Genomic DNA, 270,205 nt, shown 5'->3' on the forward strand with positions numbered 1-270,205 from the left:
TATATGTGATTAAGATTTCTCTAGTCCACAAAATATTTGCTACCTTGCTACAGTTGACAGGTGCATTAATGAGTATTTAAAAAAGCACCTAAAAGTGCAGAACATGCTAGACGGCAAGCTTACAGTCTAGAAAAAAGGGGGGGGGGAGATCTAGACCAATTAAGCAAACATCAGTTCAATACCTTTGCACATGGCAAAGCTCAAAAGTAGCCCCATGAATATACTTCATAATCTTGAAATCAATACACAAAATAACAGTGGAAATATTTTCCTGACCAACTTTCTATTCTTCCTTCATGTTTGCAGCACCAGAGTATTGAGAAGCAGCTCATTTAATAAACAGAAAAAGTAGATCAATTTTTTAAAACATAAACTCTTACAAAGTTCCTTGAAACGGCTTATATGTGAATGGAATAGCAAATACTGTATGGATTTGCGAGCGGTCTTAAAAAGGTAACATTCATCAATATATTACTGTATGTAATTAATAGCCTTTTTGAAAGTAAGCAATTTAAAATATGTTTTGGAAAGAAAAATGGTTGAAACTTAATCTTGATATAGTTTTTAGAGTGTTAGCAGAAGGAGTGTTAGCAGAAGGAGTGTTAGCAGAAGGAGTGTTAGCAATGACAGAATGATCTCGATACGAATCCAAGGCAGACCTTTTAACATCACAGTAATCCAAGTTTATGCACCAACTACCGGTGCTGAAGAAAGTGAAATTGACCAATTCTATGAAGACCTACAACAACTTCTAGAAATGACACCAAAGAAGGATGTTCTTCTCATTACAGGGGATTGGAATGCTAAAGTAGGGAATCAAGAGATAAAAGGAACAACTGGCAAGTTTGGCCTTGGAGTTCAAAATGAAGCAGGGCAAAGGCTAATAGAGTTCTGTCAAGAGAACAAGCTGGTCATCACAAACACTCTCTTCCAACAACACAAGAGACGACTCTACACATGGATATCACCAAATGGGCAGCATCAAAATCAGATTGATTATATTCTCTGCAGCCAAAGATGGAGAAGCTCTATACAGTCAGCAAAAACAAGACCTGGAGCTGACTGTAACTCAGATCATCAGCTTCTTATAGCAAAATTCCAGCTTAAACTGAAGAAAGTAGGAAAAACCACTGGGCCAGTAAGATACAATCTGAATCAAATCCCTTATGAATACACAGTGGAAGTGAGGAACAGGTTTAAGGATTTAGATTTGGTGGACAGAGTGCCTGAAGAACTATGGATGGAGGCTCGTAACATTATACAGGAGGCAGCAACGAAAACCATCCCAAGGAAAAGGAAATGCAAGAAAGCAAAATGGCTATCCAACGAGGCCTTACAAATAGCGGAGGAGAGGAGGCAAGCAAAATGCAAGGGAGATAGGGAAAGATACAGGAAACTGAATGCAGATTTCCAAAAAACAGCAAGGAGAGACAAGAGGGTCTTCTTAAATGAGCAATGCAAAGAAATAGAGGAAAACAATAGAATGGGGAAAACCAGAGATCTGTTCAAGAAAATTGGAGATATGAAAGGAACATTTCGTACAAAGATTACCATAATCAAGGACAAAAGTGGTAAGGACCTAACAGAAGCAGAAGACATCAAGAAGAGGTGGCAAGAATACACAGAGGAATTATACCAGAAAGATATGGAGGTCTCATACACCCCAGGTAGTGTGGTTGCTGACCTTGAGCCAGACATCTTGGAGAGTGAAGTCAAATGGGCCTTAGAAAGCATTGCTAATAACAAGGCCAGTGGAAGTGATGATATTCCAGCTGAACTATTTAAAATTTTAAAAGATGATGCTGTTAAGGTGCTACACCCAATATGCCAGCAAGTTTGGAAAACTCAGCAATGGCCAGAGGATTGGAGAAGATCAGTCTACATCCCAATTCCAAAGAAGGGCAGTGCCAAAGAATGCTCCAACTACCGCACAATTGCGCTCATTTCACACGCTAGCAAGGTTATGCTTAAAATTCTACAAGGCAGGCTTAGGCAGTATGTGGACCGAGAACTCCCAGAAGTGCAAGCTGGATTTCGAAAGGGCAGAGGAACCAGAGACCAAATAGCAAACATGCGCTGGATTATGGAGAAAGCTAGAGAGTTCCAGAAAAACGTCTACTTCTGCTTCATTGACTATGCCAAAGCCTTTGACTGTGTCGACCACAGCAAACTATGGCAAGTTCTTAAAGAAATGGGAGTGCCTGATCACCTCATCTGTCTCCTGAGAAATCTCTATGTGGGACAAGAAGCTACAGTTAGAACTGGATATGGAACAACTGAGTGGTTCAAAATTGGGAAAGGAGTACGACAAGGTTGTATATTGTCTCCCTGCTTATTTAACTTATATGCAGAATTCATCATGCGAAAGGCTGGACTAGATGAATCCCAAGCCGGAATTAAGATTGCCGGAAGAAATATCAACAACCTCAGATATGCAGATGACACAACCTTGATGGCAGAAAGCGAGGAGGAATTAAAGAACCTTTTAATGAGGGTGAAAGAGGAGAGCGCAAAATATGGTCTGAAGCTCAACATCAAAAAAACCAAGATCATGGCCACTGGTCCCATCACCTCCTGGCAAATAGAAGGGGAAGAAATGGAGGCAGTGAGAGATTTTACTTTCTTGGGCTCCTTGATCACTGCAGATGGTGACAGCAGTCACGAAATTAAAAGACGCCTGCTTCTTGGGAGAAAAGCAATGACAAACCTAGACAGCATCTTAAAAAGCAGAGACATCACTTTGCCGACAAAGGTCCGTATAGTTAAAGCTATGGTTTTCCCAGTAGTGATGTATGGAAGTGAGAGCTGGACCATAAAGAAGGCTGATCGTCGAAGAATTGATGCTTTTGAATTATGGTGCTGGAGGAGACTCTTGAGAGTCCCATGGACTGCTAGAAGATCAAACCTATCCATTCTTAAGGAAATCAGCCCTGAGTGCTCCCTGGAAGGACAGATCGTGAAGCTGAGGCTCCAATACTTTGGCCACCTCATGAGAAGAGAAGAATCCTTGGAAAAGACCCTGATGTTGGGAAAGATTGAGGGCACTAGGAGAAGGGGACGACAGAGGACAAGATGGTTGGACAGTGTTCTCGAAGCTACGAACATGAGTTTGACCAAACTGCGGGAGGCAGTGCAAGACAGGAGTGCCTGGCGTGCTATGGTCCATGGGGTCACGAAGAGTCGGACACGACTAAACGACTAAACAACAACAAGCAGAAGGAGACTTCAGGCACAATCTATAAAGCAATCCTGTTGCTCAAGCCCACTGAAGCTTAGGGATGAACAGTCTGTGTCACTTTTACACATATTCATTCCGAAGTCTGTTCAGCCCCATTTCTGCATTAATGTACACCTTTACAAATTATCATTTAGATGTCTAAAGAAAAATCAACACTGAATTGAACACATACTCATAAAAGAGCAAGCGTACACATATTCTGCCCAAATGTATGCATTTCATCCTAAAATACAGTTTTTAAAAAACACATTTTGGTAAGCTTCTTGAGCTATGAACTGCTTTGCAAAAATCTGAAAAGAATAAATCACATTCTAAATTCCAAAGGAAGGTTCAGATCAGTTTAGATTGAATCCACACAAATCCAATTCACCAAGCATCCAAAATCGAAATCAATGGGAGCTGCTGCACTTCAATGTCTCTTACATTGGATTCCCCCCCCCCCCGACCCTTCTCAGTCCATTTTGCTTCATTAGACTATTTCTTTTGCTTAGGCAGATAAATCACATAATTAGCGTTGTTCTTAGAAGAGGATATTTGGAAGCAAAGCAGATCAGATTTAAAATAAAAACCAAAACCTTAAAACAACCCATGTCCCTGGGAGGAAGTCGAAATCAGAAGTAAAGTATTTGCGGGGCAAAAGTCTGGAATATTTTGAGCACCAACTGTTTCTCATTTAGATTAATGTGCACACCAGATTAAAATCTCATCCCCGTGTTTTGGTACAAACATTATTCCTCAAATAGTTCACTCTTACATTAAATATTTTCATAGCATTTCCAAGTTAGTCATTTAACACACACCCCACACAGCCGAAAGAAGTTTGCCTGGCCTCAATCAATGGCTTCTCCCCAAATCATTCCTGAACAGTGCAAAGCAAGAGGCTGTATGTGGGCTGCTTTTGGGCCTGATTGTCAATTCACGTATGAGGGAGGCAACAGGGTAACTAACCCCATTCTTTACAACTAGCCTCCACTTAAAGTTGGGTCCTCTGCTAGAGGATCTAAAAGTATGCTGTACTGGTGGTCCCCTCCAGATATTGAATGGACTCCCAGTTCCCATGCGTCCCAGCCAGCTTGGCCAACGGTTAGGAATGATGGGAGCTGGCATCCCAACAATATTTGGAGGGCCACGGGCTCCCTATTGCCACTGAAGGCCCTACAGCTCAATTTTTATTTTTGATCCGCTTGCTCACATTGATCAGTGCTACAAAAACCATTGGGTCTTACAAAGATTTTGATTGTGTGTGTGTGTGTGTGTGTGTGTGTGTGTGTGTGTGTGTCACCACACTTACGTGCTCAGCACATCTGGGTGGTAGCCCCATCCCAACCAGCACCAATTTCCCCAGGCAGCTCAGTTGAGAAGAGGGCAAGACAGGCCAAGCATCCATTGTGCTTCTTGCTTCCTGCACTTCTTGCTGTGTCCCGCAGGGGTGTGTGGAAACTCCCATGCAAGCAAGCAGGTCGTTATCTATTAAGATCCACTTGCTTCCTTCCCTTGGAAGGGCTTTGGTGGCAAAGCTGAAGAAGCCCTGCATGCACTCTGGCTTCATTCCTGCGGCTAAACCACACATTGAATGGAGTCCCTGGCTTTTCTTTAGCGACAGGTGTGCGGGAGTCCCAACAATTATTGGGGTGGTAGCATGAGAAGCGGGGCTATTAGATTTCTCCTTTTCCTCCCCAGCAATGACTTTCCTGAAAAAGTCATTGCTGGGGAGGGCCTTTTCACCAGGCCGAGTTCAAGGTTTAACTACTTGTATATGAAGCCCTTAATGGCTTGGGGCCAGTTTACTCATGCGATCACTTCACCCTGTAGGTGCCCATTCGACCACTTCAGTCTATGGACTCTGCACTGTTACAGGCATCACAACTGTAAAAAAACTGCTATTTGAGTATCACACAACAACTTTGGAACTCCCTGCCTGTTGACATCAGGCGGGTGCATTTGCTGCACACTTTTTCACGCTTAAAACTTTTTCGTTTGGGCAAGTCTATCTACACATGTAGGTGTTGATTTGTTTTAATTTCTCTTTACGGTTCGTTTTAATCTCTCTTTACGGTTCGTTTTAATTATTACTAAATGCTTTTCACTGATCACCTTAATATTTCTTGTAAACCACTCAAAGGTTTTATTACAATCCAGCGGCACATACATTTTTGCTAACAAATCCATGAAATACCCCTGGCACGGCTGGGAGGGTTAGCAGGAAGGAGGAGGAAGAGGAGGTCCCATTGGTGCCAATGGGATTATTTTCTTAACCCTTATAGCCGCATGGAGCCCTTGAATTTTGTCATGATCATGGCCGGGGGCGGAAAGGATAAACCTTCCCTCCCCACCCCCCTCTCTCGCAATTCCAGTTGGGCCTCCAACCCCCCACGGCTGCAATTAAAGAAAAAACAAGAGATTTGGAAACCTGCTACATATTAGTCATGTGCAGCTCTGCCTCCACACAACCCCTGCACTTTAGCTGTATGCCTATTTTAAAGGAGCATTTTCACAGACTGCACAACCACCACCATTATAATTACTCATTTTTTGCAAATTTGTAGTGTAAGCAGGAATCTTAAATTTGCCAGCTACTCACCTCCCAGCCGAGGAATTATTTTTCTCACCGTGGGCTAACATATCTAATACCCTTTCAGAAAAAAATCTCATTTATTCTATTGCTTTATAGTATTTTTTTTAAAGCATACTGTACTATTGCAGCTCTGTAGGGGCATGGGGACTGCAGCACATGAAACTGAACTTCCATCCAGACCACCCCCTGCTCACCCTCAAAATCAGCTGTGGGGGGCTGGCGCAGATTTTGGAGATACCTGGTGGGAAGAGAGGAAACAGAAGCCCTGTTACGCCAGTGGAAGCATGCTGGCGCAGCAGTACGTCAAAACCATGATTATTCTTCGCTACGATTGCAACATCTCTGGCAAACTGGAATCTCACACATTCATCATCTGCTCACCTCCTGGGAGAGGAATTTTGTTTCACCTTGGGCTAATATAACCAATGCATTTTCACATTCATTTACACGCTAAACTAAAGCAGGAGGCCAGGCGTCTCAGGGTTATCGCAATGCTATGCAAGCTGACTTGGGAGCAAGTCCAACTGAGATCAGTAGTAAACACAGATAGGATCAGGCTGTGCGTGTCCTGCTCCCAGTCAAATTGTTCACATCAGAAATCAAAGGCCCTGGGCTACTGAGTCTCAGGAGAGACTCCCACATGTGTATTACTGGGATTCCTGAAAAATATATGGCACTAAGTGTAAAAACCATATCTATCGGAAAATGTCCTGTTGCACAGCAAAAGACTCCAGAGGAGATCACCACTAGTTGGTTTGCTTTTTTCAAATATATAGCTGATGGGCTGCAAGGGTGTCCATGAAAGGCTGCACAAGGTAATCTGTTGAGAAGTAGAAGATCAAGCCAAAGGTGATGGAGATGGGGAGGGCAGGTAACGCTTTCTTGAATACTGCCAGCAGCAAAAGAGTTAAACACAGGCCCTAAGGAGGAGGAGGAGAAAAACGTTACTCAGAAGAAGGCCGGGTTATTCCCCCCCTTAAGAGATTAAAAAACCAATAGATAAAATACTGTAAGTGTTTTGCAGCATCTTAAAAGACTAAGGTCAAAATCCCAACACACATATTTTATTACTATTTTATTATCTATTCAATTTATACACCGCTCTATACCCGGAGGTCTATGTACAAATTCAACAGGTCTTTCTTTGTTTTGCTGCTATTTTGTTAATGTTGTTAATATTGTTTTATAGGTATGAATACTGTCGCGTTTTGCGAATCCTATGATTTTTGGTGTAACTGTGATGTTTAGCTTTTCATTTAGTTGTTTTGTTAATAGAGTTACACAGATGGGAATTGTTTTAATTAGGATTTGTGATCGTTTCACTGATGATTTGTTATGTATTTTATACGATTTATGCTGTATTTGTGATGTTCCGTAATGCTATTTTTATCTTTTGTTTGTAAGTCGCTTTGGGATTTATTTGAATAAAAAGCGGCATAGAAATATAATCAATCAATCAATCAATCGACCATCGCCAACCTAGCACCCTCCAGGTGTTGTCTGACTCCAAACTCCCATCAACCCCAGCCAACATGGCCGAGTTCTTGTGGGGCGAGTTCTCACCTTTTAGGGGATGGACCCCGTGTGGGCAGGCATCTTCCGCAGCTGAAATCGATTCAGCTAGCCTGGCTTTATGGCATAACATCAAGACATAACCTATCGTTTTCACTTACTATCAGGATGGCTACGAAACAAGCCAGAGTTGTATTCCAGTCACCGCTAGCAGTGGCGGCTGCTTTGCCCACAAGTACACTGTAGAATATGAAGTCCCCAAGGCCCAATTTGACGCCTCCTGTTTAGAAGGGAGGGAAAGAACGGATTCCGTCAACTCTATGGAATTGCTATTCTGACAAGAAATGCAGTGCCGTTATCACCAACCATTCTCCACTGTTATCGGGGCCAAAATCATCATGGCATTTGCAGCTCTCTAGTGGGTGGGGAAAGAGAACGCTGATCTAGAGAAACTGGATCAAGTTTCTTATACTTTACATCAGGGGTCAGCAACCTTTTTCAGCCATGGGCCGGTCCACCGTCCCTCAGACCATGTGGTGGGCCAGATTATTTTTTGGGTGGTGGTGGTGAACGAATTCCTATGCCCCACAAATAACCCAGAGATACATTTTATATAAAAGCACAGATTCTACTCATGTAAAAACACCAGGCAGGCCCCACAAACAACCCAGAGATGCATTTTAAATATAAGGACACATTCTACTCATGTAAAAACACGCTGATTCCCGGACCATCCGCGGGCCAGATTGAGAAGGCGATTGGGCCGCATCCGGCCCACGGGCCTTAGGTTTCCTACACCTGCTTTAAATCCATTTCAGATCTGTGCCAGCATCATCAAGGGTAATTTTTTTAAAAAAGTAGGGTGCATTTTTCTGCATGTCTGTAGGACATTGCTCTTTAGCTTTTGCTAAAGCAAGAAACTGGATGCCACGAGGGAGAGTTCATAGCAAGCAATGGAAGATTGTTTTACAGAACTTCAATCCTACACGCATTTACACTGGAGTAAGTCTTGCTAAACTCGGTAGGGCTTCCTTCTGAGAAGACATACAAAGGAATGCAGTTAGTGGCCATGCAAGAGAGATACTTCTCAAGAGAAAAGGTATTTTCCTACAATTTTCCTTCTGCTTTAAAGGTGGGTTCTGGAGACTCACTCCAGACTGTGTGTAGTGTGTGTGTGTGTGTGTGTGAAGTGTGGATTTTAATTCTCCAAAGTTTTGAATCTGTATCTGATCCAGTTCATGGTCAGGCATACATAATGTCCACACAAATCATTAGGGGAAGCCTTGGGGCCATTGCCTCATGTGAATCCTAACTGAACATCACCATCTGTACTGACAAAGCAAATGATTTGTAACCATAGCATTTCCAGGACACAGGACTATTGTGGAAAAAGCACTGGAATGCATTGGAATGCAGATGTATTCCAAGACTCCTCCCAGGAATAATTTTAATTTAATTTCCTAGACATTTTTCACAAACTCTCAAATTCACTTCTAAAAGCACACAATACAAAAATCCTTCAAAGCGCGCGCGTGCACACACACACACACAAAAGCAAACCCCTCCACCCCCCAGATATAAGCTTCATCACCAAATGATCCTCTATCAGCTGATGCAGAAACTGACACTCAAAAATGCCAGGGAGATGTTAAGAACTCTGCCATAGCCCCAAACCTTTCCATTCCAATTCATGGCATGTAACTTGGCATAAATTAGTACAAAAGGGCCAAAGAGAGTAGAGCTGCTTTGGGTACAAGATCTCATGTTAAGCAGCTGGTATCTCTATTTGAAAGCTTTCACATAATATAGGCTAGTAAAGACCTCCAACCTGAAGCCTTTGGAAGCTGCTTCTAGCCAGAGGGTGGCATTTGGCTATAGGGACCGATGGACTCAATCTGAAAGGAGCTTCCTATATTTTAAAGATACTAGAGCAGGCTTCACCAACCTTGTGCCCTCCAGATGTTTCTAACTACAACTCCCATCAGCACCAGCCAGACACATGTGGAAGACACCAAGCTGGTGAAGAGAATGTCCAAGTTCGTATTTCGTATAAATACCAGCAAAGTGGCCATAAAAGGGTCTCAACTTACTTTCCTCCTCCTCTAAGGGAGGATCGATCGGATGGTCTGTTCTTGAATTCCTCATGTCAGTATCGGCTGGCTCAGGGTAAGAACCGTCATCATGGTTCCGTGCTCCTTCTGCTGAGAAGACCAAAAGCCACCCGCAAAAATTCAGTACATACAATTATTGGAGATATAGGCACACAAGCACATCTTATAAGCTGGGAGTCTTCTACAGACGGTTGTAAGAAAGAGTCCGTATATGTCAAAACATTTCCAGGCAAGGATTTCCATACAATATTTATATACCACTTTTCCCCATCTTAATTTGATGAAGCAGTTCACAGCACAAAGTGAAGCCAAGAATAATGAAAGTATCCTAAACACAGACATACCAGAATTATATCAATGAAAGCAAATCGATGAAGGCTGGAAGAAGAAGCAGCCTTAATACCGCATTGGCCCAAATATAAGGCCAATAAGGCTTTAAAATTCGGGAGGGGGGGTTGAGAATTTTTTTAAAAAATACCCAAATATAAGCCGCTCCATTCCTCACTGCTCCTGGCTACATACTGGGGGGGGGGGGCTGCTGCGCTGTGTTGCCAATGGCCCTTCCCCTTCCTCGCTCTCTCCCTTCCCAGCCTTGGGGGAGAGGACAGGGAACTACACGCGGGGTGGGCGCTGCTTCACCATGTTTCTGGCACTCTTTGCCCCACTCACCTGGCTGCATACTGTAAGGTCATGAATATAAGCTGTACTTTAAGTTTTCACGGTCAGAATTTGGGGGGAAAGTGCGGCTTATATTCAGGCCAATACGGTACATCAACTCCGCAAAGACTTGATGAAATAGCATTTGAAAAGAAAAAGGGGACTACAGGTTGTTTTTATGGGGGGGGGGAACCAAGCACAACAGTAGCAAACCCTACTCCTAGTGGAAAGCATCCTAGCATCCGGAACATTTGGAATAGAATCAGGGATTCATCCGCAGATCTCAGTACTTGCCAAATAGATCTGGGTCTGAGAAAAATCTTGGGAGATTCTCACTCACACACAAGTTGTAAAAGGTGGCCCTCCTTTCATGGCCAGTGTTAACTATTTCACTGAAGTTTAGGAAGTCTAATTTCGAAAGTAGCCCCACTGTGTATCGTCGGAGTCTCAGTCAGCAAAGTACACCCACTGTTTTTGCCAACTAACAAGATATTTCAGAATGAATTCATATGCTGTTTATAAGCAAACTAGTGTTGTTCAGCCCGTTTAGAAAACGGGCGCTAGAGGATATGTGAGAGCGTGCGCGCGCGGCTGCTGGTTGGGGGAAGAGTGAGAGCGGAGGGAATCGGTGTTTCCGCGCAGGCGCGCACGCTGCTCCGTAACCCATCTCACTGAATCCTTACTTGAAATCTCGGAGCAGGACACGGGAGCGTGCGCGCGCGGGTGCTGGTTGGGAGGTTGAAATCAAGAGAGGGTTGGGCGGGGAGAAGCGGGCAGGGTCCTGCCTGCTCCTAGGCGGGGCTTCCACACCTCGTCAGTGTGTGAGGCTTGAGACAAATACTGTAAGGTACTACCATAATGAGTGGCGATAACAATTACAAAGGCAAACGGGGGCTTTCTGGGACGGTGGCAACGGAGCGGGTATCTTTTCTGCACTTGAGGGGAGCCGCGCTCATGGGAGAAAGGTGTCTCTCTTCCCCCACCTCCAGTACGACAGCGAAGTTTGTTTTGTCTTGGGGGGATGAGCCTCCCTCCCTCCTTCACACCCTGAGACGCTGACTTTCCCAGGAGCAGTCACCCGCTTTCGCCCCATTGTGAACCCGGCGGGCGGCGGCACCATCCCGACTACATCCACGGCGACCCTCCCTGCCTTCAAGACGGCTTTGTCAGAGGCACAGCGATCTGCGTCCCGAGGAGCGCATGGTGTTGGGCGGCTGGGCTGGCTGAGTGGGTGGGTGGGGGCACCGTCCCTTGACGGAGGCAGTTCCACCGACGAAATGGTAGGCAGAGGGGTGGGGGGACTTGCTGCTAGTCGCCGGTGGCCGGGGAGGGTAGGAGGGGGGGAAAGCAGCCTTCTCCTCCTCACGCTTTAGCGCAACTGCAGTGAGGTGCTTGTCCGGCCGGGAGCAGCGGTTGGCAGAGGGGTGGGGGGGTGGGGAGAGCGCGCGCGTCCAATCCCTGTGTCCCTGGTTGTCTCTGCTGTCCAATCCCTGTGTCCCTGGGGGACATGCGCAGTGACCCAGGGACACACGGGTTGGACGCAGGGACAACTTGGACATTATTATATAGGATGAAGACTTAAAAATAAAACAAAACAGAGAATGCATAGGTCACCTTGATTCCGTGTCGCTTCAGAAGACCTCCTTCGTGCAATGTCTTGTTTTGCCATTCCCACAGTCCACATCATAGTAGCTATAGAGCAGAAAGGAAAATAATAAATGACTAAGCTCCATATTCCACAATGCATTGCAGGTAGTTAGACTTACCCATCAGTACAGTGGTAGTTTGGTTCTTGAACTTAATCAGTTCAGGAAGTCCGTTTGACTCCCGAAACCATTCGTAAACCAAGGCGTGGCTTCTGATTGGCTGCAGGAGCTTCCTGCATTCAAGCGGAAGTCGCGTCGGACGTTTGGCTTCCAAAAACATTTGCAAACAGGAACACTTACTTCCAGGTTTGCAGTGTTCGGGAGCCAATTTGTTTGACATCTAAGCCGTTCAGGGACCAAGGGACCACTGTACATAGATTGCGTGCACTGGGAACTATTTTGCCCAATCCATCAGTTTGTTATTCAAAAAATTCTCCAAACTAAAGAAACACAAAGTTTTGTTAAGCCAAAACAGATTTTTCATTTTGAAGCAGAACTTCTGCTGGCTGTGTTTGGACAACTATCCAGAGCTTCATAAGCTGAGCAATTCCATTTATGAAGCTTTTTAGCAAAACAAACCATGGTTTATGAAGCTACGGATGAGAAACAGGACCATTTTTGCAACAGCTGAAGCACAAAGACCACAGCATACATTAGGCCAATTTCCCCCCATTATGTGCAAACCAGGGAACCGAGAAAGTGTCACCTTTTTGGTGGCAGCTGCAAGCTTGCCACCCTCGTCAGGGCTTGCTTTTATGTGCAAGTGTCAAGGTCTGTTGGAACTACCTCAGGCTGCCCACAGCTGTGTCCTGTTCATCAAACAGCTGTACTTCACATTCTCAGTTCCAGGCTCTTTATAGCAAGTGTGGGGAACCTTTGGCCCATAGCTGCCAAGTCTCCCGTTTTCCCCAGGAAACCCCCGTTTTTCCAGCTGTCCCCAGCCAAAAAAACAGATTTTTTTGTTTTTTCCTGGTTTATTCTGGCACGGTGGCCATTTTGGAACTGGGCGGAGCATGCTCAGAAGCGACTTTTGATGCTGCTATGCCCACTTCCAAAATGGCTGCAGCACGACTTCTGGTGCAGCGACCATTTTGGAACTGGGCACAGCAGCATCAAAAGTCACTTCTGAGCATGCTCCGCCCAGTTCCAAAATGGCCGCCGCGCTACTTCTGGTATGCTACTTCCGGTCAGGTCCCTTATTTTTCAGAAAGGAACTTGGCAGGTATGCTTTGGCCCAGCAGATGTTGCTAAAATACAACACCCATCACCCTGGCCATTAGCTTGGTGGAGCTAATGGGCACTGTAGTTCAGGAATATCTGGAGGATCAAATGTTTCCTGTATTGGATGTTGTTGTTGTTGCTGTTGTTTGAATTTATATACCGCCCTATAGCCTACCTGGAGGTCTCAGGGTGGTTCACAGAAAAGATCAACATAAAAACCACAATACAGTATATATATAATCAAAATTAAAAAAACAACCCAATAACACCCCCCCAAGAGCCACATTTTAAAAGGGCAAAGGGTGTCAATCAAGTCAACCAAAGTCCTGGTTAAAAAGGAACGTTTTTGCCTGCAGCTGAAAGGTGTATAATGAAGGCGCCAGGCGAACTTCCCTGGGGAGAGCATTCCATAGATGGGGAGCCACTGCAGAGAAGGCCTGTTCTTGTGTTGCCACCCTCTGCACCTCCTGAGGAGGAGGCACACAAAGAAGGACCTCAGAAGATGATCTCAGGGTCCGGGTAGGTTCATATGGAAAGAGGCGGTCCTTGAGGTATTGCGGTCCTGAGTCAATGTTGCTACACTGCAGGATATATTCTGCAATGGACGCCCCTACACCCCCTCTGTTTTACTCACACGAATAAATAAGTGCCGGAAATATGGGCTCATTTCTCTCTTGCGCTGTTTCCACTAACATCCTGAGCGGCCCCTTTGGGCATAAGACAGCCACCAAGTCTGGAAAGGGAGAGAGAGAGAGAGAGAGAGAGAGAGAGAGAGAGAGAGAGAGAGAGAGAGAGAGAGAAATCAATTTGATCCCAAATCACTTCATAAGTATTTCATTTTCCTGCCATTTAGCAGGTCATTTTTTCCTACTTTTTTTTTTTTTTAAGTATGCATGGCAGACGTATTTCAGTCACTGCAGTGTAAGGAGTTGTTCTATTTATAGATATGCCCTCTTGGCAGCTTACAAGATAAAATAATCAAAAATCAAATCATGAGCAGCAAATTAAAAACACACAGCTATAAAAAAACTTTGAAAAATAGAAAGCAGGGGAACGCAACTCCATGGCATTGAATCAGAACAGAGAAATAAAAATTATCAGAGCTACTGCAGTGCTACCCCACCAAATAAATTGCAAGTCCTGGGAAAACAAAAGAGATCTTTACCTAGTGCCAGACAGACACTTAAGGTAGATATCAGGCGGGCCTGTCTAGGAAGACCTCTTGCAGACACAGGGCCAATGCTGAAGAGGTGCTTACATACATGGCCACTGTCCAAACCTCATTGGTTGGGAGAATTTGAAAAAGGGACCTTGGGCAACAACCTCAAGGCATGGGAAGGAACCAGAGGGTGAGGAGCTAGCATTTGGTTCAGATGAATCTGAAACTGGGTCTTTCAGAGATTCAACCCTTGTCCAGAGTGAAGTGGGTGTCCTCCAAAACAGCCTAAAGCAACTTGGATCCTTCTCAAACCTTTGGGACCGATTCAGAGACACACAGACTGTGTGTAGATAAAAAACAGGGAGGGGAGAGGGAGAGAAGGGGGAGTAGTTTTGTCACTGATAAACCTACACTTAAAAAGTAGGTGTAGGGTGGCCACATGAACTATGGTTGTTGGGTTCAGGCATAACTCTAACTATACTTGGATCAAACCATGGTTCAATAGACAACAAAAAAGTGATGGGTCTCTCCTCTTTACTTCCATTCACAGAACGTTACAGGGGAGGGATATAGAAGGAATGTTATCTGTTGACAGTTTGTGTCAAAAACATAAACAGAGCTTCCCAACTTCTTCCATTCATCATGATTCCCTAATCCCTGCACCGATCTTTATGATATTTTTCCAGCTTTCTTTCTAGGAAGCCTTCTACAATGCTTGCAGAGGAAGCTGATGTGTCAAGGAGGAGATCTCGGGCCCATTAAAAGGACAAAAACAACTTATCAATTATTTTATTGTCATCCAGGTGCAAATTCGCTGTGCATGCAAAAGCGAATGTCCCCTGTTGAATCCTGGAAAGCCCCTGCTAATCAGTGTGGACAGGACTATGCGACTCGATACAAGCCAGGTTCCCGAGGGTTCCTCTCTCAGCCATCCTCCTGAAAAACACTGTGATGGAAAAGGGGCCACTAGCTGACTACGAAATATTGCTGGTACAAACACCGATTTAGGCTAGCTCCTATGAGTTTCCTTTTCCTAGCTAAAGAATGTGATGAAGAATAGAAACGGAAAATGATCACCCTGAAATCTCTTCCATTACCCAGAAATCTCTTCCATTACAGACGTACCGTAAACCGATATGCCTCCCAGAATGACCCAGGCTGACCACTCAGGCAGATACTTAATGAAGACTAAAGCCATCAAGGCACTGATCATTATGAGATAGGCTTGCTGGAGGTGCAAGGGCCCCTTCCAGTGGATGCAAATCATCCCAACGGCTCCAAAATTCCAAATGAAGAAGAACAGAGTGGGATAATCCATGGCCACATTGTAGGTCTTTAGCACTTCACTGCAGAACAAAACGAAAAAGAAGTTTAGTCAAGGAAACAAGTAACAACAAGAATAATGATGTTGTTATTTGTACCCTGCCCACCTGAGACTGAGTTGCCCCAGCCACTCTGGGTGGCTCGCAAAGTACCGTAACCACTAGAAGACAACATGACAAACAATGCAATGAGGATTTTGCCCTGATGTAAAACAGATCTTTTTGTTATTATCAAACACTCGGAAGTCAGAAACGCATGCTAATTTACTGACACAGTCATTGGCTGGTCTCTACCTTCTGTCTAGCCCTGCTGAGTTGCTAAGGATCAACCACTTACTCACACTTACCCAAGGTAGATGTAGGTGAAGAGGAACAGCAGCATCAGAGATGAGAGAATGAGCCAGCCATGAATGAACTGTTAAAACAGAAGACAGTGGTACATGTGGTTGCTTTGCACAGATATATAAAAGAAGTGCCCCTCTCCTCAGCTAGTTTTTTAACCATACTGCTTGTTTTTCAGGCTATTGCTTGGTTTGCATATACTGTAACATGAAGCCATGGCTTGTTTTGGCAAAGTGTGGTTTGTCTGAATTTCTGAATCCAACCCAAAGCGTTTTGTTTATTAGCATCAAACTATGATGTGAAGCCATTGCTTTTTTGGGTGTCTATTGAACCATGGCTTGAACAAAGTACAGCCTGAACCCAACAACCATGGTTCATTTAGCCACCCTATCCCAAACACTTGCAACACCACAGAAACACCAAGCCAAGAGCAGCTGGAAAACAAAATAGGCTTTGGACAAACCATGGTTAAAGCACACCATGGCTTAGACCTGTGTGCCAAAGACTTTGAACATGCGGCTTCCCTCTTGAGGTGTTTTGTTCCTCCTCTTTCCAGGGCTTCCTTGACATCATCAAGAGCAATGAAACAGATGCACCTACCATCCATCAGGCTTTAAGGCACATTTGCTTTACGGAAACATTTCTGATGCAGCAATCAGGAAGTGCAAGAAACGGAAAGATGAAACTAGAAAGTCCTGGATTGTGTGGGAATAGTAACCTTTTGGCTCAGAGTGACTTTGAGCAAAGCTCAAAAATGTGAAAGGTCAGTGTATATTCATGAGGTTTTTCAATGTCTTGCTCAGGGATGGGGAACCTGTGGCTCCCCAAATTGTGTTCAACTGTAAGTCCCATCATGCCTGACCACTGGCTGGGGCTGATGGGAGTTGGAGTCCAACAACATCTGTGAGGACCACAGGGACAAAAGGTTTCCAATCTTTCTGCTCCAAAGTACTTGTCACGAGATCTCCATATTACAGGTCCCAGGAATCTTTGGACCACATTCTCTTCAGTTCAGAGGCACCCTGGTGTGCTCCTTGCTTGGGTGCCAGTGTCATCATTTTATACTTGGCTTGCACTTTTCTCCCACACACTCCACTGGTTTCTTCTCTCCACTGGAGTTAACGGTCCCAAGCCCTTCCCCGTCTTCTTCCTTGCCTTCTCAGCATGTGGCCTGAAAGTGACACGCGCTATTTGGCCTATCGGTTCAGGGGACACAGAACAAACAAACTGATTCATAGAAACTAGGTGGCAACCTCTCTTGGTGATCTGATCCCTTCTCTTTTGAAATTTGCCCATTTGGATGGCCGCAGGTTCCCCATGCCTGTACTAGCCTACATCAACCTCCTATTATATGAATTTACTGCGATTTAGGAAGCCTGCAGGGATCGCCCAGATACTGTTTAAACACAACTCTTTGCGAAGGGATGCATTTGCTATGTATTACCTAAAGAGGCGCTTGTGCTTTCTTCAAGTGCTTCTTCCTGTTCTTTCATTAAATCCTTACAACATTCAATTACCTTCTCTTTGATAAAGTGCCTGAGCTTTATTAAGTTCTTGGGAGGTCATCCAAAATAACTAATAAACCAGATGAACAACTGGTCACAGTCTCCTTTTAGAGAGAGAGAGAAAGCTGTTGCGCAAGCACTCTTTGGTGTCTTCTGAAGACTTGCCATCTCCCAACTTCTCACTCTTCATAATGAACTGCTGGATATTTTCCTTGATGCACTTGGGATTGTTTAAAGAGGAGGTCTGTACAATTTCTGACCTCCCCGCTGGACAGAGCCCACCAGATATGTACTGTAGCTTGCCAAGCTCTGTTTTCGTAATCCCAGGCAGACAGCAAGGACAGGCAGTTTAATCAAGTCCCTTGTGGACCACCATATATGGCAGGTGGGCTGCTCTTTGCTCGATGGGTTACAAAATGTGCAGGCCTGTTTTAAAAAGACCAATTTCATGCTTCAACACAATCAAGTTTCTTGACCTATTTTGGAATGAAGTGGTCTTTCATTTTGCCTTTTAAAAAAATTGATTCATGTGCCATGAAGAAACTCTTTTGAAGCTCCATGTCAGTCTAATCCCATGGAAATGGCTTGTTTACCCAAACCCATTTGAAATATTGTGGACAGGCACAAAATGATGTATCCTGCAACGTTCTTAATATCTGTAGGGTTGTCAGCAAAAACCACACTATTACCAGTTATTAGATGACCATACATTCCATGTTGCTGAATATAAAAATCGGACTCCCTTCTTGCCTATGACCAAATTATCAGTCCTTTCAGTTAAGGAATGAGAATCCCTAATTTTTTGGAAGGGGAGTTTTGAGACTGCATGATCACCATTGTACTATGCAAGGCGCAGTATCAGTCCAACCCTTCTCACTCAGAACTCTGGCCACACAGGGAAATAAACAGACAGGGTTAAAAGATATGTTTATGGAAGTAAGTCTGGTTCAGAAAAGATAATTAGCATATTAATTCTGAGCCTAAGCATGGAACTTGCCCAGCAATATCATGGCAGAATTTTGGAAATAGCACGTTTATGGAAGTAAGTCTGGTTCAGAAAAGATAATTAGCATATTAATTCTGAGCCTAAGCACGGAAGTTGCCCAGCAATACCATGGCAGAATTTTGGAAACAGCACAATGCATCTTTGGCTCTTAAAATAACATTATAAAAGCTAAGGGGGAAGTCTGAAAGGGCTCTCACCATAGAGAGAGCCTGAGGTGAGTGCCTAAATCAAATGATTCTGCAGGTTTTCAATGTTCTTCTGTTTGTAGTGAAGAAAAGCTGGTTGTGGAAGGTATCTATTGGCTAGTGCTTATTATACCAGATGTGGTGTTGGTGACATGCTATTGGACTACAACTCCCATCATCCTCAATCACTGTCCATGCTGGCTGGAGCTAATGCAAGTTGAAATCCTACATCTATTAGGCACCAAGGTTGTTGGCTACCCTGGCATATGGCATCACCAACACACTTCCCTCCCTGGAAAAGTTCTGGAATAGTTTGTAAGTTGTTCATGGGTGATACCTCTAGAAATATATCTAAACTGCTTTAAAAAAAATATCTGAGCCTTTGAAAAAATAAAAATGTGAGCAATACACTTGAATGGAGGAGCAAAAACACATGACTGGTTTCTGACTTACAGGTATACAAGGCAAATTGAGAAGATCCATTGTGAGGACCGCTAAAATGGTATGTCTGTTTTCATCGCTTGCAAATCTTAGGCCATCGCCTTACCTTGTAACAACGGTACTTGTATAATAGAACCAAGAAGATCGTCATTACTACTATGACACTGATCATGATTATGGTATTCAGCACAGAGTTCAAGAGACGCTGGCCCACGTTGGGCGTGTCTTCCGTAAATGGGGTATAAATCCTGCAAGAAAAGCATAGCATGTCTTTTTTTCTTTTTTCTTTTTTTAAAAAGTGGTTTTGCTCTGGCACAAATCAATCATCGACACAAATCCAGCCCTCCAAGTTGTGTTGCGGATCAGCAACATACTTAAGCCAATGCAAATCCCCAACTCTAATTGACGAAAAGGTGGCAGAAACAAGGTGCATCCCTTCAAAGCTGACCCTTCCAGTAAGTAGGGATTGAGATTCGTATTGGAATAGCAAAGGGTCACAGCAAAAGCTCGAGTGAAAAGAAAGGAGGCTTGTTTGGATGTAGCCTTAAAGGCAATCACATTACCCAGGGTCAGACAAGGACTACTTACAGCTGTCCATTCTTCTCGGTGTAAAACCGCACCGACTTTATGGTTGCAACAACCACAACCATGCACAACGTGACAGGCACAAAGAGCATGATCACATGCTTCGCTCCGTATTTCAAGGTCAGCTCTTCCTCCTCACTATCCACGGCAGCGAGCACTCTGGCTATTCTTTCCGTGTCGGCCGCGTTTCCATCCGCAGTTTTGTTGGAGCTCCCGCTGCTGCCAGGGCGCCCTTTCTACAAAGGAAGAGCATGCAACAGGGGTTAGCAGCTGGCAGGTCCTGCCCTCCCGAGAGGGTCCTATACCTGGATCACCAGTTGCCCGCCCAAGTTACCCTGCCTCCATCCATCCCACTCTGCTCATCTGCTCAATTGCCAACCTACCCAAGTTCATTTATCCCACAAAAATGTAAAAAAGAAAAAAAGCATGTCCTACATACAGCAGGCATAGGCAAACTCCAGCCCTCCAGATGGTTGGGACTACAATTCCCATCATCCTTGACCACTGGTCCTGTTAGCTAGGAATGATGGGAATTGTAGTCCCAAACATCTGGAGGGCCGGAGTTTTCCTATGCCTGTTCTACAGGGTACAACTTGGAAAACAGAAGGAGCAGGCAGTGATCCTTGCCCTCGGCAATCCCTCCATTCAACAACCCACCCAAATAATTGGAGGCTTTGGTGTGCACAGGGCTTGCCTATGTTCTGCCACAGGGATGAGGAACCTTCTTTCAGACAGAGGTCCATATTCCCTAGTGGGCTATCTTTTGAGGAGGGTGTGTGTGTGTCGCATGACAGGAGTGGGCAGAAGCATAGGCAAAACACAGGTGGGACTCTTACCTTTGGACTATAAGCTACATTCCAGCCATGCAACAGTCAGAGGTTCTCTCTCCTCCCCCCCCCCCCCACAAAATTTGATGCTCCAGGTAAGCAAGATACTTTTGCTCAGTTTAATTGGTACACATTCGGAATGTGATATTCCAGCTAGAAAAAAGCACGTCCAGAAAAAAGGAAGGTGTAGTGCTAGTGAAGGCTGTGGCCTGGGGAGAGTCCAGAAGGCTACATTTGGTCACCAGACCATCTCTGTTCTAGAGAATTTGAGCAACCCCCAGCTCCTCTTAACAGGAATACAGTGGTACCTCGGGTTACAAACGCTTCAGGTTACAAACTCCGCTAACCCAGAAATAGTACCTCAGGTTAAGAACTTTGCTTCAGGATGAAAACAGAAATCGTGCTCCGGCGGTGTGGTGGCAGCAGGAGGCCCCATTAGCTAAAGTGGTGCTTCAGGTTAAGAACAGTTTCAGGTTAAGAACGGACCTCCGGAACGAATTAAGTTCTTAACCAGAGGTACCACTGTACCGTCTCCACCTTAAGTCACTCATTCTAAGGCTTAAAAAAAACCCACACAGATAAGTGACTCAGGAAGGCATATGCAGGAAGAACCCGCATAGAGGACAAGATCAGTGTTTTACAAAGTGTTCCTTCTTCCCAGAAGTGGAATATACACCTACCCTGTGCGGGAGTGTCTCTCCTGATTCCGGTGCTTGTGTGTCATCTTGGTAAGAAGGCAGAAGGGGGCTCTCAGCCGACATCAAGGATGTTCTCTCGTTGCAGGGTTCCTCCTCACTGTCTGAGTTGTTCATGAAGGTGATCATGCTCCCTTCTTCACAGAGAACCTTGCAGTGCTATATTAGAGACCCACAAAAGGTTGAGCCGTGGGAGAATGGCAAGAAAAAGTCAATTTCATGACACCTAAGAACTTATTTTGAGCACAGCCCACATAAGGCTACTTACACATAACCAAAGCACAATACAATTTACAACGAAGAAAAACTAGGCAATTTATACGCATCGGCACAAAACTTCAGGGGAATCCCCACTTACACAGGGGTTCCACCTGTACAAGTGGGGGTTCCCCTGTTCCACACACACACCCCTGCAGAGTTTTTGGTGCATGTGTCAGAGGATGCCTGTGTAAGTTTCAGCAGAGTAAAACATAAAAACACCCTATGGGTGATATTCAATGTTAGTCCTACACAGAGTAGACCCATTGAAGTTCATGAATGTGATTAACTTAGACCCACCAAAATTAATGAACCTGTTCTAAGGACTTAAGGGAAAGGGTAAAGGGACCTCTGACCATTAGGTCTAGTCGTGACCGACTCTGGGGTTGCGGCGCTCATCTCGCGTTATTGGCCGAGGGAGCAGGCGTACAGCTTCCAGGTCATGTGGCCAGCATGACAAAGCTGCTTCTGGCGAACGAGAGCAGCACACGGAAACGGCGTTTACCTTACCGCCAGAGCGGTACCTATTTATCTACTTGCACTTTGACGTGCTTTCAAACTGCTAGGTTGGCAGGAGCTGGGACCGAGCAACGGGAGCTCACCCTGTCGCGGGGATTCGAAGCGCCGACCTTCTGATCGGCAAGCCCTAGGCTCTGTGGTTTAACCCATAGACCTAGGACTTAGTGGAATACAAAAACATTTTAAATTTAAGCTCATCAATCACAAGTCTAAAACAGGAGGTCAGCCTAAATAGAAAGGATTTAAAAACTCTTTTAGATATAGCTAGAACTAGCAATGCCAAATTATATTTTCCATTGTCAGAGGCACTGTGACAGGGAAGCACCCATGTATCTTGTGAATCTTATGCTAAACTAATCCACACTCTGGAACTGTATTTTGTGCCACTTAAAAGTTCATATATACATATAAATATAAGACACACAGAGAGAGGTGCTCATTTTTTGGCAGGAGTAGTGGAACACAATTTGAAAAAGCCTTGAGGCAAAAGAATATAGGAATTCTGAGTTCCACAGTTCCAAAGATAGACCGACTGGTTTGGAAAAGGATTAATGGCACTTCTGAAGAAAGGAAAGCCGGACAACATCCCGGAGGTTCAGGATGTGCTTCGAGTGTCTTGATGGGGAATATGTGGTAACTACTACCCACCTAGAAGAGGGACGCAGGTGGCGCTGTGGTCTAAACCACAGAGCCTAGGGCTTGCAGATCAGAAGGTCAGCAGTTCAAATCCCCATGATGGGGTGAGTTCTGCTCAGTCCAGCTCCTGCCAACCTAGCAGTTCAAAAGCACGCAGTGCAAGTAGATAAATAGGTACCGCTCCGGCAGGAAGGTAAACGCCGTTTCTGTGCGCTGCTCTGGTTTCGCCAGAAGTGGCTTAGTCATGCTGTCCACATGACCCGGAAGCTGTCTGCGGACAAACATCGGCTCCCTTGGCCAGTAAAGCAAGATGAGCGCCACAACCCCAGAGTCATCCGTGACTGGACTTAACTGTCAGGGGTCCCTTTACCTTTACTACCCACCTAATCTCCCTTCCCCAATCACCTGCCTCTCAGAGAAAAGCAAGATCCTTTTGCTGAAAAACCACTGGTGCTCATCTAGATATGCCTGTGGCAGTGGGGCGGATGGGGAGTTGCAATCAAAGAAACACACTTAAACCAAGGGTTGGGGAAAGGAAACCTTCATTCACTGAAAAGTAGTAAATTGCAAAGAAAGTTGGCCTTTTAGAATGTTTCACGGTCACGTTTTCCCTACACAAAAGAACTGGTAACATGCCCTCCAGGACTGAAGGGCATCAGCATGGACAGAGCCATACACCAGGGGTTGGCAACATGTGGCCCATGGGCCGGATGCAGCCCACGAAGACCGTTTTACCAGCCCACGAGCCACCCCCGAACCAAGCTACCTGCTCAGCGAGTCCCCCACGCAGTGCGCTAAACCAGTACAGCGTGGTGTGGGGACTCACCAAGCCCGGAAATCGCGTCTGCGCACGCGCAGATACCAGAAACCACATCGGCACACGTCCAGACGTCGAAAATCGCTTCTGCGCAGGTGCGGTTTTCAGCATCTGGGCATGCACAGAAGCGATTTCTGGCATCACGGACATGCACAGACGTGATTTCCGGCATCGCGCTGCACCATTCCGGCCCACGGACAATCTCCATGGGAGTGATCCGGCCAATGGCCAGTATACCTTGCTGACCCCGGTCATACACAGTCACACTCATCCCATCATGCCATTCCCCTTTTGTTTCCTGAAAGAAGCACACTACTGCACCAATGCGTTTAGATCCAGCTTCTGAGTGGCCTATGAGCCTAAGGTAGAGTGGAAGCTAGTGGGGAAACAACATACACGCTCCTCTCCCCCCCCCCCCCATTACAGGGTTCAGCATCCGCCCTGCCCAAACTGATTTGTGGCTATATCTTCATAACAGCCTTCTGAAAACACTTTGGAACATAATAATCACCTCACACAAAGGGAAGGAAAAAAATCACCTGTGCTGCAACTGGTTCTGAATCTCTGGATGCTATCCTTCGATACGGATTTTGTTCAGCCTAATTGTAACATTGAGCAGGGCCTCCCAAGGTTGAAATCCAGGCCTCAGAGGTTGAAATCTACTGAGAAGCAGGAAACCTAGATTCTATTCTAAGTTCTACCTGTTATCTTGCTTCATGTTGTAATCTCAAGACCAAGCAAAATGAAATATTTACACTTGTTCCCTGTTACCTGATAAGCCCAACTCACGCTCAGCTTCCTCTAAGGAAGAGATGGGGAGACACTGGGGTGATTTGCAGTTGATCGGCAAGAGTTTCCAACCTCAAGATTTCCTCTGCTGTAGGAGAGTATGAACTGGCTGCTCTTGACTATTGGCCAGTTTTATAATTTGATATATACAAATCCGATCTGTATTAACCCCGATGCAAATCTGTACTTTAATGTGCATGTCAATGTATGGCTTAGGGCAGTCTTTGCCAGTAAGTGCCCTCAAGATGTTTTGGACTACAACTCCCATCAGCCCTAGCTAGCACGTGTTGGGTTATATATGGGATATGTAGTCCAAAACAATGGGAAGGCACCCAGCTGGCAAAGTCTGGTTTCTGGGTTGTGAAGCTTGACATTAAATTCACAAATGGAGTCAGTTTTGCCTTCCCAGGTCCAGACACATTTGCTTTTGTTCCACTGTTGGCTCCAGTTGGACTGCGGAAAGTTGGACAAGGGAATCCCCTCTAGTTCAAAATATCTTATGACCAAGAAGGCTCTGGAAATGGTTGTGGGAGTCCAGCCTGGATAAGAGGAGAATGAGAGGGGATATGATAGCCATCGTCAAATATCTAGAGGGCTGCCACATGGAAGATGGAGCAAACTTATTTTCTCCTGCTCCGGAGGGTAGGACCCAAACTAATGGCTTCAAGTTACAAGAAAGGAGATTCTGACTAAACCTCAAGAATAACTTTCTGACTCCCTCAGAAGGTGCCAGACTCTCATTTCTTGGAGATTTCTAAGCAGAGGTTGGATGGCCATCTGCCATGGATGCTTCAGTTGAGATTCCTGCATTGCAGGGGGGTGGACTTGATGAGCCTTGGGTTCCCTTCCAACTTTACAATTCTGTAATTCTATCACTGTGTCTTCTTCAGCTTTGGAAAACAAAAATGAGAACATATGCTTAGAGAGCTCAAGTGTGTTGTGTCGCATTGCTGATGCTGCGCGTTTGTTTGGACGAGCAGCAATTGGCAAGGGGGGACCAACAAGCTCCCATGTGGCTTGTGATTATCAGGTGCACTGGAGTCAGGCTGACTGAAACAAACATGACAAGATTTGCTGCACTAGCACAGAAGTGGAGCAAGAAAAGGGCTCATCTACAGAGTGGTTATTTTAGAAGCGGACACAATCTGCTCCTGTTTTGCACTTACTGTACATGGTCCTTTAAATTTACAGGCAATGGGGCTTTCTTCCAGCACTTGAGCTTCTCTAACCACATGGCAAACAGGTCTAACTGTGAGACAAGCATGGAATGCACAGTTAGGCACTCCACTTCCAACTTTCTTTATAGGCCTTTTTGAGGGCCAGTCCTCACATTTCTTACCAGTACTTTTAACAGAAAAATATATATTGCAGTTCTCTCCACTGCTCCTTTAATGTTACCCTCTCTCATCTTTGACTATGCATCCTTAAAAAGGCACAAACGCGTATGACTAAATGAGTACCTCTGAGCATGAATGGAGTGCCTTTCCTCCCCACTGAGCTCCTGCAATCTGCTCCCACACAATTAAGGAAAAGGGCTTCCTCCTAGGGCAGGTGACAGGCGCCCAGGAAAGCCTCAACAGTAGCACCTTTCAATTTTAAGAACAAAATCCATTAACAGAATCCCAACGACACAATCTGTTCTGGGTAACCTTTGCACAACTTGCAATTAATGGAGTTCTCTTGCACACCATTGCTAAATTTTTATATCTACATACTATTAGCCCTACTTCGTGCTATGTCCACAGCTGGGATTGTGAGCTGCTAATTTACCCACAACTCCGGCTGGCATATCATTGCAAAAAAAAAGGCATCTTGTTTACAATGTGCCAGGTTAGAACAATGCAATCTTTAGAGAGTCAGGAGCAAGGTTACTTACTGTTCTAAAAGGTACTTTGCTTTCCCTGAAATGGTTAGGATTGACACCCAAGCAAACATTCTCAAGGTTAGGTGGAAAATGAGAGTATGACGGTCAAGCAAGGAAATCATCACAACCTACACAAGCTGAACCACCTCTCTCCCACCACATGTTCCCCTGTGGGAAAGAACATGCCTTACACCAAGTCAGACCATTGGTTGATCCAGCTCATCACTGTCAACACTAGGGCTGGGTGATATATTGCCGGAAACCAGTTTGAAGTCCATAATTTGATATTGGTTTGAGAAGTTTTGACCTGGCAATATATACAGTCGTAACTTGGATCCCGAACACCCTGGTACTTGGGACATTTTGGCCCCCGAACGCCGCAAACCCAGAAGTGAGTGTTCCGGTTTGCTAACGTTCTTTGGAACCCGAATGTCCGGCAGGGCTTCCGACTGGCTGCAGGAGCTTCTAACAGACTTCCAGAACGGATTCCGTTTGACTTCCAAGGTACGACTGTATCAAGAATCATGATGTGTGCGCACTATGCAAAAACCACAATGTGGGGAAAACTATGAAGCCAGCCAATACCTCTATATAGTTCCATCCTTATTTCAGACATCGTGAGATATTGGTATATTGTGATGATTAGCTGGTGATATATCACTATGTTGAAAACCAAATGTCACCCAACCTTAGTCAAGACTCACTAGCAGTGCCTCTCCAGGATTTTGGACATTTGATGTTGGTGACTGAATCAGAGTACCTGCAAAGCAGATGCTCTACCACTGACCTATTGCATAGCTGCCAAGTTATCCCTTTTTTTAAGGGATTTTCCCTTATGCTGAATAGGCTTCCTCGCAAGAAAAGGGAAAACTTGTCAGCTATGCTATTGCCTTTCAAATAAGGAAGGATCTTGAAATCTTGCTATATATTAACATTGCTTATTGTATTCTATGTGTGTGCATGCTCACTCTCGTAATAAACAACTTTGTTTTTTGAATAGCAGAGTAGCTTATACATGCACAGTTATACATGCCCCTCAAAAGTCAGTACTGCACTCCTCCGAAGTCTGCACCCTAGGCAGCCGCCTAGTTGGCCTAATGATAGCACCCACCCTGGTCATAGGTTAGCAGTAGCTAAGCTCACATTTTCAATGTTGTTGTTGCTATTAATTAATTAAACTCATATGCCACCCTGGAGACAACACTTTGTATAGCGTACCATAACTGTGATCAGATAAGTGTCAGCAATATACTTTTCACTTTCCTTGGATAGGAAAACAAAACATAAAACGATGATTTTGGGAGTGCTCACTTAAAAGGGCAATGCAAAAACACCCAAAATATTACTGATGGCAGAAATCAGGCATAGGCAAACTCGGCCCTCCAGATGTTTTGGGACTACAACTCCCATCATCCCTAGCTAACAGGACCAGGGGTCAGGGATGATGGGACTTGTAGTCCCAAAACATCTGGAGGGCCGAGTTTGCCTATGCCTGGCAGAAATAATAACACCCACACTGAAGAGCCTGCACTAAGAGCTTGCTGGGCATCTTTCACGAACTACAGTATACTCAAAGCAGGGAGGCATTTTAAATGTTTTACCACTCCCTGGTAAAGAGGAAGTCTGCAGGGCACAGTTCCCTCCAGCGTTCCCCACTCCTCCACGGAAGGCCCATAGCAGGGATCCACCCTTAGGGAGAGAGTCCTGGGAGATTCCCTTTCCCCCCTCTTACCTAAGGCGACCTCTTCTTCCCACCCACTCGCATCGCGGTCTTACTTTGCTGCCCGCAGCCCTTTGCACCGGATTCAGTCCAAGGCTGGAATCCTTAAAAGCAGAAAGACTCCCGGAAGTCGGGAGCTGCCGGACAGAGAGCACTCGCTGCACCGCGCCTCCGAGACCCTCACCTTGCTGGGTCGCGCCGCCCGGCCGGCCGGATTCTGCCGCGACCCGAAGCCACGAGTTCCAGGACTTCTTCACCTGGCCGCCCGGCTCCTTAACCCCTTCGACGGCTCTTCCGCTCCTGATTGGCTCCGGCGCGTTCTCTTTCTCGAAAGGCTGCTTTCGGAATGCCGCGTCTGCTCATTGACGCGGGCGGCTGCCGCTCAGGAAATGCCCACCCTCCCTCCCGCCTTCTGCCCAATGAGGAAGATGGGCAGGGCGGCAACCTACCAATGGGAAGCAAGCCTCGTCAGTATTTCCTCTGTTGGGGTGTGTGTGTGTTTTTAACAGCAACGCGTTGGGAGCCCGGTAGGGAAATGAGGCCGAATCTGTGGCTCGCGGCCATGGATGCATGAGAAGGGAGTGCAGTAGTTTTGTCACCTTCTGCAATTCCTGTCTATAAATCTGCACTGCTGGTTGATTGCATTTATGTTCTACTTTTCCTCCAAGGGGTTCAAGGTGGAAAACCTGGTTCTGCTCCCTTAGAAGACATCTGAAGGCAGCCTTGTTTAGGGAACCTTTTGATGTTTAATAGATTATTGTACAGTATTTTAATTTTCTGTTGGAAGCCGCCCAGAGTGGCTGGAGAAACCCAGCCAGATGGGCGAGGTATAATAATAATAATAATAATAATAATAATAATAATAATAATAATAATAATAATAATAATTTAATAATAATAATAATAATGTCCTCAACAGCAGCCCTGTGAGGCAGGCTGGGCAGAAAGGCAGCGACTGATTTGAACCCTGATCTCCTAGTGCCTGGTCCAACACTCTGACCATTGCACCACACTATTAATAACATATGCATGTGGCTGAGAGAGATGTATTTGTTGAGGTAGCTGTGTAGTGCATCCAATCACGAAGTTACTGAATGTATGGTCCAAAGATATGCAATAAGCTAATTGTGAGGATATCAGTTTTGTGAGTGATGCAGGGCAAATCTCAACCATGTTTACTCAAAAGCAAGCCACATGTTTACTGTATCTTCTACCGGTATTTTGTATTTTAAGGACAAGTTTGAACTGGTGGCATGTTATCGCTTCCAAGTAATAATGCTTAGGACAGCAAGTTGAGTTTGCATTTGAATCTAGAGGCCTTCAAGGCCAAAACACTGCTCCTTAAAAACTGGGCAGGCGCTTATTTCCCCAGATGAACAGCTCAACCCTAAACATGCACATTCAGAAGAAAATTACAGAGTTACAATGAGTTTCCCCTGCAAGTTTGTTGAAGATTTCACTCACAAACTAATCTTCCCACACCCTCTTACAGCTACACAGTGGCATGACTTCTGTTTTATCTATCTGTCTTAATTTTTTTAAAAAAATCAACTTATAGTGTAGTGCCAGCCGAGAACCTGGATGACCAGGGTTCAAATCTCCACCTAGCCATGAAGCTCACTTGGTGAATTTGGGCCAGTCACTGCCTCTCAGCCTGACGCACCGCACAGGGTTGTTGTGGGGGTTAAACGAGGAAAGGAAGAACCCGTGCTGGAACTCACCATGATGAGTTCCATGATCAGGTGGGCAATGGTGCCCACCTGAGAGGTGCTGGATCTGAGTTCTGCCAAGTTCTGGCAGAACACCCCCCCCCCCCCGGGAAGAACCATGTACGCCACCCTGAGCTTGGAGAAAAAATATGGAATATAAATGCAATAAATAAATGTAACCAGCCAAGGAACAATCTATTCTACCAGCTTACGTTTTATTAAGGACTTTTTTGAACAGTTTCCTGTGCCTACTCACACTGTGAGAAGGGATATACTCGTATATATTTCAGAATTTTGTTTCTAACTGCAGCTATTAAGAACCCTGCAGGCGGAATCTCGCTTCACATTCTACTTTTCTAAATAGATCACATGCCAAGCAGCTGACCCTGGAGGAAACTTAATTATTGTTTCTAGTCATTCTCTGATTCATAATTGTCAAGCTTCCTGAGGAAATAATTATAAGTGTAGTGTTGTGGTTAGACTGTTAGATTAAACCTGAGGGGACTCCACACGGCTAAGATATTTTGTTGCCTGAAGTAACACCACCCTGCTAGAGCCAACACTTAAAAGTCTTGCTAGAGCAGGCATCCCCAAACTTCGGCCCTCCAGATGTTTTGGACTACAATTCTCATCTTCAATTCCCATCTACAATTCCCATCTTCCCCAACCACTGGTCCTGTTAGCTAGGGATCATGGGACTTGTAGGCCAAAACATCTGGAGGGCCGCAGTTTGGGGATGCCTGTGCTAGAGTATTTGGACACCAGTTCCTGCTTCCATCTACATGCTGCCTCTCCCGCCCCCTGGTTCCATATGAACATATTTATTATAGGACTTTTTCTAAGTCTTCAACGCATTAAAAATATTATGTCAGTGTATAATATGATGAGTGGCTCTAGGATCTAGTAAAAAAAAACACCTACTTTGAAGTGAAATTGTATTCCTGGGAAGCCCATTGAATTCAACCCCCTATCCTCATACAGAATAGTCCACACAATAAAGCTGTATTTAAAAAATACATTTTTATTACATAGGATTTTGGCCTACTTGGAAATGTGTTATAATTGGGTTTTGTTGTTGTTGTTGTTTTACCTGCCTTTGTTTTATTACTCTCAATTTCATTGCCATTTTATTGTATTGTATTATGCTGGAGTGCCTGGCGTGCTATGGAGTGCCTGGCGTGCTATGGTCCATGGGGTCACGAAGAGTCGGACACGACTAAACGACTAAACAACAACAACATTATGCTGTCTTTGTAATGTTGCTGTTAGCCACCTTCAATACCATTCAGTGGAAAGGTGGCTCGCAAATGTAACAAATGAATAACTCCCTTTTGCTGACAAAACAAAATAAAAAATCCTTCCAGAAGGATTATTTTTATTTCTATTTTGTTTTGACTGCGTCAGACCAACCCGGCTACCTACCTGTCCCTTTTGCTGACTTTTATTGGGAAAAGGGGAGTGGGAGGCCAACCTTATTGATTTTCCTTGATCTCACAGTATTTGGTGTCATTGACTACAGTGTCCTTCTAGACTGCATTGCAAGCTTCCTTTCTTATCTGCAGGACCAATACCAGAGAGTTGCGCAGGGGGGCTCCTTGTTCATGTCCTTGTTGCTCAGCCCCATGGTATTTCTACTAGGGGGTTCTGCAAGGCAACATCATGTCTCTAATGTTCTTTAATACCTATATGAAATTGTTGGGAGCTGGGGATTTGGTGTCCAGTATCACCCATCGCGGGTGGCGCTGTGGGTTAAACCACTGAGCCTAGGGCTTGCCGATCAGAAGGTCGGCGGTTTGAATCCCCATGACGGGGTGAGCTCCTGTTGTTTGGTCCCAGCTCCTGCCAACCTAGCAGTTCGAAAGCACGTCAAAGTGCAAGTAGATAAATAGGTACCGCTACAGCGGGAAGGTAAACGGCATTTCCGTGTGCTGCTCTGGTTCACCAGAAGCGGCTTTGTCATGCTGGCCACATGACCTTGCAGCTGTACGCCGGCTCCCTCGGCCAATAACACAAGATGAGTGCCGCAACCCCAGAGTCGGTCACGACTAGACCTAATGGTCAGGAGTCCCTTTACCTTTACCACCCATATGAACGTGACGCCCAACTCCATCTTTCAGTTCTATTCTAAATCAGAAGCGCCATTCATAAGTAGGGTCAGGCCAATAAATGGAGACTGTATCCTGACGAAACAGAGGTTCTGTTGCAAAATGGTTCCTAGGTGTGCTTAGCATCTCACCATAAGGGGATAACAATTGCAGAAAGGATTCTGTGTGTGTTCTCAGCACTTGGTACTGAATCTTAGGAAGGTCTGAAGTAGAGCCAGTGTGTATGGAGACATTGGGAGCATGTTTTGCAAAAGCACCTTTCACCTCTGCTTCAATCCCTTGTAAGTTCACCCTGGCTGCCTCATGAGGTCTAGAGACTTGTAGAAATCCACAGAAGTGTATAAAATAACTTACATGCTCTTCATTTTTGCTCAGGTTCTGTAAACGTAGGCAAGCAAATGCTGAGTTCTGAAACAGAATAATTCTATTGCTTTAATGGGATTACTTCTGTACTGAAAATCAACCACAAATAAACTTACATGTTTTGGTGCATCATAGCTGGAGTGCTCCACATTTCGGCAGGTTTACATTGATTTATGTAAAAAGCATACAGCCCTTTATTAAAATTCTTTATGCCAGTCAGGAAAACACACACACACACACACACACACACACACACACACACACACACACACACAATATATTGTCGGCAAGTATGCTGGAGCACTGTATCTAAAAATAGATGTTTATAACAGAAAAAGCAAATCTCCTGCATTAAAAATAAATTATACAAAGCACCGTTTTGTATACAGTATATTGTTTTAGTTTTGACAGGGTCTAATGCTTGCCATGTTTATGTCTTCACATAATTCCGAGGATTTCAGAGAGGCTAGGGTGCTAAGAGGCAGGATACAAAGGAAACAGGGAGCCAAGGACATTAAAACATTATTGGTGTTCTTGTGTTTTATGGGTATTTATGGTCTGACTTTATGATAAACTTTATGAAAGTGTGGATTATAAATATTTAAATTAACAAAAAGCTGAGGGAAAGGGCACAGAAAGACCCTCAGTGGTGGATTGCTTGCAAGTAAGAAGGCAAGCTGAGAGCTGACTGAGGTTGGTGGGGCAGTGCCCTATTTTCCCCAATAGACTAGTCTCCACAGAGTCTCTGAAAGGCATACAAGACTGAAATATAGATTGAGCTTCTCCCCAAGGGAGGCCCTTTTACTTTCTCTACCATTTGAAGGTTTTGCACACCTTCTAGCAAGATTTGAAAACCCCAATGAGTTTGTTACAGGGGATTTCTCGGCAAGTGTGCCTTCTGCATCTATTTCTGATTTGAGTATTGCAGTCATTTCCCCTTCTAGGACCGAGAAGTATTGTGCTGAGGGAAAGCTTCATATCCTTGACCACCATGTTATTTACTTCCATTACATTTGCAACCTTCTGTCCCTTTTAGCGACTGTAAACTAAAAGTCAAAGCAATTCATGATATGGCAAGCATTTGGATTTGCTTAGCTAACCTTTCTAAGGTGTGTAGAAAAACTCATCTTGCTCTGTTTTAAAACTGGAACATGGATCAAGTCCTTTTGTTGACTTTCTGTGTGAAACTGGGCCAGGTTTACAGGGGCAGATTAAGACCTTTCTAGGACTCTTAATAAAATAGGCACCAGCTACCACTTGTTTAATGAACTCACGGTCTAGAAGCTTGTTCTAGAGCAGGAGTTGAGTTTCATAGCTAAACTTCAGTGGAAAGTCCACACAATGGCTTCCTTGTTGAGGCTTTATAATCTGTTGACATCCCTCTTCAGGCGTTCAAAGTGATGTGCGATAGGAGCAGCACAAGCCCAGCCCCCAGTGTCCTCATCCCCACAGGAGAGCTTCTCAAATTGAGCACCAAGAACTGAAGGGGGCTTCCAACCCTGTTCAGGTGGGTACAGATCAAAGCTTCAAGAGACCAGGGCTCCCAGTCACATGAAGGCAAAGTGTGCTCATCTGAATGCACTGAAAGAACCCTTTCAGACCTTCCTGCCTAATGTGGGAAAGTCAGGGCATTGCTCTTGGACAGGAATGTATTGCCTGAATGCCCAAACAGGGCCTTAATCAAGTGTGCTGTAATGTGGGAACTCTCGTACACGTGCACTGATCTTTGAATAATCCTGGCTCTCGAGCTTTGTTAATTTGCTGGTGATGTACAATCCTGGATCCCTGAACTTTATTCACTGGTGGCCTTCTTTCGTTTCTGTGTGTGTTACTGTAACTTTGCAAACCTCTAAATCTGGGATGGGGAACCTCTGAGGCTCCAGTTGTTGCTGGACTACAAATTCCACAATCCCTCACAATTAGCCACGCTGGATGAAGCTGGTGGGAGTTGCAGTCCAACAAATTCCAAAGGGCCACAGGTTCCCACACTGCTGTACTAAATGAATGAGATTTCCTCTCAAAACGAAGTCAATCCTAAATGGGAGAGAATTCAGAGACTTTCACACATACATGCACACACACACACACACACATTTATTTTAAATCTCTTATGCATCAGAAAAAGGAGTCCACAGTTCCCTGGAACTTTCCCTGTGAACCTCTAATCCTTCCTAAGGCTTTCTGGGATTGCCTTTCCATCCCTGAAGATGCAGTGAGCCTGTTTTGTTTGCAGAGGGAGAATGATGAATCCTCTCCTTTGAATGTAGGGAAATATCTTTGCTGTTGACAGTTGCAGCTGCCAGACATTGCCATTGTGCCACTAAGGGCTTCCCCAAGCAATGCGTAATGAGGGCAGAGGCCCTGAGACTTGGCATTTTGCAGTCCTGCTTCTGTGAGCAATTACAACAGCCCTGTATTATTATTCAGACTGTACCTACGGTACTAAGTATCTTTAATCAATCATGCAGATGCAGCAGTTGCTTTTACAAGGAAACTGTTCACTGTACACGGCTATACAACTTCAGATTGGGGTGGGGGATGCCTAACCGGTGGAAACTAATTTGAATTAAAGCTATCTATTTATTGGTGTGTATGTAAATCCTCTGTCTGACTTTTTGAGCAGCACAGCTAAAAAGAAGAACACACTGGGAGACGTGTTTGCAGCATTGCAGGCTGCTGTGTTTTGCTTTCCATTAGCTCTGGGTTTTACTAGGAGTTGCCTAACAGAAACAAATTATGATGGAAGCTGCCACATTTCATAGATAAGAGATCTGACCAATACTGTATTGCAAGTAAAACATCCAGTCAAAGGAGATGGATATGGGCTTCCATTACAGAGGAACTCATGAGAATGAAGAATCAGAAGAGCATGACATTGAATAGAGATTTGAACCCTGATCCCCCAGGTCCTAAATCTGACACTCTAACCCAGGCATCCCCAAACTGCGGCCATCCAGATGTTTTGGCCTACAACTCCTGTGATCCCTAGCTAACAGGACCAGTGGTTGGGGAATATGGGAATTGTAGTCCAAAACATCTGGAGGGCCGAAGTTTGGGGATGCCTGCTCTAACCACTACACCACACTGGCTTCCTAGAGTCCTTCTGATATGGGGCAGCTCTATAAATTAAGTAGGTAAATCAATACGGGGGATGAAAATGTCACTTAAAGATGGATCTGAAATATTTTTCTTGATGGTTGAATTTGTTTCATTATGAATTGTGTCATTTGATGTTTTAATGTGTTGTAAACAACTTTGAATTTTTTTTCCTTTAAAATATAAAGTGGTATAAAAATGCAATGAATAATGATGATGATGATGATAGAATCCCTCCCAGTTTGCATATTGTATACAATGAGAGGTGAACAGAATCATTTCTGTGTCTCTTATGGCGGGATAAAAGCTCACTATAATATTAGTGTTTATTTTCTATTGTTTCTTCTTCTTCTTCTTCTTCTTCTTCTTCTTCTTCTTCTTCTTCTTCTTCTTCTTCTTCTTCTTCTTCTTCCTCTTCCTCTTCTTCTTCCTCCTCCTCCTCCTCCTCCTCCTTTAATGATATTTGTGTAATCTCCCTGACATATGTAAAAGGCAACAAATTAATCAATTGATTAGTCGGCATTATACCCCACTTTTTAAAAAACCACGTCTGGGTCTCAAAAAAGCTTGCAAGATAATATATAAATTAAAACTACCTGAAAACATATCACCCGTATATGACTCTCCTCCCTCAACTGTTCAGGATGCTACCAGGAGGATGGAAGTGGATGGTCAGAGCTCCCACAATTCATACCATTTATAGTCAGCACAATACATTACTCATTGCTGGCTGCACAAGTTGGTTCTCAGAAAGAGAGAGAAGAGAGAGCAACTTGTACAATTACAGTCTGTCTGAACAGGAGGAATAGCATCTGCCCCTGCTTCTCTCTTTGGATATGAGGGAAGCAAAGGGTGAGTGGGTGGGGTAGAGGGGGGTGGGTCAGGATTATTGTTGTGCCCAGCAGAGTGGTAACCAAAGCAACTGCCTCAAGTACTCGGCAGCAATCCCAGTATTGTCAAGAAAAAGAAGACCTAACTCTGCCTCTTGAAAGGAAATTACGCAAATTCTTTTAATAATAATCATAATAACAATCTTGTATTATTTTCTTTCCTATTGGTAAGAATGCTTTGTTCCACTATAATAAGGGCAGTATAAGAACAGCAAGCAATAACATTGGCCTCATCTTATTCCCAGAAACTGTTGATGCAAACATGTACGTATATTTTCTAAGGTATGCGGGTGGCACTGTGGTCTAAACCACTGAGTCTCTTGGGCTTGTCGGTCGGAAAGTCGGCAATTTGAATCCCGTTGCGCCAGAAGCGGTTTAGTCCTGCTGGCCACATGACCCGGAAAGCTGTCTGTGGACAAACACCGTCTCCCTCGACCTGAAAGCAAGAGGAGCGCCACACCCCATAGTCGCCTTTGACTGGACTTAGCCGTCCAGGGGTCCTTTACATTTTACCTTTGCCTTACATATATTTTCTCAGCCATTTACCCAAGTTTCCACTTACAGACCCTCAAAGTTTCCCTATTTTCCAGGGACAAACCCAGATTTACAGAAGTCTGCCCAGTTTCCGATTTGATCCCAGAATGTCCCGCTTTTCCTTAGGATGTTTTACATTTTCATTGGGGAAATGTTGGAGGGTACGGAGTGATGCACCCCACCCTCTGAGCCAAAGAGCTAAGTAACTATACAACCTTTAGAAGATATCTGTATAGGGAAGTTTTTTAATGTTTAATACTTTATTGTGTTTTTATTTATGTTGGAAATCGCCCAGAGTGGTTTGCGGCAATTGGGACATGACATAAATAATAAAAGTGTTGTTGTTGTTGTTCTTGTTGTCATCATCATTATGGAATAAGACTCCCTATTTTCATCAGGGAAATGTTGGAGGGTATGCCTTTACCCTAAATAATAATAATAATAAATTAAAAGCCAAACAAATCCATAATTATAAATGCTTGACAATCAAATTGTCCTTTTGAAGGTGGGATTTTCTTGTTGATGAAGTAAAGGAAACCACCAGAGGGAGCTAAGTTTAAAAAAAAGGCTCAGTTTCTGCTTTAGGCCTAACTGAGCCTTGCCACTGCATCAAAACCCAAACTTGGAGAAAAAATGGAGGAGCAGAGCAGCATGATAGACCTACCCGTATCAGTGTGTGTGTTTTTCAAGGTTTTTTTTTTTAATGGAGGGGAAGAACCTGCTTTGCTTCGCCCCATGTGTTGTTATAATTGGTTCTGCTCAATTTATTTTTATTATGTTGTGTTTTGCCTACCGATTTCCTTTTCAAAACTTCCAGAGTAGATAATCATTTTATGGTAACCATGTGCTGGTCAGGAAGCAAATTCTATTCGTTACTGTCATTCTTTGTTAATCGTAAGGATCCCCACAAATAGGAAGTGGAGGGAGGGGGGGATCTCTTTCATAGCTACAGCTGCCATCTTTGATGGAATACACAGAACCTGAACTCATTCATGCACCCTTCTGAAAACTGCAAAGTCATATACTGTACTTTGGTTAGTCCTGGCCAAATTCTGTATGCTAACATGGGCTTCAAGAGTCAAGTGAAATCATCACAAACAAATGTACTTACTGTATATTACAGATACGGGTTTTGTTTTCTCTTTCCTGATTATATTGCTTGGTTGTGACCATTTTTCTTGCATTATACCTATTTAAAGCTGAAATAAAAATATTTACACACACACACACAAAATAAATAAATGGTCAAGTGAAACTTGACAGCTGCTGCAAGACAGGCACTGAACCGAGTTTGGACTGGCAGTTTTTGCATCTGTTTGTAACTGGCTTTGCCATGCAGTTTTTTCTGTGGAAATGTCAGATTCCTAAAACAGAAGGAAGTAAAGCTACGGGAGGAGAAATGAAGCCACGTTTTTCAGGAGCAGCCCTCTGTTCTTATTTATTTTATTTTATTTCATTTATGAATGACTTCCTCGAGCTATTTAACAGTAAATCCATTGATTAAAAAACATATATTAAAACCAATTTCAAACCTGATACAGGTTGCTTTCTTGTTAACAGCAGCATTTGGAAGACATTCAGTACATTCTGCCCACCTTCCATGGCATTTCTAACGGTGGCACCTCTCTAGCAAAAAACAAACCCCCTTTCCATTAAAGGTTTGGAAAGAGAAGGGTACACATTGTTCTCCCTCCCCAGTGAGTCTGTCCAGGATCATACTGCCCTTCTGAGATGCTTCGTTCCCTGTGCATGATTCCCTCCCTTGCTTGCTTGCTCTTGATCAGCAGATCCAGCTCAGCTTTGGATGCTAGTAGATGTGGGAGGATCTTGTTCATTAAGAATAATGAAAAGGAGAAAATGTCATGCAATTGGCAGGATCTGTACAATTCCCACCCCCTCAAATAAAACTCCCATAAAGTCAAACCCCTAAACCGACTCCAACTTTCCTTCTCCTTGTCCAGTTATTCATCTTCAGGCAGCATTTTGTAGCCATCCTTTAAAGGACTGGTTTTAACAGTGATTCCTGTTCTCTGGTTATGGGGTGTAAGTCTTGGAACCTATAGCTGTACTTTGTAGATCTGGTTGGCAGCACAATGAAGACATTTGGAGATGTTAGTAGTGCTGTGCTGCCTACAAAAAGGTGGAGAAATTGACTGGAAATGTGTCCTTTGGGAATGTCCTTTCTCTTAAAATTATTATTCTATTCTACTTTTCTAGAATGCTATTTTTCATATATATATATATATATATATATATATATATATATATATATATATAGTGTTGGAGCTCACCATGAATTTGTCCTTTGTCCTTTTATAATGGCCATGTTGCCCACCTGAGAGGTCTGGAAAGTTCTGGTTGAAAAAATGCCCTAGATGTAAGCCCCATTGATAGGTTCCCCACATCTCCTTCAAGTACAAACATAAAAGTTATAATTTCTTTCTAGGAAGCTCTTCCTTAGGATCTTATAGGATCTTATTGTCTTCCATTGCAAAGCATTCTTCATAAGAGCTTCTTGACTGTTACTCCGAAACCCTTAAAGTGATCCTGAGAGAGGCCTCAAAATTAAATGGGGTTCTAATCGAAATGTAAAAAAAAGGATGGTAATGACTTGTCTATGGACATTTTAACAAACCATAGAAGGACAAGTCATTTTTATACTTGGTGGTTTCTTTCCAATAGAATCAAGGGGAATTCCACTGGTGAATGGAATTTGTTTATTGCAGAACATACTACTGGGAAATGCAATGTGTACGTGTGTGTTTGGTATCCCATGAGAACTATATACAAAAGCAAATGTAGATGTGAGTTTAAAGGGGCAAGCCTCTTATTTTCTTGGCATTTTACTGCCCACACAGCCCAAATCGTGTGTGGTTTGTTGTTGTTTCTTTACTGAATGAGAAGTCTACAAAATTGACTGTCCTGGCATTCAAGGCAGCTGACTATTAAAAATGCTAAAACTAAACATCAAGGTTGGAAAAAGCAATGTTATGAAATGACACACCAGTCACAGGTGATTTGTGGTCTTCAGAAATTGATGGCATGAGCTCTCATGTTCTAGTTTGCTGGTTCATTACCATGGATGGTCAGATCAATTAGGTTCGAATCATTGGTTTGAATCATATGACAATTAATTGTAGCGCTGGAATAATGTCACTCTGCTTCCCCCTTTCCAAGTAATGCAAGTTCTATTGACTAAATGGGATTCAAAAGTGACGACTGAGTTATAAACAGAAGTATTTTGGGGGAAAAAAGAATAATTAGAATAGAAAATATTTTCTGAAGGATACGAGCAAACCTGCACGCAACGTGAAAAAGCTGTGCTTAGCAAAATGTTGTTGTTGAAATTAAAGTATTCCACCCGCCCTCGCTTGCTTTGAGCCAAATTCTCTAGCCATGACAGTCCCTGGATAACGTGGATTCTGAGTATGGGATATCAGTTGTGTGGTGACTTGGAGAGGTGTTCATCAAATGTACATAAACTTTTAGCAGTGGACAGTCATCCTTCATTCGTCTCAATCCAATTTCTTTGAAGTATTTTCTAAATCTCCCTGCTCCTAATCCTGGGTAGGAAATTAAATTGAGTGTTTGCCTGACATCAACATATTGAGATTTAGCTCCTGAAGTAATTAATTTGCTGCCCATATCACTTTGAGGATCAAGTCAGAACTGGCTCAGGAAACCACATGGTTTGGGAGTCACCTGTTTCTCCTCATATCACCTCTAAATCCTAACTACTACTAGACAGTCTATTAAGGCTGCAACCCTATGGAAACCTGAGACACTTACCTATACACACTTACTTCTCAGTAGATGTATATAGGACTGCACTGAAAAATGTTGGGCCAACTAGCCCTGAAGAGTAAAAACTCTGGCCCACCTGTGGGTGAAACCGTGATTCTCAAGATGAATTTTTCGCGAAATGAATTCGTCTTGCGAGTCACCATCAGATCACAAGACGCATTCGTCTTGCGAAAAATTAGTCTTGCAGGGCATTCATCTTGCGAGGTACCACTGTAACTTTAATCCAGGTCTAGGCTGCCCAGCATTTGGAATGATGGTGGAGGCTGCAGACAAATTCATGCAATTCATGCTGAGCAGCTTCTACTGATAAACCAAACAACATGTAGTCTGGTTAATATACACACTGACCTGGGAAAAATTGCAACAAAAGCACTATAAATGTCATTTTGATGAGAATTGGGTGTAGAATAACATATAAAAAAATTAGACAAAATTAGCTGACAGGAACACTGAGAAATCGTGATTTCAAAATGGCCAACCTGCTGTATTTATTTTATTGTATTTTGATTAGTTTTCTAAACTTGATTGTGTATATCCTATGTTTTTCAATTGTTACCAAACGTCAGGGAAAATAATACAAAGTTGTCATTGATCTAGTTATTAGGCTAAATAATTTCTGTATTTAAATGTTTGCTAAAAACTCTCATCTCTACCTGGAGATGCTGGGGATTGAACCTTTTCCGTAGGGCTGCCATGCACCTGGAATTTCCTGGACATAGTCAGGATTCATCCGTCAAGAATGGCCTCCGGTGGAATTTTCGAAAAGTGGCTAAAATGTCCAGGAAAACCTGGTCGTATGGCAGCCCATATCGGAGGTGTTGATTTTGGGGCAATAGGCAATATGGCAACTGTACTTTTGTGTACAAAGCAGATTCTCTGTTGCCAATATTTTTTTTTCTAGTTCAGAAGGTGAGGGACCTGTGGCCCTACAGACATTGTTGGTTTACAACCCCTAGCATTGGTATTGGTCATGCTGGCTGGGGTTGGTGTATAACAGGCATCCCCAAACTGCGGCCCTCCAGATGTTTTGGCCTACAACTCCCATGATCCCTCGCTAACAGGACCAGTGGTCGGGGAAATTGGGAATTGTAGACCAAAACATTTGGAGGGCCGAAGTTTGGGGGTGCCTGGTGTATAACTTCCATTTGGTTTCCCCTTCTTTAGTGCTTCATAGAGAGACACTGAGCTTTCTCTAAAGACGTAATCACTCAGAACCATCGCTTGACATTTAAGAGCTGGTGCCTTGCCATGAAAACTGCAATGCACACAGTAATAATTTCAGAAGAGAGGCCCGCTGGCTTTTGTAATATGTTGCATGGCAATAAGAAGCACCGGACTGTATACAGATCATAAATAAACTGTTGTCCAGCAACCTCATTTAAGGCTCTTTTCATAACTCTGTTGCTTTAGTTTTCAAGATTAATGATAACTCCAACCTATCAACTTATTAACATCTGCTGCACATTTTCAAAGCAACAAATTAGAAGCTTGAGATAAAGTTCTTTCATGTTCTAAGCATTCTATTAAATCTTTAGTGCACATGTCCTGAGGTTTGGGTTCTGAGGCGTATGACATTTCCACCTTCCCCTTTTCAGTTCTAAAATTATAAAGTGGTTCCTCCCAAAGCCCAGAATACCTCCCTATTTTTCTAAAGTTTAAGCCACTCATCATGGAATGGAAACTTTTACAGCATTTGCTGTAACTTCCTGCTCATCTCATCCCTATAAAGGTGCTGTGGATTATCTCAACAATGTCACAAAACGTACACCTATTATGGGTTACGAAAACAGAGACAAAGAAAAAATAGTGCCAAGAATACAGGGAGAAAAGGAAAATTACCTTCTATGTCACATTTCAGAAAACAAAAGAACTTTTACTGCTGTAATAAAAATGATTTAAAGCAAACACAAAGCTGTCCAATTATGGTTATGTAATTACAGTCTAGTGGAATAAGTGTGCCAGGTTAACAAGGGGAATCTTTCCAGCCATTCTTAATTGTGAATTTAAAGACCTGTTGCCTCTTCGTCTTCCTAAAATCAGTTGGGTACGTCCTGATGCGAAGCTTAAGTCGCCACTGATTTCACTTGTGCCTTTGAGAAACAGCCTGCACTCTCCCATTCAGAGAGTGCTTCCAGGTGGGAGTTTCCTGTGGAATCGGTGCATTTGGGGCTGGGTACACAAAACATTCTTGTCATCAAAATGTCAGCGTATACTTTTTAAACATTTTATCTGAATTTCTCCTTCCTGCGGAAAAATCTGATTAGTTAAAAGAACATATCTACACCATCATTGGTGTGGAAGCTTGTTAATGCATTTTCCTGGTATAGTGGTACCTTGGTTGTTGAACTTAATCCATTCAGGGAGTCTCTTCGACTTCCGGAACCGTTGGAAAATCAAGGCGCGGCTTCTGATGGCTGCAGGAGCTTCCTGCACTCAATTGGAAGCTGTGGAAGCCACGTCAGAAGTTTGGCTTCCAAAGAACGTCCGAAAACCACAACACTTATCTCCGGGTTTTAGATGTTCAGAAGCCAAAACGTACGAGTACCAAGGCGTTTGAGAACCAAGGTAAGATTATACACCATTTTCCATGTGGAATTCTCCCCACAGAGTCTGGCACCTTCATTATACAGCTTCTGGTGAATGCTGAAGATGCGCCTCTTTACCTTGGCTTTTGAGATGAGAGCCGCATATTTTTAGGACCCACTTTATTTCTGTGATTTAAACTGTTTTTAATATTGTGTTTTAATGTTATAACCCACCCTGGGTTGGCATCCATCTGTCTCGGGAGACAATGAAGGAGTGCGTCTTTGGGGGCGAGGTCAAGCTGTTGGACAGTTGCAGCACCTGCTGTGGCCGTAGAGACCAATGCAGGAGAGCTATGTTTTGTTGCAGCTGGGGCAGATGAAGGCGTCCAGTTGTGCTGCTGCAAATGCACCATGGCGTTTCTTCTCTCTGCTCTCCTTGCAGCAGTCATTCCTCCTCTGCTCACTGCTGTGGACACACAGCCTGACTGCGTGCTTCAGCCATTGCGTTCATCTGCAAGGGATTCCCACACAGCGGAGTTGATGTTGCCAGGCTTCATGTCATGTTTGCAGACATCTTTGTAACACAGATTTGATCTGCCAATTGGCCTGGTGCCAGTAGGCAACCCACTGTAGAGGACTTCCTTGGGGATCCTGCTGGCTTCCATTATGTGGGCATGACCAAGCCAGCGTAGATGTCACTGAGTCAGGAGTGTGAACATGCTGGACCTTAGAATAAAGGATGGGTAAATATTATGTTTAAGATTATGATTATTGCATGTGGAGATGTTTTGGTGGGTGATTTCTATTGCCACACCCCTACTTCTGTTTCCTCCCCACCTGAGCAGAAACATGCCCATTTGTTTCCAGCACCCCCCCACCCACTAAATTAAAGACTATTTCCACCAATTGTCACTTGCTGAAGGCACATCAAAACTTCAGTAACCAAGTATGAGGCAGCTATTCTCTCAAAATCTCTGCACACTAAATATGGGGGATAATCTCAGAGATTGTAATCACATCAAACTTTTTGAAAAAATAATACAGTACAGAGGTATTGAAGTATACTGCTTTCATAATTTTGGTATTTTGTTGCTGCTGCATTTGGGGTGGAGATTGTGGTCGTGTTGTTAATGGCTATAGGGACCTATTGAACATTAGTAAGTTGCTGGGATATTGCCACCCACTACCACCTAATAATAATAATAATAATAATAATAATAATAATAATAATAATAATATATTTATACCGTGCGCATCTTGCTGGGTTTCCTCAGCCACTCTGGGCGGTTTCCAACAGAAAAATAAAATACAATGATCTATTAAACATTAAAAGCCTCCCTAAACAAAGCCTCCCTAAATAAAAGAGCCAATTGATACAGCTAAATATGATGCTTTTGCAAGAGCGCATAGTTCATTTCTTAAAAAACCAAATAGAAACTGATATTATTCCCTCCCACATCAAATGTACAAACCTTCATTTTGCCAATTGTGCAGCATAGTAACTGAGATCTGGTCACATTTTGCTCTGGTGACATTTTTCTTAAAAGATGCATGCACACACAGGTACAGAAATATCTGTGCACGCTGCATGTTGGTGTGGACTGCAAATGATGGAATAGCAACAAATATTCTAGCCATATTCACAAATGCACAATCCGTCAAAGTCAAGCACTTTTTAAGTCCCACTGATTTCAATGCAACTTAACTGCACCTGTTTAAATCACAACTTAAAAAGCAGGTACTGCTGAGAGCAACTGGACATATTAATGAGTGTGTGATCACAGCCATTAGTAATGAGGAATAAAAAATACTGATTCATTACATGCAATCCACATGTTGAAATAGGCTTCCATAGCTACGTCTTCTGGAGCAGGTGTGCAAAAGCCTCCTGCATGAGGATGGAGGGCTACATCCAGGAACTGACCTGTGCTTGTCTTCCGTCCGTCATGGGGATTCCCACATGGCAGCCTCTGCACTTGTTTGCACGCCAGGCAGTCTGAACTGTGGGCGTGGCAACATGTGCACAGTTTTTCGCTTTGTTCGCTACTGCTCCCTTGTTTTATCGATTGGCACAGATAGGCTTTCTCACCATCTGATTAAACTGTTGCCAAACGATAGAAAGTTCAAGCTAAGGGACAGATTAGATGCCCTGGCAGTAAACCTGCATGTTCAAACGTGGTACAATTCCAGTCATGTAGAAAGAAGTGCTGGAGTGTCGGTTTGAGCAGCAGAGGGATGTGCAAGCAGCGACAGGTTCTTTTAGACACATGTAGAAAACCACAGATGAAACAGCAATGTGATAAAGTAAGGTATATTGTTATTCAGCCCTGGGTTTTGTCATAACATCTTTGGCTGCAATCCTACGTATACTGTTGTGGGAGAAAACAGTGGGGCTTCTTGAGTGATTATCCTTAGAACTGTGCCGTTAAAGCAGTGAATGTGTGCTTTTATATGTAATATTAGGACTACTTGAAGTTGAAAGATAGTCCCGGGACTATCCCTGCTGAAACTATATATGTCTGGGTTTGAGCAGTCAGTCCTTGGATTGCATGTGAGCCAGGTGTCCTCTGCCTTCAGTTCCATGATGAAAGAAAGGTGGGATTTAAATGCAGGAAAACAAATGGTTTTATTTACAATCATTGGTAGCTCACCCTCCCTAGATAGTTCAGGCAGGGTAGGTAACAGCTATAATACAAGAATGTGATGGGTAGCTCAAAGCGTGCCAAGGAACGTCTGCTTGGCAGTTGTCTGCGCTCCTGCTTGGTTGCTCTGACACACTGCAATAGGGGTGCACAACATCTTAACAAAGGAATGGCTGGTTTGGGTGGAGAATGAATCTGTGTTTGTCTGCATTTTAATGAGAAGCACCCTAATTTGCACTTCTGAACCAGAACACGAAGTGGAACACAACTATCTTTTGAAATTTACTCTTTTCTGAATTTTGCAAAGCAGTTCTTCAGCTAGACAATATGCATAGATAAGGCATTTATTAGTGTGAAATTTGCACTTAGCACACACACACATCTTAGTGAAAACAACACACACAAAATTCCTTGGAATTTGTTTGTTTTTTTAAATGCCAATTGCTGCAGGAATTGGAGAACTGAATGTAAGATTGGAAGAATGAGACTCTAAGAGAAACCGAAATGGTCACATTCTTCCATCCCTAATGGCAGTGACCATTTCTTTCACTGCGGCCTCATATCACTAGGGAAATGTCAGCCATGTCAAGGAGCAATACATTACTGTGGGTTTGAACTTGGAGTCTGTTGTTGGCAATGCAGAGATCAGAGGTGCTGCGTTAATTTAGGCAAGTACCCTTGCCAGCCATGCCAATACCCTTTAAAATAGACAAAGCAGTAATTAAAGTAGAAAAATGCTACATACTTGACCCCAGCCAAGCCTAAACAAGAAGCTCTCAGAGTTATTCTTCAAAACGCTTGAGCGCAGACTTTGTTCCATGGGTGTGGGACGACAGCTTTGGATGTTACAAAAAAGCAGTGACAGAGCAAGTGTGAGTGATTTGCACTTCCTGTTTTCATGTTTCCAGTATAATGTGCTGTCTTTAGGTTATGTACTGTCAAGGGCTCCGCAGATCAGAGGGCACACGAAAAAAGAGAGGAACCAAAAATGGGAACAAAGCAACAGGATGCAATTAAGAAACCTATATGTTTATTTTTATATTTTCAACACAGCCTTCCTCCAATGAGTTTAAAGCATACAAGGTTCCCCCCTGCCTCTGCTCTCTTCACAGCTAATTGCCCTAATGCTTATTCTCCTTGTACCCTCCTTTTCACCCAGTCTCCTACATTACTTCTTCCCTCTATGCAGTACCTACATCTGCGAAACGGAAGCAAAATAAACCTAATTTGCTATAATTTCAGCCATCCATCATGAAGTCACTGACTGCACTGACAACAAGATTAAGAGGAATTGGGAGGATGTTGATTACTTTGAGCTTTGTGTTTCTGTACAACATATTTATTTTTTCATGCTGTCATTTCTAAATTATGGTGGTTTTTTTTAAAAAAAGTGTTGTGATTGTGACTGCTGTGATTCTTGAGTGCTGTCTTTTACTGCTGCAAGCTGTTTCACTGCATTTTATGACCTACTGTAAATGTAAATTACGTTGGAAACTTTGAGTTGAGGGGCATTATTTAAGTGTTTCCGTTAAATTATACTATAAACCACCCTGTGATCCTCAGATAAAGGGTGGTGTAGAAATTCAATAAATAAAAATAAAATCACAATGTACTATGGGATCAGAGCCATTCTGAAATTACTGGTCCCCAAACAGTGGCTTGATATCAGTAGTGTATCGCATTTTAGAAGAAAAAGTCATGCTAGATAGACATATCAACAACAATGAGTCACGTGGCAGTGCATATTTTGCGGCATTAGCTTTCAGAGGCTGCAGCCCTCTTTATCAAATGCATGACCCTGAGACCGCAGGCTGCTTATAGTCTTCCAGATTGTGCTTCTAGATTGGGGACAACAAATGAGTTGATCCTGAATGGAAACAAAATTTCAGCAGAAATTTTACCAAACAACAGCAGAATCTTGTGCATATCCAGTGGGACTTGCTTCCAGGTAAGTGTGTTTAGGATTGCAGACTAAGAAGAGTAATCTCAAGATATTTTGGTATCCAGTGCAGAAAATAGAAATGGAGTCCCCATAATGAATTGTATACATCTAGTTGTCAATCCTGGGTGTAGCCAGGATTATTGGGGAGGGGGCAGGACTTTGTTGGGGAGCAGACTTTTGTTGGGGGGGGGGAGAACTGATGTGATTGGTCGGTTAGTTAAGTATTTCTATTGTTTTACTGGATTGGGGGGGGGGAGCTGCCTCCATGTCCCCCCCTTGGCTATGCCCATGTTGTCAATAGCATAATTTGATATGCTTCCTATTTGCATCCTTTTTTTAAAAGGATAACATTAAAATGAATAGACAGGAATAATGCAGAAGAGTCAAATGTCTGTAGGGCCACGAGATACAACCAAATAAGTTTGTATTAATAACTAAAGCATGTTGTTTGGCATCCTTCAGCGGTGCGCAAAAGCTGTTGCAAGACAACTTCCATATTCTTATTTATTTATGAAGAGACGGTCATTTTTGTACAAAAATTTAAAAATTACACTGACCTAAGACTTACAATCTAAAAGACACAATACAAAAGGGAAAAGGTATGAGGAGGGAAGAGGAAAACAAGCAAACACAGGTACCAGAACTTAAGAGGACACAGTTCTAGGAGAAGAGGAGCTAAATCAGGTATCCCCAAACTGTGGCCCTCCAGATATTTTGGCCTACAACTCCCATGATTCCTAGCTAAGAGGACCTGTGGTCAGGGATGATGGGAATTATAGTCCAAAAAATCTGGAGGGCCGAAGTTTGGGGATGCCTGAGCTAAATGGTAGCTGGTCTGACTCATATTTCTCCTGTAACAGCAAAGTACTGTAGAGGCATTAATTGAAGGCAGTTGTAGCACCAGAAAAAGTACAGTACATCCTATTGGCTGTGACCAGTACTATTATTTCTAGAAAAAGAGGTGCTGGAACTCACCATGAACGCCTCTCTCATTCTCTTAGAATGGCAATGGCGCCTACCTGAGAGGTGCCGAAACCCACCTGAGTGGTGCTGGAACTGACTTATAGCAAGTTCTGGCTGAAAAAAAGAAGCCTTGGTTGTAACAGAGCTGATTTTTAGGTGTGCTTATGATTGCAGCCTTATTTCAATCTCCCGTTATTAATTCAATGATCATGTGTAGGTGAAAACCTTCTTTTCTTCATGTCCCTGTGGGGGTCCAGCAATGGGCGTCTGGGGTGGTGTGGAGGTTTAAGAAGCAACTTGACTTGATGGGACATTTGCACCCCTACCCCTTTGGACATGTTAAACTAGGGAATTTGCTGCTGCAAGAAGTCGAGAGGGCCACTTACTTGAATGACTCTAAAAGAGGGTTAGACAAATTAATGGAGGATAAGGCTACTCGTGGCAACTATTCAATATGACTATGCTGTACCTACACTTTTGGAGGCAGTATGCTTTTGAATACCAGTGTCTCTGGGAATCGCAGGTGCGGAGAGTGCTGTTGTGCTCAGGTCCTGGTTTTGGGCTGACCATAGGCACCTGGCTGACCACGGTGAGAATAATAATAATAATAATAATAATAATATATTATCTATACCCACCATCTGGTTGGGTTTCCCCAGCCACTCTGGGCTGCTCCCAACAGAATATTAAAAACACAATAAAACACCAAACATTTAAAAATTCCCTAAACAGGGCAGCTTTCAGATGTCTTCGAAAAGTCAGAGAGTTGTTTATTTCCTTGACATCTGATGGGAGGGCATTCCACAGGGCGGGTGCCACTACCGAGAAGGCCCTCTGCCTGGTTCCCTGTAACCTCACTTCTCAGTGAGGGAACTGCCAGAAGGCCCTCAGCGCTGGACCTCAGTGTCTGGGCAGAGTGATGGGGGTGGAGACGCTCCTTCAGGTATACAGGACCGAGGCCGTTTAGGGCTTTAAAGGTCAGCACCAACACTCTGAATTGTGTTTGGAAACTTACTGGGAGTCAATGTAGGTCTTTCAGGACCGGTCTTGGCAGCCACTCCCAGTCAGGATGCTGGGACTAGATGGGCCCTTGGCCAGATGCAGCAGGACTCTTCTTATACTTGGTCTGGTCCTGTGTACTGTATAAAAATATACTTCAGGCCTCAAGACTTGGGTTAATCTTGCCAGAGCACATTCCCAAAGGACCGTTTCCCCTTTTCAGTGAGCAAAGTCAAGGCCGCACCTCCCTGCACGAAATTAAGACTGAAAAAGGAAACGGGCTCCAGGGAGGGTTGGGGGGAAAGCAACTGCTCTTCCGGCATGCATGCACTGCACTCTCCTACGTGGGCACACATTGCATTATTATTATTGCCTTGCGGGTGGCTTTGAACGGAGACCCCCGGCTGCAAAGCTGCAGCAGCCCCAGCTTGGGATCTCGTTCTGCCAAAAGGAGTTGAAAAGGTTTTTAAATAGCTGCAGCAAGTTATACATAGTAAGAGCGAGCGAGGGGTGGAAAAACGGATGCTGTATCTTTAACCCACAACGGCTGGAGCAGATTTTGTTCTGAGCTAGTTAACAATGGAAACTTTTTTTTTAAGTGTTTCCCTCCATCGGTCCTGCCAAGCACCAGAGAGAGAGAAAAAAATGAAAAGAAACTTGTTCCGCTGAGTTCAACCCCAGACAGGCTCACAACTTCCTTCCTGTGCTTTCCGACCCCCTCCCCTCCCTACTCTCTCTCTCTCTCTCCCTCTCTCTCCCGCACATTCAACAAACGTTGAAGAAGCAGCCAATGACAAGGGCGGTGTTGCAAAAGTCGAGCGCTGAGCACGGCGGCAGATCGGCCAACAAAACAAAAGTTCTCGATTCTGCCGACCAAACCATTCACTCGCTCTTTTGCAGCTCGGCTGCGGAGAGACAGAGGAGGGGCAGTGAACGGACGCCGGAAAAAGTTGCGATCTGACTGTTGGAAATAATTTCTGGGGTGTTTGGAAGTTTGCGCGCCTTGATGCTAGGAGATGTGAACTAAAGGTGCAACAGCCTCTCTGCGGAACAGGTAAGGCCAACCTCTCCTATTTCGCTCTGTGCATACCGACATTCCCCCCCCCCCCAGCTCGGCCGAGGGGGGATCGCTCCTTTCGCAGACCCTGTAGGAGCAGAAGAGATTTTTAGGCTGAGTGCGCGGGCGGGCGGGCAACGGCGCACACATTTATTTCACAATGGCTATTTCTCAAGAGGTTGCCGAACTGCGCTCAACTGGCAATGGGGCTCCGAGTCCTTGCAGGTTCCTTCGGCAGGAGGGGGGCGGGCTCCGACAAGCTGCCTTTTTCGGGCAAGATCAGCTGGAGTACAAAACCCAAAAAGTCCCACGCAGACTTCCAGAGAAGCGAAATGTATCCGTTACGATGAGAGGCGATTTAGCCAACGGAATTAGATCTGCGACGGGGGTGGAGGGCATTTAGATGCTGATCTGCAGTTACTTACCTTTGTTTGTTTGTTTGTATGGGTAGAAATCGCCAACATTTATTTGTCCTGTGTAGCGTGACGGTAAGGCATCCATCACGGGGGTTTAGACTGCGCATAAACACACATGGCCACGTTCAACATGTTTACCCAATATCTAATGCACATCGCCTCCTTTCCTCTCCCTCGACATTTGGACGCACTCAGAGTTTCCATAAAGGGAGCTGTAATTTTAATGAGCCGTTCAGGTAGCACAGAGAACCAGCAAGTACGCCACGGTTGACTCCCGCCCCCGCCCCCGCCCCCAGGTAGACGCAACACTGGAGAAAAGTGTGCCTTGTACTTAACGGAGTCACCAGAGGTATTTGCAGTACTGCTTGTACAAAAACAGTGTATGCAAGAATTCTGCAAACTAAGGTACATGTAAACACACAGATGCATAGGGAGTCCCAACAGCCAGGGGTGCATTCAGCTGTGGGTTTTGTTTTGCTATACAAGCTTAGTTTTACACGGAGGTGCTCAGAAATGTGGAATTGCAAGAAAAGTGCTTAAAAGCAGAATTTCAAATATGCATACATTATGTATAAAAACAGAGCCACAAGACATGTCATTTGTGGTGTTCTGAGAAGCCATAGGCAACAAGGGGAGGGGGAGAGGTAGCATATGTGCATAGGAATGTCAAGGAAAAAACAGGGAACATAAGCATAGCCTTGGTCCAGAGGGTTACGCAATCCTAAGAACAAACTCATGCTAATATGTGTAGCTATGCACAGTGGGTTTTGTATATAGCAATTGATTGTGCTCACAAAAGCAGTGCTGCTAATACTAAACATGGCGCTCAGCTTTAGGAGTCCATGTCTAGTTTAGCTGTGATATTTGGGGGGCTTGAACAAGGCACTTTTAACCTTTGAAATCTTGTAGCAACAACATGGGCTTTGCCTTCCTTGCGAGGGTGGAGTTAGAATGCAAGGAATCACAAGTGGGGGGGGGGGGAGTGCTCTGGCAGAAAGGTCCAGCTTGTGAGATTTCCTTTGGCATCTGGCTGGCCATGACGAGAACAGGATGCTGGACTAAGTGGGCATTTGACTGATCCTGCGTTCTTCTTATGTCATTATGACTTGCAGTTATGGAGTGTTAAAAAATAGTGTGAATACTTAAAATTCAGCAGCCAGGTTGCTCACTGGGACAAGATGGTTTAAGTTAGCGGTTTTCAACCAGGGTGCTGTGGAACCCAGGGGTGCCTTGAATGATGTTCAGGGACGCCTCGGGCAACACTGGCCTCTGTCCCTCTTTTCCTTCCCTCCCTCCCTGGATGCCTTCTTGCATCTCTGCCTCCCAAAGACTTGCACAGCTGTTGGTTGCAGCAGCCCTGGCTACAAGCTCCGCAGGCAAATTGGTGCCTCTTGGGCTCGTCAGGGAGTGCTGGTTGCCAGGAGCTTAGATAGCCTCAGAGTAAGTAAGCAAGCAGCCCAGCCAGCCAGTCCGCCAGCCCTTGCTGTTGGGAATGGACAAGCAAGTCCTATGCCCCTGTGTGGCAGTGTGAGGAGGCATCTCTCTTTGGGATGAGGGTGGGGCAGCTCAGAGGCCAGGGGTGGCAGCAGCGACTGCCCAGAGGACTCCCAAGGAAAGGGGGCTAAGTGAACGCTCCACAAGGGAGGGTGTTTGAAAAAGGGTGAGAGGCTGCCAGCTCTGCAGGCAAGGGGTGACATAATCTGGCTCCTGAGCCCCACAAGGATGCTGCAGAAAGAACGTACAGTAGTTGTTCATGGGAGCCGTGGACTCAAAAAAGTCGAAAATCTCTGGTTTAAGCATATAACACCAAAAGTGGTCCAGTTGCACTGGCTGACTATTAGTTTCCAGGCCCAATTCAAAGTGCTGGCTTTGACCTACAAATCCCTAAATGGCTCAGGACTGCAATATGGAGTGCTACCTCTTCACATATGAACTGATCCAGACCCTGCTATCATCATATGAGCTTCCTCTGTGTGCTTCCTCTGTGGCAGGTCTGGAGGGTGGCCACACAAGAATAGGCCTTTTCTGTGGTGGCTTACCACTTGTGGTATGCTCTCCTCAATAGGCCTGCCTGGTGCCTGCGTTACATATATTTAAGTGCCAGGCAAAAACATTCCTCTTCTCCTAGGCCTTTGGTTAATTGAACAATCTATGGCCTTTTAAACTGGGGAGGGAGGTATTGTTTTTGTTCATTATTACGGTATGTATTTCTGTGTTTTATATTTTAATCCGCCCTGTGATCCTTGAATGAAGGGCAGTGTAGAAATTCAATTAATAACAATCATAATATTGTCTTCAAATGAACAAATTTATTGTGGGTTTTGGGGAAGAGTCCACTTAATCAGTTACGTAAAGTGTTGCTCTTGGGACTAAACTAGACAAGGCAAAGGAGATCTATGAATAGGAACTCCTACATTTTTTAAAAATGCTATTAATAGCTGTGGGGTGGGGGAGAGGAATTCCGATCTGGACCTCAGTGATGAGGGAGAGGATGTTAGCCCTTTCGCCTATGCTATTTTCCTGATTAAAATTGCTTCTCCAGCTGTTATTAGCACCATTTGGCAAAGCATACAGGTATTACTGAGGAACTGGGAAAACAATGCAGATTAAATACTCTTCTATAACCATAATTCAGATTATATTTGCCCATGGCTGCTTTTTTAAACCATGGTCAATCTAGTTCATAATTTTCTCTAGGTTGTGCCTTCAGAGGGTGGAAATATACAGTGTCCATGAAGGCTAACACTTTCATGCATTTGATGCAGGGGACTTGAACCACTAAAGGTTGTGCCACAATAAATGTGTTGATCTTTAAGGTGATACAAGGCTCACTGTTGATAACATTAACTCTTGACTATTTACAGGTTGGGACACATATGTTCAGGGGCCAGAAGCCTATAGTGTAACACCACACAGGGATAAGATGTTCTTTTTACTGATAACCACTAGCATCATAATAATCTTCAAAGGTTTGCACTGAAAGATGAGAGAAATTCCTTGTAAATTGTTGTTGTTTAGTCGTTTAGTCGTGTCCAACTCTTCGTGACCCCATGGACCAGAGCACGCCAGGCACTCCTGTCTTGCACTGCCTCCCGCAGTTTGGTCAAACTCATGTTCGTAGCTTCGAGAACACTGTCCAACCATCTCATCCTCTGTCATCCCCTTCTCCAAGTGCCCTCAATCTCTCCCAACATCAGGGTCTTTTCCAGGGAGTGTTCTCTTCTCATGAGGTGGCCAAAGTATTAGAGCCTCAGCTTCACGATCTGTCCTTCCAGTGAGCACTCAGGGCTGATTTCCTTAAGAATGGATAGGTTTGATCTTCTTGCAGTCCATGGGACTCTCAAGAGTCTCCTCCAGCACCATAATTCAAAAGCATCAATTCTTCGGCGATCAGCCTTCTTTATGGTCCAGCTCTCACTTCCATACATCACTACTGGGAAAACCATAGCTTTAACTATACAGACCTTTGTCGGCAAGGTGATGTCTCTGCTTTTTAAGATGCTGTCTAGGTTTGTCATTGCTTTTCTCCCAAGAAGCAGGTGTCTTTTAATTTCGTGACTGCTGTCATCGTCTGCAGTGATCAAGGAGCCCAAGAAAGTAAAATCTCTCACTGCCTCCATTTCTTCCCCTTCTATTTGCCAGGAGGTGATGGGACCAGTGGCCATGATCTTGGTTTTTTTCATGTTGAGCTTCAGACCATATTTTGCACTCTCCTCTTTCACCCTCATTAAAAGGTTCTTTAATTCCTCCTCACTTTCTGCCATCAAGGTTGTGTCATCTGCATATCTGAGGTTGTTGATATTTCTTCTGGCAATCTTAATTCCGGCTTGGGATTCATCTAGTCCAGCCTTTCGCATGATGAATTCTGCATATAAGTTAAATAAGCAGGGAGACAATATACAACCTTGTCGTACCCCTTTCCCAATTTTGAACCAATCAGTTGTTCCATATCCAGTTCTAACTGTAGCTTCTTGTCCCACATAGAGATTTCTCAGGAGACAGATGAGGTGATCAGGCACTCCCATTTCTTTAAGAACTTGCCATAGTTTGCTGTGGTCAACACAGTCAAAGGCTTTTGCATAGTCAATGAAGCAGAAGTAGATGTTTTTCTGGAACTCTCTAGCTTTCTCCATAATCCAGTGCATGTTTGCTATTTGGTCTCTGGTTCCTCTGCCCCTTCGAAATCCAGCTTGCACTTCTGGGAGTTCTCGGTCCACATACTGCCTAAGCCTGCCTTGTAGAATTTTAAGCATAACCTTGCTAGCGTGTGAAATGAGCGCAATTGTGCGGTAGTTGGAGCATTCTTTGGCACTGCCCTTCTTCGGGATTGGGATGTAGACTGATCTTCTCCAATCCTCTGGCCATTGCTGAGTTTTCCAAACTTGCTGGCATATTGGGTGTAGCACCTTAACAGCATCATCTTTTAAAATTTTAAATAGTTCAGCTGGAATATCATCACTTCCACTGGCCTTGTTATTAGCAGTGCTTTCTAAGGCCCATTTGACTTCACTCTCCAAGATGTCTGGCTCAAGGTCAGCAACCACACTACCTGGGGTGTACGAGACCTCCATATCTTTCTGGTATAATTCCTCTGTGTATTCTTGCCACCTCTTCTTGATGTCTTCTGCTTCTGTTAGGTCCTTACCACTTTTGTCCTTTATTATGGTAATCTTTGTACGAAATGTTCCTTTCATATCTCCAATTTTCTTTCATATCTCCAATTTTCTTCCTTGTAAGTAGACAGATGCAAAAAAACCAAATGTTTTTTCATGCAGGCAGGTACATAAAATTGCCGAAGTTTTATTTATGGTTAAGCAGCGTACAATTTTTGTTAAATAAATAAATGGGCAGCTGAATTCACAGAGGTAGTCACAATGTGAAAGGCATTAAATGCACACAATAAAGGTCTGCATCACACAACTTCACATTGCTGAATCGGGACTAGAGCAAACCACACAGATGCATATCAGACTTAAAAGCTGTAAGTGTTTCTATGCCCAAAGTTTTAGTGGCATTACAACAGTACACCCATACATAATAATAAATGCATCTGTACCAACTCTGGTACAGGAGGAAGTAACTGCGTATTATGTTATCCAATCCTATGCATATTTAGTCATAAATAAATCCCACTAAATTCAGTTGGTGCTTATTCTCACAAAAGTTCCTAAGACCGCAGCCTTGGATAGCTTGTTAATACATGAAGTAACTCTGCCCAGGTTTCAGCAAGTTGCCCACAAATTCAAATCATATGACAAGGTATATAGCAACTGACAGGGTGCACAGGTACAGTGTAAGGTAGTATGGTATAAAATAAAGGAATGGTGTGAAGCAGGATAGTTCACATCCAAAGAGACATGTCAGTAGCTCTCCTTCCCTCAGTCTTGTCATGCCTTTTGTCTTTACAGCGCAATTTTCCACTTCAAGTAGGCTCTCACACGATTAGCCCCATGACCATGGGCAGATGCCCCCAATCAAGAAATTAATAAAAAAAGTTTAACTAACTGACCAATCATGTCACAGGTAGCTTGGTTCTGCCCCCCTATAAATCCTGCCCTCCTAACATAAATCCTGACTACGTACGCCCATTAGATTTGTGAGTCTCTTGGCATCCCCACCACAGTCTCTCAGGCCTACATCTAGGGCTGCCCATTACACATTCCCATTACACAACTCTTGCCTCCATTTGTTTTAAATAAATGGGTGGGGGAGAGCTCAACTTTTAGTCACACCACCTCACTTCCTCCACCCTTGTGGATACATCTTCACCTATAATTTCCTTCAAAGCAATGGCCAGAGCTATTAACATCCCTTCGCATCCTACCAGCAAGTCTAAGACTTTTATTTGCCCAAACTTTAATGTCAGAGTTAAGATCTGGGGGCTAATAAGGAGATTTGCCCATGGCTCCTTGCTGTGCCCCAACCCTTTTGATCTCTTCCAATAGCATCTCTCCCTGGACCAGCCTGCTCTGTGGAAGGGGGGGCTATTGGGTTGTTGTTTTTATATTTATTATGTGATTTTATATCTTGGTTTTATTCTGTGAACTGCCCTGAGACCCCTGGGTATAGAGCGGTATATAAATTCAATAAATACTAATAATATGCCTGGTCCAGAGGCACTCATGTGTCTGCAGATCTCACTTCTCTCAGTATTCCTGTGACTATGCTTATGGCGCTGTGGGTTAAACCACTGAGCCTAGGGCTTGCTGATCAGAAGGTCGGCGGTTCGAATCCCTGTGACGGGGTGAGCTCCCGTTGCTTGGTCCCAGCTCCTGCCAACCTAGCAGTTCGAAAGCACGTCAAAATGCAAGTAGATAAATAGGAACCGCTACAGCGGGAAGGTAAACGGCGTTTCCATGTGCTGCTCTGGTTTGCCATAAGCGGCTTTGTCATGCTGGCCACATGACCTGGAAGCTATACGCTGGCTCCCTCGGCCAATAATGCGAGATGAGCGTGCAACCCCAGAGTCGGTCATGACTGGACCTAATGGTCAGGGGTCCCTTTACCTATGCTTACTTTAGGGAAAGTTACTCATCCAGATATAAGTGCTTGCTTTTCTTTTCTTTTTCATTATTTATATATCCCCGAGGCCGTGCCTTGGCATTGAAACCAGAGCGGCTATGATTTTGGACTAGTATGGTCTCCGTAGGTTCAGTTTAATTTTGGGTTTAATGGATGAAATGCTGGGTTTGACCAAAGTACGGTATGTTCTTGTGTCCCCCCCTCCGCCTTACATTAAATACAGTGCACTAAACATTGCGGTAGAGGAAATAATGGGTCGGTTCACCCCCCCCCCCCATCCGGATTTGAAATAAGGTTCCGTTTGCTAGCAGCGCTGTCTGTGGAAAGACACATTAAATTTAGTCCTGGTTTGCCGTGCGGGCATTTAAACGCTCTCCATAGTTATAAGAGGAGAGCCTGAGCCGCAGCTACTCCCTCACGGCCGCCAACCCAGCCCATGAGCAGCGAGCTTCGCCGCCATTGGCCGAGCCGCGCATGTCGCGGCCAATCAGCGCGCGCGGCTAAAGACGCCTCGGTTTTCCCGCGCTCACTGTCCCTCTTCTCTCTCCCTCTCTCCTCAGTTGTTTATGGAGCGGCGGGCCGGGGCCAGCACACCGCCTCTGCGCTCCTTCGGCTGCTCCCTGGGCGATGCTGCAGCCGCCACTCCTGCCGCCGCCACCGCCGGCCCTGAGAGGACGTGGGCTGCTCGGCAGAGGCTGACCTGGGAGGAGGAGGAGGTGGCGGAGGAGGAGGAAGAAGAAGCGGCGCCTGTTCCCCGGCAGCCGGACCCTTTACTATGGCCGTGTCCTGCTATACGCTCAACAGCCTAGTGATCATGAAGAGCGGCGAGGAAGACGAGGAGAAGGGCGGCTGCGGAGGCGGCAGGAGCAAGACGCCGCCCGTGACGCGCAGGCAGGTGCTGCCTGGTCTGGTCCCGGGAACCGAGAGGCACAGCAGCTACTGCCCGCTGCCCGGGCGCTCCAGCGCTGCTGCCACCCCAGCTTTCCTGTTCCCTCCGGCGGAGCCGCTGCTGCTGCAGGCAGGGAGCGAGGAGGACGCTGCGCCCCGCGGGCCCCGCCGCCGGCTTAGCAGCCCCAGCTGGGCGAGCCCTCCTGGCCGCTCGCCTTCGCCCGGCTTGGAAGAGGCGCGCAGGACGGCACGGCTCCTGCAGCGGCAGAACGTGCAAGTGACTCAGAAAGTGGGGCTCTTCGAGGCGCACATCCAGGCGCAGAGCTCCGGGGGCGCCTTCCTCCTCAAGAGTCCGGGCGCGGGCAGGAGGAGGTCGCCTTCGCCGAGCCCGTCTCGGAGCGCGCAAGTGCTTGGACGCGCACCGGAGGCGGGCTCGAAGCAGCAGCGGCAGCAGGAGAAGGGGGCGACCGTCGAGGGGCCGGAGAACCCTCTGGCCCGACTAGAGAACACGGGGAGGACGCCGGAGCAGGAGGCGGAGAAGAGAAAGACGGGCTCTCCGGTTGCGCAAGGCGCGATGGAGACGGAGAACGGGCCTCTTCTCAGAGCACAGCGCCCAGAGGCGGAGGAGATGGGCGGCAGGAGAACTGGAGCGCAGGAGTCCAAAGAGTTGGAGAGCAAGTCGCCTCCGGCGCGCGGCTCCGAGGAGAGGGAGAAAGGGGACACCTCGCCAAAGGCGCACCCTCGGGGCGCGATGGACAGGACTTCCAGGACGCAGGAGTCGGGGAAGGAGGAGAGGAGGCAGGGGTCCGGTGGGGCGCAGGACTTGGAGAAGAGAAGCGGCTCCTCTGAATGCCAGGACTCCAGAGACGTGGTGGGCGCGAGGAGATGTCAAGGGGCGTCAGGGGTGACGGGCAACGCGAGGCAGCTCCTTGAAGACGATGCGCGGCGTTCCCGGGGGCCGCCCAAGGTGAGCGGGTCCTCCGAGGCTCCAGATTTCTTAGAAGGCGTGCTGGGGAGGAGCGGCTTTCGTGGAGGGCAGGGCTCCGACGCAACGGAGAAGCCCCTTGGAGAGCCGCTCCCGGCAGGAGACCCGCCTTGTGTTGCCAAGACTGACGGCGAGGAGGGTAGCAGCAGCAGCAGCTGCTTGCTGGTTGTGGAGTGCTCTGCGAAGAAGCTGCCGCTGGCACCCAAGCCTTCCCCAGACATCATGGCTGAAGCTAACGGAGCTGGGCTGCAAGAGCAGCAGCATCCTGGACGGCAGCAGCCTCTGCCTGGGACCTCGGGAGCCCTAGAGCAGCAGGAGCAGGGAAAGCCCCTGATGGAAGCTGAGAGTTGCTGTGGAGGAGGAGGAAGCAGCATCCCTGCTGTCATAGTGACTGACCTGGGTGCTCAGGAGGAGGAAGAGGCAGGAGGAAGCCCCCGAAAGAACATGCCTGTCAGGAAGTTGTCTTCCTCCTCAGCCTCTTCCACTGGCTTTTCCTCATCCTGGGAAGAGTCTGAGGAAGACATCTCCAGCGATCCCGAGAGATCCTTGGACCAGAGCCCAGCCTTCCTGCAAACCCTGGATAAACCAAGAGTGGTAAGTTCTGAGCAAAGCAAGTGTCAGACAATAAGAGAGATCACCAGCAAGTTTCTCAATAGCTTGCCTCTGCAGGTGATGGGCGTCTCCTCTGCCCTTTTCGGAAGGGAATCCTCTTAAAGAGGAATAAGTTGTTCACTCACTTTTTGATCTGTTTCTGTGCTGGTGCTTATGATCACTTTACTTTTGCCTTCCCTTAATGTTTCTTGTGTTTGGCTTATTCCATCAAGTTTCATTCTGCTAAGAGTGAAATGAGATAACCCGCATCTTCACGCTAAGGAGTCACACAAGTGACGTTTCCATTAGGTGTGTTCATCATTATGTTGTGCGGGAAATCTGGAAAAGGAAAACAGAGTTTGGTGGGGGAAAGGAACCAGAACAGGGTGGTAACAACTCATTTTGAGGGTAAATCCAGAGGTGCCAGAGGGCAAGGGGCACCAGGGCTTCCTGCGGTGTGACAAAGACCACCATACACTCAGAGTGGTTTGATTTAAACAAAGGTGATTTAAATTGTTTGAATTGTTAAGGAAAAAGAACAAATTTAAATGATTGATTTAAATGCAGTTTCTTATTTTGAAATTCCTGTAAATTTGCACAGGCATGCTTACTAGCTGGTTACTATAATAATTTAAATGTATTAGCTTTTAATTAAATAGAGCCTTTATGCATAGCTGAGACAAGAGACAAATTTCTATCTGGCACTCTCTTTACACATTCAAGAATACCAAACAACATTACTTCTCTTACTTGATCGCTAAGTAAGAGTATATTTATTTGGAAGGAAGCCCCACTGAAGAAAGTGGAACTTCTGAAAAAAGACTGCACATAATTTCACTTTGAAGTATTGAGACCATAAGGGCTATTATCTATTGAACAAAATAGTGTTTATTAATGTGATTGAGAGAAATGTCCATGGCATTTGGTTAGTAGGCTCATAAATATTCATAATATGAGAACTGAACATATTGCAGAACTCAGGAAGTTGAAGGGTTTAATTAGGAGTACGTGATCATCCATATGGGCTCTTTGGATGATCCTGGCAGTATACAAGATGGCATCTTTTGGATCCTAGTACCAGCGACGGCTTGCTAGACTCTGGGTCCAGGAGGAAATCAGCAATAATAAATTCAATACATGCTTCCCTTGTGTCATTTATAATGCTTAGCATTATAATTGAAATAGTTTCACCCAGTGTTATTTTTTACACAAACCTTTCATTAACTCTGTTTGATAGATGGCCGTAATTAGGTTTTAAGATATTTTAAGATGCTTTAACATGTTTGTTTATATAGGAGAGACAACTATAATTAATTTCTTCTGAAATAAAAAACCCTATTGTTTGAATTTTCAAAAATAGGATTTTCATTTAAAAAGACACACACACCTTCCATTTAAATCTCCCCTGCACACACAGGACACTTACCTCACTATGACCAAATTAGTTTCATATGACTCCCACAACAGTGACTCCAGTTGTTGACTGGAAATACAGATGGGGTGTTGGTGGGGATGCATTTTTTTTGCACCCGTCCCGATGGTTTTCAGATTCTTGTGGGCCTCTGAGTCCAAGTGTCCAGCTGCCCATAATTGAATTCCATATGGATTTCCAACCTAAGATGAGGGCAGAAAGTCATCTCACAGTGGGAAAAATAGTTCAGGCCATTTGTTTTGAGCTGAGAGAGCTTCAGCTGTTAACACTTGTCCCAGATGATTAGAGGGAAAATCATTATTTGTCATCTTCTTAAAAAGCCAAACTTGCTAGCTTGCCAGACTGTTCTATTTCATTGCTAAGACCCCTTCAGCTGTTATTAATCAGGAATGCTTCATGCTTTTATTCTCAAGTAAAAGACAAAGCAGGTGCCATCCTCCCTCTGTCTGACTTAGCTGTTTGCACAGAAGTCATAGTCACTCATAACCTGAAAATTGTTTGACTATAAGAGAAGTTTCATACAGACTTCAAGAAGTACTGTATCTAAAAGGGAGAAAATAATGTTTTTGACACATTTACCTAACTGAACTAATGTCTTCATCTTCAAATGTGTTCAAGGGCAACACCCACAAGGTTAGCAAATATATAGTAGTCTGTTATAATAATAATAATAATAATTTATTATTTATACCCCGCCCATCTGGCCGGGTTCCCCCAGCCACTCTGGGCGGCTTCCAAAAAAAAAAAAACAGAAATTCTAAAATACAGAAATCCATCAAACATTAAAAGCTTCCCTAAACAGGGCTGCCTTGAGATGCCTTCTAAAGGTCTGGTAATTGTTCTCTTTGACCTCTAGTGGGAGGGCATTCCACAGGGTGGGTGCCACTACCGAGAAGGCCCTCTGCCTGGTTCCCTGTAACTTGGCTTCTCGTAATGAGGGAACCGCCAGAAGGCCCTCGGAGCTGGACCTCAGTGTCCGGGTAGAACGATGGGGGTGGAGACGCTCCTTCAGGTATACCGGACCGAGGCCGTTTAGGGCTTTAAAGGTCAACACCAACACTTTGAATTGTGCTCGGAAACGTACTGGGAGCCAATGTAGGTCTTTTAGGACCGGTGTTATGTGATCTTGGCGGCCGCTCCCAGTCACCAGTCTAGCTGCCGCATTCTGGATTAGTTGTAGTTTCCGGGTCACCTTCAAAGGTAGCCCCACGTAGAGCGCATTGCAGTAGTCCAAGCGAGAGATAACTAGAGCATGCACCACTCTGGAGAGACAGTCAGTGGGCAGGTAGGGACTCAGCCTGCGTACCAGATGGAGCTGATAAACAGCTGCCTTGGACACGGAGTTGACCTGTGCCTCCATGGACAGCTGTGAGTCTAAAATGACTCCCAGGCTGCGCACCTGGTCTTTCAGGGGCACAGTTACCCCATTCAGGACCAGGGAGTCCTCCACACCCGCCCGCCTCCTGTCCCCCACAAACAGTACTTCTGTCTTGTCAGGATTCAATCTCAATCTGTTAGCCGCCATCCATCCTCCAACCGCCTCCAAGCACTCACACAGGACCTTCACCGCCTTCACTGGTTCTGATTTAAAAGAGAGGTAGAGCTGGGTATCATCAGCATACTGATGGACACCCAGCCCAAACCCCCTGATGATCTCTCCCAGTGGCTGCATATAGATGTTAAAAAGCATGGGGGAGAGGACAGAACCCTGAGGCACCCCACAAGTGAGCGCCCAGGGGTCTGAACACTCATCCCCCACCATCACTTTCTGAACACGGCCCAGGAGGAAGGAGCGGAACCACTGCATGACAGTGCCCCCAGCTCCCAAGCCCTCTAGACGGTCCAGAAGGATGTTATGGTCGATGGTGTCAAAAGCCGCTGAGAGATCCAGCAGAACAAGGAAACAGCTCTTACCTTTGTCCCTAGCCCGCCGGAGATCATCGACCAGTGCGACCAAGGCAGTTTCAGTCCCATGATGAGGCCTGAATCCTGACTGGAAGGGATCCAAACGGTCCGCTTCTTCCAGGCGTGCCTGGAGTTGTTCCGCAACCACTCGCTCAATCACCTTGCCCAAGAATGGAAGATTTGAGACTGGGCGATAGTTGGCCATATTGGCCGGATCTAAAGATGGTTTTTTAAGAAGCGGTTTAATAACCGCCTCTTTCAGCGGGTCTGGGAAGGCTCCCTCATGGAGAGAAGCATTTACCAACCCGCGAAGCCCATCGCCCAGCCCTTCCTGGCTAGCTTTTATAAGCCAGGATGGGCAAGGATCAAGGAGACAGGTGGTTGGTTTCATTCGTCTAAGCAGCCTGTCCACATCCTCGGAGGTAACAGATTGAAATTGATCCCACAAAACTTGACTAGACAGGACTCTAGCACTCCCCCGCCCCGGCCCTGCTCCCACGGTGGAGTCTACCTCTTCCCGAATCTGAGCGACTTTATCTGCAAAAAACTTTGCAAAATCATTGCAGGAGATCATGTGGCCCGTACTGGGCCCGGATGGAGCAGGTGGTTCCGCTAAATTGCGAACCACCTGGAAGAGTCTCCTGCTGCTGTTTTCTGCAGATGCGATGGAGACGGTGAAGAAGGTCCTCTTCGCCGTCGCCATTGCCACTTGGTAGGCTCGAAGTTGAGCTCTAGCCTGTGTCCGGTCTGATTCAAAATGAGTTTTCCGCCACCGGCGCTCTAGCCGTCTCAATGACTGTTTCATTGCCCTCAGCGCCGGGGAAAACCACGGGGCTGTCCGGGCTCCATGCAATCTGAGAGGGCGCTTCGGAGCCAGACAGTCAATAGCGCTGGTTAACTCCGCATTCCAGCGGGCCACCAGGGAATCAGCTGAAAGGCCATCGACATGGGATAAAACATCCCCTACCACTCTTTGGAAGCCAATTGGATCCATTAAGTAGCGGGGGCGGACCATCCGAATCGGTCCCACCTCCCTGCAGAGGGAAAGGGTTGCGGAGAAGTCCAGTTGCACCAGAAAGTGATCTGACCATGGCACTTCTTTTGTTTCGCTTTTACTTAATGTCAGATCACCAACATCCATAGAGGTAAACACCAAGTCCAAGGCATGTCCGCGGCTATGAGTTGGGCCAGACTTATTCAGGGACAGCCCCATGGTGGCCATGCTTTCCACGAAGTCCCGAGCGGCTCCTTGTAAGGTCGTGTCGGCATGGATGTTAAAATCCCCTAAGACAACCAAGCTAGGTGTCTCCAGGAGCACATCCGACACGACCTGAAGCAGCTCGGGCAGGGAATCCTTGGTGCAGCGGGGAGGTCGGTACACCAAAAGGAATCCTGTACTGCCTCTATTGCCCAACTTCCAGAACATGCACTCAGAGAACTGGGTCTTCCCAATAGGACGCCTGGTGCAAACTAATGACTTCCTAAAAATCACTGCAACCCCCCCTCCCCGCCCAGATGGCCTGGGTTGCTGTGCATAAGAGAAACCTGGTGGGCAAGCAGCGCCAAGAACGGGCCCATCGGCTTCCTCCAACCAGGTCTCTGTCACACATGCCAGGTCAAATCCTCCATCCACAATCAGGTCGTGAATGGCGGTGGTCTTATTCATCATCGACCTGGCATTGCACAGCAGCACCTTCAGGTCATGTGGGTATCCCTTGCTGATTCCAATATCCGTCCGGTCAGGACCAGACCTGGAGGCAGGGATAGTCCTCAGACAACGACTAAGTCTGCCTCCTCGGTAATGACATGGTCTGGTCTTAGCGTAACTCCTCCTCCTACCCGTGACCACTGAGATCGGTTGTTCCAGTGCACACACCCCTGTGGAATCTGCCCCAGCCATTTTGCTTGCTGGGACCCCCTCCCGGGCAGCCCTGACCCCTCCCCTTAAAAACAAAATAAAACCTCTGTAAAAAACAGCAAAGAACTCAACAAAAGAAGAACACAAAAAAGACAATAAAACAATAAAACCAAAAACAATAAAAATTACAAATACACTAAAATTTAACAGATTCCCACCCCCAACTAAAAATCCCTCCCACCTACCACCCCAAACACAATAAAACAATAAAACCAAAAACAATAAAAATTACAAATACACTAAAATTTAACAGATTCCCACACCCAACTAAAAATCCCTCCCACCTACCACCCCAAAGAAGATAAAAACATTAAATTATAAGGATTATAAGGATTCTGTTACAACATTTTAGCAAACCTATCATTTAACTATATTAAATCATACTTCTGTCCATCTTTATAGACATGCATAAGATGAGCAGGTTGTTCATAAATCATCATCATCATCATCATCATTATTATTTAAACTTAGTAATTGCTTGTCACCCAAACAGTCCCCAAGTGAATTACATTTTTAAAAAATACATAAATACATTATATCATAGAAAAGGTGGAATCATATAACACATTCATATTCCATACGGCATTTTGGAAAAAGGAAAAAACTAAAGCCACCCCACTTCCCATAACAGTGATAGAAAACATTGGCAACACCTTAGCAATAAACCAAAAAATACTAATGCATTCCTATGGGATTCGACTTACAATTTTTTTCGACTTACAAATGTGTGTTCAGAACGCATTAAATTCGTAAGTAGAGGTACCACTGTACGTAGAATCATAGAATCATAGAATCATAGAGTTGGAAGAGACCACAAGGGTCATCCAGTCCAACCCCCTGCCAAGCAGGAAACACCATCAAAGCATTCTTGACATATGCCTGTCAAGCCTCTGCTTAAAGACCTCCAAAGAAGGAGACTCCACCACACTTCTTGGTAGCAAATTCCACTGCCGAACAGCTCTTACTGTCAGGAAGTTCTTCCTAATGTTTAGGTGGAATCTTCTTTCTTGTAGTTTGAATCCATTGCTCCGTGTCCGCTTCTCTGGAGCAGCAGAAAACAATCTTTCTCCCTCCTCCATATGACATCCTTTCATATATTTGAACATGGCTATCATATCACCCCTTAACCTTCTCTTCTCCAGGCTAAACATACCCAGCTCCCTAAGCCGTTCCTCATAAGGCATCGTTTCCAGGCCTTCACACCCCAAGTCAATCATTGAGATCATTGGGGAGAGCAGTGTTAGTGGTTTCCTATGGGTCAGCAGCACAAATCATATAAATGAGCAACTGGGCCTTCAGTGTTGTGGAACTCCCTCTTACCAGAAGTTAGACAGGGACCGTCTCTGCTGAGTTTCAGATACCTGGCCAAGATTTTTTATTTCAAGAGGCCATTGCACCCTGAATGCTTCTTAGATTTTTATTTTTTTAAAGATTTTAGATTTTTAACTTCCGGTGGTTTAAGACAAGTTATGCTTTAAATTTTGTATGTTGTATATTTTATTGTTGTAAGCCACTTTGGGACCTAGATGGTGGAAAAGTGGGATATAGCTTCTTAAATAAAATAGATATAAACAAAATACCAGTGGAAAATAGACAGCTTAGTGTTGGTGTGATGCAAAGGAGAAAATGGCAATAGTTGTTAGGCTTATGACCTCCTAGGTTAAAGACCAACAACTGTATTGTGGTGCAAGATTTCATGGGCTGAAGCCCACTTTGTTAGAGCAGACTCCAGTATGTGACAGCTCATAACAAAATACATTTGTTAATTATTAAGGTGCCACAATACTTGTTTTTGTTGCAACTAATTTTACTGTAATTTACCTCTTAGCTTAGCTGCAGTTGTTGGGTAGTAAATTGCCTAATACCATATGTGCTTATTGTAAAATATGAATACATGCTGTGTGAGATTTCTCCAAATATTGAGGAGAGATTCCCCTGAACCCCCTTGATCTTGTCAACTGTTGGGATAATTTCAGAAATGCTGAATAACTTTTGTGTGTGGGAATTTGTGGTTATAGCAGCATTAAGGTTTTCATCTCGCTTCCTCCTTTTTTCCTGCTTTAATTATTGTCTCAGCCACATTGTACAAGATTGGCTGATTATCTAATATTTTTCTGATAAACAACGAAGACTAACTGCCAGTACTGTACTTGAACAACAGCAAGAGGAAGGCTATCAGTGTCAGAAGGTAGGATTTCTCACCCTTATATTCTGGGCAAGGCAAGGACATAAGGAAGATTAGTCTAGTAAAAAGGTAAAGGACCCCTGACAGTTAAGTCCAGTTGCAGACGGCACTGGGGTTGTGGTGCTCATCTTGCTTTACAGGCCAAGGGAGCTGGCGTTTGTCCACAGACAGTTTTTCCAGGTCACTTCTGGCGCAACGGAACACCGAAACCAGAGCAGCACATGGAAACGCCGTTTACCTTCCCGCTGGAGCGGTACCTATTTATCTACTTGCACTTTTTGGCGTGCTTTCAAACTGCTAGGTTGTCAGGAGCTGGAACAGAGCAACGGGAGCTCACCCCGTCGCAGGGATTCAAACTGCCAACTTTCTGATCGGCAAGCCCAAGAGGCTCAGTGGTTTAGACCACAGCGCCACCTGCATCCCTATTAGCGGTAGTCCCTTGACTATTTTGTCCTTAGAGAGTGGGACCCCCCCCTTATGATGCATGGGATGGGCAGAGAGATTGTTGGTAAGGAGACACTGGGCAGGGGCAAGTTAACACTAGGAAGTAAGCTGGTTTGCAGGGTTCCTTCGCTCAAGAATAAGGTTTCACTAGATTAATCCACCTCATCTAGCATCCTCTTCAGCTTCCTGATTAGTCAAAAGAACAGCAGGACTCATTCATGAAATAAAGAATTCATGGGCATCTTGACCTTGCTCCTGCCCATTGAAAATGTATAAGGGAGTGAGTACGGTATCTGAATACAGGTAACTTGCAACTTAAGCACGTTTAACATGTGTGATTTCAATTGTACATGGTTCACGGCTAGCCAGTTGAAATCATAGAAATTAAATGTATGGAAGGTGAAGAGCTTAAAAGTTCTCTTTGTGTAGGGTTTCCCCAGGGTGGAAAGAGCTTTTAATAAGCTCTCTGCCTTGCTTGCGCTGCTGCTGATAAGACCCATTCAACGTGCCAGCGCCGAAAGGTAGGACTGCTCATGTGGAGACAGTTTTGTGTCCTCCAGGGGGTGGTTTGAGTATACACATTTTTTGCGTATATGCACCACCCTGAGAGCATAACCCCCGCATATGAGGCAAGTTACCTCATATGTGCAAAAGCAATCCTGTGGGCCTCTCCCGTGACAGTCAGAATGCAAGTGTGGGCACATATTTATTGGTATATGCATGTACACACACACACACACTTTATGAGCTCTCTTAATATTAGATTTTGTTGAAGTGAGTACAACAGGAGAGCAATCATAAAATCTGACTGCAAGCCAAACTGACAATATATGACAAAATGGATCTTGAGCATACACCTCTATACAATTGACAGCAAACGATGTTTCAATAGTTCAAACCTGGCAGCCCAAATGCAGCCTATTAATTCCATGTAATCCTGCTACCTTGAATGACCAAACTGACCCCAACCTTACAATATGTTTTGCCCCCTCCAGGGATCTTGTGCATTCCCAATAGTTTTGAAGTTGCAAACATGTCTTATTTGGGTTTGTGTTATTTCCAAAGGGAAGATACATATATTCAATACAGCACTTCTGTCCTGGGAGGGCCTTTATGTAACTTGAAACCTTACCATCACTGTCTGCTTGTAGTCTAATTAAGTATCTGCTCCAGCTAACTTTGTGTATCTTGATCCTGAAAGGTTGAAGACATGGCAGCATGAACAACATTCGCAAAGCAGCAACTTACTTTTTTATCGGTTTCTGGCTTGTGGCTCGGAAGTTTGTTGCCAGCCTTTTAACAACTCTTTTGTCAAAATGTGTTTTTATTTTATTTTATTCTGTGAGATCTTTTAGTCTACTAAAACTTTGGAAATCACAGTGCTCTCCATTCTAACCCAGGAGGAAGATTTGTTTGTTATCTACTTTGGGCCAGGCTGCTACCTACACAGGAGAGGTGGTGATATGCATTAGGAAAATGCCTTTCTGGGATGTACACTTAAGTGCTCAGTCAACAGAAGGCTCGCTCTGACCTTTTTCTGAGGCCACACACTGCCTGATTAAGGAACCTTTCAGGAACATCCGGTTGTCTATTCTAACTCCTGGATGTTCTCTGTGGGGAAGACCTTGTGTTGACATTTCAACACAGTTTCACCTAAAGCTATTTTGTTTTCCACAGCACCAAGTGTCTTTGCTAGGCAAGTATATAAAAGGCGATGTATGGTTGATCTCCCTGCCCCCAACATTAACTTGATATCCTCAAGCCATGAAGATGCCATTTTTGCTTCTGTACTGTGAGAGACAATACATGATTAAATCAGTCTAGTTTTTTGTAGCCACCTCTGAAGTTGTTCAGCCTAACCCTACTTGTGTACAAACTGGTATTCAGCTCCTATGTTACTGTCTGCATAACAATCCTGTGTCTGTAGTTATTCTCATTTTGTTATAATGGAGAAGGAACACAGGAGGCTGTCTTTTGCTGAATCAGTCCATTGGCCCTTCAAGTATAGCATTGTCTACACTGGCTGGCAGTGGCTTTCCACAGGGTTTCAGACGGGATATTCCTGGCCCCTGCTTGGAGATGCCAGGGATTTAACTGGGGCTATTTGCATGAAAGGGAAACCCGTTGAGCTCAAATGTTTGTGTTGCACACCGCTTTGTTTCAATAGGGAAGCAGTTTAGAGATCCAAAAGTGGGTGGAAGGATACACAAAGGGCAATCCAGCATTGTGGAAAGTCACACTGTCATCTTGTTGTGGAAACTTGAAATATGCTCCAAAGCACATAAGCATAGGAAAGGGCATGTTGTAACAGTTATTCCAAAGGAAGAGGAGGCGAATCAGAGTGATGAGCTTGACATCTCTGACAGGCTTGGCTGCTTATACTGTCAGGCCAGAGTGTGGGGCTTTACTAAATCTGTGTTTTGCAAGTTGGAGAGGAATATATTCAGCTCCAAAAGGATGGAGGACAGAGTGATCCATGAATGTAATACATCAGTGGTGTTGCTTAGTGATTGTCTGGAGGAAGCCCTTGAGGCTGACGACATGGTGTACCTGTCATGCATGAGTCATCATAAATGTGTTCTAATATTATAATGTTGTATGCCCAGGCATGGAGAACCCTTTTAGAGCCAAAGGCCCCATTACTGCTCTGGAAAACTGTCAGGGTCTACATTCCAGAACCAAAAAGAATCAACAGAGAGAGACAGAATCACACATGTTAACCCTTTACTCCACCCAGCCTTTCCACCCTGCTCAGCTGTCTCTGGATCAGGCACTTCCAAATTCCTCGAACTATCAATTGTACCACATTAGTTGCCAACACTGGAAGTTAATTCCTATTATATGGTAGTAGTAGTAGTAGTAGTAATAATAATAATAATACATAGTACATAATAATAATAATTTATTATTTATACCCCGCCCATCTGGCTGGGTTTACCCAGCCATTCTGGGCGGCTTCCAACAGAAATATTAAAATACACTAATTTCTTAAAGATTAAAAGGGAAGTTTTTAATGTTTAATGCTGTACTGTTTTAATATTCAGTTGGAAGCCTCCCAGAGTGGCTGGGGAAACCCAGCCAGATGGGCGGGGTATAAATAAATAAATTATTATTATTATTATTATTATTATTATTATTATTACTATGGCTTCTCGCAGCGAGGGAACCGCTAGAAGGCCCTCAGCACTGGACCTCAGTGTCCAGGCAGAGTGATGGAGGTGGAGACGCTCCTTCAGGTATACTGAACCGAGGCCGTTTAGGGCTTTAAAGGTCAGCACCAACACTTTGAATTGTGCTTGGAAACGTACTGGGAGCCAATGTAGGTCTTTCAAAACCAGTGTTATGTGGTCTCGGCGGCTGCTCCCAGTCACCAGTCTAGCTGCCGCATTCTGGATTAATTGTAGTTTCCGAGTCACCTTCAAAGGTAGCCCCACATAGAGCGCATTGCAGTAGTCCAAGCAAGAGATAACTAGAGCATGCACTGCGCTGGTGAGACAGTCTGCAGGCAGGTAGGGTTTCAGCCTGCGTACCATATGGAGCTGATAAACAGCTGCCCTGGATACAGAATTAACCTGTGCCTCCATGGACAGCTGTGAGTCCAAAATGACTCCCAGGCTGCGCACCTGGTCCTTCAGGGGCACAGTTACCCCATTCAGGACCAGGGAGTCCCCCACACCTGGCTGCCCCCTGTCCCCCCCACACAGTCCTTCTGTCTTGTCAGGATTCAACCTTAATCTGTTAGCCGCCATCCAACCTCCAACCGCCTCCAGGCACTCACACAGGACCTTCACTGGTTCTGATTTGAAAGAGAGGTAGAGCTGGGTATCATCCGCTTTATGAATATCTGTTCCATCTTTTCCACGTATTGTAGGAAAGCTCACTTTCATTTCATTGCTGTAAGACCTGATTGCTATTGTTTCTTTAGCTTTTTGCATTTCTGCTGCTTTTCGTCTTGTAGCCTTGAATCCAACTCTCACCCCTTACTGATTAGATGTTTTATGTTTTATGTGGCACAGCAAGCGTTATATGGAGTAGGGCTCGGACAACAATGCAGATTTGTGGTGATGAAGGTAATAGTTTTTTTTAATTTAGTTAGAATGTATTTTTTTTTACCTTGCTTGTCAGCTGAAAAGCTTGCAGGTCAATAAAAAGAAAACAAGATCATCCCTGGCCTTGGAGTTATGATTTAAAAGGCATGACACAAAAAGAACAAGGGGTTTGGAGGGAGGAAAAAGCAAACTGAGTCACTAGTTCTGAAGTTCTAAGGAGGATGACTAATTTAGATGGAAACAGTTCAGGTAGTCTGATGGAACGACTATTGCTAGGTGATAGATGAGGGAGAAAACGAACCAAAGGCAGCTGGTGACTCAGCAGAGCCGATGAAATAGCTCTGCTTCTCACCCCTCCCTCTTCTGCAGCCTGATGGAATGGCTGTTAGGATGCAGGCATTGCACCCACAAGGTACTAAGTTGTATTTGGTGTATTGTAAGCATTCCTGTGCACTAGAAATTGGGGTTCGCCCTATAAAGTCGATGGCCTGTAGGTTAAGGACTGAGAAGTACTTTTTCTGCATAGCACATGGTTAGACAAATGATGGAACTCCCTGGCACAAGATATGTTGATGTAGTGTAGCTTAGATCATATTTAACATGGAGCAAGCAGTAGGCAAGGAGAATAGGCCTATCTATCTATCTATCTATCTATCTATCTATCTATCTATCTATCTATCTATCCATAGCTGTTGCCTATTACAGCTAAGGGCAAAGTCTCTCATGTTCAGAGGCCATGCATATCTGAGCACATGGTGTCCAGGACAAGCAGAAAATGACCATCCCCTTAATGCCCTGCTTACAACCCTGCAGAAGTATCTTCCTAGGCTATGTTGGAGTCAAAATGCTGGACTATATGAACCCTTGGTCTTACCCAGCAAGGCCGTTCTTGTGTTCCTATCCCACGCAAAATGGAATTTGTAGAATGTAGTGTCCCTCTGAGAATATCAGCTTTCATTTTTGAAGAAAAGAAAGAGAGAGCAATTTTTTCACTTCACACAGCTGTAGCATTTGATAAGGTATGGACACTGTCTGCTGAAGGCTTATTATGGCATGTCTAAAGCTACTAATGTAGCCGTAAACAGTGCACAAGGAATACTTATGAAAACAGTGAAAGAGGTAGTGTGCTTCAGGGAAAGTTTTTCATTGTATAGAACAATTATAGATATCATGGCTCTTCTGTGAAGCGAAAAATTTGCTATCTTTTTTCTTTCCTTCCAAAAATGATAACTTATTTATTTTTGAAGACCAGGGCTCCCCCCCCCCCAGGACTGGCTGGAACTCAGTTCCAGCACCTTCTCAGGTGGGCACAATTGCCATTCTTAAGAGAACGTGGGAGGCGTTCATGGTGAGTTCCTGCACCTCTTTTTTTCCAGAAAAATAGCACTGATTATGACGATAATTTATATCCTACCTTTCCCTTCCCCCTAACAATATAACATTCTAATGGTAGCTTTGTCAAATCAATTTGAAAAATGCAACGAAACAGCAATGACAAGATTATCAAAACAAAAACGGACAGTGCATCATATAAATTATGACACTGGAGTTGGTATAATACCATGAAGCTAATTAAAAGCCCATCTGAGTGGGGCCATCTTAAGATTCAGTTATTATATTTTTACAGATCAACTGTCCAGTAATGAGGAACATTTCAGTTGGGATTAAAATTCTCACACCTGGGACTTTTACACCCAAGACTTCTGCTTATAGTTGTTCTCTGGAGTCTATCCATGTCAACCAGGCATATCCTCAAGTCATTAATAAGCTGCATTCCAAGTAGCGTATGAGTACAAAGTACAAAATGCCCTTTATTTCCCCCCCTGTGGTGCTACTTGGTTTCATTGGTGTTGGCATGGCAATATTATCTCTTCACCCATATACAGGTCCTATCCTTCTTAGAGGTTAGGAACTCATTTGGTACATAGAAGTTTAAAGCAGACATTGGATTAAAAATCTATGATCCAAGATTTGGTATCTTGAACTACCTTCAGCTTTCATGCGAGAGCAATAAATACAAATTCTGTATTTGGGAAAGAGTTTTGAATGCTTAGGTTGCTTGCTTTTTGAGGAGCAGAATAGCACTGGCCTTTGCTAATTTTTGCAATTTGTTTGCCTGACACTTTCCAGCCAGAGGAAAGTGCCACCAAAGTCATTTGGAGTTGCTCTTGCCCTGAAATAGGTCAGTCCTTGATGGTTAAGCAATTACTTTATTGTGGCCCAAAATGTAAGATAATAGCTGCAGCACTATAATCCTCCATTGTCACTCATTGCTAGCAGATTCCTGCTATGAAAGCTTTACTTGGGGCTCCGTATCTGTGGCTTCCAGAGCATCCCAGCAGCTGGGGAATGTGGAACTATTTGCTAGGCATTCAAAACATTTCATGAAAGTGAAGGCCTTCTTGCTGGAAATGTCATGTGATATGCAAGCTGCTGTAAAAATTTACTGTTCCAGCATCTCCTTTGCTAAGTGCAGATAACTGTGAAAGGCTTTTAGCACTCATGTGCAACAATCAATAATGGCAACCTGAAAAGGGACCGCAATTCTGCACACACCACCTGCAGTGTCTCTGGGAGTGCTGGTCATTCCCCACTTCATTCCTGATCTTCCTGGGCTGAGTGGCAAAGTCTTAAGGGGGATTCAAAGTATATTCAGCTAAACACATTTAGAAGGCTCCTCATGATCAGGACCCCTGATAACTCAGTGAGGGATCCTGCATGGAGCACACAGGAATATTGGGGTGGGGGTTGGATGCTCACCCCCCAAACTTCTTCAAGTTGCCTTTTGGTTTCAGACATCTGCGTCTCCACATACAATGCAAGGGATCCTAAGATCACTGCCTGCTTTTAAGTGCAAGCCTCTATTAACATTGGCAAAACAGCATGACTGTTTGGGAAGCCAGTGTACAGTATAAGAGTGTGTAATGTTTGCTAGCTATTGAAAGCGAAAGCTTATTCATTCCTTTGACTGGCAGTGACTGTGAAATAACGTTGAAGTGAGCTTTGTTTATACATGACATGTTGTAGCCAAGTGCAGGCCAGACCCTTTGCTTCTGTTTTTCCAGTTCTACGCAGCCAAAAAACCAACACACACACCCGCCACACTTCTGATTAATTTGCCATATTTTTTTTTTTAAATCATTTCGTCTCTGGGTGCAATTCTATTTGGGTAGTGAGAAGTGAGAGAAACTCAGTTTGTGGGAGATAAGTCTTGTGAAAGAGCAATGCTAGAACTGAGACTATCCCAGGCACTCTTGGTTGACTGGGATTGTGTGTTCTTGGTCCAGTTCAGCAGGATCTTTCAGGATCAGGAAACAGAGTTAGTGATTGTGGCACAGATGGGGTAGTTTCATATTATTCACCATAAGTTGGTTTCAGACCAGGATTCTTGAAATTAATGAACTTCAATCTTAAAAAAAGCTCAACAACTTTGGTCGGCCCCCATGGCCCTTCATTTCATCAAATCTGACCTTCTTTGAAAAAAGTTTGGACACCACTGATCTAGGGTATCCTAAACAATTTGGAGCTTAGTATATGTTGCCTTCTGGGCTTAGGGAAGCTGAGCTTGGGATCAGGGACCTGGCTTCCAGATAAGGATTTGCAAGCCTTTTTCATGCAAGTTTGGGAGAATGGTGGGGCAGGCTGTCATAGCAGTCTAGATCAGGCATCCCCAAACTTCGTCCCTCCAGATGTTTTGGACTACAATTCCCATCTTCCCCAACCACTGGTCCTGTTAGCTAGGGATCATGGGAGTTGTAGGCCAAAACACCTGGAGGGCCGCAGTTTGGGGATGCCTGGTCTAGATCATATGGGGGGAGATACCAGAATAAAAATAGGAGAAAAAATGGATGTGCCCACCAGAATTGGGTTAGAGGGTATATCCAGAATATCTGCTTAAAGATTTTGGAGGGAAGCTTCAGAAAAGGGATAGGCAGGAGGCTGGGTAGAAGCAAGAGTGAAACATGTATCGTATCTGCATGTCTGTATGCTTGTCCGTTGTACTGATGCAGTTTTCCAGCCTGAGCATTCAAATCAATGCACACAGAAATATTTTAAAATAACATAAAATCCCATTATAACAGCAGACTGCTAGAACCACTCAACAGCAAATTAAAATAACGGTTGTCAAAAAAAAAAGTTTCATAAATTCCCAAAGCGTAAATCAACAGTTACCATTAAAGGTTTTAGAGAATAAAAGTGATCTGAGCTGCTGATGAAAGCTGTGTGAAAGGAATTCTAGTTGCAAAAGGTTCCAGAGGGAGGGAACCACAGCCAAAAAAGCTGTTCGTGAGTCAGGTGCTGCCCATTTAACTCTGAAATCATAAGAAAATGCTGAGGATAAGCAACCAACAGCATCTTTTTCTCTTGGCTGTTCAGTTTGAAGACAGCCAATGCTAGACAGGAGGTTGCCAACCTTTTTAAGCCTGTATAGTGCATTTGGATTGTTGTGTGAGCATCTCCTCTGGTCACTTATTTTTAACATATATTTATATAGTGCCATCAGTGTACATTGCTCTGTACACAATTCAGATAAGGAATTCTACCCTGAAGAGCGTACAATCTAAAACAAAGAAAATAGTTTAACTTCCCTGGATCAAACGCTCTATCCCTGAATCACACACACACACGCACACACACACACACACACAGAGAGAGAGAGAGAGAGAGAGAGTGGATGCAGTTTGCTTTTCCAAGAGATCTGCTTCCAGTAGAAAGAGAGAGTTATTCAGTATACCCCCCCCCTTTCCCAACAAAATAAGGACTACAACTGTCTCGTCCTCAAAAGCTCTGCTGTGTCAAGGCAAGACTTTTGTGGTCTGCAAAAAAGTGACAGCAGATTGATTGGGGCAGGCAGACTGCTGTCCAGCTCAGTAAAAGTAGCTGGAGGAACAGGGCCCACATTTTCCTCCCATCGAAAAGTCTTGAACCTGCTCACTTTAATGGCCTGGCAGAATTTTAGGACCTGATAGCTGACAGCCGAGGCAGCTAACAAAAAAAAGGGCAGAAAGGAGATCGAAAACCCAATACCTTGGGTTAAGCACGCTTCAGGTTGAGTACTTTCAATTTAAGTACTCCGTGGACCTGTGTGGAACAGATTAATCCACTTTCCATTACTCTCAATGGGAAAGTTCGCTTCAGGTTAAGTACGCTTCAGGTTAAGTACGGACTTCCAGAACCAATTAAGGACTTAACCTGAGGTACCACTGTAGTGAGCTACAAATGTACCTACAGTACAGTACAGAGGCATATGAGAGAAGATGTCATAAGGATGTCAGCCAATGGGGGCCATTTTTCGATTTCCACTGTTGCTAGGCTAACTTTAAAGTATTTGCAGCGTTCCTTAATCCGGCACTCTCCAGATGTTTTGGATTCCCAGCTCCCATCAGCTCCAGCCAGCAGGGCTCCAGTGACCAAGGATATTGAAAGGTGCAGTTCGAAACCTCTGGAGGGCACCAGATTGGGGACGTTTTGGCTACTGCCGATCTCTGCTTCCTGCCTCTCTACTCCAGATAAAAATAGCAATGTTTTGAAATAAGGTTGTGATAATATATCCCAGAAGGAGCCCAGTGCAACTTTGAGAATTGGGGCCTTTCTCTGATTTGTAACCTTTGTCTTTTTTAAAATGGTCATCAGTGTGTACCCTGGGGGAAATGGAGTTGGACTGACTGACTGAGAGAAGGCTTCCTAACTTTGCATTTTGAAAACACATCTAGGGTGGTGGCTCAGTATAAAGGGTGGAACTCATTTGGATCAGGATGTTGATCTTTGGCAGCCAGAGTTTCCATTCATAATGTGCATTGTTGTTATGCCCCTGGAAAAGAGTTATCTCTTTCAGATTTAGCGTTTTAATCGCCCCCCCCCAAAAAAACATTTTAAAGTAAGTAACACAAGATGCTAGGAATTCATTAAAGGAATCGCCATAAAGAAAACATTTCTTTAAATTAGAGACCAGCTGTTATTAGCTGGCAACCTAGAAACTTCAGAGCTACACAGTAGCTGAAATTACAATCTCAATCTTTCTTTACCCTTCCCTAGAACAAGTGAAGACATAAAACACCACTGAGCACTGGTGCCATAATTTCCATGCCTGCCAGTTTGCTATCTTGTTTTAGAACAGGTTTATGTTCTAAATGTTTAGTGAAAACATTAGCTCAGTACTAATGTTTAGTCATTGTGTGGCAGTGAAGTCACACTCTTGATTATCTTGGCACCTGGACGTGCTATAAAATGCCACAGTGGCCTAACTCAGTCTTGCATAATTCTCAAAGTTCATGTTTATGTTCTGGTGGCTGAATACATCTAGTTATTCTCACTAGTTTTAGATGGATGGAGCCCAAACAAAATTCCACACGCACGTGTTGGAATTCAGCAGTCACTGTGGGGAAATTAACTGTTTTCTGGAAATTGCTTTGTAAGCCTTTGCCCTCCCATAGGAGAGCCAACACGTTGAGGGTGAGATGTTAAAAGGAAGGCCCAAAAATTACCAAAACCACATCATGAAAAATATAGTTAACTATGACATCACAACAGGGCTGGCCCAAGACATTTTTGCTGCCTGAGGTAAATGTTAGGATGCCCCCCCTCCCATTCAATGTAGAATAGAGACTGGCAACTGAGTCTTACTTCAACACTAGTGAGGGGATGGTGGCTTCCACTGCATCTGAGGGCAGTAGGCTGACTTAGGGAGTGGTGGACAGACCACATGGCTGGAAATCTGTTGACCAGCCTCTTGCTTTTGCTCCCTGCCACCTCAGCATCTGCCGCCTGAGTCGGCCACCTCACTCTGCCTAACAGTAGGGCCGGCTCTGCATGATTGCCATGAACACAAGTGCAGTAGCACCCTGCCTGTCAGTCACCATCTCATTAAAGCCAATTACTACTGCATATATCAGGTGCAGTAATGAATGTGTAGGCCACTGGCTGTGGTTGCTTCATGTTGGCAGAAATGCCCATAAACGTCGGCTATAAAGCTGAGCCTTCGGAGTGGATGCAAGCTAACAGGGCCTTGTGGGAGCAGCGCATAAAACGGTTCACAGCTAACGTGAAAATCTGGCCGTGTAGAGGTTTCTGCATTTCTTCAAAGAATACCAGGAAAAATCCAAAACAATTACAGATGTGTGCATTTTAGTGGGATTGGCACAGGGTCCTTTGGGACAGTGCCCATAACAAGTGGTGTGTTTATGCTTCCTTGCCACAGCAATAGTTTTTGTAACTTTAAAAAGGCACATAAAATGTAGATGAATACATATGTAGCCAGCCCTGTTAAGAACCCACCCCGCCCCCCAAAGCATGTGCGATGAGACCACTCCATCTCAGCAAGATCTTACCCAGGAAGAAATTTCTATCAGTGCAGCAGACTTGCCTTGAACACTCTTCCTTTTTTAAAGCTCTTCGAATTTGTTGCACTCTAGAAACAGGAACCAGCCTTATACCGATCATGAGATTGGTCTACCTTGCTCAGTGTTGTGGCTCTCCCTCCAGCGTTTCATACAGGCGTTTTCCCTGATTCTACCTGGAGATGCAAAGAATTTAATAGGAACTGCATGCTCCACCACTGAGAATGTGCACAAGTCCTCTAACTTAAAAAAGAAGAGGCTACCTCCATCATGCCTACAGAGAAGCTGCTTTCCCATTTATTATGGCCTATAATGCTTCAAAATTGGGAAAGGAGTACGACAAGGTTGTATATTGTCTCCCTGCTTATTTAACTTATATGCAGAATTCATCATGCGAAAGGCTGGACTAGATGAATCCCAAGCCGGAATTAAGATTGCTGGAAGAAATATCAACAACCTCAGATATGCAGATGACACAACCTTGATGGCAGAAAGCGAGGAGGAATTAAAGAACCTTTTAATGAGGGTGAAAGAGGAGAGCGCAAAATATGGTCTGAAGCTCAACATCAAAAAAACCAAGATCATGGCCACTGGTCCCATCACCTCCTGGCAAATAGAAGGGGAAGAAATGGAGGCAGTGAGAGATTTTACTTTCTTGGGCTCCTTGATCACTGCAGATGGTGACAGCAGTCACGAAATTAAAAGACGCCTGCTTCTTGGGAGAAAAGCAATGACAAACCTAGACAGCATCTTAAAAAGCAGAGACATCACCTTGCCGACAAAGGTCCGTATAGTTAAAGCTATGGTTTTCCCAGTAGTGATGTATGGAAGTGAGAGTTGGACCATAAAGAAGGCTGATCGCCGAAGAATTGATGCTTTTGAATTATGGTGCTGGAGGAGACTCTTGAGAGTCCCATGGACTGCAAGAAGATCAAACCTATCCATTCTTAAGGAAATCAGCCCTGAGTGCTCCCTGGAAGGACGGATCGTGAAGCTGAGGCTCCAATACTTTGGCCACCTCATGAGAAGAGAAGAATCCTTGGAAAAGACCCTGATGTTGGGAAAGATTGAGGGCACTAGGAGAAGGGGACGACAGAGGACAAGATGGTTGGACAGTGTTCTCGAAGCTACGAACATGAGTTTGACCAAACTGCGGGAGGCAGTGCAAGACAGGAGTGCCTGGCGTGCTATGGTCCATGGGGTCACGAAGAGTCGGACACGACTAAACGACTAAACAACAACAAAATAATGCTTCTGATGATAACAAGGAGAATAAAACACTGTTTGTTAGTTGGAAAGGCAGCAACAAATGGCCCTCTGATCAACATTTGCAAAATAGGAACTAAAGTAAAGTTTGGTCATGTTGTGGTGTTTACTAAGTGTTGTGCTTGGAATCAAATGCTTACATTTTAAATGGGCTAATTTCAGTGGCAGCTGGTTCCTATAAAAGCTAATGGGGTAAAGAAAGAGACCCTGTTCTCAGCTCAGTAACTCCTTGCCTAGACAAAGGATGTGTGCAAATGAGTTCATAACTGCTCATTATGGAATCAGTGCAGTTCACTCAGGCAGGGTTTGTTTGTTTGTTGTTGGGTTTCTTTGCAGTGCCCATCAATATGCCGCCACCCCCATTTGGCTTGGATTTACCTTTCCCATTTAACATTTGATAAGTTAAAAAGACCCCTGTCTGCAACCACCAAACCTGTCCTTTCCAAAGCTATGCACAATCGCCATGCCACCACACTAAACAAAATGGTTGGTTGTGGTTGCCAGAAACTCTTGAAACTCTTGTGTGCCCCAATATAAGTACAGTATTGCTTGCCTTGAACACGGCCAATGTAGCAGCCATCCCCACAATCACAAGGGGAGACTCCTCCTACAGCAACGCATTACTCTGCTGACACGGTGCTGAGTCTTCCAGTCAGTTTGATAAGTGCCAGCAGCCTTGAGGAAAGGGACACATTCCTTCTGTAGTTCTCTGTTTACCCTCTTGCAAGCGCTCTGTGATGCTGTCGGGCAGTTTCTTTCTCCTTCAGTTCTCCTCGCCCCCACATTCAGAGTTGGTGACTTTTGCCAAATTAAGAAATTGCCCTGTGAATTGGGTGTCTTGTTTTCTGGAAACGAAGCACCACTGAAATAGCGCTAGAAGCAATTTTATTGCATGGTTGTATTGCTCCAAAATGGTTATGTACATCATAAGGAAATGTCTTCCTGTTCTAGCAAGTGCAGCTTGTTTGACAAGTTGCAAATGGAAATCCATGATCTATCATTGTGATTCAGACTCGCTCCTACCTTCTATGCAAATATATAACTACCACTTACTAATAGTTACAGGTTACCACTTACTAATAGTTACAGCCGTGTTGGTCTGCCGTAGTCAAAACAAAATTAAAAAAAATTCCTTCCAGTGTGGTGGGAATGCAGAGAAGTTAAAAAAAAAAGGGAAATGATATACAATGAACTGAAAAAAATGTTGAAAAGAACATTTGTTAAAAAATAAAAGTAGCGCCTTAGAGACCAATTAGGTTTGTCATTGGTATGAGCTTTTGTGTGCATGCACACTTCTTCAGGTACACTGAAACAGAAGTCACCAGACTCTTATATATAGTGAGAGGGTGGGGAGGGGTATTATAGTAACAGCTGGTTAAGTTTCACTTGTACTTTCTATAGTTTATCATTGCTGCTTCCTTCTTCCATGAAGCCGTAATAGCACAATTTATACAATAGTTTCTATAGGGCACTTTGGCAGAAGTGCTTGACCCTATAGAACTGGGAAGGCAAATCTCAGAGGAGGAAAGAAAGAAGAGAAGCTATGCTTTCCTGGAGATCCAGAAACTTAAAAGCTAAGTCTGCAATCCTTTTGGTATGCTTTGTGCGGCGGGATTTTCTTAAGTTACAGTGTGGTGTTATTGTACCCGTAGGCTACTCATATTAAATGTTTTTCCAATTTTAGCAGCATTCTTTCCAGGCTCAACTACATTTGTTTTTATCTTCTCTATGGCAATTGATGACCTCAGTCTGAAAATGCCTAATTCCGTAGGATTTCTTGTTATGTATTTCTTCCACATCTGGAGCTGAATCAGGGCTGCTTAATCCAATGACATGTTGTAGCATTTTATGCTTTCTGTAATAAATCTCAGATTCAAAGAGTCAGCAGCGTTTACAGATTGCAAGTAATAATTTTAAACAGTCTTTAATGATAACACAGAAAAGAGCTTGAATAACGATTCTCCTTCCCGTCCCATCAGAGCCTACCAGTAGGAAACCAAACAGGGAGAGATAAATGATAAGATAAACAATCTGATCCTTTAATAATTTCACATGGAAAATCAAACAGCAATTTGGCATGGAAATGGATCGAGAAACAATAACCATGACTTTAGAAGGGATTACAAGAGAAGTCTGCAAATAACAAGTAAGATATATAAATGAAGAGGAGTCTCGTGTTGCTTCAACAATGCTGAAGCATTGCTTTTCCTCAGTTGGAAGCAGATTATCTATCTATATATCTATATATATATGAGAGAAAATTAGTAAAACTAATTTTAGTAATTAATTAGTAAAGCTAACATTAAGGCTGTAATTTTAAACCTACTTTCTTGGGAGTGAGCCAAATTGAATTTAGTAGGACTTACCTCTGAGAGGACATACTTAGGGTTGCTTTGTAAGAGGAACTGTTCAAGGGGCAATTAGCAGGCTATTCAACAGTAATCCTACTCCTGATCTTAACAGGAAGCAATAAAAGGACAGAAATTGCAAGAAGGAAGTTTTAACTTAAAGATACAGGAGCCCTTTGCCTTTTTTACGCTATGTAGGTTTGTGCTCCCATTTTTAAAATGTCAAAAGAAGGTCTGGAAAATACATGAGGAAAACTCACAAAACCCTGGATTGCAATGGGCAATAATAAAATCATATTGGATAACCTGAAGTCAGTCCTGTTGGATTCTATGAGTTTTATTCCCAACTAAGTAGTGTTATGATTGCAGCCCAAGCTGCTTCTGAAAGCAACTTTTTTTTTTTTACAGAAATGTATGCAGAACCATATGAAATGTTGCCTCAATCTGTAACTGTATGGTGTCTATGAGCAAGCCCCAGTTTAGACTGTGGGACTTACTCTGGAGTGAATATCCGTGAGTTTGGGCTTCTTTTGATTTTTTTCAGCCCAGGTGGTCCTTTTCTTTGCCATTCCAAAGCCCTGTGCACTCAACATCAATTGTGGATAATGATTTCAAAGCAAGTTTAAAAGATTCTAAAATGAAACCACTTTTTAAAAAGCCAAATGAAAATGTACAGTAATTTAAACGACTCCGATGCTTTCACTCTTTGTCCAGAATGTTGCAGCTAGTATTAGATTTGGCGATCTGATGCTACACCATTACATGTCAGATTTTGTAAGCATGTCATATGTTTGCCTGTGTACATGCTGAAATCTTATCATGTGTGTGCCAGTGCAAAAGGGAAAAAGTTTGGCATTCTTCTTAAGCTTTCATGTCAACACCCCAATATAGGAACCAAAGTGAATCCTTTCGTCAACATCTGAAAAAGATGTTCGTGGTTAAAAACAACAACAGACTTGTCTGTGCTTGCTCTAAATATTTGACATAGCAGCCTTTCTGTGCAGTATGCTGGAACCATGCATAGTACAGCTTCCCCTTTGCATGTATACTATCCCGTTGTGTAATTGGAGAAATAGTCATAGGCACAAAGACAAGTTGTACTTCGCCAGATGATTGACATATTGGATATACGTTGATTTTTCAATCAGAAATGATCCCTTTTTCTTACAAATTGCTGGACAGAAGCAGTGGAAACGGACTCCCCTGGGAGGTTGTGGACTCTCCTTCATTGGAGGTTTTGAAGCAGAGGTTGTATGGTCATCTGCAATTTATGCTTCAATTTGGGATTCCAGCATCGCAGCGGGTTGGACTAGATGACCCTCAGAATCCTTTCCAACTCTACGGTTCTATAATTCTTTGATTCTATTGGAGGCAGAAAGTGGTAGGTTGGCAGTTCAGGTTCAGTACTTTCGGGTCGGAATGGATTTACCATGTGCCTGTTATAGCCCTGAGCTTATTTTTATAATCTAAAAGCTCCTGCTGTTTGAGATGGTATATGTGCACACATAAGGTCCTTTTAGCATCTCTCTCTCTGTGTTTGTATAAGCATAGGCATAAGAAAGGCTACTGGAAAAGGCAGTAAATTTCTGGCCTACTGGCAGGGTTTGTCTGGCACCTGTCCTCTCTTCCCTCCCTGTTGAAATTGGTCTTGAAAGATGTGTGTGTGTGTGTGTGTGTGTGTGTGTGTGTGTTGTGTCCCAAGCAGTTTTTCCAGTTTGCAAAGGTGCCCACAGGACCAATAAGGTTGTCGACCCTTGAGATGCAACATAAAAGGCTGCTCAGTGCATACCTCTGATCTAATGCCATCCTGTTATTATTTAGAAGACATCTGAAGGCAGCCCTGTTTAGGGAAGTTTTAAATGTTTGATGTTTTATTGTGTTTTTAATATTCTGTTGGAAGCTGCCCAGAGTGGCTGGGGAGGCCCGGCCAGATGGGTGTGGTATAAGTAATAAATTATTATTACTGAAGGGCTACAGCTTAACCTGAGGACAACAAAGCTTGACTACCATTGAAACTGAATCACATTGTGGCATGAAGTAATAAATAGTTGTGGATGTGGGGTGCAGGATGACTCGAACAGCTCCTTAAGAAGTGGAACTACATTTAGAGAAAATAATTGCCCTAACTCACAGCAGCCAGACATCAGTTTTGGAAATCTGCAGGAAGGTCTGAATTTTGCATGTGGCCAGGAGGCAAGCCATTCATTCCTTCAGACACTAACAGTAGGGCTATTGAACTGATTTGCTAGATGGACATTCAATACCAGGCAGTGAGCTAGTGCTTTGTCATAACTTGAGCAAACAACATACTTTCCAGTTACAGAGAGGGAGGAAGAGAGGGAGAGGAAATTGAAAGTATTTGCTGTTCTGTTCAGCTTCGCTGAGGACCTGTTCCAACATACAGATTTGTATCCATGGGTGGTTTTTTGGATTGACTCCTATGGAAAGACTTGTGGAAAATGTTACAGAATGTAGCTGGTCCAAAAAGCGTTCCCCTGAGATGCATCTAACTAAACATAAGAATCAGACTCAACTGGCTTATCCTTGAACTAATTAGAATTGGCCTGAAAGTGTTTCTTAACACCTATTTGTCCTCCTTGTGCTTTGGATCAGTACAATTAAAATTATATGCTAAATGGCCTTTTATGGAAATTATGAATTTTGTTGACTGAGGAGGAGAGACAGGACATACACATATTGAGCAGATTTTGCTTTGCTCTTTCAGGGCCCAGGGAGGAAACAGGTGACAAAAAAAGTAGAGCCCAACGATGAACAAAACAAACTTTGCCTTCCTGTTTGCTCACTTGAAGGGGAGGGTTGGCAATATCATCTAGGCTCCGGTGATAACTATAAGGAAAATAAATTTTTACAGAGCATTTTCTGAATGAAACATGGCAAGAGGTGTACATCTAAGGAAAACATAGGAGGGCTGGGACAGACTGGCTATCCTTTATGTGTTTGTTTCCCCTCACCAAAAGAATCCTGCTGTGAGGGGGGGGGGCAAAATTCAAAAATTACTATTTTAAAATGAAAAGTGAGTGGGAGACCAGCTCTGTTTATATTACCTCTGATTAAGGTTATAAAACAGGAAAACACTGGCTTGCGTCTACTACCCAGTGCCTCTTTCTGGGGGTAGAGGATAAGATACTTGCAGAAGTCCTGATCTTGAGACTAAACAGCTAGCATGATGACCTATGAAGACCAAGTGGCAATTAATTTTTAAAAGGCAATATTAAACTTGGAAAGCTCTAGAAAAGCACTACAGTGGAACCTCGGTTTATGAACACCTCGGTTTATGAATTTTCGGTTTATGAACGCCGCGGACCCATCTGGAACGGATTAATTCATTTTACATTACTTTCAATGGGAAAGTTTGCTTCAGTTTATGAACGCTTCAGTTTATGAACAGACTTCCGGAACCAATTACACCCATGCTTCAGTTTATGAACGCTTCAGTTTAAGTACTCCGCGGACCCGTCTGGAACGGATTAATCCACTTTCCATTACTTTCAATGGGAAAGTTTGCTTCAGTTTATGAACGCTTACTCCGCGGACCGTCTGGAACGGATTAATCCACTTTCCATTACTTTCAATGGGAAAGTTCGCTTCAGTTTATGAACACTTCAGTTTATGAACAGACTTCCGGAACCAATTGTGTTCATAAACCGAGGTACCACTGTATAGGGTAGGTTTATGAACAGTTGGTAGAGCATGAGACTCTTAACCTCTGGGTCATGGGTTTGAGCCCCACATTGGGCAAGAGATTCCTGCATTGCAGGCGGTAGATGACCCATGTGGTCCCTTCCAACTCTGCCATTCTATGGATTTCAGGCAGGGGTCTTCCCCAGCCCTACCCATGACCTCCTGCATAAAAACCATGCGCTCTGCCTACGAAGCTGCAGCCCTTCTAGTCATCTGACTCTTTCATCCCAAGGTAGCTGCTGTTCTGCATCCTTCACTTCTGCTTTCAGTAGCACTGCCACAGGCTAAACTTGTCATGTGAACTTAATGAACTCAGCACCAATTGACCTTTGGAAATTGCTTGGTCTGTGCTGAGTTCAGCACACATTGTCTGCAGCTGCCCAACAAAACAAAACACCCGTCACACCAAGACACTAAGAGGTCCTAGAGTTCATTAGTTTTGAAGATATTGGGCATGGAGCAAGGTATGTACGTCTTCTTTTCAACCAGCCTATGACAAAGAGTGGAAGCCCTGTGCAAGTGTCTCCATTACAGCCTACCGTGTCATTCTGCATCCTGGTAGCGTTCAGTGCAGGCAGTAGGATCCTGTAATACTCCTTCCAATGTGATCCTGAATATGTTTTCCCAGAAATAAATCCTGTTTTGCTCAATGACATTACTCCCAAGTTGGCATGTATAGAACGGAATTTAAGGTTGCCACTCATTGGATACTTTCCCGGGAGTCACTTACGCTGTTGTAGCAGCTTCATAAAATGCAAAACACTTAATTAAATAGCTCATATATGATTCTGAATTATAATGAATGATGCTGCTGATCCGGAATAGCTAATGTTTTCCCAGGAGCCAGAGAGAGATGCACACACATATAGCACTGCATACAGCAAATCTAATTAGCACATTTAGAACATTTGCTTGCTATAATTAAGTGGATAAAAATATTACGCGATAATATCAATAATATTTTCCATGCTAGATTTTCCATGCTAGATTTCCATGCTAGTAGTAGTCACATATTTTAATCTGGAAAGTGTCTGGATTGGGGCCAGGGTCCCCGCCCCTAGACTTCCTGCTGTAGTCTCAAACCAAAGGGGAAAGGCGACCAGCCATCCTTTTGCTCCTCGTGAATCGCCTTCAATAGTCTTTGGAGCCTCTTGCCCTTGCACTCATGCAGTTGTCTGTCATGAGCATGCCACACATGCGGGTTCCGGTTTCCGCCTGCAGGAATGGCGGACCTGTTTTCCATCTCTCTGACCTTCGTAAGGAATTTGGCGGTTGCTAGGGGAGTAAATGGCAACCCCCTACCCTCTCCGGGGGTTACGGAGAGGGGCCGCTGGCCCGCGATGCCCCCAGACCCACTCCGACTGTTTTTGGAGTGGGGGGAGCTTGGGCTGAGCACTTACGAGGGCCAGGACTCCCGGACGCCAATCTGCATGGCGGGGATTTCCATGGTTAAAGAAGATAATTAGGCTTAAATCTATGGACATACTTCAGAAGGAGGGGAAGAAGCGCTGTTTACTGCTGAGAAATTTACTGCTGAGAAATTTATGAGGAGTCAAAGACTGTACTGCATCTGGAAGAAGGATTGATGGGGACGGAGCGATAAGGGAAGTGAGTTTTTATTTTTTCTTCATATATGTTGCCTCGTACCTTCCCGGACGCGATGTCCTGGCTTGTTTGGAGTGAAAGAGAAGCAAAAGACTGTGTGAGTTGAACTTTATAACTGTTGTTACTGAGCATATTTTTTAAAGATGTGGAGTTGCCGATGAGAAAAGCCCCCCCCTAGTCGGACGGAAGGAGTTCTGGACGCGTTCGGAGGATTTATGAGCTGTGACGCACTTTAAATTGGAGCAGCGACCTGAAGCTAAGTTCAGCTATAGGGCAAGGAGATCCATTAATTTACCAAGAGTTTATGGTTTGATGTTTGGGTCTCCTGCCTGAAAAAGCTGTAAATTCTATAAAGATCGTAAATCTTCATGGCTATGAGAGAAAACGAAAGTGATTTGAGTTTTTTAAGATGGCGCTACTTCGAGCTGCTTCGACGCAACAGGGAGCTCCATTAAGAAGATTTATGGGGAGGCTGGACTGATTAACTCACACAGGAGAAAGAACATCTGTGAAACTTTGTTTGATATTTATCTCAGCAGCTGGGAAACAATCGGATGAAAGTGGAAAACATCTATGTGACTGTAAGGGGAAGATCTGGATTATTATGAACTTGGAGGACGATTTGAACTTTAGAAAAAAGACGGCAGTGGACGGTTGCGAGGAATTCCCAATTTCTTGAAGCATGGGAACCCAAATAAAAAATTCTTTAGATGATTTGGCATAACATTCGGTTTGATTGATATATATATGTGTATAATTTGAAATATTGAATGTGATATAATTGGTTTTAATTGGAAAATTAATAAAAATATTTAAAAAAAAAAAGAGCATGCCACACATGCTCATGACAGACAGCTGCATGAAGAGAAAAGGCAGGCTGTGCAAACATGTGTAATGATGGGATATATATGTTTGCACAGTGGAGATGAACCACAACAATGCATGTATTGAGTAGCATTTTGGGAGTCTGGATCTGGCAATCCCTTTGCCTCACTGCAATTCAGGTTGTGGGTATGTTTCTGGTGTGCCTCCCAAATTCATGTGCAGGCATAATTTTAAGGACATAAATAAAAACAGTCTCTCTAAGATATATTTAGAGAGCATCTTAAAAAGCAGAGACATCACCTTGCCTACAAAGGTCTGTATAGTTAAAGCTATGGTTTCCCCAGTAGTGATGTATGGAAGTGAGAGCTGGACCATAAAGAAGGCTGATCGACGAAGAATTGATGCTTTTGAATTATGGTGCTGGAGGAGACTCTTGAGAGTCCCATGGACTGCAAGAAGATCAAACCTATCCATTCTGAAGGAAATCAGCGCTGAGTGCTCACTGGAAGGACAGATCGTGAAGCTGAGGCTCCAATACTTTGGCCACCTCATGAGAAGAGAAGACTTCCTGGAAAAGACCCTGATGTTGGGAAAGATTGAGGGCACAAGGAGAAGGGGACGACAGAGGACGAGATGGTTGGACAGTGTTCTCGAAGCTACCAACATGAGTCTGACCAAACTGCGGGAGGCAGTGCAAGACAGGAGTGCCTGGCGTGCTCTGGTCCATGGGGTCACGAAGAATCGGACATGACTAAACGACAAGATATTTTTGTCTTTCTAAAAAAAAGCTTTGAATTCCGATTTTGTAATTGCTCCTCTTGTTTCTGGAACAGGAAGTAGTTTAAGAAACCATGTAGCATGACACTTAGTGGGGAAAAAATGGTTTCAGGGCATTTCAAAACAACATAGCCGTAGTATGATATTTCTATGTAGAGCACCCTTTGTAGTGATTAACTCAGCAACTGCAGAAGACAGCCCCTGCTTTTACACTTCTGGTGCTCAGAAACAATAGAGCTACAGGATGGAGAAAAGACTTATTCTTAATGGGAGACAAAGGATCCCAGTGGAGTGATTGGAGTGGGGAGAGGTGAGGATGAGTGAGCAGCAGCCCTTCTGCATGTCAAATTGAGGGCAGAGTGTAACTTAAAATATTGAAGGGGAAGAGGCTGAGACTTGAGCATCCTAATGGTTTCTGGGACTAAGAGTTCTGGTGAAGAGTTCTGAATAAAGGAAACCACTTGGAACTTGGCTAGCTATTGTATCCCAGGGGCAGAGATCCATGATCCCGTGGTGGCAGGACGGTGGAATGCTCTCTCTTTTTGCAATGAGAATGGAACAAAATTTCTGTTGCTGGGATCCTCCTTAAGCGTACAGGAAAATGGTTTGAGGCACTTACCTCTCCCCACGATTTACAGGCTTGCTTTTAGTTCCATTCCAGAGAGGTTACTTTGCTCCAGAGGAAAGGACCGCGCCTTACTGTCAAAACAGCACACAATACAAATAGAAAGCAGCCAGGTGAAAACTCAGATAATAATCACCACCAGCCTCCAGACTTTTAACAAGCCGCAGTGAATAAAGCTGCTTTTCCAAGGCTCTGAAGCGTTGGCCATGACAGTTACTTCCGCAAGCTCAGGACCTTGCATACCCAGTAGCTCACTATGTTGTGTGCCAGAGATTTTCTTTGAAGTTAGCTAAAACAATCAGAAGCGCACACTCCTCGCCAATGCAGAGCAGGGTTTTCAGTGTGACTGCCCCTGTTCTGTGGCACAGCATCCCTGCTGTTGACAGGCACCTAATATTTGTACTTTGCAAAAACAATTGAAGACATTTTCAGTCCGGTGAGCTTTTTCAGCAGGATGAAAAGGTCTCTCTATAGGAGATGTTTATTTTGGACTGTTAAAAAACCTACCTTTAGTTGTTTTGCTGTTTTGTACAGGTGCTGTTGTTGTATGTTCATAAATTGCCTTGAAACTCGTATGAAAGGTGATTTATAAATGAATAAATTAAATAAGAAGAGTGCTAAGAGAAGAAAGGGCGGTGTAGCATCTGCTTTTGGGGGCTGCACAACACAGCTCAAAAGACAAGAGGCTCATAGCAGGGCTTCCTCTGTTAATAACTGTGGAGGTTCTAGAGGCCAAGGCATTCCTTACGGGAAAAACTGCAACCCTTTATTGCAGCCCTGTCACTTCCTCGGGTATGCTTTCCTGCCATTTTGAGAACTGGGATGCTATGGAATACAGTAACAAAGTTCCCTTGTGGATCAAGAGTCTTATTGAGTTCAGAAAGTTTATTTGCCAGAGGGGAAGGAGTCTGAAAGGTGTACTTCACAGTCCCTCCGAACAAGTATAGGATGGCTTGATGTGAGAATAGCTGGCCTGATATGACTTGACCATTTCCGTGTCTCTGCCAAATGCAGTCTGGTCTGAGCAGAAGCAGCCCGCTGTGCTTGTGCTTCAATTGAGCAACGGCATTTTTCTTACAATCACTTCTTTTTCCTGCTTAGTCATTTGTCCTTACGAGCTCCCTTGCTGCGTTGCAATGTGAGAAAGCATCACACCCAGACCCGTACTCCAACTTGGATGTCTCTGTCTACATTTATAATGGTTTAAAAACAGGGTTGTGTTGGTTTTTTTAAAAAAAAATTAACGCTACCTTAAGGAATGAGTGGTATTGTGAAATGAAGGAGTGGCAACACATTATCAGTGTTTGATCGAAGAGGGATTTCTGGCATTTTCTGATTCCGCAATAGCACTTCTTGTGGTTGGGAATAGTCTAAAAGAACACCATGTTAGCAAACTACCAGCCTTTAAATTTCCATGCATCACATGGTACATGTGCATACCGGGTGGGGGGGGGGCGGGAGAGGAAGATGGAGCGTGCGGCATGTGGGTAGGTGCACAAGATTATAGCTGAAGGAAGGGAAGTGTGTGGGTGTGTTTGGTTTGGAGCAAGTGTGCATGCTTGGTTGGCCCCTTTGAATGTGTGGGTGTACATTTAAGTCAGTGTGCTAGTAAAAGGTTTGGATAGCAAAGAATGAGAAGAAAACAAAGTGGGAGGTGAGGACTGTCCAGGAATTTAGCATTTATTACAATGATTTGTATTGTGTTCATTTAAGTAGAAAGTCAAAAGTTTAGAACTTCTGATTAAACCTCTTTGGAGAAGAGAAGACTCCCTGGAAAAGATCGTGATACTGGGAAAGATTGAGGGCACAAGGAGAAGGGGACGACAGAGGACTAGATGGTTGGACAGTGTTCTCGAAGCTACCAACATGAGTCTGACCAAACTGGTCCATGGGGTCACGAAGAGTCGGACACGACTGAACGACTAAACAACAACAAAACTAGTCTTCTAGTACATCTCTTTGCTGGGCATCATCTACTAGGCATTCATTGGATCTTATTTTTAGAAAGTTGACATACACAAATATTTTCATAATATTTCCCTGATTTCCATATGAAAATATCTGAGAAGGGAAGACCAATCTGGTGGGTGTTTACATATGGCACCTGCCTTGACCCACCTTGACCTCATTGTGTGATTATAAAAGATGAAGTCACTTGCAATTTTGTAAAGTTATCCCTTAGGTCCAGTGGTATTTATTGCATGGCAACTTGGGCTTCCAGAGAGTACCAAGGTTCTTTTTCTGAAAGGTTGCACAGGGTCTGCAGAAGAAGTATTTTCAAGTGGCTGAAAAACAGCTGTTGAGGAAGCTCCTGAGCTGGCAAGGCATGTGTGCATTGAGCCACCCTCCCAGCTGAGGGTCGCCATATATCAGTTTATATCTCAGGATTTGCCTGCACACCCTCACAGCTTTTCAAAATATATGTTAAGAGTGTTCAGGGCATAACATTGTCAGTTGCCTTCTGTTAATGAAAACACCCCTGAAACAGAAGTTGCAGCTTCTCGTTGAGATCTCTCATTGGCCATGGACCTTTCCTTAAGCATTTGCAATGGAACCTAAGCATGCTTGGAACTATGGGAAATGTAGCTCTCGTGGTTCCCAACCATAGCTGTCAAGTTTTCCCTTTTCTCGCGAGGAAGCCTATTTGGCATAAGGGAATTTCCCTTTAAAAAAAAGGGAGAACTTGACAGCTATGTTCCCAACATTTCTGAATGATGATATGTGCACATTTGGGGACACTGAGATTCATGGGAACTATGATTCTGATTCTACAGGGATCCGAGAACCCCATGTTTGAACCCTCCATCGTCAGACTGCACCGGTCATTAATGACCATCAAGCTGTACCAAGTAATTTCCCCCAGTCTGCTTCCCCTGGCCTCACTCCTAGCCCTGACCCCTTCTGTTCCATTCATCTTGCATTCATCCAGCTTCAGTAAATGTAACACTACTAATATATACACTATTAAAATCTCTGTTGATTTTCTCTGGGAACAGCCTGCTTTTCATTTAAAGTTCATGGTACGGTAAAGTGGTACCATGGTTCTTTTATATGGAATTTTAATTAAATGCCAACCATTAAATGGAGACATAGCTGCCAAGTTATCCCTTTTTTAAAGGGATTTTCCCTTATGCTGAATAGGCTTCCTCGCGAGAAAAGGGAAAACTTGGCAGCTATGAATGGAGAAAATGCATTTGCAAACACTTTCAATCTTGCATTACCGTGGGCATAGATCATGAAGCTTTTCACTCTTCAGTGTGCCTCGCTTATTATATAAGTGGGAAATGATTCGTTTCAGATGTAGGAGCTGTGATCTTGCCAATTCCATATAATGTGCTGGTTCAGCTATGTGCAAAATATTATTCTCAAGTTATTCCCCCCCCAAGTTACCTCATTCTCTCACTCTTCATTTCCTCTACTTTTAAGAGCTTTCACACTGGGAAGTCAATAGCATTAAATAATTTCTTCTGTGCATTGACTACATTTAGTGACTCCATTTGAGGGAGGATCAAGGAGAGACTTCTTCTTTCTTACAGTGTTTGCAAATTCCTCCTCATTAATAAAGACATTCCAAGCAGATTTTACTATAATGCATTGGCTTACTTACACTATCCTATGCATGTTTACTTGGGAGTAATCTGCTGTGTATAATGGGGCTAACTTCCAAGTAAGTGTGCATTGAGTTTATCTGGTTATTATTGGGCCCTGCCCAAAACCTCTGCCAAACGGGGAGGGTCCACAATGAATACTGTACTTGTGCAGGCGAAATGTAGAGATGCTACAGAGGTCTATCCAGATTGGTGGGTGGGAACAATGCATGTTTGAGGGCAGGATGGTGGTGTGTACACCACGATCTTTTTCCCTAGGCTGACACCACATTAGATGTATAGTGTGAAACTGCCCCACCTTAGTTAAACCACAGAAAACCTGACTTGTTTGAAGGGGGGGGAAATGGAACGCCAGTGCACTCTCAACTTATACGCATGATCCTTAGTGCTATTTTTGTGTCTTTTCAGGAGATGTGGTTTTCATGTGTGAAACTGGCCACTTGGAACCCCTTTTGGGTGGACACCATTCTATCAGCCTCTTTGGTTTTTAAAAAATTACCACTAAATATTAGCACTCCAGCTATATCTTCTTTAAAAATATTAAAATAATAGTGCTTAAACTGAAGAGTGTTATCATGCTAATTAAATAAATGATTAGAAAACTGGGGTTTTCCTCCCTATTTAAAAAATAGCTATTTTTTTCCAATCTAAAAACTTGTTGATTGATTTCAGTGAGTCTACCCTCAGTATGATTTATTCGGGTCTAAACCAACACTTTGTTTTGCAGCTAATAATAATAATAGCACCTCATCATGTTAGTTATTGGACAGTTGTGGCTGCAACAAGTAAGCACTATAGCAAAAAAACCAAAAACAATAGGAACATGGGAAGCTGTCTTATACCAAGTCAAACTGTCGGTCCATCTACCTCAGTATTGTCTACACGGGCTGGCAGCATTCCCCCAGGATTTCACGTAGGAGCCTCTCCCAACCTGACCTGGAGATGCCTGGGATTGAACTTGCAACCTGCTTGCAAGGCACACACTCTGCCACTGAGGTAGGGCTCTTCCAAAAAAAGAAAAGGGGGAAAAAAAAGATTCCCTGACTGGGCAGTGAGCGCAGCAAATCCTAACCATTAGAGCACCAAAGAGAAGAATTAAAATAGATTATTAAAGAATGGCTGCTCAGATTACTTATACCTTCTCTGTCTACACAGCTATGTCAACCCCCCCTAGAGTGGACAGAACGCTGAAAATACAATGCCCTCAATAGTGCAAGAAGTTAATTTCATTTCTTCTTGCAATTTACAGGCAGAAGAGATTAGCCATGATTTGGAAGCACCTCTAGTGAGTTTGTGCTGAGGTGACATTTGGACTTTCCTTGGGACTTTCCTTCCTTTACACCTCACCTTCTTGGCTGCTGCACACTTGACTTATTAGCCTGGAAGGAATTGTGGTTGTGATTACTTTTCTTCCTTTATTTTTTTTTTTAAATCCCAAACTGTCAGAATGACTCAAACTTGAAATCTCTAGTCAACTATTTTAATTGCAGTTTATATCTCAGGAGCAGCTCAACAGGAAATGTTGACCAAGCACTGGTCACACTCACATGGGCCATTGCTAGTGCTGCGTGTTAGTTGTTTTTGCCTGCTGATTTTGACTAATCATCACCCTGACATTCTAACACAGCTGAATTGAGTGGCAGCAGTAATAAACGATGGGGCTTTTAAAAACCAGTAGATTGGTTTCACGTAACTGAGTAACTTGATGTTAAAAACAAAGAAAGAAAGAGCTTGGCTGGTAGGAATGGCTGCATAGGATTCCTTTTAAAGATCAGAGAGAATGAAAGTTGTAGTCAAAGGTCATGTGAGTACAAACACGGGTCAATGGCAACAATTTGTAATTTCAATTCTGTATATAGCTTTTGCATGCCAAGATAACCTGTTTCAAAAGCTTTGCTGCGTTATTCCTCCTGAACAGCTTGTTCCTGTTGAAGGTCAAATGTTGTTATCTCTTAAATGCAAAGGAACGTTGAGAGCTGACTTGTACCATGCCCGAGTAGCTGTCCACCTAGCCTAGCATTGTCTACTCTGACTAGCAGCAGCTCTCTAGTGTGGGAACTGGGAGCCTTTGGCCCTCCAAATGTTGCTGGACTCCAGCTCCAGCCAGCAGGGCCAATGGTCAGGGATGATGAGAGTTGTAGTTCCAACATCTGAAGAATCGCTGGTTCTTGAAAACTGCTGCAGGGTCTCAGGTAGAGATGCTTCACATCTGCCACTCTGTTTTAAAACAAACACCTGGAGAAGTCGGGGATTATTGAACCTCGGAGTTCCTGCATGCAAAGCACTGCACTAAGCTGTGGATCCTGTAATCAAATGTGAACTTTCCATACTTTTTTTTACCTTTCCATTTGTCCTGCCACTTCCTCGAGTGTCATACATGAATCTCCTACTCTCTCCTCACAGTAACTCGGTGAAATAGGTTAGGTTGAGAGCTAGTGAGTGGCCTACGATCACCCAGAAGCCCTGTGGCTGAGCAAGGATTTGAACTGGGGTTCCCCCTGTGTATGACCCATGCAATAGCTAGCGCATCATAGGAGCTCTGATAGAAACCGAGCTCCTTAACTGTTATAATTCACAGTAGAATGTGGATTCTTATCCTATGTAACAAAAGCAAATGTGTGAGGCAGATAGTAAAGTAAAGGCCTTAGTTTTATATCAGAACCATCCAGCATTGCAGTTGGCAGATAGGAGAGCATAAGGACAGAAGCAATAGATGGGTTAGACCTGACTTAGAGGCTTTAGAAGGCATGATAAGAAGTGTGTTTATCTGGAGGAAGATAGTTTGCTTTTCTGTTATAAATTTTCCATTGGAGCAGGCCCAGGATTTCAGTTTCTCAATTAGGGGCTGTTCAGCTGCTATTGTGCTGTTCCTTCTTGGCCTCCACATTTCTGGTTTCCGTTTTCATGGAATGTACCACCGCCATTCATCACTGTGGAGTTTGGGGGGCCGTCTTCCATCCTAACATCCTTAACACGTAGCCCAGACTTGTCGGGTTTCGTAAAATGTGTCCTGATAGCTGTAGAAAGTAAACTGAGTCGGCTGTTTACTACGGAAAGTGCAGGATCTTTATCCTGTTTAATATGGAAGAAAACTGTTCTTCCCAGCCAGAAATCTGAAGGCATGAAAGCAATGCTGAACTGGCTTATCCTCTGCACATGAGCATGGTCTCGCTATTCTAGCAGGTGTAATTACATCCAGTGGCAGAGCTTCATGCTCTGGCACCAGGGGCGGGGGTGGGGCTGGCGCCCGTTCTGGGGCCATGGGGCGCCTCCCAGAGGGGCGTGGCACGCGTTCTGGGGGCGTGGTGCGCCTCCCGGAGGGGCGTGACACACGTTCCGGGGGCGGGGTGTGCGTCCGCGATGGTGCCCCTTGGAGCCTGCTGCTTGGGGCGGCCCGCCCCTACCGCCCCTATCTTCCTACGCCCCTGATTACATCTCTCAAAATCCAGAGGTAGAAAAGAAAAGGAGAGTGAGAAAAGTTTAACTTGCCATTTCCATCAAAACAGCTGTGTGGTTTTGATACTTAAAATTACAGATCCTGGCCTTACATCACCCATGTGGTGTCTAGTTTGGCCCTAAGGGAAGCAAGTGTTGTGCTACCATATAATGCCTGCAAGGGAGCATTTCCACCGCTTTGCATACATGGGAGGTGATTTCCTCTAACGAAAGAAAAGCCAGGGATGCACTGTGTGTTTCCTTTTTCTGGTGGCAGCAAGCCAAGCCAAACACGTCAACACAGATAAAGCCATTTTTATGCAATCCCCCTAGCAGTGGCATACGTTACGGGTTTCCTTTTCAGATTTGCATTAGTCTCGAAGCCCTTTGAACTGACCCGAATTGCAGGCAAGGAAGCCTCGAACCCACACAGTTTAACTGTAAGCAGCATGAGGAGGAAGGGAAGGGCATTAGAAAACCAAAAGTGGATGTTGTTTTTCTGCGGCTGCACATGCTTTTGCTGAGTAGTTTCTCTTTTAATAGAGAACAACATAAGGATCTGTAACAGATAGTAGCTGGAGAATTAGAAATCTGCGCGTGGATAAATGACACACTTCTTCAGTCTTGCATGCATTGAATGCCTATGGACAGTAAATTAAGATGCAACCTCTGTTTTTGTCAGGGAGCATATGTGCATTATCCATTGTGTGAAAATGGCATTTATGTGCTCAGTTTTCATTTGACCTTTATGGAAATGCATCAGGTCAGGCTTTGTTGGTTTGAAAAAATTATGCTCCCTTTCACTCGCAGATAAACGTAGCAATTGAATGGTGGTATATTCAGGACCTCCTGCCCACCTAGCAGTTTGAAAGCACGAAGTGCAAGTAGATAAATAGGTACCGTTCTGGCGGGAAGGTAAACGGCGTTTCCCTGTGCTGCTCTGGTTCGCCAGAAGCGGCTTAGTCATGCTGGCCACATGACCCGGAAGCTGTACGCCGGCTCCCTCGGCCAATAATGCGAGATGAGAGCCGCAACCCCAGAGTTGGTCACGACTGGACTTAACTGTCAGGGGTCCCTTTACCTTTACCCTGTACCTCATGTTGCGAACGGGATCCGTTCCGGCGGCCCATTCGCAACATGAAAAGGCCACAACATGAAGCGTGTGATGCAATGTGGCACTTCTGTGCATGCGCAAAACGCGATTTAGTGCTTCTGTGCATGCACACAGGTTACGGACGTGCCAAACCCGGAAGTAAGCCATTACAGGACTTCCAGGTTCGGCGCTTCTGTAACCTGAAAAGATACAACATGAAGCGGACGTATCATGAGATATGATTGTACCTATATTCAGGACAGACAGAGGGAATTGTTTCTTTAAAAAGCACATAATTGAACTATGACACTACGACAAGATGTGGTGATGTCCTTCATCTTAAGGTAAAGGGGCCCCTGACCATCAGGTCCAGTCGTGTCCGACTCTGGGGTTCTGGCGCTCATCTCGCTCTATAGGCCAAGGGAGCCGGCGTTTGTCCACAGACAGCTTCCAGGTCATGTGGCCAGCATGACAAAGCTGCTTCTGGCGAACCAGAGCAGCGCACGGAAACGCCGTTTACCTTCCCGCCGGAGCAGTCCCTATTTATCTACTTGCACTTTGATGTGCTTTCAAACTGCTAGGTGGGCAGGAGCTGTGACCGAGCAACAGGAGCTCACTCCATTGCAGGGATTTGAAGCGCCGACCTTCTGATCAGCAAGCCCTAGACTCTGTGGTTTAACCCACAGCGCCACCTGGGTCCCTGTCCTTCATCTTAGATGGCTTTAAAATGCAGATAACAGAGTAATGGAGGATAAAATGATAATTGGTCAAATAATGATTGTTATATGTTCCTGCCATGATCAGAAGCAGAGGAAGTGCAACAGGGAGAGAGGGCTGTTGCCCCAGCCACCCACCCCCACCTTGGGCCTGCTTCTGGGCTTCCCATAAGCATCTGGTTGGTTACAGTGGGAAATAGGAGTCTGGACCTGATAAGGCTAATCCAGTAGGGCTCTTCTGACCTTCTTAACTGAATGCATGGAGTGTGGACTAAGCCGCTTCCTTTGACTTGCATGTGTTCAAGATTCCTGCATGCACAGAGTCTCTGTGTGTTCACTCATCCATGATGGTATGTGCACATAGTTTCTGTTCACACAGATTCCTTGTATTCGTAGGAGCATGACCCCAATTGCCTTTCCATGTGCTCATTTAGACAGTCATTCTGTTTCATAGAACAATGCAAACCCAGGATTCAAATCACCCCACTTTGGGGGGGGGGGGAGAACTGATTTCATAATCACTCACAACATCTGACTCATGGATGCCTTGTGGAATGTACCAAAGTCTTGAATATAAATTTTGCAACTGGGTAGTTGTACTGTATTTATTCTAAGGATGCGCCCCCAGGTGAACTCACATGGAAATTAGTTGCAAAATCAAGGGGTGCATATATTTATTTAGAATTGTTGAGCCACTGTGGATCCAATCTTATAAGTTACCGTTTTTTCCCATCTATAAGACGCCCCCATGTATAACACGCCACCTATTTTTGGGATCTCAGATGTAAGAAAACGGGGGAGGTGTATCCGTGTATAAGACGCCCCCTAATTTTTGACGTCATTTTTAGGGGGGGGGCCTAGTCTTATACATGGAAAAATACGGTATTTTATTTTCTGCAACTGCATAATAGATGGAAACATGAAGGAAATGGTTTGTGCTTTACTGAAAAACACTGTTTCATTGTGCTCTTCTCACAATGGCGAAATTCAAAGAAGACAATACTGAAAAAAACATGGGATTGTGCTGTGATAGTTTATCTGTACCAAGGTAGACCAATGCCAAACATCTGCTAGCTGTTTTTAGTCTTTGAAAGTTTTTCTTACCATTAAAAGCCTATTTGTAGTTTTCACAGATTTAAATTGTTTTCCTTTGTTCTTTGAAGTTCCGTTATAAGAAGACAAAGCATAACCATTAGAGAAGTGCTCCTCCATGCATTTTATCTTTTTCATGTGTGGTAGCCCAAATATTTATAATGGGCAACCCACATCCCTTGGTGCAACTCCACCAGTTTGCTGCTGCCTTATTAGGAACATACGAAGGTGCCTTACACTAAACTGCTGATGACTGAAGATGAACCCATTGCTCCTTTTTCATGGTTTTATGTTGAACAACTCAGTTGTAATCACTTGTGCCAATGTGCCTCTGACTGGTATGTAGTTGATAAAGTTCCAGTATAATGTCATGCTTTGTGATGTAGCGCCCTCCAAAGCTGGTTGCAAGGTCAGGCTAAAAGGAGGAAGAGTGGGCATGTTCTTCTTGAACCAGCTATTGATTTTGGCTTCTCGGGAAAATTTCTCTTGTATCAAAAGGCATCCAGTAATCTGAAGACATCAAATAATCAAAACAAAAGCAGTTTTCTAACAAAATGTCACTTTGCACTATGATAACACGCTCTTTTGAGTTATTTTATTGTCCAGAGCATGTTCAGAAAGATAATTACACTAGCGCCTGTTGGATAAATGTCTCTATTTAGTTTGGGACTTTCTCCAGATGTCTGCAAGGTTTCATCATCCCCTTGCTGCTGTCAGCAGTCTTGGGCATTTCACCATATCATGTGTACAACTTTAAGCTTGTTCCTTTCGTGCAGAAAGAGAGGGAAGCATTCGACTTGAAATGGAGCAACTAGTTTACAGGAACTGACTGGTAACTGGGACAGCATGTGCTGTGAAGTAAAGTAATAGTTCCAGCTTGGCACAGGTTAGAGTGACAGAGGTGACTAAGCAGCAGAACTGATGAGTCACAGTAACCAATCGCCTTCCAGCAGATGTGGGAAACCTTCATGAAAGCCTGGGTAGATTGCTACTCAGGAAGCATAAACCTTGCACCGCATTTTCTGCACTGCTTCTTGAAGTGTTAATAGCAAGAGAGGGGGCAATGTGGAGCTGGCAGTGTTTTCCCCAGGGTGCACATTAGAGAAAAAGACTGTCCACGAAGGCTGCATGGCAGTGCCAGGGGCTCCAAGGTGGAACAGCAGCAATGGACAGAAGCAGTCCCCAAGAGGCGCTTTATCCAAGGTAAGGGAGTTATCCTCAATTACTGGGCATTGTAGGTCCTGACCAGCACCCGAGATGGATATATGAATGGGGTACATGGCAACATGTGACAGAAAGGGGTTTGAATAGAAAAGGACAACACTCAAAAAAGAGGATGCTGTCTGTTGTTTGAAAAGTGTCTGAGCACCCACTTCCATTAATAAGTTTTTCCACTATGTGGTGTCCATTCCTCAGTGCAAGCTTGTTTTCTCTGGTAAACCATGTGTGCAATATAATCTGTAATGTGAAAGACTTGCCAACTGGTTATAAGTTTTAGTATAGCATGCAAAGTTGTTTGTAATAAGGACGTATTGTGTTGTGTGAATGAACCATGTGCTTTCAAGCTGATGCTGAAAGTAAAGTTCTTATCAGTGTTAAGAGTGGATTCAAGTTCGCTTAGACACTATTCTGTGCTATAATTAGTGAAGATATTTCCGAAGCGATGACTCTCACAATCACCTTAAAAATATAATTTAACTGTGAGCCTCTGCGGTACTGTGTGAAGAACAGCCCTGCAGCTACTTTTTCTGTGACTGCTAATTTTTTAGCATTTGCACTATTGTCAGATTTAGGTATTGGGCAGACATCATCGGCTGCTGAAAGGTTTGACTTTAAGCTTCTGGCATCGAAAGTATAGAATCATAGAGTTGGAAGAGACCACAAAGGCCATCCAGTCCAACCCCCTGTTTAAGATTAGCAACACAGTCCTATGAACTGCCTTGTCAGTGAATACATGCTATAGATGGAGCATAAATTATTTCATTATTTACTCATTAAATTTGTGTACCACCCTTCACCCGAAGATCTCGGGGCAGTTCACAGCATCAAAATACAAAATAAAAAGGCAAAACACACCATAAGGTCACAAACAGCACTGTTGTGCTTGTGTTGCGAACATAACTATTGCAGCAAGGTGGGCTGCAACTGCTACAAAGCCCCACTGCCAGAACTGGGCAGCTAGGCATGATCACATTGAGCTTGGGTTCTGGAGACATCACTCATAACTCTCTGTTCTTCCAGTTAACTTTGGTATAGCAAGCTATATTGGCACAAACACCTGCATTTGAGGACCTTTCTGCAGATTGGGTCATCCTAAAAATGACAACCTTGGAGTCACTTGATCAAAAGTTGAAGAGATGTCAATTCAGTGACCTCTTTAACATTCTCTTTTTCACTCTGGGAGAAATAACCATGTAGATAATAACAGGCTGAGGTGAGTTAGGCCAAGAGACTTGGTTGGCCCATTGACCTGCGGTGGTGGAGTTCACAGTTCCATAGAGAAATGCATCGGGTGAGAAAAAATGGGTGCAGGTGTACCTTCTTCCATTCCTCTGGTTGGTTAACCGGCTCACCCTCCACCTCCAGCATGTGGTGTAAAAAGCAGAACTCCAGCCCTGCCCCACACCAGATAGGGGAGGAAATCAAGAATATAGGAAGCTGGCCTAATTGGCAATCATTCTGCAGCCTTAAAGGAGATCAGTTACACCAGGGTAATGGCTAAAAGTAAACTGGCAAAGCTGCAGTTTATGTTATTGGATTACAGCTAATTTATTTTAGTGTCAGGTAGGTAGCCGTGTTGGTCTGAGTCGAAGCAAAATAAAAAAATTCCTTCAGTAGCACCTTAAAGACCAACTAAGTTTTTATTTTGGTATGAGCTTTCGTGTGCATGCTCCGGAGCTTTCGTGTGCATGCTCTGCGTAATTCCGGAGTTGGGGGGATGGGTCTCCCCCCCTTATTCGCCCCTTCCTGTCCCACCTGGGACCCTGGCTCCTCTACCTTGCCTGAGCCTCGGACACGACTTCCTGCTTCCCCACTGGAATCGGAACTCTCTCTGCTTTCCCCTGTGCTCGGGGATTGGCTTGAACTCAGGAGGGGAGGGACTTCGCGATATCCCCTGTCCCTCACATCCACCCCCCTCCCAAGCTCTCCTTCACCCATCCCCAGGTCCCCCCCAGGTGTCGGTGACGACTGGAAGCCTAAGAACTCAGTGCTTTCCGAGCCCGTTGGTGTGAACACCTCCCCCCAGTCCTGCGAGCCCCCCCCTTCCGCCTGGGAGGACGGGAATCCCAAAAAGTCCGTGGCGTCAGAGCTGGTGGGGGTAAAAATGTTCTGCCAATCTGCTCCTTCCTCTGACTGGGTGGATCTCGGTGACACCCATACCTCATCCTCTGGTTCCTCAAACTCCGCTTCCCAGCGCCATGGTGAACTGCTCTCCCGTGCTTCCTCCCCCTCCCCCTCCCTTTCCATGTGCCAGGGCTTGGGTCTATGGGGAAAGAGGGCGTGAAATTCTTCTACCAGGAATTCCTCCTGTATCTGAGTGGCTGGGACCCATTCATTCTGGGACGGCGGAGCATCCTCCCATGCCATGAGGTACTCCAGTCCCCCCACCCCCCTCCTTGAATCCAGGATGGCCGTGGCCTCATTGAGTTGCTCCCTGCCTTCCCTCTCCCCCCCTCCCTCAGGGGGTTGTTCGCTGCCTCGGAGCCTGCTGCTTTCCCTGTACGGCGACAGCAGCGATCTATGAAACACTGGGTGCACCCTCATGTCCTCTGGCAGTGCCAGCCTGTATGCCACCGGGTTGACCTGTTGCGTGACCGTGAAGGGGCCCAACCTTCTGGGCGCCAGCTTTTTGCACCTCCCTCTGATGGGAAGGCCCTCCGAGGACAACCAAACTTTGTCCCCCACCCTAATGACCTCCCCCGGTCGCCTGTGGCGATCTGCCCCCTTCTTGTACGCTTCCTTGGCTCTCTCCAAGTGTTCTCTGAGCTGCTGGTGCACCGTCTCCAGTTCCTCTGCCCAATCCTCAGCCTGTGGGCCCTCCTCCTCCTCCTCCCCCTCCCTCTCTGGGAAAGATCTGAGGTCGCGCCCGTAATTGGCCTTAAAGGGTGACACCCCTGTGGAGACGTGCACCGCATTGTTGTAGGCAAATTCTGCCAGTGGCAGGCGATCCACCCAGTCCGTTTGCCGCTGGCTGACGTAGCATCTCAGGTACTGCTGCAGAATGGCGTTGACCCTCTCCGCCTGTCCATTGGTCTGCGGGTGTCTAGCCGTCGACAAGCTGACCTCCACCTGCAGGAGGTTCATGAGCCGCCGCCAGAACCTGGAAACAAATTGGCGGCCACGATCCGAAATAACCCTTAAAGGTAATCCATGCAGTCTGAATACGTGATCCACAAACAGTTTGGCTGTCTCTTCTGCAGAGACCGCCCTGGCACACGGTATAAAGTGGCACATTTTGGACATGAGGTCCACCACCACCAACACTGCGGTCTTGCCCCTGGAAGAAGGCAGATCTGTGATGAAGTCCATGGACACCACTTCCCACGGCCTGTGTGGCGTGGCTAAGGGCTCCAGCAATCCCGGTGGCGCTGCTCTGACCACCTTTGCCCGCTGGCAGGTGTCACAGCCCCGTACATAGTCTCGAACATCTTCCCGCACCCCTGGCCACCAGAAGTGTCTCATGACTAGGTGAGTGGTTTTGTCCCTCCCAAAATGACCCGCCGTTGGGTTGTCGTGCATCTGCTTGAGGACCGTACGTCGAAGCTGGGTGGTGGGCAGGTACAGTGCACCCTTGTAGAAAAGCAGCCCCCTGCGTTCTGCAAAGTCTTTTGCCTGCTCCCCCCCCTCTCAGTTCTCTGAAGATGCGGTTGGCAAATTCATCCGCTGCCGTCAGTGCTGTGAGTTCTGCCTCGCTCACCACTGCTGCTCCGCAGGACCATGCTGACGGGGGGAAAATGTGCCTGGGTGCCGGTGGCGCCTCCTCCTCCATGTACTCTGGCTTGCGGGAGAGGGCATCCGCCCTGACATTCTGCTCTCCCGGGATGTAGTGTATGGAGAAGTTGAAGTTCGAGAAGAACTCTGCCCACCGTATCTGCCGCTGGTTGAGCACCCTGGCAGTCCTCCAGAACTCCAGGTTCTTGTGGTCTGTGCACACCTGGATGGGGTGCTTGGCGCCCACCAGGAAGTGTCTCCAGTGCTGGAACGCAGCGTGGATCGCAAGAAGTTCCCGATCAAACACCGTGTAGTTTCGCTCTGGCTGGGTCAACTTCCTGGAGAAGAAGGCACAGGGTCTCCACTCTCTGTTGGCGTCCAGTTGCAACAAAATGGCGCCCACAGCTTTATCAGAAGCATCTGTCTCCACGCGTAGGGGCGCGTCCTGAATCACGTGGAACAGGTTCTGGTCTGAGGCGAACACCCTCTTGAGGCTTTCAAACGCTGCTTGCGCCTCTGGTGTCCACCTGAACTTCTGCTTGCCTCTCAGGCAGTCAGTGATGGGAGCCGTAACGCGAGAGAAGTTCTTGATGAACTTCCTGTAGAAGTTGGCGAAGCCTAGTAGGCGTTGGGCATCTTTGTGCGTCCTGGGGCTGTGCCAGTCCAGGATGGCCTGCACCTTGTCCTTGTCCATCGCCAGCCCCTTGTCTGACAGCTTGTAGCCCAGGAAGTCCACCTCCTTGGTGTGAAACTTGCACTTCTCCAGCTTCACATACAGGTGGTTCTCCTTCAGGCGCTGCAACACCTCCCTGACATCTTTCACATGCTGCACTGGGTCATCGGAATAGATAAGGATGTCATCCAGGAAAACCAAGCATTTCCTGCAGAGGAGGGACCCTAGGACGTGGTGCATGAAGGCCTGGAAGCATGCTGAGCCCCCTTGCAACCCGAAGGGCATCACCAGATATTCAAAAGAGCCCAGAGGCGTGAACATCGTGGTTTTCCATTCATCGCCTTCCCGGATCCTGATCAAGTTGTACGCCCCCCTCAGGTCTAGCTTGGTGAAAATCTTGCCCCTGCGTGCCGCTGTCAGGAGATCCTCCACTCTGGGCATGGGGAAAGCCACTGGTTCTGTCACTGAATTCAGCCGCCTAAAATCCACCACAAGACGGCGCTGTTGCGTGTCTTTCTTGTCCACCCAGAAGACCGGGCTGCCCCCTGCTGCCTTGCTTTCTCTGATGAACCCCCGCTTGAGGTTCTTGTCGATGAAAGCGCGCAGATCCTCCAGTTCCTGGTCTGACATGGCGTACAGCTTGGCTGGGGGTATAGTTGCCCCCGGCACCAGGTTGATCTGGCAGTCAAAAGGCCTGTGTGGGGGTAGGTGGTCGGACTCCGCTTCGCTGAAGACCTCCTGCAAGTCCCAGTACGGCTTGGGTATCGCCTCACCCCCTTTGACGTGCATGGTGGCCACCGTGGCTATCGGAGGCCCCTCCCCTGGTTGGTGCTGCATGCAATGTTCCAGGCAAAAGTCCGATCCAAAAGTGATGCATCTCTGGTGCCAACTGATGGAGGGGTCGTGGCGCGCCAGCCAGCTCATGCCCAAGACGATGGGGGGGTCTGAGATGGTGGTGACGTTGAATGCCAGTGTCTCTGAGTGCCTTCCCACCGTCATTCTCATGGGGGGGGTTTGATGAGTGATGGCCCCTCCCAGCAGCTCTCTGCCGTCAATGGTTGCCACGTGCAGAGGAAAATCCAGCTGCAGAAGCTGGATCTGGTGCTCTTCTGCAAAGTTTCTCGAGAAGAAGTTCGCTGACGCCCCACTGTCAATTAGGGCGAGGACCGTCAGGGGATAGCCATTTGGGAGCGTGAGCGTCACTTCTAGAACCACTCCTGCTCTGGGAGGGGTGGGCTGGCTCTGCTCCTCTCTGTGCGGGTGGGTGGGCTGGGGCTGTTGTCTGCTGACTGTGCCTGGCTGCTGCCCCTTGTCTCCTGCAGCCAGGCTTTCCCGTTTCCCTGCTGTGGTGCTGCGTCAGTGGGGGAGGGCACAACCGTTCCCGCCTTTCCTTGCCACTCCCTGCGATGTGGGCAGTCTCTGACGAGATGCTGGGGGGAGTTGCAGAGAAAGCAATTCCCACCCCTTCCCTCCTTGCGTCTTGGCGCCGCTGGGGTTTGAAAAGCCCGCGCGCGCGCGCTATCAATCTGCATGGGTTCCTGGTCCTGACTGGCCCCAGGCGTGGCTTGAAAGGGTTGTTTGGGGAGTGGCTTCTCCTGCGACCGTGGGAACCAAGCCCGCTTTGCGCGCGTTGCTTGCTTGTCGCTCCACCGGGATTCCTGTCTCACCCCCACCGCCAGAGCCGCTTTGCTCAGCTGATCCATATTACTGGGCTTTGGACCTCTCGAGAGCTCATCCTTCACCTCCTCATGCAACCCCAAGTAGAACGCCGCTTGCATTGGGGGTGACTCTAGTTCCCACCCCAATCTGTGCACCAGCATGGTGAATTTCGCCCAATACGCGCGAACTGTCATATTTCCTTGGCGTAAATTATGAAGTTCCTCCTTAGTCTGGTCCATATGACTATCGGACGAATACATCGTTTTCAAACCTTCTAGAAATAGTTTGACATTCTTCATGCAAGGATTCTTTGTTGCGATTAACGGTCTTAGCCACTCCCTGGCTGCCCCGGTAAGGTGCTCCACAATAAACGCTACCCTGTGCTCATCATCAGGGAACTCATCGTGGTGCAGCTCAAGAGCATACACAATCTCAGTCTCAAAGCCCTGATATTCCCTCGGGTCTCCATTGAACTTGCTTACTAGGGTCCCGGCTCTCCTTCCTGGCAGCACTTGGACTTGGGGTGCCCCTCCCGCCTTGTTTTTCTCTGCATCCAGCTTGTTTTGGAGGTCTACCGCCACCGCCCTTAATTCCTGCTCTCTTTCCTGTAGCGCTCTCACCTGTTCCGCAAGTTGTAGCCGGTCGTCCTGGACCTTCTTAGTCTCTTCTTTAGCTGCCTTCAATTCCCCCTGCGCCTGCAGCGACAGCTGCTGCAGTTCTTGCTGGGCTTGCTCCGCGATCTGCCGCCATCTCTCCGCCTCTGACACGCTCATCCCGGCAACTCCAAAGTAGCCCAAAAAAGGATTCGGAGGTTGCTGTCACAGTGGCCGGAGTGGGCTACTTCAGAGTAACGACGCTACGCAGCTCTGCATTTTATTCTTTTATTGGTGCTGCGTATTTACAGTGCTGAAGTCATTGCTATTTACACGGAGTGATGTGGTCAGTCGGTTTCAGAACCTCCGAATGGCTTTTGGCGCGTCTTTCTCCAACACAAAAGCTTTGGCAGACCCATCCTCTTTCCCCTCCTCTTTCTGCGTAATTCCGGAGTTGGGGGGATGGGTCTCCCCCCCTTATTCGCCCCTTCCTGTCCCACCTGGGACCCTGGCTCCTCTACCTTGCCTGAGCCTCGGACACGACTTCCTGCTTCCCCACTGGAATCGGAACTCTCTCTGCTTTCCCCTGTGCTCGGGGATTGGCTTGAACTCAGGAGGGGAGGGACTTCGCGATATCCCCTGTCCCTCACAAGTTTATTATATGAAATAGAGGATCGACAGAATATATATAAATGCTGCTTCAGACAGCAAAGTTGCAATAGAAGCAGGTAGCAAATTAAAATATTCTCCATATTAGAAAGCCTACAGAAACATGGGCATGACAATTTGGGGGGGGGGGGAGGAAAGAATACCTGTACTTAAAGCAAAGCAGAATTGTGCTGAGTCCTGTGGATTGCTAGGTTAAGTCATAGCTGCCAGGTTATCCCTTTTTTAAAGGGATTTCCCCTTATGCTGAATAGGCTTCCTCACGAGAAAAGGGAAAACTTGGCAGCTATGTTAAGTGCTGTCCTGGTGGAGCTAGAAGAGCTAGCTAACTACTGGAAAATCTGAGGTTTTATTAATACTGTACTGTATTCTTAACTAATGCCTCCTAGTAGGAAAGGGAGGGACTTTGAGATCAACAGTTTCTGGCTTTCCTAAGTATTCCTGCTCATTTCTCACCTTGCCCATCCTAGAGAGAAAAGCCTGAAAACAAAGGGGTGAAAAACTTTGTGATAGTGAGTGGATTAACTGATCCTGGCCATCTCTTTGTCTGCGATCTGCTTTCAAATCACCTTACCATTGTGTGGGTGGATCCCATTGGAGTTGAGCATCCTACGGTATAATTGGCAACTGAATTTCCATGTGTTAATCTTTAGGTGAGATGCCTGAGTGCCTTTCAGGAGGCTGGAAGTTCCAGGGTCACCAAAGTTCATCATGGGGAGTTTCATGTCATATTAGCGTTACAACAATCTTCCACTCACGCCATGATCCACAGAGATAAACCATAACATAAGTTCTGATTTTCACATATCCAATGGCCCTTATTTCTGTGTAGACATGGTTAGGATCCTGCTGTTAGTCTGTCTTGCCTTCAGAACTTCCTACTTTCACAATACACAAGTTGTTGTTGTTGTTGTTTTTTACAGTGGTACCTCGGTTTATGAACACAATTGGTTCTGAAGCGTTCATAAACTGAAGTGAACTTTCCCATTGAAAGTAATGGAAAATGAATTAATCCGTTCCAGATGGGTGCGCGGCGTTCATAAACCGAAAATTCATAAACCGAGGTGTTCATAAACCGAGGTTCCACTGTAGTCGTGTCCGACTCTTCGTCACCCCATGGACCAGAGCATGCCAGGCACTCCTGTCTGCCACTGCCTCCCGCAGTTTGGTCAAACGCATGTTAGTAGCTTCAAGAACACTGTCCAACCATCTCATCCTCTGTCGTCCCCTTCTCCTTGTGCCCTCAATCTTTCCCAACACCAGGATCATTTCCAGGGCCACAAGGTGGCCAAAGTATTGGAGCCTCAGCTTCAGGACCTGTCCTTCCAGTGAGCACTCAGGGCTGATCTTCTTGCAGTCCATGGGACTCTCACAATACACATACTGGTGGTAAATAATAAATTATTGTGTGTGTGTGTGTGTATTGTATGTTTGATTATTACTTTTTGTATTGGGGAAAGAGAGTCCTAACACTGGCTGGTAGCAATTGTGTGAGAATGATGATAACACTTTTTTTACTTCATTCACGGTAGCATCAATCTGAAACTCCCGTTAATGTGAGACAGATTGTAGTATGATGATTGGGGGGGGCACGCGGTAATGTAAGGAAGATGTCCACATTATGTGTACAGTGGTACCTCGGTTTACAAACACAATTGGTTCCGGAAGTCTGTACTTAACCTGAAGCGAACTTTCCCATTGAAAGTAATGGAAAGTGGATTAATCCGTTCCAGACAGTCTGTGGAGTACTTAAACTGAAGCGTACTTAACCTGAAGCGAACTTTCCCTTTGAAAGTAATGGAAAGTGGATTAATCTGCTCCAGACGGGTCCGTGGAGTACTCAACCTGAAGCGTACTTAACCTGAGGTATGAGTGTAATTGGTTTCGGAAGTCCGTACTTAACCTGAAGCGTACTTAACCTGAAGCGAACTTTCCCATTTAAAGTAATGGAAAGTGGATTAATCCATTCCAGACAGGTCCGTGGAGTACTTAAACTGAAAATACTCAACCGAGGCGTACTTAAACCGAGATATGACTGTACCTCTAATGTACATTGTACTGTTGGCTTGTATGGCTACAAACTGATCTGAATTGTTCTTAAGGTGAATACGCAGCATTTTTCATAGTATTGGTTCCCATTCTTTTAATGCTATCCCAGAACCACATGAGCAAAGAAGGCACAATGCAACTCAGTACAGAGCAGAACATGGTGTACAGTTTATTTCCTATCCAGTTTTGCCTTTCCCCTGTGTGAACTGTTCTACCTCACCTTCTGCAATGGTCCTTTGCTACAGACTGATTTTTGCCGTGCAAGCAGTTAGGCTATAAGTGCTCGCTGAGCACTGGACACTGTGTGTGGTTTGCAGAGACCAAATACTTTAAAAGAACGTAACTAATTATAGAAAAATATCCTGTGCATGCCTATTCTAAAGCCGCTTGGGGGGGGGGGTGAGATTGCAGCTATAGACAATTCAAAAATAAAATAAAAAATCCTTCCAGTAGCACCTTAGAGACCAACTTAAGTTTGTCATCGGTATGAGCTTGCATGTGCATGTACACTTCTTCAGATAAGTATCTGAATAAGTATCTGAAGAAGTGTGCATGCACATGAAAGCTCATACCAATGGCAAACTTAGTTGGTCTCTAAGGTGCTACTGGAAGGAATTTTTTTATTTTTTGTGTTGACTACGGCAGACCAAACACAGCTACCTACCTGTAACTATAGGCAATTGCTTTACTTGGCACCATGAAACTCATCTTGACATTTTTCTTCAAATGGTGCTCTGTAGATGAGGGAGTTGTTCTGCGCATCAAAGTCGTGAATCTACGGCTTCACTAGTCATGCTTCTGGAACTTTTCAGTGCAGAAGGAGAGGTGTAGAGGTTCCCACCCAATACAACAGCAAAGCAAACAAGAGTTATGATTAGGGCTGGGCGATAACTCTTTTCCAACATAGTCATATACTGCTGCTAGGCACCACTACATGGTGGTATATCACAATGTTGGAAAGTGCTGCCTTGGCACGGGCGGGGTGGGGTGAGTGGCCTGCTTCTCCCGCTCGCACCTCCCACTACCTGTCCCAAGACGGTGGCAGCTGAGGCAGTATCCGCTGTTGCCTTGAGATGGGCAAGGGGGACTGGCAAGTCTCAGCTGGCGAGTGGGCAGGCGGGCTTCTTTGAGCCTTCTTGCCCCCCGGCTGAGCAAGCCCTGCATCCCACTGGTGCGTTTGTGTGCCAGAGGGACAGGGGGCTTGTTGAAGCAGAGGGAGGAATAAGCTGTATCACACCTCACCAAAGCAGCTTGTTTCTCTCTCTGCAGCAATATGAAGGCAGATCGCTGGTGAAATTGCCAACACTCCCAAGTCCCTCTGGAGATTTTTGGGCAATGATCAGACATGGTAGATAAAACTCCCCCGCCCCCCTCCATACCCCGTGAGTGTTTATGGATACCCAGGAGTTTCTTCCATAGAAAAGACAGTGAATAACTTGCTGACATGTCCAGAAGGAGGTCATAACACTTCTACTAATGAAGTCCCCAGGAATCACTGCTGTATGAAACTGCCTTCTTAAGCTCCTTTTTACCCAGGAGTCTGGAAAATCTGTTTCCAGTACTGCAGTCTCACGCTGACCTGGTTACAATGTGGAATGCAGCTCTCCCTATAAAAGGGTAAACAACTGGAACACTGGCAAGGGTCGTGATAATGTTGAAAGCAAGCCATGCTGTAACAATTGGCTCCCATGCTTCTGGCAGAGCCAACGAGGGAAGGCTTCTTAGAATACAAATAAAGGCACTCTGCTTGGATCCAAGGGCAGGAGACCTTAGGCATGGCTGACAAACATGGCGCAAATTAATCTTGGCTAGGGATGCAGCAGCAGATGGTTCGCTGCTTAAGTGAATTGAACTTGCTTTAGTTTAGGATTCTTGACCGCAGCTTCGCAACATAACATCACCACTGTTGGAAATACTTTGTGACATTTGCGTATAGCCAGATGTTCTAGAAATACGGAGTACAAGCCTCATTTACTCGTTGAAGGCCTGAGGGCTAGAATATGTCTTTTGTGTCTGGAAGATGCAACCTGTAAGAGCTTGAACTGATACAACATTTGCCTTTCAGTGCGTTAACTTTAACTATTGCTTAACCCCCACCACCACTACCACCACAGGTCAGTACATTTTCAACATAAACATTCCCGGTACAAATTAGTATGAAATATGATAATGATCTAATTATTTTAGCTTTATTGTGCTTTGTCTGGAAGGAGACTGGCTATTGATGGCAATGAGCTGAAACCTAACACTTTGGGCTCCCCCACCCCCATTTGTGGGATGTGGCCACCTCTCTTTGAAAGTCAGTGTAAGATGTTCTGAACTACTTTTCTGGTGTTTCTAACAGTTTGGGAAATGTGATATTTTGTGCCTTGTGGCTCCTGTCTTCCTAATCACAAATTAACACATTGGATGTACCGTTCTAAAATGAAGATTTTCAGTTAGTACCTTCAGCAAAATGTCTCAGCTTTATTTCCCTGCTCTCCCAATGAGGAATGAATTACTGTATATTCCTGCATATAAGACCACTTTTTAACCCAGGAAAATCTTCTCAAAAGTCAGGGGTCGTCTTATATGCCAGGGCGTATTTCTTATACGGCGAGTATATCCTAAACTCTTATATTTTAACTGGAAAAGTTGGGGGTCGTCTTATACGCCGGAATATATGGTAACTGGGGTATGCAAGGTGAAAACGGACCACTTTTGCCTTGCGTGCTTCAGACATTGCTGGGAGATAGAGCTGGGTCTAATAATGGTTCACTTTTGTTCACAATACTGCAGACTGGTAAAAGACCAAAGAATCAAGTTCAGGACCTTGCAAATTTCCACCCTCTGAGTACTTCTGCAACCTTATCCTCATTTCCCCCTCTGTGCACAGTCTTGAATAATAGTCATGCTGAGGAGCACTTTCCTCATACTGTGTTCCAGGGCTTATATTTACCTGAAAGGCTTGAATTCTTATTTAGAAAGTTTATTCCCAGATGCCGGTGGGCTGGTATGGTTACTCAAGAGAGAGGAGAAGGCATACTGCACATAATCAGAGGCATTTTTCATTATGTTGCATTTCTTGGAGCTGAGCTATGTGTTTCCAAAACAGATGAGGCAAAGCGCTGAGCCTGAACTAAAATTAAACATTGCTTTCAGCATGAACTTAATTGTGCTTGCAATCTTTTATCTACCAATAACCGTATCTAATTGCCTGCAACAGAAGTGGCCCTGGGCTGCTATTGTGAAATAAACCCCACATAAATTGTGCATTCCCATAAAGATGCAAAGAACTGCTCATCAAGTGTTCTGCTTGATACCGTTTTTTAAAACATCAAATTCTTACATTTTCTTTCTAATACTGTAGTTACATCTTGGCGTTGCTGTAAAAATATCTATGTTTAATGTCCCCAATGTGTCAGGTGCTAGGGGAGGGGGTAGAACCTCTCTTGGGAGACATGACTTACTCCTTCTGGGGTAGTTTGTCCACTTTTGGTCCCCACCCTGCACTCAGCTCTCACCTGTGGCTCCTAGTAGCTGTCAGCATACAACAGCAGCCACATCCTGAGAAACGGGCTTTGATTGACCAGCTAAACCAGGTGAGGCTAGCCAATGGATCTCAAACCCTTGGTGAGTTAGGGACTTCTTCTGCATGCGAAGATAGGCTCTGATGGATTGAATGGATGAGACCAATAGTGGGTTCGACGGTCAAGAAGGCTGGTACCACATGTGCTGTAGAGGGAAATATGGGGCAGGTGAGGCTTGTCAACCTGGGAAGGTAACCCATCTAAGGTAACCTGTAAACTTACATCAGTTTCAGTAGCAAATGTATGCTGCCGGTTCATTTGTGTATATTGATTTATTCATCTGTAGAAGACAAGTGCCTTAGTGGATTAGCAGTGGCCCCCTTGTGCAGTGACTAAGGCTGCTTCAACTACCAAAAAATAATATATACTGTTCCATGACAAGCTGACTCTTTTTCTACTGGACTAGGAACTCTTAGATGTGAAAATATATTGGTGGATGTGTTGACATTGCAGCATGAGAAATCTAGGAAGTCTAAAGCAAATGAAAAGTATATTTTATTGAAACAGGTAGCTGTGGAAATACAGGTACGGTAACTCACAACTTGAATGCATTTAACTTGTGCACATTCAGTTTTACGCACTTGGCAATGAAAAAATAATTTTTCATTGGTGGCGGGGCATATCTACATTGTGCCATGCTTGGGAGCTTCCCACGGATAGTGGGGTGGGGCCGGTGAGGGGAGAACGGACCCTTTGTCTGAGTCAGCAAGACAATCCTCATAACATTGTGGCTGTAGCTAAAGGATTTAATTTGGCGAGAGGCACTGTTGCCTACTTTACCATTCCTAAGCAATATTGCCTACTCTTTAATAGGAATATTTGTAATTCATATTGCTCCAGTAGTAGTTCTAATTCAAATACCTCTTGCAATAACCTCTCTCCATTCAGAATATACACATACATCTTATATTAGCAGCCAGACAGGGGAAGGCTTTCTGGCCTTGGTGTTTACACAGCTGGACAAACACCATATTCAAATCTGTGTTTTGGGGGGAAAGCTATGCAAATGTAGCTTTTAATTTCTAGCTTTTAAAAATGTACTGCTTTACATATGAGAGGCAGAACATATTTTTCTCTGCAGATCTTCACTCAAATTTTCAAGTATGTCTGGGCATTCAGAACCATGTATTTGTTTTAATACACAAGTTGCGTGGATGCCGTGCATTTTGATGTAGACACCATTTGCCCCTCATCCCAGATGTGAACAGCTGTTGAAGGAAGTGTATTGTGCATGAATTCAAAGGGACTTGCTGCTTCCCTTCCTCCTCTCCCACCTGTCCGATGGGCAGTTCTTAAGTTTTACTGAGCTCTGGTCAGCTATACTGGACCAGTCCTTATAAAATGGAAGAACTTGTTTCATCCAAACCCAGATTGTAACATCCCTTGTTTTATCTATACAGTACACAGTGCAGGCCAAAGATGCTTCAGAATCTACTGGTAAATATGTCCTCAGAAGGTTCCCCCCCCCCACTGATCACATTTTTCTACTGTAGGGACCGGTGGTTTTCCTACCCTCATCCCTTGTTGCGAGCTCCACGCTAGGAGAAGTTGTACTTCTCTTGCATGTGCTTTAAATAAATATTTATTTATATTGATTGAATCCTTGCTCTCTGAAAGTGGAAGGCATCTTTCTAGTTTTATTTACTGTATTTATGTAACAGTCTGATAAAAGAAATCCCAACAATATGTTTTCCTTCTGCTTCTGTTAACACACTGGAGCCACAGTACGGCTCCCGTCATTCCACTTACCACACATTCGGAAACAGAAGTTGGGTACAACGCAGAAATTGCATTGTCTGTCACACTGTGCCCACAAGTCATACTCCTAAGCTTAAATTCATGTGATCAGGCAGCTAAAGCCCTGCAGGGCTTTTGTAATCTCTTGCTGATCTCTATAACTTGTTTGAGGGACTCCTCCTGTTCAGGCTAGCTAGTTTGACTGAGGACAATGTAATGGAAAAATGTAGAAACGGGGCCTGCCTGGACGTCATGCGGTAGCTTAGCAACCGGTCACTGCACAGAACTTCTTAATAGGCAAGTTTCCCTGTCAGTTTTGATGGTGCGATTTTGATTTCGTGTTCCCCTCGAAAGATGCCAGAGAACAGGGAAATACCGGGGCTTCCTGATGTCGCTGTGGCTAGCTCTGTGCCAGCAGAGGATCACTTTACAAGCTATGCCAAGAATTTAACTGGCTTTTCAAACAAAGCAGAAAAACGTTCAACAACCGATTGTTGGTGCAGGGGTTAATTCTCTTCAAAAAACCAACAACGGCAGTAGCATTTCCTGTTGCTAGCTTAACAATGCAGATGAAGAGCTGTTAAAATTGTTTTGTAGTAAATCTCCAGTAACAGGAAGCTGGAAACAATTGGGGAGTTCAGTAGTTTGTGACTTTCTATTTTTGTAAAAACAGACATCTCCACATACAATGCTTTGACCGTAACTGCAGAGTTGCTTGGATTTGGCATCCATCTCTAGCCCCCCTTTTGAAAGAAAGAGTGTAAAATTCAGATTCCTTTCATTCTGATTTTCTAGTGGATAAAGTGCTTTGATTACCCTTAGCCTCACAAAATTGAGAAGCTACGATGAGACAGTGACTGGTGAGCAGAGCTTCATGGCCAAATAGGCATTTCAGCATGTTTTTTTCAGATCCAAACTCGATGCTGTGCCCATTACACCATGCAACCCATCCCATTCTTATCCTGCTACCATAATCCATAGACAATATAGTGTCTAGTGAAGTATAGTGTCCAGATCAAGGAACGTAATAGTCCTGTTCTATTCTGCCTTGGTCAGACCACACCTGGAGTACTGTGTGGCCAGTTGTGGACACCACAATTTAAGAAGGATATTGAGACGCTAGAACATGTGCAAAGAAGGCTGACCAAGATGACCAAAGTTCTGGAAACCAAGCCTTATGAGCAACAGTTGAGGGAGTTATGTTAAGCCTGGATAAGAGGAGACTGAGAGGAGATATGATAGCCATCTTCAAATATCGAAAGGTCTGCCACATGGAAGAAGGAGCAAGCTTGTTTTCTCCTGCTCCAGTGGGTAGGACTTGAGTCAATGGATTCATGTTACAACAAAAGAGATTCCAACTCAACATCAGGAAGAACTTTCTGTTGGTAAGAGCTGTTTGATGGTGGAACAGTCCCTCTCAGATAGTGGTGGACTCTCCTTCCTTGGAGGTTTTTAAGCTGAGGTTGGATGGCCACCTGTTTTAGTTGAGATTGCAGAAGTTGGGCTAGATGGCCCTTGGGGTCCCTTCCAACTCTACGGTTTTAGGATTCAATAATAATTGAGCAGTCATATGCTGGAGTTTCCAAAAATACTGTCCCAATCAAGCTATGAGGGCATAATGCAGACAGGATGTTTTCTGTAAGAAGCTAAGCCCTAAGGCTGCATCCTTTTGATAATCATCTTCCTCCATATGTCTTCAGAAATGTACAGCCTTAGTATGATAGAAAGGAATTGCTCCCCTACTTGAAAAGTGCCATGTCACTATATGCAGACACTTCGATCTCTTTCCATTTGCCCAAGTTACGCTGCATCAGGTTGGCAGATTACATATGGAAGCATTAAAAAGTTTTAAGAACTCCCCACAACTATAATACAGCAGGAAAGAGGCTCAGATGGGCCTTTCCTCCTGGTGAGCTGTCTTTCAGCTTTTAATCAGGTGAATTTATTATCATTATTAATAGTGATTAGATGGGGGAACATTAAGAAATTTATCTGGCTACCTGCTGCATGTTTAAATTGACAAAAAAATGGAAGTGAGGCTCGGATGTTCTCTTGTGCTTTTCCTGTATTAGTCTATTGGGAGAACTGTGTTCACATTTTTGTTCAGCCATAAAGCTCTCTTGGTAGGTTTGGGCAAGTCGTTGTTTCTCAGCAATAACCTACCTCACAGGGTTGCTGAGACGATAAAATGGGAAAATTCCATGTTACTTTCCTTAAGCTCTGTAGCGGAAGGCTCAGATACTAATGGATAAATAAATAACAATGGGCACACCCTACGCAGAATAATAGGTTGTACAAGAATGGTTCCTGGACTGTTATCTCAGCATTGTTTTGCGACTCTGCAGGCATCTGCATGTCTTTTGAATGCTTTTCTATTATTAATGCTAAAACATTCCACTTTCCTGTTTCCAGTGACTGTTTCCTCCTTAGGTTAGAGAATAATTTCTTTACCACATCTAATGGGCCAGCATAAGATCTACTAAAGCTGAAAAATGTACTCTTATCCCCCTTGTAAATGCCTTGGGGGAGATCCTGAATATACAAAAGTGTAAATGATTTCCTTGTTTCAGGTTTTCAACATGAACAGCTTCATATTTTTAAAACTACAATTTCCTCTTGTATGCAAGAACATTTATTTTTCCCCAATATTTTGGGTAGATATTTTACATATGATGACTTCCCAGAAGTCTTGATTAAGACTCCAGAAATCAAATCAAATTGCTTTGTGCTGAGAATCTCTGAACATGATTTGTTTACTTTCAAGACATGCATGACTCAAAGGGGCAAAGTAAAGGCAGCTTTCCTTGTTATGGATTTACCATACAACCATACTGCATGCCTGCACCTAGGTGTTTCATAATCAGCTGTGGTTTCTCAGCTTACCATCCATGTAGATATACATGGGAGCTACTGCTGATATGACTTGAGTATAATTTGTTGGTGGTGGTGATGTGGTCCTAGACCTAGCATTCCATCTGGATGCTCAAATGGCATCTGTTGCCAGGACTCTCTTTAGCTAGCTTTGGTTTGCCAGCTCTGTCTTCTCCTGCAGAACAGATGGGAAAACATAGGGCCTTTCATGTTGTTGTACTACGACTCCCATCGTCCCTGACCATTGGCCATGTTGGCTGGGAATGATGGGGGTTATGGTCTGACAACATCTGGAGAGCACCATGTTGACTACCCTTGTCCTAAGATGGTCTGACCACAATTATACATCAACTGGACAACTGGCTATAAATGTGGCATCCTGGCTGTTGGCCAGGACTAACTTCTACATTCACTTTGTTCCAGTTCCAAAGGAATTTTATTGGGTGCCACTTAGCTTTTCAGCCACAGTGTAAGGTACAGTGGTACCTCGGGTTAAGAACTTAATTCGTTCTGGAGGTCCGTTCTTAACCGGAAACTGTTATTAATCTGAGGTACCACTTTAGTTAATGGGCCTCCCGCTGCCACCGCGCGATTTCTGTTCTCATCGTGAAGCAAAGTTCTTAACCTGAGGTACTATTTCTGGGTTCATGGAGTCTGTAACCTGAAGCGTCTGTAACCCGAGGTACCACTGTACTGGTTCTGATACATTAAGCTCTAAAAATATAGGATGAGGTTAACCCAAGGAGTGCGCACAAATGAGAGCACCATACCTGAGGCCCACTTGTAAACAAGCTTGTGGTTTTGAACCAGGCCAAAAGATGGGATATAAACTGATGAAGAATAATAGCTTCTTTGGTTTTTACCAGAGTTCTGCTGTATGTAAGGTTAACTAGAAATACTCCATGCAAGTCATAGTTTTGTCAGTTCTCCTAAGACAACTTGCACCACTTCTGAAACAGAAATGTTTTAACTTCTCCTGTGCTATTGTGATCAACTGAGTAGGAACTTTCTATTACAATACTGGTTCTATTTGCACCACATTATGGGTAGGGTTGCAATATTTTTGTTCCTCTTTTCTGTGCACTAGTGTAAAGCTTGCTTAGTTTCATACTTGATGGACTGTTCCTAAAGCAGGGAGTCTGGGAAAGCTTGTTAGTGCACAGCCAGTGACAGTTCAGTGCCAAAAGGGACTGATGTAATAGGGTGGAATTCAACTTTGCGTTTTTCCAGTAGTTCTGTGTGCAAGCATTGCAGCTTGCCAGATGGAATGAGTCCTTCTCTCCTCCCCTGCTGTTCTGGGGTTTCTCCTGGCACCCCTTTGAGCCAATTTGGGGCACACAGGAGAGGAGAGAGAGGAAAGCTTTTTTTTAAAAAAAATGCTCATTAGAGGTTGACGCTGTGCAACATGACATAGACTCATAGAACTGTAGAGTTGGAACGGACCCTGAGTGTCATCTAATTCAACTTCTTGCAATGCAGGAATCTCAGCTAGATCATACATGGGGGGGGGGGGAAGAGAGATTGCTCTACCTTCCATGTGACAGCCCTTTAGATATTTGAAGATGCCTATCATGTCTAGATGCAGCCTAGATATGAAGCAGCCTAGAATAGCATTAGTTATTTTTGCTGCTGCATCACAGAACCCTGCAGCACCCCTCTTGTCACTTTTTCCCAGGGTGACACAGAACCATTATGAGCACTCTGGGGTTGGTCAGTCAACCAGCTACAAATCCACCTAACAGTTATCTTGTCCAGTCCACATTTTACCAGCTTCTCCCCAAGAATATCATAGAGGACTGAAACCAAGATACACTATGTCCACAGCATCCCCCTGATCCACCAAGCTTGTAAGTCTATCAAAAAAGGAAATATTGTATCATCTGGAACATATGATAAGGGCAGGGTTGAAGGTTTGGCACTGGACTGATTTTGTGTTGATTTTTTTTTAAAAGCAAGCACATAAGGTGATCAGCAGAGAGACTTGCTCTGTCTCATGGCCGATGTAGCAGGTGGGACAGAATCTAATTTTGTCACCTATGCTTTTTAATGTCTATAAGAAGCTGCAATAAGAGATTGTCCGGACATTTGAGATTTGATATAATTAATAAAATCCACCTTCCTGTTTCTTTTAGCAAAGCAGCTGGCAGCAGCTGTATCTTTTGTGAATTAGTAACTGGAGCTTGTGGTTGGATAGATGTGCCTTAACAAGTTGAACTTTAATCCAGGCAAGATGGAAATGATTATAGTTGTGGCTAGAGATTCTGGAACCATGCAATCTGCTTGCAATAGAAGGTGTGTGTTTGTATTAGTACTCTTATCATAGCAGGTATGTAGCTTAAGTCCCCTCTTGAATCAACTGCAGTATTTGGAGAAGTGTGTGACAGCAGTGGCCAGGAATTATTTTTCATTATATGTTATATCTAATGCACCAGCTGTGTCCCTTTGCGGAGAACCCTGACCTCCACAGCACCTTTGCAACCTCATGGACTACGGTATATGAGGACTTCCTTTGAATGTTGGTTTGTGTCCAGTAAAGAATGCTGGCTGGTTTGTTCTGAGAGTATTTGAAAGCAAGAATATATTGGTTTTGTGCTGATACCAGGGTCCTCTTGAGGGGCTTCTCCTTACCTTTTCAAAGGTTGTTAGATCAGTAGGAGGTCACCATCTTTAAAGACCATTTCTTCCCCTTAGGAGTCTAGTTGCCTGTAAGACCTTGAGAGCCTTCTTCAGAGTATTCTTATTTAGGAGGATGAACTGCCAATGATAAGGAGCAGTGGTGCAACAGCTGCCTTTATTTGCATCCTCCAGCCAGCCCCCAGACCAGGGGTCAGCAAACTTTTTCAGCAGGGGGCCGGTCCACTGTCCCTCAGACCTTGGGGGGGGGCGGACTATATTTTGAAAAAAAAAAATGAACGAATTCCTATGCCCCACAAATAACCCAGAGATGCATTTTAATTAAAAGGACACATTCTACTCATGTAAAAACATGCTGATTCCCGGACCATCCATGGGCCGGATTTAGAAGGCGATTGGGCCTTAGTTTGGGGAACCCTGCTCCAGACCTTCAGTTCTAGTTGTAGGTATTTTTGGATACAGTATTTTTTATATGCATTGGAGAAAGAGTGGCAGAGAGGTTGCTTAATGGGGGTTTAGAGGGTGCTCTTTACTTAACGTGATATTTGCTTATGCACGTAGGGGCCCAGAACACAACCGCTGCATAAATGGGGAGTCGCTTGTATTTACACATGGTACCTGCAGCAAAACTCTGAGATGTATGCTAAGAGAGAGATGTTTGTTCACCCCTCCACTGTGTTTATATAAAAAAATGTTGTATAAGTCTTTCAACTGATGATCTGGATGGAATTGAAGAAAATAAATGGGGTTCTCTTGCCTTGTCCATATACAGCAGGGATGGGCAACCTGTGGTCCTCTAGAGGCTGATGGGAAGTCCAAGAGGGATGGCAGGAGCTTTAGACCAGCAATATCTAGAGCTAGAGCCCTGTTAGAAGCTCAGCAGACAATCTGTTTGACTTAACAGAAGCTCCAGTGGCCATGACGAGCTCTTTAGCACACTTACCAGCATTTGCAGTTTCCATTCCTGAAGTCTGCAAAACAATAAAACTTCAAATAGCACTTTAAATCATTAAAGTGCTGTCCAAACACTAACGTAGCTAATGTCAAATATAAACCACAGGGAATTAAAAGGCCTTGAAAGGAATTAAAAGGTCAAGGTTGCTCAGCAGTACTTGGTTTTAAGACTCTCTTTTATTTGTAAAAAAATTAATACAGACATATTTCTAAAACCGGTTGTTATAATCTGTGTGGGTACGTACCGAGAAGTGTTTTGGAACTGTTCTTTCTGGGGAATGTGAGAGAGCAAACACTGATACTCCTTGAATTATTTAAAATATAAACTCTTAAATACTAATTGACTTTTACAGCGGAGATAGTATCAGTTTCACAAGTCTGTAGCTTAGTTCAAGATATAAGTCAGTAAAGTAGAATGCCTCAGTTTTAAGACTGGATAGGCTATTAGCTGCACAAAAGTTATTGCTCGCACTAAAATGTAGAATCTCCTTTCTTACTAATGTAGTACCTAGTATAAATCTGAAAACTTAACTATTTGAAATAAAGACCCACAAAATTAGAAAGGCAATTGTGGCGTTTCCCCATTCTTTGGGGATACAGTGGAACCTCGGTTTCCGAATTTTCGGTTTATGAATGCCACAGACCCATCTGGAACGGATTAATTCACTTTCCATTACTTTCAATGGGAAAGTGCACTTCAGTTTGTGAACGCTTCAGTTTATGAACAGACTTCCGGAACCAATTACACCCATGTTTCAGTTTATGAACGCTTCGGTTTAAGTACTTCGCGGACCCGTCTGGAACGGATTAATCCACTTTCCATTACTTTCAATGGGAAAGTTCGCTTCAGTTTATGAACGCTTCAGTTTATGAACAGACTTCCGGAACCAATTGTGTTCATAATCCGAGGTACCACTGTATGTTTGTATTGGGGGAGAGAAAGGGTTAATAGGCTGACCAACAAGAAAGCCCAGAGGCGGAGCCTACCTGATTTTGAGGCTCAGCCAGGAGGTTTCAACAGTTTGGTTGGTTCTTTTGGGTGGGGGGAGATAGAGGCGTCAGAGTGAGTTAGAGACAGGGACAAAACAGAGAGGGAATAGAGTGACAGCGTTTCAAATATATTTTAAAACTTGTTTGTGTTTGAAATAAACTTTAATCTTCATTGTTAACTCTACCTGACTGAGACTCAATACTTCACCGGGGAACCCTGGGTCTTTTCCACAAAATTGGTGGCAGCGGAAGAATAAAGTAGTGGTGTACAGGTCAATAGTCCGTGAAACGACCGGGGGGCTCTGTACGAATGCCACAGTAATCCTTTTGAATTATGGTGCTGGAGGAGACCCTTGAGAGTTCCATGGACTGCAAGAAGATCAAACCTATCAATTCTGAAGGAAATCAGCCCTGAGTGCTCACTGGAAGGACAGATCCTGAAGCTGAGGCTCCAATACTTTGGCCACCTCACGAGAAGAGAAGACTCCTTGGAAAAGACCCTGATGTTGGGAAAGATGGAGGGCACAAGGAGAAGGGGAGGATGAGATGGTTGGAAAGTGTTCTCGAAGCTACGAACATGAGTTTGACCAAACTGCGGGAGGCAGTGGAAGACAGGAGTGCCTGGCGTGCTCTGGTCCATGGGGTAACGAAGAGTCGGACACGACTAAACGACTAAACAACAACATCCCAATTGTCACGAATCATCTCAAATTAACCCAAGAATGTGACTCAGTACTTTGGACGTAGTAGAATGTGCAAACTTCTGACTTTTCAAATAGGCTAGAGTTAGGTGTTGGAAGAATACAAATCCCATTATCCTAACTATGGGCAGGCTGGCTGGGGCTGATGGGGTTTGGGAGTCCCAACAACACCTGAAAGGCACTGGAGAAATTCAAGATCCTTGTTAGCCCCTTTTCACTGGGGAAGTGGGGTGGCGCATATATGACAGAAGTGGTACAACCCCGCACACTTCTCATGTACTTGTAGATCAGCTTTTATTTTATGCTAGGAAAAGCTGAGCGGATTCCATATATTAAATAAGATGTACAAGAGCTCCCTGTTTACACACACACACACTGCTAAGTATGCTGTCTGTGTTTAAATATTTGGCAGAAAGTGTAGTGGTACACTTGCACTCTTTCCTTGCATCCCATGTACACATAAATCTTGTGTGAACCTGAAGGATAGCTCAGTTGGTAGAGCACGAGGCTCTCAATCTCAAATCTGGGTTGTGGGTTTGAGCCCTGTGTTGGGTGAAAGATTCCCGCACTGCAGTGGGTTGGACCAGATGATCTTCGTGGTCCCTTCCAATTCTATGAAATTTTTGGGTGCATCATTTGTCACTTTCTGCTACTCCCCTTTACACACCCACTACTTCCTCAGTTCTTTCGTTTATTTTCTGTCAGTCCTTTTAACTATTTCTGGTGCCTTCCTGAATGGGGGAGCATAGTTATAAATATCTACACACACACACACACACACACACACACACACACACACACACACACGTATATAACTTTCTCTTTTGATCACCCCAGAAAACTCCACAAGCAAACCACATTAAAAATTTCTACAGCACCTGTTGCAGCAATCCAAAAAAGTGTATACTGAGAATTTACAATTGCTTTCTTTTCTCTTCCGGCCAGGCTCCTAACCAGAAAACTGCACAAGCAAATTTATAATTGCCTGCGTGTTTTTGAGCATTTCCTGGGTTGGATTATATATATATATATATACACAAAGCGTGCCTACAACTGCCTCCGCACATGCTCTGTCTGTACTTAATTGGCATAGCAGAATCAGCAGTTAGAGATTTTTGCACATGGAGATAGTCCTTATCACCTACTAATGCCTGCAGATCCAGTAGCTCGTAGGTGGCTTTAAAAGAGAATTGGACAAATTCATGGAGGAGAAGATTGTCAGCGGTTGCTAGCCATGTAGTGGCTATGCTTTGCCTCCACAGCTGGAGGCAGTAATGCTTCCATATAGCAGTTGCCGGAGACCACAGGTGGGGAGAGTTTTTTTGTGTTCAGATCCTGCCTGCGGGTTTCCCCACAAGCATCTGGTTGGCTACTATGAGAACAGGATGCTGAACTAAATGGTCCAGCAGTCCAGCAAGCTCTTCTTATGTTCTTCAACCATCTTCTCTTGCAGGAGCAAGGCCAGGTGAAAGAACCAGCAAGTTCTCTTATGAGCTTGTAAAGCATCCTTATCTGTGTGGATTTAACTTCAGTCCAGGCTTTATGGCTTGACTGCTTGTTTTCACCAGCTGGAAGTAGCTTTGGAGGGTGGGGGAGGAATGGCAACATAGGGCGTAATTATGCGTGCTTTTCCTGTCCCTCAAAGGCGTATATGAGATCCAAGTGAGGTGCTAAAATTCCGCATCCCTTCCCTCTTGGACCTTGTTTCTCTCTCTCTCTCTCTCTCTCTCTCTCTCTCTCTCTCTCTCTCTTTACAAAGAAATGTCTGCCAGGAAGTGAACTTTTGAAGCCTTGGCATCTTGTTCAGTCCTAGCAATTCAGACAGCTGTGTTGAAGGAAAGATTGTGGGTTGCTCCACAGCACGGTCAAATTCATCCTGACGCTTGAAGTCCATATGGTGGTGATTCTTCTTCTCTTTGGTATGGGCACTCCCAGATGTTGGGTAACTGTGTGTGCATACTGGCACACATGGATTGATTGTTAGGGCTGCCCCCAAGACATTTTGCTGCTTGGGGCAGGGCAGCAAATCCCCAACAATGTGCCGTTTCATGTCCCGCAATCAGCCGATTGAAGTGCTCACTCAGATGTAAAATAGGCCTGGACTTGCTGGTTGTCTTATCATTTACCAAAATCTTCTAAGTTTCATTTTGGAAAGCTAGAGCAGGGCTTTCTTTCCTGATTGATGGAGGAACGATGGCCAGTCTGGGGCCCAATATTGGGACAATGGAGAAACGAAACTTTGCTGTAAGAGAGTAATTGTCAACTGGAGCTTACACCCTTGGGGTCATGTACCACTTGGGTTGAAGCCTCTGTAAGGGCTATTCTGTATGTGCCAGAGCATTCCTAAGGACTGGAGCCAGGCTTGAAGCCGTGCTTCCAGCAATGAGCTGTTCAGCCAGATGTTTCTACCTGCCAAGGCTTGTTAATGGGCAGAGTAGTCTGCTGTTCCATGTCCTTAGCCAATAAACAAAACTTATTGCTTGGCGGGGAAGGGAAGATGTTTTGCTTTTTTAATTTTTTTTGGGGGGAGAGAGGATGCTATCATTGCAGAAACCTCAAGTCATTCCTAAAAAGCCCCCACCTTCATTAGTAAGCATGGAATGGTCTTGCTCCTCACCCCCCCAGTCTCCATGACTGCTGGCACCGGGTCATCTCACGAAAATAGGTCAACTCATTTCTAGGCAAACATTCTGCCTCCTCCTTTAGGACTCTCTTGGATGCTCTTAGATCTCTTCGCTTTACACAATAGGGCAAAGTGTTTGCACAGCGAATTGCTTCCTCTAACCTTAGAGGTTGGTTCATATATCCTGAACTTTTTGATAGCTTTCAAAGTTACTGGCTCTCTGTAAATTCTTCTGGAAAGACAAGGAGAAACGAGGTGCTACCTCAACAGGCAGGCACGATATTTCTTTCATAGGACTTTTGAATGAAAGGTTATTGTTGTATAAGTTGTGAAACCAAACAAAAAAACCCATTCAAAGTTTGGCTAAGTTTTGCCCTCTCAAAAGACACCAGTTGTTTATTGAGCAAGTGACGAGTCCTTGTTTTAATCTAACGCAGGCACCCCCAAACTGCGGCCCTCCAGATGTTTTGGCCTACAACTCCCATGATCCCTAGCTAGCAGGACCAGTGGTAGGGGAAGATGGGAATTGTAGTCCAAAACATCTGGAGGGCTGACGTTTGGGGATGCCTGATCTAACGAATGAAGCTGTTGAGGACAATGGGCTGATGTAGGGCTTTTTTCTCTGAAAACTAATGGCCCCCTAAACATAGCTGCCAAGTTATCCCTTATTTTAAGGGATTTTCCCTTATGCTGAATAGGCTTCCTCGCGAGAAAAGGGAAAACTTGGCAGCTATGCCCCTAAAGCTTCCATAGCCATGATTGACTTTAAATGCCCATGGTGAATTCCCAAGCACACTGCTCCCTTATGTATGAACTTAACCTCTCTGTAATAAAGAATTACACAGTGGGTGGCGCTGTGGGTTAAACCACAGAGCCTAGGGCTTGCTGATCAGAAGGTCGGCGGTTCGAATCCCCGCCATGGGGGTGAGCTCCCGTTGCTTGGTCCCAGCTCCTGCCAACCTAGCAGTTCAAAAGCACGTCAAAGTGCAAGTAGATAAATAGGTACCACTACAGCGGGAAGGTAAACGGCGTTTCCGTGTGCTGCTCTAGTTCACTTGAAGAGGCTTTGTCATGCTGACCACATGACCTGGAGGCTGTACGCCGGCCAATAACGCGAGATGTGTGCCGCAACCCCAGAGTCGGTCACGACTGGACCTAATGGTCAGGGGTCCCTTTACCTTTAATTGAGAATTGCTTCCTTGTGGCTTTCCAGCATAGCTGAAGATAACATGAGAAGCTCAGCCATAACATAAGGAGATTACAGCATTACAAGGGAAGCAAGTCATAAACTCCTTGGAGCTGTTCCAGGAACAAAACTAGCTAATTTGGGATCCCCAAATCCAAGCAAAAATTCAGAAGGCAGAAAGTTCATAAGCTTCCTTGTTTATGAATGAGGAACACGCAGGGATAGCAAACGTGTGTCTTAGTTCATGATCTTGCTGCACTGATTTGGTTGAAATGCACGGTTCCCTTTTATAGGGATGCGATAGATGAATTCTGCATGAAGCCGCAGTAGCTCAACAGCTTTGTAATGGAGGGCTGTATGAAAGACTGACCTAGAGGCTCCCTCCAGGCGTCTTTTTTAATGTGCAATTATGATCATTTGCACTCATTATGGTATCGGGGTAGCTACACATGGCCCCGTATTCAACAGTGTTTTGCTCCTGCAATTTTTGTGGTGGACATGTGGCCATTTCCAGACAGAGTGTGTGCCTTCCTGCTGAAATCCTGCATGTTTTTTATGCCACAGACATTCCATGGAGGGAGGGGTCATCTGTCCTGCTTTTGTTGAACTACAATACAAGAGCACCCCTTCAGCAATAATGCAGTAACATTGGGAAAGTGTTGCAGTAATAAAGCAGAATAGTGTGTGGATACGTAAAGGTAAAGGTACCCCTGACCGTTAGGTCCAGTCGCGGACGAGTCTGGGGTTGCAACACTCATCTCACTCTATAGGCCGAGGGAGCTGGCGTTTGTCTGCAGGCAGCTTCCGGGTCATGTGGCCAGCATGACTAAGCCGCTTCTGGCGAACCAGAGCTGCGCATGGAAAGGCCGTTTACCTTCCCGCTGGAGTGGTACCTATTTCTCTACTTGCACTTTGATGTGCTTTCAAACTGCTAGGTGGGCAGGAGCTGGGACCAAGCAACGGGAGCTCACCCCGTCGCAGGGATTCGAACTGCCAACCTTCTGATTGGCAAGCCCTCGGCTCAGTGGTCTAGACCACAGTGCCACCCGCGTCCCAAACATAAATACACTACTAATGCACTATTATTACATCAGTCACATGTTACAGAATGCAACCGCAGAGAAATACCCGGGGCAGGATTCAACTAATAAGTCACATCAGTGCAAGTCTGTACAAATGCTTTATTTCCTTCTCCCCCCCCCACATGCCCCCGAAATTGGTTCGGGGTGTCAGGAAAATCCCCAGAACCCCCAGAAGAGTGCACAGGTGGAGGAGAAGGGGGATTGTTCTGTCTGACAAGCTGAAATGCTTTACACTGATGCAACAATCAGAAAAGCATGGCACTGAATTCTTCCCCTCAGACTTAAGAAAACCCAGCACAATGGGTTGGTTGGTGAAGCAAATCACCCTCTTCTTGCTAGAGGACTGTGTCAACTTCCATGTAAGTCTGAGCCTTGAGGAAGCAAAAGTTTCATCCTATCGTTGTTCATAATATCCCCCGATCGAAAGCCCCTAAGTTCAAAGTCCATTAAGATCTGATCTTTTCTTTTAAGGAAACTCGATAGCCACTCATTTAATTTCTCCCTATTTAATAATATGGGTGTACCCTTTTGGCTCATTGCAGCCATTATGTAAAAGTCGACCTTTCTTGTGTGCAGGCCACTGCCTTAAAAATCCTTCGATGTGGCAGCAGCATATGCTGAAATGTTAACATTTAAGGACTCCTTATCTGTGCATTGCCCAATTGTGTGCGCACAATGCCGCTGTTCCCAGGGAATGAGCTCTGGTGTGCATATGTCACACACAATTGGGCGACACACAGATAAGAAATCCTTAAATGTTACTCTTCCACACGTAGTTCTGCCATGGGAAAGGGTTTTTTTTAGTGTCCTGCACACAAAGATCCCATTCATCCCACACCCCATCTTTTAACACATGGTTTGTAGAGTTTCCCAACATAGGTACCACTAGGACTCTTAACTCATCATTGGGGCATTACTAACTTTGAATGGGACGGGCTGGTTTTGCAAGGAGTCTGCTTACAGTATTGTTTAGGAAACATACCGTGATGGTTTGTGTACTATCCTTGACGTAGCTTTGCTTCATTTCAGTCTGGCTTTGAAGTGCTTTCAAGGTTTTCTCTTGCTATATGATTGCTAACCACCGAGGAAACAAAACCTTGGCTCCAGAACAGTTACTGCTCTGGCAGTCACTTTTATCCTGGGACTGAGTGACTTATGTTTGTGTTTTCGTAGGAGGATTCCTCTGCTGGGCAAGTTAAGTCTTATTGATGTGAAGCCCAAATTCCCTTGGAGACTCTCCTTTGAGAATTTTTTTCCCCATCAGTCAAAGCAAAGGGCTGCTTAAATAACAAAACAAAACAAAAAAGGAAAAGGGGAATCCAACTGTGCTCTCTGCCAGCATAGAACAAAAGAGCCAAAGTACAGTGCTCCTGGCAGTCTTCTTGGAAACACACATGTTGGTCTAGGCAGATGCCTTCAGAAACATTTGACAGCAATTTGGCAAGGCTGCAACTTTTGACTAAACGTGGACTTGGTAGAGGGAAAGGAGAGGCTGCTGACAAATCGCCAGTTTGGTTCTGTAAAAGAACCCCATTGCTAGGCTGATCTCCCCTGGTCCTGCCATCGCTACTCCTAAATGTTTACGTGGACATTTCAGGTGGTCCCATGTACACAAGAACCGGGAGACTGCAAGGGCCTGTGGAAGGTTGTGGAACATGCATAGATAATGCCCTTTGATTCAAGATTATTTGCTCCCTGAGTCTAAATGGCTTGGGTTCTGAAATAAGTTCACTTAAGAAAGCTCACAGAAGGAAAAAAATAGCCTGCCCTCTTCTCCCTCCTTTGCTGCAAACAGCCCCTCCTGAATAATGTGGGCTGATGGAGAAGGATAGAGTTGCCCAGAATTGGGCAGATTTTGGGTGATTCGCCTCTTCTTTGCCAAGAGCACTCCAAATTGTTGTGCGGAGTCTCATGACTCCAGGGAGAAGCTTTTCTAGGGGAACAGGTGGTTGTGGCAGGAGGAGAGGGGATGGAAAACTTTCCTTCTGTAAACTTTGCTAACTTGGTACCTGATCCTATGTAGTTAGTTGTTTGTAACTTTGAATAACTGTGGGACTGACTTCCAAGTAAGTATTAATAGGATTGAACTATGCATGTCGCTCCAGAGATTAAATTAAAACCAGGGAAACCTGTGGAGAGTTCTTCTTCTCTGTCCTCTGCAATGTGGTAAAAAAAAAAAGAGGTAAAATTGAGTTTCTTCCCTTCTCTTTCTCACTCACACTACAACAAGCTAGGGAGCAAAAGAACTATGCAGATGCCGAAAGAGCAACATCCATAGGAAGAATGCATGGTTTTGATTGGCTTAGGCTGGGTTGTCATTGACCTGCAAATGTATAAATATGGTTGTGAGGGACAGGAGAAAGACTGAACTGTGGTTCTGGACAGTTTGTGGGGGGACAGAATCATGGCAGGGCTATGTTCCACTTTGCCCATAAGAGGAGACTCCCCTTTAGCGAGCTTTACAGCCAGATATGTCTGTATAGGATTGCAGTCTTAATTTCCAGTTATTACCATCCCATGATTTCATACTTGTAACCTTTAGCTCAACATCTCTGTTTAAAAGAGGTGCTTTTTTGGGGGGGGGGGGAATCTGCCTTACTCTTCATCTTGCTAAGATTAGGACAGAAAAAGCTAATCAGTTAAAAATACCTTGGGTATGCACCTTTTATGGTTGCAAGGAACCGTTACACACCACCTAAAATTAATTGCAACTTTTGTTAATATTAAGTCTGGTTTCTTTTTAAATATATGTTTTGTTGCAAATATAACAGAAAGAAAAAAGAAAGAAACAACGTCAGCTCACACTAACAGTAAGAATAATCCATCAATCCTAATTCAAACATGCAGAGTCCATATGTCCAAATAGATATCCAGAAGAGATTGATTGATGGTTACAAGATATAGCCTATGTTCAAATGTAGCAAGGGCAGTAAGATGTTCAGCCTCTTGAGAAATGAATGGTGGGTATTTTTTATCCTTCCAAGTTTGAACTATATGTCTCTTTCATTTTCTATCTGATAGTCGTCATCCCCAATCACAGGAATATCATTTGAAACTTTATTTTTTTTTATTCATGTTTTCTGTTACCAAGGAAATGCTTTTTCTCCCTGTCCAATAACACTTGAACTTGTGGACATCCAATGAAGGTGATATTGAAAGACTCGAGACAGATAAAAGAAAGTACTTCTTCATGCAGCGCATAGCCCTATTCTGCCTTCCCCCATCCTGCCGTACCCCTAAATTGGGCTCCCAGCATGTGCACACATAAGAGACACACTTAATCAAAGGTGAAATTGCTATCATTGTGGGTAGTACTTCCTCTGGTCAAAGTGACATTCATGTACTCAAAACTAATGGCGAAAGCAGATGTCTTTCTCAGGAGAACAAAAATAGGTTTCTGGATTCAGGGACACGGCAAAAACAAATGTCAATTACAAAAGGGCAGATAATTTCTCAAGGGTGTGTGCACAGTAATTCAGTTCTCGCCTGAAGAGGAAGAGGTGAACACTCCTCAGTGTGTTTCCCCCCTCTTTTATTAATAGGACGGTGTCCTTTTCTTTTTGAAGCCTCTCTCTCTCTCTCTCTCATCTCTGTACATTCACACAGGAACAGGAACATTCGAGTGTGTACGTATATAATGAATTTGTGAAAGGCTGTCCGTCTGTACATAGCTTCAAAGGTGGGGCATACAATAGATGATTGGTCAATCCTTGGATTACAGTGGTACTTCTGGTTACGAACTTAATTCGTTCCGGAGATCCATTCTTAACCTGAAACTGTTCTTAACTAGAGGCGTGCTTTCACTAATGGGGCCTCTTGCTGCCACTGCACCGCCAGCACACGATTTCCATTCTCATCCTGGGGCAAAGCTCGAGGTAACTCTTCCAGGTTAGCTGAGTTTGTAACCTGAAGTGTTTGTAAGCTGAGGCGTTTGTAACTCGAGGTACCACTGTATTTAGCTGCTTGTTGTAACATAGACTCAGCTTGTTCTTCACCAGTATTTCCCCTTTCACATTTAACCACTGTCTCTAGGTCAGATATTACTGGGATTACAATTTGCGTGAACTACTTAATTATTTTTTCCCCTTTCTAGAGCAAGTCATGGCGGAAGATCAAGAACATGGTGCACTGGTCTCCTTTCGTCATGTCCTTCAAGAAGAAATATCCTTGGATCCAGCTGGCAGGGCATGCAGGTACAGAAGATTTAGGTTGTGCTGTGTAATCTCAAAGGGAAACTCCCGCCTAATAAAGAGAAAGTGTTTCGGAAGTCTCTTGGTAGATTTAAGATAATTAGCTACCTTAACGCAAATTGTTTCTGGAAATTGAAACATAAGTGCTTGCAGTAGGTAGTCTCTACGGGGGTGGCTTGAGCCAAATGCTAGGGTGTGTACAAACCTCAGGAAATCTATGGCACCTGTAATAGATGGCCCAAGGATGAATGCTAATGTCTGAGCCACAGAAAAAGGGCACATAACTTCTGATGTCTACACCAGAGCAAGTCTTTGCTCCGAAACGAACAGTGTTTGAAATCTGTTGGGATCCAGTCCAGGCCAACACTCTTCTCTTATTCAGAATAGCCTGACTATATATCCCTGGCAGATGGTTGTCAACCTTGCCTTGAAAACCCTCAAGGAGGCTTATTCCATTGTTGAGTTGGCCTTAGAATGGAGAAATTCTCCTAGAGTTCTAACCTAGGAACCAGACTTCCCTGCTGTTTCCCAGACTTCCCAGTTGCCGCCCTAGCCTTTCAGCCTGACGTTTAAGGGTACACTAAAGATAACCGGAAAGTGTGCCATTATGCATTGGCACTCCCTTGCGCATCTGAGCATCTTCTAGCACCACACCCTTTTGAACATGTGCACTCGCATGTGCCCCTGAATGATCTGGAGTTGCTAACTAGGATCTTTTTTGAAGTAAACATGCCTGCGTTGTGCCTGGAAATACTATTTGATGCCACTGCACTTAACCATTTTGTTAGAGGCAGGCAACAAGCAATTCCATTGCTGTGTGAAACCTTTTCTGTACCCAGTGAAAAACTCAATGTTGTTATCCTTTGCTTTTTGTTCTGTCTCTCAGGTAGCTTCAAAGCTGCAGCTAACGGGAGGATACTGAAGAAGCACTGCGAGTCTGAACAGCGCTGCTTGGACCGCTTGATGAATGATGTCCTTAAGCCGTATGTTCCTGCCTACCATGGGGACATAGTGAAGGATGGGGAGCGTTACAATCAGATGGAAGATCTCCTAGCTGACTTTGACTCTCCCTGTGTCATGGATTGCAAGATGGGAGTCAGGTCAGTTTTCCTTGGTAGCTAAGTTGCACAACCTGCCTCTTCCCCAGCTTCGTCCAGTAACAACAGAAGCATGATTTCATCTTGCAGTGCCTAATGCCTTTCTGCTCCCCCACGGGAGGCAGGAAAATGCTGAGCATGAGGTCATCATGCCACACATTTCTTTTACTGCATTTATTTGGAAGATGGCGGCAGCCACACATCTCCATGATACCTAGCTAGGCTCTAAGGGTGAAGCCTTTCCCCAGCCGTTTGGATGGATGGATTTAAGGTAGCAAGAAAGGCTGGTTTTAAATCGCTGTATCAATTTGAAATCAAACCCCCGTACTTCATATGTTTCCTAAAAAATGGTGCAGATCTGACCACTAAGCCAAGCTTAGCACCGATATAGGCAGGACTGTTCCAATGCATTTTGCCGCCTGAGGCGGATCAGCTTAGGGCACCTTGACTCCGCACCATGTCAAAATGCACGATACCGCAATATTGTTTTGGCATTTGAGGCGGAAAATCCCGCAAGTACCTCTCCCGCTAGTTGTCAGTAAAAATACAAAAGTAATAAATGAAATAATTTCCCCTAATGGCAGGGCTTGCTCTGTCTTACAGGCCTTTTGTCTCAGAAGCGAGTCTAGTAATAAAGATGTCCTTAGAAGACCGTACTTTTCAGTTGAATAGTGTTATGTGGGTAAGCTGTAAATTGGGAGCAGAGGGATCGGGGTGAATACTGTGCAGTCCTCGCCCAAGGTTATTTAAACCAGGTTGGCTGTGGGAATTCCTGATAAGCTGGGCTATAGCATGTCTGTGACCTGTCAGGTTATTTTCATAAGCTAAAATGTATAATTCTGCCATTCAGTCTCAAATTCCTCCTGAACATTACCATGACAAGGGGTCTCCTGATTATTATTATTATTTAAAAATAAATAAAAATAATAATAATTTAAGTGTGGGAGATTAAAATGAAAGTCTTGTGAAGAAAATGTCTTCAATGAGCCGCATATCTGGAGAAACTTTAGCTGAAGTGGCAATTTAGATACTGAGCCACGCTCTTCCCAGCCCCTTTCCAGGATAAAGAAATTCACTGTCTGATGTCATCGTGAGTTTACTCGTTGTGAGGAAAAATGCTGTTTGCTCTGTTTGGCTTGGAATCTGTTTGCGCTGAGGGAAAGCAAAGTTCAAATTAACTGCATGAACAAATGGAAAAACATCCTAAGCTAGGTTAACCAGTACTCCCCCCCCCCAAAGCACATCCTTGTTCAAGGAGATAGCAGAAGATTTTTGCCTCACAGTTTGTTTGACCTAGAATCAACCTGTAGGTCTGCTATACAAGAGTGTATTAGCACAGTACTTCGAAACTGGTGGCAACTGTACAGAAACTTGAATTCTTTCTGAGAACCCTTGGCCAACTAATTCAAACCAGAGCCGAAATGCTTCATTTAATGGTACAAAAGAATGCCTTTTCAATATACAAACAGCAGCAAAGAGTCGGACAAGATGATTATGGCAGGAAATGGGTGATGTCAGAGGCAATAATAATAATAATAATAATAATAATAATAATAATAATAATACAACCACCGCCTATCTGTCTGGGTTGCCCCAGCCACTTTGGACGGCTTCAAACAAATATAAAATCATAATAAAACATCAAACATTAAAAACTTCCCTATACAGGGCTGCCTGCACATGCACACAATTCTCCATTCAAATAGACAAATAGGAGGCAGTATTACTGGTCAAGGACGGAGTCTAGTAGCAGTCGAGAGCATGGAATCAATGAGGGGTGTGACCTGGGGACGGGGAGGGCCTAGGAGAGTTCCCAGGATTAGATTGAGAGGCTCCCTATCCAATCCATGACATATAATTTCACAGACTAAGGTCTTCTTCAGTTTATGCCAAATTTCAGTGACTTGGTACATTGTGGAGGGAAGAGGGGAGGATCTGGAACTGGAGATTACACCTGTTGGTGATAACTGTGGCTAGTATTCAGAGGAATATAGCCTCTTGTTATATATACTGGATAAGCCCTGTTGTGTGGCATGTGGAATGCTGAGAAGAACCGAGTCAGCTTTGGAATTTTATTTCAAATATCGGTTGCTGGGTTTTTAACATTAATGGTCACAAATTGCTCGGCTGAGTGTTCATTTTCTCAGTTTTCTCAGATACTAAAAATCCCAGCAAAACAACTGGTATGCAACAAGGCAGGCTTGGATGCCTTATCTCTATACTAAGTATAGAAACAGATGTGTTACGTAAGATTAGTTTGGGGAAACTGATCAAAGACTTTGCAATTAGAAAAAGCCGGAGAGTTTTTTTTTCAAATATAAGCTGGAAGTATACAAAAAACAGCAACATTATTTTCTATCTTATTGCAGGTTTCGTTTCGTTTCAAAAAATGCAATTTTATTTTATGGTTTATTGTTGTTTATATTTTAAATTAGATATATACATGGAGGCACCAAAAAACTTGAGTGCTTAGGGTCTTAATCCAGCCCTGCCCACCACACTCCCCTCTCCAGCTTGTATGAAACATTTGGGATATGGTTTTATATCTGAATTTCCTTTGGTTCGGAAGGCCTACAGGCAGCGGTTCAGCCTTCCCCTTCTCCCAATTCACAAAATCTGCTGCAAAGTGCTTAGTAACTTTCATGCCTGGGAGCAGATTTGCATTAAAGTCTGGATATGCATTTGGCTCCCAAATTTACTGGGTTAGACACAAATCTGTAGTAGTCAGCCTTATCTCTACTAAGTCAGCAGACGTTATTGGAGCCAGGAACTTAACATTTTGGCTCGTTTGGGGCAGCAAAAAAGTAACTTGAGGAAGCTCTGCAGGGTGACCGGCATAAATAAATTTTGCTGATCCAGGAGTGCCCCGGCCAGTGCCATTTCAAGCAGCTGCAGCTGTTACCAATAGAAAGCAGAGACCTCTAGTGGGCAGATGGCGAAGACATGCTTAGGAAAAGTGTCTTTTCTGAATCCTTGTCCCCCATCACAAATGGAATTAAAAATCAGTAGGATCCCTGCATTTGACGAAGGCAATGGATGCACAGAGTGGCTCACTCATTACATTCATCATCATAATGGGTGATGGTGGTCAATAAAAATAGTGCCAAATTAATGCCCTCTGAGTGGTTCACGAATCCAGGTGTCCCTTATATCTGGAAAGGATGCTGAATTGCAAACTGCTCACGAGAACTATCCACCTGTATAATTTATGGCAGGCATAGGCAAACTCGGCCCTCCAGATGTTTTGGGACTACAACTCCCCATCATCCCTGATCACTGGTCCTGTTAGCTAGGGATGATGGGAGTTGTAGTCCCAAAACATCTGGAGGGCTGAGTTTGCCTATGCCTGATTTATGGCCTTCTTGTGCAATTATTTTATCCTTTCATGGTTGCCTTATCACATGTTGTTTGAAAGAGAGGGCCGTGATCTTTATTCATGGGCACCTTCCATAAATGTTAAATACACGTGTTTGGTTTCCAGAATATAAAGTGTTTGAGCAGTGCACTAGATCAGTCCTGATCCAGGACAGAGACTGTTCTTAAGTTCTTAGTTCAAATCGACACAATATCCATTCCAGATATTGCTCTTTTTAAGGTGTTTTGCCCTAGTTAGTTGCAAGTTTCTACCACTGTGTCTTGGATTGAGATTAACTAACAGTACGTGGAAGGTTTCTAACCTTGCTTTCAGGTTTCTGGAAATCCCAGAGGATCAAAATATGAGGGAGGCCGAAAACCTGCCCCCCACAGTTGCCTGTGATAGATAAGTTTCCAAAGCTGGTGAGAGTAACACATAGTTTTCTCTCTGCAGAACCTACTTGGAGGAAGAACTAACAAAGGCCAGGAAGAAGCCAAGCCTACGGAAGGACATGTATCAAAAGATGATTGAAGTAGATCCGGAGGCTCCGACTGAGGAGGAGAACGCCCAGCGTGCCGTAACCAAGCCCCGATACATGCAGTGGAGGGAAACAATAAGTTCTACAGCGACTCTCGGATTCAGGATTGAAGGAATCAAGGTGAGGGTTTCGAATCTATCCGGTGCATAACAGAGATAATAGGTGGGATATTTCCTGAGAAAGGTGCTTGTCGGGAGTTCTGCCTTTGTCAATAGAATTCCCGATATACTGCAACTGAATCCGCAGCTAAACTAGATGTTTAAGCAGTTTTGCAGAGTGCATCGTAATGAGGTTTCCAGTTCCACCAAGGTCAAACAAGATCTTTCACTTTCAAGCTGAAATGGCAGTCTTTGAATGTGCATTGTAGAGAATTCATGGGAGGTCTCTTGTAGAAGAAAGAGCTGTGAGTCAGGTTTTTGTGCCCCGAATAGAGATATACTTTAAATATATAAAGTGGTGTATAAATTAAATTTTAAAAAATAAAAATCCTGTAATTGAGGCATAACTTTCTCCTCCCTCTGTATAAACAACACAAGTAGATACAGATAGGTGGACAAAGATAGAAGGCGTCTGCCATAGTTCCTGTTGCCTGCCACCCCATGGATTTTAATTGCTATCAGCCAATATATAAACATTATGCAAGCATGGAGCTTTGCCACGCTGGTTTATGTAAGGTGGCAAAGTTATTCTTTAGGCAGGTTGCTTTGCTGATGCAAGTGAGTAAACTTGTGAACAGAAGAAGCAGAAGGTTGTGTGACAGCCTTAAAAAATATTTAAAAGCCTTAAAAAGTTATGTTTGGATGCAAGTGGCCAGTTCTGTTACGAGGCTGGATTTTCCTATAGCCGCTAGCCCTACAGCGTTCCCCGGATATCCGAGCAGTTATGGGAGCTTGGTGATGCATGGCTCACCACATGGCTGGAGGCCGCAGGCATTACCACACTCTTACAGCTGCTTGGATATCTGGGGAAGCAGGAGAAATGAATTGGAATGAAAACATAGCACCCTTTTGCGACTTTCAGCTGAGTCCGCGGCTGGAGGCTTCAGATACCAGCTCTCAACACAGCTAGGCTGCCAGTCAGGAAGTCTTAAAGCAGCCACAAAGCAGTAAATAGCTGTCTGATTCCACACTGCACAAGTTGGTTTTGTTTTTATAAAAAAGATATTGTTAAATTGTCCCTTGGCACTACAGTGTGCATTCATGGAAGTCAGGTTCTGAATATGTGCTGAAATGAGAACCATGGGTGCAAAAAGGTGCTGTGTCTTCATTCTACCTGAATCTAAACAAACCACACAGACTTGCTCAAATTGGTACTTGAATTGTGCAGGCTTCTCCTGGCTTATAGGATTGTAGGGTTAGGAAGGGTCCCCAAGGGACATTAGTAGTCCAAACCTCTGCAATGCAGGAATCACAGCTAAAGATTCCAACCTCTGCTTAGAAACCTTCCAAGGTAGTCCATTCTGCTTTGAATTACCATAGTCTCCTCATTGTAGAATACTAAAAGATGTGAGCTAATTTATATGATTAGAGGTGTTTGCAAACCCTGTGGATTTCAAGGAGTTTGCTTAATAGTGCTGGGAAAGGTTCATGCCTGAGACGAATTGATCATCTGCCTCCTTATAGCACAGGGCTTTATACTTGCAAACCGTTTCACATGTTGGCATGTGGGGCAAAGGGCTGGACCTGGCAATGCAGATCCCTTCCTGTAATTTCCACGGCTGAAGAAAGAATAATGTCTTGTGTTCAAAAGCTGCAAATACCCCCAACCCCCCGAAATAAAACCATTCTCAAGTCTTCTCTGGACAGTCTGCAAGTCATTCAGCCCCCACCCCATGGCTGTTATTTAAACGATGGCCAGCTTGTTGTAGGTTATTCCACATCCTGTTTAATGAACGGCAAAGCTGTATATTGATGCAAATGCATTCTTCTGAGTAATAGCCTTGGGTTTCGTCATTGTTTTTTTCAGAAGGAAGATGGCACCGTGAACAGGGATTTCAAGAAGACCAGGACAAAAGAACAAGTCATGGAGGCCTTCAGAGAATTTACGAAAGGAAATCGTAACGTTCTGGTCAGTCGCTGCCCCAGGTTTCCTTATTAGTTTAGTACCCAGGTTTCTTTAATATCCACAGCTACATGCTAATGTGATACCTGCTCTCTTTCCTCGGCAGCTTATGTTATGCATCCACAAGATGTGCGATAGCTTAACTAGTTCAGGTTCTTGGCTAAGCTGGTCCAAATCCTGTCTGTAATGGAACACTGAAAATCGGTTTCCTTGAATGCTAGGGAAGTTGTTGTTGTTGTTGTTTAGTCGTTTAGTCGTGTCCGACTCTTCGTGACCCCATGGACCATAGCACGCCAGGCACTCCTGTCTTGCACTGCCTCCCGCAGTTTGGTCAAACTCATGTTCGTAGCTTCGAGAACACTGTCCTACCATCTTGTCCTCTGTCGTCCCCTTCTCCTAGTGCCCTCAATCTTTCCCAACATCAGGGTCTTTTCCAAGGATTCTTCTCTTCTCATGAGGTGGCCAAAGTATTGGAGCCTCAGCTTCACGATCTGTCCTTCCAGGGAGCACTCAGGGCTGATTTCCTTAAGAATGGATAGTAGAAAGTGTTATTTTTTAAATGAGGCCCACCTATCAGGCCTACACCCTTGACAGCTTCATCTTCTTTGCTAAGCACTTTGGGGAAGGAAAGAGAGTCCTGGAGTGGCTCTTTCTTGTGGGCTCTGGGTCATGTCAGGGGAAACAAGCAAGAACTGTTGCCCTTCCCTTCCGTTCCCCCCCCCCTCTCTCACACCCACACAAGTTTAAACGGAAAGTTGGAAGATTGTGGTGCCTGGTTGGCAGCACAAGTGGAGAGAGCTCCAATGTTCAAACATGGTTACAAAACCTCTTCTATTTCACTACGAGGGACAAGGAAACTACAATCCTGCTGCTCTCCCTTGATCTGCCTACTGCTTTTTTGGTCCAGAGGTGGGCACCTGCTGTAACATTTGACAAATCTTCCTCCATGGAGGAAGCTGGAGCTTGAATGGGCAAACTGTTTAGAGAAGCCTGTCAGGGGACAAGGAAAGATTGAGAGGTGTATCCATCTCACATAATTTTAGGCCACATGGGATTGTTCATAAATTTCTAGTTACAAATGAAATGCAAGGACCCTCTGCAAACTGGAAAGATCACAAATACATGCCGGAGAAGGCCTTTTACCTTGCAGCGAGCAACCCTGCACCATTACTGAATCCTGGAACAATGGCGATGCTGAGGGAGGAGGAAAGGTGGGGCTATCTTGTGATTTGAGGAAAATGGCAACCCTTCCAAGTAGACTGTAGGATTTTGTATACCTGGAAACTGCGCTGAAGCTCCCCACCTTTTTATTTCCTGGAAGCCAAGGGCTGGGAATCCCATCAACTTTCCTAAAGAGTTGATCCTGCACACACATCCAACCCTGTTGCTTGGTGAAGGTAAATATTTTGCACCAAGGTGGGTGACCTGACGCCAGGAAGTGGCAGGAGGGACTGCAACCCTCTTGTCTTCCCTTGACCTCATCAGTAGATTTCAGTATTGTTGACTATTGTGTCCGTCTGGGTTGTCATCCCAGGAACGGACCTGGAAAGTCCAGGATAACGGTGGTACCAGTCCTTTCTGAAGGGAGAGGCCCAGAAAATGGAGCTAGAGGACTTTTGATTAGCCTTTGGAGTGTCTCATCTTGTCCTGATTTTAACAGCTACATGAAACCAATGGGAAAAGTTGTAGGAAGGTTTGAACTAAGTGCCTTCAATAACGTACAGCTCCACCTCTCTCTCCCAACCTCCTATTGGATGAGAATGAATGCATTTTTTGCATTTCCTCTGCAAACCACCCAATTGGGCAAGTGAGCTTTATTTTAGATCCCACCGTATACAGTTTCAGAATAGCATCTCCGAACCTGGTTCTTTATACCCTTTGCAGGTTTGCAGCGATAGTTTACAATGGGTGGTAGTTAATGGGGGCTTCTAATGGAGCCAGTGAACAAAGCCGCTATGTCGCTCACTGCCGAGCCATTCTGCTATGTAAATAATTTTGCTTGCAGTCCGGAAAGGTGTGAAAAAAAAATTAAAAGTGGAATGGTTCTCGTAACCGTGACTCCTTACGTCGTGGTTGGGGGAACCTGTGACACACCACCTAGTGACTCCCACCAGCCCCAGCCAGCATGGCCAGTGGTTGGAGAAAAGTGACACCTTGAGAGCCCCCTGGTCTTCAGTCATGGGTGACCAACCTGTAACGCAGGCAGGAGAGATTGCCATATTTGTGGGAAGGTGCAGGGTAGTGTCTGGGTCTGCCTGCCCTCCTGCTTGCCTCTTTAACCCTGCCCTGTAGACTCAGCCACTTCCAGGAGAGGGTGCATGTGCATATGCTGAAGCACAGTAGTATTCCACTGTTTGCAGACCCAGGACCCACCTTCAATGCAAAACAAGCGTTTGGAGACGCTCTTAATATTTAAGCACATGTTGGTAAGGTGGCAGTGCTGCTGTTGTAGCCCATCTCAGATCAGGCCAGGACCCAATAGCTGAACACCAGTGCTGTAGTGCATGATCACGTGGCATTTCGTTGGCTCTGGACCCTGCTTGTTTTTTACTTTAGTTTTTTTCCCTTTTTTACTGCTACTGCCTTGAATACTTCTCACCTCCCCACCCAGCTTCTCTTATTCAGCCAGTTGCTGAGAGGGGCAAAGGAACAGGGTTCTCTCGATAGCTGGTAGCCATAAAAAGCGCTGGGAAGTCTCTGCTGGCTGCTGGCTGCTGCTGCTGCTTGGAAGTCCAGCTCACCCAGCTTGCAGTCCTGATACAGGAGCGGTTATTTGGCTTACAGGCAGAGGGTGTGTGTTTGTGTGTGTGTGTGTGTGTGTAAACCAAATTGCAACTCCTTCCGTTCAAACTATGTGAGGAATGTGCAGCCTCTTGCTAAGCAAGGTCAATGCTCAGAGAGTGGGTGCTTCAGAAGTACTTTCAAAGCTCTTAAAAATGTTCTGTTCTTGCCACTACAGAATGGCTACCGTAACCGGTTGAAAGGAATCCGTGATACTTTGGAAATGTCACCATTCTTCAGGGGCCACGAGGTAAAAAATTAAACCGCCTTTCTATGATCTCTTTTTTTAAAAGGTTAGAAGAACTCTTTCGGTTTACCTAAACCAGTTAGCGGACTAGAATCTTTCCACAAGCTTTGGAGTTGCATCACTATTTGATGTTCAATAAATAGCTGGCATTGGGGGGAGGGCAAAGTGCAGGGGGACCATAGTGCAGCTCTGATCAGAACCTCTCCTACTCAACCCCCTGGTATTCACACTAAGTAGAATGCTTTAAAAAAGGGACGCAGATGGCGCTGTGGGTTAAACCACAGAGCCTAGGGCTTGCCGATCAGAAGGTCGGCGGTTCAAATCCCCGCAACGGGGTGAGCTCCTGTTGCTCAGTCCCTGCTCCTGCCAACCTAGCAGTTCGAAAGCACGTTAAAATGCAAGTAGATAAATAGGAACCGCTACAGCGGGAAAGTAAACGGCGTTTCCGTGTGCTGCTCTGGTTCGCCAGAAGCGGCTTTGTCATGCTAGCCACATGACCTGGAAGCTGTACGCCGGCTCCCTCGGCCAATAACGCGAGATGAGTGCCGCAACCCCAGAGTCATCTGCGACTGGACCTTTACCTAGAATGCCCCCAGTGTGAATAGCAAGTGCAGGGCCCCCGATTTAGATCAGGGCTGGGGTTGAAGGGAGGAAATCCCCTCTCATCCCCTACACATTATATTCCCAATCTGCCCCCCCCCCAATATTTATGTGATGAAAAGTCCTGTATTTTAACTCTCCTAAAACTGCTGCTTGAAATTGAATTTTTAACTGGGTTTGCAACTTGGGAGAGCAGGTATTCAACAACTGCTTTTTTTCTTTTAATTGGCAAAGAGTGTTTCTACTCCTCTCGTGTTGCATGTTTTAACTTCCCCGTGACCTTGAGAGCTAGCAGGCTTGTTTTCAAAAAACCCCAAGAGTGCTATGGACACAGCAGGCCCTACACCACAGAATGCCAAGTTCTGCCTTTAGACCAGGCATCCCCAAACTTCGGCCCTCCAGATGTTTTGGACTACAATTCCCATCTTCCCCGACCACTTGTCCTGTTAGCTAGGGATCATGGGAGTTGTAGGCCAAAACATCTGGAGGGCCGCAGTTTGGGGATGCCTGCTTTAGACCAAAGCCGGCCCAGCCATGAAGCAGGGGGAGGCAGCTGCCTCTGGTGGCAGAAACAGAAGAGGTGGCGATGCCTCAAGCAAACCACATAAGGACCGGAGAGGGACCAGCACCAAAGCTCTGTGTAACACCTCCCCTCTCAGCAAGTTGACAAAGAAGGGAGGTCTTTCACCAACCAGTTTTGCTGCCAGACAGGCAGGGAGTTCAGAAAGTGGTTAAGGAAGGGAGCCGTTAGTTTTCTGATCTGCCCCACCAGCCTGGCAAGCTGGTGAGGCGAGGTGAGGGCTCCTTTTGCCAAGCCTGGGTGGGGAGCTTTGGAAACTGCTTCTCCCTTGTGGGGGGGTGGCAGGCGGCGTTTTGCCTCAGGTGCCAAAATATATTGGGCGAATGCTGACCACATGCCTTCGAATCCTGTGTGATAATCCCCTTTTTATTTTTTCCTGTCGCAGGTAATCGGGAGTTCCCTCCTCTTCATCCACGACAAGAAAGAACAGGCCAAAGTCTGGATGATTGACTTTGGGAAAACCACCCCACTGCCAGAGGGAGAGGTCCTCCAGCACAATGTGCCCTGGATAGAAGGGAATCGGGAGGACGGCTACCTTTGGGGGCTGGAGAACCTCCTCGAGATCCTGACCGAGTTGTCTCAGAGTGAAGACCTGCATTGAAGTCCAGCTCTGCCACTACTCAGAAGCCAGCCCCTCAAACTGACTCTCTGAACTGCACTACAAGACACTTTCTGCCCACCCTCTCCTTCCCAGTTCTAAAAGTTAGAAGCTCCTTTTATTTAAGGTGTAAATATGCAGTTATATATGTGCCAGAACAAATGCTGGACGTGAAGCCAAGCTTGGGACGATGGAAGTGCATACCAATATTGACTTTTTAGTCTTTAGCAGTTAAGGATACCATAAATTCCTCCTTCAGTAGTTCTTATGCAATCTGTGTTTAACCAGTAATGGTTTGTACAGTTCTCATACACCTCCGTTGAATTAAGACAGTGCCCTAGTCTTGCTTAAATTCTGTCTACCGGTAGCTAAAAGCTGCAGAGCGAAGGAGAGACTGAGTTCTAATTATCTGCTGCCCTCTTGTGCCCAAAGTTAGTACATTACTTGGGCCGCTGATTTTAAAGGCAGTTTGCTGAGATTATAGGTGCTCTTTCCTCCTGAGAAGCTTCGGAGTCTTTGGAATCAAGAACTTAATGACAACATCCTTGGAGAAATATAACTGGTATTCTTGAACAGCGACCTTTTAACATGTACTAACCTCAGTGTAGTTAATCTGCATACAGGAGCTTGTAGGAATAACTTAATATCAAGTCTACTTTTCAATATATTCGAGCAATTTCTTGCTGGCATACGGCAGCTGCGCAATCGCCGAGTACTTAGTTGAATGAATAGCAAAGCTCTGTCTGCTCCTGAGGGTTACATTTGATAGTGCATCCATTTGTCTACTGGGGTTGGGGTTGGATTGCTGGTGAGAAAAAGTTCTGATCCCTTGCTCTAAGCCAGGGGCTCTAACCCCCGCCAGGGGTTCCTGAACCGCAACCCCCATCATCCCCAAGCATTGGTTGTGCTGCCTGGGGGCTGATGGGAGTCCACAGCTTTTTGCCAAGGCTTTAGTTTTCTTGGAGCGACCTCGTAGCCCTTCAGATGGGAAGGGCTATACCTGCCGTTCAGGTTTCTCTTTGTTAACACTGAAGACCCTTTTAAAGTGGCAAGCAACCTCTCAGGTGCGCTCTTGCAAAACATTCCAGTACTCACATCTCAAAGGGCGGCATTTACTGATGTCAGGAAGGGAGGACAGTACATTTGCTTCCCCCCGACCCCTAGGAATGCACGAGTGCTGCAGAAACCTTGAGAAGGGGGACTGTTCAATTGAGGTCACAGACTTTCCAGAGTTGTCTTTTTTCCTGGATGGTGTCAATACCGACAAATCCTTAAACCTTCCCATGTTCAGGATGCATCCCAGATGCTTCCAGAACCCGTTGCTTCCACTCTTCCCAGTAGTCATGTGGCAACCCTGTTTGCTCTTACAATGCGCTGGCTGCAGTTTCTTATCTCGAGTTGGTTCTAACCCTGCAACAAGTGTGTGTGTTTAGCAGGATAGGATTATGCCCCTTGGCTCCTTTTTCAAGGATGCAAACTCCTCGGGGGATTCCTTCATTTGTATCTCACTAGGCCCATATCTGTCAACCTTCAGTGCTGTTGTAAATAGTTGCTTTGTTTGGCAGCTTTTCCCCTTCAGGTTTCCTTTGCTGTTTAATAATAGCCTTTGTGGAAGTGCCTTATGGACTACTTTCTGTTCCATTGGTGTCATGGAAAAGTGTTTTTGTTTTTTTTAAAGTTCTATTTATTGCCATTCCTTTTTTTAGTTGCCTAGAACACTAAGTCTTAATGCATGGAATCTTTTAAATAATAATGTTAAGTTTTTTAAACATATTTTTTCCATGTCTGTGGAGGGCAGGGGGCGAGTCCTTGAAGCAGTGTAAGTTTATACCATTTTTAAACTTGTATTTAGCTTTTAAATGGCTTCTATTATATATACATTTTTATTTTTTTAAGCCTGTTTGTAAAACAAGATTCCTTGCTTTGTGGCTTTCAAAGAAGTGAATTGTTTCTCCAGGTGTCTCTTAAGGCCCCCCTGGAGACTGGAACTCTTGCTGTGAGGTAGTTCTCCCAACACATATTTCTCCCGGATTAGCGATGTCACGAAGAACATGCCGAGTTATAAAACTCCACCTATGCACAGTGCCTGTAAGTCAAATAACTCAAAATAAAGGCATACAAAATGGCTGCTTTTGTGATTCTCTGTCATTGTCCGTTCTCGTTCCTTTAGCCTGAGGTTACCAAGAGCCAGAGAGACTGATTTAAATGGAACCGGTTGGCATGACGATATTGATCCTGAAAAATGTGGCAAGTGGAAGCTTCACAAAGAAACCAGGACTAGTGTTTTGGCTGCGCAAGACGAGTTAAAGCCATAACCTCTCGAGACAAGGGGGAGAACCTTTGTTTTTACCCCAAGGGCCACATTCTCTTGTGGACAACCTTCCACAATGTAGGGGACACATTCCAGATTCAAAAGTGGCCATCGCAATGGCACATTATTGTCGCTTGAGGACACATTCCAGACAGGCAAGGAGGCGGAGGAGCCGCTCCAGTGAATGGCATGACCCGGGGAGGTCCTTGGCCTGTGGGGAGTTCCAAGGGCCAATGACAGAGCCTCGTAGGGCCACACTGGACCCCCAGGCCTGAGGTTCCCCACCCCTGCTCTCAGATATTGTCAGTCTAGTTGCTGACAGCTAAGATCTTAACAAAACAAGTTGTCTTGTTAACCTGCCTTTCAACCGAAGGAATTATCCGGTGCAATACCTAACATTTTCAGGGATGTTTAAATAATACATTTTCTTTATTTGGAGCAGTTTCAGATGCAGCACTACGTTGGGGAGGCTGTTAAAGAGCAATTGATCTCCCCCTTGTATTCCCTGTATTTTCCTGTTGCAGCTCACCAAGTAGAGAAACACGTGGACTGTTCCTTCCTCAGAAGCTAAGAGGGAACATGACATGTTGTTTCTGTTGAACGTAATTGAGTCAATTTCATGCTCTTTCTCTGCCTTACCCTGTCTAGGATATATCTGAAATGACTTTTACCAGTGCAATCCTTTATTCAGAAGTAATTCGAACTGTGTTGCATGCTGCACGCAACATTTCATCAAGGTTTCTCTGCCTCAGCTGAAATACAGTCGTACGTTGGTTTTTGAACAGCTTAGTTCTTGAACATTTCGGCTCCTGAACGCCGCAAACCTGGAAGTGAGTGTTCCGGTTTGTGAACTATTTTTTGAAGCTGAATGTCCAATGGAGCTTCCTGCAGGCATCCAGAAGCCGCGCTTTGGTTTCCGAACATTTTGGAAGTCAAACAGACTTCCGGAACGGATTCCGTTCAACTTCGAAGGTACGACTGTTTATTCATTAAATTTGTATACCGTCCTCCGTCCGCAGGTCTCAGGGTGGTTCACAAAATAAAAATACAATATATAAACACTAAATACATGATAAAAACAAGAATAAACCAATCAATAATCCCCCCCAAAAAAAAGTTTAAAGGGGGTATGAGATGCTAATCAGCCAAAGGCTGAAAAGGAACGTTTTTTTCCTGGTGCCAAAAGGTGTACAATGAAGGCACCAGGCAAACCTCCCTGGAGAGAGCATTCCACAAATGGGGAGCCACTGCAGAAAAGGCCTGTTCTTGTGTTGCCACCCTCCGGAAGCTCACGTTGAAGAAGCACACAAAGAAGGGCCTCAGGATGATCTCAGGGTCTGGGTTCTTCTGACTCTCTAAGCTGATAGCTCAGAAATTGCTAAGACTGCCTAAGAAATTGTTAACAAGACAGGTGAGCAGCCTTGTCTACACATGCAGCAGAAGGAGGAGGTGGTAGTAATAGTGTTGCCACTGCTCAGAAGATTGGAAAGGGAAGTTTAACAGAGCAACAATGAGAAAGAGGATAAGGACCAGCGGGTCCTAGGGTCAACAATAGGCCCCTTGCAAGTGGTGGGCCTTGACAAGGGCCTGAGGGTACCAATTCCTGACCCCCCACCCAAGATTTGAGAACTATCTCAATGTTTTAATTGTGACAGGGAGGGGCCAGGCAATAATAATAATAATAATAATAATAATAATAATAATAATAATAATAATTTATACCCCGCCCATCTGGCTGGGTTTCCCTAGCCACTCTGGGTGGCTTCCAACAGATATTAAAATACAATAATCTATTAAACATTAAAAGCTTCCCTAAACAGGGCTGCCTTCAGATGTCTTCTAAAAGTCTGGTAGTTGTTTTTCTCTTTGACATCTGATGAAAGGGTATTCCACAGGGCGGGTGCCACTACCGAGAAGGCCCTCTGCCTGGTTCCCTGTAACTTGGCTTCTCACAGCGAGGGAACCGCCAGAAAGCCATTGGTACTGGACCTCAGCGTCTGGGCAGAACGATGGGGGTGGAGACGCTCCTTCAGGTATACTGGACCGAGGCCATTTAGGGCTGTAAAGGTCAGCAGTAAATATCACACATTTTGAAGTCTGTCTCTAGCTCTGTGGTGCTAGCTGACGCCCTGTGGTTTTCACAGCAGCCAAGAGGTGGCAGCAGTTGGCTAGTTGCTTGCTTGCTGTTGCTGTTAATTCCTCTTGCTCGCCAATGTGAAGTTTGCTTGGGATGGCAGATGCAACTCCTATACCGAATCAATTGCACTCTTCTGATGGGACTCAGGCATTCCCGCAAACAAGAGCCCGAAGACTAGGAACACGGTAGCCATTTTTGCCATTCTTGCGAAATGATTTCTGACTATTTCTTGATCATACGCACCATTTCCCCTTTCATTGCCAAATGCAGATTTCTTTTGTATTCCGTCCTTGCAGGCTGAGAAAGGGGTGCTTTGTGCAGAATTTGGTTCAAAAATTATCTTGGGAGGGGAAGGCTAAGAAGGCAGGACCTCCAAAATAGCCCAGTGAGGATGCTCTGGGGTCACAGAATGCTGGCTGATGAGTGAGCCATGAATGCATGTCAATGGGCCTGTGGCTGTATCCCACCTCCCCCCCCCAGGCGGAAACCCAGATTTCCCTAGCCCTACACCAACATAACCGCTAATCCACTGATGCATTACACTGTTTAGTTTTTTGGAAAGGTTCTTCCAAGCCTCCTTTGAGCCATCCCGCTTCTGCAATCAAACATCTGTCTCCTTGCAGGACTTGGTGTGGGAACCCATAAGGCTTTGGGTTGTTTGTTGCTATAATGTTTCTATTTTAAGAGTTTCCTTGGTGTGACGTACACAGGGGTTAAGTCAACTTGACTTGAAATGCTAGAAGCACAGCAGCACTAAAAGCAGACCCTAGAAAGCTGAAGTGCAGAAAATAGAACAGAGTTAAGCTTTATGCTGGGTGACAGCCTGGACAAGTTTTTTTGACCTAGGCTATTGCAGCTCCGGATTACAGGTGGAAGCACCTTTGACTCTGCGCTCTTGCAGACCTGGGCCACACCATGCACTGAAAACACAACTGCACCACTTAACAGTCATGGCTTCCCCCCTAAGAATTCTGGGAACTGTAGTTTGTTAGGTTTGCTGAAAGTTTTACTGGAAACCATAGCTGCCAAGTTTTCCCTTTTCTCACGAGGAAGCCTATTCAGCATAAGGGAATTTCCCTTAAAAAAAGGGAGAACTTGGCAGCTATGCTGGAAACTTGACCAATATTTTGATTGTATTGTGTACTGATTAATCTCCCTGGGTCAGAGAGCTTTTTGTTGTTGTTCCACAGCTGTGCCTTGCAAAAATCGATTTTACCAGCTGAATTGGATCTTATCAGTTGCACAGAAAAATCTGGAGCGGTTTTGCTTAACCAAGCTTCAATTCAGCGAGTAAGATCAGATTTTCTCTAGGCACAACAGCAGTTAAGCGAAAAACAGAACAACTTGACTGGCCAGTGCTGAATAACTGAATTCTGTTCACCATCCCTTAGTTAGAGATCCTAACATCATGAGCAAGGGAGATGGTTATGGTAGCCCGACCACCCTCTGAATACCTCTTATAATGTAATTCATTTGCATTAATTTATATTCAGTATATATAAACACAAAGAAAGGTAGCAGATCCAAAGTCTAATGTAAGTCTCCAGCAATGTTTCAAGCCCGGCAACATGTTTGTTTGTTTTCTCAGTTGAAGCTCTGGTGCCACTGGGTCTATTTTTAAACTTCAGTTCTGGCGAGACCTTTTGGGGGAGAAACAAAGGAGCTTCGCAGAAGAGAGAGGAGAGAACAAAAGTGGTGGCTCAAATGTAGTCATTAGGTTATGAAACTGTTTTCCCTACATCTAAGCACCGAGGAAGGTGGTAGCACAATACATGCCAAGATGGCTCTGTCAGGTTGGTAAAACACAAAATTGTGGTAAATAAGGCTTTTCTCTTAGTAATTTAAGGTTGTAAAGAGTGATACTTAAACTCAGTGAATTGCCACCCTTTCCCCTTTAATCTGACTGTGACCCACACACTTTCTGATCTTGAAGCCTGCATCATCATGCCCCCCCCCTGCTCCATTCTATGCTTTGCTTAGTTTACGGGCAGGATAAATGGCTTAAACCCAGAAATTTCATCTCCACACATCATTTGAGGAATTCCCTGCCAATTACACCTCTGCTCAACATCATTTAACAGCCCAATTGTTTAAATTTGTTCCTTGGTCTCTACAGCCACAGCAGGTGCTATAACTCTCCAATGGTTTACCATCACCCCGAAAGGCACATTCCTCCATTGTCTGCCGAGACAGAAGGCTGCCAATCAGAGTGTCCTGAACCCCTGGCCTACCTGGCAGCAACTCAGTATGTCAAGCCCCCAGTCCAGGGTCAATCCACTCATCCTAAATCCAGTCCAAAGCACAGTCCCACAGAGATGCTTCAGCATTCAAGCTGATGTTGCTCAACATGGGCAGCTGGGCAGACACAGCCCATCACTTCTGCTGCCCTTTTATACTCTGCATGCTGATTGCAGCATCTGAGCTTGATGAGGCAGGTGACCCTCACCTGTTCCAAGCCTACTCCAGCTGAGGAATCACATGCCTCCTCCCAGAGCTAGAGAGCCCCACCTGGCCAGCTAGAGAGCTGGGCTGAGAGCCCTTGCCCCTCTATGCCTCAGAGCTCACTGAGTTCATGGAGGTGGGTGCCCCTCTGGCTCTGGTGATGGGTCCAGATCTTCTGTTCCTGTGCACTGACTCCCATCCCCCCACCATCCTCTGTCACCCTGTGAGTGACTTTCTATGCCCCCAACCTCTCCTTCTCCTTCCCCATCCCCAGCTACACTCCTTGCCGGGATCCTCTTCTTCCTCTCTATTGTCCTGCTAGTTCATGCCATTGGACATGCAGCTTTTAAGTGTAGACCATGCCTGGAAAGACCGGAGGATAGGTAAATCTGGATGAGCCTTTGTGTTGGTGGTGGTGGTAAATATCTACTCTGCTGAGCTTAAGGAAGAGAGAGAAGCATAGATTGCTGCCAAGTGTCAAGCGATGCTTGTAGCCTCCTGAATGCTCCACTTCAGGGAATTATGGTGTTAAGAGTTTCAGGGAGGTTGGGTAACTGGCCAGGCAAGTTGTTTTGAAGATGGAGATCAGATGGACACTCTAGTGCCCCTGGTGAGCATTTCAAAGGGATGAGCTGGGTTGCAATAGCTGCATCTGAGCGAGAAACAACAAAAAGGGCATGAAGCGGGGCTGGAGAGTTGCTTTTGATGAGTGATCTAGAAGCTGGGTGCTGCTGCTGCTACTGCTGCTGCTGCTGCAAGAGCTGAGGACAGAGCCATGACTTGCTCTGTGCTAGATCCAAACCTGTGACAAATGAAGAAGCACAACCTTTGAGGGTGTTAATGCTGTGAGCCTCTCCAGCCTATGCCCACGTTGCAGATACGTACATGTAAATAAACCCAATGTATCCTAAAGACACCACAGTCTCTGCTGACCTTCCTTCCAAGCCTTGGGGAAGCATGCCGAACCCTAGGAGACTTTCATTGCTCAAAGATTGGACTCATAGATGTAACAAAAGACTTGGTTGCTTGCATATATTTTTATTTGCCTAATTCCAACTCTTTGTGAATATGGCACAAGGACAGATGAGAAAGTGCGGTGATGGGGCAGCATTATGAAGCCTGTGACTGAGGAAGCCGAGCAGGCTTTAATGTGTGTGTGTGTGTGTGTGTGTGTGTGTGTGTGTTGCTTAAAGGGCACAGTTACTAAGTGGCTAATTCTGCTTCCACTCAGTAAGCCCCTGCCATGCAATATGCTCTCACTCCCCAGAGATGAATCACGGCTGTACAATGTACCACAGACAAAGAACACTTCCTGAATAGGGAACGGCATTATGCGCTGCTAATAAATTGAATTAGGCCCAAAAAGTGACACAAGGCGAGCAGTAATCCCTCCCTCTTCCCCCCCCCCCCGCCTCCTGTCTTTCCACAGGCAGCCCTCATCTTGCTCACAGAGGGAATGTGGCTGCGATTTCATTCAGGCTCAGCGCGTCTTCACCAGCTTGTCTTAGCTCTGTCAGGTCAGATTACACCAGAAGCGAACGATGCCTCCATTTGTTTCTTGGTGTGGATGCTTCACATGCGTGGCAGTGATTGATGGGAGAGGGTGCCTGTTGGAAGAAACGGGTCCACAAAGGGCACACAAGGGGGCGGGAGCATTCGGTGCACTGAAATGCGGAGTGGCAGCTTCGAGGCTGCTTTGCGTCACTTTTCCCTACATGGTGATCAATCTCCATTCAGAAACAAAACCTGAGATCGGGGCTTAATAAGAGTCTCTTTCCTGACAAGCCTCCTGTCACAGCTTCGTGGCAGGGAGAAAGGCAACAGGCATTGCTTTGTGGCAGTTCTGAAACCACAGGGGCTTTCGCCAGAATAACAGGCCCCTCCAGATTGGTGCGGGTTATTTTTGCAGGTATATTCAGGAGTATGTCATTGACACAACAACAGTGTCCTGGTGGTGGACTTGTTCTGCCGTATTAGTTGTTCTGCCAAGGCTCCCTGATGTTGCTATGTTATTGCTATCAGGGTGGGAGGAAGTGCTCTCTCACTAGAGCAAAACGAAAGTGGGCAAAAAATAAAACACAAACTGGAAATTTTGTGGTACCAAATGTTACATTTGTGAATTCTGCCAAGGGGTAGCCAATGTGGTGCTTGTTTAGAAGTGAACATTTTCTGTTGAAATGGGCCCAAGAAATGTTTAAAAAGCCATTTTTAAATTTGATGGCTGGCAGGTCAAGACTCTCTCGGCTTCAGTTTGCCAGCCGTAAAACAAATGGAAACATTAGATGGGCTACTTTTCACACAAAGGTTTTAAAAGGAGGGTGGTAACAAACTGCACCAGGTTAAGAAAACAAGGGATGCTGTTGCAGGCAACCCTGTTAGCAACTCGGCATGCATCATTAGTAAATGCAAAAGAAAAGAAAAGTTAAATTCCAGCTTATTAATTTTAGAGCTGATAAAAAACACACTCCTTTGTAAAATGGCAGCCAAATCTAATTTGCTAAGCCTCCAATGTTCTTTTGCAAAAACATTTCCCCATGACATTCTTTTTAATAAACCCTCCGTGTTTGGTTTCAAAGAGGGGAAGAGGCATAAAGCCAATATCTTTGTAGATGTTACAGGGCACAACCAGTGGGAGACTTTGCAAGGAAGCTGGAAGCCGGGAGAATTGTACTTGCTTTCTAAAATTAGTGTCTGTTGAGGTTCATAGCTCAATTTTTTTTTAGGGTATAAAAGGAGGCATAAAAGCACCTAGAGAGTATCAACCATGAATACAAAACTTTTAATTTCACTTCCTTGTATTGTTGTTGTTGTTTAGTCGTTTAGTCGTGTCCGACTCTTCGTGACCCCACGGACCGTAGCACGCCAGGCACTCCTGTCTTCCACTGCCTCCCGCAGTTTGGTCAAACTCATGTTCGTAGCTTCGAGAACACTGTCCAACCATCTTGTCCTCTGTCGTCCCCTTCTCCTAGTGCCCTCAATCTTTCCCAACATCAGGGTCTTTTCCAAGGATTCTTCTCTTCTCATGAGGTGGCCAAAGTATTGGAGCCTCAGCTTCACGATCTGTCCTTCCAGGGAGCACTCAGGGAGCACTTCCTTGTATTAAGTTTGAGCAATCAAAGTCCTCTCAGTTCTGCCTTTTTCTACAGTCAGGCCCTCCTGCTAATGTCTTTCTTTTCCTGCTGATCCTTTTCTGTTTGAGCGCCACAAATTTCTTAATTCATACTTGAGCTTTTCTAAATGATGCCAATTACTGCTAAAGACACACACACACAAAACCACACACCAGGGTGGTGGTGGGGAATGGAATCAACATTATTATTCTACTTCTTGATTCAGTAGAGCCCTAAAATATGGGTTAATTGCATTATGATTTAACCTGATTACCAAAAAGATCTGTAAATCAGAGCATACTCCATAATGGGTGATGCAAAAGCCCCGCGCTCACCTTTGTGTACCATGAATGCTAGCATTGGAGAAGCAGCACTGTATCTGCTGGACATACCCCTCTTCACATGTTCAGCAGAACATCGCCAGAAAGCCTATACTGTACAGTGGTACCTTGGTTTACGAACTTAATCCGTTCCAAAAGTCCATTCTTAAACCAAAACTGTTCTTAAACCAAGGCACGCTTTTCCTAATGAGGCTTCCTGCCGCCAGTGCCCTTCCACCGTTCGGATTCCATTCTTAGACAGAGGTAAAGTTCTCAAACCGGGACACTATTTCCGGTTTTGCGGAGTTTGTAAACCAAATCTTTCTTAAACCGAACTGTTCTTAAACCAAGGTACCACTGTACTATAGATGTGCATTAAAAGATATTGCTTTGAACAGCTATAGGCTCTGTGCTGAAATTTTGCTGAATGCATATGGGCAGCCCCAGTAGTGTGACCCCACCCTTCCAATATTTGTGCACGCGAGAGAGTGTCCATGTGTTTTTAATGTTCACATCCAAGACCAAGACCCACAAGTGATTAAGGTATTTCTAGCCCAACCAGAACACTGAATCTGGGGCACAAAATGCCAGACAGTGACACAATTATTAGTAGTATAGTCCGAGCATGGAACATTTGCCAGTGGTGGACTTGGGTATTAAGGTGCCTTGTGCAAGCCCAAAATTTGGCGTCCTCGTCACGCTGCCTTCTCAAAAGTGGGTAAGGAGGGCTGGCCGGGTTTGGGAAGGAGGCACACGCACACAAAGATACACATGCACACTCTTTTTATCCTTTTTGCAAATTACTGCATTCATTAACCTTTGCCCATGCAGCAAAAGATGTCTCATGTCACATCTGATTTTACAAATCAAAACAGTTCTACACCGTCATAAAAAATGGTACATTAGCTGCCAAGCACATAAAAAAGATGATATAATGCCATATGGCAGTTAAAAGAGGCAGGCTGTGGCATTTGTGTGTGAGTGCAGGACTGCAGCAGGGAGACATTAACAACATAATATAACTAGGCAGAGCTCAATAAATGTCACTCCTGCTGCTAATAACTGTTCCATTTTAACAAACATGGCACATAGCTGGAGATAAAAACCCCTCCATTGCGATGCCTGGCAGAGTTCAATTGCCACCAGCACCGGGTCTATATATTCAGCTCATCACAGCCTGAAATGCAGAGTTCCATTCTAATGCTGATCCATACTCTGTCAACCAATCTCGGTGAATTTTCCTGACTCCGTGAGAAGTGAGTTTTCAGCAAAAGCATCTATATTTCTAGTCAGCTTTGCACAGATTAATACTATAAACACCGAGATGGTTTTGTGGTACTAGATATTCATGCAAAAGGAACAAATTCCATTGCTTAAAGAAGAAAAGAGTGATGTGACAGTTTGACTTGCACCGGGGAAATTAAGTATAAACAGGTAAAATGATGATCTTAAAACATACAGCTCTGTTCCAGCTAGGAGGCATGTTTGCATGCAAAAGGATTCAGCATGTGCCTCTCTGGCAGAAGCTGTGTTCACACTCCTGTTTACTCTGCATTCAGTTCCCCCCCCCCACTGGTTTGGGAATTGGTGTATGTATGTTAGCCCCAATCCACATCTATCCTGTATCTATCCTGCTCTTTCTTATGAAATACTGTGCATTTATACCTTTCCCTTCAAACCAGTTTGGATCTGAACTGAGGAAAAGAATGACCTAGCTGCATCTTAAGCCACTTAGGGGTACACAGCCTAAATGAGGGTGGGTGGTGCCAATTGCATCAAGCATTGCATGATGAAAGTCCCAGGTTCGATCCCTGACATCTCCAGTTAGACATGACTCTTGGGTACCAGGTGCTGAGAAAGAGACCCTGCAGACCCACTGCAAGTCAGAGAGGGAATATTGAGCGGGGTTAATCACTGGAGCTGCTGTAAGGTATGTTCTAAATCAGGCATCCCCAAACTGCGGCCCTCCAGATGTTTTCGCCTACAACTCCCATGATCCCTAGCTAACAGGACCAGTGGTTGGGGAAGTTGGGAATTGTAGTCCAAAACATCTGGAGGGCCAAAGTTTGGGGATGCCTGTTCTAAATCCAGGATGGGGGCCTGTGGTTCTCCAGCTGCTGTTTAACAGCCATCGTTCCCGATCATTGGCTATGATGGCTGGGTCTAATGGAAACTGGAGTACAACAGAATCTGGTGGTTCCCCATCCTTGTTCTAAATAGATGCTGCATGTGCAGGCCTCCCCCGTCTCTAGTTGCTGGCGTGCTGTGGTAAACCAGGTCGGAAGGTCGGCAGTTCAAATCCCCACAACCGGGTGAGCTCCCATCGCTCTGTCCCAGCTCCTGCCAACTTCAAAAGCACTTCAAAAGCATGCCAGTGCAAGTAGATAAATTGTGGCGGGAAGGTAAACAGCGTTTCCGTGCACTCTGGTTTCCGTCACGGTGTTCCGTGTGCCAGAAGCAGTTTAGTCATGCTGGCCACATGACTCAGAAACTGTCTGCGGACAAACGCTGGCTCCCTCGGCCTGAAAGCAAGATGAGCGCTGCAACCCCAGAGTCACCTTTGACGGCCCAGGGGTCCCTTAACTTTACCTTTACCTATGTGTATGCATTACTGTCAGAAAATTAGTGATAGGGGCTGACCAGCTGTGGCAGAATTTGGGCTCTATGCAATGCTAAAATTTGGCGTCCCCCGCCTCTCGCACTCTGTTCTGCAGAATTGTTTTGGCACCCCCTGCAGGGTGGTGCCCAGTGCAACTGCACAGTTTGCACCAGTCTAAAGCCACCTCTGCTGACCAGTTATTTGGTAGGGATTGGATCTGGTTCCTAGTCCCATTATGCTGTATTTGCCACTAGGAAAGAGACAACTTCATTTCATACCGAGCTGAGGAATCCACTTGATGACAAGTTCAAGACCAAATACTCCTAGACTTTTTTTTTTAATTGGCATGATCCCACCTATTGAAAAGAACTTTTTTTAAAAAAAGAAGTGCAACAGCTTTAAGATTTAAAAAATAAAACAAGAGACTGAAACCATTTGAAAGAAACCCACATCACAACCCCCCAAAGACCATCAGAAAGGTCACAGCTAAATTTATTATTCATAAAGGGAACAAATGTAAAAATAAAATAAGAATCGGCATGAATTTCCAATTCCCATTTAAGCATATGGTATATTTCTGGAATTGTAATAAAATCCAAGATGGATTGGGTGGTTCCTGCTTAGGGAAAATAATTCAAATAATTTAAAGGAAATAAAGCTAATTTGTAATAAGATTGGAGTAATTTCTTGGGTAGGGTGAGGGTGGGATAGGATTGCAGACCCTAAATGGACATAAATAATTAGTGCATTATGGCTACTGTACAGATGCATTTTTCTTGTTTTCTGTAAATCACTTCGGCCACATATGTAGTAGTGAAAAATGTGATATACTGTATAAATAAATTGGACTCAGCATTATTCCTTCTGCTCTTCTGGTTTTGAATGAGGACTTTTCCATTGATGACGGTATAGAACCTGTTGGCATCCGTCTGTCTTAGAAGACAATGGAGGAGTGTGTCTTTGGGGGTGGAAGTCAATCTGTTGGAAGGTTGGAGCACCTGCTGTGGCTGCAGACATGTTTTGTTGCAGCTGGGGCAGATGAAGGCGTCCGGTTGCGCTGCTGCAGATGCACCACGGCTTTTCTTCTCTCTGCATTCCTTCCCAAACTCCACTTACATGTCTTAATTGTGGGAGCTTTAAGGGGAAAAATCTAATTCTGTTATTTTCCTTTGGCAACTCTGGAGCCTTATTCAAATGGCTAACAGTGTGATGAAAGATTCAGCCATCATTAATTTAACTTGATTGGACACTCAAATTCAGGTTGATAATTCCCCCCACCCCCACCGAAGAACTACAGGCAAAATGTAGAATTTTGGTTCATTCTGTGTTTCAGTCAAGCTGTCAAGACACTGAATTAATACTGTTGGGCTTTGCTCTTAAAAAACAAAACCCACAACAACCCCAAAACAATAGTGTTTGCATGCAAATTATACATCCCCACACCAGTTTGTACTAGGCATCACACTCTTTGCCAACATTGTTAAAAGCAATAAAAGCAGCCAACACATAAGCATAATTAAAAGGACGCATTCTTGGAAGATGCAAGGCAGCCCTTAAGAGTTCGCGATTTCCATAGCAACTGTCCCCTGATTAATCCTGCTTGCTAGAACATACAGAATCACACGACACACACACACACACACAAAAAGCAACCAATTCTTCTGAAGGCAGGCAAACTCTGTACTCCTGTGCCTGGGTCATTCAGGAGGTAGACACACTCCCAGGAAATTCCGCAGCTGTGTGTGTGTGGGGGGGAGATGATAGCTATGTTCCAACTCCACTGTCAAGAGGAAAACCAGCGATGAATCGGAACAAATGGCAATTGGGTTTTTTGCAGATTGCTGGGCTCCCCCCCCCCCCGGATTTAGTGCTAAAGAGTAGGTTTTTTCAGGGAAAACAGCAGGGCAATGGCAAAATGGCTCAGTCCCATGCCTAGAAAGCACAGGACAAGCGGAAATTGGCACAGTGGAAGGTGTGGGTGAGCCCTAGAGTTCCTTTATCAGATATAGCCTTTGGGAACAAGACAGTGTGTTTAATGGTTCTTTTTTTAAAAGCCAGAAGCACCATAGATATTCTGAATGTTTAAACCTTGACATTCGAATATTAGAAATACTGTAATACTGTACAAGGGAAACGTACCACTCGTTGTAGGAGAGGGATCAAAAGGAGTAGAGGTAGGGACCAATAGACTGAGGCCAGCTCATTGGCAGAAGACAAGATTAACCCAGTTCCTAAAGCAGCGGCAGCACTTATACAGTATTGTAGAATTCCCTCTCTGGAGAAAGTCACAAAGCCTGCGTGACTGCAACTCTGTATTTTGAAAAACTACATGAAACATCTAGGAACTGGGGCTGCTTCCTGTTCTAATACAATATAAACTAATGGTCATTTATGAGTTTGTGTTGTGTTTTTAATGACTTTTTAATGATGTTTTCTGTAAGCCCTTTTCAGCTCAAAAAGCAGCCTATAAAATTTAAATGTAGATAAAACCCTTTTGAAAGTCTCCAGGTCGGATATCGCCAGACTCATTTTTTCTTCTTCTACTGTAGAGTTGTTCTAACAATTAAAAAAACCTGAACCTAAATATTCCACTCTTTGCAGCACTGTTAGCCAATGTAATTAAGAGATCACCATACAGTGGTGCCTCGACTTACCAATTTAATCCGTTCCGAAGGCACCTTCGTAAGTTGAAAAACGCCATTGGAAACGCGATTTCCCATAGGAATGCATTGAAAACGAAAAAATTCGTAAGTTGAAAAATCCCTATCTAAAATCGCCGCAGTTTTTTTTCTGGATGTCGAGACATCCGTAAGAGCACGACCATTACCCCCCATTCGTAAGTAAAAAAAATCGGTTGTCGAGTCGTTCGTAAGTCGAGGTACCACTGTATTGCCCTATCTTTCCCAGCGCCTGACACCATTGTCCTTCACAAGAAATTGTGCAGTTAAGTGTGGTGGCACTGGGGTTATGGAACTCTCCACCTAACGAAACCAAGACAGTATAACAAATAATGAGCTCCAGGCACCAATCTAAGAATTAAGTACAGTATTTGAGCGAGGCAGCCTTCTTATGAAAATGATTTGTTGTTTTCATAAGCTTCTTGTCAGATGACCCATTTTTGAATTATCTTTCTTTAATGTATTCTACTTTGATTTTATTTGTTATTTTGTTTGGGTTTTCATTGAGATTCTGCGCATAGATATATTTCAATATGAATTTGTGCTATAGAAATGAATAAATAATAATAATAATAATAATAATAATAATAATAATAATAATAATAAGTGGGGACTAAACATATGAGAAAACTATCAAATGCAAGAAGGTAGCTCTACAGAAAAACCATACACTTCTTTAAAATTCATTACGAGTTTCAAACACAATTGAAAAATAGACCAAACCAGCTAGAACTCTACATTTTAGTGTTCATCTTTGCACAGTTGCTGAATACAGAGGAGCACCGGTGACCATCCTTGTCTTCTGGTGATTGCACTCCAGCCAGGCCCCAAAAATCCATTCAGAGAATCTAGGTATATGTTCATATTCATTGACAAATGGTTATCCTCAAAACACATTGGAAAGACATAGACATCAGCCTTCCCAGCTTTCCAACGAGCAATTGCCATGTCAGACAGACAGAGGTGGGTTTTTTTTTTAAAGGGAAAACTATACCCACACATCCTGCCACTGTTTCAAGTATCTTCTCTCCAAGTATCTTTACATCAGAAAACCTGGACTGCCCAAGACTATGCACTGTGGTCTTGTTAAGCAGCGTAGACCTACCCAGTTACATTTTGTGAGCCTCCTGCTTACTGTGCTGACAGTGCTTTTAGCCTTTAACCTACTCCCTCTCTTGCTCTAATGCAATCTGCCTTTGGGCTGTGGCCACATGAATTGGCAAATGCATCCAAGACAGGGGTTGCCAACAGGCAGCCTCAAAACAGCATCCAGCATGCCAAGAGAATTCGGCCAGCTTCTGCAAGTTCTGCCTTTGCAGTAGATGCCTTGGTTTGATGTCACCAGCAGACAAGTACATATACCAGTGGCAGCAGTAGCCAAGGTGGTGGTGGTGGTGGTGGAGGATATGGACTGAAGAGGAAGTCAAAGCATTTCCATCCTACCTAAACAGCCTCGGTCCAGTATACCTGAAGGAGCACCTCCACCCCCATCATTCTGCCCAGACACTGAGGTCCATCACCGAGGGCCTTCTGGCGGTTCCCTCGCTGCAAGAAGCCAAGTTACAGGGAACCAGGCAGAGGGCCTTCTTGGTAGTGGCACCTGCCCTGTGGAACGCCCTCCCATCAGATGTCAAAGAGAAAAACAGCTACCAGACTTTTAGAAGATATCCAAAGGCAGCCCTGTTTAGGGAAGCTTTTAATGTTTAATATATTATTGTATTTTAATATCCTTCTGGAAGCTGCCCAGAGTGGCTGGGGAAACCCAGCCAAATGGGCGGGGTATGAATAATAAATTATTATTATTATTATTATTATTATTATTATTATTATTATTATTACTACTGAAGCTGATTACATCAGCAATGACTCCCTACATCCCCTCTTTCCTAAGGCATCCCCCTTTCTCCTTCCTTCTCTCCCCCCTCTGTCTAATTTTGTGCTGTTGCCCAACCTATTGTTAATTGCATTAAAACTGTATGGGAATTGACATTACACTCAACATTCATTTTTCCCCCTTTAATGAAGCAGTGCTTCATATATCTCACATATACCAAACAATAACTGGTTGTGATACATTAATTCATTGTAGGGGATCACATTGAAAAAGAGACCAATAACTGCACTTCAGAACACACGGTAGAGGCTGGGTTCTGCTGCTAACTTGGAATTCAGATTCCTCCTTCCTACCGGTACTTCAGCAGTGCAGGGCAGCCCTCTAGGAATATAAAATATTTGCCCATCTGTAGTAAACATGCTGGTTGATGGCTTTTGATAGCCCATTCTGCCTACAGTAGTCCCAAACCAGCCATTGTTTGCAAGTTGTCACATACCCCTTCTTAGGGATCAAACCTAAGTATAGCAGTACCTCGGAAGTCGAACAGAATCCGTTCTGGAAGTCCGTTCGACTTTCCAAACATTTGGAAACCAAGGCCTGGCTTCCGATTGGCTGCAGGAAGCTCCTGCAGCCAATCAGAAGCCCCAGAAGCCCCATTGGACGTTCAGCTTCCAAAGAACGTTCGGAAACTGAACACTCACTTCCGGGTTTGCAGCATTTGGGAGCCAAAACGGACAAGTACCAAGGGGTACTAAATTACCCAGGCTTGACTTAAGGTGGAATAAAGCACACCAGATCCAAACTCTATTCAGGAGTGGGGTTGCTGCCAGATGAGCTGCCCTAAGCTTGGCAGAGGGAAACCAAGCCTTTTTTTTTTAAAGAGTATTGCCCAGTGTCTAATGAATCCCAGTTGGCAAACTCTCCCCTGTGAAACAGATAGTTGGCAAAGTTTACATATACTCTGCAAAGTTTACATTTCAATTCTAGCTGTTGCTTTAAAAGCTGGCTAAAAATATTTTAAATAAATATAAATGATATATTCTACCCCTTTTGAAACAGATTATCTTCAGTAACTATTTGTAATAGCACTGGTGCTGATGATGTTATCTACTGGAGCTGAAAGGGAGTAGCAGAGGTTGCCTTGAAAATGTGACCTGGGTGCACACTCTAATGAAATGTGTTGTGCATGCCTATGAATGCAACCCTAACATAGGATGCATATGACATCCTTCAAAATGCTTTCACTATCCTTTTGTTCATAATCGGGGTAAAGGTAAAGGTAAAGGGACCCCTGACCATTAGGTCCAGTCGTGACCGACTCTGGGGTTGCGCGCTCATCTCGCATTATTGGCCGAGGGAGCCGGCGTATAGCTTCCAGGTCATGTGGCCAGCATGGCAAAGCCGCTTCTGGCAAACCAGAGCAGCACATGGAAACGCCGTTTACCTTCCCGCTGTAGCGGTTCCTATTTATCTACTTGCATTTTGACATGCTTTCGAACTGCTAGGTTGGCAGGAGCTGGGACCAAGCAACGGGAGCTCACCCCGTCACAGGGATTCGAACCGCCGACCTTCTGATCAGCAAGCCCTAGGCTCAGTGGTTTAACCACAGCGCCACCTGGGTCCCTTCATAATCGGGGACCAAGTAATAACTGCATTTCGGGGCAGGGAGTGGTTTCCCCTTTGACTGGCTACTGACATGACACACAAACACACACACACATTCTCCTCCTCCCAGCATTCTGTGGCTTAGATTTATTTGCTTGGATCAGTCAGAGAAACTGGTCTGTTTTGTACCTGTTCCCATCTGAAGGCAGCCCTGTTTAGGGAAGCTTTTAATGTCTGGTGTTTTATTGTATTTTTAGTAATTTGTTGGAAGCTGCCCAGAGTGGCTGGGGAAACCCAGCCAGATGGATGGGGTATAGAATAATAATAATAATAATAATAATAATAATAATAATAATAATAATAATTCTGGTGGCAGACTAGAATTTAGATTGTGGGGAACCGTTGGTCCTCCAGATGTTGCTGAACTACAATTAGAAGTATCGAATCATAGAATTGTAGAGTTGGAAGAGAACCCGAGCGCCGTCTAGTCCAACCTCTTGCAACTCAGGAATCTTGGCCACAGCCATCCCTGGGTGGGCTTGAAGCACCAACCTCCTGGTTAACAGCCAGATGCACTGACCCATTGCACCACAGTAGGTCTTGTTGGCTGGCTTGTGGGTGAACTAGAAGTGTCATTGCTGAGCGGTCAAAGAACCCCCACAGAACTCTGGCTACATTTTCCCTTAGAAGCAAAAAGTATGTTTCCCCACCAGCAGGAAAGTTAACACCATATGAATGAACATCCTTTCATTTAATCATTTTCATAATGGAAAAAACACATAGGAAAAAAACATGGAGCCATTTAACAAATCACTTGCTTATCTTGTCCTTCCTCCAAAATCTCAGGTGGCACTCAGGGTTTGCACACACATACACTGCCATTGCCTCTGTCTTGTGCTCACAACAACCCTGTGACAAAGACTGGACTGCAGAAAGTTTAACTGGCCCATATTCACCCAATGGTCTTCATGGCTAAGCAAGGATTTGAACCCAGGTCTCCCCAGTGCAACCGATCTACACCTTATGATCCTGAACCTTAGATCAGGGGTTTTGATCAGCCCTGGCTAGAGGTGAGAGGCGTCAAACAATGCCCAAGAAGCTCTAAACAGTGGTGGCATTGGTTCACAGATTTAAGGACAGTAAATTTAACTTCCTTTTCTCATCTTGGAATGTTGAGGTGCAGGGTTGATTCCTCTCTCCCAATTAATGCTTAGAATATATGTAAGACTACCTGTGTGCACCCTAGGAGTGTTGGCCACATAAGCTGGGAAACAGACAGAAGCCACAGCTCTACTGCACACAAGCTACAGAATGCAATCTGTTGTATACTGTATGCACATTTCCAGAGTACAGTAACATTTAGTGACAGTGTCTTCCCAGGGAGCTGGTAGGGGAAGACTCTCTCTCTCTTTCTACTTACTATACAACAAGACTGAAAGACTCGTTATTAGAATATCTGAGAAACTGTGCCTCCCACTCCCACCCCAGAACAAAGCACCCTCATAAAACCAAGGAGTGATGATGGATCTTGGCAAGAGCCGGCTTCTCCCGTCCTGGCTGACAACAGAGCCAAACTGGTTTTCAGCATTCAGCAGGCAGAAGATGGCAGGAGGCATGAACAGCTGAGCCTCAATCACCTTAACAATGACATAGAATGTACAAAAGCAGCAAGCAAAATGTCAGGATGGCTGAGGGAAACTGATTGTCAACGAGCACCATTAAAACTACATACACACACACTCAAGAGAGCAAGAAAGGCCTCAGCTTGAACCCTCCTGCACTCAAGAAATAGTCAAGGGGTGTCTCTTGGGAAACAGGTTGTCCCATCCAACTTTTGCTTTTACATCTATAAATGTATCTATAAATATTTCATTTGCTTCTTTGATATTCACACCAGAGCCGTTTCCTCAGCAAGTCACAAAGGAGGCGAAATGCTTCCAAGTGTTCCCCACCTGCAGATGGAGAGAATGGTAGCATCTCTAGCTAGCAGGTCCCTTTCCTTTGATGTTTTGCTCCATTGCCATCCTCCTCGGTGACATCTCAGCCTAGCCAATGGCTCCCCTCCCGCTTTTGGAATGGCTTGCCTGTCACGCCGGAGCATAGGCTGTGCTAGTCCGAAAATCCACATGGCAGCGCCTTCACAGTGGGGTTGGCTGTCAAAGTGATCAGTGAAGGTCACTCTCTGCTGCTCTGCACCTCCGCTCCGCTGGACAGAGGAAAAAGAAGGACAAAAACGAAGTTATCTTTGTGCTTCGTTGGTGCCAAACCGCATCACAAGTGCTGAGGGATCCTATGTTTGTTGTACCCTGTGAGAGGCAGAAGAAGAAGGTTCCCACAGGTTATTTTGTAGTTGAAACTCAAGTGAAAACCATCATGCGAAATATTACTCTTGTGGTACTCTTGTGGTCCCTTTGAGCCATAAGACCCCAAGGGACCAGCCCCCTGTGGGATTGCATGGAGCTGGTGTGAAGGTATAAATCAAACAGAGGAAGTGGAAGGCATTTTCAGAGGGATCCTTATGCAAGATGGTGTACTTCTGTGACTGCAATGAGTGCACAAATGTTTTGCTTTTATCTGCATGGTTTTGTTTCTTTACGAAGTTTTGTATTAAGACTAAACAGGTAAAATTCACATAAGGCTAAATGAGCAAAACATGACCACTACTACTTCTGCTAACTATTTCCAGCATAATTATTCCATGCGTAAGAGGTTACTGGATCACTTAGGAATACATTCCAAGTGAGCCAAATCTTACATGATAAGAGTCTTTCAGTTCACTTCTAATGATTTCCTAATGAAACAAAAACTAGTCTGCAACAAGAACACTTGAAATCTGAGAAAATCTTTGGTCGTATAACACTTGAACATATTAGAATAGCTTTTACATTATCCCACAAACATGTATGTATTACTACCAGAGAGTAAAATATAACCAAGTGAATGAAAGCAAAATTACTTCACAGGGTCAGAAATTTGAGTGTGTAGAACATGCACATCCTAATTATAAATTGGGAAGAGGACCCACTCTAGATTTCTGATGGATTTTACCTTAGAAAACGCAATGCTAAGTTATTAGTGTACAGTAAAAATAAGAAAAAAGAGGTGTGTGGGAGAAACATACCTTGTGAAACTTTTGTTGTTCATTTAGAGAACGTGAAAGAAACATAAAAAGAGAGAAAAGGAAAGACGTAACTATCAGGAATATCCAAAGCACATCAATAATGGAAAAACACAAGCAAGTAAAGTGATAAGCAATTAAACAGAAATTTACTACAATTAGGAATGGGTTTGCAAAACTAATGGAGGATTTCCCCCCAGCTCCATAAACTGCAAAAATTTACATTTGGTTTTTATGAATGAAGTAATCTACGACAGAATTATATATTTAAAAGCTTGTGCCTACTTTAAGCTAAGACAATAAGACTTGGTGCACGGAGCACAACTTTACTTAGCAGCACTATGCCATGCATGCATTTTAGTTAAGAGAAGTAGACATAAAACAGAAGGCACAGAAGAGCACTACACAAAGTTCACTTTTAAGACCTTGAGCCTATGAATTGGAAGCAAGGGCAAAGTGATACACATTAGGGCAAAGAAACACAACTTCACATGTACAGTGATGGTATCTGAGCTGGCAGCAGGGGCACCATCTGGGGTGGCTATGGGACGCCCCAATTTTTTTTCAAGGAGGGGGCTGTCCCCCTTAATATTCCATGGTGATGTGTGCACACGGTGGGTGGGTGCTGCACTATGTGCTCATGTCACATGCACAAGAAATGTTGGAGAGTATGGTAAGATGTCCCTATTTTCATTGGAGAAATGGTGCAGGGGACATCTCTATTTCTACTGGAGAAATTTTGGAGGTGTGGTCGTGTTGACTTGCCTTCTCTGCTAGTACAGAAACTGCAAACTTCAGTGTGATTTTACTTCCTGTTTGTAAACAGAGAACTATGACAGCAACACCACTTGGTGAAAAGGGCAAATGACTGAGAAGTGGAAGGTTGTATGTCACAGTATCCAACACGGTTTGAGTTGAAATCACAGAAAGCCTTGGGAAGAGAGGGTGCCTTAAATGGCAGGTGTCTCACCAAGCTGACCTTTAAGCCCCAATGCAGAACTGCCTTTTCCCAGCTCTTAAATATGCACATTCTCTTAACATTAGGTCTACCTCTCAGACAGAAAGGGAAAACAAATGCATGTGGCTGGAAATTCACACAATGCATCATTTCTGGGTCTGTGCCTCTTCAGAAAGTTGGTGTCAGATAGGTAGCAAGCTTCAATGCTCCTTCATTTCAGAAACTGCCTGCAAGTAGGAAGCTAGAATGTGCAAAAAAAGGTAAAGTCATCTTTCTTGCTAGCTTTCCAGGGGCAGATGAAAAATGAAAAAGACATTGAAACATGATATTCTCCTTCTGAAATGGTAGTGTAACAGGAAGACTTCGTTGTGTGGTGCTTCCACACATGGACACCAGCACATAGGCATTTTCTGTTGCAGTTCCTAAACTGTGGAATTCCCTTCCTGAAGGTGCACCTGTTGCCTTCACTGTGTAGCTTTCATCATATCTCTTTATTCTGCCCCTTGACACAGGAAATACACATTTTTAGGACCCACCTTGTTTTCTCTGATTGTAAATTGCTTTAACAAGATTTGAATATTGTATTTTTACATTGCTGTACTCCACCATGGAGACCTTATTGTATAGAGTGAGTAAGAAATCCTTTATTCTTATTCCCCCCCCATTATTGTTAATAGCGACAATGAATGCTTGAATGCACAGAGGCATGGCAAAAAGCCCTTCGTCTGCATGCCCTCTAGATGCCCTCCCCCACCTGTCCAATGAAATGATCAAAATACTTCGAAAGAAGGCAGAAACTGGGTTCGCTAATAGGCCAGATTTGTTTTCTGATCTGTTTCTTTCCAGTTGACACATAGGAGTGATACAAATTGAACATTTTTCTTAAAAAGAGAAAAAGAAAGATACACGAGCTGCTTGCATACAGAAGGCTTAGTCAGGCACAGTTTTAGACAGATAATTGGTTCTATTAATTCATTGTGTCTCTTATCAAAAGTTGCTGTCCACCCACCTTCACACATGAAAGGGTGGCAGACCTGTGTTGCCGTGGCTCTCTGGAAGAACAAACGTGGGCATGGGCTTTATGAAGCTCCGTATAGTCATAAAAATATAGCAGCCCTGTAAAGTTCAGCTGTCAAGTTCAGAGACTTACGATTACTCTGGGGCTGAAAAGTGGACTGCAAAATTGCAAATTAACCTCTAATTACTACTCCCTAATGCAGGGGTAGCCATCATGGTTCCTAACAAATCCTTTAAATCAGCAGTCTGCCACCCATTAGCACCCAGCTGACAACAGTGTGGCACTCTAATTCAGTGTTTCCCAAAATTGGATCGCCAACTATTTATGGACTACAATTCTCATCATCCCTGACTGTTGGTCTTGCCAGCTAGGGATGGTGGAAGCTGTAGTCCCAAAACACCTAGAGACCCAAGTTTGGGAAATCCTGCTCTAAATAGTGGGAAACTCAAAGTATGAACTCTTCCTACTCAAAAGTTCTGGCCCCACTTTGAGGTGGGTATGTCCCTTTCAAAAGCAGTTCTGTGAATCCTGACCGGGAGAGCAGAGTAGGTCAAACCATGCACCTTTTATCAAGGAGAAGGAAGAGTGGATGGGGCAAGGATGCAAACCTTATATTTAGCCCTTGCAATCAGATCCCACCAACAGGACAAACCACAAGATAATGGCCTTAGCTTGTTGTTGCCAGATAGCAAAGCGGTTTTCACGGTGAACTTCTGTAAGCGGATGCCCATAAAAAGAATGAAAAAAGAGGCTATTGCAACTGTACTTACTGGCAAGAATGACCATGTCCATTCCCCAAAATATACTCATGATCCAGCCAACCATCACAATCGCTGTGAGGATCTGAATCAGAGCTGCTGCAATGTTCAACCAGAACACACAGCAGATGTGCCTATCGGGGAGGTCGGTCCGAGCTCCACACAACACCGTGAAGGCAGACACAAATGTCCCTGTGGAAAGAAAGAGCATCAGTGAGGATGTGGAAGGAACCAGAAGAGGGTCACATGCATGCCAAACAAAACGAGAACATATCAAACCAACTTCATTTCATTTCATTTCATTTCTTTATAGAAGTATTTACATACCGCTAGTTTGTTTTTTTAAAAAACAACAACAACCACCACAGCAGTTTATAAAAGTGGTACATAAAATCATACCATAAAAACTATACAGAATTGTAGAGTTGGAAGGGATCCCCAAGGGTTATTTAGTCCAACCCTCTGCAATGCAGGAATCTTAACAAGATCATTACATGACAGGTGGCCATCTAGCCTCTGCTTATAAACCTCCAAGGAAGGAGAGCCTGCAACCTCCCAAGGGAGTCCGTTGCACTGTCAGGAAGTTCTTCCTGATGTTTAGTCGGAATCTCCTTTCTTGTAAGTTGAATCCATTGTTTTGGGTCCTACCCTCCAGAGCAGGAGAAAGCAAGCTTTCTACATCTTCCATGTGACAGCCCTTTAGACATTTGAAGCAGAATTTTTAAAGGCAGAATCAAGAATTCAAGACAACCTAAATGACCATGTGTGCAGCCTGGGAGTTTATAAGTGTGTGATGTTGTATTGTGTTTTTACTACTTTTTGTTGGGAGCCACCCAGAGTGGCTGGGGCAACCCACTCAGATGGGCAGCATATAAATTATCCCCTCTTTTCCAGGCTAAACATAACTCCCTTAACTGTTCCCCATAAGGCTTGGTTTCCAGACCCCTGATCAGCTTGGCTATCCTCCTCTAATAGGAAGGCTGGCAGGTGCAAGGAATGGAAAACTCTTTTGCAGGTAAAACTGAATCCCCAAATGCATTTGATCATGTTAATAAAACACAGAGCTCTGTAGTTGTGTTATATGAAGAACTCTTTGTCACTTGGTCACAATCAGTTTTAATGGTAAACCCTTCACAAAGATTAATACTCTGCTGGTAGAAGATACATTTTACAGAAACTTGGTTTTGATCTGATGCATTTGATACAAGTGGTACGAAACATACAAGCTTTTTTCAAAATAAAAAACCTGAAGGAATTTTTGAGAGCACTTTAAACTTCTGGGAAAAGAAAATGGAAAAGCAGGATCAATGGATTGGAAGGGACACCCCTGCCTCCATAAATTTCAGCCATGGCAAACCCATCAAATCCACAGTCTACTGATATCATGAATATCTAAGCATCTTTATTGCTGCTATGACTTTTGGTTATTGTTGTTTTAATTCAACTGTCCTGGAAAAATAATATCAGGAGGCTTCAATCTTCTAGTGCTCATTTCCTAATACAGCAGAGAGGCAGGTGGGTGACCAGGCAGAGGTGAAAGCAGTGTTGGATGTGAAGCTTCAAGCACTTTAATTTTTGGGGAGGTGGATGCTAGTCTCCCAGGCCTCTTGAGAAAGACAACCCACCTAAGAACTCCCACCAGTGAGAGGGGGAAAATTGTGCCACCCCTGCCCATTTAAAATATCTCAAACCTTTTGCAAACTCGAATTAAGTTGCTTTCTTCTATTGTATAATATCTCAAGACACTCCCCCCTCTTTTCCTGCTGTTGCCTTTATTTCCAACTCCCACTTTCTCCAAACTCTCCTCAAGCTAGTTTAGAAGCACTGCAGAGAAAAAGAGTGGGTGGGAGCCGCTGAGGTCGAAGAAAGCAACTCTATATTGAAGCTGGAAGGTGGTAGTGGGAAGAAAAGATTGGGAGACTCTTCTTTTAATGAGACAATATCCTTAAGGGCTTCATTTTCACAAGACTGAACAGCTGTAGAAGCCCAAGGGTGAGATGATCCATTTTATAAGCAGTGCCTGCTTGTATGTGGGGGGAGGGGAGGAGGAGGAAATTAAATTCACTTAATATTTAAATATGAATTTACTTAATTCGCACTTCCCGAAACAATAAGCAAATCAAAACACAGTCGTTCTTTGAATTCCACCCATCTCCCAATTTTACAGTGCAGTACACATAATGCGTACAAATAAATGCACATACTATGGTAAAGTGTGCATAAAAATGCGTGTTTTAGCAGAATATACATATGAATGTGTTAATTGTCAAAAATCGTTTTGCAAAAGAGTTCATATTAGGCAAAATTGAAACATGCACTAAAATGCAGGTGAATTTTCATGAGAAAAACAACAACAAAAAAGCAGACTTTTTAAAGGCAGAATCAGGAATTCAAGACTACCAAGCTTTAAAACTGTGCCCCTAAATGACCATGTGTGCAGCCTGGGAGTTTATAAGTGTGTGATGTCGTATTGTGTTTTTACTACTTTTTGTTGGGAGCCGCCCAGAGTGGCTGGGGCAACCCACTCAGATGGGCAGCATATAAATTATTAACAAAAACAATACTTGAAATTCAGTGATCAGTGAGTGAAGTCAGAGCTGGGCTTGGTACGTGAATTGTTTGGACATCAGGCAACAGGAAACACTGGGGTCCTAAAGAGCCACACCTCCAACCTTTGCGCTTTAGTGCACTTTCCCTGCTTTCATTTCATTTTCAAGTCCTTGAAATCTCCATAGCTTGCTCCTTTTCCTCTATCAAAAAGGATGCATCTTTCCTGTGGTGGGCTCATCTATGACCAGGTAGTTCCTAAAAGTTATTTTTTTGCACAATACATACACAGTAAGTATGGGTGGGGTAAAGAACCCACCAAAAGGCAAATGTGAAAACTTTGCAAGGAGGCTTATCCATGTGTCTCCTGCTATGGAGAAACCAGAAGAGTTGCTGAATAAGTTTTATATTGCAGAAGGCATGGTTCATAGTTTATCTCATGCCCCCCCCCGACAGCAGCCATTTTGTGAATGATGCCCACAGCACTCCATCAAAATTTGAGATATACCTACTGGCCCAAAAATATCGTTGATCCCTGTATATAGAAAGTCAGTATTAAAAAATGTGTCCCATTATTACCAACCTCATAAACAAACATCTGTTTATACCTTGGGGGGGGCAGTCATGGGAAAGTTTAAAAAGATTCATGTTCTTGTTTGGTTCCAATTAGGCAACATACTACTTCACAAATTGAGAGGTTATACCTTTGGAAAAAGAGGTAAATTAGATGCAAAAGGCAACACCTAATTGCTAACGTAGTGGTAGGTGTTACTGAATGACTCAGCCACTGGCAGTGAGCCAACTCTCTGTGTCTTTGACCCAGTGCTGCAGTTTCTACTTGATACCATGTTTGGTTATATTGCTGTTCTAAATGTTCATCTTCTTACTTTCCCACACGGCCACAGCAGGCTAGAATGACAAGAGCTGGTGCAGACTCTTCTGAAAGGCTTCACTCATACAAATAAATGTTCGTTCCCTTCACCTCCACAAACCACAGAGAAGGAAAGGTGATCTTCCACAAGTGTCGCCCTTACACAGCTCATGTTAGTAGACTCCCTCCCAAGAGGAGTTATTTTCTTGGGTATGCTGACTCCAGCTCTAATGAACATTTCAGACACCAGCACCTCAAATGTTAATCTTAGGTTAGCTGATCCAGAGCCAAGCAGGGCATTCTCTCATTCCCACATAATGCTGGAGAGTAGACCTGCAAATGTTTTAGCACTATAATAATAATAATAATAATAATAATAATAATAATAATAATAATAATAGCTTCATAAGCACAGTGGACCGGCCCCCTGCTGAAAAAGTTTGCTGATCCCTGTGTGAGGCACTGACAGAGACACTCCAAAACTGACCATGCTCTTGCAGGGGTCAGGAAACTTTTTCAGCAGGGTGCCAGTCCACTGTCCCTCAGACCTTGTGGGGGGCCGGACTATATTTTGGGAAAAAAATATGAACGAATTCCTATGCCCCACAAATAACGCAGAGATACATTTTTAAATAAAAGGACACATTCTACTCATGTAAAAACATGCTGATTCCCGGACCATCTGCAGGCCGGATTTAGAAGGCGATTGGGCCACATCCGGCCCCCGGGCCTTAGTTTGGGATCCCTTGCTCTTGACTGAAAGTAGTCTATCTGGTGGCTGAAGGTTATTTGCAACAGTTAACTCCTCTTGGTTGGTCCGAGGTTTGTACTCCAAACTATCAGTCAAGGGCTTGACTGGAGTTTGCTCTTTTCAGGGGTTGCTATCAAATCACTTAGGAGGCCTTCATAAATGGCATAGGGCTGTGCATAAGGAAAGCACATCACAAACTGAGTTAAAACATTAATAGCTCAGTCAGCTGAGCATGCGACTTTTAATCTCAGGGTCATGGGTTCAAGCCCCACGTTGGGCAAAAGATTCCTGCATTGCAGGGGGTTGGAATAATGACCACTATGGTACCCTCCAACTCTACAGTTCTATGATTCTATTATCTCTAAGAGTCAGTGCCATAAGAAATGCAGATAAAAAGAAATTATTAAGTGAAGTGGAAAGTGGGGAGGAACCCAAGAAGAAAAAAGTACCCGAAAAGATGTGATGGATTCCAGGTGTTGATACTAAAACCTCTTTCCGGGGGTTTGTTTGATATAAATCTAGGTGTCTTTCTTAAAACAAGATCAGTCAAAACTAAACAGAGCACAGTGGGGTTTTTTTTTTTGAATGGAGCCGTACCTTCTGCCTCTTTGTCTCCTCACACACAAGCTGCCTTGAGTACTTTTAAAAATAAATATGTAATATAAAGGTAAAAGAGAAATGCTAGAAAGAATTAAAATAAATAATCCAAAGTCTGAATGAAGATTTCAGAATTTATGCTTCTCCTGGCTTCATCCCTATGTCCCTTCAAAAAGCAAATATTGATATTGAGTTATTTTGAATTCCCTATTAATATAAGCTGTATAGCAGAAGCCTTTACACTAAATGTCAGAACTGAACATACTGAATACAGGCATCCCCCCCCCCCACTTATGTGCGATTGACTTGTGCAATGATGATCATGTATATGCGTGGCACTGAGGAATGAATGAATAGATAGATAGATAGATAGATAGATAGATAGATAGATAGATAGATAGATAGATCCAAACCAGGAAATAGCAGGAGAATGCTGGAGAGTCATTGTGGCTCACGAGGAGACCCTCCACAGAGCCCAAAGAGGATTTCAGTGAGAGTGGAGGAAGCCTTAAAGACACCAAAGACACAGTAGGGATTTGTTTAAGCTGCTCAGCCTCCCTGCCCAGCAGCTGACGCGCAGGATAGCACAGCAGCAGCAGCCGTTGCTTATCAGCCTCCACCTGCCCCAGAGCTTCAACTCTAGTTGAAGAGAGAGTTGTATGGAGTGAGACAGAGCAGGAGAGCAGGAAAAGAATGAGCATCTAAATAGCCCTGGAGTCAGCAAATTATCCATCCCTGAAAGAAAATGGCACGGAGAGAGATAGTTCTTTGTTGTTGTGGTGGCGGCGATCAGTCTCGAGCGACAATGGAGTGCACCTCCGGGGGTGGAGTCAAACTGCTGTATTAACAGCACTGAAATTACCTCCCTGGGGCACAAGCCTAGGCAGTGTGTATGGAGGTCCTGGGCAGCCCAGACAACAACACCCAGCTTTGGGCCTTGCTGATGTGGTCCAAAGGAAAGCAGAGCAATACTCCAGCTTGGCTGCAGGAGTTGCTGGAAGGAGGCATACAAGACTCCACCCAACCATCTTAGGGACTCCACTCTGGACTTGTGTAGGCTTTGCTCCTTAGTCTTTTCTTCTCCAGTGAGCAGTTGAGCTGCCAAATTTTGTTCTAACTGCAGCTTCCAGGGCAGCCTTGAGGGTAGCCCCACAATGCTACAATATTAAATGCCAATAGAAAACCACATTATTTAAAATAAAATGTTGGTACTGTATGAAAAAGTAGCATGCTGTGTTGTCCAGCAGACTTGGTCACTGCTAATGTGGGGCTGACTGATTACCTCTGTTGAATGGTGACTGAGAATGGAGAAGGCACAGATGCTGTGACCAGATTCCCTCTGAAGCCAAGTCTGTGTCTCTTCCAGAAGTGCCACAAAATATTTCCATTTGAGTTGGATTCCGACAAGTACATTTAACCCGGTAGTACAGGATGGAGTCCCTTTTTCAGCTCCAGGACCACATGGTGATCACATGCCGGGGGTGACCGTGACCAAAGGCCAAAGTGACATGTACAGTTGTACCTTGGTTGACAAACGCCTTGCGACTCAAATGTTTTGGCTCCCGAATGCCGCAAACCCGGAAGTGAGTGTTCTGGTTTGCAAACATTCTTTGGAACCCAAACATCTGACAATGTGGCTTCTGCTGCTTCCAATTGACTGCAGGAGCTTCCTGCAGCCAATTGGAAGCCATGCCTTGGTGTCCAAATGTTTTGGAAGTTGAATGGACTTCCAGAATGGATTCCGTTTGACTTCCAAGGTACCACTGTACTTTTGTTCAGGAGGCTACAGTCCAGCCATGCAAAAAACCCAAACCAGAGGTTTATATATACACACACACAGCCGGGTAAGTAAAATACATTATGGCAGTACAAGGGCACACGATGACAGGAAAAAGCACTTGAACAAGGTGTGGGGCAGGGCCAATGTGAGCTTCCCTAGAGAAGGGCTGCTGCTGGGACAGAGTCCCAAGGGCCAGATAGAAAAGCCTGGAGGGCCATATTCAGCCCCCAACCTTGAGATACCTCACCCCCATGGCAGTGATTTCTAGATGCAATTCTTGATCTTAAAACCTTACTATGTTCTGAGTTTCTTCACTTGAGATAAATCCTGAATCCATGTGGAGGGAGAATTCCAAGTCCAAAAACAAGTATGACCAAGAACTTCCAGCGAAAATATGCGGTCTGGTGACTCTTCCTTTTTTCTAAGTTAGCAAGCAGGGCCGTCTCAAGCACGTCGGGCGCCCTGGCGCCCTGGTGCGGAGATCAATCCAGCGCCCCCGCCCCGCTCTGTTTCTTTCCGCGGCTGGTGGGTGGGCGCAGCGTGCAGCACGGTTTCCGCGCGGCACCACCCAGACTACCCCTAGAGCCGGCCCTGTTAGCAAGGAAAAACATGGGTTAAAAGGAAAATAACAAAGATGTGGGTATTAGGCATGGCCTTGGACTTTTAGAGAGCCCTCACCAGTATGTTGTTAAAGCAAAGCTTCTTCTCCCAAAAGTCAACAGCCCAGCTGGCAGCAACAAAGAAACACAGAAGAATTAATGATAGGAGATCCATTTCCAGAGCATGTAATCTAAAGGATAGTTCCTGTATCTGCTTTTCTGCATGAGAGCAATGCCTTCCCTGAAGCCCCTTTATGGTTATTATCAGCCATCTAAATGTCTCTGTTTTATGAAACTAACAGCCCAGATGACATTCTATGGCTTATAGCCCATCACAGCCACCAGGTCCCAAAATGTCTGTCCTATTACAATTCACTGCTGATAAAGGAGCTTGTTTCTATTTTCTCCCTTTTTATAGCCCACAGACCTCAATAGTTTTCTACTGACAGACATCCCACTACTCTGATTATGAGCACACTGTTTTACGGTTTTGCTCTAATAGCCTACTCGCTTTAAAAACAACCCCACTTACATGCCCCCTTCCATTTAATAATGCTCAAAGCTGCTTCCAAAAATAATGTAAGAGCCATTTTTTTTAAAAAAAAAAAACCTTCCAAAAACGTTAACAAAAAAATAGCAGAGCCAGTAAAAAAAATTGCCAGCAACATTAATATTTAATTTATTATTTGAAATATTTACAGGCCACCTTTCAGAACTGAACTCTACCAAGGTGTAACTGGATGGCATGCTGGAAGGGCTGGGGAAATCAAAAAGCATTCACCTGGCACTGTAGGAACATCAAGTTTGGCACCAGTCAAGCCTCCCTAGGGAGGCATTTTGCATTCAGAGAACCACAGTTGAAAAGGCCTTCTCCCCAGTGATGCACTGTCTAATGTCAGAAGATGGGAGGACTCGGAGGAGTGCTTCCAATGAAGATCTTTGCATCTAGGTTCATGTGGGCAAAGGCAGTCCTAGAAATACTTTATAGATACAGTAAGCATTTAGTTTAAATGGGCCTTTTTCTATGCATTGGACAACCAGCGCAATGCCCCAACCCACCCTGGTTGGGGAAAAGTCAACTCACCAATATAAAGAATATTAATACGTACACACTTTGGATTTATACACACAGGGTGTGATCTATGCTTCCACTGTGCTAGCTTACGTTTAATTTTAGTTTGTGCAGCAAGCCACTTTTGTGTGGACCTTCAGGCCCGGCTCTAGGTAGACCCCCGGTGGCGCAGGGCACCATGGCGCCGGCCCGCCAGAAAGGCGCCGCGAGCTGCGCCCGCCTGCTGGCCGGCCGGTCCGCCGGTCCGCCGCGCAGCTGCGCCTGTGGGAGCCACGCTGCGCCCACCCGCCCACCACGCTGGGAAACGGGGCGGGAGGGCGCCAGAGAGATCGCGCTGTGCCTGCCCGCCCGCCCACCGCTGCACCCACCCGCCCACCGCCCTGGGAAACGGGGCGGGAGGGCGCCGGAGAGATCCGGCGCACCACAGCGGCAGGGGCGTTTAAGACGGCCCTGTGGACCTTCCAAGACCTTCTACATCCCCCATGAAACGTCTCAATCTTTTCATATCTTAGATTCTCTGTCCCCAATATTGGTTTTTTCATCTTTTACAGGGAAGAGTCGGAAAAGAAAGGTGGGCAGATGCATTCTGCTCTTGAACAACTCAGCTCTGGACTTTTGATTCCTAAGAAGTATGAGTAGATGCATTATTTTAAACGCATAAAGACGTTGAGCTTTTTTTTTTTTGCAAAATCGCACACGAAACAGACTTTTAGAGCTATTTTTAATGAAAATCTGCAAAAACGACACTGCCGACATGGGTTGCCATACATCCAGATTTTCCTGGAAATTTTTGTCTCTTTCTGTCCAGACACTGCTCCCAACTGCAGTATTCCGGGTATGTCCAGGAAATTCCAGACGTATGGCAATCCTGATGGCCCGTAAGATATAAATCAGAAAGACTTGGAAGTGAACAACCTCAGACTTGCGGTAATGACTAAGCCTAGGAGATCAACTTTTAGAGGTGAAAATCTCATTGCATTATCTGGGTCACATCAGTTTGATTCTGCAAGATACTAGGAACTGTAGCCCCAGTCCTTCAAATCTGTGTAAAGCATTCATTTATGTTATCAGTACTGTAGTTCCACTGATCTTATGAAGGCTTTTATTTTATGCAAGTACTTTTTAAAAAGTGAAAGTTAATTTCCAAGGTAAAAGGGCATTGGAAAGGGGCATTCTTAGAAAGGATACAGGATCAACATTAAAGTGTAGATTTAAGAAACCGCTCAAAGGCAGAACTTTGTATCTTGGCAAACACATGCTATGTTTGCAGAAATGTCATGCAAACTGGGGATGGGGGCATGCAAGAGAAGATGTTTAATCGTTTCTACACCAGGAAGTTTTTCCTGCACATAACCCCCTCAAATCAGCAACACAAAAAATAAGGCTGGAATTCCTATGTTTCTTCCTATGAAGGATCTGCTATAACGTTGCTTAAATTAATTACCGACAGTGGAATAGGATACTCAAAAATTCCATCTTGCCTACAAAGCTTCCCCGCCCCCAAACCAAAAACCTATACAGTCATACCTCAGTTTAAGTATGCCTCGGTTTGAGTATTTTCAGTTTCAGTACTCCACGGACCTGTCTGGAACGGAATAATCCACTTTCCATTACTTTCAATGGGAAAGTTCGCTTCAGGTTAAGTACGCTTCAGGTTAAGTACGGACTTCCGGAACCAATTACACTCATACCTCGGGTTAAGAACGCTTCAGGATGAGTACTCCGCGGACCTGTCTGGAATGGATTAATCCACTTTCCATTACTTTCAATGGGAAAGTTCGCTTCAGGTTAAGTATAGACTTCCGGAACCAATTGTGTTTGTAAACCGAGGTACCACTGTATATGCAGTCTTTGTAGGAGGTATATCCTGTGCACTGAGAACCGTTTTTCTGCTGGCTATTCCAGTGTTTACCCCATTCCCCCTGAAGAAACACTACACTGGAATATCAGCAGAAATCAACAGAAATTATGGAACCTACACAAACATTATCTTAGAAAAACCCATATATGCACTGTTTTTTTATATATTGTGCCTAAAATGTACTAAAAGCTTTACAGCTTTAGGATCCTGCCCAAGCCACTTGAAAGATAGTAAAACATGAGACTAAGAAAAAAATATTAATGCACAAAAATGCACCCACACATACATACACACATGGGGAAAGTATATGCTTGCTTGTTAGGCAGCCCAGTCTAGAACTAATCCATGCAACATATTCTAATATAAACCAACAAAAAAAGATAACCCATTCTTGTGGATTGTCCTGAACAGAAGATTTACTATTAGGGTTAAGGAAACTCAAGCAAAATAGAGGGGGCAGATGTTTATCAGTTGCTTTCTTTGTTTAAAGCCAGAGGTCATTATAAGCCTGACCTTTAACAGCAGCACCAGACAAACTGTACATATTCATAAATATATCTGGCTTGAATTCCTGGAAGAATTTCAACACTGAATGGAAACTGATTAATGAAAAAATGAAGATATGCTTCGGGATCCATTGTTGGGCATGCTAAAAAGAAAGAAAGAATTGCAGGTATAAGAATGTTCCTTTTGTATGAACATTTAATGGTATACAACTGTTTAGCGGTAAAAACAAATGTCTGGAATAGAAATCCATCTTGCAGGATGCAGAATGAAATACAGATATACAACTTTCATGTACCTGGTTTACTTTCCTTTCATTTGAATGATATACTGTATGCCTTTTTGTGTAATGTGTTTTAATATTTGATATCACTTCTCATTCATTAACCTCTTCATTATCTAAAATATGGAAATTAGACTTACGTCAAAGTTATCAAAAGTAAATGTAGTTTGTGACCCCCTTTGCAGCCTAAAAGAAGAACTATAACCTGGCTAGAAACTCATATGAGTGTCTACAAGGCAAGTGGATTATAAACCTTTTATATCAGCTAAGTTGGGGGTCCTTCTGTCAGTTTCCTCAACTCCCAGCTCACAAATATATTTTTGTATGCAGTTTTGACAAATGTGTACATTTCTGCAAGCAATTTCCCCTAATATAATGCATTTGTGTGTTGTTTTCCACTAATAGGTTCATTTTTTGATCATGTTAACTGGATATACGTTTCCGTGTGCTGCTCTGGTTCGCCAGAAGCGGCTTTGTCATGCTGGCCACATGACCTGGAAGCTATACGGCGGCTCCCTCGGCCAATAATGCGAGATGAGCGCCGCAACCCCAGAGTCGGTCACGACTGGACCTAATGGTCAGGGGTCCCTTTACCTTTACCTTTAACTGGATATATGCATTTTTCTGAACAATGGTCCGTCGGAGAACTGCATCGTAAAATTCGAGTAAGTGTGAATTTGGAAGGATGGTTGCATTTCAGCTCTCACATTGTTTTGGAAAGTTCAGATTTGAGACATTCGCCTTTAAATATGAGCTGAATTGAATTTCTCCTACATCCCTACCTCCCACAGAGTTTGCAACTCATTTCGTACAACCCTTCACCATACACTTTTAATAGCTGCAGTGAAACGTGAATGGAGCTGCAAACGAGGAGCTCTCTACTTGGTTTTCACAAATCAGTCCTAACCCTTGCCCTTTGATAGCTGGCCTTCTTCAATCACTGTTATGCAACTATAACCATTAACACAGGTGATAATATAATAGTTATGCAACACCTGAGCTATAAGATCTTCACAGCACTGTTCTCTACTTTTGTATCAAGATTATCTCTGCTCATGGCCTTCTCTCTTCAAGCCCCACCACCCTCAGCTGTCTGAAGCTCTCCTTGTTCTCTAATGACTCCACACTTTCACTTGGAAAAATTACGTGATGCCCCCTCTTGCTTCTTTTAACTCCCTCCTCAAAGCTTACGCCTTCCATGAAGCCATAACGCAAACTCCTAATACCTACACCCTGTACAGTAATTGTGATTATATATGTATTAACTGAAATAAACACACAGTCTTTTGTTGTTTGTGAGTTGTCTGGTAGCTTTTGTATTGTGTCTGTCAGTTTGCATGCTGTTATTTTAGCTTATAAACCGCCTGGAACACACTGGCAGAACAGTGCTATATACATTTATTCCCCCCCCCCCATTTATATCCTGCCTTTCCTCCAAGGAGCTCAAAGTGGTGCACTTGGTTCTCCCCCAGATAAATGAATGCAACGAAAAGAATATTCGCCAGTGGCAATTCCAGTCTTGAGGCACAAATGTACACCACAACCAGAAGCTGCTGGCTCTTTGCACCACAGCAAGCCAACTTCAGTGTGAGGTGGGCAGCAGCATGGAACCCTAACCCTAACCCAACTAGCTTTTCTTCCTATCCTCCTTCCCTTCGCTTTATTCTTCAGGGCAGCTTTTTTACAACGTTGGCATCATTCACAAGGATTAGATGTGAACCGTTGCTAGGGAACAAGTCCCAACTGTGCCTTTAAAACTCAAATTTTAAACATTGCGTTTAAAATTATTACTTTTTTTCCCTCCAGTAAAATGCTTTGTGTGTGCACATTTATCTAAGCTTCATTTTTATTCTCACTAGACAGGCTGAAGGTTGCATTGACTTTGCAGCCTTCTAGTGAAGGGCCTGGTATTACTTGGGCTATCTGCATGTTGCTGTGCACACCAGTGTCACACACAGCACAGGAACACCCACCAGAATTATAATTAGGGAGGGGGAAAATATTACCCCAACCCCATAATGCTCCATTCGCCCATTCAGTAGGATTCTTGTACAGGTTAAGGAGAATAAAGATTATCTTGAGCGCTTATTTCTTCTTCTTTTTCCCAATCTTCCCCTTTCTTTTTGCAAAAGCATGATGTTCTTTGATCCTCTTCCAGGACTAAACTGTTATGACAATAGGAAGCAGATCTAGAGGGCCAGTGGGGTTGGAGTGTTGGACTAAGACCTGGTAGACCAGGATTCAAATTTCCACTCTGCCATGAAGCTCACGGGGTGACCTTGGGCCAGTCTCTCACTCCCAGCCTAACCTACCCTCCTTGCAGGGTTGTTGTGAAGATAAAATGGGGAGAAAGAGAAAACTTGTGCACACTTTGAGCTCCCTGGAGGAAAGGTGGGATTCAAAGGCAATAAATAAAAAATCTACCAGGGTTTTTGACCTAACAGCCTAGAAACTGGGGCCACGCTCATAAACAAGCAGGGCAGGGATAGAAGGAGTCAAGTAAGACTCCCCTTTCCCTACTTGCTTATGGGTTGCTGTCAATTAATGCCCAAAACAGGCTTTTTTCATTTACAAATATGGACGCATTACCAGTGCTGTCAGTGGGCTCTGTCAGAGCCTTGAAAGGAGACAGTGCAGGAGAGCCAGTGTGGAATATAGCACACTACTCCTAGTGGTTGCCCATCCTAGGCCCCTCCCAGTATTTCAGAAGTGTGGTGGGGAAAGGCAAGAAGAACATGAGGCATAGGTGCAAAGTTCCGGATTGAAAGATCCGGGATCAGCAGCGCCGCGGCACCGGAAGTCACTTCTACGCACTTCCGGAAGGGCGTAGAAGCGACTTCTGGCGCTGCGGACATTCTGGAAATGGGCACAGCGGCATCGGAAGTCACTTCTACGCATGTCCGGAAGTGTGTAGAAGCGACTTCTGGTGCTGCGGACATTTTGGAAATGGGCACAGCGGCATCGGAAGTCGCTTCTACGCATGTCCAGAAGTGCGTAGAAACGACTTCTGGTGCTGGCGCGGCACCAGAAGAACATGGCCGCCGGCAGGAGCTTTGTAATCTGGGGGGAATATGGGGTATTTTGCCATTCGGGACACCTGCGGGAAACGGTAAGAAAATACGGGGGTTTCCCAGGGAAAACGGGGTACTTGGCAGCTATAACATGAGGCCTCTGGTAAGCAGAGTGGGGGTAGGCAACTCCTTAAACTAGAACCACTTCAAAAGAGCAACTGCGGTTCAGCACTGCCCGCCTTATGAGACCCACTTCTGCCATCTTACCTCTGGTGGACAGATCTCATGAACAAACTGGAGCTTGGGCACACTACCATTCTACGCACCTTGATAAGGTCTGCAATAGTCTGCAAATTAAGCCCTTGGGGATTTCGAGCAAAGCATGTGTGCTTTGCATCTCTTGGCTCTAGTGTCTTATGCTCCATTCTACCTGATCAAGCCAAAAACAAAAGTAGTTGGTGTAGCTGCTACCCACAGAGTCAAAACTCTGGAGTAGGTACCTTCTGCATTAAAAACAAACAAACCCCAAGGCAAGAAACTGAGAAAATAATTGCTTATTTTGAAGAATTTATTTTGCTTTCGCTATACAAGAAATGGGCAAAGGCCAAAGGCATAGCACTAAACTCTAACATCCTGACCACTACTCTCCTGCACTTCTTAGATAAAAATATGTACATGTTTGAAACTCTGTTTTTGTAAATATAGCTTCCCAAGACTCATTATTACACCTGGCGGGAGGCTCTACCCTGCCTACTTTATTCATTTATTCTGCAAAAGCCTGTTCACCACCAATTTAAAAGTCAAGATTATGTCCCAGCAGCTAGAGAGTATAAAATAGGAGGTTGTGTACTGCATGGTGACATACAAGTTCATCTGCATCCATTTATATGCTCATGACCTAAAAACAAGATGGACCCCACTTTTCCGCTACATAATTTTTTAAGTTCTAGGGGCCTTGAGGAGAGAACTCAGCCCTGAATAATGACTACTCACACTAATCAGCCTAGCATCTCATGCTAACTCCCCCCCCCAACCCATTTATTTATATGTATTAGAAATACCTAGCATATGGTATATGGTTTTTGCAATACAGATACAGGTGTAGAAGAATCTTGGGTTTCATTTCCTAAGTACGAAAGGTAATGCCTTGGGCTTGCCCTAAAGGAACAAAATTAGATACAGGTGTTTATCAGAAACAACTACCACAAAATGGCAGTTTCTAGCAAGCATGGAAGTTAGGAGTAGATGTGGCCAGCAAACGACTTATCTAGATTTTGAGTTTCTAACTAGATACCATCATTTTCCAATCCTTTATTTGCAGTCCTAAGGGTTTCAAAACCTAAGCTTCTCAGGACACTGTGTTCTATGCAGAATATCTAGCTCATTTGTCTCTCCATCACCAATCCCCATAGCACAAAATTTACTCAGAGTAAATTTCAGCATGCTTAGTGGGGCTTACTCCCTGATAAATGTGTCTAGGATTGCAGCCCCCATCTATTTTAATTTTAAGCGCTGCAGGTACCTGCACTTACCTGGGACCCTCATATGCTACTATATAGATTAATTATCAATAGTAGAAGCCTACTAATCCACCTTCTTTGTAACTCATTACTTGCAACTGGCAGTTTCTACCCACTACCTAGCAAACCTCCTGTCAATCACTGGTAGAAGCCTCATGTTGCTAGGATTTTATTCCCCCACCCAACCTCCTTTACACAAATTATTCTACAGAACACTTCAATGCAAGGTACCTAAAATAATAAAAATTAAGCTCTTCTTGTTAGGTGAAGAATAGAGTAAATTTCGCAGTACATTATTCTTGGATTTCCAAGCTTGGTTACTTGCTCACTTGGAAAACACAACTCACAATCAGGTTCTCTGTTAAGAAGTAGCAGCATACAGTACATTATTTTTTTAATTCCTTCAGCTCAATAAGTAAATAATGTTAATTTAATTTTAATTCAGTTTAATTTATTTTAAAATATTTCTAGGCTGCCTTTCGGGACAATGCAAATCCAAGGTGGCTCACAACCATAAGAATACAAAAAGCATCAAAACCTCTCAAAGTAAAAGCCAATACAGTCAACCAACACTCCCCCACAGCAACAGTAACCATAGTTCAGCTAACAAAAAGAATAAGCCAGCTAGACCAAAATCCTTGAAGCATGGCAGCCTATGGTAGATGCACTGGCAGGGAGTACCAAAGGTGTGAGGCAAAGTAATTCTGCTTCCTTGTGGCCACCAACCTCACAGATACACAAGAAGGGCCTCCATTTTAGACCTCAATGTGCAAGAAACCTGATATGTGTACAAGTGATTCAACAAATAGCTTGAGCCTAAACTGTTTAAGGTGTTAAAGGTTGAAATTGAGCATTTTAAACTGTGCTCAGAAATGCATGGGAAACTACCTATTGCAACTGGTACAAAAGTGTTACCAAAACTGACCTCCTCACTCCCATTATGTCTATGCTGATTGGCAGGGGCTCTCCAGGATTTCTGCCAGAAAGACACTTCCTCCATCACCAGTTACATGATTCTTATAACTTGGGAGATTCAAGAACTGAAACTAGTATTTGAGTATGTACTCTATCACTAAACTATTTTATTGTTTAGTATTCTGTTGAAGGGTCGGAAAGGAATTTTCCTGCATTGGCAGGTTTCACCTTTCCCGTAGCAATACGACACAACTTTGGCAGTGTCAGGCCTTGGGCAGAATTCTTTGGCGATGTTCCTAGAGGGAGGGGCATGAGACGGAGACCTCACTCCCTTTGTGGCAACAAGATCGGGGTATTGGGGGAAGCCTTGACCATGCCAATAGGCGTCATCACTTCCCCCTTCCAGCGGCAGCGAACAGGGGGCAGGCTCTCTCTGCTTGAACATATGTTCTTCAGAGCCAGCCCCGACCCCCATACATGTGGATAACCCCGAAGCCTCCCAGAACCCCGGCTGGGGACTGGGAAGGATAACGCCCAATGCCTGAGCCAAGGTCTCCCTACATCTGAATCTTAATAAAGTTGTGGCCAATTTGAATCCCATAGCACGTTGTCCTGCGTCTTTATTCTGCTCAGGGGGTCGCCTGGGGGTTTGGGGGACTCCGCCTGTCCACGCAAACTAGTGTTTCACATTATGTTTGTCTTAAGACAGGCATCTTCATTATTTAGTAAACGGTAGCTCCAGGAGACTGACCACTTAACAAACTATTGTATCAGAGCTCTCCCCCTCTCTTACATTCCATTCCATATTTCTCAAGACCCAAGTACCGGTACTATTTCCTCCTGTGTTGGGGTCATGTCCAGAACAGATGGCTCTCTAGAATAGGGTTTTCCTGTCCCCCTTTTATGGTCATCATCAATGTGGTAAATTTGCCTCAGCTCCAGATGGAGTTCGCTCTGCCGTTTTCCATTTTTGTAATATTTGAGATTCCTTTCCTCCAATCTTGGTACAGTTTTGTTTTCTTTACGAATGCATACACAAGGAAGTCTGGTTTATGCTAACCACAAGTTTCTGGCTTTCACTGTTATGAAGATAAGGCAGCTGTTAAAAACAGTGTCTGTCTGCAAGGGAATTTTTCCCGTCCGTTGTTTAGTACTTATACTCCAGAGGGGGACCTGAGGGGGACATCACCATGGTAAACAGAATATGTTAAGAATCATAGGAACCAACTCCTAGGGGCCAAGGTCCCTTTGCCCCCCCAATAAAATATTTGAGGGGGGTCAGCCCTCCCCCCCAGGTTCATGGGCATAGCCATTCAAATGGTGTGTGTGTGTGCCCCTTTTTGTGATCAATTATGTGGGGAAGGGCTTACCTGGGTTCCTCCAATATTTTATTCAAGTTGGCACCCTTGGTAAAGGTGCCCCACCATAGTTAAAAGGGCCATTATTTAAAACATAGTTGTGTGTGGTCAAGGGGGGTTTAAAGAACTACGTTTTGGAGCTACGTTTGCTGCATCTCAGCATGAAATGTACACTTTAAACCAGGGGTCCCCAAACTAAGGCCCGGGGGCTGGATGCGGCCCAATCGCCTTCTAAATCCGGCCCGCGGACAGTCCGGGAATCAGCATGTTTTTACATGAGTAGAATGTGTGCTTTTATTTAAAATGCATCTCTGGGTTATTTGTGGGGCATAGGAATTTGTTCATACTTTTTTTCAAAATATAGTCCGGCCCCCCACAAGGTCTGAGGGACAGTGGACCGGCCCCCTGCTGAAAAAGTTTGCTGACCCCTACTTTAAACCTCAGTAAACTGTACTGAAGAAAGCCTTTTGTTTCTGTGTGGTCTTTGCATGGTAAAAGCTCTCCATGCATCGGCTAAGCTTCCAATCCTCTGCTAATTCTTGGAGACGAGAGTGTCTCTGGTTTTTGAGCACCGCAGCTCGTCACATTTAACAAGGGTTAGCTTTCCCTTTAAAGCAGCAGTAGGGATCCATGGGCAACATTCCCTCATGAACTACATGTTGGGGGTGGGGACATGCTAGTGGGGGGGGGGCAGGGACTGAGGCAAAAATGGGTTTGGATAGGCATACAAAACAAATGCAGCTCTTTGCACAGGCTGCATTCCAGCCATGGGGTTTCAACGGATACACATATCTCCATTATCACATTCCAAATAGGTAAAAGTATTTGAGCAGGGTGCAGGGCAGAGCTGGTGAGAGTTGAAGCCTGTGGAGAGTACTGAGGGCCTGGCAGAGAGGCAGTGGGGGCCCCCAGACCTGTGGTTCCCTGCCCTGAGTCTATACACTTAAACTGTTCTGCTATGGAAGGGTGGGCTTTTCCAGCTGCCTCAGTGCTTACATGAGTGACACAGTAAATCAAATCCAAGACAGGTATTAAGTATATGAGGGGGTGGTAGCATTGATGGAATTTGATGGATTGTTGCCTGGGGTATCCTTATGAAACAGTTTTGAGATATTAATATTACTCATATGCAACTTTGTTCACATCACTGCTTATTATAGGCCATTTCTGAATACCTCCCCTGAAATGTTCTCATCAGAACATTTAGAATTGTGAACAATTTGAACAGCAGCAGGGAACCTGCAGCAGCCTAATTCCATGCAGCCCTCCAGACCCTGGGTGTGGAGAGTGCAGCTGAATAGGACACAGCCTGAGGAAGTGCCACCCAAGTCTAGGGTGATGTCTAGGGAGACTAGGGTGATGTCTAGGGAGACTAGGGTGATGTCTGCTGTTTCTGGGAACTCTCCTTGCTGTGATACTTTCGTGGGTAAGCTGAGAGCTTGTTTGGAGTTACTGGGTGAGAACCTAGAGGCTGAGAGGGAGAGTGTGCCAGAAGGAAAATGAATTGATACTGATTTATAGATACAGTGGAACCTTGGTTTATGAACACCTTGGTTTATGAATTTTCGGTTTACGAACGCCGCAGACCCATCTGGAACGGATTAATCCACTTTCCATTACTTTCAATGGGAAAGTTCGCTTCAGTTTATGAACGCTTCAGTTTATGAACAGACTTCCGGAACCAATTACACCCATGCTTCGGGTTAAGTACGCTTCAGGTTGAGTACTCCGCGGACCTGTCTGGAACGGATTAATCCACTTTCCATTACTTTCAATGGGAAAGTTCGCTTCAGTTTAAGTACTCTGTGGACCGTCTGGAACGGATTAATTCATTTTCCATTACTTTCAATGGGAAAGTTCGCTTCAGTTTATGAACGCTTCAGTTTATGAACAGACTTCCGGAACCAATTGTGTTCATAAACCAAGGTACCACTGTACTGTATTAGTAACTTTGTTATTAATGCAACATTTTTATATGTAACTGCGTATTTTTGCAACATTTTGTTTATCTGTTGCTGCTTCAGTTTTCTGTACACTGCTTAGATATTTTTAAATATATATTAAGCAATATAGAAATTAAAGAACCAATCAATAATCTCTGGGATTCACTTCGTCTTCTGCTGTGTGTCTCTCTCTGTGTTACGGATAACTATCAACATAAAAGATAAAATCAACAGTTTTGTGGATTTTAGCTGTGTTTATTCATGATTTTATCATGTACACTGCTTAAGAGAGCTTTGCAAATCTTTCTAAATGATTGCATAAAATAAACCAGAAATGGACAGAGTCAACCATGGCCACTACAAACATTCCCTACCTCAAACATTGTCTTCTATCAACCACTCATACATTAACCACTCACACTCAACAATATTACAATCCAGATGCAAAGAGCTACTACCAAGCATAGGCATATAAGGTACTCTTACTAATATCTGAAAGACTAATGGGCTCATGCCCCACACCCACTGAACTATGTAATACTTCTTTCCCATACTGTATATCACTTTAAAGGTACAGGGGAGAAGACAGGCAGCCAATTTTATTGACTTGTGGCAAGAATAAAAACAGACTTGCAAGGGTAAATGGGCAGCTAAATAGCAAGAGAAGTTTAATATACCCCAAGTGACACACACTGGGGCAAAAGAAATCCTAACTTCGCATACACTCAACTGGCAGTGACTAGACAGATGGCAGGTCCTGGAGTCATAGTTGGTAGCTTGACAAAAATGCTGTGAAAACGGTGGATTTCATGCGAGCGACCATTAGAAAAGAGAATGAAAATAAAACTGCTTATGCCACAACACCATCATACAAATCTATGGTGCAACCACACATGGAATACTGGGCACAGCTGTGATTGCTGCTCTTCAAGGAGTTGGAGCAACTCCCCTATGAGGAATGGTTGTAACATAGGGGGCTTTTTTTGTTTAGAACAGGTGGGGAACCTCTGGCCCCATGTGCCAAATTTAGCCCATAAGGCCTTTTCCACAAACCCCACATACCTGCCCCACCCTTGACATAATATGTGATGTCAGCTGTGGGAGAAATGAAGACACAACAGGTTCCTGCAGCTGGAACTGATGAGAGAAGAGTTAAATCCTGCTTCGTTTGGGTGCCGGAACAAGTTCCCCACTAGGAACTTGCTGACACATGCTGTCAAAGTTGGCCCACAGGATGGGGACATAAAGATCTGGTCCACTAGACCAAAATGTTTCTCCAGACCTGGGGTTTTTTGTGGGGTGGTGGTGGTGGAGGCATACCCTCCAACTCCTGGATTCAGCAGCGGCACGGCACCGGAAGTCACTTCTACGCATGTCCAGACATGCGCAGAAGTGACTTCCGGTGCCGGGCTGCCCATGTCTGCATGTCTGGGCACCAGAAATCGCTTCTGTGCATGTCCAGACATGCGCAGACAGCCGGGAGCCAGGACATGGCCGCCAGCAGGAGCTAAATCCGGGGGATTTACGGGATATTAATCAATTCGGGATGACAGCGGGAAACTGTAACAAAATACGGGGGTTTCCCGCGAAAAACGGGAGACTTGGCAGCTATGGGGTAAATTGAATGTATAACTTTACGCATAGTGTGAAGAAATACTAGGACTTGGAAACATCCAGTGGAAGATTCAGGACAGACAAAAGGAAATGATCTCTTCAAATGGTGCATACATGAACTATGGAACTCACTCCCAGAAGATATAGTGAAGGCCACCTTTTTGAATGGCTTTAAAGGGGGATTGGATAAATTCATGAATAAGCCTATCAAATGGCCACTACCGTAGTTATGATGTCAGCCTACTACCTCCAGTACTGCAGATGGTATGCCTCTGAATACCAGTTGCTGGGGAGCATGATAAAGAGAGTGCTTATGCACTCAGGTCCCATTTGTGGGCTTCCTATAGGCATCTGGTTACCACTGTGAGAAGAAGATGCTGGTCCAGGTGGGCCTTTGGTCTGATTCAGTAGGGTGCCTATATTGTTATCAAGGAATGTAAGATAGGTGCACAAAGAGATACACAGAATCATGTTTATGGAGAGGAAATTGTCATGGCAACAGGAAAGGTCTCACAAGTATTTTAAAAATAGCAAATTAACAGGACCCATTTATGAAATCCGAAATCCTTTCTTTTGTGAATACACTTAAATACTTGCCTGTCCCGCCCCCCTGCATGCAGAAAAACACAAAACTGGGTTGGATTGATAGTTTATCAAATCTCTGGCTGAGATCATTTTAAACTGTTAGTTAATTTTAGAAAACACATTGCATTAGACCTATTTTGTTTACAAAATATCTTCACACCATTATGTAAAATAGTTTGCAAAACTACAACTATTCTAACTTTTAGTCTAGTCTAGAATGGTGATTCACATTGATTAGTCCTGAAATTTTACGTGGGAAATCCTATCCACGCTTATGTTGCAATAAGCCCTTCTTTGCCTCAGTCTTCTCCAAAAAAGAAAACAATGCCCGTCCTGAAGAATATGGAGCAGATGATCCAGCAGAGGAAACACAGTCCAGAATAAGTAAGGAGGTAGTACAAGAATACTTGGCTAGATTAGATGTATTCAAGTCTCCAGGGCCAGATAAACTACATCCAAGAGTATTAAAAGAACTGGCAGAGGTGATTTCAGAACCACTGGCAATAATCTTTGAAAATTCCTGGAGAACAGGCGAAGTTCCAGCAGACTGGAGGAGGGCAAATGTTATCCCTATTTTCAAAAAGGGGAAAAGAGAGGACCCAAACAATTACCGCCCAGTCAGCCTGACATCAATACCAGGAAAGATTCTAGAGCAGATCATTAAGCAAACGGTCTGTGAGCACCTAGAAAGAAACGCTGTGATCACTAAAAGTCAGCATGGGTTTCTGAAAAATAGGTCATGTCAGACTAATCTGATCTCATTTTTTGACAGAATTACAAACCTGGTAGATGAAGGGAACGCTGTGGATGTAGCCTATCTTGATTTCAGCAAGGCCTTTGACAAGGTGCCCCATGATATTCTTGTAAAGAAGCTGGTATAATGCGGGCTACACAATGCTACCATTCAGTGGATTTGTAACTGGCTGACTGACCGAACCCAAAGGGTGCTCATCAATGGCTCCTCCTCAGCCTGGAGAGTAGTGGCTAGTGGGGTGCCACAGGGTTTTCTCTTGGGCCCAGTCTTATTCAACAACTTTATCAATGACTTGGATGATGGGCTTGAGGGCACCCTGAGCAAGTTTGCAGATGACACCAAATTGGGAGGGGTGGCTAATACCCCAGAGGACAGGATCACACTTCAAAATGACCTTAACAGATTAGACAACTGGGCCAAAGCAAACAAGATGAATTTTAACAAGGAGAAATGTAAAGTACTACACTTGGGCAAAAAAAATGAAAGGCACAAATACAGGATGGGAGACACCTGGCTTGAGAGCAGTACATGTGAAAAGGATCTAGGAGTCTTGGTAGACCACAAACTTGACATGAGTCAACAGTGTGATGCAGCAGCTAAAAAAGCCAATGCAATTCTGGGCTGCATCAATAGGAGTATAGCATCTAGATCAAGGGAAGTAATAGTACCACTGTATTCTGCTCTGGTCAGACCTCACCTGGAGTACTGTGTCCAGTTCTGGGCACCACAGTTCAAGAAGGATACTGACAAGCTGGAATGTGTCTAGAAGAGGGCAACCAAAATGGTCAAACGCCTGGAAACAATGCCTTATGAGGAACGGCTTAGGGAGCTGGGTATGTTTAGCCTGGAGAAGAGAAGGTTAAGGGGTGATATGATAGCCATGTTCAAATGTATTAAAGCAGGCATGTCAAACCTGCGGCCCTCCAGATGTTTTGGACTACAATTCCCATCTTCCCCAACCACTGGTCCTGCTAGCTAGGGATCATGGGAGTTGTAGGCCAAAACATCTGGAGGGCCGCAGGTTTGACATGCCTGTATTAAAGGATGTCATATAGAGGAGGATGAAAGGTTGTTTTCTTCTGCTCCAGAGAAGCGGACACGGAGCAATGGATTCAAACTACAAGAAAGAAGATTCCACCTAAACATTAGGAAGAACTTCCTGACAGTAAGAGCTGTTCGACAGTGGAATTTGCTGCCAAGGAGTGTGGTGGAGTCTCCTTCTTTGGAGGTCTTTAAGCCAAGAACGCTTTGATGGTGTTTCCTGCTTGGCAGGGGGTTGGACTGGATGACCCTTGTGGTCTCTTCCAACTCTATGATTCTGTGATTCTGTGAATACATATTATTTTTGAGTCAACATACATACCGGTAGGTTAGGCTAGAATGTTCTTATAATTCTTTATTTTTAAAAGATACTTACATTCATGCGATTCAAACTGGAAGAATGGCTATCCTAAAGTTAGCCAGTGGCTTTATAATCCTGCAACTAAGAGTTCGTGACTGTTACAAATGCATGCTGACTTTTATCCATCCACAAGACCTTGTGGATCATTCCTACCGTAGTTCTAGTAATAATTGCAACATATCGAGGAATTGTAGTTTGCAATCTGCCTTACTTATGAAAATAGCAAGCAAATTTATACAAATAGATTTGCAAAACAGAACAGGCACCATGCTCAAAATGTACTCCAAATGTGGCTCTCATTGCAGAACATCCCTGGTACTAGAATCTAGTAACTATAGTAGTAGTTTTATTTTTAACAGCTTGCCTGGTAGCCACAGGCAACCAGCAAGTCCACACAGACAAGCAAGGCGGCTAGCAGAAGGACAGAATTCTCCATTCCTCCTTCACAAGTCTGCTCAGCTTCCAGGCTAGCTGTGCTTGAAGTGAACCTCATTTTTTAGTTTATGAGAACCACTGGGCCATGTCAGATGTGTGAACATTTTTCAAAACCAAACTTTAATAAAACGATCCTCCCTTTTCCTACTATTCATCCTCTTTCACCTTCACTTTAATCTTTGTACTGCATCTGGCTCAATTAAAGGATGAATTAGATTAACAGATACCCAGCAGAGTCTTTTCCCACGTGTGTTCATTCTCTAATCCACATCAATAACACTCCATTCATTAAAATTCACAACCTAATACAGTATTTTTATTTATTTCAAGATATTTGAAGTTGTTTTAGTTACCATCTCTGCACAGTTTTCAGCCACGAAACCACAATACTCAGGTTATGCAAAAAAACATGGTATGGAACAGATTTTTTTTTTAAGTCGTTATACAAACTCAGCCTGGAAAGTAACAAGCAAGTAAATATCATAGGTTTTACAGCATCATAAAATAGGATCTTGGATATCTCAAATTTGGTTAGCTGAAACTCACAGTTTGGTTCTTGCCTACCTACAGTAAAGGGTGCGATATTTGGACACTGAGGTCCAGCACTGAGGGCCTTCTGGTGGTTCCCTCACTGCGAGAAGCGAAGTTACAGGGAACCAGGCAGAGGGCCTTCTTGGTAGTGGCGCCTGCCCTCCCATCAGATGTCAAGGAAATAAAAAAATTCATTCAGTAGCACCTTAAAGACCAACTAAGTTTATATTTTGGTATGAGCTTTCGTGTGCATGCACACTTCTTCAGATAGGAAATAAACAACTTTTAGAAGACAACTGAAGGGAAGTTTAGGGGAGTTTTTAATGTTTGAAGTTTTATTCTGTTTTTAGTATTCTGTTGGGAGCTGCCCAGAGTGGCTGGGTAAACCCAGCCAGATGGGCAGGGTATAAATAATAAAATTATAATTGTTGTTGTAATTTTATTCTCATAACATTGCCCAAAGAAGATTAGCCTGAGTTATTATGACTCCCTCATGCCTACCTAGAAAGACTCATAGCTGAACAGAGTATTCTTCACTGAAGACAACGAGAAAGCCCTTTTATACATGTAGCTCAATAAGTGCAGTTAAACCCTTATATACTTGAAACAAAATTTAAAAAATCCTTCCAGTAGCACCTTAGAGAACAACTAAGTTTGTCATTGGCATGCACACGAAAGCTCATACCTATGACAAACTTAGTTGGTCTCTAAGGTGCTACTGGAAGGATTTTTTTATTTTGTTTTGACTGCGTCAGACCAACACGGCTACCTACCTGTACCTTATATACTTGATTAGAGTCAAATGGATCAGAGCTATTCCTGCTCAAGGTGATTGTAACACTACAGAGGAGAAGGGCTTGTTACCTCATGATGATGGCCTAATTCAATTCTATGTTTAAAAACTGAGGTGCGGTACACCGATTGCCGAACATACACATACACATTACTGATACTCAAATTTTTTTCAGAAAAATAGACCCTTTTCCAACGGATTTCAAAGAATTGCCATCTGCCTGTGACACGATGGAGTCCAGTTTTTCAAAAGTCTGGAACAGTCTTCTGTTGTTCATGAGATGGTGCAAAGATCCCAAATCGATAATAAAATAAGATCCGTCGTCGTCTCCGTCATCAAGCTGAGTGATCATTGCAAGCATTTTGCGTGCAATGAGTCCAAAGAGAACTTTTATGCTGCAAAATAAGTTGTCGCTTAGTTACAATATTTTTGAAAGGCATTGTCTGCAACGTGTCCATGGGTGTACATACTTCAAGGAACAGGAGGGTGGGATAGGCGGCAAAAATGTAATGTATTGGCTCAGAAGCATACTAGGGAGCCAAATCTGCTTCCCACAATGACTGGCACAAAGCAGCTCTATTGGGCACAGCCAAGTCTTCTTCTCAGTTCCTAGCTGGGAACAAACTAAAACTCATTTCACATATGAATGGATGGGGTCCAGGGCTGGCAGTGGCTTACAGTGCAATCCCTACATGACTATTCAGAAGTAAGTTCCTCTGAGTTCTGGGCTTTGTTTCCAAGTAAGATTGCAACCTCAATCAGGCAAGAGATCTTCAATCCATGGTGGACAGTGAAAATGTCAGCTCAATGTGCAGAGATGATAAAATATACCAATTGTATTGTAGCCTTATTCGCTAATAAGGGTCCTTAAGTTGCGCCCAGGCAGGGACAAAGACAGTCAATAACGACACCGAGGGTTGAATTCAGAGAAAGAATTTAATTCTTAAATTTAAGAGACTCTTGGTGATCACCTTCATGACAAGAGTAAAGAAACACAAATTTGCAAAGATTCTTATACACTTCTTGGGCTCCTTCCCCCTCCTCTGTAAATGTGTGCACGCAAGAGGGTCACAGGTTACAAGTACATATAAGGAAGATCCGTATCCTGTCCTTCTCATAAACACATGCTGACTCATACTACCCCGGTAGCATCCTCAAGCAGCCTTGAGTGGGGGCTTGAGTTCCTGACTATCTTGCCTGTTCCGTGCGTCAGACTGGTAGCGTCAGACAAGGTCAGTCATCCGGCCTTGATAGCTAGCAGGGCATTCTGTCTTGCTGTCGAATGTTTTCATTACACTTTGGCCCACTTTGGTACAGAGACGCAGAGGCACTGAAAAGCATTTTAAGGAAAAGGGCATCCCAGGAATATGGGGGCTAAGCCATACAATCAGAATTATACAATGCAAACTATATGATCAGATTCAGCTCAATAACACAATTGGCAAATCTCTCCCTTCAGTATAACTAGCAATATTCTACATAGTAATTGCATAGTAAAAACATATACAGTACTGTATAGAGTATGTTGTGTGTCCTAAATTTTCTCCTAGGTCAGGATTCTTTCCCCCGCCCCCAACGTAGAATGATATGTTCACCATAATGGAAGAGATTTCAAATTTAGCCAGGGGACAGAAAAAAACTTTAAGAAGGGCTCTGTTTAAAACAGAAGTAATTAAACTAGCTGAGGAGAAGGTCACACCACTGAGTCATTTAAATTCACACCACTATGCCATTAGAGGTAGAATAAAATAAAGCTCTCATCCCTGGAGTTGACATTTTTTATTGAAATAATTTTAATTAACGTTACATTCTGTCATAACTACACACTGCTGAGCATCTTTCATCACAAGACACTCAAGTCATATTATATGTGCATACATAATTTTATGTAAATTCATGGGTGACTGCTTTTACTTTCATAAAGACAAGAGCTTTGGCGTTAAAATCATTGCCAGGACAAATTATGATGTGAGGGTGTATTTATCTCTTTATTTCACAAGATTTATTCACTGCTTGAGTGTAATAAAAACATCAACTATTTACAATGTTTTTTTAAAAAAAATTAAAATCAACAGTAAGCTAAAAACCAGCTTAAAACACATGTCAACATTCCACTCTTTGCGAAGAATTGATATAACTAATCCACGTCATCCAAGAATACATGCAACTGCCCCACCAGAACCTTCTCCACCAAGTAAGCATATAAAAGATTACACCCTGGAGGTATATTAAGAATGGGACACATACCTCTTTAAAAGGAATCATAGGAGCCAACTCCCAGGGGCCAAGGTCCCTTCTGCCCCCACAATAAAATATTTTAGGGGGCCAGGGCCCTCAAAGTGGATGAGCATTGCCATTCAAATGGTGTGCATGTGCCGCATCATGTGATCGATTGTGCAGGGCGGGGCTTACCTCCTCCTCCCCCACCTCTATTTTATTCAAGTTGGCACCCCTGAAAGGGATTATTAGTCAAGTGTTCAGACAGCCACTAGCCTTCCTAGTTCCAAAGAAATAGCAACTTAACATTCTTAGCCCTGGGCAACAAGTTTGTAAATCACCACCTCCCAACTAGGAGCTATGTAGACTACAGTATGTATTCTTCTGCCCTTGGGGATGAAGTGGGTTATTCATTAGATTCTATTTTCACTTTTCATCTGAAGTCCTCAAAGCAGCTCAGAACATTAATAAAATGGAGCTGAATACATTAGAAGCTGCACACTTCAAACAAGCACCTGATGATTTCTTCGTCTGCCTCCTCCCTCCCTCCTGGATTGCCGAGGAAATTGGGGAGTCACATGTCCCTATTTTGTCCATTATACAAGAAGAAGAGTCACTTCCTCTATTAGCCATTCTTTGTGAATGTAGAAACCCTCCAGATAGCTAACTTTCTCAGTTACTGGTAGGTATCCATGTTGGTCTGCCGTAGTCGAAACAAAATTAAAAAAATCCTTCCAGTAGCACCTTAGAGACCAACTAAGTTTGTCATTGGCATGAGCTTTCGTGTGCATGCACACTTCTTCAGATACACTTCTTCAGAAAGCTCATACCAATGACAAACTTAGTTGGTCTCTAACGTGCTACTGGAAGGAATTTTTTTATTTTGTTCTAACTTTCTCAGAAATGATTTGTCACCTCAATTTTAATATCCAAAGTATGTGCGATCAGATTCTCATAGATTTCTTGTTTTAAGATGCAGAGAACATGGTGGGTTCAGTTCACTGCATATATTTTTTTTAAAAAAACCATACTTTAACAGATTACCATTTTGTAAAAGATTGGTTTCAGTGGCTTAGCAGAGATACCACAAATGAAGAATTGAACGAACAATCCATTCCTCGGGATAGCTCAGTTGGTGCAGCATGAGACTCTTAATGTCAGGGTTGCGGGTTCGAGCCCCACATTGGGCAAACGATTCCTGCATTGTAGGGGGTTAGGCTAGATGACCCTTGAGATCCCTTCCAACTTTACATTTCTATGATTCTGTTCTAGCCAAACCTCTAGTACAGGTTTGATGCTAGAGTACACTGAAAAGAAAATGTTATAATTCCTATGTACTTTCTGAATAATAATAATAATAATAATAATAATAATAATAATAATAATAATAATAATATCACCTTTAACATGCATCCGGAGGTGATTTAAAGGTCTTTACCTTTAAAGGGTAAAGGGACCCCTGACCATTAGGTCCAGTCGTGACCGACTCTGGGGTTGCATGCTCATCTCGCATTATTGGCCGAGGGAGCCGGCGTACAGCTGCCAGGTCATGTGGCCAGCATGACAAAGCCGCTTCTGGCAAACCAGAGCAGCACATGGAAACGCCGTTTACCTTCCCGCTGTAGCGGTTCCTATTTATCTACTTGCATTTTGACGTGCTTTTGAACTGCTAGGTTGGCAGGAGCTGGGACCAAGCAACGGGAGCTCACCCCGTCACAGGGATTCGAACCGCTGACCTTCTGATCAGCAAGCCCTAGGCTCAGTGGTTTAACCACAGCGCCACCTGGGTCCAAATATATAATTAAAACAGCTAAAATAGTTACAAAAACATACTGCTAGCACAAAGGTTGTTTTAAATGACTACAGTTTCCACAATTGGGTTCTTGTATTGGTACAAATGCACAAGAGAGCTAGCTAGATATTACAAGAGCTTTGGCATCATTTCCCAGACACTTTAAACATTCACATTGTTGCATTTCCATCATTACTTTTAAAAACAAGTGAAAGACATTGAGTAAAGTACAAGCTATTAATTCCTATTTCAGCATATGGAGCATAAATGTGCTTTTACTCCAAGAGGCGGAAAATTCTGATGCAAATAAAGTGACATTCTGTTGCTTCCTGCCCTGTGACTGTCCTCAGAGGGTGAAAAATGACAGAAAAGAAAACAAGTATTGCTGATTCAGTCTGTATGGTGCAGTGTGTGTGTGTGTGTGTGTGTGTGTGTGTGTGTGTTAAGGACAGCTTTGTAAGCATACAAAATAGCAACAGCATTTCATTTTGTAACAGAATTAAGAAAAAGCCAGATCAAACAAAAAGTGAGCCATGTTGAAGAAGGCAAGGCTTTAAGGCAGTGTTTGAAATCAGCCAGGTGTCAGGTGCATTTTGGACCTGGCTATCAACCATTTGCAACCAAGTGAAGATGCCTGGGCACCAGGATAGTGCCTGATATCTCCACCACCTGGAGGTGCATGCCTGGGGATCATTGGATCTTGATGGTTTTCACAAGATCCTGGAGAATACTATTAGTTATATTTTATCTGCACAATTGGAATGAATTTCAGGAACCTAAATGCTTTTCTGTGCAGCCAGAGTAGGAGCAGTGAACAATGTTATAGCTAATTGTTATGGCTTGTCTTCGCTTACCCCAACCCACTCCCCTGCTCACAGTATATATATATGGACTGTCCTTGGATCAAGTAGTCATCTGAACTAGCCAGATGTTTAATTGATAATCAGTCACAGTCAGTCCATCATTTTAAAAATAAGTTTCAAGAGCTGTTTTACCGCACCGCCCCCCAAATGGCAACTAGACATTCCCTTTTGGCGACTGTAACCTTGCTTTCAGGAACCATTTGGTGCCTAGCTTATATATCTGAGTTTCTAACATCACTTTAAGGTAGCAATGAACACGATGGAGATTACTTCTAAATCACCATGCACAGGATCAAGCTGCATGCCCCCCTCACAAGAATATAAACCTTTAAATATCCCTGAACACTAACCTTTTAAAAAAGCATACAGGAACGGATTTTAGACTGTGATGGAAGAATGAAACTGTTTTGACCCTTCAAGTAGGACAAACAAATAAATAGGGTGCATCTCCTTGATAATGGAATTTGTCTTAAGCTTAGTCTACCTCACAGGGTCGTTGTGAGAATAAAGGGGGTGGTGTGGGATAAAAAGCATAATGGGTGCTAGTGCACAATGGATTAAAGAGAAACAAACTAAGACCCACGTAGGGTCTTAGCCACTTGCATTGATAGGTGCATCCCAGGCTAAAGACCTAATGGTAGAAATCATTTAATACTGCTACTGCTAGAATAGGGTGGCACTGTGGTTAAACCACTGAGCCTAGGATTTGCTGATCAGAAGGTCGGCGGTTCGAATCCCTGTGACGGGGTGAGCTCCCGTTGCTTGGTCCCAGCTCCTGCCAACCTAGCAGTTCGAAAGCACGTCAAAATGCAAGTAGATAAATAGGAACCGCTACAGCGGGAAGGTAAACAGTGTTTCCGTGTGCTGCTCTGGTTCGCCAGAGGCAGCTTTGTCATGCTGGCCACATGACCTGGAAGCTATACGCCGGCTCCCTCAGCCAATAATGCGAGATGAGCGCGCAACCCCAGACTCATCCGCGACTGGACCTAACGGTCAGGGGTAACTTTACCTTTACGTATCCACACACTATTCTGGACCTAATGGTCAGGGGTCCCTTTACCTTTACTAGAATAAAATAATAATAATAATAATTTGTACCCCACCCATCTGACTGTGTTGCCCCAGCCACTCTGGGTGACATCCAACAAAATATACAAAACACTACACAACATCACACATTAAAAGCTTCCTGGTACAGGGTTCCTAATATTATTGCTGATAGCGTGCTGTGGAGAACCAACTACAACTACATGCATTGCTCCTGTAGAATACAAACTGGATAAGTGAGAGTTTCTTTTTCCCCTCTCAGTTCATCATTCAGAGACCAGTAAAGTTAGCCAGGAGAACATATTTGATCTCTCAGTAGGTCCAGAGTCCTCCAAAATCCACCCACAGCTCAAAAGAACCCACAGAGCCTATTCTGCAGCAACATCCTCCAGCTACAGAGCAATTTACAAGGTGGCAACACACCACACACACACACACACACACAAAATATAATGTCATTTTAACAACACCAACATCTGTTAACACCTAGTTTCGCTCAACTATGTACAACTGAATGACAGTCGGTCGCCTCGCAATCAGAAGGGGCTCTGCCAGCTCTCAGTTTAGAAGGGGTTATTTATCATTTATGCATTTTTGGCTATCACTATAATTTATTTCTCACTTATTTGGAGTCAATCTAGATCAGCATTATCTACACTGACTGGAAGCAGCTCTCCAGGGTTTTAGACCAGGGACTCTCCCAGCTCTACCTGGAGATGCTGGGGCCTGAACCTAGAATCTTCTACATTCCAAGCATGTGCTCTGCCGCTGAGCCACCATGACTCTGCCCCCCTACACAGCATCCTTTTCGGTGTACTGTTTAATCCCTACCATATATTCTCCACAAAAGTATATACAAGTGGGTTTTGAAGTCAAGGCATCCCCCCAGCCGAGAGAAAATACATATGGCTACAGGTGTTGGGGGGGGGGAGAAAACAGTTAACCCTGTTGTCAGATGTTCACTTTTGTTCCAACCACAGGTAGAAATGCAGTTTACTGCATTGATAGAATCCCCCTAATGCAGCTCCATATCAGGAAAGCTAGTTTTCACTTAATATTTGCTCCTATGCAGCTATAAAAGTTTGTAGCTTCTGGCAATAGCCTTACCCATTAGACATTCTGGAGATTCTTCAGTTTTGCTCTTCCCTCACCCCTCCTTTTTCTATTCAGAGCTGATCAAAGAAGCTATATGGCTCCTTTTCCCACTCAAGAGGAATACCGTTATGTTGCACCCCTTGAAAAAGTTCTACCTCTTCCTCCTTGCATACATAAAACCTTGCAGCCTATCATTGGAAGAGCGGCCCCTTCCTGCATGAGAATTCAGGGAACAAAACAAGCGGGGGAGCCAGCAGTGAGCAGTTTGTCCTGCAGGTACGGGATATGCTAACCCAAAGTTGCTTCAGCCTCCCTTTTTATCTGTAAATGTCCCAACAATATGGGCAGACATGGGGTTGCAGAATCAGCAATGTTATCCTTGGGGTTTTTCCTGTATCACGTCCTGGAATGTAGACTGCAGCCCTGAGCTTCACATTCAAAACACCAATACTGTATTGATGATCATTACCATGGCTGCAGGGCAGACATAAGAAGAAACTGATCGGCGACAGCTTCAGGCTAGGCAAAAGAAACCCACACTGACACTCGCATCATTAACTTGTGGAATTCAGCGCCACAAGTTGTAGCGACGGCCACCAGTTTCGATGCCTTTGACAGAATTTTAAGACCTATTCCTAATACGGAGGGCAAGCGCTATCCATGGCTAGTAGTCAGGATGGCTGTAGGAAAGCTTTCATGTCCAGAGACAATGTACCTCCGAGTAACGCGTGCGCGTGAGTGAGTGTGCGTGCGTGAAAGATGGCAAAGAGCAACAAAATGAGATTGCACTAAGAGCCTGCTTGTGGGCTTCCAGAAGGCATCCGCTGGGCCACTTTGGGAAAACAAGATGCTAGGCTTCTTAGATGGACTTTGGGTTTCATCCAGCAGGGTCCATCTTAGCTTGAAGGGATGGGGGAAGAAGCCCACCCTGTCCCCCATCCCAAGCTGCGAAAAAGCAACGTTGTCCAAGGAGGCTAACCTATCCCTATGTGGGTTCATTTGCCCATATTAAGTACTTTCCTTCCCGCCAGCTTACTTGCGTCTCTCTCTGCCCGCCGCTCGAACAACTTGTTTGCGATCTCACATCCGCGACCCACTTTCACATCTCCCAAGTAACCGAGAGCAGCAGGTTGCAGGGAATTAATTGGCCGCTGCTCGTCAATAAAAGTAGCCGCGAGGGCGCGAGGGCGGTTGCCTGCTCCGAGGCTCCGCTCTGCCGAGGCGCTGTGAGGCAAGCAGCCGCCCCGACAGCCTTCAAGGGCAGCCCCTTGGCACATGCTCGCCCAGATCCCCGCCCGCTCGCCAGCCCGCCCGGAGAGGGATCTCCCCCGGAGCCACAGGAACCCTCCCACGCCTTGGGCGCGTCCCATTTCCCGCCCAGGGCGCTTTGCCCCTTCGCCCGCCCCCGCCCCCTCAGGCTGAAGCGCCACAAGCAGGGGCTGCTTACCTAGCCCTGGCACGAAGGTGTTGAGGAACAAGCAGATGACGGCCACCGGGAAGGGCATGTAAGGGATGGCGGCGCGAAGGGGTCCTTTCTTCTCCCGCACTTGCACCACCACGCCGCCGGAGGAGGAGGCGGCGGCGGCAGCCCCTCGAGCGGCGTCGCCGGCAGCTGCCCCGGCCGAGTCCCCTTCTTTGGGGCCGTGGTCCATGACGCCTGTTGAATCGGGCTGGCGAGGGAGGGAGGGAGGAAGGGGGCAGGGAGAGGCTAGCGGGCTGGGCTCCGCGGAGGGTCTCTGCCGGAGCAAGGAGCCGGAGCGCCCGTCCGCGTCTGCCTGAGGAAGCTCCCCTGCGCGAGTGAAGGGAGAGCGGAGCGGCGCGCGAGGCAAGGCGCCGCGCTGAACACGCGCCCAGGCTCCTGAGTGAGCGGCTTAAAGAGACAGCGCGCGCGCGCTCCCCGTCTCCCTCGCTCACGCACTTTGCATTCCCCCTTCTCACACACGCTGCCTCGAGCACTCCGAGGGATCTGGCCGGCGTCACCGCGCACGCGCTTGGCCTTCCCCGGCGAAAAGCGCGCGGTGCCGGCCTCGCCCACCGGTTTCCTCCGGCAAAGTCCTCAGGCGCCTCACCTCACAGAAACTCTCGAGCGCACGCTTTTACCTCCAATCCTTCAATCCAGCGCTCAAATGATAGAAAACGTCTTGCGATACCCACCCGCTGCCGTTTTTTTAAAAGCCACAGGGGAGCTATGAATTGTTTTAAAAAAGAAGGGGAGGGAGTAGGGGAGGGTTTATGGATTTCATAAAGGCAACTTTAATACATTTCCCTCCATAGCCACCTAAATATTGCAGAAAGAAGGAGGCAATCTATCGCCAGGAGGAGGGGGGGCCTCAGATATACACAAAATTTGTATAGGTATAGGTGTTTATAGCTAAATGTACATGTAGATAAAGTGACAAACTTTGCAGTAGTGGCATAAAGGAAACCTAGAGCTTGCTGCAAGGCAGTCTCCATGTGGCAGCAGGTATTTTATGCAGCTTCCACTTCCTTGCATGGGTTTGTTGGAGCAAAGCAGGACAGTAGTAACAGGGCTGGCTCAACCATTGACCAGAGTAAGGTGACTGCCTCAAGCAGAGGTAAAAGACCCCTGGATAGTTAAGTCCAGTCAAAGGCGACTATGGGGTGTGGTGCTCATCTCGCTTCAGGCCAAGGGAGCTGGCGTTTGTCCCCAGACACCTTTCCGAGTCATGTGGCCAGCAGGACTAAACTGCTTCTGGCGCAGCATGACGGAAGCAAGAGCACATGGAAATGCTGTTTACCTTCCCACCGCAGCGGTACCTATTTATCTACTCGCACTGATGTGCTTTCAAACTGCTAGGTTGGCAGAAGCTGGGACGGAGCAACGGGAGATCACCCCGTCGTGCGGATTCAAACCACCTATCTTTCGACTGACAAGCCCAGGAGGCTTGGTGGTTTAGACCACATTGCCACCCACCGACCACTCTCTGTTGGAGGACAGAGCCACGTGTGCCACACAGGCTTTTCTGTACCTCCTAAGCTAGACTGCTTCCCTTGAGTTTGCTGGAAGACACCGTCCCATTGCTAGGATCTGTAGTATGGCAATGTGCAAAATAAGAACTAGGGTATGATGGCCATGCCACAAGGTAAACGAAAGCTGCAGTCTCAAGCAACAAACGGGAACAAACCTTAAGGTGCAGCAAATTGTGGACAGCTATCAAAATTGCCATAGTAAAACAGATATCCTAGGGATGGGATAGACAACTGAGTAAACAAGCTTTTGATTGTGCTGGAAATTACTGAAAGTAGCAGTCCTTTGTAAGGTGCTAATGGGTCAGCATGTGCATGTATTCTGGACTAGGGTGGAGAGAAAGAATTTGATCCTGGATATGCAAACATTGTAGGCAGCTTTTTAGTCACAGAGCAATGTTGCGTTCCTTATAGCAACATAGGATAATTGTTGTTACCATCACATTGCATGGGGTGAGTAAAGAGGAATTGAAGTTCATAAAAGGATTTAATATGTTAGCTAAGATGTCCCAGAATATACCATTTGCTCTGGTGTTGCGCACATGCTTTTTTCCCTGGCACATATTAGAACACAAGCGTGGCCCACCTACACTTTTGCACATGAATTTTCTTGGTTGTCTCCCACACAGCCGTTCATCTCAATCCACATATACACCCACAAGGGCTCTCTCAAGGCTGTTTCACACAAGGTGGGTTTCCTATATAAATCTCATATTTGCATAAAAATTATTTCTACCTCATATGTGTGCAGTCATGTGTGATGAGTGCACATATGTTTAGTTCACTGTGAGCACATGCTTTCTACAGGAACCCACTGTAAAACTGGCTTTCCACTGGTCCTGAGGCACTAATGCTGCAATGCAAGATGTTTTCTGATATGGATGCATGTAAACAAAATTTGATTCCCCTATTAAGGCTCAATAGAACATGCTTTTGAATTATGGTGCTGGAGGAGACTCTTGAGTCCCATGGACTGCAGGAAGATCAAACCTATCCATTCTTAAGGAAATCAGCCCTGAGTGCTCACTGCAAGGACAGGTCCTGAAGCTGAGGCTCCAGTACTTTGGCCACCTCATGAGAAGAGAAGACTCCCTGGGAAAGACCCAGATGTTGGGAAAGATTGAGGGCACAAGGAGAAGGGGACGACTAGATGGTTGGACAGTGTTCTTGAAGCTACGAACATGAGTTTGACCAAGCTGTGGGAGGTAGTGGAAGACAGGAGTGCCTGGCATGCTATGGTCCATGGGGTCACGAAGAGTCGGACACGACTAAATGACTAAACAACAACAACAGAACATGCTTTTAGGGGAAAGGGCTCTTTGGCAAGCACATCCTTGTGCCCATACTCAGAGCAGGGGCTAGCTAACCAGTATGGTGTTGGTTTTTTAAATGTTATTTGAGTCATTTTCAGGTATTGTATATGTGCATGAGGTTGGAGTGGGATCACATGCACTGTACACACTCCAAACCTTCATATGTTCATATTTTTAATATGTATTATACCTCATCTCGCTTTCAAAGAGGGGATCCCAGGCAGCTAACAGATAAGGAAAAGCTAAAAACAGTAGTGAAAATCGGAATGTTCTCATAACAACTACAAACAACAAAATTGAGAGACAGCAATGTTAAAAAAACAAACCCAAAGCTTTCAAATTAACAGTTGGTTAGAGCAGGGGTCGGTAACCTAAGGCCCATAGGCCACAAGTGGCCAAGCCGCCTGCTCGACAAGTCCCCGCATGCTGCGCCGGAAATTGCGTCTGCGCATGCGCAGGTGCCACAAGTCTCGTCTGCGCAGATGCCAGAAATCGCGAGAGCACGCACTCACACACAATCAGGCCCACAGAAGGATCTCAGCTGGAGTGAACCGGCCCAGACAAGGTAAACCTTGCACACCCCTGGGTTAGAGCATGATGCTGATAACATCGAGGTTGCAGGTTTGATCCCTGTATGGGGACAGCTCCATATTCCTGCATTGCAGGGGGTTGGACTACTAGACAATCTTTGGGGTCCCTTCCAGCTCTACAGTTCTATGATTTTATAATGCAGGAAATGTTCAGCCAAAGGTCTTTTAAAACCAAGTTTTTGCTAATATCTTAAAACAATAAAGAGCCTAATCTTGACAGCCTCAGACCTCAATTTTAAGGTGTTGGGCTGAAGTAGAGCTTGCATGCATGCGACTGTATACACACAGAGAGCTCTTTCCATGCAACTGTAACCTTTGGCTCCCTGTTGCAAAAACAGAGTCCTCTGCACAGATTGTTGAAAACGCATCTTTTCCAACGTTAAGAGTAGGCACAAATTATGCAGTCCTTTGCACCTCACTTTGCTTTCAAACTGCTAGGTGGGCAGGACCTGGGACCGAGCAATGGGAGCTCACCCCATTGCGGGGATTCGAACTGCCGACCTTCTAATTGGCAAGCCCTAGGCTCAGTGGTTTAGACGACAGCACCACCCGTGTCCCTGCTCCCAGAGTGGTAAGGTGGCCTTTTAAGCATTGTGGAAAAAGAAAGGAAATGCAATTAAGATTAAGAGGACATCGATTTGCATGAAATGTGTATGTGCTAAAGGTATATCTGTAGGTGCAGATTTAGAAATAATTACTGTAATGTAAATAGAAAAACAATAGCTCTCATCACAGTAAGGAAGACTGTGACCAGGTGATCTTTGTGCCTGCTCAGTCTGTTGTGTTTCCAACAGCTGATGAGCAATTTTAACGCCTCTGCTCTCCCTTCTTAAATATTTTTATGGTTACTTGGAGCTAACAGCCCTTCAAACAGAGGATGCTTAGAATCATAGAATTGTAGATTTGGAAGGGACTCTGAGGGTCATCTAGTCCTACCCCATGCAATGCAAGAATCTCAACAAAAGCATCCATGTCTGTTGGCCATCCAAACTCTGCTTAAAAACCTCCAATGAAGTCCTAGGGAGTCTGTTCCACTGTCAAACAGCTTTTACTGTCAGAAAGTACTTCCTGATGTTTAGTCTGAATCTCCTTTCTTGTAGCTTGAATCTATTGCTTTGAGTCCTATCCTCCAGAGCAGGAGAAAATAAGCTTGTCCATCTTCCATGTGACAACTCTTTAGATATGTGAAGATGGCTATCATATCTCCTCTCAGTTTCCTCTCATCCAGGCAAAACATACACAGCTCCCTCAACTATTCATCATAAGGCTTGGTTTCCAGCCCCTTGTGGTGCTCAGAACTGGACACAGTACTCCAGGTGTGGTCTCACCAAGGCAGAATAGAGCGGGACTATGAATTCCCTTGATTTTAATGTATTTGTTGGTTAATTTTCAAGAGTACTGTGTATACAAAGACACAATAATTAAATTGTTTCTCCCAATCCCTCTCCCCTTCCCACTCCTTGTGTGTCTAGCTACAGGAACATTATTGAGTACTGAATTCCTCATGAAATTGTTTATTGCCATTGCAATACGTGAGTACATTATAATAGTGACACTTTTAAGACACTGAATAATGTCTTATGCAAAGTTTACACTTGGGGAGAAGAAGCAGAATAATATAGGAAGGTATTTTATGTGATTTCATTGTTTTTGTATGTGGAAAGTGTTTGCAATGCGTGAAAGCAGCCCCTCTTTGGGAATAGAGGCTTTGATATATGGACTTAAACCTGAGAAAGCACTCCTCTTCAGCTTACCAAATGTGCTTTTGCTGCTTTCCCCAACATCTATGGACACGAGGCACACCTATTGGTATCATGAGATATAAAATGAATCCTCCCACTTGATGGATAATTATAATTCACTACACTGCCTGATGTCTAGAATGTTAATAGAACACAAAAGTGTATGTTATTTGAAATTGTGACAATGTTGGTCGCAGAAGATGTGGCTGAACTTCTAAAACAAAAATCAAAGGAATTATTACAAGCATTAATCACAAACATGAATAATTGTGTAGACATGACACAAATTTTGAACCTCTCTGGTAGCAAACAGTGCAAAACGAATTCAGGCCCTCCATTCAACTCAAAGCAGTTTTGACTTAAATCATCTGCTGTGAATCCATTTAACCAATTTAAAAGATTAATTTACAAAAGAGTGTGATGATGGGAACCATTTTACAGAAATTAGAGGCTTTGTGCTCAAGTTAATTTTTGATATGGTAAAGTCACAGGGATTTTGTTAGCGCTGCACACAATCTACATGCCATGTGGTGCAGGAACAAGTCTTAGGCTTCTGCCTGTCTTTCCTATCACACAGTAGCTGCACATCCTTCTTTGCCCTGCCCTGCCACGTGCCTCCACCCGCTGTGAGAAGTGGCACCAGCAGCATCAGTGCTGATTTGGGGTGAGATCATGTCAATTCCTGGTGAGATCTCATGGGATCTCATGCCCTCCACAACATCACATCAATTTCAGTGAGATCTTGCTGGAAATTGGTGTGATCTCACCAGAAATAGGTGTTGATGCTGGCATTGCTTCTCCACCAACAGCAGTGGTGCTGGGGTGCCCATAGAGGCATTGCTTGAGGCAGCAGCCTCACCCTGCCTAACGACTGTGACCATGGCAGTACAGAGTGTTATTCTAGCTGGCAGGCATATGTTTTAGTATATCCATGTCAACCTAAACTCTGTTCAGACAACCCATCCATCCATTTCTTCAATGATGGGAAGAGTATACAGATTATTGCCCTACAAATGAGGAGCAAAAGTGAAACATACTCTGGCCTGGGGATAGCCAAAATTGCACCCTCCAGTTGTTGTTGGACTGGCTCTCATCAACCCTGACCTTTGGCCATGCTGGCAGGGCAGGGCAGATGGGAGGTTTCTTCTCCTGCCCTAACCATAAAGGACACTTACCTCCAACTGCTGGTTGCCACGGGACTGTACAGCTGAAGGGAAGTACACACTGGGTTCATCACTTCACTGCTGAGTTTTGGGGGGGATTGTGTGTCTGTGTGTGTCTGTGTGTCTGTGTGTGTGTGTGTGTGTGTCTCTCTCTCTGTGTGTGTGTGTGTGTGTGTGTGTGTGTGTGTGTGTGTTATTACAATTTATTGTAAGCCACTTTGACGGTCATTCAAACAAAAGATGGTATATAGATCTTATAAATAAATTAAAGCTATACGAGCTATATCAGGCATGTCCAACTCCCAAGGGACTGTGATCTGTTGTTGTTGTTTAGTCGTTTAGTCGTGTCCCACTCTTCGTGACCCCATGGACCATAGCACGCCAGGCACTCCTGTCTTGCACTGCCTCCCGCAGTTTGGTCAAACCCATGTTCGTAGCTTCGAGAACACTGTCCAACCATCTCGTCCTCTTTCGTCCCCTTCTCCTAGTGCCCTCAATCTTTCCCAACATCAGGGTCTTTTCCAGGGAGTCTTCTCTTCTCATGAGGTGGCCAAAGTATTGGAGCCTCAGCTTCACGATCTGTCCTTCCAGTGAGCACCCAGGGTTGATTTCCTTCAGAATGGAGAGGTTTGATCTACTCACATTATAAAAATACTGGCTGTGATCTACCCATTGTTATTGACAGGCAAAGTTGTTATGCTTTTCTAAGGCGAGGCAAAGTTACTGAGCTTTTTTTTGGAGAGCCAAAGCTTTCTGGGGGGGGGGGATCTTCCGCAATCTACCAAAGACGTCCAGTGATCTACCGGTAGATCACGATCTACCTGTTGGACAAGCCTGAGCTATATCATTTGCCTTTATGCCCAATCTCACATGTCCTTACTGCTTGAGGCATGCACAAGACTTGAGTCTTGCTTCTGTCCCTCACCATGTCTATCTTCTTCATTCCAGCCAGTGTGTGATCCAACTCTAAACAGTGCCTGTGGTGCACATTTTGTTTGAATATGCATTCATAGGGTAAGCCCCTGATATTCAGGGTCAAATTAGATATATTACCGGTAGCCACCCCCACATAAATACCCCTTTTCCTGCTCTGATTACATTTTATAATCATATTCTTACAGCTGTTAAAATATTGGCTTAAAAACTGTAAATAGCAACATTGTGAATATTTTTTTTCAAAGACTTGGTGACAGAATTGCAGATGTGCTATCAAACCACAGCAGACGTTGTACATGATCCATCCAAAATTAACCCATTTTAGGTCCCATTGATTGAAGGGAGAGTGCATACTTAAGTCTCTCATTGAAATAAATTAGACTGAAAAATGGCTAATCATGTCTCAGCTTGAATTAGAATTGAATTTTTAGAGAACTAGTTTATAATTAATGTGTAATTCAGCCAAGCCTTGCGACTTATTTTTAGGGTTTTTTATCAGCTGCTTGGAAGTCTTCTATCAAGTAAGCAGTATTACTTATTTTGTAAAATAAATAAATAAAAAACATATGGAGCTGGATTTTTCTCTATATCAGAGCATGCAATTATAAAAATGGACTTCGCCTCTAAGCAGTTCTGATTTGTAGCTGAAATGTGTCTGTACAGTTGAATAATATGGAATTAGATTCGAAATTAGAGGATTCTGGGTGGAAACTGTGATGTAATCCACAAGCACCGTTAATTTGACTTCTTCTGTCCCTTCCCGAACCTGCCATGACAGAATAGTGTTTTTATCACAATTGCCATGGGTTCCATCATGACAACAAATAACAGTGACTACAATGTATAGGCTCCTGGACCCTAAGGCAATCTAAATGCTTCTGACAATGAACTGTTTATTAATATTCCTGCAGATTGAATTTTATATAATGATATAATCCATTAGGACATGCTATTTTTAAAAGTCCATTCAATATGATCGGTTGCATTTTCAATATGTAGAAAGTAAAACAGGCCTAGACAGACTTTAGGATTCTGGGATTTACTTTGTTTTTTTTTTAATAGAATCCTGTGGTCTATTAATTGGAGCCTGGTGCAAAAGATATACATTGTCTCTGAGCACATGCTCAGTAATTAGTTTTCAGTATCATAAACTGGATTTACAATTACCAGTATTTTGTTCCAAAATCTGCTCCTGGTCCCATCCTATCCCGGCTTTTTTCATTTCAGCAGACCAACCTGGAGGGGTTGAATGAAGCCTTTTGTTGCCATTTTTAAACAAAAGGGAGTCAGAAAGCCTTGCCAGTCATCTGCAAATTATCTAGAGAGCCACCTTTTTATTTTTATTAAATTAACTTTTGTCCACCCCGGACGTAAATGACAGCTGTAATTCCATATTATTGGCTCTGTTAATAAATCATATTGTATTACTATAGAGCTCCCTGCCTTTTAATAAACTAGCTCATTCCAGGCTCATATAATTGTTGTCACATGTGCTGTGCAATCCTGGGCATGTTTATTCAAAAGTAAACTCAACTGTGTTCAATGAGGCTTACGCCGTTAACAAATATTAGGTCTCGGGAGTATGTGTCAGTATACGTAGTATAGACCTTGGTTTGTCTTGCAACTGGCTTTATTTTCATTATAATTCAGGAGATGTTAGAGTTTTCTAGGCTTCAAGAGAACTCTAGGTTTCTCTACCGGTAGGTATGAGAGTGGCAACATCAGGAAGGAAGATGAGATAGCAAGAAGATGGGACTTAGCAGAGCCTAGTGAAGCTGCACCGGTTCCCCAGAAGATCTGATCACATACTGAGTAAGATGTTTCAGCTTGCAATGTTATGTTACCCACACTGTAATTTGGTTCACCCTGTAAATTCTGCCTTGGTGGGGTAAGGTGCTGACCTCTAGCATCTGAGAAATGCTCAGTATACAGCCCCTAGTGATTTACAGGAAGAAAGAAACCTAGAAGATGATAGAAACTAAACATTGCAACTAAATGTTCTTTGGGACAGCACAGTTATCACTGCACCAAACCAAAGCAAGACTGCTTGCTGCACAGACATGATTTTAAACTGCAAGCAAACTAAATGCAAAGATAAATTACATTCATTAGATGCAAAGCTTAAGGTAAAAGCATTTCCCAAAATAAGAGCTGCAAGGAAATGCAAATAACAGCTAATCCAAATTCAAGAAGTGAAATCTGAAATGCCTTCCTTTTTGTTAAAGGCACAAGGTAAGCACCCATCCTTTGTTAAGCCAGTTGCTTGCAAATTGGTCAGCATTCCCTCAAGAGGAGATAATTTGTCAAGCTGTTTTATAGGAATGGGGAACTTACCTGTAGGGTTAAGTCTAAAATTACTTCTGCTACTGTAGAAAAGATGGCAGTTTACATCTTCAGTTGAGAGCTGGGATAAGAGGCAAATAATTTTTAGTTGGAGCATGGAGCAGGCTAAAACAGGCATCTATGGGATGCAAGTACTCTTTTGGGGAACTTGATGCAGAATTGAAATCTCATCTGCCTGCTTTTTTAGGAGCTCATTTGTTCCTAATAGCCTCTGCTTGTAAATACCGATAAATAGGCATGCTAAAGGCCCCATGGGTGGAATCCAACATAATGTTAAGTGTCTCTTTTCATATGTGCAAAGATTTCTCCTTGTGCAATGACAGTTTCCCCCCATGCCCCCTAAATCTGTTCTAGGGGTTCCCCCAGCCCTCTAGAAATGATTTGGGGTGGCCATGGGGGTCTATGCAGGGGCGAGTAGGGGGTACAGTCTCATTGTGCAAGTGGAAATCCTTGCACTGATGGGATGCGGTAGTTGAACACCATCCCATAAGTATTCAATTCTCTGCTTTCTAAAGGAAACTAATCACTAGAAACCCTTCTGAATTTCTTATTGCTCAGGAATGTAGGGAGTGCTAGATACAAATCAAAATAGCAACAACTGCATAGCACAACTAGAGCGCAAAAAGGGCAAGCCCTCTTAAGGCATACGTATCATACAAAGATCTTTAATTCTTTCCAAGGCAGATTTACATAGTTGAGAGGAGACAAGTTGAGAAAGACCAAAATAGACCAAAACACAGCACATAACAAATTAGGAATGCTATTAAGAGGGCAAAAACAGCAAGTGGCATATTTGCTGACAAACCCTGGGGGGGGGGGCTACATATCCCATAATATTCCACCTTCGTTTGCATATCGGAGTCACCCCATTGCTAGTATTTTTCAGCCTTTGTTTACATGGGTGATCTAATTTCCATAACTTTATATTACTCTTACTGCAGTAAGTTAATTATTTCTGTTCACGTGGGAGCAAGGCAATCTTATAGATATATATATAGTAACATAGCCATTACAGCATCAGCTGTGAGTAACAAATGTAGTTGCCCTGGAGAGAAACTAAAATTAGGGACTTCTGTTTTGCCCTTCGAGAAATGGCTGTTCTTAGTTGAGGAGAATGCTCTGCATTTCATCACTGTGGAGAAGCCAGCACAGGTTCAAATAACTTGTCCATTAATCAAATGAGACTACTAAGATTGTCATATTCCATCTGATACAAGGCCTCTGTTCCTTTAAGAACTCTTGAGTAAAGACTGAAAGGAGAGGGGAGCTATGCTGCACTGGGCAAGGTCTCACCACTTCTATAGGTTTATTTACAGGAGGGTCAGCTCTCATCTGCTTGTAGCACTGGAGCAAACATTTTGTCAGGGTTGTCCCCACCATTTGGCAGAATGATACAGCCGCCTCAGTGTTATGTACTGATCTGAATCCTAGAACAATAGGATCCAGAATGCAGCAGTCTGATTGGTCCGCAGGAGCCACCCAATCCAGCTCCAGGTGGAAGTGAATCCGCAACCCGATTGGCCTACAGGTGCAGCCCTGAAGTAGCCAATCACACAAGGTCCATTGTGTAAATAATGTATATAAGCAGACGTTTTGGGGAAAGAGCCGTTCTTCTTCTGTTGCTACTACAAGCCAAATAAAGAGCATGAAATTCACTCTCGACTCCGAGTATATTTCACCCAGGCAGCAGAATTTGTGAGGTGGGTAGACATATAGCCTGCTCTCCAAATGCATCAGAGTGCCTGTATAGTGCTTGTAAAGAGGTTAGAGCCAGGAACTGGAAGGGAACTGGTCCTTTGTCTCTAGCAGCCAAGTGCCTTGGCTTGCCACTGCCATTGACTTTTTAAACATTTCCATTGAACTGGATGGGGGAATAAAACAGCTTTCATCTAGCCTTTTCCTTTTGATGCTGTAACAAGCCACAGTAGCACTCCCAGCCCAATCCAGGACGACGCCCCCCCCACTTTCCACAATACCTTTACGGAAGGATGCTACAATGTCATATCCTTCAAGGTGGCATTGTTGGGGAAGGCGGCAAATTGCTGTTTGCAATGAAACATTGTGGAGAGAAATGGCCCCAGAGCCATCTAGGAAGACTGCCACTGCTTGTCACATTGGCAAAAAATTTTTTTTAAAAAAGGGGAATAAGTTTCCTGCACTATGTTGTATTTGAAAAGTGAGCTCCCCCACTTGAAAATTCACTTTGCCAGCCTGTCCTCAAAATTGCCCCAAGGTGCCTTCACACTTTCATGGGTGTAAAATTGAGCTATGAAACTTGGGAGACATCCACTGCGCCTCCACTTTGTATTTCATTGGGGCAGATCTGATTACAGTATTTAGTTTGGGCCTGAGTATTTTTCCTTTTCCTTTTTTTTAAAAAAACAAAACACATTTCCAAAGGCAATGGGTTTTAAGTTTTATTGTTTGGGTTTTACCACATGAAATGCACACTTGCTCTTGATTTTAATAGGAGATCCAGACTTCTTTAGCCAATACAACATTTCCATTGCTGAGATATACCATTTTCCCAATACACCAAAATACGCTGTAAATACAGTGGTACCTTGGTTCTCGAACTTAATTTGTCTTTTCGACACCCGAAACCATTTGAAAACCAAGGCCCGGTTTCTGATTGGCCGCAGGAGATTCCTGCACTCAAGCAGAAGCCACGTCGGACTTCAGCTTCTGGAAAACGTTTGCAAACCAGAACACTTCCGGGTTTGCGGCGTTTGGGAGCCGATTTGTTCGGCAACTAAGCCATCCTGGTGGCTCAGAAAATGCATACTGCAAGAAGTCAGATGGATCTTGTGAGTTCTCCCGTTGGGGACCTTTTTAAAATGCAGAATGCACACAACTATAGTTATAAATTCTTGTTTTTCTATTGTAAAAGCAAAGACAATCCAGACAAGATGAAAAGCTGCATTTTATTTGGCACCCACTTAAGAAAGCCTTGAAACTGCTTCGCTCCATTTTTGTACAACTTCACGTCAATTGAAAACCATTACGAAGGTAATTTATGTACGGATGTTCTGGTGCCAGCTGCCTGGTAGTTAAACCAAGGAGGAAACTTGAGTCCTCTATCAAACTGGAATGGGAAATAGAAAAGGCAGTGATGTTTTTGCTTTCAAGCCAGATCTGGAGAGGCTAGGAAGAGGAAGTGAGCATTAGAACATTTTCACACATTAGCTTAAATCAGGCTGCAATGGAGAAGCTAAAATCGGCTAGAAATTGATATTTAATTTTGAAATTCATCCCACATGAACATTTATATATGTCACAAGCAGCATGTGAGAGAGGTTAAAATGTGCTTTTAGCATACTGTGAAGGGTGGAATGCCTTTAGTTGTAAACTACTGTATAATCTTTTCAGTTCTCACACCTCTGCAAAGGTGGTGGTGCCTGTTAGGCTGTGGCACCAAATATGTTGGGAAATAACTGGTGAACACCAATTAATCCTGAAGTCCCATGTGTTTGGGAAACCACAAAAGAAAAATGGTTGGTTGCCTGAATTAAAAAAACGAGTGGCTTGACTCACTCTCTAGCCAAAAATGGAAACCTATTCAGCATTTGCAAAGCATGGAAAATATAGGTTGTTAGACCTTTAAACAGCCCAGTATTAAGTGCTCACAATGTGCTCCCCCATCTCTACCCCTCTCAGAGTGAATAGACTACAACAGGCACCCCCAAACTGCGGCCCTCCAGATGTTTTGGCCTACAACTCCCATGATCCCTAGCTAACAGGACCAGTGGCTGGGGAAGATGGGAACTGTAGTCCAAAACATCTGGAGGGCCGAAGTTTGGGGATGTCCATACAACCTTAAGTAAGTTTAAATGTTTTACTTAGAGCAATCAGAGGTCTCACTCGTGCATTGTTCTTTACTGCAGCAGAAACAACTCAGGTAAGGTATTCTTGAGTACAAAAAACAAAAAGTATCTTCAAACATGGAGTCTGGACAAGGAGCCCCAACCTCATGCGTCTAGGTTAGTTACATTGTTCAAAGAGGAGAGGGGGCAAAAACAGGAAATAAGCCTTATTTCCTCTCTCCCCAAAGGTGGATAGACTTGGGACTTAGAAAGGAAACAGAAACCTCTGTGACAGGAAGTCAGGGAGAAGGCCCCACCCATTTTCTCCCTGTGGCTTGATTGGATCAAAATGGTGGGTGATCTCATTCACAACCCAGTAAAGGCCTTACCTCTAATCTAAAGGTTGCAAGTGCTTTCTCTTAATGAAACATGGTTTCAGTGTGGTAGACTTTTAGTGTAGTCCTCTTGGAGCTAAATATACAACTGGTTTGTTTTTGGCCTCACATTTTTGCACCTTAAAGGAAAAAAAAGAGGAGAGCAAAGGCTTTAATAATGTACTGCACGATAAGGCCTAGAAACAGATAGACTTATGATAAATATGCTGTCATTTGGAATTGGATGCTTCCAGTGCTATTTTTCTAGAAAAAGAGGTGTCGGAACTCACCATGAATGCCTTCCTTGTTCTTTTATAATGGCAGTGGTGTCCACCTAAGGGGTGTTGGAACTCAGTTCCTGTGAGTTCCAGCTGAAAAAAGCCATGGCTCTTTGGGACCAGGAAGCATTTTTTCCACTTACCATTTTCCCCCTTTCCCACTAGCACTTTTGCTCCCATCAGCTCTATGGAGCATCTTTCTCCTTGGAGTGAGTTACTTAGGAAAGCCAGGGAATGAAGGTACAGCAGTGAACCTCAGAACGGAGATTGCTTGCTTGACTGACTAGTGAGGATTCAGTGGAGGGAGCTGATGAACTTCGGCACAGCACAGAGCTCAGGGGCATCTAATCTCAAAAGGAGGCAGAGAATTCCTCTGCTACTAACACATTCTGTGTTTTTGCTCCCATCTGCAACTTCTCAACTTCCAAATTTCACAACCAATGACCAAAAGGTAAAATGCCTTTATTACGTTTCGCTGCAAATGAAAACTGACAAATGGGGCTTTAAGCTATGCAACTCATTTTAAACAAAGTCTTTTTTTTCCATACTGTAGATTAAAATAGGTTTTAAAAGGAAGCCAGGAAAACCAATTCTATCAAATGTCCTCAAGCACCTCCCCTATCAGGACTTCCTCTTTATGTGGAAGTATTAATTATGTTCTCCTGTTGCCAATTTGTATCCCAAAATGTTTACTGACACACTCTTCCACTTTCTTATTCAGGATGAACAGCTTCTGTAATTGCTAGTGGCATTTTATCCTGACTTATTTTTGCTACCCTTAGAGCCAGGAAAATTAGTTTTCATGAAATTTCTATTACTCTTGAGAATTACCTTGCATCCTTTGGGATGCATCTATTCCACAATTGTCTCATTCGTTTTGCAGGTCATATATGTAGGCCTTGGAAATATCTACAGATTTCCTCCTGGTGATTTTAATTTCCTCTGAGTATTTCTTCACTCTTTTACAGGTTTAGAAATTGTCAACTGCTTCTCCCTCCTATGGCCTAATTTCAATATTTTTTTACCTGAACAGGCACCAGTCTGAGTCTGTAATGCTTACATGCATAGGATCAAGCTACAGAGATGTAGCATAGTTACCGGTATATACTGTATTGGTTTATACGAGCAAATACTACATTGCAAGAAACATGGGGCTACAAGCAAAAATGGCATTCTTATACATTGAGGATTCCCCCACCATGGTAAAATGTGTATGCTGGCATTATGAAATCATGCATTTCACATTCTTTACCATTTTAGGTCACTAACACAGAATAGGTGAGAGTATAAATTGCAATTGGTTATAGTTTATGTTGCTCAAATGACAAAGCATTCATTCTTCAGCGAGCTTCTTAACCTAAGCAATTTATATATAGCCCTACCTCATCCTGTTTATTTCTAAAAGAGAATCATAGAATCATAGAGTTGGAAGAGACCACAAGGGCCATCCAGTCCAACCCCCTGCCAAGCAGGAAACACCATCAAAGCATTCCTGATAGATGGCTGTCAAGCCTCCGATTAAAGGCCTCCAAAGAAGGAGACTCCACCACACTCCTTGGCAGCAAATTCCACTGTCGAACAGCTCTTACTGTCAGGAAGTTCTTCCTAATGTTTAGGTGGAATCTTCTTTCTTGTAGTTTGAATCCATTGCTCCGTGTCCGTTTCTCTGGAGCAGCAGAAAACAACCTTTCTCCCTCCTCTATATGGCATCCTTTCATATATTTGAACATGGCTATCATATCACCCCTTAACCTTCTCTTCTCTGGATTCTCAAGGCTTCTCTGGATTTTTGCAGATCATATTCACTCAAGAAATCTAAATTCCTAATATTTTAAATATATTTGTTAAATGTGGTTCCTCCATCTTATAGAAGCTGGAGAAAAGCCACTAATGTAGTTGATAATATGTACACTGTGCAAGAAAGACCTGGATTTAAATGCAACCTGCAAGCATTTGTTTCTCAATGCATACCTGAGACATACCATGCACACCTGAGGCATACCATGCACTCTCACGTATTTCTACTTGGATGTACATTCCATTACATTCAATGGGACTTACTTCCAGATTAGTGTGTCTAGTGCTATAGCTTTTTTGTTTTTTGTTTTTATTTAATAAACTTTATTAAATTTAAAACATATATAAAACAAAACATCCAACTAAAATGCAAACAAAATAAATACAGAAATAAACAATAATATAAATTCAAACAAAACCTGCCCTATCTTCTACAATACTTTGTCCGCTTTACTTATACATCTTCTTTCTAATATTCACATCTTCTTTTACAGATCAGCTTCCCCTTCTCTTCATCCCTGACTTCAAATTTATTAACTTTCCTACTGCTTCCATTTACTTTCGTCATAGGAATTCTACAGAATATTTGTTTAAAACCCAAGTTCTTTCAAATATATTCCAAATTTTCCCCAATTATTATTAAATTTTTTATTTGAACCACCCCTAATCGAATTTGTTAATTTGGCCAGATCAATATAACTAATTACCTTTTCTTGCCAATCTCTAATGGTAGGAACATCCTGACTTTTCCATGATTTAGCAATTAAAATTCTTGCTGCCGCCACTGAGTACAGAAATACCTTCTCATCCTTTTTGTCCAAACAAAAAACAAAACAAAAACAAAAAAGTGCTATAGCTTTTTGATGTGTCATTGATCCTCTAGTGGTATTCTGCTTATGCCATGCATCAAAGATGGGGCAGATGTTGTTGGACTCAACAACATCAGCCCCATCCCAATTGTCAGGGATGATGGACATTGTATCAACAACATCTGCAAGGCCACATGCCCCATACCTGAATGCTGGACAAAATACAAGTTATTTTTTAAATATTTGCATAAGAGGCTCCTTGGCATCACCTTCTAGCTTCATGCAGCTCCTGAGCAATCTGCCTGTTGAGCTGTTTCAAGTAGTAGTAAATGTGTTAAAAACATTCTTATGTGATCAGAGTAAAGAGTTTGAAACAGAAAGAGCATCCAGAATGACCAACTATAGTCAGTATAGTTTAGAAGAGGCATAGTTTGGTTCATACATTCATCTTTGGCTGGAATAGTACAGCAGCTTTGGGACATGGATACTGATTGCTCCCAGGATTTTTCCACATTAAAATGCAGCTAACTTCCAAAATTATCCTACTTCATCATTTTGGTCCTCTATCAAGACCTTGTTAAACAATTTATACAGTGACAAACCTGTAAAGAGTATAGCATATATTGGAAGTCTCCAAAGCTACCCTCTAAACACTGCGGATTAATAAAATTTGGGAGACTATAAACTTAAATGAGCAAAGAATCCACATTTAATATATATAAAAAGATATTATGGCATCATGGTATCCATAATAGTTATTTCCTATGTGGAAGCCTTTCAAGCTCTTATCAAATTCCAGCCAAGTACAGGTGTCTATGATTTTCCTGACTGTGATGCATATGCAGTAGTGGTCAGTGGGTGTGGTTGCTCACCTGCCCTCCCAACACCGAGCATCACTGCCAGATCATTAGAGGGAAAGGAGCAAGGCATGTGGGCACAGCAGCAGAGACAAGTTTGTAGGTGACATTTTGCTCCAGTGCAGCATTTTGCTATTTGTTATATTGCCCTGTATTCTCTACATTTAGAACTGCCTTAATTTTCCCACCATAAGCAACTGATCAGACTCTTGCTGTCTGTTCTCCTCCATTGGCTGGTTGTTCCTACATAGAATACCTGGACCAATTATATAGGACTGAGCAAGGAGCATCCCTGAGTTGTAGGGTGACAGGGATTGTGATGGTGCTGGAGCTTAGCACATTCACCCCTTCTATCCTGTCCTTTTTATATGCCTGTTGTCTTTGTCCATGGAGTTTTCTTGGCAGGGACACTGGAGTGGGTTGCCAGTTCCTGCTCCAGGTGGATCACATTTAGTCAAAACTCTTCACTATGACCTGTCCATCTTGGGTGGCCCTGCATGGCATAGCTCATAGCTTCTCTGCGTTATTCAAGCCCTTTCGCCACGACAAGGCAGTGATCCATGAAGGAGCCACCAACATGAGTCTGACCAAACTACGGGAGGCAGTGGAAGACAGGAGTGCCTGGCGTGCTCTGGTCCATGGGGTCACGAAGAGTCGGACACGACTAAACGACTAAACAACAACATCATCAACTTCCTGTCCTAGCTCAGCCCAAGGTTTCCACCAAACTGGGGAAGCTGGGTTGAAGCAGTGGCACATACTGAAAAGGCAGAATCAAATCCAGAAGACCACCCAAAGAAAAGTCCAACAAAGCAGAATCGATGGCAAAGCAGAGTCAAAGTAAGCTATGCAGGAGGGATTACAGGCACAGCACTGCCTTTCAGGACCACGGACAGATCACTGTGGCAGGAGCTAACTGGAACTTGAACATTGTCTCAGGAGCATGCTGTGGCCTTTTGAACTGGCTGTTAATCCCACTCCCTTTTAGGAAGTACTGTATATGTGTTTCTTAAAGGGCCATTGTCTGATTCAGCAGCCACTGGCTCCTTCAGCAGGGGAGTGGTGAAGACTGTGGGGTGGCAGCGGCCAGAGTGGGTGGGGGCGGGGGCGTCTGAACCTAAGGTGTTGGGTAAAGCCATGCCCTCTAGGCTGGAAGATCCTGGAGTGGGGAATGATTTCTCCTCCTCCTCCAATTCTTCCTCTGAGCCAGATGGGAGCTTGAGGCCAGAGAACATGGCACTCGCTCTCCCTGCTTGTGTTTAGGTTTTACATGCAAGTGTTGCTTTGATAAGATCAGAACTTGAGGGGAAATTGAGCATTAACTATATCAGGAGGTCCCACAGCAGTGTTGGGCGGTGACACTGTCTTGCTCATCTCAACAGGTTTCAGCAGAAACCTCAAGTGTACTTCATCCTAGTTTGCTAGACCCTCTCTAGCTGACCTTCCCAGATAAAATATAACCTCTGAGAAGGCATGCATAAAATGCAGGTGGCAGAAATTGGGATTTCAAAGTTTTGGCTTATCTTTTATGTTTCTACTGGCAGCAGGTACAATATTCCCCTCACACACACCCCCACTGAAAAATGCATCACTTGGATCCTTATATAGCAGGGGAGGCATTATGTTAACCCAATACAGAACTGTGAATCATGATAGCACAGAAACTATTGCAGCTTTTGTGAAGTCTATTCGCACAGTAACTTAGCTGACAAATTAAACTGCTTTCAATAGGGAAATATTGTTTCTTTGGTGTTCGTATAGCTCTTTCTCCTTTCCACTGCCACATTTACATGAGAAAGAAAAAGAACCTCTCCAGTCACACATAAAACCTGTTTTATTTCCAAGAGAACACATCTCACACACCAGTTCTCTCGTATTGTTAAAAGTAGTGACATATCAATTGTAACCTGACTGAAAACACTGAAATTAGATCCATTCTTTTTTAAAAAAAAAATCTAAGCATACTTTTAAATGATTAGAGATATGTAAAATAAGATTCCCCATATATAAGCCTCCTTATAATTATCAGCGGGTTCATAACCATTGTAAAGGCAGGTCTTGATTATACATTGTTACCCATTCCACAAACACACAACCTGTTCTATATGCAGTCCTGCTACTTGTTGGGATACAGTTACAGCATTTTTTGTTCTAGGAGCAGAAAATTATAGCTATTTGTGACGTCTCTTGTAACAACATGGAAAGCCAGAAGACTGCAAGTAGCCTCCGGCCATGTCAAACACCAGGAACCCCAAAAGGTGGGTGCAGATTTCCTATGAGTTTTATTTTTATTTTATTTTTTAAAAAGTTAGTACCTAGCCCACCTAGAAATAAAGTTAAGAAGCAAAATGTGCAGGTACCTTCTATGTGATTTCTGTGAGATGAGCCAGCCTGGCTGCTCCTGTCTTTCGGTGTATTTTGCCAATGCATGAAGTCAGAGTTCTGATTGATGCGTGAGATGTTTGGACACCAGGCGATAGGAATGTCCATGGTCATAAAGAGCTGCTGTTTCCTCCTCCCCTTAGTGCACATTTCCCAGCTTCTGTCTCATTTTTCTTTTCCCCCTAACAATCAGGATGCATCTTTCCTGTGGTGGCATTCATCTGAGACCACGTATTCCCTATAAGTTATTTTCTGCATATACTACTGCACAATAAGTGCAGGTACCAAACGGATACATCCTTTCCCGGAATTTACTGATTATTCCTTTAGGAACCATTCCTTTAGGAACCATTCTCATACAGCTGTGTGGCAGGCAGAAATTCATCAGGTTGAGCCTTTTCTAGTTGGCATCTATCTGTCTCAAGAGACAATGGAGTGCCCTGCCATTCATTCATTCACAGCAGGCATGTCTCTATAACCTGTGATCTAGCAGCTGACCCAATAGAAACTTAAATGCTTAGCATATTGCTAGGGAAGGAAAAGTAGCTTCTCTCAACCCCCCCCCCCCGGTGTTATGCTTTTTTATTTTTATTTTTATTTTTATTTTTTTATTGATTTTATAAAATAGAAAAAATACATAAAACATAAAAATACGAAAAACACATAAAACACAAGAATAAAAAAATACCAAACAAGATACAAAAAGAGAAAGAAACCATATTTCTCATTCATATATCCTAACATTGTTGACTTCCTCGTATCCCTCCTAAATGCTTTCCTTATATATCACCCTTCTACATCATACTTCAATCCTATTATTTTTTCCTCAACAAACATAATTGAATCCTTTTAATATTTCCTTAACATACATTTCATTTCTTATTTAACACTTATATCTAAATCTAAATATACTATAATACCTCCACAAAACCACATCTACAACCTCCATGTACTTCCAAATTTTATATTAAACACTTCCAAATCTTATATTAAATGCTCCCAATATTGCAATTGTTTCTTAAATAGACTTTAAATTTCTTCCAGACCTTTTTATTTATTAATTTAAAGCATTATTTATAGCTCAGTCGGTAGAGCATGAGGCCCTTAATCTCAGGGTCATGGGTTCAAACCCTGCATTGGCCAAAAGATTCCTGCATTTCAGGGGTTGGGCTTGATGACCCTAGAGGTCCCTTACAGTCCTATGATTCTCTGTTTCTACCCTGATCTTCAGCAGAAAAGGTCCCTCAGCTCCCTCCCCTTAACTGGTTGATGTAAGATTCTTTCTCTTTTTGGCTTTGCTTCTTTCAATATCATCACCAGGGCTTTCGATCCTTTGAAATGGATGTAATTTTTAATCACTCATATCTGTGCCCACCACCCACAGTGCTGGTAGGCATCTGATCACAGGCAGTACATCCAGCTTCCATTATAAGGGCCAAACTGAAGCCTGTCTGTTTTTCCACTGAACCCCATCTGCTTTCATTCAAAGATTAAAGGATGAAAGTGGCCAGCGATTCTCAGTTCTTGCAAAATATAGATTCCCTCCCCGACTCCCGACTGCCTTCGGAGCATCATTTTATGAGGCCTCAGAACTTTCACAAAACCAGAGTATCTGCATCAGAAGAAAGCATTCTGTGTGTCCAGTTTTGATCACCACGTTTTAAGAACGACATAGATAAACTGAAAGAATTCAGATGGAAGGCCCAAAGATAATGACAGGTTTTGAACTCCTAGGGTGTACCTGAAAGGAAATTCTAGAATTAAGAAGTGTGCACAGCAGAGAGAAAATATGATGCAGACATGACAGCAGTTTTCAAATATCTAAAACAGCACAAGTGATGCCGTCCAGATGTTTTGGACTTCAAAATTGAAAGCATCTAGAGGACACAAAGTTGGCAAAGCAGTTGACCTAAAAGATGCTATGGAAGGCAGGCAGGCATGTTTTAGACTGAGCCTAAATGAACGAGGGAAATTGTCAAGCAGATTTGTATCAATCATAACACTGTTGAGTGCATTTCCCCACCACTCTCTTTATCACAAAATGTTTGATCTTTTGGAAGAAGCAGGCCCATTGCTGGTTTGACCTCCCAATCGACTAAAATTTCACAATGTACCAGCATGTGAAGCACACCCAAAAAAGAGCAACAGGCTTGAAGTATAAGTAAGTCAGCTTGTGAGCGATACTTGTAATGCAGACTAAGTGGTACCTCTGAGTAATCCAAGTTAATTTGTGATTCTTTAGCAGACATGGTGGTGCAGGAGAAATGTGCTAGAGCAGGGGTCAGCAAACTTTTTCAGCAAGGGGCTGGTCCACTGTCCCTCAGACCTTGTGGGGGGCCGGACTATACTGTATTTTGAAATAACCCAGAGATGCTTTTTAAATAAAACCACACATTCTACTCATGTAAAAACACCAGACAGGCCCCATAAATAACCCAGAGATGCATTTTAAATAAAAGCACACATACTACTCATGTAAAACCACGCTGATTCCCGGACCATCTATGGGCTGGATTTAGAAGAGATTGCTAGTGCCTAACAAGACAGCCCTATTCTAGTCATTTGCTTTCTCTGCAAGTGTAGCTTTAGAAGGCATTGTCATTTTAAGCGAACATTTCTCCTCTTTATGCAGAGAACGGTGTGTGTGTGTTCACAGGTCACATTAAACTGATCAGTATATCTGTCCACACAAATAGTTAAGCTGTGCACTTATACAGTTATTCACAGGTCTCATGCAATGTGCACAGTGTACACTCGTGTACGCATCCATTTGAACTGTGCAGATGAACAAGTGCACACCCTTACACACAAACGGTTGCACCTGGGCAGCTACAGATTGTGACTGTGTTCAGTCTAACTTGTGAGCAATCCTCATAAAAGATTGCTCTGTAGAATGTGACATTTTTCTTCTCCCATTCTTTCCTGCCACCTCTTATTTCCGCGGGGAAAAATGCCCTATGGATAACATCCCTGCAAAAATTGCAGAATACAGGTGGAACTCAACATCAGCTATTATGAATGTTTCATCTGTGCAAGGAGCTCAGCTTGCCAGATGGAATGATTCCCCCCTCTCCTCCCTCTGTTCTCCTGACCCCCTGCCCACCAGAGCCAATTTTGTGGGGGGCACAGTGGGAAAAGCAGTGGGGAATCCCTGTTGTACAAGTGGAAGTTCTTGTGCAAGGCTTCCTCTAATGGGGTCCGTAAATCCCTAGATGTGTTAATAACAGACTGGGCAAAACTGGGAGTTCATGCCATAATTCCACACAACTCAGACATCTTTTCTTTCTTTCTTTCTTTCTTTCTTTCTTTCTTTCTTTCTTTCTTTCTTTCTTTCTTTCTTTTTAATATATTTTTATTTTCACAATAACAAAAGAAACATATTTAAGACTCATACTTTACATTTCACAAATCAATACTGATACTCCGCCAAAGAGCCACTTGCTATCAGAGACATGTTTTCAGAGGAAGGCCCACAACAAGCTCAGTTCTTCCATAATACAGCGCACTGCCTACAACAGCAGTGATAGAACATAACATCAAGGTTCGTAGCCATTGATAGCTCCATGAATTTATCTAACCCTTTTATAGCCATCCCAGTGAGCTGCTGTCTCTCCATCTTGTGGGACCACCTCCATGGCCTAATGTATGTTGTTATGTATTGGTTTAATTTGTGTACATGAGTTTCTCTGCTAGTCCTGTAACTACCTTTCCTGCTCTTGGGCGATTCAAATGGGTGCGGTGACAGTTGCTATTGGCTAACTTGTTAGCACAATTTGGATCCTCACTCTGATAGGTTCCCGCCAAAATCTAAATGTATCCTTTCCCCAACCCCTGCTCCTGAGAGTATAAAAGGAGCTCACCCTTTCCTTCCTGTTAGTCAAGATTCCTACTGCAATAAAGAAGACTGTTCTTGTTATACTTGACTCCTAGCAGTTCCTTGCTAGTATGCTGAATCACTATTCTGAGCGGACTTCACAAAGAGCTGAAATCACACTCACGACATACCGTAACATATGTTAAAGTCTATCAGTGAAAAGTAGGCCATAGACTCAAAATTCCTGCGGTCTCTGCCCCATTGCATGCTTGATAATGATGCCTCTGCTTTGCACAGTCTGGCTGCCTGCCCATGTAACTTGGCAGAGGAACTTGCGATAAGGATTAATTAATCCAGTCGCTGATGAGCAAAGATGACATCTTGACCAATTAACATTTTGATATAACAGTGACACCGATGCACAAGGATGTTGCAGAAGTATTACTGGACATAGGAAGGAGAGTATTTTGGCTTCTTTGCTTCTGGCGTTTAAATGCTTATAGTGGGAAGCTTTTGGCCTTATGCTGAAATGTCAGTGGGGAATACATATCCTTTGGCTTCGGCAGATACTCCTGTTTCTGTTTCTTTTCTTTTGATTTAACTTATCCCCAGATCCGAGATCAATCAGATACAATGTAAGTATTATAATTTAAAAGCACATTCAAAGAACATTCTTTCCCTCAAGGAATTCTGGGCACTGTAGTTTGTTAAGGATTGCTGTGGTCTGTAACTCCGTGAAGGGTAAACTACATTACCCAGAATTCTTTGCAGAGGAAAATGTGCTTGGGATGTGTTTTAAAGGTGTAGTGCAGGCATCCCCAAACTCCGGCCCTCCAGATGTTTTGGACTACAATTCCCATCTTCCCCGACAGCTGGTCCTGTTAGCTTGGGATCATGGGCGTTGTAGGCCAAAACATCTGGAGGGCAGCAGTTTGGGGATGCCTGGTGTAGTGTGTATGCAGCTTCAGTAACAGAGATGTTGTAGACCAGAGGTGGGCAGACTGCATGTCAAAGTTCCCAGATTCAATCCCCAGCATCTCCAGGTAGTATTGTAATTTTCAGATTACCCAGAAGCGGGTTTAGGACAGCACAACTGGCCCTGCTGCACTGGGCGCCAAGCCTAGGGGGCACTGCAGGGCATCACAACTATGACATATACAATTGAGCATAACAGAAGGTGAGAGGCAGGAGGTGCCAAATTTTGGGCTTGTGCAGAGTGCCGCTGAAATTTGAAAGACCAAAGCCCGTCCCTCCATGCATTCAGTGCAAGAGGGGGGCCTGCAGTACCTCACCCCCACCACCAATGTGCCTGGCAGCCACAACCTCCTTTCTGTCTGGCATGCGTGTGAAGAGGCTCTATGCATGCACAGATGAAGTATGGGCACAGGGGTTCCTCCATGGGAGAAAAGAATCCTAGCTTGACTAGAATCCTGACCTCCTTGTGTGGTAGAGCTCTCTGCACCTGTATCCAACACAAGATCAGGTGACTGTCAGGACGAGTCATAGCAAAACTATGCATATGAACGAACAGAAACCTTTGGAAATAACAGCCATGGGCACTTTAGACTTGGACCAGACTCCTTCACTTTACTGCACAGTTTCTAGGTGAGATGAACTTTAATACTACTATTCAACCATAAGGCAGAAGAAATTTTTGATAAATACATAGGAACACGATTGCATAAGGCTCTGTTCCTTTGTTCTTAGATTACTGCCTATTAGCCTTTATCACAGAGTCTTGGAAATACCAGCTTTCAACAAAAGGAAATGTCACTGCTTTAGTTAATAGACTTTTTCCGGTAAAAGGCTCTAATTGACTATCGTCACTCAAATCCAGCTCCCACTGCACCCCCCCCCCCATTAAGGGAATATTTAATGTCAGGCTCAGAATTTCCTACATCTACTCATAAAGGAAACCTTGACTCATACAAACACCAGCTGGGGAAAAACCTAGGTGCCCCAAGGATTTTCTTGAAGCGCAGCAAACTAATTCCAAAGGCAATTTTCGCCTTATTCAGGTGTTGGGTTTTCAGGGCTAAATCGACACATAAGGGGAGAGGTTGGAACTGTTTCAGCCTGAGGGCCACATTTCCTTCTGGGTAACATTCCGAGGGCCACATGCCAGTGGCGGGCAGAGCAATTACAGTCGTACCTCGGGTTACGTACGCTTCGGGTTGCGTACTTTTCGGGTTACATGCTGCGCAAACCCAGAAGCGTTTACTTCTGGTTCAGTTCACCGCATGCACAGAAGCATTCTGCGCAGTTCGCACATGCGCAGAAGCGTTCCACGCAGTACACCCATACGCAGAAGCAATTTTTCGCGATTTTTTTCGGGTTACATACTTTTCGGGTTACGTACCGCACCCCGGAACGAATTAGGTACGTAACCCGAGGTACCACTGTAATGTGAATAGTAGGCTAGTTTCTACACATATTCACACAACACCACTCTCTGTCCTCCATCCATCCAGAGAAGAAAGAAGCATGGCCAGCATTCATGGACTCTTTCCAACCAGGGAAAAAGCATTTGTTTATTTAAGAGCTTATTTATTTCAAAGCATTGATATACTGTTTAAGGAGGAATTCAACTATGAAGTCCCATCAGTGGAAGCCCTTGTGCAACAGGGTTCCCCCCTCCCTCTGTGTGCTGCCTGCACCCCCAAAATTGACTTGGAGGGGTTGGGAGATTCCCTGGAACAATTCACAGGGGAAGGGGAGGAGGGATCGTCCTGTCTGGCAAGATATTTCAAAAAACCTCTAAGCAATGAAAAATATTAAGAGGGCAAAGCAGGGTCAATGAAACGTATGGCCTGGGGCGATTTCTGAGGGCCAATTCTGGAGGCTTGAACTTGGCTCTTGGGCCTGAGGGTCCCTACATTTGTGCAAGGGGGAAGAGTGGGAATGCTTCAGTCGCTGGGCTCCATTGAAAATGGCTTCTCCATGCGAACCAAGAAGTGACCTCTCCGGACAATGGAACTGTCAGTTTCCATTTCGTAGTACAGAAAGTATTGATCTGATGTGTAGAGATCTTTCCTACTCTGATTAATTCAATAATGTTCTAGAATAAGGTTACCAGATTTTTTTCAATGAATCCAGGGACACTTTTTTTTCTGAAAAGAGAAAAAAAGTTATTAAAAAATATTAAGAAGTAATAACTTCTCTTCTGTGGTCTCCTCTGTCATGTGGCCTTCCTCATGGGTCCCGGCCTGCTCTCTTTGAGTGCTAGCTGCTGTGGAGGTAGCCTCAGGTCAGGCCTGGGCTCGGCCATGTGTCCTTGCCCACCCAGTGCTCTCCTAACTCTCCTCTTCAGTGGTGGCAACAGCAGCATGGCAAGTTCGGGGCTACTTTCTTTTTCTCCTTCTTTCTCTGCCCTCCTTCTCCTTCTCCTCTCCCCTTTCCTTTTGCATTGGCTCCGGGTTTTCCTGGCCCTGGAGCACTGCTGGGCAGTCGGCCGGGTGGGCGGGTGCTCTCGCTCCTGGCTCGATTTGGGTCATGGGGGGGTCAGTGGCTCCCCCAGTTGACATGCCGGGGGGGGGCGTTCTTGGTTCCCCTTCGGTAGTGGCGGCAGCCACGGCAGTCTCAGCAGCCCAGAGCCAGCCTAGTCGCTTCAGGAGCTGCTCGCTGCCGTGATGCCTGCCATGTTGCCTCACCGGAAGTCCCCTTACGATATGTCTTGTGCCATTGAACCAATCACACAACATTCATTCCCTACTAATAAATCTACAACACTTAAAATATAATTCTGGGGACATTAAATGAAATCCGGGGACATTCCGGGGATGGATTTTGTCAGGGGACAGATTTGTAAATCTGGGGACTGTCGCTGGGAACGGGGACATCTGGTAACCATAATCTAAAAGTTTTCTTTCCATGTGAAAGAAACAGGCAGAAGGTTATTGTTTGGGTTATTCCTTCTGAGAAGCTGAGTACAGCTGGTTTAAACTGGTTCTGTTATCTTTCTGTCAAGGTCATTGTAAGTTTTATTGTAAGTACTGCAACTGGATTTTTTTTTATTAACTGTGCCAATCCTGAATGTATTTGATTTGTGACCATTATGCCCATTTGCCTCCGAAAAGCTCTGCTGGATGAAGTACAATTGCCTCTGGTCTATTTTTTGGGAACTCTGCAACGTGTTTAAGTCATCCTCCTCCACTCACGACAGAAACAACTTTTCTTTTCTTATCTCTGCGGCTGCACGCTTCCATCGCTGGGCTCCATTGAAATGGCTTCTCAAGACATGGGTGCAGCTGGTGCACAAGCTTTAACTGTGCAAATGCACTCCTGAAAACCATGGAAGACCTGGACATCCATGCTCAGGGCTGAGTCCAGGACCATGTCCAAACTGTGAACTTGTATCTTCTGGGGGGAGTGTCACCCCATCCAGCACAGGCTGAATTACTATTCCCTGTTCTGCCTTCCAACTGACCAAGAGCACCTATGCCTAAATTAAGTTTCAGTTTGTTCACCCTCACTGATGAACCGAGACAGCTTCCTTAGATTTAGGTGGAAAGGAGAACTAGAGTTGGGTGCCACCAACATACTGATAACTCTGAACCCTGAAACTCTGGAATACTTCTTCCAGTGGTTTCATGTAAATTTTACGTAGTGTGGGTGACAGAACAGAACCCTGAGGGACCCCCACAGGCCAATAGCCATGGCGTCAAACAGGAGTCCCCCAGCACCATCTTCTGGGCTTGCTCCTCTAGGAAGGAATGGATCCACTGCAAAACAGCAATAGAATCTAGTCAGTCTGGAGGAGCCTTTGCTGGGCCTGGAAGAGCATGAAAATAGGATGAGCCATCCTTTCTTTCTCTTACTCCTCTCCTTCATGGCATCTTCTCCTACCATATGCTCCCATTCACTTGCACTTCGACTGCCATCAAACCGTTCCAAGATTCTGCACAAACACCGGGCTCAGATGAAAAGCATGCAAATGAAGTAAGAGCATTCAAAATAAGCAGATTTCAATCCATTTTAACGACTTGCGTAATTAAATGTGAGCTTCCATGGCTCCCTCTGTTCAGAATTTAAAAAGTCTTGTCCAGAGGCAATTTTTGCACAGCTCAGGGCTACTGTTTTCTATGCAAGGGTTCTGGAGGTATCCTTTGCTGGTTTCCTGGGGTCCTACACCAAGGCTGCTAGGAATTCCAGCAGTATCGACAGAGGGGATAATTAAAAAGACATCTCAAGTCTCCAAAGGATTGTTGTCAGAATTCCGCCCAACACAGACCCTCAGGAGGCCTCCTCTGAGGAAGAGGTGTGAGAGAACCTCGCTTCAACTGAGGACCTGGAAGAATCTGCAATAATCCCAAGGGCAGCCTGAAGTCATTTGGCCTCATAACCCTGTCAACCATATCCTGATCTCTGCCTTGAACCCAAATCCTCCCTCATTGTCACCTGGGACTAAAGAGCAAAGGTGTTTGCAGACCTGACAAGAAGGGGCAGGCAAATCCATCCATTTTGGTTGTTGTTGTTTAGTCGTTTAGTCATGTCCGACTCTTCGTGACCCCATGGACCAGAGCACGCCAGGCACTCCTGCCTTCCACTGCCTCCCGCAGTTTGGTCAAACTCATGTTGGTAGCTTAGAGAACACTGTCCAACCATCTCTGTCATCCCCTTCTCCTAGTGCCTTCAATCTTTCCCAACATCAGGGTCTTTTCCAGGAAGTCTTCTCTTCTCAAGAGGTGGCCAAAGTATTGGAGCCTCAGCTTCACAATCTGTCCTTCCAGTGAGCACTCAGGGCTGATTTCCTTCAGAATGGATAGGTTTGATCTTCTTGCAGTCCATGGGACTCTAAAGAGTCTCCCCCAGCACCATAATTCAAAAGCATCAATTCTTCGGCGAGCAGCCTTCTTTATAGTCCAGCTCTCACTTCCATACATCACTACTGGGAAAACCATAGCTTTAACTATACGGACCTTTGTTGGCAAGGCGATGTCTCTGCTTTTTAAGATGTTGTCTAGGTTTGTCATTGCTTTTCTCCCAAGAAGCAGGCGTCTTTTAATTTCAGGACTGCTGTCACCATCTGCAGTGATCAAGGAGCCCAGGAAAGTAAAATCTCTCACTGCCTCCATTTCTTCCCCTTCTATTTGCCAGGAGGTGATGGGACCAGTGGCCATTATCTTAGTTTTTTTGATGTTGAGCTTCAGACCATATTTTGCACTCTCCTCTTTCACCCTCATTAAAAGGTTCTTTAATTCCTCCTCACTTTCTGCCAACAAGGTTATGTCATCTGCATATCTGAGGTTGTTGATATGTCTTCCGGCAATCTTAATTCCAGCTTGGGATTCATCTAGTCGAGCCTTTCGCGTGATGAATTCTGCATATACGTTAAATAAGCAGGGAGACAATATACAACCTTGTTGTACTTCTTTCCCAATTTTGAACCCTATCCAGTTGTTCCATATCCAGTTCTAACTGTAGCTTCTTGTCCCACATAGAGATTTCTCAGGAGACAGATGAGGTGTTCAGGCACTCCCATTTCTTTAAGAACTTGCCATAGTTTGCTGTGGTCGACACAGTCAAAGGCTTTTGCATAGTCGATGAAGCAGAAATATATGTCTTTCTGGAACTCTTTAGCTTTCTCCATTATCCAGCACATGTTTGCTATTTGGTCTCTGGTTCCTCTGCCCCTTCAAAATATAGCTTGCACTTCTGGGAGTTCTCGGTCCACATACTGCCTAAGCCTGCCTTGTAGAATTTTGAGCATAACCTTGCTAGCGTGTGAAATGAGTGCAATTGTGTGGTAGTTGGAGCATTCTTTGGCGCTGCCCTTCTTTGGGATTGGGATGTAGAAGTCAAATGGGCCTTAGAAAGCACTGCTAATAACAAGGCCAGTGGAAGTGATGATATTCCAGCTGAACTATTTAAAATTTTAAAAGATGATGCTGTTAAGGTGCTACACTCAATGTGCCAGCAAGTTTGGAAAACTCAGCAATGGCCAGAGGATTGGAGAAGACCAGTCTACATCCCAATCCATTTTGGTTAGGAAACCACTATTCCCATGTCAGAGCTATGATTCCCAGATCATTAAACCACTGTGAAAATTGTAGCTCTGTGAGCGGAATAGAGATCTCCTAAAAACTCTCAGTACCTGTGAGGGGGAAACAGTACAGAGAGCCCCCTCCCATCTTGAGGAGCAGTTCTTCCACCAGCAGCGGAGCCAGCGGGGAGGGGAAAGAGTCCAGTGGGGAAGGAGGAAGTAGGAGACAGGGCTCTGGCAGGATAGCAGAGGCTTTGCTGCAGTGAGAGAGGAAGAGAGAGCGGGGGGGGGGAAAGGGGGGAGAAGGAAAACATGGAAAGGAGACCCTGTTTCCCTCCGGTTCCGGAATTACGCAGGAGGAAACGCGGAAGGAGATTTGGGATGCCCAGACTCTTATGTTGGAAGAAAACGCGGGAAGCGTCACTCCAGGGTTCTGGGTCAGACTAAGAACATGTACCCTGTACAGCTCTAGCACTGTAAATAGCCTGCACACAATAAAAGCATGAAAAGGCAACGGTTTGGAGAGTCGTTACTTTAGAGTAGTCGCAACGCTCCCTCTGTGACAGTACCCTTAACAAACTACTGTTCCCAGGGTTGTTTGGGGGAAGCCAGGATTGCTTAAAGCGATATGATACGGTTTTAAATATATAGTGCAGATAGGGCTTCAGCGGCAGATGTTATCATCAAAAGTTGACTTCCACACATGAAACTGCCACATTGCATCTATATTTTCAGACAGGACCAGCCCTTCCATTAGGCAAAGGGAGGCAAGTGCCACAGGTGGATTGTTCTCCTCTCGAGCCAAACACTTGCCTCAGTTAGCTGGTCTCTTAGCTCCTCCCACCTGCCAAAGCTCACCTCCCCCCCCTCACTTTAAGAAGAACCTATAAGGAGGAAAGTCCTTCCCTCAGACTGAGACACTCTGAGTAGGGCAGTTGTGACAGTATCCATGCCGCTGTCATGATCTGTTGTGGAGGAGTTTAAAGTTGTAGTAACTTCAAACTTTTTCCTTAAAAAAAATGTTTTTTAGGGAGAAAAGAGGAGGGAGATGCAGAGGAGCTCTGCAGCAATGGCTCAATCTCTTAACGCGGGTTTCGTTTTCAGAGGTTCAGTAAAATGAGGCTAGAAAGCTTGCATACACCTACAGAGGCCTAGGCTATGGTGTGATAAGGGGGTTGTCTCATTTCCCCTGTCTTTTGAAGCCAAGCTGGTAGAGCTATAGTCAATTAACAGGGAAGTAGGATGTGGGGAGCATAACCTTGATTTAAAGGGATACTTGCCTAGAAAATCCCCATATAAATTTTGGCAGGAAAAACAAGCACGCTTCCGACATACAGAAAATCACAAACATTCATCTTTCCTATGCAATAATCAATACAGTTTCTAGTCACCTTTTCATTCTAATCCCGCATTCGCAGTGTTGATTTAAAGTGTTTTTCTGTCGGTTCTCCCACAGCTCTCACAGGATATCTGGCATGAGCTGGTTCATTTTTCATAGCTATAACATTCTCACCCTGCAGGAATCGGGTCTGCAAAGGAAAGGAGGTGCCTATATGAAACAGGATTTCAAATGGAGAATGAATAGCGCCTAGGGTGAGTTGGCATTTCATGTAGCAAGAGGGGAGCTTAAAATGGTACTTGGTAGACAATGATGGTTAACTACTGTAAGATAGATGTTAGGAAAAACATGGTGTACTTGTTGGGAGATTACCTCTGGAAAGCAGGTCTAAGATTTAGAACAGGCATCCCCAAACTTTGGCCCTCCAGATGTTTTGGACTACAATTCCCATATTCCCCGACCACTGGTCCTGTTAGCTAGAGATCATGGGAGTTGTAGGCCAAAACATCTGGAGGGCCGCAGTTTGGGGGTGCCTGATTTAGAAGATCTAGACAGTGCTCTTCAACCCTGGGCCCCAAATATTGTTGGACTACAATTCCCATCATCCCTGGTTGTTGACCGTGTTGTTGGTCATGTTGGCTGGGGCTGGTGGGAGTTGGTGACCATCTAAAGGGCCACTCTGGTTTTCATCCCTGGTCTAGAATCTATGGGAAATTACCAAATATTTTTAAACAACCCAGGGCTAAGGCCCTGATCCAACTGCTGTTCCATTTAACGACTAATAGAATTGGGATGTAAATGAGCATGCCTTTGCACATCAAAAGACACATCTGTCCCCATGGTTGAAGATATAGTAGCTGCAATATTATTATTATTTGCATTCTCCCACTCAGTCCTGCAAGGGAGCCTGTGCTGTTTAGTTCAGTGGCAACAACTGCAGGCTTTGCCATGCAAGGAGCTGACGCAAGCTGGGTTTGAAAGGAAGTCCCAACAGCCATTTGCATTTTTCTTCTGTTAGAGGACCTTTACATAGAAGCTTCTGGAAGAACAGCTTCAACATCAACATGTCGAGCGCTTTCAATCCAGTAGGAGACAACCATTATCCCCATGCTTATTACTAATCCAAATGGAATGGAAAATCCACAGAGGTGACACAATCAACTATGGTGCAAAACCCAAGTTCATCTCTTCCCCTCCCTTCCTGTTTCGTTCTGCCATCGCGGGGGAAGCAGCCGTCTGGAAGTGCTCTTACAGTCCTTTAAAATATCATATCACATCTAAAGCTCCTGAAAGCAATCCAAGTCAGCCAGATGATCCAATTAAAATCTAACCACACAATCAAAGCAATGTATTAAAAAAACAGTCATTTCCACTTCCACTTCCTCTCTCTCTCTCTCTAGCTACCAACATTGCATCAACAGGCCAACTCTTTTTAAAAACTGGATGGAGAGCCATGACCATGAGGTCAACAGCTCTGTTGGTTCTAACCTACACTTCAGAAATTTAACAGATTGTGTGTCTTGGGTTATATTGCTACAGTGCTTTTTTCTATTAAAAATGTTTAGGGGTACTCTCATTTTCCTACTCATATTGAAATACTGCCCCTCAACGAGGCCAAACTTACATTCACAAAATGTTTAGGGTATGGGTACCCCTGCATCCCCCCCCCCGGGGGGGGGGGAGAAGGCACTGGCTGCATATACAAACTTTTTCTCTGGTTAAGTCTTTAGATTAGAGCATCATTTGTTGAGAGCACTTCATTTTTAGGAGTGATATTCTGTTTCAAGTATTGTTCACATGCAACAGGAAGAACAATGAAGAAGAGGTCCCAGTGAAGCCAGAAGAGTCCTCTTGAGCAGAACTTCCATTTAAAGCAAAGAATTGCTGGGGCTGAAGTCTGCACAGAAATCTGGAAGAACATAACGAAAGCCCTGATGGATCCAGCCAAAGACCTATCTAGCCCAGCATCCTGTTCTCACAGTGACCAACCAGATGCTCCTACATGAAGCCCCTAAGCAGGATCTGAGGGCAACAGCAGCACTTGTGATTCCCAACAACTGGTACTCAGAGACATCCTACCTCCGACAGCAGAGGCAGAACATAGCCATCATGGCTAGTAGCCACTGATTGCCGCACCCTCCATGAATCTGTCTAATCCTTTACTTAAGCCAGGCCCGGCTCTAGGGGTAGTCTTGGTGGCGCGGGGTGCCAGGGCGCCGGGCCGGCAGGAGGGCGCTGCACGGCAAAGCCGTGCGGAAGCCATGCTGTACGCTGTGCCCGCCCACCAGGGCGGGGGCGCTGGAGCGATCTCCGCGCCACGGCGCCAGGGCACCCAACCGGCGTAAGACGGCCCTGACTTAAGCCATCCAAGTTGGTGGTTATCACTACTTTTTGTGGGAGTGAATTCCATAGTTGAACTATGCACTGTATGTGGAAATAGTTTACAGTTTCTATCCTGAATCTTTCAACATTCAGCTTCATTGCAATATCCTACCATCCATAATACAGTACAGTGGGACCTCAATTTACGAATTTAATCTGTTCCGAATGCACACTTGTAGGTCGAAAACTTTGTAAGTTGAGTTTCCCATAGGAAAAGCGGTTTGGAATGCCTTGGAAACGGAAAAGGAATGCATTGGAAACGGGAAAATTCGTAATTCAAGGAAACCGCATCTAAAAACTCGTAAGTCGAGGAAACCGCATCTAGCCACGAACGGTTTTTCCGTTCGGATGTCGAGAAAATCGTAAGCGCGCAGCCACTTTTTCTGCTCGTAAGTCGAAAACGTCGGATGTCGAGGAGCTCGTACGTCGAGGTCCCACTGTACTAGGTTCTAGTATTATGAATTTATGAGATGATTGTGGACAGGGGTGCCAACTCCAGGGGGCCAAGCCCTCCCCCCCAATATGCTAAGCTTTTCTCATGCTCTTCTGGCCTGAAAGTCATTTTTCCCAACCTTGACCATTAGTTGGCTATTGTTACTGAACAATAAGCACCGCACAGTGATCAGTGATTGTGCTGTACAGGACAAAAGCAAAAGCACGTTCCATACCGCATTATCGGTGTGTGCATTTGGGGGGGGGAATCTATCCTGGGAAGAAGGGACATTCTGCATCAATCATTCCTTCCCCCTCACACATCCACCCACCTACTGCAGGCTTCCTTCAAAACAATGAGCTGCGCCACAAGCGACATCGTCTTTAATCAGCCTCTTCCCCTCTGGAATCCTTTTATACATATTGCTAATAGCTCGGCACATCGTACAAATGTACAGCATGTTCTGCCTCTCCTGTCCTTTGAGAGTCATGGAAAGATGACTTCAGTGAAATATTGTTGCTCAGATGCTTTGGCAGATCTCTACCATGGGCCTATGCTTGCCTTTCCCACCTACCCTGCCTCCATCTCACCTGCCCACATTTACTGTGATGGCCTTGAGCTAGAGAACTGGAGGAGGAAAAAGGCATCTCAGGACAATGTGGAGCAGGCAGGTGATGGGACAGGTTATGAATTACCATGCAATGTAGAGAAAGAATCATTAGAGTGGGCTGAGAGGCTGAAGGCCACACCATCAGTTTATCATTGGGTGGGGGGTTGTTTATTGTATTTCTGAGTCACCCCATGCCTATCGTCATAAAAAGCAGGTTCTACTGTTATGAGAGAGGGAGGGAGGACCGCAGCTCTGTCCAGTTTCTCAAAACCACACATTTTATAAACTTCTTTCGGGTCCCAATTTACACACCTTTTATTCCAAACTAAAACATTCCAAACATTGTGCATTTTCCAAGGGGGAAAATGCTCCAGTCCCTGCATCATTTTGGTGGCCCCTTTATGCATCTCCCAGCTCTAACGCTATCCCTTTTGAGATGCAGAGACCAGAGTTGTGTCCAGTATACTGTGGCCAGACCATAGATATGTATAAAATCGTTATGACATTGGTCGTATTATTTTCCATCTTTTCCCCTAACGCAGACCTTGCCCTTTTCGCAGCTGTGACACCCTGAGTTAACATTTTTATTGAGCTATCTGCCACGACCTCAAAATCTCCTTCCTGATCAGCCATCACCAGTTGAGACCCCATTGGTGTAAATATGAAGCTGGTCAAAAAGAGGGGCTTTATTTGTTCAAAAATAAATCCCAGTCCTTAGACGTTTGCACTGGAGCAAGGCTCAGAGCTCTTCACTACAGCAAGGACAAGGCAAGAAATAAATGCCATGAAGAACAATGCACATGCGTAGATGTCAAGGAAAGGGAAACATAATAAAGCCCTTTTCAGATTCAGCTGTGTATACAATGTAATTTTATGGCACACTCAAAGTACATTTCAAAGAATTCAGGACACTGTAGTTGTCCGCTCACAGAGTTACAATTCACATCAACCCTTAACAAATGACAAAGCCCAGAACTCAGGTGGAGGGCAGAAGATGCTTTGAATGTGCTTTAAAGTTATAGCATGTATGAAGCCCAAGCGAAGAGAAATGAATCCTGAAATGAATGGGAGGAGCATAGAAACATGCCAGGCCTTATCAGTATTTCAAGAACAAGGTCAACCCGAAGGAAGAATAGCCTACTTGCTATTCAAAAGGAATCCTTCTATTGAACAAGAGACATATTCACATTAGCGACGTCGACCACGACGATCCACTCCAAGGAGGAAGAGGACAAATTATATATCATTGATGAAATTAGGACTTATAGATCCCTTCCCTCACACCCTTTGTTTGGAAAATCAACATGTTCAGTGAGGCACCCAGCAGCTGGGGGCAAGGGATGAATGCCTAGGGATCTGTGGGTCAAATCTTTGTTTTTTAAGTTTGTGGAGTTATGCTTTTGATGTGTTTATATTGCTTTGGATTTGATGGGTTTATATGTTATTTTGCATTTAAATTGTTTTCATGCTTATCTATTGCAAGCTGCTCAGAGAACATTGTGTTACGGGAGCAGGGACATGTCCTGGTCAGGGCCGGATTTAGGTTTGATGAGGCGCTAAGATACTGAAGGAAATGGGGCCCGTTATATGTCCAGCTGTCCTTTGTCAACAACAAATTGCCGCTGTTTTTGTGTTGAATATATGCTATATGGTAATTGATGGACCTAATAGGTATCTAAAGCCATTTGCACATGTTGCCATGCAACCAGTCCATGCAGAATGTAGGCACCCTATAGAAATGACCAAACCAGTGATATTTTAGGGAGCAGGCTAGCAGGCAGGACCCATTACTTACATCACAGGAGCCTACACAACACAAAACACTGTTGCTGTATGTAGGTTTTATTTTATTTGTTTTTTATCTTATATTTTGGAAATGTACATCCAGTTGGTTTTTTTCCTTTAATTTTTTGGGGGGGGCCTCCAAGAGAGCGGGGCCCTAAGCATGAATTAAATAACCTGCAAAAGTAGACTGATTGTCCCTACCAACAGCTTCTTTCCTTGAGGTCCACATGAATCTGGAGTCAGTTTTATGTCCTGTTCCAAAACAAGAAACAGCTTAATTGTTTAAGTCTTTAAGAGATTCTCTGAACCATGGGGCAATTGTATCTTCACTGCCCCGACAGTCCTGCCTTTTCTCTTGCTACAGGATTTGCCAAATCCCCAGCGTCTTGAGCAAGGCAGTGCTCAAGGAACAGCAAGAGCACAGCTTGTCATCAACAAGAGACAGGCTTCCCATGAATTACTGTCTTCCCCAAGCAGCTGCTCAGCACTTGCTTGATGACTCATGTGGGACCTGGCAAGCCTGCCAGCACCATCAGGAACCTTAGCAGCTCACAGAGTTCTGGTGGATCACGAGTGGCACACACTGCGTGTTTGGCAGCTCTTTTGAGTGCCTCTGTGCTTCTCTGAGTCTCACTGTTCTGTTGGTTGGAGTTTCCAATACAGCAGTATTGTGAGCGATAAATGTTCTAGGGCTGGGTTGGCCAGCTTGAAGCCCATAGGGCAAATCTCACCCCTAAGCAATTTAATTATATTATTATGTTGTTGTTGTTTAGTCGTTTAGTCGTGTCCGACTCTTCGTGACCCCATGGACCATAGCACGCCAGGCACTCCTGTCTTGCACTGCCTCCCGCAGTTTGGTCAAACTCATGTTCGTAGCTTCGAGAACACTGTCCAACCATCTTGTCCTCTGTCATCCCCTTCTCCTAGTGCCCTCAATCTTTCCCAACATCAGGGTCTTTTCCAAGGATTCTTCTCTTCTCATGAGGTGGCCAAAGTATTGGAGCCTCAGCTTCACGATCTGTCCTTCCAGGGAGCACTCAGGGCTGATTTCCTTAAGAATGGATAGGTTTGATCTTCTAGCAGTCCATGGGACTCTCAAGAGTCTCCTCCAGCACCATAATTCAAAAGCATCAATTTATTATAATACCTTTATAACATTTCTATCTCACCCTTCATCATAGAAGATGGTCCCAGATTGGCTTGCAATTAAGCAGACTCCCACACAACCTACCTTGTTTTAATTAAAGCTGAAATGTCCAAAGTTTATTTAAAAAATTAATTAATTTTCTTTTATCATAACAAATATCCAGTGTCATTACTTAATATTCATTTTCCAATTTTCCCGCTCCCTGTGACTTCCCCCAACTTCAATTTCTGGTTTATTAAATCAAATGTTACATTCTGCTGTTTGTACATAATACTATGTTATCACCTGTTATATTTCTTTTTCTCTGTAAATAAAATGGTAAATGTTTTTTTAAAATCCTGCCAAAGAGTGCATGTTTTTTTTTTGTTTCTGCAAATAAGTTGTAAAAGGTTCCCATTCTTTTCCAAAGTCACCATTGTCCTGAAATGTCCAAAGTTTCACTCAGAAGGGCAAGGCTTCCTCTTTTTTGTCTAAAGTTCCCTGGCATGTGACAAGATTGCAAGGATCTTATCAGAATGCTACTGTCCTTTCCGGGGAGACAGCTGCCTTGGAATGTGCCATTTCAGCCAATCACACCTCTTCTGGCATGTCTGTTAACCCGCAACTTGCAATGAAGGTTGCTCTTACCTAATGTTTTTACTCTGTTACTTAATTATGATGACGACGATGATGTAAAAGGCACAGTTCTTCTTTGGAAAAATACATCCACAGCTCTATTTTCAACAGTTTAGGCAGAATCAGCATTCATTCCAACAGTCACCCGTTCTTCATGTGCATAGAGTTTATAATTGATTATATCACATTGGGGAATTTAAGACAGGAATAAGTCAGGTACAAGGAATATAAAGCACTTGAGATAGGTTAAAAGTTGTATCTATGAAGGGAGGGGTTTGCCAATTGTGTTATTGAGCTAGATCTGATCCTATAGTTTGCATTGCCCCCCCCATATCCCCCCTCCATTTCAGGGACCTCCCACAGAGTTTCCATCCCCAGAAACTCTCAACAAACTAGAGTGGCCAGGACTCTTGGGTGGGTGATGTGTTTTGAATGCGCTTTAGGGCTTTTCCAGATGAGCTTTTTCTATACATCCAGGATGGTTTGTGCTCTTGACGCTATTGGGATTGTCACACACACTTCCACATTTAAGTTGATTTGTATCCATCCACTCTTGGGGTGGTCACATGGCATAAGTAGCAATCTGCATGGTCTGTAAAGGTACCCTTGACCGTTAGGTCCAGTCGCGGACGACTCTGGGGTTGCACGCTCATCTCGTTCTATAGGCCGAGGGAGCCGGCGTTTGTCCACAGACAGCTTCTGGGTCATGTGGCCAGCATGACTAAGCTGCTTCTGGCAAACCAGAGCAGCACACGGAAACGCCGTTTACCTTTCCGCCGGAGCAGTACCTATTTGTCTTCTTGCACTTTGATGTGCTTTTGAACTGCTAGGTTGGCAGGAGCTGGGACCGAACAACAGGAGCTCACCCCGTCATGGGGATTCGAACCGCCGACCTTCTGATCAGCAAGCCCTAGGCTCTGTGGTTTAGACCACAGCGCCACCCGCATCCCTGTAGCTTCCAGCAAATATCACAAAATGTTTCACACCAGAAATATTCCGGAGTAGGTTCTTTTCCTTACCACCTTTGATGCACTATGAAAATATGTAGCTTGTGTTTTGTTTTGCTGTTTCTTTGGACAGAGTTCCAGATATTTTGCACTGAAGGTCCTGAAGGTTTATTTACAACCTCGTATGAATAGAAAGTTTGACTAGTGAACCATTTTCCACTTCCACATAAGGTGCCATACTTCCCTATTTGGAAGGTATCATCAAGAATTACATTTCAAGTTCTCCCTTCCTGCTTCTTCCTGCCAAACCACTAAGCAGCTCATCTTTACACTTTGTTTGCGTACGAATGAGCCAGAAAAATAATGCTGGTAACATATCTAAGAGGACTGACAAATCAGCATGTTCATGTTCTCCAAAGCAAGCTAATAGCCACATGCAGGCAGGTGGAGTCTGCTTACAGCTACATTGACCCTTAGCTTATTAATCAGAAACATGTCACCAGTATTTGCTCCGTGCAAAACTGAAACAAATTCTCCTTAATTAAAAAATAATTCCCACTGAGCTTCCAGCTCAGAGTAAGACCCTGTGAGTTTATTATTGTTTTGGCTCATTCAGGGAGACCGTTTATCGCAGCTCAAAGCATAACACACTATTAAACCATATTAAATCCTGTATTAAATGGGATTTTAGTGGTGTCTTCCCTCCCACATTGGCCCTTTGCACAGGGGTATACATCAAAAACTAGATAAATGCTTCATTAGGAATAGCATTCTTCCTTTCTATACTGAGTCATGTGTTCTTGAGCAATTCAGAAAAGAATAGTTTTATTTCTTCACCTTAAAAGAGTTTTTTTTCCACCTTCACTAACAGTTTGCCAATATTTTAACTGGTCTCTGTTCCTGTGCCTTTAACAGCAGCTCAGTTGGCACTCATGGTTATTTCCAGGATATTATAATGCCTATCTAAATGCTATGAAAAACGCCCCTGGTTGTTTCTGCACATCAGGTTTGTTTTAAAGCTACAGGATCATGCTAGGATGGGTTGGGTTTTTTTGTCAGTTGGCAACCCTGTTCACAAAAACTAAATAAAATTACCATCTCTGAATATTCCCACCATCCACACACTGTATAAAGCTATGGAACCTCTTAACAAATTTTGCAACATGTGCCCATTCTCTGTAGAGGATTTTTCTCAGTCCTCTTCATTTAAGGCTTGAAGCCTCTTGTGGGTGCAGGTTCCTTAGCTTAACCACATGCTGTGAAGACGTACTTTATTTTGTCTGCCCAACATTCAGCTTCATTAGATGGCCATGAGTTCTAGTGTTACGTGGGGGGAGGGGAGACAGGCAAAATGCTTCCAGCAAGCCTTTTGCCCTCATTCATCATCATCAAGCGAATTTCAGTATGAAATGAGGTCGGTGCTGTTCCAATTTTTTAAAAATTCTTAACAGCACTTTGCACTTGGGAAAGGTTATACATAAAAATGAATGATAACCTTAAAAGTTCCATAAAGAATTCAGAGCTATAGTTAATCTGGATTTTTGGAAGGAAGCATCCTGCTCATAGCCAACAGACTTATTAAGCTCTCTTTCAGCAAAGGAATATAAGCAGCCTAACATCTGAGTTATCGGGATTAAATTCAATCCTGAGGAAAAGCAGCAACAATAAAACAGGAGAAGAGGCCTTGTATTTTTCATTTTAAAAGAGAACACAGCAAGAGAACAGTAGACTCTCTGGCAGAAAATCAATTGTGCCCTCAGCATTCTGTTACCTGGGTGGCTTTTCTGTCACGTTGCATTGACAATCAACAGAGCTTATGCCCCACTTTGACGTTAATTTTTTTAAATAAGAGAACCCAGTAAGCTGTCGTAATACTGCTAGTAATTATGAGGCACAAGGGGAAGACAAATAACACATGTGGCATAAATCAAAGCAAACATAATTTTCTTGCAAGGCTATTGTGTTGTCATTGCAGCAAGGCAGAGGATGAGCTTTAAAATCCTCTCCCTGGTTTAGCCTATATGTGCACAATGTTTTCCATCCAAGGGTCTTGTCTATGCTACCACCCTGTATTATTTCTACCCCACCTTTAATTACGGCTTGTCCTCATCAAGAAACATGGGGAATGGGAGCTTTGGGAGAGTGATGCTGTGAATTCTCTATTGGAGATCCTTAGCTCAGAGAATGAGGACCTCCAGAAGTGGCCGAACTAAACTCCTCCAGAAGTGGCTGAACTAAAGTGCCCATCATCCTGGTAACTGAAGCTGATGGAAGCTGGAGACCAACAACATCTAGAAGGCCATTGGTTCCCCTAGTCCCTTGTCTTGGGGACAGGCAATGGCTGTTAAACTGATTCAAATCTGTAGTGTGGATATGTCCTAAGAAGTAAGATAAGCCTCACAGAATAATAATAATAATAATAATAATAATAATAATAATAATATATTGTGGGAATAATACAGCCACCTCCCAAAGCCATCAAGTGGTGCTTCCGTGCTCCTCTCTCAAGTGGTATGCGGGCACCATGGCAACGTCGGCTAGGCGTAACGAGCCAGGGAGGTAGAGTCTGTACTTCTCCACATACCACACAAGATAGATGATCCTCAGAGGCCAAGCCAGCCAAGAGGAACATCTCCCATACATCACAAGTTATCCATTCCCCAGAGGTCATGCCAGTCATGGGGAACATCTCCACATCCATCTTTATATACATACCACCCTCCCACCCCCACCCTCTGTATATACATAAGGTTCTGGCTTCTGTTTCAAGTGAATCTGAAGAAGTGTGCATGCACACGAAAACTTAGTTGGTCTTTAAGGTGCTACTGAAGGAATTTTTTTATTTTACATCCATCTTTAGTTAGTTACGCCAGTCATAGGGAACATCTCCACATCCATCTTTAGTTATTCATTCCCCAGGAGCACGACTTCCCATGAGAAACAAGCATACTATGGAGAACAATAGGTCTGAGCATATATGGGCATAAGTATGTTCTGCTGATATTATTGGATAATGCTAGATAGGCGTGCTGTAATGATTGGTTCATGGCTTGTGAATATGTATTTTCTATACCTAATAAATATGTGGTCACGAGAGAGCTCGGGGCTCTCGTCCCACGACTGGTTGATTCTATCAGTTGTCTGGCTTGTCTTCATGAGAGCCCACCGCTTCTAATAAGCCTTGCTCCTATGCTCTTCGCTCCTACAACTCCTGGCTGTTACAATTTATTATTTATACCCCGCCCATCTGGCTGGGCCTCCCCTGCCATTCTGGGCAGCTTCCAACAAACATTAAAATACATCAAATATCACAGATTAAAAACTTCCCTAAACAGGGCTGCCTTTAGGTATTTTCTAAATGTCAGGTAGTTGTTTATCTCTCTGGCCTCTGATGGGAGGGTGTTCCACAGGGCGGGTGGAAAGGAGCCACTTCCCTTTGGGTTCTTCAAACAGAATAGCTTCTCTAACACTGCATGTGTAGCTGAAGTAATGTTGTCAAGTATTCACAGCACTGTGTTTTGCTTCAGACCTGGTTTCTCTTCTATCTGGAGAACTCTCCTGAGTCTCCTTCGGGCTCTCAGTAGGTTCCTTACCAACCGGCTCAGATTTTGTTTATTTTCAAAGTGAAACTTTCGGTAAACCTCTAAAAATAATCCCAAACTCGGGTGTTTGTTGAGTGTGAAATCACTACTCGGCTCTGAGTATATTTCATTGGTTCTCACCAGAACTGGCATTGAAGGACAGATAAGGAGGCATTTGGTCTGGAAACAATCTGGGATGCTAGTAAAGCATTCGTCCGAGGTCTTTACATCCAACAGAAAAGTAAAGTTAAAAAAGAAAGAGAGCACAATCAAAATGAAATTAGGACTAAAATAGAAGAAAAAGAAAAGGAGTTGACAAAAAATCCCAAAGATTCCAAAATAGCATCCGAAATTAAAATTCTACAAGCCGAATTATCAATATTAATGGGATATGAATTAGAAAAGAAAATTAAGTCGGCTAAACAAAAAACTTTTGAAATGGGAGGGAAAGTTGGCAAATTATTGGCCTGGAAATTAAAGAAAAAACAAAATGAAAGAGTGATTACAATTCATGAATTCCGGAATGCGGTGTATGAAAATCTAAAAAAGATGTTTAAAATGACGTTCGGAAAGAAACCGGAGCTGTTCCTATTAAGTATTGTCCCTGAAAATATCCCGGAAATCAAAAGAAATATATTGTTATATGCCAGCGCAGCGGCTAGATTACTTATAGCTAAGAACTGGAAGGGGGAGAAAACGCTGACGATTTTTGAGTGGCAGGAGAAATTAGTAGAGTTCATGAATCTGGCCAAGATGACTGCTGCAATTAGAAATATACCCAAAGAAAAATATATAATGGAATGGAAATTTGTGGAGGAATATTTGATCAAAGAAAATTTTAATATCAATTTGGTGATTTGCCTAAATTGAGGGAAGAGTAGGGAATTATAGAAATTGAGATAAGAAAATAGGAGAGATAGGTATAGGAATTAATATAAATAGGAAAATAGTATTAGAGAAAGAATTTGGTAATTTGGTAGTTAATGTAAAGCAAGATTAGAAAAGGGAAGTGATGTATGAGCGGTAGGAAGTTAATTTTTAAAGTTACATGTTTATTGTATTGTTTGCAAAGTTTTGTTTTGTATTTGTGCGATTTATATGATTTATATTATTGAGCGTTACAAAATATTATTTTGTCTTCTCTGTGTTTTCTTTTTCTTTTGTTTTCTTTTGTAAATCTTGATTTTGATTTTCTTTGTATATTTTTGTAGGTCCTTTTGTTTGTGTTATCCTTTTCTTTTTCTTATAATTTATGTATTATTTGTATTTTGTATTATTTGAAGAGCTGAAATAAAGTTTGTTTGTTTTTTTAAAGGAGGCATTTGGTGTCAGTGCTTAGGGATTTCTAACAATTTCGCTAACACAGACCAGAAAATTCCACTTAGATGGATTTCCTTTCCACACCAGGATTGGTGGGATTTGCAGTTCAGTGACATCTGGAGGGCCAAAGATTCCCTGTGCCTAGCCTACACTGCTTGGCAGTCGCTCTCCAGTTTCAGACAAAAGGTCTCTCTCAGTCCTACCTGGAGATGCTAGGAGCTGAACCAGGGATCATCATCAAGGAAAGCGCACTACCACTCAACCATGGCCCTTCCCCTCAAGGAAGGGTGCCCAACAGATTTGTATTTTATATTTGAGCTCCCCAACTTACCAAGGGTAAGTTCTGGGATGCTCTTGTAAGATCTCACAGGGCAAAAAGAGCTTTTAAACTCTCCACCTTTCAACTCTACAATTCTGTGCTTCTGTGTTTCCATTAGTCATTGTATTGTATTGTATTGTATTGTATTGTATTGTATTGTATTGTATTGTATTGTATTGTATTGTATTGCCGTTTTACCAGCTTAAATAGAAGCTGTAATTAAAGTCTAACACATTTAGACAATGGAAAACCTGGAATGAAATGGATCAAATAAATAGCATTCATATTATTATAAAACATCATGTCACAGCAAATAAATGCAGAGCAATACAGAAGTTCCTGAGTCATACGCCAGTCAATCACAGTAAAATACAATCAAGGATAATTGAGTGAACACATTTTTGATATTAGGTTCCTTTTCAGATGTTTTCCTGTAATTTTAAGTGCTTCAGTTATAGGTGATAAAAACAACTAGGCTGTTGTTTTTAATAACTATTTTGTTATTAAAAAAATAAAAGGGGGGAAACTACAAGAGGAAATCAGTACTTAAAGCTGCCACCCCCCCACCTGTGGGAACAGAAACTGACACTGAGGCAATTAAGAGAGGCTATTAAAGAGGCAAGTAATGGGGGCCAGAGGCATTCTTGAGAAATAAAGATGGTGGTTGACACATTCAGCAAAATTGTGAGAGAGGAGAGGGATACTGCTGCAGCTGCTTCATGAGTGTGGGGTGGGAACAGGCAGGGTCTGAAGTGACCAGAGAGAGGAAGACACAGTGATGTGGATGGAGCGGAAGACAGATGGCCACCAACTTGGATGACTTTAAAGAGAGGATTGGCCAAATTCATGGAGGGTTAAGTCTATAAAGAGCTTCTAGCAACAATGAGTATGTTCTGCCTCATTGCTAGTTGCTGAAAATCACAAGTGTGTAGAGTGCTGTCAACCCCAGGTCACGCTTTGGGGCTTTCCATAGGCATCTGGTCAGTTTCTGTGAGAACAGATGCTGGTCTAGATGGGCTGTTTGTCTGATCCAGCAGACAATTCTTATGACAGGGCTAGGGGGGAGAATAGGGCAACAAATATGGTGTTAAGAGGACAACCAAGGGAGTCAGGGGAGGAAGTCAGTGCAACCCGAAAATTTCCCTAATAGAGGATGGTAGAGGAAGAAGATGGAGTGACTGGCTGCTAGTTGGGTGAAAAAGATGGGAATGACAGAGGTGCTTGTGTGTGTGAGAGAGAATAAGGAGACAAGAGTGAGCAAAAACCCAGAGAGAGAGCAACCCCTGCAGAAAGAAAGATGGGGGGAGGGGGAAGCAAGCTCACGAGTCAGAGACAAATACCATACCTTTTGATTTTTCACGTACAGTAGTACCTTGGGTTAAGAACTTAATTCATTATGGAGGTCTGTTCTTAACCTGAAACTGTTCTTAACCTGAGGTGCCACTTTAGCTAATGGGGCCTCCACACCGCCGGAGCACGATTTCTGTTCTCATCCTGAAGCAAAGTTCTTAACCTGAGGTTCTATTTCTGGGTTCGCGGAATCTGTAACCTGTCTGTAACCTGAGGTACCACTGTAGTCTGGTTAAAAGTGAGACCCCATAGAACTCAAATGGATCCTCTTGAATTTGCATTATTTTTACACTGGATCCCCACAAAACCATCAAATCTAAGCTTACATTGGTATCAGCAAAGTCACTTAAACAATGCAGGTGGAGTCCAGAAGGGAAAATATCATTATAGTGATGTTTAAAGGAGGGTGGAAAGCACTTCAGAGAGTTGTTTGGCGAACAGTCCTCTCACCTTCCTCTAAAAGTGTGAGGCTCTGTGGGTTGGGGCAAGCTGTGAGGGAAGGGAAGTGGTTTGGGGTGAATTGTGAGGGGATAGGCAGGGAGTGGGCAAGACATAAAGGGAGTAGGGTTTGGTCAGTTATAAAGGGAGGAGGAGTTGGCCAGGTGTGAGCGAAAGGGGTTGCAGTTAGGTGGAGCTGGCAAGCACAGCAAACAGGGACAACAGCCTCTAGTTATTATTAAACCTATTACCAGCCCTTCAGCAGCATGTCCCAGGGTGGACTATGACAATTTAAAATGCAGAATTAAAAACAGTTAAAACAAATTATAGTTAGAGGAATGTGGTGGGTCATGAAAATGCACATTTCAGCTGTCAAGCCACACGTGAAAACTATATCTGACACCTGAACAAAGAAAGCTGAGCTGAATAATCACATGGGTGCTACATTAATTAATTGAATCCACAGCATTTTGCAAAGGAATAATTTTGAAAAATTATTCTGAAGAGGAGGAAACTTCATTTGTTTTTAACTGAGGCGCACGTCTGTTCTTGCGGGAACCCTCAGACACAGGAAGGAATGCATCTTATAAGAGGGTTCCTGCAATGACAGATATGTGCATCAGTTAAACATGCAGGATGGGGGCAGCTCCAGTTCTTGGTTCATTTTAAACATTATTAACCAATTCCATTGCCTTTAAGAGAGAATAAATTTTCTTGCTTGCATTGCTTGAAAGTATTTGTATTTTTCCTCTGAAAGCAAAAGAAAGATATGTCACAGCCGTCACTGTCTTAAGTGTACTCTATCTGTTGTTCATTTGTGGTGTTATATCATATGTGTGTGTTGTTTGCTTGCTTAATTATTTAGCACATGTATTCCTCTGGATTGTCAGAAAACATCAGCCTGCCTAGTGGTTGGACTGGCTCCCCAAATCAGCAAAGTGATCTGTAAAAACTGCCACTTGCTCCTCTCTGCTGTCACAGAACCTTCTGCCTCTCTTCTCCTCCCTGTTCCAAGGGGGCAACTGTGATAAGCAAAGATAGCAAACAGAAGCTTGTGATGCCATCAGAGAAGGGCCAGTCCTCATTTTACTCAGCCTACAACTTTGCAGTCCATTTGGTGTCTAGCAAGCTAGAGGGGGAAAGGCTGGAACTCCGCAATCCCCACAGGAGGATTGAGGTGGAAAGCAAACTAGTCAAGCAGATGGCAGAATCCTGCTTTTGCACTCTAATAACCAGCCTTGAATAATGATCTGTTTCTCGGTGTCAAATCCACCCCAACCCCTCATCCCTGGAAGGTCACACAAGTAGGATTCAGAATTAACAACAGGGTCACCTGATTATTCTTGCCACAATAGTTGTTTGTTACGGTTGCTCAGTTGCATTATTTTTCCAAGACCTCATTTACTGCAGCTACAATTTATTCTTTAGAGAAAGCACGTTGTCATTATTGCAATTAAATTGTTCACATGCTGGCAATGTACGGGCGGTTGACGACCTTTGTGTTAAAATTTCTATAGGCACACTCTGTGTAACAAAACTACTTTTAGATAATAACTATGCTTTTCCAGGAGAGGTTTTTTTTTTAATCTCCAGAAAGTCATTTTCCACAGTGTGTTTCCAACACAGCTCATTTTCATCAAGTAGTTGCTAGGAGGAAGGTGGGGGAAGCATTGGATATGTTAAAAATATACCCAAACAGGAACTGTTATTTTCTGCAACACCCTTGATATAAGTTTTACTTGACTCACTGGACAAAAGCTTGATTTTTAATTTTATGGCTATTAATTCCCAAAAGGTGGTGAAAAAGACAAATTTGTCAATGCAGGAGAAAAACAGATGTGGCCAACTACTTAAAATGCAATCCTAACCGCATCTACTCAGAAGTAAGTCCTACTGAATTCAATGTTGATTACTCCCAGGTAAGTGGGGTTGGGATTGCGGCCTTAACTACTCATGTTGGTGTTACAACCATAGAATATTTTATCTTCTAAAGCAGAAAATAGGGAGGTTGCTAAGCACATCAAAGATTGGGTGGGGGAGGTACAGTATAGACACAAATTTGCAAGTATAGATGAATTTATATGTACAGATGAATATTTAGAATGTAAAGATTATATAGAAGGCAGCCGGACAGTTGCATCCAATTCAGCAATTTATTCAATTAATCTTCAGTTAACTGGTGTCCTGCTCCAGATCTACCATTTGTTTGCCCCTGTTTATTTTCTCAACAGATCTTGCCCCAAATCAGTTTAATCCCCCAAAGGCCCTCATTAATAACTCTCAAATCATCTCTAAATCAAGTACGCATTCTCAAAGGGAAAGGTGTAGAAGTAAGAAAGATGGGAGAGCAGGATAAACTTTCCCATAAATCTGGAAATCTATGGGGTGACAGGTCCCTTGTTAACAGTCCTGTGTGGCACCTTGAAGATTATTAATAAATTCAGGCTACAATCCTGTACTTCTAAGGGAGCAATCCCCATGGAATTCAGTGGGGGTTATTTCTGAGTAACGTACAGTTTCTTTGGCATTGAACCAACCCTAGAAATTGTGAGACCAGGGACCCCTTCTGAACCAGAGTAAGATGCTTCTTAGTTTAGTTAGGTGCTATTTCTTAAATCAGGAGTGCCTGGCGTGCTATGGTCCATGGGGTCATGAAGAGTCGGACACGACTAAACAACAAACAACAACAACATTTCTTAAATCGCAATGCTTACGTGCACACAGAAGTTTTGCAAGGGAGGAGGATGGGGAGAAGACCAGAACAACTTGGCAGCAACCCTGTGACCACTCATTGGCCTCTGACTGAGCAGCCCCACGAAGAGCACCAACCACCACTGAGGGTGGAAGCATTTAAAAAAGTTGCCTGCAGTCAGACATTCTACTGTCCAGAATTTTACAACAGCTTGCAAGTGCCCTTATTTGCATTTGAAATCATGTCCCATATAACTTTTTTAAAAATAGTCTGCATTTCCTGCTTATCAACCCATGAAGCTTAATTGAGCTGGAAATATTCCCTGCTTAGTGTGTCAGCCAGACAAGTGTTACCCTTTGCTTTTTAAGAAACTATGCAAGCCATCTGAGAGACAATAGAGTCCTTCTGTTCCTTCAATGGTTTGATGAGATGTAGTACAGATTTTCCTACTTAGTGCATTCATAATGTGTCTCCCGACCAAAACAAAATGTATATGCCATATTGTCTGGTGAGTCTAATATGGGTGTTCTTTAATAATACAGGATGCGGGGAGAATACAACTTCTTCCATGTGTTGAAATAAGGTATGGGGGGGGGTTGCGGAGCTGGGCGGGCCAGCTCCATTTTCGCTCTGCACTGCCACATCTCCTTACATCTCCAAAATGCCTCCATGCTTTGAAGCTACAACAAAGGGAGTAAAACTTGCGGGGGGGGGGCCTTTCACTCAGGGAAAGACCATTTGGCCAAGAGTCCCTCTTCCAAAGGAGGGTCTCTATGCACATCCACCCACCCATGTATCTGCAGTATATGGAGCCTAGTCCATTAGGGTAAATTGGGTATAATAATAATAATTTATTATTTATACCCCGCCCATCTGGCTGGGTTTCCCCAGCCACTCTGGGCGGCTTCCAAAAGAAACATTAAAATACACTAATTTCTTAAACATTAAATGCCTCCCTAAACAGGGCTGCCTTCAGATGTCTTCTAAAAATCTGGTAGCTGTTTTCCTTTTTGACATCTGATGGGAGGGCGTTCCACAGGGCAGGCGCCACTACCGAGAAGGCCCTCTGCCTGGTTCCCTGCAACTTGGCTTCTCACAATGAGAGAACTGCCAGAAGGCCCTCAGAGCTGGACCTCAGTGTCCGGGCAGAATGATGGGGGTGGAGATGCTCCTTTAGGTATACTGGACCAAGGCCGTTTAGTGCTTTAAAGGTCAGCACCAACACTTTGAACTGTGCTCGGAAACGTACTGGGAGCCAATGTAGATCCCGCTCCCAGTCCGCGGGAGTGAGCGGACTCCCAGCGCTCCCAGTGAGCGCCCGCTCCCAGTCACCACTCTAGCTGCCACATTCTGTTCCACCAAACTTGCTTTGCCTCCAGACAGGCACCACCTTCCATCTTACTTGCATCCAGTCCAGGTGACACTCAATGTTGCCATTATAGAACTAAGTAGGGAGGAGGAGGGGCACAGAAACTGGAACATACCCTCCAACATTTCCCTGATAAAATAGGGATGTCCTATTATTTATTTATTATTATTATACCCCAGTCATCTGACTGGGTTGTCCGGCCACTCTGGGAGGCTTCCAAGATACACAATTATAAAAACATAATTAAACATTTAAAAAAACATCCCTATACAGAGCTGCCTTCAGATGTCTTCTAGAGGTTGTATGGTTTCTTATCTCCTCCGCTACGGGGTTGCATAATTCCATGCCCGATGTAAAGGGGCGGAGTTACAGAGAACAGCCCCCCATCATAAAGTCCAGCTCCTCAACCAGTCAGAGCTCCAGCAGCGGGTCCAGTGAAGGGCAGGAGGAAGGGAGCAAGTTGGTACAGGGCTCCAGCAGCATCCAAGAGCCACGACTGCAGCCTAGAGCTCCTATACAGGAAATGGCCAGCGGCGGAGCCCTTTCCCCCCAACGCCTGATTTGAGGCGTGCCAGCTCCCGTAGAAGCAAGGGGCGGCGCTTTGGGGTTCCCAAACTACTTTGCTGGGCGCGTAGCCGGAAAGCGCCATTGCGAGATTCTGATGAAGACTGAACAGTCATGTTTCCTCTATCTGTAAATAAGTATGCACCAATAAAAGCCTTAAAGACACAACGGGGTGGAGCGTCATTACTCGAGGGTAGCCACCAGCATCCCTGACACCCTCCAATATTTCTCCAGTGAAAATAGGGATGTCCTAAAGAAAAGCAGGACATTCCAGGATCAAATTGGAAACTGAGATGCCTTCTGTAAATCTGGTACTGTCCCTGGAAAATAGGGACACTTGGAGGGTCTGCTAAAATTAGTTGGTTTCTGCCTGCCATTGGCTCTGGCTCTGCCTACTGTTGGGCTCCCTGCCTTCCAGCCCATCAGTTCCAATGGGCATCCGTTGCCACTGGCTTGAATGTGCAGGTGATGACAGGGGAGCAGAGCTTGCTCACGATTTCCTCCAAATCTTTCCATGCCCAGAGGGGGGTCATGTAATCTCCCTTAATAGTTCAGCCAGGTGAAAATAAAGCAACGGCTCAGAGAACATGTGCAACAGCTTCATTACTTCTTATGTTTTTCTGGCTGAAATGTTTTGTGGTTTCAGAGGAGGGGTTACTAGGCTGGGGTTTTCTTCCTTTCTAATTTTCTCGCCTATAGGGAGGTAACACTTGCTATCTGGGTTTATATACCGTAGCCATTTCGTTTGCTGTGGTTACAGGCTTTAATCACTGCAGGGAAGTAGGAAAAGTTCTAGTTTATTGGCTGCAATCTGGGGAAAAACCAGCGCCCCTTATTTATCCCAATTTTCTTAAAGAGCTTCAACGTGTCGCTGAAATAAAGTGTTAGGAAGCTGCTTGGGCAGCATTTGGAAACCCTTGAGAGGCAAGAAAAATGCAGCCTTCTATTTTAACTCTCTTAAAAGATTTCTGCCTCTGGTTTGTTGCTTTAGTTTTTGTTTGTTTTGTGTGCCACGGGGCCTTGGCTGTACTTTAGTAATTTGAGATCCTCTTGAGGTCCTGTAGATGTAGCTGCAATAGCTCATAATTGGGAGTTTATTCCAGGCATGTTAGGTAACCTCAAAGGACAGTTTTTGAAAGAGCTGCTTGATCGTTGTCTCTCCCCCCCCCAGCTTATCCAGATGAACAATTTTCTCTTGCATTGCATTAGTGCAGGCACCCCCAAACTGTGGCCCTCCAGATGTTTTGGCCTACAAGATCTGAACTAAGTGACTCTGATGAATGATTGATTATTACATTATCCCTAGCTAACAGGACCAGTGGTCAGGGATGATGGGAATTGTAGTCCAAAACATCTGGAGGGCTGAAGTTTGGGGATGCCTGCATTAGTGCTATTGCTGCTGCTGACATTTTATATCCATGTCTGTATTCTGTTCATCAAATGTATTGTCTTCTGCATCCAACTTCACAGTGGCACAGAATAGATCAGGGCAGCCTTGAATTTTATAACTTGCTTGGTAGCCCTAGGCGACCCGAAATTCCAAGTAGGCGAGTGAACAGGCTGGCAGAGGAGGTGTGGATCATTCCATTCTTCCTTCACCAGCCTACTTGGTGTCTATGCTAGACATGGAGGAAGGAAAGTCTGACCAGCACAGAGTAATTCATCCCAACCTGCTAGGTGGAGATTGTACCTTTTGTGGGTTTGTTTATTTATCTGCAAGGCTGGTTTAGGAGTACATGTTATACACAGGAGGAGAGGGTCTCTTAAACTAGTACAGAGGGATTAAGAAAATGGGATAACTCTGCTGGACCAAAGGTGTCAGGGATGAGCCAGCAGCTTCCAGTTCCCCAGAGGGGAACCTGGGGAGGGGGGGGGAGAGAAGAGGATGTTGTGTCCAAAGAGGAGGGAGATAATGAGGGGAGAGCTGTCGGAGTAAGTCTAGAGGCTAGAGAGCCAGGAAGTTCACAGGAGCAGCAAGGGTTAAGCTCGAGCTCAGAAGGGGGGGTTACCCCAGCTCTCGTGAGGCAAGCGTAGGCCTCAGCAGAGATCTGAACTAAGTGACTCTGATGAATGATTATTACAGTCTAATGACCTGTTGTAAATACTGTAAATAAAGTCCATAAAAATGTCCGGAGGCTCTCGTGGTGATTGTTGTGAAGAGAGGAAGCCCCGTCAGCCCTGAGAAAAGGTCTGTCTACTTGAGTAGATTCCTGTTTCCTATAGCGGCCAAAGAGATGCTTCTGGGATTCTGGAGATGAGGAAGAGCATGAAAAGCTCTCTCGCTAGATATGAGGGCAATCGTCTGAACTGTTCCCTAGGAGCTGTTATTATTCAGAGGCCTACTGATCTGGAAGATAGCATATAGCCATCGTGCGTAGCCACAATATTCCTTTTCTCCATAGAGATCGCCAGTCTCTTTGTTTGGCAAGTTGTAAAACGCCGCTGAATCAAGCTGCATTGTTTAATGCCAAGCAGGTGCAAGCCTGCCATGTCTCCAGAGACATAATAACTGTGCCTGCAGCTTCAGATGAGATCCAACTTTTGTGTCTGCTCAAAAATAGACTTGGAAATATGGATTCTCGGCTAGACCCTGCCAGCCACTCAACCTCCTGCTGTCTTCATTATAATAAAAGAAAACTCATAAAACATTGAAGCAGCAAATAAATAGCTCTGCCTTGTTGGCCCCTGAGGTTCACCAGATCAAAAACACAGACTGCAACTACTCTAAAGCACACTGCTGGTTACCGTATATTTAAAATGGTAATGCTGGGGTGCCTGGCTTGGGAGAGTGGCAGCAGATTCTTCTTAGCTCCTGGCCACACCACACTGCACTGGGAGGAACAAAACACAACAAGCCTTGGATTTTTATTATCGTCCATACTCATGGGTGTAGTTTGCTTCTCTCTAAAGAACCATAAACAGTAATCAATACTTGCTCTTGTCTTAACAGTATGTAGTTTGTTGGGGTGTGTGTGTGCAAACCATGAGCCCAGGTTCCGATGTTACTACAATACAAAGCTTGTACTTTGTTGCTCCTGTCAAGGCCAAGAGCTGGGGAGAAGCAATGCAGGAATTCCTGAGCATGCTGCTCGTTTACATCAAACCACAGTTACATCAAGTTACAGTACATCAAACCACAGTTACATTAAGCTAGTTTACATCAAACCAGCTTAACTGTGGTTTAACATGAGCCATTATTTGCTCTTGTGAGAGTAAAGATACCGTTCCACAATTCCGCCCCTCTGTTGTTTTAAAACCACTTAGTCCCTTTATTTCCAACTTCCAAAAGGCTTTAATTGATCGTTTGTATTACATCCATTCACCTCACATGAAAACAGGAGAGCTAAATGCACTCGAACACCACAAGGGCATTGGCAGGCAATGCTTCATGGATTTGTCAACTTTCACAGCAAGTTGTTTCAAAATCTCCTCCGTGTTTCTATGGAAACTGCAAAATGGCTGTGAGCTTGTAAGCCACACCAAAGCACTCTCCCTGTAGGACACATTATTTTCTACATGCCCTGGCCTCCCCTTTCCATGTGCCTCATACCAGCTTGTCCTTAGAATTAGAAACAGCACCTATAGGGAGCCAAAGCTTTGTTTCTTTCAGGAAACAATTCTCCCTCCCTCATAACCTGAACCAGTGAAGTTCAGAGCTCCAGCATTAATATAAACAAGATAATAAAAACCAGCATTCCAACCCAATTTTCACAGGGTTTTGGGATTCATAATCTCAGACACGACCTTTCTGGTTGGTATCATCTTCCAGGAAGACTTTTGGAAACCTCCTTGGGATATCCTGCTTCCTGCTCATTAAATCGTGCAATTATTTAACTCGCTTGTTCTAGCACAACTAAGGCTGTGTACAGATTTTTTTTGGCTTAAAATGCGTCTGGACTGTGTTTTCCCCCTTCATTTGGATCAAGGGTGGTTTGGGGGGAAATCAATCAAAACACAGCATTTCCCTTTAAAAAAAGAATGACAGGATCGATACGGGACAGATATTGATATGGACCCATGGATTCTGTGAGGATCTGACATACTTGGGCAACCCTGGATAGGGGGGGGGGAGGAAGAGGAGGAGAGGGGCTTGAAGGCTGGTGACCAGGAAAAGAGGACAGAAGTCCTCCCCTTATGACACTAAAGAGCGGGAATCAGAACTAATGGCTCTCTTTATTGCCCCTCCTGCAGAGAGCAGAGCCTAATGGGGAACAGAGGAAGACTTCAACCAACCAGTGGAAGGGACTCTGCAGGAAGAGGAGGTGACAGAGCTAAAATCAAGAGGAGCAGAACACAAGTCTTGTCACCAAGAACCATACACCTTTGTATGTAGGAACACTCCCACCCAGGACTACTGTGTCCAGTTCTGGACACCCCAGTTTAAGAAGGGTATTCACAAGCTGGAACATGTACAGAGGAGGGTGACCAAGATGATAAAAGGGTCAGGATACCAAGCCTTATGAGAAGAAGAAGAGGAGGAAGAGTTTGGATTTTATATCCCGCTTTATCACTCCCCAAAGGAGTCTCAAAGCGGCTAACATTCTCCTTTCCCTTCCTCCCCCACAACAAGCACTCTGTGAGGTGAGTGAGGCTGAGAGACTTCAGAGAAGTGTGACTAGCCCAAGGTCACCCAGCAGCTGCATGTGGAGGAGCGGGGACGCAAACCCGGTTCACCAGATTACTAGTCTACCGCTCTTAACCACTACACCGCACTGGCTTGATTGAGGATATTAGGTATGCTTAGACCGAGGTGTGATATAATAGCCATGTTCAAATAATGGAACTGATGGTCCCCCCCCCCCCGCCAAAGAAATAGGAGAGAAATAATCTCTGTGACCCATTCAAGCCTGTGCTGGAACAACAGAGACTTTTTGTTCAATTAAAAATGAAATAATAAACCATAAGGCTAATGTTATCCACTATGGATTGGTTGTTTTTTTAGTCGCCTTGCCCAAAGACTGGTGGATCTTACTCTGAGAACTGAGAAGCCATTTGAATCCTGGAAATCTATTTAATTACTGAGAATTGTCCTGGTGGGTCACAGTGGTTGCCACCACCACCACCACCACCACCATTTCATCTCTTAATATAAGCAGGAATATGGGCAGGTCTCCTCCTATGCTTGGATTTATTACTGTTTCATAAGAACATCAAGAAGCCTGTTGGACCAGCCAATGACCCATCTAGTCCCTATGCACTTTCCCCACTTGTCGCTGGTATTCAGAAGCAGACAGTGAAAGTACAACTCAGTCATTGGGTCTAGTAGCCTTATTTTCCATTCATCTGTCCAATCCCCTTTTAAAGCCATCCAAGCTAGTAGCCCTCACTACCTCTTGCAAGAGCAAATTCCTATGCACTGTGTGAGGAAGCATTTCCTTTTGTCTCACCCCAATCTGCCAACATTCATCTTCATTTGATGTCTTCTAGTCCTAGTCTGATGAGAGAGGAAGAATTCTTCACACCATTCCTTGGAGTGTAAGTAAATTTTTATTTATGCCCAGGCCTCCACAGCCAAATATAGAATCATACAGTTGGAAGAGACCACAAGGGCCATCCAGTCCAACCCCCTGCCAAGCAGGAAACACCATCAAAGCATTCCTGACAGATGACTGTCAAGCCTCCGCTTAAAGACCTCCAAAGAAGGAGACTCCACCACACTCCTTGGCAGCAAATTCCACTGCCGAACAGCTCTTACTGTCAGGAAGTTCTTCCTAATGTTTAGGTGGAATCTCCTTCTTGTAGTTTGAATCCATTGCTCCGTGTCCGCTTCTCTAGAGCAGCAGATATCAAATATCAAATATATTAAAACACAATCAAACAATTGATTAAAATACAGCTTAAAAATTAGGATCAGGATAAAATTAAATGATTGCCCACAAATTACAACCATAGGGGTCAGGAACCTCATGTATTCATCAGGGCCAGCTATCACATGAGCTGATAAAAGGGCCAAAGAGGTAACTTACAGGGTCCCATAGAGGGGGGTCAAACTTGGCCCAAACCGAAGGCCAGGCGGACCCAGTTTGACCCCCCCCCCTCTATGGGACCCTGTAAGTTATCTCTTTGTATATGTCTGATCCTAGTCAGCCCTGGTCAGCCCTGCTTAAATTCAGAGAAAGCCAGTGGTATTATTTTCATTTATTTTATTTGAAGTCCCACAAACCAGCACTAGATCTTCTTACTTGATCCACTGATACTTCTGGGAGTCTTCTGTTTCAAACTGGTCCCTGTAAACAGTCACCTCTGCTTCTGTTTGATTAAACTGGAGTTCAGTGGTCTATAGGAAGGCACCTCCAATATCATAAACTATAGGATACGAGGTGGAGAAGGGGTTATAAAACATGAACTCTGTATTCCCCCCCCAAAAAAAAGCGCAGCTTCTTTTGCCAGCAGAAAAGTTCATCTTCTCGGACTATTCATCTTCACTTGATTTGTCTGACATTCCATGCAACCAACAGCTCCTGAACCAGAATGAAGAGAATCACACTGACTGCTAGATTCGAAAGCTTGTCACTGAAAGCCAACAGAAGCAAGTGACACTGTCACACATTTCCCACTCCTGTCAACAGTAATTTATGGCCCTTCTAATGAATGATGCCGATTAGTCATATAGCGGGTGATTAGACAAGGACCAAGAATGAGCCACAGTTCAACTACAGAGATAAGGAAATCACAATACAGGAATTCTCAGTGACTGCCAATGGGGCTAGTTTCTCCATCAGAAACTGCTGCTAAAGACACTGTGGGGTGCCTCAGGGTTCCGTCCTCTCCCCCATGCTTTTTTAACATCTATATGAAGCCGCTGGGAGAGATCATCAGGGGGTTTGGGCTGGGTGTTCATCAGTATGCGGATGACCCCCAACTCTCTCTCTCTTTTAAATCAGAACCAGTGAAGGCAGCGAATGTCCTGTGTGAGTGTCTGGAGGCGGTTGGAGGATGGATGGCGGCTAACAGATTGAGGTTGAATCCTGACAAGACAGAAGTACTGTTTTGGGGGGACAGGGGGCAGGCAGACTCCCTGGTCCTGAATGGCATAACTGTACCCTTGAAGGACCAGGTGCACAGCCTGGGAGTCATTTTGGACTCACAGCTGTCCATGGAGGCGCAGGTTAATTCTGTGTCCAGGGCAGCTGTCTACCAGCTCCATCTGGTACGCAGGCTGAGACCCTACCTGCCCGCAGACTGTCTCTCCAGAGTGGTGCATGCTCTAGTTATCTCCCGCTTGGACTACTGCAATGCGCTCTACGTGGGGCTACCTTTGAAGGTGACCCGGAAACTGCAATTAATCCAGAATGCGGCAGCTAGACTGGTGACTGGGAGCGGCCACCGAGATAACACTGGTCCTAAGAGACCTACATTGGCTCCCAGTACGTTTCCGAGCACAATTCAAAGTGTTGGTGCTGACCTTTAAAGCCCTAAACGGCCTCAGTCCTATATAACTGAAGGAGCGTCTCCACCCCCATTGTTCAGCCCAGACACTGAGATCCAGCGCCGAGGGCCTTCTGGCAGTTCCCTCACAGCGAGAAGCAAAGCTACAGGGAACCAGGCAGAGGGCCTTCTCGGTAGTGGCGCCTGCCCTGTGGAACGCCCTCCCATTGGAGGTCAAGGAGATAAACAACTACCTGACATTTAGAAAACACCTAAAGGCAGCCCTGTTTAGGGAAGTTTTTAATCTGTGGTATTTTAATGTATTTTGGTATTTGTTGGAAGCCGCCCAGAGTGGCGGGGGAAACCCAGCCAGATGGGCGGGGTATAAATAAAATAATAATAATAATAATAATAATAATAATAATAATAATAATAATAATACAAGAGGAGCCCAGATCAGTTAGTAACCCCAGAGAGGTGACATCCAAAAAGTTACCTCTCCAAGCTACCTCTCCAACCTATATGGTATTGTTTTCCCATAGAGACATTTGTGATCTACACCCCAGTTCTAATAGTGCTGAAAAAGTTCCATGGCCTACCCATGGCTGGTTTCTTTTGAAAAGAGATCACTGGAGACTGGTTACCATTTTGTAATATTGTGCTTATTTATATTGTGCTGTACGCCACTTTTCCACAAAAATGTGCCCAAAGACATCTCAAGAGAACAACTAACAGTTCAAATATATATTAGAAACAATTAGAAATAATAATATCAATCAATCAAAGAAGCCCATTCAAATGTGTATAAAACAATTTTTAAAAAACCCCAGCTTAAAACTAAACAGGAAGGAGAATAATACCCAACACAGTAATAAAAAAATAGTATACAAAACACTCACATGCTCCAGATGATGCACATATTTTGGATCCAAGTCTCAATCTTGAAACATCCAGGAATGCTACCGCATCTCTCACCTGGGATACTGTGGACACCCCCACCTGGAGGAGCCTTATAGACACTGGGGTCGTGGGTTTTCATTCTACACATAGGCCAATAACTCTACTGCCTTCACTATGACTTCTTAGCAGTTAAATTTACAAACAGAAGGGGCAGTTGTATCTCAGAAATCTGATGTGCATAGAATGTGCATGTCTACAGAGAGGAAACAGCTGTATGCCTATAATTAGGAAGCAGGAGAAACAGATCTTTATGCCTAATTTATTCATCAATATAACAAGTCCCTTGTGGAAGGGCAGCAATGTCCCCTGCAAAAAAAAAAAAAACACTTGGAAGACAAGAGGCATCATATGGCACTAAAGTGAGCCTCCCAAGACAAATAACAAAAATATAATTAAAATGTTTTGTGCATATGGGTTGAAGATAAAGGTAAAGGTAAAGGGACCCCTGACCATTAGGTCCAGTCGTGACCGACTCTGGGGTTGCGCGCTCATCTCGCATTATTGGCCGAGGGAGCCGGCGTATAGCTTCCAGGTCATGTGGCCAGCATGACAAAGCCGCCTCTGGCAAACCAGAGCAGCACATGGAAACGCCGTTTACCTTCCCGCTGTAGCGGTTCCTATTTATCTACTTGCATTTTGACGTGCTTTCGAACTGCTAGGTTGGCAGGAGCTGGGACCAAGCAACAGGAGCTCACCCCGTCACAGGGATTCGAACCGCCGACCTTCTGATCAGCAAGCCCTAGGCTTAGTGGTTTAACCACAGCGCCACCTGGGTTGAAGATAGAGAGGAGCAAATGATCCAAAGCTCCATGACCCCTGTACCCAGCAGTGATCTGGGCACAGAGATGGAGGCTGCAGGGGCACCAGATGGGGAGCTAGGTCTGGGTCAGGCCTCAGAGCTGACTGAGGAAGACCACTGCATCTGAGGAAGTTGGTTAAGAATTTTCAGAGGAACCTTTCACATCATCAGGGCCTTTAAGGCCAGATCCTGGACCCTCGAGAACACCTTCCCCTGAAGAACCAGATGCCACCCACACCACATTGTCAGTCCAGCAATGACAGGAACACACCAGAAGGAAGGCTATAGAGTAGTGCTCACCTTCAGGCCAGAAGGCTGGCCCTTTACGGCTCTGACATTCTCTCAGGTGGCTGGAGCTGGCAGAAGTGGTCTGGAGAAATAGTGGGGTAGGAGATCTGGGGGGGGGGGGAATCACACCTGGCAACCAATGTGTCCCTTGGGTTTCAAATAGTACATGGGCAGATGAGTCTAAAAAAAACAGGAAGGACACAAATTTTCGTGCCCTCTAGCAGCTATGGTGGCTCATTGACCAGAAGTAAAGTTTGTTGTTGTTACCGTATTTACCGGTAGTTGTTTAGTCGTATTTAGTGTTAACTCTGGATGTGTATACTTAATTCTGACCAAACTAAGCCTCCTGGTGTATATTGTGAAAAGGATCTAGAGGTCTTAGTAGACCACAAGATTAACATGAATCAACAGTAGCAGAAAAAGCTTGTTGTTGTTTAGTCGTTTAGTCATGTCTGACTCTTTGTGACCCCATGGACCAGAACACACCAGGCACTCCTGTCTTCCACTGCCTCCCGCAGTTTGGTCAGACTCATGTTGGTGGCTTAGAGAACACTGTCCAACCATCTTGTCCTCTGTCGTCCCCTTCTCCTTGTGCCCTCCATCTTTCCCAACATCAGGGTCTTTTCCAGGGAGTCTTCTCTTCTCATGAGGTGGCCAAAGTATTGGAGCCTCAACTTCACGATCTGTCCTTCCAATGACAGGGCTGATTTCCTTAAGAATGGATAGGTTTGATCTTCTTGCAGTCCATAGAATGTTATTCTAGGCTGCATCAATAGAACTACAGTGGTACTTCGGGTTAAGAATTTAATTCATTCTGGAGGTCCATTCTTAACCTGAAACCGTTCTTAACCTGAGGTACCACTTTAGCTAATGGGGTCTCCCGCTGCTGCCGCCGCCGCCACACAATTTCTTTTCTCATCCTGAAGCAAAGTTCTTAACCCGAGGTACTATTTCTGGGTTAGCAGAGACTGTAACCTGAAGTGTCTGTAACCAGAGGTACCACTGTATAGGGTCCTGATCAAGGGAAGCAATAATTCCTCTCTATTCTGCCTTGGTCAGAGCACACCTGGAATACTGTGTCCAGTTCTGGGCAGTACAATTTAACGATATTGACAAGCTAGAACATATGCAGAGGAGGGTGACCAAGATGATCAAGTGTCTGGAGACCAAACCTTATGAGGAACAATTGAAGGAGTTGGGTATGTTTAGCCTGGATAAAATGAGACTGAGAGGACAAATGATAGCCATCTTCAAATATCTTAAGGGCTGTCACATGGAAGATGCAACAAGCTTGTTTTCTGCTGCTCCAGAGGGTAGGACCCAAACCAATGACTTCAAGTTACAAGAAAGGAGATTCCAACTCAACGTCAGGATATTTCATTGATTTACATTGATGATTTGAGGGGTTTTTTTAATGTAGTGTTGGGATTTTTGATAGCTCTTATTTAACTTTTCATCTAATTGTTGTGAATTGCCTTAATGTCTTTTTAAAAAAACAAAGCATGATTTTTAAAAAGCAATGATGAGAAAAACAGATTGAATGCTTGCTGCTGGCTGGCATGACGTAGCCTTGGGTGGCTGCAGGCATATGCTATTGCCTCTGTTGAACTGGTGTAGCTTCAAAGACTAGCAGATGCCTCTCTGGGTGTCTGCCTGCTCCCCCTTACTTGGTTTGTATATTTACAAATAAAAATAAATGACAAAAACACCATGCATCACAGTTATACTCCTGCATCCCAAGTAATCCGTCCCTGTAAAACAATGTCCTGGAACCTATTTCCTTGGCCAAACTACATATTGTGCATGTGTCTATCAGTGTTAAATCACATCCTTGGAGGGGCCAGTTCAGATCTGGAACACGGCAAAAGTGAAAATAGACCATTTTCCTCTACACTGCAATGAGTATTTTCTGCCTCTTCCTTTCTCTCCTTCCAGCCCCTGCCCTGCTATCATTTAAGAAAAACTCACACCTGCCAATGCAAAGTCACATTAACAAAGGTGGTCCTTTGGCCTTCAGGAAGGAATGTGAATAATACAAGAGTGACTCTCTTCCATTTTCACCATGGAGTGTTTCCTATATATGCCACATTTTAACTGTAGCTGTGGTGCCATCTAGTGCAGAGATAATCAAATTTCTCCCCTTCCCAACATAGGCAGATTTTGCAGAAGATGCCATCAAGCCAGACTCTGTGTCCCAAATAGCTCAGTGTTCAGGCATATCTGGATTAGGGAGTGCCTGCAGGATCCCCTATGGCAGGCAAAGGCAAACTCGGCCCTCCAGATGTTTTGGGACCACAATTCCCATCATCCCTAGCTAACAGGACCAGTGGTCAGGTCCCAAAACATCTGGAGGACTGAGTTTGCCTATTTCTGCCCGATGCGGTTCTTCAGATAAGGAAAACAGAGCGTGCTTCTTCGGTTCTGGGGTGTCACAGGGCTCTGAAAACTCATCTGCTGGTTATCTCTCGATGACAGATCTTTATAAATAGGGCAGCCTGCGTCTGCTGAATTTAGGTCACCTTATCAGTTCAAGTTATGTTCAAGCACCTTTGGGAACTGAAGCTTTTCACTGGGAGTGAGAACGTGTAATTTCAAGTTGCCTGGCATGCTTTGCCTTTCTTTTGTCCATTTTTACTCTCTCATAAGAAATGCATTTTAGATCAGGTCCTCAACGGACTGGTTTATATCAAGGTGACTGTAAAGCAAGTTTCCAATTTCCTAATCCATCTATTTCCTGAACAAATACATGTAACAATTTGGTGCTATAACAATTATATTATCCAAAAGCATGCTGGGGAAGTCCCTAACTCACCAAAGGTTTAAGACCCATCAGCTACCCTCAACTGGTTTAGCCGGCCGGCTGAAGCCATTGTCGGGGTGTGACCACACTGCCGCATGCCGACAGGTTCTAGGAGCCACAGGTGAGAGGTGAGTGCAGCGTGGGGACCAAAGGAGTGTGGATGAGACTAAAAGTGGGTCCCAAGGTCAAGAAGGTGGTTTCTGCACATGCTTAAGGGAAGAACAGGTGGGGCTTATCAACCTGGGAAGGTAGCCCATCTAGAAGGAACTCTCATCCTTAACCTCTGCTACCTCATGTGACCCCTTCAAGAGGCCAAGAAGTAAAGCCTACACAAATCAGGAGTAGAGTCCCCAGGATGGTTGGATGACACCTTGTATGCCTCCTCCCAGCAACTCCTGCAGTCAAGCTGGTGCCAAATATACTGTTCTGCGTTCCTTTTGACTACATCAGCAAGTCTTGTTGTCTGGGCCGCCCAGGACCTCTATACACTCTGCCCAGGCTTGTGTCCTAGGAAGGTTAGTTTGGTGTTACTAACACAGCACATTGACTTCACCCCCGGAGGTGCACTCCATTGTCTCCATTTTGGTTGCTTCCCAATATGTGTGTGTGTGTGTACATACAGAAACCAGTAGCCTGTGACATTAGCACTGAAAGCTGCTGTCTTTTGCCTAATAGCATGGGAGAACAACTCCGAAGGTCTTTGCAAGATGTTTTCTGAAGTTGGTCCTAAATCAAGGGCAGTTCTATACGGTAGTAGACCTGTAACTCTCTATTTGCTGTTGGACTCCACTCCGATTGATTCCATTCAGAAGGGACAATAGTTAGGGGTGGTGGGAGTTGTAGTCGAACAATATCCGGAAGGCCACTGGAAGGCACTGAGATGTAAAACGTACGTATCATATGTGGTGGCAATGTAAGGTCATTTTAAAAAATGGGAAATGATATATAATGAATTTGGGGGGGGGGATGTTTAAGAAACCAAAAGCTTTTCTATTGGCAAATGAAGTTAATGGAATATGCGAAAATGGCTAAACAAACCGGAAATCTTAGAAAACAAATATAAAAAAGAATGGGAAATGTTTATTGCATATACTGTATAAAAAAGCAATGTAAGGAAGTAAATTAGCAGGATTTTAAAAAAAAACACTTGTAACGCTATGGACAATGTTTAAATTATGAGGTAATTAGAGATAAAGATTATTTGTTGCCATGCATAAATGAAAATAATACAAAGGAACCAGGGGAGGGGAGTCAGGGGATTCAAAGGAATACCAAAATATGGATTTAATATTAAGAGTGTATACAGTATAGTTGTTTTAAGGGACGCGGCGCGGCTAATTGATTGCCGAATGCCCTTAGGCTCTGTCTAAACCACAGAGCTTAGGGCTTGCTGATCAGAAGGTCGGTGGTTCGAATCCCCGTAACGGGGTGAGCTCCTGTTGCTTGGTCCCTGCTCCTGCCAACCTAGCAGTTTGAAAGCACGCCAAAGTGCAAGTAGATAAATAGGTACCGCCCCAGCGGGAAGGTAAACGGCGTTTCCGTGTGTTGCTCTGGTTCGCCAGAAGTGCCTTAGTCATGCTGGTTGTACGCCAGCTCCCTCGGCCAGTAAAGCGAGATGAGTGAGGCAACCCCAGTCATTAGCGACTGGACCTAACGGTCAGGAGTCCCTTTGCCTTTACCTATAGTTGTTTTAATTGTTTTATTTTATGTGTTTTTCTTTCTTTTTAAATGTAATATTGTTAATTGTGAAAATTAATAAAAATATTATAAAAAAGAGATTTTTTGTAAAAATAAATTAAAAATAATAAAAATAATGCTAACTCCCAGCTAAGCAGAAATACCATCCACTCATGCACGAGGATCTTTTTGCAGTAAACCATTAGAACATGTGAATGTCCTGAGGAAATTGATTTTCAGGGGAAGCTTGGGGAATCTAGAAAAATCTGCAGGGGAAGGAACATTGCTCTTAACAAAGTTACTCCCCGTGGAAGATTTCTGGGTAACAGCAAAACACTGTATCATACCGCACAAACACACACATCCCAAAAAGCTTGCCTGCCCTCTGCTCTACACAACCTGAACGTAACCTGAAACCCTATGCCTGTTTACTCAGAAGTAGACCCCCCAATGGGTTCTTCTTACTCCCAGGGACAAGCGCGCGTAGGACAACAGCCTGAATTTAGCAGCATTCCACCCGGAAGTGCTTTTCAGTCAAGGCACAGCTACTGCATAAAGGATTTCCTACCGAAATAGGAGCAAGCACGTGCCACCACCCATTCTACTAACAGGGGGCAGAGAGAGGGAGAACGTC

The 270,205-nt window shown here is 44.2% G+C and overlaps 3 protein-coding genes across 9 annotated transcripts; 1 reads left to right on the forward strand and 2 right to left on the reverse strand.

The window, feature by feature from the left end:
• Window positions 1-5,238: 5,238 nt before the first annotated feature.
• On the reverse strand, window positions 5,239-28,004 carry PSEN2 (presenilin 2). Of its 4 annotated transcripts, none has more exons than XM_035111458.3 (11): window positions 27,815-28,004; window positions 21,013-21,186; window positions 19,509-19,741; window positions 19,027-19,168; window positions 15,789-15,856; window positions 15,245-15,465; window positions 13,595-13,693; window positions 11,708-11,785; window positions 9,416-9,526; window positions 7,487-7,605; window positions 5,239-6,733 (listed from the first exon to the last, which is right to left on the reverse strand). In XM_035111458.3, exons 2-11 carry the CDS (start codon window positions 21,154-21,156, stop codon window positions 6,578-6,580), a joined length of 1,371 nt encoding a protein of 456 aa, XP_034967349.1. In that variant the 5' UTR covers window positions 21,157-21,186; window positions 27,815-28,004; the 3' UTR covers window positions 5,239-6,577. The 4 variants fall into 4 exon arrangements, with proteins under 4 accessions (XP_034967349.1, XP_034967352.1, XP_060128949.1 ...); XM_035111461.3 differs by having other exon boundaries at window positions 5,340-6,733; window positions 9,416-9,523; window positions 27,815-27,978; XM_060272966.2 differs by lacking the exon at window positions 27,815-28,004 and adding an exon at window positions 27,643-27,711 and having other exon boundaries at window positions 5,340-6,733.
• Window positions 28,005-49,963: 21,959 nt separating this feature from the next.
• Window positions 49,964-147,114, forward strand: ITPKB (inositol-trisphosphate 3-kinase B). Its single transcript, XM_035111457.3, has 8 exons — window positions 49,964-50,256; window positions 57,758-59,664; window positions 133,036-133,135; window positions 134,019-134,232; window positions 138,038-138,242; window positions 140,088-140,189; window positions 143,143-143,214; window positions 144,777-147,114. The coding sequence occupies exons 2-8, from the start codon at window positions 57,973-57,975 to the stop codon at window positions 144,990-144,992; spliced, it is 2,601 nt and encodes an 866-aa protein (XP_034967348.1). The 5' UTR covers window positions 49,964-50,256; window positions 57,758-57,972; the 3' UTR covers window positions 144,993-147,114.
• Window positions 147,115-164,757: 17,643 nt separating this feature from the next.
• On the reverse strand, window positions 164,758-204,741 carry STUM (stum, mechanosensory transduction mediator homolog). Of its 4 annotated transcripts, none has more exons than XM_060272968.2 (3): window positions 204,065-204,741; window positions 169,890-170,069; window positions 164,758-166,231 (listed from the first exon to the last, which is right to left on the reverse strand). In XM_060272968.2, exons 1-3 carry the CDS (start codon window positions 204,267-204,269, stop codon window positions 166,191-166,193), a joined length of 426 nt encoding a protein of 141 aa, XP_060128951.2. In that variant the 5' UTR covers window positions 204,270-204,741; the 3' UTR covers window positions 164,758-166,190. The 4 variants fall into 4 exon arrangements, with proteins under 4 accessions (XP_060128951.2, XP_088522757.1, XP_088522755.1 ...); XM_088666631.1 differs by having other exon boundaries at window positions 164,758-166,331; XM_088666629.1 differs by lacking the exon at window positions 204,065-204,741 and adding an exon at window positions 203,654-203,972.
• Between the last annotated feature and the right edge of the window lie 65,464 nt (window positions 204,742-270,205).

Source organism: Zootoca vivipara, chromosome 3, assembly GCF_965207765.1.
Source record: "Zootoca vivipara chromosome 3, rZooViv2.hap1.1, whole genome shotgun sequence".
Lineage (NCBI taxonomy): Eukaryota > Metazoa > Chordata > Lepidosauria > Squamata > Lacertidae > Zootoca > Zootoca vivipara.

What these genes read in the sequence shown, in the direction of transcription:
- PSEN2 (XM_035111458.3), bottom strand. Translation starts at nt 21,156, where the DNA reads ATGATCACCTTCATGAACAACTCAGACAGTGAGGAGGAACCCTGCAAC. An exon ending in TCCGGCACTTATTTATTCGT is followed by an intron (nt 11,786 to 13,594) that starts GTGAGTAAAACA and finishes TCTGCTCTATAG; the next exon opens with CTACTATGATGTGGACTGTG. An exon ending in GTTTCGTAGCCATCCTGATA is followed by an intron (nt 6,734 to 7,486) that starts GTAAGTGAAAAC and finishes CCTCCTCCTTAG; the next exon opens with GGCCTGTGTTTAACTCTTTT.
- ITPKB (XM_035111457.3), top strand. Translation starts at nt 57,973, where the DNA reads ATGGCCGTGTCCTGCTATACGCTCAACAGCCTAGTGATCATGAAGAGC. An exon ending in CCAGCTGGCAGGGCATGCAG is followed by an intron (nt 133,136 to 134,018) that starts GTACAGAAGATT and finishes TCTGTCTCTCAG; the next exon opens with GTAGCTTCAAAGCTGCAGCT. An exon ending in AAGGAAATCGTAACGTTCTG is followed by an intron (nt 140,190 to 143,142) that starts GTCAGTCGCTGC and finishes TTGCCACTACAG; the next exon opens with AATGGCTACCGTAACCGGTT.
- STUM (XM_088666629.1), bottom strand. Translation starts at nt 203,894, where the DNA reads ATGTGCCAAGGGGCTGCCCTTGAAGGCTGTCGGGGCGGCTGCTTGCCT. An exon ending in GCGGGCAGAGAGAGACGCAA is followed by an intron (nt 170,070 to 203,653) that starts GTAAGCTGGCGG and finishes TTCTTTCCACAG; the next exon opens with GGACATTTGTGTCTGCCTTC. An exon ending in GGACATGGTCATTCTTGCCA is followed by an intron (nt 166,232 to 169,889) that starts GTAAGTACAGTT and finishes TCCTCTGTCCAG; the next exon opens with CGGAGCGGAGGTGCAGAGCA.